This window comes from Macrosteles quadrilineatus, unplaced genomic scaffold (genome assembly GCF_028750875.1).
Source record: "Macrosteles quadrilineatus isolate MER2022 unplaced genomic scaffold, UCM_ALF_1.0 Scaffold_2__2_contigs__length_208266976, whole genome shotgun sequence".
NCBI lineage: Eukaryota > Metazoa > Arthropoda > Insecta > Hemiptera > Cicadellidae > Macrosteles > Macrosteles quadrilineatus.
Window position 1 is genome coordinate 123,453,100 of NW_026542595.1, and position 273,972 is coordinate 123,727,071.

At 32.9% G+C, this 273,972-nt stretch overlaps 7 protein-coding genes across 11 annotated transcripts; 6 read left to right on the plus strand and 1 right to left on the minus strand.

The window, feature by feature from the left end:
* Positions 1–6,142: 6,142 nt before the first annotated feature.
* LOC128987311 (uncharacterized) lies at positions 6,143–11,121 on the plus strand. Its single transcript, XM_054408086.1, has 4 exons — positions 6,143–6,165; positions 8,225–8,367; positions 9,214–9,657; positions 10,976–11,121. Exons 1-3 carry the CDS (start codon positions 6,154–6,156, stop codon positions 9,644–9,646), a joined length of 588 nt encoding a protein of 195 aa, XP_054264061.1. The 5' UTR covers positions 6,143–6,153; the 3' UTR covers positions 9,647–9,657; positions 10,976–11,121.
* A 14,371-nt stretch (positions 11,122–25,492) lies between these two features.
* Positions 25,493–28,243, plus strand: LOC128987039 (cuticle protein 12.5). Its single transcript, XM_054407701.1, has 2 exons — positions 25,493–25,563; positions 27,647–28,243. The coding sequence occupies exons 1-2, from the start codon at positions 25,549–25,551 to the stop codon at positions 27,938–27,940; spliced, it is 309 nt and encodes a 102-aa protein (XP_054263676.1). The 5' UTR covers positions 25,493–25,548; the 3' UTR covers positions 27,941–28,243.
* Positions 28,244–28,997: 754 nt separating this feature from the next.
* Positions 28,998–43,857, minus strand: LOC128986043 (ectonucleoside triphosphate diphosphohydrolase 5). Of its 2 annotated transcripts, none has more exons than XM_054406135.1 (12): positions 43,607–43,857; positions 41,288–41,411; positions 40,231–40,389; positions 38,267–38,346; positions 37,260–37,403; positions 35,090–35,201; positions 33,853–34,021; positions 33,410–33,556; positions 32,906–33,117; positions 32,270–32,326; positions 31,747–31,853; positions 28,998–31,408 (listed from the first exon to the last, which is right to left on the minus strand). In XM_054406135.1, the coding sequence occupies exons 1-12, from the start codon at positions 43,625–43,627 to the stop codon at positions 31,331–31,333; spliced, it is 1,410 nt and encodes a 469-aa protein (XP_054262110.1). In that variant the 5' UTR covers positions 43,628–43,857; the 3' UTR covers positions 28,998–31,330. The 2 variants fall into 2 exon arrangements, with proteins under 2 accessions (XP_054262110.1, XP_054262109.1); XM_054406134.1 differs by lacking the exon at positions 43,607–43,857 and adding an exon at positions 43,017–43,460.
* LOC128986044 (mitochondrial 2-oxodicarboxylate carrier) lies at positions 43,505–64,895 on the plus strand. The gene is made up of 8 exons (XM_054406136.1): positions 43,505–43,747; positions 48,766–48,836; positions 55,448–55,650; positions 56,824–56,886; positions 60,258–60,410; positions 61,176–61,295; positions 62,335–62,516; positions 63,387–64,895. Exons 2-8 carry the CDS (start codon positions 48,770–48,772, stop codon positions 63,505–63,507), a joined length of 909 nt encoding a protein of 302 aa, XP_054262111.1. The 5' UTR covers positions 43,505–43,747; positions 48,766–48,769; the 3' UTR covers positions 63,508–64,895.
* Positions 64,896–65,899: 1,004 nt separating this feature from the next.
* Positions 65,900–126,853, plus strand: LOC128986041 (pyruvate carboxylase, mitochondrial). Of its 3 annotated transcripts, none has more exons than XM_054406131.1 (25): positions 65,900–66,010; positions 106,707–106,834; positions 107,734–107,840; positions 108,580–108,764; positions 109,458–109,623; positions 109,950–110,095; positions 110,596–110,820; positions 111,492–111,655; positions 112,355–112,517; positions 112,925–113,023; positions 113,681–113,764; positions 114,793–115,027; positions 115,983–116,024; positions 116,470–116,719; positions 117,653–117,784; positions 118,800–118,902; positions 119,861–119,998; positions 120,778–120,883; positions 121,554–121,697; positions 121,846–122,090; positions 122,905–123,084; positions 123,723–123,866; positions 124,680–124,781; positions 124,922–125,065; positions 126,103–126,853. In XM_054406131.1, exons 2-25 carry the CDS (start codon positions 106,725–106,727, stop codon positions 126,349–126,351), a joined length of 3,663 nt encoding a protein of 1,220 aa, XP_054262106.1. In that variant the 5' UTR covers positions 65,900–66,010; positions 106,707–106,724; the 3' UTR covers positions 126,352–126,853. The 3 variants fall into 3 exon arrangements, with proteins under 3 accessions (XP_054262106.1, XP_054262108.1, XP_054262107.1); XM_054406132.1 differs by lacking the exon at positions 65,900–66,010 and adding an exon at positions 87,081–87,169; XM_054406133.1 differs by lacking the exon at positions 115,983–116,024.
* Positions 126,854–128,864: 2,011 nt separating this feature from the next.
* LOC128987076 (uncharacterized) lies at positions 128,865–145,083 on the plus strand. The gene is made up of 9 exons (XM_054407766.1): positions 128,865–129,013; positions 133,736–134,013; positions 136,575–136,782; positions 138,080–138,454; positions 139,179–139,333; positions 140,234–140,417; positions 141,495–141,667; positions 143,310–143,465; positions 144,443–145,083. Exons 2-9 carry the CDS (start codon positions 133,744–133,746, stop codon positions 144,728–144,730), a joined length of 1,809 nt encoding a protein of 602 aa, XP_054263741.1. The 5' UTR covers positions 128,865–129,013; positions 133,736–133,743; the 3' UTR covers positions 144,731–145,083.
* A 4,091-nt stretch (positions 145,084–149,174) lies between these two features.
* Positions 149,175–218,318, plus strand: LOC128985544 (angiotensin-converting enzyme-like). Of its 2 annotated transcripts, none has more exons than XM_054405136.1 (14): positions 149,175–149,403; positions 151,286–151,496; positions 151,961–152,119; positions 153,479–153,599; positions 154,066–154,209; positions 154,776–154,976; positions 155,438–155,535; positions 156,040–156,209; positions 156,947–157,071; positions 157,629–157,878; positions 158,730–158,828; positions 159,151–159,294; positions 159,653–159,828; positions 218,168–218,318. In XM_054405136.1, the coding sequence occupies exons 2-14, from the start codon at positions 151,296–151,298 to the stop codon at positions 218,236–218,238; spliced, it is 1,959 nt and encodes a 652-aa protein (XP_054261111.1). In that variant the 5' UTR covers positions 149,175–149,403; positions 151,286–151,295; the 3' UTR covers positions 218,239–218,318. The 2 variants fall into 2 exon arrangements, with proteins under 2 accessions (XP_054261111.1, XP_054261110.1); XM_054405135.1 differs by lacking the exon at positions 218,168–218,318 and adding an exon at positions 160,634–160,723.
* Positions 218,319–273,972: the final 55,654 nt, after the last annotated feature.

Sequence of the window (273,972 nt, forward strand, 5' to 3'; positions counted from 1 at the left end):
AACTAGGTTTATCCATCGAGTATGATAGCAAAAACATTATGTAAATCTGTGAAGTAAGATTAGCTTATGAAAGTGTGTGTTAGCTTATAATTTTATTATTTTTAATTCAATTGAGATGATGGGGGATTTGTTTTTTCTTCCATGCACCCCAAGAAACCTAAATCCTCTTGCACCCCTGGGACCGGCTCAGTTATAAAAGCGGCCCTAGAGGTAGATATAGCTGTATTTAAAAAGCTACTAGATTTTCTCAGAGTCGATCCTACAATCTTTTGATTGACAGGCGAGCACTATTACCACTCAGCTTAATACTTTTATATTTTACAATGAAATGGCGATCATACAAAGTAGGTATTTTAAGCCAAGTATGAATGGAGATGAGGGTAGGATGAGTGGCGCGAACTTGTAGTCTTGTTAGTGACTAAGGCCGATATATTTCTTAGACACAGCTGTTAATTAATAGCACAACAGCTAATGACAACTAAGGGCCCAGCCGTACATAGCTTATGATAGCCTATGATCAGTTTATGATTAGCTTTTGATAGGTTATGACAATATTATATTAGGATTCAATGTGATTGTTGGTTTCAATGTGATGAAAGTAAACAATGCTGTTATGTGACACTTTTTAGTCTAAGAACTGAACTGAAAAGGCTACTTTACAAACGTTAGTAGGTAAAAGCAAATAAATGTTTTCTAAAGACCATTGTTAATTATAAGTAAACAGTACACTAGCCACTAACAAATTTCAATAGAACTGTTATAATTTGCATTTGATAACGGGGAATCTTAGGGGGTTAAGTGTTTATCACAAAATCGCTGGTTTCATTTTGAGAAAATTAGCCTTTTGGTAGTTCGAAATTGAAGCTTGATTTGATATTGGGCCTTCAATAAATGATCTTGGATGGTTATTCTGAAAATCAATTTTACTCTAACCACCATACCTATCTCGAATAAACATCAAACTTCTGCTTCCATTATACTAAGGTTAGCCATTTTAATGGGCATCTAATTACAGTTAAAAAGCTCAATAGAATTAGTTCATTGATATGTTGTTATAATAGGCATATTAAATATTGAATTAGTGTCTATGAAGGAAATTAATTTTTCGTCCAGGATGGAGTACCTACAGCCATAGTACAGCATAGAGAAAAAAGTGTTTCTCAAAAGAGTGTAACATAAAAACCTGTTGTGGAACTCCCGGTTAGAATTACTTACTTATGTCGGTCATGCAAGTTGTTGCAAGTGTTTCCGTTTTTGCAGTTCTACCGGAAACTGGAATCGAACCTACTTAGAACTGGTTTGGAAAAAATCACAGTTAGGTAATACAATGAACATTTTAGATAATTAGCCAAGAAGAATGTGCTCAACTTCCTTTGAACCTAATTTTGTCTACGAGGTCTGGCTCGAGGGGTGATTTCTCTTGAAAACTCGAAGTCGGAATTTTTCAGAGTAACATTTTAGCTTTCAGTTCTTTTAATGGGACGCCCGATTATCATTGACAAGCGGCTTGAAGTGTATCTATTAATACACTTACGTAAAATATTTTTGCTATGAATTCCTCCAAATACTTTTGCAACCACTAAGTACTTTAGAAGATTTATGTGTTTTAATATTCTGATCAAACTATTTTCTAAAATAATACACACTGATAGCAGGATTTATTTAAATGTTTTTCAGTAATTGGATTAAAATTTCTTAGTGTCTTGTAGGAGTAATATTTAATGCATCTAGTTTCTTTAAATCACCGAAATAGACAGAATTGTTAAATGCATAGGTAACAACTGTTGTTAGTTTATATAGCCAAGAGGGAAGCAGATTTTGGAGCTAAATTATTATTGGCATTAAAAATAGGCCACATTTTGTATTCTATTGAAAATTAGTTCACTTGAAGAATAGTGCGATGTGACGATAACAGACGATTATCACATGGACCAGAAAAGTACCTGAGCATGCCTCAAATGTTCAAAATTCTAAAACCCTAGGGACATTCTAATACTACTCGAGATGAAGCACTCATCGATCATATAGCATGAGATTTTCTCCTCGTGGTATCCCAAAGTCAATTACTATTTGCAGCTATACTGTATAACATGTCACTAACGCCATCTGTATTGCAACGACGTAGCGGAAGTTTTCTACAAGTTTGTTTCCGTTTCTGTCTGAATCACATCTTCTATGTTAGATAACCCTTGTGTGGCTAAAGCCGCTCGCTCTAGCGTGAAAAACAGGACAAATCCTTCCTTCATTACGCGCGATTACTGATGTTGGAAGAAAGTGGCATTACGACCTCAGTAGCTGCTGCTGGGAACATAAATACTTCCACTCGAGATTGTAGAGTACCTTGATATGTTGTTTGATGGTAAAACCAAATATTTAAGCAAATACCCTTCTGCTGTACATGGTGTTTTCGTACTGTCTACCGATCTTTAGGGAACCATTCTTGGACCAAAGACAAATTAAAACAACGAAAACCGAAACAACAAAAACAATTTACAACAGTCAAAAGTTACCCGTAGTTACAGCCACCATTTTGTCTAAAAAAATAGACAATTTGACTATAGCTATGACGCATCCAAAATATCGGATAGCCAAAATAGTTTTGTTTTGAGGTATCTGGACAGCTTTCCTAATGCGTTTGAGTTTCTTCAATAAAAAATGCTACGGTACACACTAATTCTTAATTAAATCGATTCAAAAATATTTTAGTGGACACCACTTCAGTAACCTAATGGTACACTTACAAATACCATAATTCCAATACCCATTTGATGGTCGTGCTAAAACACAATTTTACGCACACGGTGTGGCACGTGGTACGTTTAACTCTCCAATGGTGCAGAATGTGGAATGTGGTCTGTAAGTGTGAACGAAGCGTGGCATAGACATCTTCCCATCTTCAGCAAGACCTCCCGGTGGTCTTGGACCGTTTCCATTGAAATGCAGCATGACTGGGTAGTCTTTGCAAAGTGCATAAAGGCATAGTTAATCTATAAGTGGCCTTTATCATTTTTACACAATGGTCTAGGAAAAAGATTATAGCACTTTTGTAGTAAATATCAATGAACATTTTAAAAATATTGAGAATCAATTTTATTCCTACAGACTTACCTACTTATTCACCTGGAGTGCGATTTTTATTAATTTAACTGTGTGGGTACTAATCCATTGTAAATCCATGTTTTTTATTTTCATTTTATGAAATTTTGATTTTTAACAGTAAATTTTCCATAAAACCTATAACATATTTGGAAAATCGTGTATTTTTAAATGGCTTGAATGTTTTTGACGAATGATTAGACTATTATTTACTATGTTATTGTATTTTTAACCCTAAACATAATTGTACAATACCCAATTCTGTATATTAAGTTTCAAATTTATCGCACATTTGAAAATATTAGAGTTACTCCCTCCGTTTCCATTTTAAAGGGTTAGGAATCAATAGGAGAGGGTATATGTCAGTTGGCTGATACAGTTTAATGTGATGTGTAAAAATTAATTAATTCCAAATAAGTAACTTAATATAGATCTTGAGTTTTAGCACTCTTTCAAACGTATGAAAACCACAAACACAACTCATTACCTTCCAATCATATGAATCCAGTTACATTGCAACTATATCAACGATTAACCAAGAGAGACTACGGAAGTCGGAAGGATGTGACGCAGAACCGGCCAGCTGTCAGGACCTCAGGACTCAGGATCAAGTGGCATTTGGCTACCGGGTCCTGGACACAGCTATAACTTAAAGGTTAAGACGACCGGGCGCGGCGCTTCCTTTTATTCAACATACAATGCTGAAAGTCTGGTCGGAACAGGTTGACAGAAGTGTTACGATTATGTGAGAGTTTGCGTAATGGTTCCATTTTCTATTCTGTGTGAAAATGGGTGTATTATCGAATACTTGTAAAAGATTTATTCGATGGATTTTGTATGTAGGGTCAAACAAAAAAGATTAGTTTTTAAATTGTGAAGGTTACAATACTATATTTCATCACTAGGGACTAAAGTGAATCTTTTTGCCCGTGTGGTGAACTATATTTTTCGCCAAATTACATAATTAATTAACAAAAACAAAGCTAGAAAACGAAATTATTTGTATGTACAGATAACCTTTTAAAACGACTTTCAGCATGTTTTCAATTCTGCTAATGCAAATAGGGACCTGTTTAGTAAGTTATTCAATTATTTCGTCTATTACGATTGTGTTATTATACTATCGATATGTCGAGCAATTGACAACAATAGGCTAAAACCTTAACTAATAAATCAATCGATAAATAATTTCGATCAATACGATGGCCACAATCGAAATTACAACTGTTTAAAACAGTTGATTTTTACTCCCTAGAGAGTAAAAATGCTACTTTAGACCGGCAACGCATGCATTAAAAACGGGTGTTTTTGCTGCAGTAAGACGAAAAATTAAATTTTGAAATATTAAATAGGGTTTATTTATTTTGACAAAATTACGAACGGTTCTTAAAAAGGGGGAAAGGATGCAAAATAATCGTCATCTTAGCAAGAATAATGGGTACTAGATACATGGCTACTAGATAAATTGGTATTCTAAATACTTAAATGCTACAATGCTTACAATATTAAAATACACACTGGTACACAACTGTGTAGATACTAAGTACACATTTGTATACCTAACATATCTACTACAATGTAGAACAAGATAAATAATATATTTACAAGAGTTCACAATCGTTTCTGATTTGGGGTTTATTATGATAATAGTTCTAATTGTGTTAACAACCATAGTACATATTTAGACTACTTTGGTGATTATAAACTTTTGATAATTTATCAGATTAAGAAAGAAACGTACAATACGTATCACTTACAAGAAACCCGGAAAACCTCACTAAGTTTTAAATACTAGTAATATTATGTAGGCTGCGTACGATAATTATTATAGATAATTAGTTTAGAGTATAGTTTGTTATTGCTATCAAATTTCAGCCAAACCAAATTCCTTTTAACATTTTATGGTTAAAATAAATTAAAATGGATCTTTATTCATACGGTATGATTTCTAAGACACATTGTTGTTAATATTGCCACGCAATTAAAACGTTTTTCGTACATTTTTTCAAACATTTATTTAATATTTTTTGGACATTGGAATAGTATATTATTACATTAAGTTCTACATTTTATAGGAGTGCTTGGACAAGATGGATCGTTTATTAATTCGTTAATTTACTAATTTATCTAACGGTTACAGTATTTTACAATATTACATGGATATACAAGGCATGTGTGAATATACTAATAAATCCCAGAAAGAAAATTAGAATGCTTTTTTTATTATAAGGATAACAAGAGTATAATGGAATTTAAAAGATTATTTTCAATATTAAATAGTTTTTCGAGTACTTTTGTATTGATCGCTCTGACGATTGACCAGACTTTTTAAATATTTTGGTATTTATATAAATAAAACATGTTTATAATATTATAACAATTTATTGAAATTGTTTCATGTATATTGGAGAACTAATCAATTTAAATTACAGCATGAAGTGAATTATGTTCAGGGAGTCGGATATGATAAACCAATTCTTCAGTATCTACATATTTAAAGCCGATGCTTTACTTTTTCAGCCTCAGCTTGAATATTAAATACATATTATCATCGTTTCCCTTTTTGTTGGAAAGGATATCATGTTTTAGCTAATTGTCGTTTTCCTTATTTCAAGTAATTATCCGTTTTTGTATTCTAGGAGAAAGAAACTACAACTATGTTTCCCAAAAAACTTGAGTGTTTTTCTGTCCATATACAAAAAAAGATAAAAATATAATATCCTTATACATATTAGTGAAACAATTAACAAACTCAATTTGCAATTAAACTAATCACGCTCCAATTACACTAATCAGTAATCACGGTTAATTACTCGAGATAACAATCCATCGATGCGTAAAGATGTAAAGAGACCACCCACTCCACAGAGGCCCCTAGAGGTCCTTATAGTCCTGTAACCTCCCTGACCCCTCCCTGGACGTCTCCATGTCATCCCTAGGGACTACCAGGACAGGGGCTTCGCCACCAGGGGTAAGGAGAAAGTGGGGGGGGGGGGCTGTGCTTATAAGAGCGGAGCCAGGAAAGCCCCTCCAAACCGTTCCACTCTCCCAACCACGATGCACGTTTTGGTGAGTCCGTGCTCAGTTTTCTTAGTTATCACTTCTCTCGTGGTCTTCCTGGGTTAAATGGGATTTATTAGCTTTTATGTAGTTCTGTTCTTCTTCTTCTGCTCCGCTTTTGTGTTCAGTTTGTGTTTTTCGGTTTGTTTTGTAGTTGTAATTGATTAGTTTAGTAATAAGTAATTTTTTAAATAGTAATTTTAGGGAAGTAAGATGATAGGATGGGTTTTTTAAAGATATGTGATCTGATGTTTATAATATTAACTTGTCTAAACTCAATTATATTGTTTAATAACTTTGAATGCTTTAAGTTTAGTATTAATTGTTGTTAATTATAATTTCGCTACAGTACTTAACTTGTCGGTATAAAATTCAGTAGCCATTAAGTATTCCTTTTTATATTACGATCAAAATAATTATGAATTTTTGTTTATAATTTAATTTTATTGTATAGTTCTCTCAGCCTTTTAAAAGAAATGTGTCGAAATAAAAATGATTAATTAATAATATACAATATTAAGTTTTTAATATTCTCAAACTTATTTAAAATATGTTCTTATTCTCTTTGACATATCTTGTGTTTATATAAAGTTATCTAAAACAACGGTATTGGTAAAGTTGACTCGAAAAAACAAGAAAACAAAAACATAAATTTTAAAAAATTTTCAAGTTTTTTTTAATATGGGGTAAAAATTTAAACCCATGTTTTGGAAAGAAATCTTTTATAGAGTGGATCACTGTTTATATTTTCTCGATTCAAAATTTGTTAGCAAATTCCTAGAAAAATTTTGTTTGTAGTTGGACTAAATACTTTTTTGAAGACTTACTCGTCCTTATATAATGTCATAACATAGTCGCTGAGGAAATCACAATAGTTGACATTTGCGTCACGATTGTTTTTTTTCATGGCATTCAGAGACTAAGTTAAACATTTTTGACTTATACGACTTTGCATTTGTTTCAATATTTATTTAGTTTTTGAGGGAATTGAGAGATTCATACTGTTTCTATTGCAAGTAACCACAAACCTGTAAGATCTCGAAAATGGGAAATATAGGTATATTTTTGAGTTGAAAGTATTTGAAAGTAGTTGAAAGTGTTTGTGATGTGGGTCCCCTCTGCGTACGGTTTATTTCTTTGCAATTGCTTGGATCGTCATTCATTCTATAAATCGTAATATAAATATTTTTTTTGAAAATTTTGAGTTTTGGTAGAAGGATATAATCCATGGTTAATTAAAATGCAATTGAGATTACTCCGTTTTATATAGCATAAGATTGCCCATGGAAAGAACCAGATATTTAATTCCTAGGTCAATATTGTAGAATGATTTTGAATAACAATTAACTTAGAAGGATCTAGCCACTGACAAAGTGCTGGAGTAGATTGTTGACTTCCATCTAACTATTGACTCAACTGTTTAAACAAGCAAAACCTTAATCGACTACATATTTTTATTCCTTTTGTATCCTTCAGAAACGCTGACTTATAAAGTACTGTAATCAAAGTTACATACCTTCAGTCCAAGTAATTCCTGTTTTAGTACAATGGCAATTTTATACATTTTGGGCGTATAATACCATCATTAGGTCTTCAAAAATCCGTACCATAATCTTCGTAGATTTCTCAGGTCCACCCCGGAAATGTGTACCCCACACAGCCTAAAAAAAAAAAACATTTAGAAAAAAATTATTTGGATTATTTGGACGGTAGCATATTTTAAGTTAAATAACTGTAACTCTGACTAAAATAGAGAGAAAACATAATTTCTGACAGTAAGGCACTGTGTGAGTTGCACATTCAAACTAAGTTTTTTTTTTTTTAAGAATTAATGTTTATAGCCGGCCTATAGAGTAAAAGCCAATTACGTGAGTTATAATAGCTCTATAGTCTGTATGTTGGAACATGTCTCCTGGCCCTTCGTCTAACTGAGTCTGTCCTCAAACCATTGGCTACTCTCTATGTAGACCTCCGGTCAGGAGACAGGATTCACCACACAGAGTATAGGTTATTTCTATACCTAGTATATTTTACTCCAGGACGACTCCTAACAGTGCATGTTCCACAGGTTCTAGCGTGTCTGTTGGCGTTGGTCCCGGCGAGGGCTGAGGAAGATACAGAGGTCCTGGAGGATAAGACTCAGGAGAAGAGGAGTCTGGAGTCATCCTTGTACTCCGCACAGAACGCAGGATACGACCTTGGGGACACCGGGTAAGCACCACCCAGTAAATGTCCTTCCACTGACAAATCTTGGTGTTCAGCTTCTTTGAATTGGTGAAGATATACTCTGTATGATAGAACATGTCTAATGACACTCCGTCTACCTGAGGACTGTCTAATGGTTTTAGGACCGGTGCAGTCCCAGCTATAGACGAAGGTTCAGGAGATAGACTATAGCCTCAAGTTGTTACAGTCCTCTTTTTTCATAAGGAGCATATTTTTTAAATTATTGACTTATCATATTTTAAACCTGCAACATAGTAAAAACACATTAAGAGTGTGAAATGTGGGTAAATGTGTATTTTGACTGAATAGGTTGTTCAAATCAATGTTAATTTTGAGCCACCTTGAAAGAGTGTTTGTAAGTTGCATTTTATTGCTGAATACCAAAATATTAGAAGTTCACAATATGAAAAGATATAGGTGTCACGTAATGTTGATTCTTTTGTAGCTAAACTATTTAAAAAATCTTTGATATTGTGACAGGTTTTGTTTTTAAGGAAAAACTCCGAACAAAGCTATTTTGATACAGTTTTTTCGAGAAGAAAACTTGACTGCCTTAGTTTATTTTGTCTCTCAGTTGCAAATCATAGTGCATGACAAACCCAATGAAAATCTAGAGTACATATAGATGAGAAGAGATGTATATTAAGTAGCCCATTTTGTCCCTTCTTATCTTTTGACAACCATAACTGTCTATCCTTTTACCAACTAACCCTTTAAGTAACGCTTTATTCTACTCTATCCCAGTGATATTCAACAAACTGGTTTTCTTACAGTTAACAAAACCCCGAACTATTCACATTTCTAAATATTCTAACCCACCTGATTTTCCAGGTACGGCAGCCTCTCTAGCGGTCTTGGAGGATACCCAAGTAGCTATGCCGGAGGCTACAACAACTACGGGGGTGGTATCATCTCCCAACACGTAGAAGTCACAAAGCCCGTGGCGGTCCCGGTCTACAAGGCTGTAGCATACCCGGTCCCCCAGCCGGTCCCGGTGGCGGTCCCGCATCCCGTCCCGATCCACGTCCCTCAGCCCATCCCTGTGCACGTCCCGGTCCCGGTCCCGGTGGTGAGGACGGTCCCGGTCACGGTCGAGAAGCCTGTCCCCTACCCTGTGGAAAAGCCGTACCCCGTGACCGTGGAGAGGAAGGTGCCCTACCCTGTACCCAAGCCTTACCCTGTACATGTCCCTGTGTACAAGGTCAAGCATATCTACCACACACCCAAGGTGTACACGACGTACGGACACTACCATCACCACTAGACGCTAGTCAGGTAAATATCGATTTATAGATGGATCATGCAGAGAAGTAAGGTACAGGAAACATGGTGGTTTACTTAAGTGGAGTCTAGCAATAGTTGCTGGTGTCTTATGCTAAGTCCGACGCCGCCATGACTTCATGTTCTACAACGCTCACGGTGGAAGAAGACTCAGTGCCATGCGTAGGAATTTCTGCACAGTGCTCGGACTATTCCTTGCCCGTCACAAGTATATTTCCGACACAACTTACTAGAGCTTAAAGTATACGGTCATCCCATAAGCAAGTTTCCTGCGTACTTTACTTCTCCGATAAAGCCAGATCCGAATCAGTCTTTCAGGTCCTGGGTACAAATCTTACCAATGGCATTAAGTGATAAGGTCACGTCCCTATAGGCCCTGTTAGTAGGTCCCTTCAGGGTACAACTGATAAGGATGATATGATGAACTGGAGAATAAGTAACACTTCTTGAACAAGTTCACTATAGGGACGTGACTTTATCACTTAATGCCATTAGTAAGATTTGTACCCAGGACCTGAAAGACTGAAGCCCAGTGGCTTCAGTATACTAGCTCGCTGTGAACCATAGGTACCTTATTAGATAAACAATTGAATTGAATAGAAAATGTAAAAAATAATTTTACTAAATTCAATACATTTATCGGAAGTAGTAAACATGTAAACTCAAAATGACTCTCACTGATTTGCCTTACTTCTCTGTGAAAACTGATATATTTTATCTAATTAAACCTAGCTATCTTTATCAACTGTATCGTTACTAACTTACATAGAAATCGTTTGAGAAAATGTATTGTTAATAATCCATTAGATGTTACATAAAGACTAGCTGTATCAATATCTCTAAAGAGGACACCGTGTATTTGGCCTTTTAAAATTCAACCCCCTTTTTGATTTCCATACTATGATAGATAAAGTGATTTAAATGATGATAAAAAGCCACGCTTCTAGTTTGAATGAAATGTTTGTATCTGAGAATGAGGTATTTTTACATCACCCTAAAATCGTCGGTTAGATTGAATTGAGTTCCCTTTTATTCAATACTTGCTTTACTGATGAAAATTCATTTTAACCTAAACTAAAAAGTGAAAACATAATTTCACTAAAAGCACCATTAAAAACATAAAAATCCCGAGACTACATCCATCTATAAGTTCGTATATAGGATTTTTCAGTACATAAGACCCATAGTACAGTATGTAGTAGCATTAATAGGCACTTATTGAACCATTTATCTGACAATCCCTCTTTTATTTGTATTTTTTTAACCCAAAACTGCAGAAATCAACCAATCTAACATGTTTATTTTGTTTCAGTTTCCACTAGTCTGGGACTTCATTCTATTCACCTTCATTTGCCATCTACTCATACATTCATCATTTCGTTACCCCACTTTGTTTGTTAACCTTGATGCCAAATAATTGTGTTTTATATTGTAAATAGTGTTTTATATTTTTGTATAAAAAAATTAAAACAAAATGTCGTTTTGTATCACCATGTATTTCCAATTTTTAAGCATTACTGTCAATCAATGGGTTTTGAATGGTATTATTATGTGTATACAGTATAATAGTGACTGAGTTATTGTTATGTTTACAAATGAAATCGTTGATTAAGTCTTGAGAAGTCTGAAGCTTCTTATTATTAATTAGTAGCTAAAGAAGGCAAAAGAAACAGTTAAAACAACTGATAAGGATGATATGATGAACTGGAGAATAAGTAACACTTCTTGAACAAGTGGGTAGTCAGGGAAATCTTGCTCAGTGACCGAATCTGCCAATTATAGTGGTAAACGTGTACGTGTGTTACGGCAATTGGCCGAAGGTAAACTAGGCAGGATGGATAATAAACGTTTTCTTTATAATTTATTCGATGGTCATCTCACTAAATGAAAGAATATTTCATAGAAATCACAGAAAATTACAAAGAATAACACTTTATTTTGAACAGGGGTTTCAAGAATAGTATTTGGGGTTTAGTTATAAAATAAAAAGAAAACAAGGAAAATACAAAAACATTTTTTTTACATTTCTGACATAAAAAAGTTTTATACATAGCTAAAACATAGCAACATTTTGTATGTAGGCTGAAATAGATCAATTTGACGTCTGTAAAGCAAAAATAGTGGCCATGTTGAAGTTTATTTGTAGCTACAATGTTTTGATGACAGGAATTCAACAAAATAAATAGTGTTTTTGTATCTTTCCAGTTTTGTTTTTATTTCATAACTAAACAAGAGAAATGTTTCTTGTTACAGTGGAGACTGCATTTCCAATTATTTCTTAATTAGATGGACCAAATTTCGAAATTCTTGAAAATATACCATATTTTCAAAGAAAAAAAAATCACAAGGAATCAGGTCTGGGCTTCGGGGAGTGGTCTACCAGGCTTACTTTGCTTTTTAACTGATCCAGTGTTTATGAACTGCTTACTCCAACGACGAATGTTATTTTCATGATGTGGAGCTTTGGTAAATGTTCTTCCAAATGCCAGTTTTACTAGAGTCACTGGCTTAAGTTCACTTAATAACATTACACACTTAGCCTTTTTTAAATCGGAAAACATGTTTGTAAAGAAAACACAACGTGACGTTTATTTAAAAGAATAAGTAGGTCGTCGATTCAACAATTAACACATCCTAATTAATGTAAACAAAACTGTTTGAACTACCGGATAAAGGGGTACTTATATGAAATATCTAATATGTCTTTATAATAGTTTTACAGACAGTTAAAACTCCACCATTTAATTTTGTATAATAAAACCACGTCTACTCATTTAATCAATGATTAAACAAAAAAATTAACTTAGGCAGTTTACTAGTATAAAATTCTAATTCAAATAAAGGATCCAAAGTTTTTTTTTATTAAATCATTTTACATGTATTACTGATAGTTTTTCGGTGATACACTTTCAAATTCCTACTATTCGTATTTATATACAGTTCCTAAGGGTAAAATATATAAAAAAATACTGTTCTATAACAAACGGAATACTACTTTTAAACACCAGTCATGTAACTAAAGTCTACTAATGGCCTATTTAGTTTTGGGTTTGTATTATTAGCATAGTAATTTTCAATTTACAAGTACGAATAAATGATGTTTATTTTTTTATGCAATCCAAACTGCAATAATTACTGTGAGACATTTAATGACAAAACCAGGTCATATGTTGGTATCCCTGTTTTACTTCATTGCCGATCAGCTGATATGCATTGTTGCGAAGTTATCTGTTTAGTGTGGTGAATAGCTAACTGTTACAGAACAAATATTAAACTCAAGTGTGTATGTTTATACTATTACAAATTATTGTATGTATATTACTATCGTGCTTATGAACATGTGTTATAACGAAGCATGACAAATTTGAAAAGTAGTCTTATTGGAATAGGTTTTTGTTTGATAATGAACGTATATTTTGAAAACATTTCACATGGATTAGATATGTAAAATATACAAAACATATGAAATAACAATACGTAGGTTAAGAAGAGGATAAAATTATACAAATTACTTTTTCCTACATTCACCCGACAAAGTGGGCTTCCTTGCACAGATTATAGTACATAAAGCCTCATGTGAAACTTTCCTGCACGAACCTCGATTAAAAGGCTAAAGAATATTGAAGATGTCTTAGCTGTTAGATTGGTTTTTATTTATACGTGGTTTGTTTACTTTTTCCCTGAATTAATCTTATGATTCTCATTATAATTACGATAAAGAATAGTTTTTCTTCCACACATTTTTATAAAACAAAAGATATTTTCATAAAATAAGCAATAAGTATGATTGAGATTTGCCTGTATTTAATAAGTGTGTATAACTGTTTTTACAGTAGAGACCCACATTATACTGGTTTTTATGTAGATTTACTAAACATAACCTAAATAAAACTCTGAGTTGTTTGCAACCATTGTTAATCGTCAAAGCTGCAGCTTAAATAATCCTTGGAAGTCATAAATTTCGTAATTCATTAATGCATGTTATAAACTTATTAAGTACACTCGGAAACAAATGTTAAGCTAACCGAATCTCAAATAACTCATCTCAGACGAATCTTTTATATTTCACTTTTACTTCTTAGATATTCTTAAGTTTCATTACGTTTCATTAAATATTAACATTATGAAATTGTCAAACTTTATTAACATATTAGAGCTCGTTCGCTGCGCTCACTTGCCTTCAGGATAGCTCATTCGCTACGCTAACTCGCATCCAGATTGAAGTTCGTTCGCTACGCTCACTCACCTTTTGGTTGCAAATTAGCTGTTGTCATAAATTTAAAAAAATTAAAGTGCTGCACCATGTTGGTAATCCTTGTAACTTTAATGCTATTGAACATCATAGAACAGAATCAACTTGTTTAATTGAAACAGCTGTTAAGATTCATTAATTCCTTTTAAATACGACAAATCATAAGGTTGACATGGGAAACTCCAGGGCCACTGGGGCGGAGCCCGAAAGCCCGATCAAAATAAAAACTACTTAGTTTTCCTATTTAATGCCCAAAGAATCAGTGTACCAAATTTCAGCCTCCTGGGTAAATGGGAAGTGGGAGAATTAGTGATGAGTGAGTGAGTCAGTCAGTGAGGGCTTTGCCTTTTATATATTTAGATTTACGCGTTTTTATGCTTTAAAAAGTCAGTCTTTATTTGACTTTGCCTTCAGTTTAGAGAACGTTTCTAACAGCAGTAGTGATTAACTACGTGCGTCTAGGGCTTTGTAGGCGTAAAATAATGTCAACACAACGTCATTAAACACTGGATAAATACTTTCAATGTATTATTTTAATGTAGAATCATGGAGAATTTACTTCTCTGCGGTAAAAATAAATAATAAAGCTTTTAAAATTATTACATATTGCTACTCTACAATCTGAAAATGTTTATAGTGGATTAGAAATGTTGTAAATTTTATTTACATTTAATGTAAATTGAAAAATAGAGTTACAACAAGCGCGTCTTTTTAAGAGTCTTGTATAGATGAACAACTTTCCAATTTACTATTTGGTATTTGAGTAATAAACCAACAACTAAATTTTACCATACAGAATGCATGTTCTCTAAAAATCCTAAAAAATAAAAATTATAATGTGGTATTGTTTGGTACGGTAATGCATTTTATATGGGATAATTTAGTTTTCGAGTGAATTTCAATTTACCCATCTATATACCTTATATACTAAAAGAAAATTGCAAATCTTATGACAGCTAGCCTAAACATACTACTAGACCAAATTACACGCGGTTGGTACCAAATGAAACATTCAGATAGATGTGCAGAATCCCTTTACAGTATAAATTAAAATAGGCTAAAAAATAAGCACAACAAAATGAATTTATAATTTTTAAAAATTGACATGGTCCTTTATGGGTTGCCATGATGGTGACGAAATAACAACAAAATATAAACAGAAAATCTAAACAAAAGAATAAATTCCAATCATATGTTTTATTTATAGCATGGAGTGAAAATAGAGAAGTTTGCACAATACGTACTTTTGGTCACAGAAAACATACTACTATAACCGTATGTTTTCTGTGTTTTGGTCGAGTTTTCGACCACGGGGCGAGCTCTCGTTTATACTATTATAAAATTGAGGTGGTGTCTGTCTGTCTGTCTGTCTGGGCATCTGTCACGACTAAAATACTAAATCGATAAAGCCAAAATTAAGCACAAAGATTGTCCACATATCTAGGAATATCATAGGCCTATTCACTTTCATGAGTTCCTCTCGGGCTACGCCCCTTGGATGTCCAAAGTTTTGAGGTGAGGTTTTAAAAAATTCCATGGAAGTATGAGAAAATTCACAATGTTTACCTTTGCGTTGACATTTCAATGCAAACAAGCAGAACTGTAGAATACATAACAAATTTCAACTAAATTGGCCCACAGGTGTGGTATGTAGCTCTGTACACATCCACACACAAAGACATCACTTCAAAACCCACTTTTTTGGGTTCAGTGGGACCCAAAACGGATATATCCACTCAAAACTCAAACTCGGGGAGAAATAGGGGGAGAAATTAAAAATGACATCTCAAATCGTAAAAATTGGTTAAGTAGGACGGCTGGAAAAGGGATCGTAGAGTGAGCTGGTTAGTGGTTCCCGAGGTCCCGGGTTCAAATCCCGCAAATCACAAAGGAACTTTTTCTAAGTAATAATGCCGTGACTCCCTCTAGACTGGATTGAAATAATGTGAAGACCCATAGAACCTTGAGGAATTAAAATATCTTATATCCAGAGTTACCACGAGGTAGTGAGTTAGATTTACTCATTCATTGTTGCAATTGCACCGTCTACCAGCTGTTCCAGATGGAGACTTATAAAGGCAGTGAGGACCTCGCTCATCCGATCCCCCCGCACGTCCGACCAGGTGGCTCATCGCTTATTTGTACCGCGACAAATCAGGACAAGTCTAAACAGGTCTGGTCGGGTTGCTCTTATTATTCAACCTAATCTTGCCTTTGTCTCGGATGGTACCGGTAGAATTTAGGTCAGATTATAATTAGCAGATGCTGTAAATATTTATTGGTAGGGAAATTCTTTGGGGAAAATTGGTTTGTTCAGTTAGCTGTTATATTTTACGGAACTTAATTATTAAGATTATATTTTCGGGTTTTTTTACGTCATTGGCAGTTAAAAGATTTTCGGTAAGGGAACAACACAAGCCTTGGTTTTGTTACAACCTAAAATTGTGTTAAATAAAATGTGGGATAATCTATTCATAGCAAAATTAACAAATGTCGTTGCGACTAAATCCATCACGGTAGGAATCGAACTAGTGATCTTCAAATTTGAAGACTCGTTATGAATCCACTCGGTTTCCTAGAATTTTTTTTAAATATCATCTACCATGAAACTTTGATATAGAATATTTATTGATTTATATTGTAAACCATTTTGGATTCCCTTTTCATAATAAAATACATTCAAATCCAACCGATCTGAAATTGTCTGGAATTGCTACAATTTATTGAAATTCCAAATATTAAAACTGCAACTTGTGAATCAGGCAGTAACACTTACAATTGATTTTAAAATGTTAGTTTTGTTTATGTCATGGATTGGTGTTACATAAGAAACCATGGCATAAACATCGAAAATTGTCAATAATTTGTTATAAAGCAAGACTCAGTTTAACATTTTATTGCGTTCTAGACTCTAACCCGTTTTCACATTACTTCAGGACAGACCCAGGAGTTGCGGTATTATCACTTCGATGAAATCCATTGGTGGCCGTTTGAACATTGGCCCACAGGAGCAAAGTTCTACTTCTTACTAGACGAGCTCACTCCTCCCTAAAGTTGTGGACTAAGATTTCGTTATGGAAATGAAGACAAAATATCAAAATGAAGACATTTCTGAGAAGATCATCTACATTTTTGGCCAAGGTAGATTTCCTTCAAATCTTGACATATGAGATATTAGCATTAGGAGAGAGTTTGACAGCTGGTTTGAACTTTACCGCAATGACTTTGACTATTGCAACTTTTTAATCTTCTAGTAAGCCTGTTGATAAAAAAGATTTGTATTAACACACTGATTGACGTGGTGCTATAGCCTGTTTGATGTGTTCTTTATCCTGAACCTTTATCTACCGGGACTAGCCCAGGACTTAAAGCATGGACAAGTTCCCAGTAGACAGAGAGTCAGGAGACAGGTCCCATCATACAGACTATATTAGTAGGAACTATACCGAATCTGATGAAGATGTGTGTAATAATTCGATCAGATAGTGAACTTCATGAGGTCCAAAATTGATCTTTTTGCACTTCAAAATTACTACGAATTACCTTTACCTTGTTTTGACTACTATACGACTCTTACTGGGTTTTCTACTCTATATAGGCGTTTTTACCCCTTTTCATGAAAAAATACAAAAATATGGGTTTTCTACTGTGATTTTTTTCAACTTTGGCTGGAATAGTCTTGTGTGATGATTTTGACAAATTTTCACCTGAGGTCAGGAAAAAACCCACCAGATACCAGATCCCGGAACGTCACGAAAACTTTTTTAAAATCTTGATGAAAAATTTTCACGATAACCATTTAAATAAATATGTAGTGTTGACGTAAAACTAGTCTACAAGAATACTTTTACTTCATCCAAACAAATATAAGTAAATTAAAATCAAAGATAAAGTTTTCAAACGAATCCCCAACAAAGTTTACCACCGTCTACCACGTCACTTTTACAACTCTGTTACCAACCACTTAGTACACCTTACTCTTGTTTATGGCTCAGTCAAAGTTCCTTTAACTCCTTCGGTTGACTTTTACCGACTCCATTATTCCTCTCACACCCGTAACCGGTCCGAGGGCGGAGTCCCTCAGGTCGCCGTCCAGGAAGTGATCTGGAGTACCCAGTAAATCCTACACGTCCTACTTTGACGGTGACCACAGGCCATACTCAGGACGTTGTATATCATGTGACAAGACTAGTGACTCAGGCATTCCTTTGCGTTCTAACGACAAGTAGGGAATTGTATAACTTATGTGTTCAGTTAGGTTGTTGATTTTTCTTTCGTCGATTGGATGGGCGTGCAGTTGAGTTTTTGCTAGAGTGAGCTTCTTGGGACAGTTGAAGTGTTTTTACGTATGTTTAGTCCAGAGTACTATCTATTACAGCGGACCCCCTGTAAAAATAGATAAAACCATATTGATTACCCCTACGTCCATTATTTTCTACATCCAATCTACTTACCACAAATTACCATAATTTGAAATACCAATGAATTAGCTTGAGCAAGAGCAAAGTCACTCTTTAAACTACCGAACTGTTCAACCCGCCGGAGGAAGTTGGGAAACACGTGAAGAAATCGATTAAACGGCAACTGACCAGTCCAGTCTGACCAGGGACCAGTCGTCAATGATTATAAGAAATCAGCAGCGATTACGATTCATATCTGAGTCTTCAGTGTGAAGACTGATACTAATCTAAGCCTACATCTGCATGTATTGCACAATATATAGTTAAGACAGGTCCAATTTGAGGTCCTGTTGATGAGATGGGGTCTTCGAGGTTGGGACAGTCCCGACAGTCACATAAGATCTTCTGGAAATTCCAAAGTGGTAAGGTTAAAGCTGATGGTTTGATCTAGAGGAACGTTTGTTCTTTAACGTATGATCTTGAGGAAGGTTGGAACTTAAAAAAGTTTAATCTGTGGGATGGTTTATTGAGGGAAATCTTATCTTGAGAGAATCATGATCTTGAGGGATGTTTGGTTTTGAGGAACGTTTTATCTTGAGGACCGTTTTTTCTTGAGTAACGTTTTTTTTAAGTAACGTTTGTTTTTTTAGAGATGTTTGATCATGGGGAAGGTTAGGTCTTTAGGAACGTTAGCCTTGAGTAACGTTTGACATTGATGCTAAACCTATAGAGTAAAAAAAACACTTTAAGAGATCGGTTTCACGTCATATTAAGTGGCTATACACTGCCTACATTTTTATATGTACTATAAGCACAAGTACGTGGTAGCTGTAACAGCTGATTTGTAAGACCCTTTACTGTTTCAAACGAGCCACTCGTCCGCAGCGAGTGACTTGCACGTTATTTACCGTACCAACACCGCGTACATCTAAAGGTCGGCCCGATTCCGAAGATCCCAGAAACCACTTGCTCCGACCGGAATCCCGGAATGGCAACAGTGAAATCTACGAGCCTCATAAACATATCTAAAACCACTTTACTGGTGATTTCAACGGTAGAAATGAATTGAAACATTTCACATGGTTTCTGTGGTATTCGATGGATAATAGGGCACGAGGTTGTGAAGTTACAGTCTTGTCGTTTTCATTTACTTCGCTCGTCCACTTACGCCATCTATCTGCGAGTTCAATATTACTAAAAAAGAAAAGACTTTATTATGTTAGGATCTGACATTAATTTACTGTATAGCTTGATTTATAGTTTGTTGAAAAGTAAGAATGGGGCATTTCTAATTTAAATTTCTAGCCTTTAATATTAAATAAAGGAGATATCAACCTTCTTAACCTTGATTTTGTCATTCACATAGGTCTCAAGTTTGTGTGCTATAAATAAATTATCAATCAAGCAAAACGATGAGGTAGTTGGTACAACTTTTGTTAACTTTATGCAGCAACATCAGGAGGCAAACATTCGAAATCTCTGCCTTTCAGAGTCGTCTTTCGCACTTCCGAATGACCAACAGGCTCATTAAGCTGAACAGGTCATTGGTTATCATTTCTTATGATAAAAGAAAAATTTTCCTCAATTTCTTTACATGTTCTACCGTCACACTAAGGGTTAAAAGGTTACCGTCACTAAGGGATCGAAAAGTGGCAGTAGAAAATTATTCATATTTAACACAAAGTATTATTTTCCAAGTTAGCACTCCTATCGTCTATTTCTTAGCCTATACTGCATGCAATATACAAACCTACGACAATAAAATTACTTCGAATGAGAACATTATTTTGCTTATTTATAACAAGCTGAGCAAGGTGATATAAGATTGATTTAGTGCTATAACTTTCTAACTACTTGAGCCTACTAGAGCTCTAGGCCTATGACTACCAGAGAGGGAAAGTGCCATAAAACTGGACCATTGACCATTGTTTACATGTAAAGGGCACTGGCATTAATTATATGGTCATTTTTATGACTTATGATGGACGTTGCTACAGATATTTGGATAGGTAAACAAATTTGAATTGCATTACAATCGACATAGATCGCAATTATTAGAAATAAATAACATTTACAACACAAATACTTATTTAGTACCTACAAAATGTGTTTACCGAATTATATTTGTGTGATTGATGAACAGTTGTTTATGGTTGTGTATAATTGTTGACACTTTTACCATTTAATTAAGTGATATATTATTGTTACGGGGTTTTCACAATAGTTAACTTTTCAAGCAAATATGTTTTAATAATTTTTATATTCAGTACACTAAGGGTTTCTTGGTTACATCCCTCCACCCGTCCCACTTGACAGATTTTACGATTGATGTGCCATTTTATAGCTTACGATCTAGTGTAAGGACGAATGGTAACTAGAAGCTATTTGATTTATTTCCAGTGTTCGCTTGAAAAAAAAATTAAATTTAGCCTAAAATATTAAAAAAATATTAAAATTTTTAAAATTTAATTGAAAATTTAATTAAATGAATAAATAAGTTTTTTTAATGTAATAATATTTTAATTTTATTTTGTTTGTACATTTTGTAAATAAATTTTAAAAAATACTAAAAAAATAACAGTGATGCAAACCAACTTTTTTCCAGGTTCCATCTAAATATATAAAAGGCAAAGCCCTCACTGACACTCTAGAGTTTCCCATGTTAACCTTATGATTTTTCATATTTAAAAGGAATTAATGAATCTTATCAGCTGTTTCAATTAAACAAGTTGGTTCTGTTCTATGGTGTTCAATAGCTTTAAAGTTACAAGGATTGCCAACAGGGTGCAGCACTATTATTATTTTTTTAATTTATGACAACAGCTAATTTGCAACCAAAAGGTGAGTGAGCGTAGCGAACGAACTTCAACCTGGAGGCGAGTTAGCGTAGCGAACGAGCTAACCTGAAGGCAAGTGAGCGCAGCGAACGAGCTCCAACCTAAAGGTGAGTGAGCATAGCGAACGCACTTCAACCAGGACGTGATTGAGCCATGCGAACGAGCTCATCTTGAAAATTAAGAAGTTAAACGGGGCAAAGCCCGCGGGTACAGCTAGTGAAAATATAAGTGTGAATAGCTGATCTTTCTTTTTGGATGTTCAACCACAGTCAGATTGTAAAAGAAGAGACGAAACAGTTTATGAGAATTTATACAGGCTACTTTTATTTTAATAGTAACCTGATTGAGGTAGGCAAATAACAGATTTTTTTAGATCTACAATCGACAAATTTATAATATGATGAATTTGATGTATTATTCACTTAAACTCACCTAATAACAACAGTTCACCTATAATAACAGTCATAAACAATCACAATATTTGAAAGGTTAAATGGTACCTTATTTTCCGTTTTGCCATGCAAACAAGTTCTTTAACCCATATCAAAATGCACAACTTGCTCACCACGGGTCTCATAGTATGTTCTCATTACTCTAATATTCTATAGTATCGCATAGTCATTAACGTTGTGTATTAAAAATCGTCCTTTAGTAATCGTTATAGTTATTTATGCTTGTTTAAACATATACAGTTGTATTAAAAAATTTACATTATTTTATTGTTACCCAGACAGCACGTGAGCTTGGACCAAACTTGGTTTTTACATATTTCTGAATTGGTATGACAAACTTGGAGTTTGGAACCCACTACAAATTTAAAACAGCTTTGGTTAAGTGAACTTGTGTGAATGAGCCAAAACTAAACTTGTTTTATTTACATATATAACCTGGTTGGCCAAGTCCACAATTTAAACACCTAACCAGACCCACGACAAGCTTGTTCATGTGAGTCTAAAGTGAGCAGTGCCATATGACAAAAGAATTTTCCCTCCACCCCTACCCAGAACGCTCCTAAAACCTGTTTCTTTGTGCTGAACCACCATTTTTGTTGGATTTAGACTTCCTCACTCTCAGTTGTCAGTTCTCACTTATCTAGTTCTGGTGTTGTGAGTTACTCGTTTCGTTACTAGTTGTGAGTTTTGTTTATGGTTTTGATACCAAGACGAAGCAAAGAAGAAGGGATTCCTGTAAAGGTAAGATTTAAACTCCATTGTAAAAAATATACTTGTGTTGGTTAGTCTATGATGATATAAGTAAGCTAAGTTAAGCAAACAATTAATTTCATTGCATCAAGAACCCGTAGAATTTTGTTTATAGCCTGAACCTTTTGTGCTTTAACCTTTGACATACTCAGCGCTTCACTGAATCGACAACGTCACTCACTATACTATACTCTAATAGTCTACACTGCTGAACTCAACAGAACAGTGCCAAAATTTGTGTTTAACCTTAACCATTATAGTCAATGCCTTAACCTAGTCTACAGATAAAAACAGGCCAAACCATTAGTTTACGTATAAAAGTAAAATAGTAAGAAATAAAAGTTTGATAACAATTTTAAAAACAAAGGTAAGTTAACACCCTGTGTTTGCAACACCAACAAATTCCAAATAATCAAATAATTATAATAACAAATAAAAATAATGAAAAATGATTTAAATGATAAATTTTAATAAACCAAATAATTCTAATGCAATTGTATTTTTTATAGATCTTCTGAAGCAGGCGGTGGAGTTGATGGGTTCAGAAAAGAAGTTGAAGGTCAAGTGGAAGATAGTGGGCATTGTATTTATTATATTAATAAATTGTCTTGAAATGTGAATGTCTTGCTTTCTAAACCTCATATATAACGAATATTTTTTCAAGATCACTCATAAAATAGGCTTCATTTTATCATAAATCTTTCTTGGTAAAAAATTAATTATAAGAAAAAATGTGGGCTAGCAAATGAATGGTGTGAAACAGCTTATATGTTAAATAGGTATAAATTATATTACTATTACTATAGCATATAATAATAATAATAATAATTATTATTATTATCTCTGATCATGACAGTAATTGAAGTATATAAAACTTCGTACCAAATTCTGAGTGAGTCTATAGGTGTGAGCTTGTTTGCCCAAGTCTAAAATGTGCTAAAACCAATTCCAATATGAGTCTAGGCCAAGTCCAATATGAGTCTACTAAAAGCGGGCTTGGGTCTCCAAGTCCATAATGAGCCTGTTTAATTTATCAGTGTGAGCTTGTTTGCCCAAGTCTAAAATGTGCTAAAACCAATTCCAATGTGAGTCTAAGCCAAGTCCAATATGAGCCTACTAAAATTGGGCTTGGGTCTCCAAGTCCCGAACAAGTCCATAATGAGCCTGCTTAATCCACCAGACCCGTTTTGTATCCATCATTCCAAGCTTAGAGTGGGTTTGTGCACATGAGTTCACTGTAGGTTTGGGGTTGGGACTTGGGTTGGACTTGGGGAGCCAAACCCATAACAAGTTGAACAACTGCCAACTTCGGTCTCTAAAACAAGTCAAAACCAAGCCTACAGACTTTGGTCCCTAAGTCTAAACCAGGCTTGGGAACTTGGGCCAATGGACTTGGAACAAGTTCCCAGCAAGCCCATTGTGCTGTTGGGGTAGTGTCCTAACTTTTTCAACTAAACTATACACTAAACATCGCACGCGAAATAATCACAACCTAGTTTCGAATGCTTTGACATTTCATTTTATAGTTGTAAATCTCGTTCAACCAGTTTTCTGTACTGATTTACATCTACAAGTTAATTACATATCGTAGTGATTGTTGTCCCCTCGCAATGTAATATTTTTCACTTTGTAAGGATATCACTATGAAAATGTATCTTTATATGGTAAGTATTCGTTAGTATGGTCCCTTGTAATAATCCTTAAGAGTTTATTACAGCCACTTTGAGAATGACATGGCTACATAAATTTAACTAATGGAAACTGAGATAGAAAATATAGGTTACGTTAAATTAATAGTTTGTAGGAATTATATTCTGTTATTCCCTACAGTACCTATATATTTTGGTAAAAACATGGTTGAAAAATAATCAAGGAAAATTTATTGGAATTTGAATGAAGTTTAATTGAGAACAATAGCCTAATAATTAATGGTTTCACAAGAAACCATAATGGCGTAATGGGTATAACCTTTTCTACATACACATCTACTACATTAAAGGTACCCTACGGATTCTTTTATAAAATTTTGTTTTGAATAGGAAAAAAACTTCAAAACAGTTAATTGCTTCATGATAAATATTATTTTTAGTTAGTAAATTTAAACATTTATTATATTGTGGTTACAAGATCGAAAATGTCTTTTTTAAATTCTACCTTAATCGTCTACCTAATACTTTGGTCTGTAATTTCCAAATAAACCTAAATTTAGTTTGAGAAAATTTTGAACTGGCGTTTGGTGTGGACGGATAATTGTAATTTTTTTCCAAAATTCCATAACTTTTTTCAAAATACCTCGTTAAATCATGGCAGGCAAGACACACACTTCGTCTCTACTCATATCATCCCTATAGTTTTCTAAATAAACTAAAACCACCTGAAGTGCTTTAACACAAGCCCTTTGAGGATTTCACAGAATGAAAATAAAATATAGAATCGTGGTATGTACATATAATATGCAAATTTTAACAATGTGTTTTTTGTCCCTGGAGACATCAAAAGGAAAAAATTAATCGGTCCCGGGTCCAGCCAGGTCTTACCATGAGATCTAGAGTGTTTTTAATAATAATAAATCTTTATTGTTTCTACAAGTAAATACAATAAATTACAACGATGTAAGAAACAAACTATTTATAAACTTACAATGTACACTTAAACCACTAATTCAAATTACCGAAAAACAGTTTGCTTTAGCTTGTGAAGAAATATACACACCCAAGAGAAGACCAAAACTTCTGAAAAGGATAACAAAATGAATTAAATTAAACCAAACCTTTAGTCCAATAATTTTTGTGGAAAAGACAAAAAAAAAAAAAAAAATCACCAATGTAGTCCAACGACTTTTTCTATATAGAAAGTTAAAAATGAGTCTGAGATTCAAAATGCTTTACCCTTAACCCATTCACTTATGATTTATGATCCTAGAATTATTACGTATTTCAAAATTTACCTCTCTACATCTCTAGGATTAGGATTACAAAACAAAAATCATCAGCTAAATTGTAAATTCTAATCTGTGTCATCTCGTATATCGAAGCTACAGAGGCTGGGGAGTATATGGAAGTGTAACGTCCAAGTGGACTTGCCTTACCCAGTCATTGTGCAACTGAAGGTATATAACAGGCACCTGACATACGGCAACTCACATCACACTAGCACCATCATCTCACAGTAGCACAGTAGCACCATCTCACACCATGTACAAGATCTGCGTGAGTACCCTGGTTTACTAAAAAAATTGTTACTTTTACAATGTTTTTTAAATTGCTCTGATTAGGGTTGTTTTGTTACTATTTTAGTTGTACCTATTTAACAAATAAAATTTGTGATTTTCCGCTGTTAAGTATTCAATCTTTTTCAATTTGATGAAAAAAAGTTAGGTATATAAAAGTGTATTAAACATTTTTCTCATGAAACCGCAAATTTTTTGTAGTTTAAGATATAAAAATTAATATGGTTGCCAATATAAAAAAAAAATTGGTTATGATTATTTTTTCATACGTCAATCGCCTCTTGGGTCTGATGATGATTGGAGTGTCCAATCGAAATTGATCACCACTAACCATCTTTTGTATATTTACCGTCTTGTGAATAACAGTATAAGCGTAAATATATGTTTGAAGTGTTATAAGACGTATCTTTATTTACTTTCCGTTATTTTTTCAAATAAAGCTTATTGCTACTCTAAATGGTATACCATACTGTATTAGTAAACGGATATTTTTAATTATTTTAGAGATATACGTTTAAAATAGGTACGGTACGAAAAAACCAAAATAGAATATATCTTGCGATATTCTCTTTATTTTGACCAATTAAAACATTTCCCGGAGTTTTCACTGTTTACTTACGGCATACCCTCTATATAAAATACTTTTAAAGGAAAATAAGTTATTACAATTAGCCCACCACTCTAAACATAAAACACGCTTAGAAGTAGGTTTAAGTTTTTTTTCAATATGAGAAGTGTTCTTACACTATCAAACCATCAATGCATTTAAAATAGGAAGCGTGTCCATTTTTGTCAGCGTTTCTAGAAAAAAATACTTGTCTCTTAGGACTGAAAGTAAGCATTTTTATTAACTTCCTTTGATGTGACTTTGACCATATTTTGATTGTGATTCAAAGAAAAAATTGTTTTTTTTTTACATTTTTGTTTTTAGCAACAATATAATAATGGGAGCATAATCAGTACTGTAAGGTCGTTTTTAAAAGAAATATTATTGTATATAATGTTCAAAATAAGGTAATGGATGTATTAGTGTATAGTTAAAGGGTTAAAGTAAAGTAAACAATTTGATCATAACTTTTGTTGACAAAATTATTGTTATTTGTTATTGGTATTTATCATTATATTTCTTTCAATTCTAAAATCATGAGAGAAATCCTGAAAATAGCTTTTAAAATAGATCGGAACATTTATTGCTGAGACATATATAAGTTTAATTGATTGTTACTTTATGAAACAGAAACATTTTGTCAAAGAGACCGTTCACAAGTTTTTTTGAGTTGCTTTGAATTTGTATTCATTAGTGTAAATTATTTTATACAGTAGAATTAGTAAAAAGGCTCATCAAAAGCAATTCAAAATTTTCACTGACATTGGTATTGCATTTTTTTATGTCTTGCTTTGTGTTTTCCTACATCCACATGTATCAACGTCTCAATATGTACAAACCTAAACCATTCAGGTAACTTACATTCTAATTTTTTTGTTTGTTTAGGGTAAAGCAAAAAAAAAAAAAATGGTTATAAGGCTTACGACAAATTTATAATTCAATATTGTACTTACAATTTGAAAATTTAAGACAATTTAACAAACCTAGAGACAGGGAATGGCAACAAATTCTATTCAATAAGCTTAATTTTATCAATTTTTTCTCATAATTAATTCTAAACCACACCATTTGGACTTGGGGCCATCTTTAGGAATCAATTTAGCGTCACTGTGCTCTCCCAGAGACATTTACATTTAATTATAGTCTGTATGATAGACCCTGTCTCCTGACCATCCACCTGGGGACTGTCCAATGGTTAACAGCTCAGGCGAGTCACAGGTAGATGGCGGATCAGGAGACAGGTTCCACCATACAGACTATAATGCAATAATTATTGTTCAGTCAATCCTTCCACATCTTCTGTAGTTGATTTCCTCTATATCAGCTATTGGTTCCACCATTTTATTTGTGTATTTGTTTTAGTTCTAATCTTTGCAGTACCTTAGCCATCAGGTAAAAAGCCTGTTTTCCTTTAATTTTTAAACTACCTGCAGCACTTATGCATGTTTTTTTACAGATTTTCCTCGCCCTGATGGCCACCGCTCTCGCTGCCCCTGTCCAAGAGAAGACGCAGACCAAACGTGGACTCGCCCTCGGATACGGCTACAGCGGTTATCCGCTTCCCCTTGGTCTTGATGCCTACCATGCCCCCCTGGAGGCCTACCATGCCCCTCTTGTCTCCCACGCGCCCCTTGTCAGCCATGCCCCCCTCATCTCGCACGCCCCAGCACTACCTTACCACGCCCCTATCTCTTCTCTCGCCTACTCTTCCCCCTACTTCGGCTACGGACACTACCCCTACTTCCATTAAGCACTTGTTTAGGCTAAACTCAGGTTTATAAATAGGTTGTTTAACATGTCTGTTGTATATTTTTTTCTCAAAAACTCTATTGCAAAGCACCATATTACGTTTTGTATTATTGTTACTTCAAAATTTTATAATGCATTTCTGATAGTTTCTGAGTACTTAAGTTTCAAACTGTGTGATGAAATTGTCTAAACACTGTGTTTCTGTACAAGCCAGAATTAATTATTACTAGTCAAGGCTACAACTATTTTGTAATGTTAACTTTACAAAGTGAATAAAACTGTTTTTATTTCTGGTTAAACCCAATTGAACTTTTTTCTTCCACCCTCTTCATTGGTAATCTATATTATATAAAATCCAATGTATGTTTGTTTGTTTGTCTTTTATGGACTCCGAAACCGCTCGACAGATTGTAATGAAACTTTCAGACATTATTAAGCATTATTCAAGGGTGGTTTGTTTGAAGTTTGGTGCAGATCCCTCAAAAGGGCTCCGCCCCAGGGGTTCTGGAGTTTCCCATGTTAACCTAATGAGTACTCATATTTAAATGGAATTAAAAAATCTTAACAGCTGGTCCAACTAAACAAATTGATTCTGTGATGTTCAATAGCATTAAAAAGTTAATAGGTTTACCAACAGGGTGCAGCACTATTATTATCTTTTTAATTTATGACAACAGCAACAGCTAATTTGCAACCAAAAGGTGAGTGAGCGTAGCGAACGAACTTCAACCTGGATGCGAGTTAGCGTAGCGAACAAGCTAACCTGAAGGCAAGTGAGTGCAGCGAACGAGCTCCAACGTACAGGTGAGTGAGCGTAGCGAACAAACTTTAAACAGGACGTAATTGACCCATGCGAACGAGCTCATCTTGAAAATAAACGTGCATTTGACATAGAACCACATTAGGACAGGACGGCGTCTGTCAGGACAGCTAGTAAGACATAATTTGTATCTTGTACAGTACTTCATGCTTCTAAATGGTGTTGTAAGTCTCTTTCTTCGGGGCTGTGTTCTTAAACCTAAAGGGTGAGTTCTTAAATCTTTAGAAGAGAGAAACAATTTCAAATTAATAACAACAAACATTTATTCAAAACATCTTCGATGAAAACATTCAACAATACTACACTGATTGTCTCTCTATTATAATTATTTTTCTTTTAGAAAACAACATTTAACATTTAAATTCCATTTATACCCTGTATCAGCGTAAATTTTACAGCATTTGACACACAAAATAAAACTTTTAATTTAAACACATATATTTACGAAAAAATACATTTCAAAAGGAAACCTCAATATAAATAGTGAATCCCTCACATAAAAGTGTAACATTTTAGAAAACGTACAAAAAAAGATTGTTCTTGAATATTAGTAAAACCTTAACAGCAATTATACTTATATTGGCTAACACAAGTGAGTTAAGTAATTTTAAACTTATTAATAGATAAATTATCTAAATTTCAACGTAGTACAGATTTTTATGATAACAATTTATAACTAGTAACAAATTGAATTGAATATCAGGCAATTCAAAAATAGACATTCTAAACTTTGGAGTACAAATTTCACTAACATCTCATACTTAAAATTGACATAGTGTATTACAATTTAATGTTAACGAGACCATACAAATTTACTGGTAGTAAGTATAACGATACAATATATTTAGTTAGTTATAAGTTAAGTTATATATTTAACCATCCATGTCCAATCATGTTGGCTCACAAACTCATTTGAATAAATACAGGTTTACACGTTTGTATCAATTTAAGAATTTCATCAAAATTGGACGATTTTTACTCGAGTTATGGTGCAAACGGACACACACAAACACACACTTATATCATATATATTTAAATTTGACCGGATGGTTTTTTGGCCTCTGGGGATATCAAAACGAAAAAGTGAACTGGCCTATGTTTAGGTCTTACCATAAGACATATGGTAATAGCTTATTCGGAGTTATTCCCTATATAGAAAATTCGCTAAAAGAAAAACATTCAAATTACAATATAAATTTAACCAAATGCTTTGTTCAAAACATCAATAATGTAAATTTAATTTAATTATGTCTACCTTAAGACATAATTGGCGTTTAAAGAAAATTTTCATGGGCTTTATTAATTAGTAATCTTAAAGAAAAGATAACTTCAAAAATTTTGAACTGGTTAATCTAAGATAATTCAACCGATGCAGTTAAGACATAATTTCAATCAACAATAGGCTACAGTTAGCACCAAATCATGGAATGGTTTTGAGCATGACAAGTGTTCATGATAAGACTAACATTATTTATTTAGCTACACATTATCAATACATAACCTTCTTGTCTTGATTTTGAAAACATGATATAAAGCGTTGTTTTCAATGGAGTTAGCAATTATCCCTCGGGCCGATGGCAAATCAATGCAAACCGCGGCCTAAGGTAAATAAACACTAGCAAAAAAAAAAAAAAAAGACTAAAGCTATAAATTTTGAGAGAAACAACCAAAGTTTTTAAAGAATTGAAATAACATTGATTCTTAAAATATTATTTTAAGTGTTTAAAGCGACCTTTCAAATAATTATTGGAACAACTTATAGATTCTAAGTGTTAACTTAACGTAAGTACATTTTTCAGATGTATAAGAAGGTCTAGTTAATTTTTGTGTTTTTTTTTTACAATCTTACACTAAAAAGCTGATGTAAAAACAACACAGAGCATTGGTCACTTTTGTAACAGCATTCGATGGTACTTGGTAACATGGAGGAGGAGGAAGAAACGGGCTTAAACAAATCTGACTTTTGAATTGTAATTAAATGCATTTGAAGACTATTTATTTATCGACTGAAAATCATCATTTAGCTAACTGAAAAAAGTGTTTATAGTAAAGGAAATTGACAGGAAAGCAGGTCTACCTTAAAATAAGTCCATAGAGACACATAAAATAAACATCACAAAAGTAGAAATTTTCATAGTCACTGGCTCACCTGGGTCTGACCACTTTGGTTGAAGACCACGAAAATTTCTACTTTTGTGATGTATTGTTTGTGAGCACAACCAGTATCAAGGACCATTCTATAAGAGTTTCCCAAGCGTTAATTACACAAATATTTTATACAAAAAACTAGGACAGTAGGTTTCATAAACAGTAAAAAAACAACATCCTCCCTCCTTACTAGGAAACTTTCGCTTTTTCAACTATACAAATCGCCACAAGCATTGGCAGTCTTAACTATTCTTTGCAGAACTTCAATGAGTTTTCAATATATTTAAATTGTAATAGTTTCTCATAAAAATAAAACACTCTAAAAAATATCACCTATTAAGCCTACAAGTTAGTAAAACAGCCATGTGTGTTGTAAAGGCACAATGGTCTCAAGTGGTAAAATTCACCTAAATCTAGTCGTTGTTATACTCCGTTCTGGAGGATGTGGAATGCCGCACCCAATGACCAGCTGACCTCATGGCCGTCGATGCGTTTTACGATCTGAGAGAACAATTAGGTAAGAAATTAGATGGTGATGAAACAAATCTAGGGTTTGGTCCTTATTAAAAGCTAATTTACTGGTGTTAATTCTGTGTGTAAACCAATTCATCCAAACCTGCATGTGATTGCTTGAGTGAGGCTTGGTTTTACCTACCCCAGTCAAGTACGTGGATAAGTCCTTCTATATCATCCCTATGTCACTCGGACATCTTGATGCCAATGTTTGGTCTCATTGACTGCCCCGATCTCCTGGGTACTGTAGACTTTTCCGTATGAAAAATAACATCTTATTTTTACTTTACTATTAATCGGGCAAATAATTAATTTGTAGGCATTACCTTAATTTTTGTGTCGGGAGTCATACCGTATCCGTCTTCTAATAGAATAGTTATAAATAGAAGATCAACACACATGAAGGGTCTGTCCACATTTGGGTCTAGGCAAGCTGAAAGAATAATGATTGTTTTAACCAGGTGACTAAAGATCCAACACATGTAGAAGTGATGAGTGAAGACACTGTAATGCAAATCTATGCATGACAGTTCATTTCGGTTAACAATAATTCACACATAACAACATAAAACTTGTTAAAAATTTGTTTGATTCATTCACAGAATCATACTAGCATATTGCAGTAGTATTTTGTGTGCTGGTTAGTGTAAATAGTTGTTCTGAAAAACTTACATGTATCAGAGAATTGCTGTTTATAATTGGAAATTGAACAACCTTTTGCTACACAATAACAAAGCTTTCCAAAAATAATTGTACACTTAGGCCTAAATGTTTTCCATGGAAGAAATTTTAGTTTAATATATCAAGAAATTTGATTTAAATCTCCAAAGTTGATATAGCGGTACTTACAATTAGTGGCTTCCCTCTTCAAATCTTTTAAAGTAACTGTTCCTCCAGTAAAGGGATCTGCAACAAAAAAATAAAAAACATAACTAAGATAAGAATGACATAATAAATTTGTAGGAGCAGTCACAAAAAACTTCATTAATTACCGCGATCGCGTCAAAATCTTGCACATCGATCTTGTATAAACCATCGTGGTATCCCGCAGTCCCACTGTTGTGCAGACACTATTATTGTCTCCCACGGTCACAGAAACATCATCATCTTTTTCTGTGGATGCGGCAAAATCTTAAATATCTTCCTCAGTCTTGTAAACGTAATTTTTGTCTCCTAGGGTTACAGAAATCATAATCGTCCTTTGTAATCATGGCAAAAGCGTGAAATTTTCGCAAAATGTTCTCAGACGTGTTCTGGGATCCCTGCAGTAAAAGCTTGGCTTGACTCGGCCTATTATTTGTAAAATACTCATAATTTGGGTAACAATTAAATTATTATAATTTTTGATTAGGCTACCTGAATGGTTCCCATCAATTCGGATAGTTGGAATTCTTAGGTATAAATTTGCACAACACATACTCTTTCAAATTACACATGCACTTAAAGTACAAGTACATCGAGGCAGAACAGAATAAAACCACTTACCTATAAGCCCTACTTCAGTCGCTCTGTCAAAGAAGTAGGAAAATGCGATAATTTCAAAATTTTGAAGTTCAGTAGGCTTCAACATATTCTGTCTGCTGATATAGTTTTTTATAATGTCAGAGCATTCCTTAACTCTCACTATAGGGGTTTCTTCAACGCCCCCTTCAATATTTTTTCTCTTCTTTTTCAGAACTTCTGGATTTAATGGGCCACTGAAATAAAGAATGTTGAGTGTCAACATAATGATTTATACACCTAATGTTAAAACAAAGTTTTTCTCTGCAACATCCATTTTTCACCCTTTTTAATTAAGCAATTTTTACGACTGAGGAGTCATTTTTAAGCTTATGATCTAGCAAAGAGACGGATAGTAATTAGAATGGTAATTTATCTAAGTGATTATGTTGTAAAACTTCACCTAACTTGTAATGTAAATAGTTCAGGATATGAAGGTGGAGCATAAAAAATCCACATAGTTGTGAGACCAGTTAATTCCGAACATACCTCACTTTGTACTCAACCCCTGCGTAGGTTAAGCTCTTGTTCTTGATGATAGGGTTCACACACTCGCTGGCCAGGTGCGTAGCTCCTGTCGGGTTTCCATGAAGAAGTATCTCCTTACGAGCAGCGTTCAGCCCTAGTCCAAGATAGCTGAAAATGTCAAAACATTTTGTAAAATACTTTCTTTAATATTTTATGTTACAGTAGACTCCCGATTATCCAACCACACTGCGGATTAAACACGATCACAAAAAAGAGCATACACGTCAGCTACCAGTCTGTTCATCAATGATGCCAGTAAACAGTGAGTCTCATTGCAGCGTACACACAAACTACGGAATTATACGAAAAAATAGACCTTATTAAAAAAATCGACCCTCATATACCAACGTGGTCGATCAAAAAGGCTTTTTCACACCAAAGAAAATGTCTCAAATTCAATCTACCTGTGACTATACACAAACAGCTTGTGACCAAACATCTGCATTGGGTGAACATCCTCACTCGAGTATTGTGAGTGTTCTTTTTCCGAGATTAGAGGAAACGTGATCTGCGTAGATCCTCCACCGAGGTCCAGGGCTACCAACATCTGCCTCGGCTCTCCGAACAACCTGTCTGGAATACAACCAACAATAGGATTAAATTTATAAATGCAAAAATGTAATATAGATGTTACAAAAATGGATATTTTTTAAATTGATACCTGACTTCAATAAAAAAATTGCAGACGATATCCTACGGGAAACCCCTACAATTGTGATACCTAACACATTTGATAATTCGGCACCGGTTTAGGTAAGTTGTGAATTTTCTACACAAAATAAACATACGATTAGATTTTTCAAAAATTGGATTGAGGTCGGACATGAACATTTTATTTGATAAAAAGGTCTTAGCTTTAGGCTATGCATATATATATATATATATATATATATATATATATACAACATAATATATAGGTATATATATAGTCTGTATGATAAAACCTGTCTCCTGACCCTCCATCTACCTGGAACTGGTCCTGGTCATAAACCATTGGCCAGTCCCCAGGTAGACAGGCTCCTTCGTACAGAGTAGAGCTGTTTTAAATTTCAATTTAATTTTCCCCAAAGGTAATAATTATTTCAATATTTCAATAAAAATAAGTAAAATAACAAAAAAAAATATTAGTCTCACTGCATGCATGCTTAATCTATCACCATATTTTAAAATGGAGAGTAACAGTTAAAAGCAACAAATTACTAAACAAACAATAATTAATAACGCAAACTGATCAAGAATAAAACAAAAGTACAGTTGATTGCCGAACAAAAATAGATCAGTATCTAGAACAAGTAAAACACTTGAATAAACATTAAACGTCGATGAATATTGACATTAAGTGTGTTTTCAGATTTGCCAAGCTCGAGTTATAAAGGTGATTCATGTTTCCCATTGCCTGATCATAGATTGTGTTGATTTCCAGTGTTATATCTTATATCAAAAGTAATATTTATGCTGTAATCTATTCTTCAATATCACAATATTTGATCAATGGCACTGACAATAATTTTTTTCCTAAGTCTCCGTTCTACTAAAATGCACATACCTCTGTAAAATGCACTCAGAATAAATTCTTGCCAAAGTAAAATAACTTATTAAAGTTACTAAACAAAATACTACAATTAAATACATTTAACAGACCTAGAAGGAAGTTTACGTTGACCCATGCAAACAATCCTTCGTCGGAACCATCCATGATCGCTACAGAATTATCCGTTGTGTGGAACGGCGACTCTTCAAACAAAATACGGACCTGTGAAAAGTATACCTAGACATTATTTAACAATACGATAAAGAAGGGGAAGGGGAAGTTTTTCTTTAACCAAATATTAAATAATAAATACAGTAGACTCGCTCTTATCCGGACACCTTTTAACCGGACTACACTCGGCGGAAATGACATCTCTTTAACCGGAAATTTTTTATCAGCACATTGGTTTAACCGGACTAGATCGGCAGGAAGTGGACGGTACTGAAACGACCGTTCTCGTGGGAAAGATTTGAGACCAGTGATCACAAGTCAAAATAAAATGCTCTCCTAAAGTTAAGTCAAATACGCATTTAATCAGTTGGTTTTTATGAGTTTTTGCGTACATCAGTTTAACTGGAAAAACTGTTATTCGGACTGGCCTCGGTCCAGAGGAGTCCGGATAAGGGGGAGTCTACTGTATTATATTGGATGAAATAAATAAGTTTGCCAAATGTTATGAACATTTTCAATATATATCCATAAACAAGCAATTCACAACAGTTTTATTTTTCTCAGTAAGAATAACATAGGAATTTTAAGTGTAAGGCATTTGGAATTTTTTAATTGTAGTAAAAAAATTGCCAAAATGTTTTTTTTTTGTAGCTCTATAGTCTATACGATTGAACTTTTACAAAATAAAATAATCTTTTGAAATGATACTAATCGATAAATATCGCTAACTTAAAAGTTACGACACATTATTGTATGATTAGTTAATTTAATTACATAAACCATTGTAGAGTTAAAATAAAACTCGGTGTTAAAGTTAAACCATAAAAATCTTTTTGTTAAATGCACACCATTGACAGAAGCTCATATCAGGCTCAGGCAGCCGAGCAAACACAGAACACTAACTGCCTTTGATAACTTTGTTTGCTTCTGCTTCCTGCATTCACTGAATGTACTTTCAAATTTACTGTTTTTGCCATGCTAACAGTTTTGACAGTAAAATAAGTTTAAGGCACTGGTACATCCTATGTATTACTGACTCTGTACAATTTGTAATCAGTTGAACTAATTAAAGACACAAATCAAATAAATAAAATATTTGGGTGATAGGCAAGAATCAAATTATATATTTTAATGGTAAAAATTGGTCAATATTGCTCTAGAGAAAGCCCTACAAACAGTAAAAATTTACCCTTAGGACTAAAACTAGGACAAATATTAATATATGGGCTTTTGCGGATGACATAGTACTGATGACAGAAAAGGAAGAGGGTTTTGACAGAGATATTAAAGAGATATAATGAAACTGAATAAACGATGTGAAAACAAAATTTATGAGAGTAGCAAGGGAAGAAGATGGAAATAATGCCAATTTTCTCAAAATTAACAACCACATATTCCAAAGAGTTAATAATTTTAGATATCTAGGTGTTGTAGGCCTACTATCTGAAATACAGAAGACATAGAAATTCAGAATAGGATAAAAGCAGCAAATAAAAGTTGGCATGCATATGGAAAACAAATTAAATCAAAGCTGTTATCAAGTAAAACAAAAATTAGAATCTACAAAATAATAATTAGACCAGCACTTTTTTATGGAGGGGAAAATCGGATCCTGAGCAAAAACACGGAAAATCAACAAACTACAACCTTTGAGAATTAAGTTCTAAGATCTATATATGGTCCCGTGTGTGAAGATGGGAGTATGGAGAATCCGCCACAACCAAGAAGTTAAGAGAATAATTCCGAGGGCCATATCTCGAGGAGAAATGAGGAGAAATTGTTGAAGAAGGTACTAAGGGGAGATCCGAGGGGTAGGAGGAGGCTCCGAGGAAGACCTAGGCTAGGTGGTGGGATCAAGTCTGGAAGGATATGGAAAATATGAGACTAGTAGAGGAAGATTCGGAAGACGAGAGAACTGGCGACAACAAGTTGGTGTGACCAAGTACCAGCTTGGGTACAAGTGGCCATGGCAGTAAGTAAGTAATGGTAAACAGGAACACAACACATAAGGTAAATTAATTCGTCAACTAAATAGTTTATTATCCCAAACTTAAAGTGTAGTATACGTTTCTTATATGAAAAAGAAGATATCAACCGTAACAAACCAACCTGATGCAATAGCTCATTGGCTTGTTCCTCCGGCAGCAGTCTAAGTCCAGCTGTCGCCCGCAACACTAGAGGTGTGCTTGACCAATACTTCTCCGGAATGAATGTCTCCGCCTTCTCTAGCAGTATTTCAATCTGCTCTTTTGCCTATGAAACAGACTATCAATTAATAAAACAGTTCTACCATTCGATATTAATGCATAGGCTTAGGATAACATCACTAAATTTAAGACTTTTGAAATCTATTACTTTTTAACATATTGAACATACAACCTAACAATTCAGCACTAGCAATCATATCTATAGAATAGACAATTCTATAGAATAGATGATTGCTTAATTGTGTAGTTCTTCATCTACTTTATGTATATAATACTCTTCAGAACTCATATTTGCATAAAAAAATATATTTTATTCAGTCAATTTGTTCTCCAAACTGTTCTATTTATTTATTTTTTTTAAGAGGTTGGCGGCCTCTTTTAACCTTGAATTTGCCCTTCCACATAGACTAACCGCCCATGCGTGGAACGTGTCCAGCAAAGCACGGGGAGAGCCGGTACAGTACAAAGGTGAACTGTACCTACTGATAAAATGTTTTAGGCAGTGACCAGGATCCGAACCCACGACATCGCTGCCTTGGGCCCGAAGTCCGTGATGCTACCGACTGAGCCACCGACTCACCCGGTCATTTTGATAAAACTGTTCTTTAGTCCATAGGACAATATCTTTATAAAGATAGCATTGGGCCAGGACTTTTAAGGATATCGTGGTGGATAGGTTTTGACCCATTCACGGTTCTACAATACGTTCTTTAAAAAATATAAAATCACCATTTAGCAGTTTTGCAAAAGGTGAATGTGTTCTAAAGAACAGATGATACCTCAGTCTTTAAAGTAATAATAGGTTTATCAGTATTTCATGACAATTACCGTTATTACCAAATATTTATTTACTCATAGGTACTTTTTCAAATAAATGGCTTATGCAGTAAATTAGTAGTAAATACCTACTTTATGTGGTTCTGCAGCATATGCCGAGAGTCCTGGCATCACTTCAACGAATAACTCATCATCTAATTTCAAACTGCTATCTGAAAAGAACAATACCATTGCAATAATTGTGATAAAATGTCTGTATCCATGCTATCACGGAAGTATTTACAGAATTTTCAACGTTAACAATTTTATTGACGTACTTTTGCCACACAAATTCGTTATTATAAAAAACTTAGCAAGCAAAGTGGCATTTAATAAATTTTAGATTACTTACTAGTTACTATACAATGTAGTTATGCCATTGCGTAGTAGATTGTAAGTTGTAAATGGTTGTAGATTGTTTACGGCTCCAATGTCGGCAGAAACTTTAGTTGCCATTGCAACTTATATTTTTACTATTCATACAGGTATAGCCAGGTATACAGGTAATAGCCACACTGAAAGTGGTGTGTATGGCTGGACGCCTGCCACGCTAGCAACGCGCCAATGCACACAGCCGTGGATGCTATACGGGCCAAATTTACCGTTATTACCATAGTAATCAGAAAGATGTCAATATATAGTTGAATTTTTTTTAGCTAGAAGCGGTTAAGGTGTGATGGAATATCTTTGAAGGTGAACCTATTTGGCTGCGATCATGTGATCATATGTGTCAAATTTTGAGGTTAAATCAAAACAAAGCAACTGGCATGTTGTCAATAATTGGGCAACTAGGGGCCGTGTTGTATTACTAAAATAAGAATGCTCATTTAAGATCAAATGAATCAATTTAATATATTTCATTGACGGTAATTTATAAGAAAACATCCAGTATTTAGGCTACTGCATTTTATGAACCAAACTCGAATCTTGCTTCTTTGGCCTATCGTATAACGTTATCCTGTTTGTACGTGGTGAACCAACAGTTATTTTATGTGCATCCTAGTCACAGCAACCACATTATTCTATTAATAAAATGATCGACATTAATTTTCCAAGAAGATTCAATAATTTAATATTTGCTCATATAATTAATTATTTTCAAAGCAACCATCACTTATAATTCGAAGACAATAATTAAATAACAACTTATTAATTAGTTGATTAGGAATTAGGAATCACGTCTCTATTTCACAAGATATTACGCCAAACCTTAACCGCTTCTAGCTAAAAAAATCCAACTGTACATGTAACATGCTCAAGTATTGTCATACGGTCCAAAAATATGGACATGACAGGGCCGAATCTCTTATAGACTGATAATTTTGCAGCAAGAAGGAATTTATTAAGGAAGTCTTACGATGACTTAACAGAATTGGGTTATTGTTATTGTTGGGTTATTAATGTTGCAGCATCGAAATAGCCTTCGGCTTTATATTTTTTACCATAAATGATCTATTATATTTAGTAATTCTTATTGTACTTGTAAGCAACATAACAAGCTTAAAACATGTAAGCTGCTAAGCAATATTAATCATTGGACTATTTACGGAGGTATGTAAAAAACCTATTATTGTCGTAAAAATATAGTCCAGGGGCCAGAAACATGAATTTTAATACATTTTTTCCTTAAGGCTAGTCATATTAAATGTCAATAATTGCACTAACCGGTACTGTAAGTTAAATTTACATTCACAAAAGCAACAGACAGACGTGAACAGCTTTTAACGTCTAGTTCAACACTGAATCACTCATCATTTCTGAAGAGCACTTGCTTACGTTCTCCTATTGCTAATCCTCCATGGTGTTTATACACTTAATCACTTTATCTTATACACTTAACCTATAAGTTACTAAACTCGCTAGTACAAGCATGAACAAGCTAGAGCTGGTGTCACTCACAGTAACAACTAAGCTCGCCAAAGGCAAGGTTTACAGTGAACCAATGTAAGATCTTTTACAGCGCTTATTGTCGGTACGTGCCACACGGAAGTGCCGACTAAAGTCAACGTGTTAACAAGGTGGTTGTGTAAACATTTACGGTGGTGTAAAATACTTACCTAGCAAAGATTGATGGAAGGATAAAGCTAGGACTCTAGAACCAGTGCTTCCAGCATCTATAACGATAGCGTAAACACTCTTGTGTAGCCCCAATGTCAGTAGGATGGAGTCTATCGCTCCAGTCTTATGTGAAGTAGATAAGAGGATAAGTAAGTAACCTACAACCAGAAAACAACACTAAAACAATAGTACAATAGAAACCCTTGTATCTGACAGGCCCAGAAGATGGTCGGAACGGCCAAAAAGTCAGATATCGAGAGAGTATATTTATCAACAAATCTTTTTCTTATATTTTTTTTAGGCGTAGGCCCATAAAATCACTTTTAAACCACTGTTAGCTGCTTTCAGAAAACCTATTAACTTAAATGTGAAATTTCAACATAGGTAGGGCCTACAAAAATTAATGATGTAACTTACAGGGTGACAAATTTTATGTATTATTTCTGGGTCGTGATTTCCAGTCGCCAAGTGTTCCTTTTACTATTTTTACAGGTCAGTTTAGCCCAACAGTTTGCCTCAAGGATCAGGTTGGACAAAAAACAACAATCAGGCCATGATTGAGTCGAGTTAAACCGAGCCTATGTTTCCCCGATGGCGGGAAGCGTTTACAGAAATGTACGATTGAAAATTAACGATTTTGTCAGGATCACAAGTGATGCTTAGGCCTATGGTTTTCCACGATCAAAGAAGAGGAAGATGACGACGTAAACTCCAAAGATGTTCATGATTTCGTCGTGACCACAGAAGGCTAAGTTAGTGCTGGCTGGTGAAAACGTGATCAGTGTTATCACGCTAGACAGCAAACAGGGTAATTAACGGTTTGCCAGTAGGTCAGATGGGGTACTCTACTGTACACTGAGACAACAGCACATCAGTCAAGAACGTTTAATAATAATAGGCTAACTCAGCCTTACTTTGAGCTTTGAGTTAATTTTACAACAATTTCTATAATGTTTTCCAGTTAGGGATCAGCAGTCCTTGGGTTTCAAAGTAAAACTTGCAGAGTGTAAAGACTCATCCATATAGTTTGGTAAGAAAATAGTTTAAAACACTTACCGAAAACTAATGTGATGAGTAGAAAAATGGTTGAGTATACGAGGCAACGCTTTTGTGAACGGCTCGGACCATAAACCTTAACTCGTCTTGGAGCTGTTGGGGACCCTTCATCTTGCAGTTCCAACTGTAAGGGCGAGAACTAATTAAGTAAAAGCTTGAACATGTAACTTATATTTTAAGTTCAGAACCTCTACGATATGTAGGTAGTAGGCCTAACTTAGATTGTTTCTTGAGATAGTTAACTTATACAATACTGAGCAAATTATTGTCTATGACACGAGATGGTCGTGAATTTTGAAACTTTCAAAATACAAAAAAATACCTAGAACCTATTTAAAACCATATTTAAATATTTGAAACATGTTACCCCATCCCAAAAAATATTTAAACACATAATAATATAGGACTACAAATACATTATCCACAAAATAAAAGGCCAGGGATATTAAAACGTACGTTTCAAAATTTTCACTCATTATTACCTTACCTATCATGAGATTTGTTGTTATGATTACCGGTACTTTAAGGTATTATAACACATTGTAAGCGCACAACTTGTTTGCGCGTGGCCCCTCCACCGCTTCCTTAGCCACGCTTCCCCCACCACAGCGCGGCGCTTGGTAATATGCTACTAGTCGCCCTAAAAATGTTGTCTAGATACTACTTCTACTCCCAGCTGATGCGTAACACCATCACGCAGCGCCTGTTGGTCTTATTTTTCTCGCTTCACTGTGGATGGTTTGCCCTTTTTTACGGGCAGTTGCCATGATATTAATCTAAGTTCTAACACTTTTTTCACCCACGGCTTAACAATCACTCAATAATTACTCAACCGCACTACTGAACTCCACAACACAGTCCAATAAACTGACAGTCAATAGAACACAATAGAATACAATACTCTTCCGGTCATAAAATACTTCACGACATTAAGAGAACCACTTTCGTTTGATCAACTAACTTAGGGATATAGGCTAACAAATAACTGCAAGCCATTAATCGTTTTACAGGGTCTTCAGAAAAACCGTCCGATATTTTAAAGTGTTATTTATTGTATGCCCTACATGATATGAAAATATAAGCAAAAGATTTCCATAATTAAGTATAACCTTGGTTTTCTTTTTACAGGTAGGGTAAGTATGACTTATCTGTAGGCCTATGTGTTTTTACGTAAAATACTATATCTTAAGATATCACCTATTAACTCGGTTAATGGTTTACACCTAATAAGTAAATTTTTACAAATAAATTGGAATAATGTATAAGTTTAGGCCTACTACGATTTTACTGTTTGGTGTAAATTTAATAATTAAAAACATAGTTAAGCTTAAATCAAAATTAATTATACTAGCCTACTCTACTACAGTACCAAAACAATAATATAGAACCCTTAGTAATTAAGTTACATTGTATGGTAATTAAATAATATTCTTAAAAAAATGTACGCAAAAAAGGAAAACAACGTGAACAGCGCTGGTTGAATGTTTTTAGAAAGCCTAGTCCGACCAATGCCACGGCAACTATGGCTGCGGTGGGAGATTGGTACCGCTCCCCCCCCCCCCCCACACACCGCTGGCAAACAAGTTGTACGCTTACAGTAGGCATAGGCCTAACTTAACTTATGTTTAAGTTAGGTGTAGATAACTTAACAGGCCTAGTCCTAGAATTATATTATATAATAAGTTTCAAAAACCAGAATTAGATAGCCTACATGATCGAAATTTATTACCTTTTCATAGGTGGGATACCTGGGATTCCTTGCTAGATGGATGAGAGATGACATTTCACTGATATCCTAGGCTTAGCCTAACTTGACTTTTCAACTTTTTGGTAATTATTAATAAAAAAAAAAAATAACACAAAGCAATCTTTTGTTGGCGTAAAAAAAATAACAAGGTTACAAAAATGCTAAGTGCCTTGTAGGCTAGGCCTATGTTCTTGGATTCCCCAGCATAACCTCAACATTTTGCAAACACTAAATAACCACAAAGTGGTGCCATTACCAGTGCATACTAAAGATTTTAAATGGAAGAAAGGTATAGTATTGTAAAAGAAAATTAAGAATAAACTAAAAGAATACTATCATTTTGAAACAATACTAATTATATTATCACAAACTTGGAAGGTAGGCCTAGGGTTGTTACGTTGGAGCACACATGACGACGGACTATTCTTGACAAACTGTTTTTTATGTACAAGTTCAACAGCTGATAAATAGTTTGAACGTTTGAACAAATTTAATGGAATGTAATTTGGTTGACACGTAAAAATTCGAATCAATCAAGGGAATTAACAATTTTGTTTGAATAATAATCTTACCTTTCGTCTGCGAACGCTCATGATTGATTTACTGCTTTGAATTTCAAACTCCTCCAGTAAACAAGCAAATCAGCTGCAATTTTTGGATTTTTAGGAGAATAGCAAAGATAACCTAAGTGTCACGCAATATCACAACACAAGGTAGGCTAAGTAATATTTTAGATCGATTAGAAATAGTAATTTAATTGGTTTGCTACCCAAGACGACAAATACTTCAGTTTCTTATATCCCTACTTGAAGTGTATTAGATAATAGTGGTTTAAGGTCATCCCTGATAATAGGGAATAATGACTGGCATATTTGTTGTGTTTGTTTATCTTATGTACATCTGAGGTTAACCTAACCTTAGGTTGCCAAATAAGTTAAGAAAATTTTTAAACATGGAATAAGTTAATAACTCGCTTATTGAACCAATTATGGACCATGACAACTTTACAATATTGGTAGGCTATGCCTAGGACCATTGACTATACCTAGGACCCAGAAATATAATTAAACTAATGTAATACCCCCGCTGCAGCAAACCTGCTGACTAAGCGAATTTTTTTTTTATCTGTATAACCTATTTTTACCCCATAAAACCCCGTTCCCATCATGCTACCGATCATGCTGGTTCGCGAACTCATTTAAGTTTATCCCGCCTTACACCTTTAAACCAAATGTTATCAAAATTGTACAAAAATTACTCGAGTTATCGCGTTCATATACACATATAAAACTCTAGCCTAGGCCTATACCTATAAAGAAATATGCATAGCCTATAAAAAAATTTGGACAAATGGTGCTATTGGCCTCTGGGGACATCAAAATGAAAAAGTAAATTGGTCCCACGGTCGATAGGGATCGTGCTATAGCTATTTACGTTACAAGTGTAGTAAGAGCATTTTTACATCACACAGGTGAATGTTGTGTAACGAGCGGAAGAGAGTTGCATAATTTACCTAAGTGATGTAAACAAGGAAACACGCTCTTGCGTAACGTGTAACGTACAAGATTTTACCTGACCCGAAAATATATCTAGGGGGTTACGTACCGGTACAATATTTTTCATTTTCCATTTCACTCATCTTTTAACAGTAACACTCTTTTACAAACAAAAGCTAGGTTAGGTACATAACGGGGCCACATAATTTAGCAAGACCAGGTTATAGCAATGTTTTTTTGCAACCTGATCGCAAGAGGTGCAATTCTTGAGCGACTTTTAGTTCTAAGGATGGCTTTTAATGAGAAGAGGTCATTGCTAATATATATTGGGTACCGTATCTGCGAAGGGAAAACATAGATTTGGAGTTAAACCTCTGATTGCCGTTCGTCTGAAACACCGTCACCTCAACATTGCTCATGCATGGATGAATGTGTTTAAATGAACTTAGCTCGTTTGACAACCTCCCAACATAATGTACTTTGAATACAAATTTATGAAAAAGACAAGAGGCTTTGTATTCCTACTCCTGAAGATAATTAATTCTTCAAGGGTACATTCCATAGAAGTAGTTCTACACACACTTAATGACAAATCTGTAAAGAGCATTTTATTTCCTTACTTCATAGGTCCAATGTTAGACCAAAACTTTAAAAAAAATATTCTGTCCCCGCCACTCAGGTGTGAAAATTATTTTTTAAATTATCCACATGGAGACATACAGTAGACTCCCTCTTATCCAGACTCCTCGGAACCGAGGCCAGTCCGGATAACGGGTTTTCCGGTTAAACCGACGTCCCCGAAAACTCGTTATAACAGACTTTTTACTGTGATATTCAACGTTAATTTAGGAGAAGAACATTGTATTTAGACACGTGATCACTTGTCTTAAATCTTTCCCATTAGAATAGTCATTTCAGTACCGCCCACTTCCTGCCGATCTGGTCCGGTTAAACCAATGTGCTGATAAAAATTGTCCGGATAAGAGAGAGCCTATTGTAGTTGTGGATATTTATAGGCATGCACTGTGGATGGGATACTCCCCAGTGTGGATTAACGTCCGCACGGGTGAGTACTACGACTATCCCAAGTACTATCCTGATAATTAGACCAATTCGTTATTACCAAGGCAAAAATGTGGTTCGGATTCCACTATAAACTGTAGGTCCCTTAGTTGCCATTAGCTGTATGGACTATTAATTAACAGCTGTGTCTAAGGAATGTCTGCCTTAGTCACTAACAGGACTACAAGATCGCGCCACTCATCCTACACACATCTTCATTCATACTTGGCTTAAAATACCTACTTTGTATGGTCAACATTTCATAGAACAGTATTAACAGTATTAGTTTTGTATTTTGTGTATGAATTAAGGCATTTATGATGACACCACAGAAAATCGAGTTAACTGTCTATTCTGTGATGTCATTTAGGTATCTCATAAAGATTAAAGGCCCCAAGAACAGAACTTTTGGGACAGCCCACTTTTAATTTGTTTTGAGGTTGAATTTGATTTTATTATCTTATTATTAAAGTTTGTTAAAATTCTGATATTGCTATAAGAACGTTGCGGAAGATCTTGTTTCTTTAATAAAAGGTGCACCAGTTATACTCTCTCTAATACTCTCATTCCCACAGAATTTAAAGTTTAAATCTACCTTAATAGTTTACAGTCAAACTCCCCAAAGCTTTTAACACGTGCACGATTATACTCTACTTAAATTATATAAATTGTCTTACATTTTCATATAATTCTAGTTTTATCATAGGCTGGCCCTCATATATGGTAGGCTACTTTAATCTTTCACTGATAACTTTTGATACAATTTAATTTTGTACAGGCCAAAGGGTAAAACAAAAAAAAGCTAAGGAAATAAAAAAGTAGATACTCACCTTTACAGCTTTATCGCTCATTGTAACTAAAACTGTTTTCAAGAAAAAGACCAACTAATCTAGTGAACAAAAATGATGATTTTTGAAATGTGATAACTCTAAAGTGATAACCGTTGGTCAAATTATAAAAGAAACCTTACAGAGAGTAGAAACTGGAAATCAATTCACGTTAATTATAAAAGTTGGTTTTTCATTACAACTTCAGTATGAAGACATTTAGTTTTTAGTGTGATAAAACAATTAGAATTTATTAAACTTGATTATTGTACTAAATGTTTCAAAAATCTAATATAAAAATTACTCTCCGCAACTTAAAAACAAAAATGTAAAAAAATGTAAATTGTGACAAGTTAAGTTTTGTACAGTTAAGTTGTCAAAATGTATGAACTCAGTGTATGCATAATGCTATCCTTATTACTGCTATTACCAAGCAGTTGTTTAAACACTAGAGAAATTAAAGTGCCAACAATTGACACTGGAAATCTGGTAAATTTTTCGGCATAGGTTGATTTTTAAAATTTAACTCTAGTAATAGGCCTAGATTAAATGTTGAGGGGGAGCCCTAAATTAAATTGCCAATTTATTGCATTCCTCCCTCCTGCTAAATCATACGCTTTATAATTATACCTAAATGATTAAAATCGGTCGAGTAGGACTGGTGAATTAAAAGGGATGTTTTAGAGAAACCCCCTAATGTATTAAGTATATGTCGGACAAAGGGAACCAAATTGCACATTTCAATACGGGTGCAAACTGGTTTGCAAGGCATAACAAAAAAATACCATGTAGACCCTTTTGCCTTTCATAGATAGTTTTCTGTGGTCCAATCATGACAATATTTGTTATGTGATGCTAAACCAATGTAGCTCAAGGAGTTTTTTCTTTGCTTTTGAAATTTTGATTTTTAAATGTGATTTTCCTATAAGATAAGCCTTTAACAGAAAAATAGGATTTTAACAAAAACTCCTTAAACAATTTTGATTGAACTTTAGTGTGTTATGGTCTTTTCAATTCTTAACAAAATTATGCTACTCCAAATGTTGAAAATATTAGGGTTTAAAAAATGTATTGAATTTTTTAGATTTTCCCCATCAAATATTTCTCCCTGCTTATCCATCTGTGGGATTTTGACATGCTAATATATTTGAAACATTATTGCCACCAGGACTGATGTAGAATGATATGATAGGTTACGTAACTTTTTTTATTCCGTCGTCAGTCCTAAAATAGTCAAAGGGTGACTAGTTTCGGTTCCGTCGTGTCCGCCGTGCTACCTGCGTCAGTGTGTCTCTTATAAAATGTAGCCGGCTACTTTCTTTAAATGTGCTTTGTGTCGTAAATGTGTGAACTTTATGTGTCGACATGTGTTTGTACCTCATAACAAAGACTTCTGTCGGATTTTGGACCAGTCAATTTGATGAAAAATTGGTTTGAAAATGGGTCATTTCTGACCCGAAACTAGTCACCTTTTGACTATTTTAGGACTGACGACGGAATAAAAAAAGGTACGTAACCTAGAAATGTGTCAGATTGCTAATAACCTTTATTTAATATCGGTTTCACAATGTTTTTATTTTTTCATATATTTTTTTAGAAATGGAGTACCTATCTAGATAAACAAAATGTAATATGATATTGTTAATTCATTATTATTAATAGGATTCTTTTAGTTTGTCTATGGTAGGTACTAAGTACTAATCCTAGTTTCTTTTAATTTATTTCACTGCTAGTAAATCGAAATCCTCACGTTAACACTCTCAAAGGTGCCTATTTAACATTGAAAACTTAAGAACACATAAGAAAGAAATGCGTGAATTACCTTAGTAAACTGATTGATTTGAATTTGGGTATTGTTATAACTTTCACAAGTACTCAGGGTCCAAACCAGACTAAAATGTCTGATGATTGATGATTTTAAACTTTTCTAAAATGTTTGCAATCCAGTAAATGTACAGGCCTACTGTAAACATGTTACTGTGAGGGAAGTTTTTTTTACTTTAGTGAAGAATTTATATTTTATAGTGTTGTGTTCATTCAAGCATGTAGGAAATTGATTTGTATAAAGACATTCACATTACTGGTAAATTGTAAGTAACAACACCTCTAATATTAATATTTATTTTTATTTTTAAGTCACACCTTGATTTTCATGAATGGTATTGACAAAACCATCTTGAACAAATGCTATTAGAGTGACCATTAAGTCAAGTCTATCTGTAACAAGCCCTATTTAGCTCACATTAACAGACGTCACCAGCTTTTTATAGTCTGGCTTTCAATGTATTCCAACAACTTGAGTGTAACGTCTCTGTAAGATTGTCTAACAGTTGTGTGTTTGTTTAGAACAATGTCGTCTGACGTGAAGAAATTCTTTAAACAAGCGGCAATGCAAGTAGGTGCCGGGGGATCAGCTGGTGAGTTTTTTTTTTAAATAATTTCCTTATATGAAATTAGCACTTAACTATAAGTTAGTAGGCTACAGTAATTTAAATGAAATATCAGTCTTGAGAAAAACCCGAATGCTCTTTGTACTTTTCAACAAAATCCTCTTAAGAGGCGGCAGGAGTCACGAAAAATATCGGTGATTTGACAGAATTCAATTCAGAGAATGCGATAGCGCCACCCGCGGTGTTCAATGTTAGAACTACCAGCCCTCCTGCCAAGGGCAGAACAGAACAAACCATAGAAAACCCACCCAACAACAAAAGAAAGAGAACGTAGTTTGGCCGGCCTTCACTGTAATCTCGAAACAGTTGATTTTGAAGTCAAAGCTAAATACAATTCCCTTCGGCCAAACTATCGCGCGTGCGTAACCAACGTAACTTGCATTCTCCCTAATTGTTATTCATTGAACTGCATCCAGATTACTACTATCAACTCTTCATAAAGTAGGCATTTCAAATAAAAATTAATCTTACATTCTTAGTTGCCTTTTTATAGATTACACCAATTGACTTCAATTTATAATTAAAAATTCAACTATAATTATGAAAGATAGATAATGTGGTTTAAAGCTATAAATTAACCTCTTCGAACACATTTTATGGTAATAAGACTCAAATAAATTAATAAAATGAATTTATTAAAAACGTAAAATTCATAGACGAGTATAAGTCACGGTTGTATAATATGTTTAGTAAAGTGGCACATTAGTAAAATAAGTATTTCAAAAATTACTATATTCTTTATATAAATTTAGTTTACTTAACCATGAAAAAAATTTACGATTTTTAAATAAAAGAATCTCAGTTGGAAATGTAAAAAAAATATTCACATAAAGAAAATATTTTATTTAAAAATTAAATGAACATTTAATTTAATTGACATATGAAAAGAAACCAATGAACTAACTAATATTATTTACGTTAAAAAGAAACTGTAGGCATTACAAACAAGGGCCACAGTTTAAATCACATACAACCAAAATATATAATAAAACTTGCAATTAAATATAATTATTTACATACAAATTGGTACTACAGTATATACATAAAACAGAAAGTCTAGGCATTACAAAAGAAGGAAAAGGGTCACAGTTACATTAGTAGAAATCAGTACAACTATTTGAACGGGGAAACATATTTGAATAAAAATTAACTTTAACCTATACTGTACAAAAGATTACGTTTTGAAATGTGACAAAAGAGCAATACAAATTTTAATATTGTTGAAACGTGGAAATATAACAAAAAAAAATAAAATTTACACATTAAATACATTTGTCATAAATTAATTGACATATGAAAAGAAACCAATGAACTAACTAATATAATATTATTTACGTTAAAAAGAAAATGTAGGCATTACAAACAAGGGCCAAATTTTTAAATACATAGAACAAAAATATGTAAAACTCTCGATTAAATTAAATTATTTACATAAAAATTGGTACTACAGTATTTACAAAAAACAGAAAGTCGACTAGACACATTGAACAAAAATATTTTGCTACAAGCAAGTTATAATGCTCAACTGTGTTGTTAGTGACGTCCGTAATCAGACTACGGCTGTGGCGGCTAATATCCCTCACAACATCTGTTACCTGCTGGTAAAGCCCCGCTGCCACTAATTCTGGCACAATGATTTTTTTCGTTATATTGAAACCTTATTTAACAAACCGAATCAGAAAACGAAAATACTTTTCTTGTACAGATAACCTATCAAAACGACATAGTACGTGTTTTAAATTCGGCTAATGCAAATAAGCACTTGTTTAGTAAGTTAACAGTAATTAGAGGTTTACAACAGCTGATATTTCCTCCCTAGGGACTAAAAATGCTTTACTTTAGACCCGCAACGCATGCATTAAAAATGGATGAGTTTGCTGCAATATATCGAAAAATAATAGCCTATATTTTATGATTTTTATAGAAATATGGTTTCATATGAATTAATACGTGTTATTGATTGCAATTACAGTAATAGTAAATGTCTACTTACTTTCTTCTTGCATTGAAGGCTGCCAAACACGCAGTAATTCTTCTTTTCTTCTTCCTGGATGGAAATGTTTTTAAATGTCCCATGTCACTTAAAAATAAAAAATTAACTCGGTAAAGAAAAACGTCTCCTCACATGTCACACAACACAACGCTGTTACGCTAGTAGTTTGACAACTCCAAGGGCTATGCGACGGTGGTGAACTCTAGCAGTTGAACGCCGAACTACCGAGGCCCGTGATCCGTTGTCTGCTCGACTGACAGTTGTAACACAATTTTAAAATTAGGAAATAAATTATTTTAACATAATTTACAAAAATTATAATTCGCTAACATTATTGTCACAATTTCAAGCTTTAAGGAGATGTAATTAAAAAGTATGGCTTAAACTTGTGTACAGCATTGGAATTGAATTAGTTTGTTGAAATATTACAAAATTCTTATGGAGAAATGGATTTTGTATTTACAAAAAATAAATTATTAGAAGTACGATTTTGTCAACTTAACTTTTATGGATTTGTTCGTACGATTGACTTTAATCATTTGTTGGAAACAGTTTTACGTTAAGTTAATCAAGTTCTCATTATTTTTTGCATATACTGTCTCGTCCCCATGTTAAAGCGCGGAGTAGACCAGCGAGCGTCCCGCTTGACTCCTGCCGCCTCTTAAACGTTTTTACACTGGTTTTAATAGGTTTTAAAAATAAGTATGAAATAAAAATAATAACACTAGATGATTCACGGTCTGTAAAATGGGAGGGAGGACCAAGTAAACAGAATTTTAATTCCAACTTATCAGACACAAAAAGGCAGGTAAAATATAAACAAATCAGACAGAAAATATGAAAATAAGTTACAAACATACACAACTAGATGATGCACCTGTGAATTGGGAGGGGTGACCACGATGACAGGTAATGTAGTAGTCGTTGTGGTTGCCAGCTGACTCTCCTTCATTCTCTGTCGTCTGCTACTGACCAGCAGCCAGACCGTGATGTCACCAATAAATTACTTAGCGGTCGACATCTCAACACGCTAAACGCGTCTCACATTGTTTTGCATCAATCAGCGTCGAGTTTGTTTTAGGTTTTGCTTGAAAACGTTAGATAAGGTGTGTGAAAATCCATTGTTTTTCAGTGTAAATATTTTTTTACCCAATTTTTTAAATGAAGAGTTTATTTCAGGTTTATCAGAAATTATCTGTGTTTTTAAAACTTTAGAGAGGGAAATGGTTTCAAAATCGCAATTTTCTTGTAAGCGGGAGAAAAAATTTAATTGTGTCAATATTTTTACAATCAGATATATAATTTTTCTATGTGTTAGGAGAACTATTTTAAAATATTAAGCAATTCTGCTATCCTACTCAATTAATTATTGCACATTATTTCTTCATATAAACTTATACTCTACCAAATCAATAGATACAGAATTATTCAATGTGCCTAGCTGAAAAAGTGCACAAGGTGACACAAACATCTTGCACACAAGAACTCCTCAGGCAAAAACAACAACGAAGGTAAATATAATATATGACTGATACTAAATGTATTTTCCAAGCTAAGTATCCAATTTTATCAAACCAAGATGAACTAGGAAAACGTGCTATGCTAAAACTACTTTTGTGTAATTTTCAGCTGTCTTCCATCCTTCCACTTTTGTCATAACTTGAAACACACACGCTCAGAGACTAAATAAACGTTTACCTTTCTGATTGTGTTTACTCTTCAATTAGAAAGCTTGTGACAATTAGTTTAACATTTCTGAATAAATGAAAGACTGTGGAATAGAGGTGTTAAAAGTCTGTGGTTTCTGTTCTAATTTACAGTAATCAGCTCCGTACTGACGTTTTTGTTTGTTCTCTTACAAAATAGATAAGTTAATGCATTGTCTTGATCACATTCTTAGATCATGAAAAAGTCATAAATAGAACAGACAGAGTGGTTTAAAAAATTAAACAATGTGGAAGCTGATTTTTAAACAGGTTCAATGGTCTCTGGTCTGTGCCTTTGGTTGATTTATTTTGTCATTTTTATACTTACAACCTAAAAAGCTAATGAAAAATAATGAATTTTATGATGGTGAACCTAGACATTTTTAAGGGACCAATTGATTATTAAAATCGAACATAGGTGAGTAGGCCTAACCAGTTCAAAGATCCTTTTGAAGTAAAAATGTCATTTCCCCTTTCGGTTTTTAGTACAGTTATGAAATTTACTATAACAAAATATTTGTAAGTTTCTAAAGATATACTTTTAAATTTGTCATCGGTTAAAAGTATTTTTTATTTAACAAAAATCAATAATTGAGATTACGATGAGATTCCAATGCCCATTATAAAAAGTTCTAAAAACGCATTACTAAAACCCTTGGTACATATTATTAACTCTTTCATTTCTGGAATTTTTCCAAATAAACTAAAAATTTCTAGAATCAAAACATTACACAAAAATGGAAAAAAACAGTACCATCAAATTACAGGCCTTTATCAATATTGCCCACCATATATCTAAGCTCTACGAGCGTGCAATGTACTCCCGATTGGTAAGTTTTTTGGAAAATAATGAATTATTTGACGAAGAACAACATGGTTTTAGGTCTGGTAAATCTGTAACAACTGCTGGTATTGATCTAGTTGAGACTATTATTGATGCTATTGATAGAGGTGACAACTCTGTTGGAATATTCATGGACCTTAGTAAAGCTTTTGATAGTGTTTCGCATCAGACACTTATTTCAATATTACAACATTTTGGTATTACTGGTAATTCACTAAATTGGTTTAAATCATATTTAGAAAACAGGCAGCAATATGTTGAACTGAATACGATTACAGAATTCAATCAATTACTTAAAGTAAAATCATCTCTAAAACAAGTCAAATATGGAGTCCCTCAGGGGTTATTCTTGGTCCAATTTTATTCCTCTGTTATATAAAAGGCCTGCCTTCAGCTCTAACAAACTTAAACAGTAAATTATGCCTCTATGCTGATGATGCAAATTTAATAGTTTCTGGTAAATCAAAAAATGACATTGAATATATAGGCAATAGTAGCCTTGAATCTATATCTGAATATTTATCTTGCAAAAACTTATTGCTTAACTCAGAGAAAACCAATTACCCTACATAAATTTTTCAACTGCCCAAAAAAAGCTTTAAAACCTCATTTAAAAATTGATAACAATTACTTAACTCAAGTGACTCAAACTAAATTCTTAGGACTAATAATTGATCAAAATTTATCTTGGTTGTACCACATTGATAAACTAAAAAGTAAAATTTGTTCAGGTCTATTTATGCTGCACAACTTGTCTAAACTCTGCTCGTTGAATGTTTTACTGAAGGTTTACTATGCTTACATAAACTCACATATTGCATTCGGCATTGAATTATATGGTTCAACAACCATTCAAAATTTAGACAGTATATTAATTTTACAAAAGAGAGCCATACGTATCATGTTAAACTTAGGAGAAAACCAATCGGCAAAACATTATTTTGCTAAATTAAATATCTTTACAGTGTATGGATTATATATTTATAAAACTATAATTAACCTTCAAAGTGAAATGAATACACATACACTTCCGAAATTGGGAATGACACATAATTATAATATTCGGCATCGGAACTACCCAGCCATCCAGAGGCATAATTTAGAGTTTTATAATAAAAAACCCACTGCTGCAGGTACTAGGTTTTTTTATTCTCTGCCTAAAGATATAATGGAAATTAATAATATTAAGACATTTAAAAAGAAATCAAAAATATTTATAATATGCAAATGTTACTACTCATTTAGTGAGCATTTTGATAATATTTTTTAGAATTAATTGTATTTATTGACACCATTCTGCATTTATATTTGTAAAATGTAAATCTTGAATAAAGTGTTTCTGAATCTGAAACACTCTCTGTCAGCGGTCTATTCCGACTGTGTTAATTTAGGGAATTTCTCATTACTGTATTACGAGTTGAGCTATACATTACTATATGTCTCATGGTAAGATCTGGACCCAGGACAGATTACATTTTTTATTTTGATGTCCCTGTAGGCCCAAAACAACCTCTGTTCATATATTTATGTTTATACGAGGTCTGTTAGCAAAAAAATAGTCTGATTTTAATTATATTCAGTACAAACATATAAACCTACATTTATTTGAATGAGTTTGCCAGCTTGTGATAGGAACATGGTTTTATGGGGTATAAAAATTGGGTTTTTCCCATTTTCGACACCCAAAACATAAAATTGTGCAATTTCTTTTCAAAACATTTTTGTAGAGCTAAAAAAATAATTTTGTGTATTAAAACGTTAAGTTACTGTATGTATTGATTTTTCAAGGAGAATTCCAAAGTAAACTGTCAATTTAAAATTCCCATGTTATTCTATTGAGTATATAAGAACGTTTGCATTAAAATCGATCCTATGAGCTTCGCTTCCCTCTGTTCAATATAATATTTTACTCCTTCTTTGCTCTTAATCCTGCTGGTTTTCTACAACATTTTTGGGTTTCACAAGCGTTACATTGTAGTCGCTTGGTTTGTTTCTACAGTCTTCCACCCTCTGAGTTGTTCTGTTTTGTCCGCAGGTTTTGTTGAGGTATGCATCATGCACCCGCTGGACCTTGTCAAGACTCGACTACAGATGCAAGCCACCAAGCCCGGAGATCCAAACCACTACCGAGGAGTCTTCGATTGCATCCGCAAGATGCAGAGAACGGAAGGCTTCTTCTCACTTTGGAAAGGCATACTTCCACCCATTCTTGCCGAGACACCTAAAAGAGCTGTTAAGGTTAGTGTAGATATTACCCAGCCAGAATTGATTAGTTTCATTAATTTTGTAATGTATTGCGTGCTAACTCATGACAAAATTATATGGTTTAAATTTTCACCCAATTCCCAAAATATCAGAATATAGAAGTGAAGATTGAAAGTGAATAGATTTTTAGTCCACTATACAACCGTGAGCATTCTACCCTATTGTTAAGAAAACCTTCTCAGTATTTAAAATTAGTTTTCAATACTTTAACTCTTCATAAATTAAATTTCCAAGTAAATGAGTGATAAGTTCAGATATCCCTTAGAAATCTTATTTCAGTTCACACATGTTGGATTGAAAAAAGGGAAATCATTTTTCATTAAATCTATGTATCCAAATTTTAATCTAATAAGTTCTAAGTAGACCAAGCAGGATCGTATTTCCTTAACAGCGGTTGCCAGGGGTCTCACTTGTAGCCTTTAAATCTTTGTTTTTTTCTTAATATTCTGTTTCACCCATAATTTGTTACGGGGGTTGACTTTTGAGGTGAGTTTTTACTGCCACAATCGCCAAAAGTGTCTGCTAAGATTTTGGTGTCGAGAATCACAATATATCACAGGACGCGATAGTGATATTTTTGCAATCGCGGAAGATCTCCACAATTCCCGCGTCCCCGAGACATGTAGAGAATGTCTTTGTGTCGAAAGATGTCCACAATTTCATAGTGACCAAGAACAAATTTCGTTCATTTTAAATTTTGCTGCAGTTGCAGTTGAAGTAGACGATAATAAATAGTATCAGAAATAATATTTTTTAAATCAATACTTCCCAAAGTAGGCTAAGCTGATTTTGACCCAACCTGATAATGGCCCGAGACACAATCAACATTTTTGACCCGTTTTTAAGTATCAATCTGGCTCGCCTAATAGTATTATAAAAAATTAAGCGGACCTTTTCACTGATCAGATTGTTTAAAATGAAGGGTCGAGTTGATCGAGTTGAAACAATATCACATGCAAATCCCCTAAGCTCCAGCCACTGAAGTATAAGAAAATAGGGGCATTTTTTATATGAGCTGAAGGGGCCTCATAGCCTCTAAATACCCTGACAGAAGTTCCCTGTGATCTGGCCACGCCTAGTAGTGGTTTGGTGATTCCTTTACTTGTAAAGTAAACATCATGTAACTGCTATTGTGTACTGTTGCAGTTCCTGACGTTTGAGCAGTACAAAAGGTTCTTCCTGTTCGGGGCTCCCAGTCCGACACCTCTGGTATGCTCTACTGCCTTTGCAAGTAAAGTAGCCGACTCATCTCGTCCTTGTCTCTTGTCTTAAGTCCGAGCAGGTTTGCAAGCGTGCTTTCTTTGTGTGACGTATTTTCCCCATCTACTGTTCATTGTTTCTCCTTTACTAACACAAAATGGTTCTAGTGTGATGTATTTCCCCTGTCTACTTACTGTCCATTGTTTCCCCTTACTAATGGTTCTAGCATGATTTCAAACATTGATTTACACTCATTTAGGTTCATGTGTAACAAGAAGCCTTAGATGTGATATACTTAATTGAATTACAATAAGGGATTTCTCTGGTACATCCCGCTTCATCCCTTTTTTAGCCGTCCTACTTAACCAATCTCCACGATTGAGGTAATTTTAAAGCTTATAATCCAATGAAATGACCTTAACGGTGTGCGCCCTCCTAGAGTTTGATTAATTTCTAGACTTGGTTTTAAAAAAATCAGTAATTCTGACCAACTTTCTTTACAACAGTTTGAATGTGAACTTAATTTTAAATAGCTGATCCTTCAGCAGGGCCGGATTTAGCATTTTTGCGCCCCTAGGCCCAAATAATTTTCCGCCCCCTAGGCTGGTCACAGTTACTTTCCTTCAAACTTTTATTAAAAACCATAACATCATGCCCATAGGCCTAAGTTAATTGCTTGAATACCACTCCTCGTTGGAATCATTGCAAGTTTTTATTTTTAAGAATTGACTTGTTTAAGCTTAACAAAATGCCGTCTTAAACACTTTTAGCAATTTTATGTTTTTAACAAATGCTTACGTTTGTGGCCGTGCGACTGAAACAAAACAACTCAACGCACCGAGCATTCCTGCAAAAAAAAAACAAACATGGCCATTGATTCCAATTCCAGGCCCAAAAACATGAACTCCATACAGTGCGTGATACTATAGATTAAACATACTCCTTTAGTAGATCTGTCATCATTTTGGATTAGCTTAAAACAATTCTTGTTATTTAATGAGTATGATTTATCTATGTTTAAACCTAGTTTATCCAAAATAAAGCGATCTAATCATCAACAATAGGTCGTCTCCTTTTTATATTACATGAAATTAAAACACATATCATAGAACTAACCCTAAAATAATAGAAACAAAATTACGTCAAAACTAACGTCCAGTGTCACCAACATGAACAAAATGTTGAATTAACAATGTCATAAGAAGTCGACTTGAGTTATATTTAATCTATGGTCGTACTTGCATCTAGGTTATATTTCTTCTATGGTAACAAAGTCTAGCACGCGTGCGCCCCTAATCACTCTGATCCCTAGCCAACATAGTGGCCTAGTGCAGTGGCAATACGATGCATACCCCTTGGGCGCTCGTAAACGTCAACATCCCTTCAGCCTACTCCCGTACAACCAATGTTCGTTAATTTAAACTTGTTTAAATTTCCTAACAGTTATTTCTTCTTATGAACTTCAGAATCACAATGCTTTGGAGTTTTTTTTTAACAACTACCGGTATGACTATTTTTATTTTTAGATAGCCTAGGTACCCATAAAAAATTTTCTCCTGGCCGTGCGCCCTCTGGGACCTTGCGCCCATAGGCCCGGGCCTATTGGGAAATCCGGCCCTGTCCTTCAGTCGAATGGTTAACCACAGTCAGATTGTAAATGAGAGACAAACTAGTAATGAAAATGGATTTAAAATAGGCAACTTTTTTGATTGAGATAGATAAATAATAATAGGTGTGGATCTAAAAGTAACAAGTTAAGTACATTGTTAATTCAATTGTAAATTTATTTTTTAATAGCTGTCTAAAAACAACATAATCTTTGAAAAGTAAAGGGTACTCCTTGTTATGAGTTTTCGAGTTTTTCCTTGGAATTGAGTTTCAATCCCTATTGAAATGCGCAAACTGTGCACAGGTCTCCTCGTATGAATGAATCAATCAATCAGTCAATCTGTTAGTAGACCTCACATAGTTTGCAGCACACCTGCCATGTTTGCCTTTCATTGGAAGAATATAACTGTACACAGTTAAAAAAACGCCTTCAGAAAGTCTTTGCAATACCCGCAATACAGGAGTGTGTTGTTGTTGTGTTTCCTTTGCCAAGGCGTTCTTATTTATTAAATTTTGTACAGATGTAAATTTAGCTTCAATAATATTTTTTATTAAGCTTAAAGCAGAACCTTTGTGGATAAATGAATACCGGATAAACCAGATTTTAGTGTTACAATAAATTTATAATGTTACAATTGTTATTTTTTATAATCTCATCTCAATAAAGTCTTGGAGCAAAGTCAATCTCGCTCGAACAAACAATAGTTTTTTAATCTTGCTAATTTCTCAAAAATTTGAGTCCCCTAAATCCCTAATAAATATGCATTACATTACCTTTTTTCCCTTTTTGTCTTAGGTCTAGGCTTCAATTAGGTCTCTCCATCTTCTCCTAATTGTTTGCAGTATCTTTTCGCCTTTTCATATTTCCCTTCCCTACATACATTTTCACCTTCCCTCATCTGTCCTTCTTTCTATTACCACTAACTTCATGTTCTAGGCATGAGCTCTTTAATCATTATTGTTTTTTCTTGCTCCTTACTGTCTTCAACTACCTCTCTTCTGATTTATTTATTCTTAACTCTATCCCACCTTGTTTTATAAGTAAACAGTTGTCAGAAAGTTGACGATTGAATATGCAAACAAACAATTACATTAATGGAACACTAAATAAATATTATGCATGCTTTTATCGGTGTTGCTTTTTAGATAAGACACATCATTATGCGCTTAACACGTGCTTGCTTGATACTTACGTAACTTGATCATTAGTAAATTAACTGTGTTTTATTTGTTTATTTTTATTTTATTTGAACTGTACTAAATGATAATAATATCAAGGGTCATTCACTGTTTTGTTGTTGATTATTATTTTGCAAAGTTTGAACTCTATTTAATGTTGGTTGTTTGATTGTCAATATTTACAATTTTACTAAGTGTCGTAATTTAATTGGTTGCCTTTCAATCAATCCACTTAAAACTTCTTCAATAAAAAAAAAAACTTCTCATTTTTAAACCTCAAGGAAATTAAACCATTCCTAATCTTCAATCTAAAAGTTATTGTTTATTAAAGGGGTTTTATTCTTTGTGTGAATAATATATGATACAATTGACCAATGACTTAACAGCTTACACTTGAGTCCGAGAGCCCTTCTGAAAATAATCTAGGCTACTCTGGTTGTCCTATCAAAGGGCTCAGAATTTCATCAACAATCTATACCGAAATTATTTTATTTATTCAGTTTAGCTCTGACATGACAAATGAAGTTAAAACGAACAAAACCAAAGCAGGAAGTATAGTATTTTGATGCTTGATGCATCGTTTATGATTTCAGACGTTCTCATTGGCTGGACTCGGTGCAGGAGTGACTGAGGCAATACTAGTCAACCCTTTTGAAGTGGTAAAAGTTACTCTTCAAGCCAACAGAGATAAAGTCCAGTTCACGCCTAGCACATGGGCTGTTACCAAGCAAATTGTTAAAGAACATGTGAGTGTTTACGACGAAAAAGATTTTTTGTCTGGTAACAAATAATTATTTTGTTTTCATCTTATGCTACAGAAGAATGTCCATTATTCAACCCATACTGGTTACGGCTAGGTAGGACAACAGGGAAAAAATTTCAAAAATCACTGTAAAATAAATTTTTAAAAGACGTGAGAGGTACGTAGGTATGAGAAGATTAAACATTTTTTGGTATGAAGCGTGTTAAAAAATAAAGTTGATGCATCTTTCAAGAACTGACAGGGGCTACAAAATGGGTTGTCTAAAGGCATATGGTACCGTGAACAACAGTTGTACTACACGGAAATAGCGATTTAACGATCCTCGATAGCAAGCTACTTCAAATATTTGAGAAATTATTTCCTGCGTAAGGTTTTCCCAATGAGTAGGAGTAGACACTTATTTTAGAGCTGAGCATGTTAAATAATACGTAAAAGTATGTTACAGGTAGGCAAGAACATTTTATTAATTTAGAAACCAGAATTGATAATGGTTTTGTTAAAAGATTTAATCCCACACAAGAGTATATTATTGAATATAAATAATATCAAAATCTCAAGAATTTTAGAATTTTTCATACCGTTAAACTGTTAAAACTGTAAAAAGGCCCTGTGGGCTACGACTGCTGTACAAATATGCTATGTGCCGATTTTTAAACTTTAAACTGTTTGGTAGGATGTAGATAAGCCAGGCAACGTATTTGTACAAAATATTTTCTAAATAAAGTTTAAATTCTCATATTTATTTCAGGGATTTGGTTCTCGAGGTCTAAACAAAGGAGTGACTGCCACGATCGGCCGCAATGGACTGTTCAATTGTGTTTACTTTGGATTCTTTCACTCGGTGAAAGTGTATCTGCCCAAAACACAGGTAACCTCTCTAATTGTACAGTATAATGTGCATTGTTTGAGAATTATTAATTTCATTACATGTTTGCACAGAAAAGTAAGATACAAAGAAAACATAGGGTTAAGTCCAACACCACCCCCTTCTCCCTCATGTACTACATTACAATTCTCACACCCGGAGGAAGACCCTATGCCCTGTGCATTTGAATTTTGCTTGCCGCTTAGGCTCTTTCCTAACTTGTCGCAAGTATATTACCTGCACAACATACTAGAGTTAAAGCTGAAAGTGCATGGTCGTCCCATAAGCAAGTTGCCTTTGTACCTCACTTTTTTTCTCTGTCATATTTTTTAATACTGTATTTGACCAATTTTGCGTGATCAAAAATCTTTTTCTCTGTGTTTTCAAGCAACCCCTCATCAACGATGGATAATTAAAGGGCTTCGAAAAAAAGGTAGGCAGTTGAAATACAACAGTTGATTTATCTTTGTTGTTGATGCCTGAGTCCTTGTGGGTTAGATGTTTGTGTCACCCTATACAACTCCAGCTTGTGTGTAATTCAGGGAGCTTGTGTGTAATTCAGGGATCTTCTTGTAAAGTCATCTTCATATCACTAACACTATAGTCTATATTTACACACACGCGGTCACTTTGGATGGACACACGGCAGAGTGACCTCCCACCGTGACTGCTGGTGCCCATCTTCATGTTGACCTATAAAAAAAATGTCAAAAATAGATCTCTTAAAGAAATATGTTTTGGCCCTTTACTCAAGTTGATAAGGGTTTTAAATCTATTTCTTCTCATGAATTTGAATAGTCGAGGTCTGAAAGTAAGTAAGTGTTAAATATATATAAGCAATTTGTGAAACAAAAAAGTAGTGACGTACAAATAAACCTAACCAAATGAAACAGAAAATGAGCTTAAAACTAAGGAAAATGAAATCTTTCAAATATATTGGTGTATAGCTGTTTTGTACGAGCTACAAACAGATTTTTGCTAAAAAAACTTCTTCAAAGATTATAAATCCCTGGATTATCAGTGAGTATTTCATTTGTTCCAGGACCCTCTGCACACATTCCTGTGGAAGGCAGGTGTTGGGTTCGTATCTGGTGTGATGGGCTCGGTTTTCAACATTCCGTTTGACGTGGCCAAGTCCCGGATACAAGGTCCACAGCCTGTCCCTGGGCAAGTCAAGTATAGAGGCACTCTCGCTACCATAGCCATCGTCTATAGAGAGGAGGGGTAAATATATTGTTTTGTATAACTCCCACGAAGAGGTTATGTTTTATTTTGTATTATATTACTTGACCATGTTTGCATCGAATGTTTTGAAACTTTGACAATTTATTTGTTTAATGTTTTTAATTTGAAAGTTTATACTCTTGTTAAGTAGTTTTAAGGAGATTCCTAGAATAAGTCAAATGTTTTTTATTTCAACATTTTTGTTATGTTTATCATCATGTTAAACAGTTATAAGTAAAATTTGGCCACTGTTTAAGAAATAGAAAATCTTATTTTGTACAGTAAAAAGGTGTACCTCACTGACTCATGATAAGGATGGAAAAGACATAAGTTGTTTGTTATAAGAAATCCTCAAAGAAGCCTTTTGTATGTGGTTTTGATGCTAATTTTTGGGAATCTTTACCGATTTTTATTTGCTCCCTATAAAAATTACTTTCATGAGCTACCCAATTTATTTACATTATTACAGTTCTAAAGAAATTTTTACTGATAAGGCAATATACCATGCTAATTCTTCACTTCTTTCTTTATCCAGTGTTGAAGATTCTACTCCAAAAATTTATGATTTCCTTGTGATCGCTATATAAATTAAATTCTTATGTTTCTCCACCATTTCCCTCATTACCATATAATAGTCCGGCACTACTAACCCGGCACAACCAAGTTACAATGTGGGGCTGAATCAGTGAGAGTCTACTGAATTTAAAATTTGTATCTTGTTTTATTTGCAAGTTTTGCATTGTAGGGTCTTCGAGCGAATACCGTGCCACAGCCCAAATACACTTTGTATTTAACTTTAGAAACTGGTCTGAGTAGAGTTTTGTAAAGCAAAAAATTTGGAGCTAAAGGTTTTATCGCTTGTGTCCACAGGTTCTTCGCCCTCTACAAGGGCCTGGTGCCTAAAGTGATGAGGCTGGGTCCAGGAGGAGCAATCATGCTGGTCGTCTACGACTACGTTTACGACTACCTCAAGGAACGATTTCCGGATTAACACATTGTACGAAGAAGCAGAACAAAATCAAGTCACTGTGCCAATCAACTAGTATTGTGTATAAGCTAATCAATAGGGGATATGTCAACAGAGATTTTAATTGTTGTTCAATGTTTGGGTTTTAAAATATTGTTTTTAGTTTATTATTTTCACTGTTTACCTGCATTTTTTGTTGTATTTAAAAATACAAGTATTATTATTTTTAGATGAATGTTTAGGCGAATAGGAAGAAATTAAAAAAAATCTAAACCTAATACATCTATTACATTTCTTGTGCTATGAGAAAGTGTACTTAAAATGCCCTGTATCATATATCATATTATTTTAGCGTACTTAAACTTTTTTCCATGGCCAATTATACCCTTGGTAGTTTTTTACTTCAAACATTTACCCTTAACTTTGTCTGATCCACGTATCTCTTATCCAATTCTTTTCCCTGTTAATTTATTGTACTCTATTATTCTTCCACATTTTCTTAAGTCTTCACAAACTGATACTTCAATCAATTGTTTTTGTTTTTCTTCCTTACTTGTTAAACGGGTGCTTCATCTCCTTTCTTAATCACATGACCAGCTCATCTCAAATGTCAACTCAATGTTCAACAACTTTTTTTGGTGCTTCAAACGAAGCCATTTTTCTGTGTATTGAAAATATTTAAAAACTAACTATGGAAGTTTTCCTCAATGTCTCTTCCTATGTTTATGTTTTAAGTACTTAAAGCAACATTTGTCGTGTTAATTTTTTTAAATAACAATTTTGGTTTGACCAAATAGGTCATGGTGATTAATTTTTTAGTGAAACATGCTTCTACTCAGTGCTTGGTTTGTAAAAAAAAGAGATTCCGGAACTAACCTATTTAATGTGATTAGTACCTATTTATGATAATATTTTTATATGTCTGAAAGAGAGGTACCGGAACTCCATCCCACCGCGTTTCCCCGCAAATCGAGCACTGCTTCTACTTTAAAAATTTACATAGAACACAGATCTAGAACAGAATTCAAATCATTATTCATTAAAACAATTCTTGAATAATAACATTTTCTTTTCAAAATTTCCTTGTTCAGCAGAGAAACTTTTTAATTTGAAACACAAATTTCAATACTAAAACTAAATATTTTTCTTTTATCCAAACTTCACAGTGATCCAAAGTTAGTTAAAATTGTGTCTTCCCTACTTAGCAGTTACACCCACCAAATTAAATATAACACTTTTATACAAGAAATATTTTATGCATTTATTTTCCAAGCTTTTAATGTGCATTTTGTTTTAATCCGTCCCTCAGATTGTATTTAATCTAGTTTACCTCAAATGAGAGTGTACAGAGAAGTGCAAAATTAATAAAGTCTGAAATTGTTACCAGTTATTAAATAAAACTTGATTCAAAACTTGTATTTTCTGTACCTCACACCTCTTATGATAACGGTAATCCTGCAGTTCATTATTAAAGCCTTCTTGATTGATTTATGTGAACTTAAAATATTATTTCTCTAGTAGTAAAATAAAATGTTATGACTTTTGCTGTATGAAAATGTTGATTTAGGCATATGTATGAAATTTATGTTGTATGAAATAGATTATATAAGAGAGAGTTCTCCTATACAAAGAAAGTCCTTGTCTGGGAGGAAAACTTTTCCTTTTTCTCCTTTTCACCATAAGAATATAATTTAGGTCTAAATTTTTGAGGGATTTTCTCTGTTACCTTTAATTGTACAGCAACACTTTGTTTTACAGAATTATTAGTTTTTTTTTTACACGATGATTGTAATGAAAATTAGGCATTTCCATGTTTAAAGAAGAAAAATTGAAACAACCCCATAATACCCTGTTTTCATGACTTGATCTTTCTGGTTTGCAAACTTATTCAAGTTTATCCGGCCCTACACCTTCAAGTCAAATTTAATCGAAATCGGACAAAAATTATTTAAACTATCACATTCACGGACACATACATACATATATATATATATATATATATATATATATATATATAAATTAAATAGTGTTTTGGCCTCTGGGGACATGAAATTGAAAAAGTATAGTGGTACTGGATATAGGATTTACCATTCCACCTTACAAAGAAATATGGAGGAAACCTAATTTTTTTACTAAAATATCTATTGATAGTTTGATTTTAGTTGTTTGAAATTAACTTTTCAACTTTTATTTCAGTTTTTACTTTCCTACATTTTTATATCAACAATTAATTGGCCCCATTATTATAAAGTGACATTTAATCAACCCAAATTTGCAGTTCACAATTTTGAAACCATTTTCTCCAACAAACCATTTGCTCAACTAATATTTTAACCTTGCAAAAGGAAAACTATTGTTGATCAGCTGATGAGAATGTGGAGTGGATGCTCATGGTTTGGACATTGTTTAAGCAAAGGCAACTGAAGGTCACCTGATATTCTGTGAACTTTGTCCATCATGATCCGAGTCCACTTTGTAGAACGCAGTGTGTGAGTGTGTGTGCATTGTAACATAACTTGGGCATTTTGTAAGTAACACATTTTGAACAACTTTAGCTATAATATCATATAAGGGGGTTATGGAATACTTAAGTTTAAAGGAGTTAAATTTGCACCTGTAGCCTAGAGGTTATATGCATAAGATTTTCTCAATTTAACAAATTTGTGTTTTGTTAGAATATAATTTTTTTCTGTGAAAAGGTATTTGACATGAAATTATTTTTATTTTGTGAATATAAGTTGAGGGTGTGAAGAATTAGTAGTTTTATGAACATTGAAACTGTCAAATCAAATAATATTGGAACCAAACCTGATAAGACATGATTCTTGACAGGAAAATGAACAGGAAAGTTTGTTACCTATCCCACAAGAGCACTATTTTACAAAATTATTCTTGTAGTCTAGTTCATAAATTACAGTATACAAAACTTGACAAATTGATTTAAAAATCTTTTTTATAACTTCGTAAATTATCACTGATAATTTTCTCACTTAGTTTAACACTGTTTTATCACCCATTAAATTCATTAAATTATTCTTAATTGAATTTAAGTTGAGATGACACTAGTTAGAATGAGATACCAATTAATAAGCAATTACTTTGATTAATTTGGACAAATTGTTACAATTAAATGATTACTATCGGTAATCATTTGGGCACTTAATTGTGTGGTTTTGGCTTAATCGCAATTAAGCGCAACTAATTTGTATATGTATCGCTGACATTTTAATTAACTGTGTAATAATTACTATGTTTACAACCACAAGTCCGATAGTAAAATAACATCGAAATGAAGTTGCATATACCTTTGTAAAATCAAATTTAAAGATAAACTTTACCACTTTACATAGCAACCCCAATTAAATGGATTTTTACTTTTTGGATCAGCCTTGACCAACCTTGAAAAAAAAATTAATATATCTAAACTGAGCAAAATAGCAGAATAAAATTAACAATTTTGTAATGAAAACTGATGCTCACATTTCTTTATAAAAATTATACATTAATAATTTTACTCTTTTACGCTAGGTCAATTTTTGTTTATTAAAGACAAAACATTTGAATTTTAACGCCTTAATTAATTAACTCTGTACATGGAATGCAGTTTAATAAAAACAGCTTAAGTAATAACCAGGGCCAAGGTCAAAGACCTTATAACCTTCAATTGCGTCAATGTATTTACTCATATCTGATGTGCAAGAAAATTAACTAACAAACAAATTCTAATGGAATGAACCAAATGATCAATTTTGTTCAACATAGTTACGCTATTTATTATGGTAAAAATTAATTTGGTTTTTACCTTGATGGTCAATCTTGATATTTTAAAGGTAAACTTCCCTCCCATTGGTTGACTACGTTGAATTTTAAGCAGATTAGTTTGTACCGAAAGATTAATTTAAAATGTTTAATTGACTAATTTTAAGAGTTTAGATCTCTCTACATCCCGCTGACTTACTTAAAATCAGGGCAGGGGTAGACCCTCCCTGAACACTGACCGAATACCTAGCTAAATATAACTTATTACTTTCAATTAATTATAAAGGAAAACTCTATCACACTAATCCTTAAGAAAATAATTATGAGAGGAAGGGAACATTAGGCCTATGTGGAAACCTAAAATATATGGGATTGAGCTTTGCTACAGTACAGTACATCAAATCGTCCAAAGCTCCAAAAGTTTTCATTTCTAAGAAAGATTAAATGATTCTATACAGTTTTGTGGGTTATTCGGTTTTAACACCTACTATTCCGACCAAAGAAATCTTATTTGTCAGGGAAATGCAGCTAGGAACACATTTTAAAAGCTAACAAGAAAGATGCATTTTGTAGCTTTGTTGCTGATAAACACCACTTGATTTTTAGCTTTATGACTATTAGGGGACATGGGTAGGTACAATTTCTAACCATCAAAAAGCTATATTTAGAAATTTTGACTTCCAGCCACTATAACTATCAAGATAATGACAGCCAGTAAAAGAATTGTAATCCAAATCCATTCAAATTTATTCCTCTCCTCAGTTTTCGTTGTTTAAACATTTTCTAAAAAGAAAAATGTGTCTTTAAACAGTTAAATTGTTGGATTGTGTGATTAAAAGAGAGTCAAATTAAATCAAAATATCAGAACCTAGACCGCTTTCACAGATTTGATAGTTACTGTTTAAATTTGTAAACTCTGCAATACTCTTTTGTTTACAACCTCAACGAAAGTAATCAAGGTGAATAAAGGACAGCTTATAAAGCGACAGTTGCATTGTACTGTGATAATTTAGTTGCCAATGCAACTGTGACAGATTGATGGCTAATCCAAGGTCTCACTTCCCAACCTTCATTTGGAAACTGGGACAAGACTTTCCTATCATCTTATGACTTCTTGGAAAGTACCAAGCTCAATACGGATATAAGAAAATGTTTACATAAAATATTTAAAATGTGCGTAATTATTGCAATACCTGAAAGCACAAGAATCATCAAATAACACTTATAATAATATATTTACACTTATACTGTTTACTCACAAGACAGTTATATAAAAGATGGTAAGTGGAGATCGATTTTGATTGGACACTCCAATCATCATCAGACCCAATAGGCGAATGATTCACCTATTGGGTCTGATGATGATTGGAGTGTCCAATCAAAATCGATCTCCACTTACCATCTTTTATATAACTGTCTTGTGAGTAAACAGTATAAGTGTAAATAATCATTATAAGTGTTATTTGACATATTTTTGTGCTTTCAGGTAATTTAATAACACAATAACATGTAAGATGCTGATAAAGAATTTATTTAATATTACAATACTAACTATGTCATAATCCATTCACAAAATTGATGTGGTTTTAGGGGAAGAAATCTATCCCCTCCATTTGATTCAAAAAACAATATTTAACACAATAAACAAATAAAACAAACAATATTTAACTCCTTTAAAACAATATTTAACAGCTGAGCATATCTAAAACCTCAAATTAGCTGCAACAAGCAAAAAAGAAGTAGGGGAACTTCCCCTTAAAGCTTAAATTTTGTGAACAGAGTATGGTGCTCAGCTATTGATCAAAAATTTTGGCTTGATTTTGAAGAAAGTCATCAACTTTGAATTAGTTTAGGCTAGAGAAAGAGCTGCATTTCTTTTACTCTAAATTCTTCACTATTATTCACCTTGAATACAAATTATACTGTGTTGTCATATATGTGTCAATGAAACAGTAATGGACTATGCCAAATATCAAAAGCTAAGATAACCCCATAATATGCACATACGACTATTGGTCAAATGTTAATGGTCGTTAAAGAATTGCAAATTTTTCAAGAGCCAGGCTCCTATTGATAAACAACTATATTGACTGCATCTTTAGCAATTAATTAGTTTACGTCAATCCCTGTCAACAGTGAGGTCGGCGACCTATGACTGTGACAGTCAAAGGTTTTGAGGTTAAATGTTATCGGTATCAGCTGAGATCTGATTGGTGATCTTAGATCCAGATGTGATATGACATAAGACACGTGGTTCCAATGCCTGCACGAGTGACGAGAAAACAGCTGTTTTTGTGTCAGTCGCAATGCGTGATACGATAGTTCTCGTATCATATAATTATAATTATCGTATCATTATTTGTAAACCCGGCGCAGTGGTACGACAATTATATGTTGTATCGTGTCGTATCTAGATAAACGATAATTATCGTATCATTGCGAAATGTACGATAATTAAATCGCACATACTTTCTCGACAAAGATCAAATGCAGTGTAAAGTGTAGAAGACTTTAAGTAGCTTTTCAAATAGTTCAGGTAAAAATCTAGTGAAATTTTGTCAACCAATTTTAGATCGAAAAGAGCATAATATTTTAAATTGGTTCGGCAGAAAAAAACAGGAACGTAAAGGATTGATCTTTCGAGTGCCTCCAAGGTTTTACAAATTAACTATCTGATGCGATACGGTAATTGTCAAAATATCCAAATTAATTATTGTAAAAACTATGACGTAAGGCGTTCTGCTAAGCACATTAGGAACTTACAGTAGGACGAACCTTGCGAGTGCCTCTTGTATTTTACAATGAACAGTCTAATATGCGGATTGTTGTCTAACCTTCGGTTTGCGTGAACGGAATTGAGCATCTCAATGTGATAATTAGCGAAAATAATCCTACGTGCAGAATTTACAAACTCGAGACTTTGTGTTGCACGAGTGAAGAAATGCATTTTAAGATATCTTTCGTTAGTCGTTTGCCGACCTGAAGTATTATAAACATGCCGTAACTTAGTAGGCCTACCATTACTATAATAAAAAGCCTCGACACAGTTTTTGTAAGAAAACAATTTTCTTGTAATCAGTTGAGGCCTGGATTGGGTCAAGGGGATTTCTCTGGCATTCAACTTTAGTCGGAAAAAGTCAAAATGTATTTTTTATCAAACTTTATCCCGTATCCGTAGGAAATGAAGCTAATTTAACTAATTGGTGCAAGTCCTAGGTAGCACGCGATAAGAAGATATTGGAACAGCTAAACTAACCAAACTACGGCAACAAAACAAGCAACAACATGTCATTTTCAGCAATAAATCGGGGGTTTGATTTGTATTTAGTTATGATTTAGGCCTATAATCATCAATTGATTTACTAACCAAATTATTACTGTTTCTCGTAACGATACTAATTTTGACAGAAATACTGTAAATTGTATGTATCCGCAAAATAAATTGGTTAGAATCTTAGATTAGGCGAAACTGGACATTTCACAAGTCCATCATCGTTTCATAGTATTGATAGATTCTTTTAAAGTTGATAGATAAGGAGTTGAAGAGTTTGCAGTCAGTAAAGTACTTGGTAGGTCAATTGTCTCTGTATTGACCAAGTCTATTGACATTGACCGTCAAAGTGACAATATGGACATCCTGTTATCATTGCTTCGTTGTTAAACAGTGTTTGTTCAGATCTTTGAACACTTGGTGGATAAGTTTGTGTAACATTATTGAAAATTCGAAAATAAGTAGTAGTAATAATTGTGATATTGTATCATTTTAGTTGCTTCATTTCAGACTAGCCGTCCTACGCACGGGAATCAGGTATTCGGTTAAAACTGTGTTCCCAAAAGTAGGTTGAGAATATTTGATTTGTCTATGCACTTTTAACCTTGCATTTGCGCGTCCAAATAGGTCTCGTGCCTGTGCGTGGAACCATTGACTATATGGTGGAACGTATCCAGCAAAGCAAAGCAAGATATGAGCCGTTAAGGGTGGAATGTACAGATAAAGTAGTAACGGCAAATACCAAAATCCGAACCTACGACATCTTTGTTTTGTATCTAGTTATTTATCCTTCTTTTAGTAATCTAAATAACCTAAAACTATCAGACGATAAAGTTACATAGCTAGTAAATAAGTGGTTGTAATGCTCGCCTTACAATCAAAAGGTTGCCGGTTCGATCCTGATAAAATACGAAACTGGACCAGTTGTACCCCAACAAGGATTTTTGTAGTCGATCATTTAGCATGTTATAAATGGTTCTGACTAAAGAAAAAAGTGGGTTTAATGGGTAACGAAGCTGCACAAGGCATTTCACTCCATTCTACACTCATCCGGCAATCATATTTGGGTAAAATACCCCTAGTTGCGTCCCCAACTGAATTTGTGGATCTTATAATATATAAAAATTGCATAGTCATAATTTTGGTTTAAACTATAGTGCATACACAAATAACTAAAACACTACGGCAACAAAGGTAGGCCCTACTAAGTTAAATCATGTTATCTTAAGTCAATAATGTTATTTTGAAAATCGACTATACAGTTTTCCCGATCTAGTTAGTCTCATTTCTGTTTATCCTGTGTTGCCAGTTGTTTACATGTAATCTGTCAGCTGTTACTGGACGACCTAGACCTACTTCATCAAGGACCTCCTAGCCATTGCCTCCGCGGCTATCCCACTCTTGAGTCACGGGAAGGAAGTAGTTCTTGCGTGAATTTTTAACAGTAAATATTTCTTTGGGTGTTTTAGTTAAATGAATATTTTATTTAGCTAAATGAGCCTCTGAATGAGTTTGGTATTTTTGTGTGTATCTAAACTCTTTGGTATTTTGCTTTTTTGAGGGGGAACAGTTCAAATCCTGATTCTATTTATTTTTTTGAGTATGTGCAATGGAACATGTCTCTTGGCCCACCGTCTACCTAAACATTTCCCGTAGTTTAGACCACTAGCCAGTCTCCAGATAGACATACTGTAGGTTCAGGAGACATGTTCATTCATACAGACTATATTGTGAACCTACAATCATTAATAAGAAACGCAGTAACATATGCAATTTGACTATACTCAACTAGTCACTACTAAACTACTACCATTGACTTTATATCCACACATAAAATCAATGCTACTACTAAACAGTTTTTTGATGTTTTAAAAACGTAGTCATTTTATTTGAAACATTTGAGAAACTTTAGTCCTAAATTATTATCTAGCATTATTAAACTATAATAGCTTCTTAAATACAATTTCAGGTATTCTTATTCTGAGTAGTGATATACCTTAAATACATTTTGATTGAATTACTTTTCTTACTTGTTAAAATAAATACAACAAAAGTTGTAAGGACTGTTATCAAATCTAGATTGTCTCAAGTTTCCTTTTTGGGTTATGAGGTTATATTGTATATGCCCCATTTACAACATTGACAAATACGGAAAACTATATGATTTTGATATTAAAAATTTAGTAGGCCTAAACATCTACATCTATCTCCTTGTTTTGAAACAAATCTATATTTTAAGGCCTTATTCGCTCAAAGTAAATGAGCTGTTGAAAATAGTAAACAAAAATCTGTAGAAATAATTAAAAAAAATTAACACGGTCGTTTTACCACTGTTTCCAGGAAAATTAACAATTAAGAGAAGTAGGTTAGGCTATACACAGAATAGACTTCCCATATGATATACAAATTTGAAGCCGAGAAAATAGACGTTCAGGACGATCTCACCAGAGTTTACTAGTGTATTGGGCTGAATATTAATTAAAATCAATGCAGTATCATAGCAAACAGCTGATTGATTTATCACTTGACACAGCATATGTCATTAGCTGGTCAAGTACTGTAATTCCCATACACATTTCAATCGTGCGTTCGGTGACCTTTTTATTTGCAACTTGTTTAATATGAAGTCAAATTAGGTTTTTACTCACAACATTTTGAGGAAATGAAACCTAACATATTGTTATAACAATACAAATATTGTCGATAGCGTGGGCGTCAGCTGTTTATCAGCCTCGTGGTGTATATCACGGAGGCACTGCTGAAGATAGTCGGTCCAAAATCCGAAAAACACACTCAGCTTCCGCAGTTTTGGTTGTTTTGTAACAATTACTAAACGTTGCGAAACGATGTTTTCAAACAACATGTGAATATTGGTTATCTTTGGGATTTTCCTTCCGCGTGATTAATTAGCAATAGTGATGTGTTTATTTAAATTATTTAGACTGAATATATTTGTTAATTATTTCATTGTATTAAATATACAGGTTGCATAAAAACTAATTAGGGAAATTTTCTTTTGTTTCATGAAAAAATGTTTGTCTTAAAGGCCTGGTTTCTGACTCTCCTGTGTTTTGTATGTAGGCCAAATTTTTTTACAGGTGTATAAACTACATAAACTAAAATCTAGTTGATCGATTGTCTTCCAACAGACGGACATCAAATTTCTTATCTAGGTTTCAATTGAAAATGGCGGCCATTTAAAATTTTCTATTTGAAATATCTATGTTTTTAACGTACCTATACAAAATATTTTATAACACTCAATCTCTGATCTAACAATGCTTGAAATCTGTTCATAAACAAATACGTTTTTCCACATTTTTTAGCACGATAAATATTGATTTTATGACGTTTTCATTTGTTCCCATTGTTGTGAAGGTGATTATTTAGATCTGGGCGATGCACGGTCACACAAATATAAAATATTTTCATTTTTTCTCGATTTTAACTAATGTCTTGATATTAAGCCAAGATATGGTTTTAGTTAATGCAATATGATATTATATGGTAATAAACCGGACGCGTTGCAGAAAGTCAACAGTCCCGGAAGGTCAAATAATTTATACCTGTGCCGCTAGGTCAAAAACTACAATGTTTGCAGTGTCTGTAGATCAAAAATCCCAGAAAGTCAAATAGTACAGTCTGGGCTAAAAGTTTAGTCTATGTTAAAGCAATTGACTTATTGGGAATTTGACTTAATGCAACAGCAGTTTTAATATAACGAAATAAGATCAAATATAAGTTCAGTTTCGCTGAGTCAACAGTGCCGGAAGGTCAAAAGTATAATCTGTTAAAAACAACGATAGTCCTCTCGACGCATGTCTTCAATAATTTCGTGTTTTGGTGTTCTTAAAGTTGTGCTAAAATTTTGAAATTTGGCACAGAGCTTCTTGGTTAGTCCTACTCGATGACTATTTTGTTGGAACTTTAAACTATTTACCGATCTAATTAATAAAAAATTATTTGTATGGTGAAATAGTTTTAAATCGTGATTTCTAACATGAAAAAGTTAGCATGCGAGATTTTTTTTTGTTTTTGGGTTAGAGAGGTTTTGTCTGTGGCAAAATTGTAGCCAAAAGTGTGATGCGTAAAATATATTTTTTTGAATTTTTTACAATCAGTGGTTCAGTAGATAACTTGGGTTGAAGAGGACGGCAAATTTAGCATTTCGCAACGCATGGAAAGAACTACATCGTACGATGCGACTGCTGAGTGGACTTTTAATTTATCTAATTTAATTTATCTAAGGACAAGAAAAAGGTGAATATACAGATCACCAGTACATTCATATTATTTATAAAACATCTTTCTTTATTACCAGCTAACATTTTTCACTTATAAGAATACATCATAAACAGGGTGTTAAAATAAGCGGGGAGATACTTTACCTAGTAATTCCTTGGGTCAAAATAAACAGAAAATCAAGGATAACATTTTTTCCAAAATCATTTCGTTAACCAGATATCCGCCATTTTGTATTTTTTACATACAAATATTTATCTTTGCACTTTTCCAACCGATGTTTATCAAACTTGGTATGTATGTTAAGGTAGGAGAGACCCATGTTATAAACAAAGATTCATCTCGATTCACCCTAAAATTTCAAAATTTAACACTTAACTACAATAGAATATACTCTACTACACCACAATATTTACGTATCACCATAAATCTTTAACAAAATAAAACGTTAACATTTTTAAAATCCAAAGTAAATCAATATAATATTTCTTTTTTGAAAAATATATTTAAAAAACAGGCGATGGTAAAATAACGACAGGCGAGTTTCGATCTGGGTGTTTCAGGTTTGATTTAACATTAATTAACATTAATGTTTAATCCTCCTAGGTTTGAACTGATTGAGAGGAATACATGAAACCGAAGGGGGGAGGTAGCAACAAGTGCACTAGTATTTACTAGTGTCCAATTACAATTTGATGGATTTAACCAAAACCTTTTCTATTTCACTTATTTTCAGCTGTTAAATTTCAAACGATACGTTTTAGCGACATCATTAACGTTATTATCATCATCCTCGTTTGAGTTTGGGTTTGCAGCAATGTTTTTTTATGAATAAAACCTTTAATTTGATACCAAACTTGACCTCTGCTGCTATTAATTGACTGTATGCACTATTAATTAACAGCTGTGTCTAAGGATTATGTCGGCCTTAGTCACAAACAGGACAACAAGATCGCTCCACTCATCCCACACTCATCTCCATCCATACTTGGCTTAAAATGCATACATTTTGTATGGTCGCCATTTCAAAGCAACATGGCTACATTATCAATGACAAACGTGGAAAACCTTATACGAGTGTGAGTAAGTCCGAAAACAGAGTAAGTCCGAAAACAACTCTAAAAAACAATAAGCAATAAATTGCAAGAACCGTTGCTTATATCATTGGGTATACACGTATGTACTGACGTGTATACTCAATGCTTATATCGAACGAATGTGCATCGTGAGAATTTCCATTAGTTGTTCCATTTAGTTGTGTGTCCATTAGTATAATAGTTTAGTTGACTCTTTTAAAGTCAGCGGAAATTGTGACTGTTATTACCCTTGAAATAATGTTTGTGTAGTACTTTGCAATCCTACCAATGCTTATAGAATCATACGATTACAATTTTCTGGCTAGAATATGTCGCATAGAGTGGTGACCACTGTATCTTTTTGGTTTGCTTGTAAAACAGGATCAACAGAGATTTTCCATCGACTTAAACAATACGATACTCTCAAATTGTTCATTGCTATAACAAACTATCACACAGTTTGATGAATATTTGTGTGTAAACCACATACAGTACACCTGTAGTCTATCTATTTTTCCTTTTATTTTTCCAAGACTTTATAGAAAATCACGCATTACGTGATCAGTGAAGAAAGGTGTCAACATTGTTTTATAGGTAAAGAAGAACACTGCTTCATGTCAGAGCATTCAGTTATCATCAGCAATTAATTGTAATTCCCGAATCAGTAACTGAATCAATAGTCAATTATGATAGGGTTTGTTGATTATTTATAATGCACTTTACATGCTCCATTTGATAGTTTATAATAATTTACTCGGAATCTATAAGACACCTTTGGCTTGTAATAAATACAATTATTTTCAACTAGCTTGTAACCGCGCTTCGCAACGGAGAGGACACTAAAGCGAAACATTTGATCTTGAACTCTGTTGTATGAAATAGTTACACGTTCCTCGTTGTTTTCTGGAACATAACTCAATTGAAACTCTTAGTTTGAAAAAATATCTTTCTTTAAGGCTAGGCTAGTTAGAAAGATGTTTTTTCTATAAGTTTATAAGGCTAGGAATGATATGAGGCGCTGATGGAAATAATATACCCTTATGATTCAATTTTCAAATGATAAGCTTACTTATTTATTTCGTTGATAAACGTACATTTAAAATAACTAAGGGGAAAAATCGTATATAACTTAAAGCACTGTAGTAAAGAAAACCCCGTTTTTAATGATTTCATATACAATTGATATGTTTTACCGTAGCAACTGAGCTTTTTTCCAAGTTAAATCTTTACCTGCAGATCAGTGTGTATATATCACGATAACAAGAAAAGACAAACTAATGGAAAACTTGTATTACCTTTTGTTAGAAAGCCAACCACTATTACTCTTAATCAGGCACAAATTTCATCAATTTATGTATAACTCAACAACATAATACAAATTAGTTATTATTTTAACTCGTTCCATAGTTCGAAACGTGTATGTATTTGTAATTAAATCATCGTTTAAAACATTGACAATGAAAAATAGTTATGTTATAGATATTGAATTGATTTTAGAAACAAAAGTGAATTGAGTGCAGCTTAGTTTTGTGATATGTATTCTCCTTAGTCAAATTAAAGCAGGGTTGTAAGAACACATCTATAGTTCGGCCGCTTAGAAAACGACCTGCGCGCTAATGCTAAACTAATGCTGGAGGAGGTCGCTTTCAGCGGCCGAACTATACTAAGGAGGTTTCAGTAAATGTAAAAAAGTGAATGTGAATTAGATGATAGAAGAAAGTATAAGTAATAGCTAGCTACCTCTGGACTGAATGAAAGTAGGTGTAGTTGAAATTTAGTTTGTAAATTTAATTAATACAACAATTGTAAACGTTGAGTCAGTTAATTTTTATAAACTGTACAGTACATATACGGCATCTCTTGGTTTTTAAAACCTATTAAAATCATGATTCAAACATTTGTTTATCAGTTCAAATTCGTAAACAAAAAGGTACCATATAAAAATTATTCCAAAAATGTATACATTGTAATGTATAAAATCCTTCTGTTTCCATGAAAATAAGTATAATTTCATAAATATTTTAATCAGACTATTCTCATAATCATAAAGCTTTAGAATCTTGGCAGCAGAACCTGTACCTCTTAACCTCTGCTATTTGAACTGTCAAATTATAATATTTACAGCTGACTTCAATTCATATTTTTGACTATTTACATTCTTCCAAAATGTAAACATTGAAACTTTGGAAGCCCATGGGGCGTTGCCTAAAGGGAATATGATAAAAGGAATAGGCCTATATTTTAACCTGGTGTATAAGCTACCTTAATATAAAATTTTGTTTCAATCGGTTCAGTGGTTTTTGCGTTATAAAGTAGCAGACAGACAGACAAACACACACCATCTCATTTTTATATATTAGTATAGATATAGATGTAGATATACGACGAAATTCTAATGTAGCAACATTTATAATTGGCTAAATTTGATTAATTGGTCTGAAGCAAGCATTTAAAACAATGGAGTTAGTTCTATCGATATCGATTTGGGGTCCTTTAACAATTGTAAATGTATACATTGTGTGTGAAAATAATTATACGTTTGCAGTCATACTAATAGTTTAAAAAAACATCCAATTATAGTTGACTAGTGTTGGTAATTAGATTTGATTAAATTAGATCAGCAAAGTGCCGAAAATTACCGATTTTGGGTAAACCCAGCTTAGGTTAGGGCTGAGGAGCTCAGCTAAAGGTTATTTTAGGGAGTCCTTGGAGGCTAGTGGCCATTTTGGATAATTTCAAACAGCTGCTGAAGAGCGATTTATCGTCCAAAAATATTTTTTCAAACACCAAAGTGATTATAATTTAACATCGAGTATAGTGTGAGATTAGAAATGTTCTTTGTAGTTTTTTATTGTTCTCCAGTGGAGTCAATGAAAGCTAACAGCCATCTTGGATTTGTCCCCCATAAGAGCGATGTTAATTACGTTAATTTCAGACAGCAGCTGGAGATTTATTTACAGTCCAAAAATATTTTTTCAAACATCAGAGTGATTGTAATTTAAATATCTAGTATATTGTTAAATTATAAATTGTCTTTGTAGTTCTTACATTGTTTTATGAGTTACAACGTCTAGGCTCCAAGGACTCTTTTACACTCTTTTATTGACACTTACCAGTCAAATGTGGCGATATTAATGATTTATAACGCTTTTAACGATTTTCAAACGTGTTTTTCGTGGTTAAATATGTGTTTGCTGAAAAAGTGCAAGAGGAAAAGAAGTTTGAAATGACTCGAATAATAAAAAATAGGCTTCCATTAAAAGAAAAAAAGATTTTTCGAGCGCTTATAATCGCCGATTTCTAAAGCTTTTCTCGATTTCCAAACGTGATTTTCAGGGTGAAATAGTCGTTTCCCCCTAAAGTGCCAAAGGAAAATAGCATAATTTTGGTAGATAAGGTAAAAAATGCGATAAAACATAAGTAGTGCAAGTTCAGTATTGCCTCCTGGATTTCACCAATGACGTATTCAGACCCTAATTCCAAAATTTAGTTAACCTTGCGCTGGATTTTGAGATAAATATTGCAAACCCACAACGGACCTTTCCAGTTCTTCCTTATCTTTACCGCATATCTCTCTTATCTCCAAGACTACAGACTGCGCAATGAAGGAGGGTCTCGTGCCTATGCCTAATCTGATGAAGAATGAGCAAGAGCAATCGTACATTTGTTTTTTTAATTGTGGTGTAAAACTTTTTAATTTATGTTTAGATGTTATTTAATTTCTTGTTATGTGAGTTTGAATTTAGTATGGTAGCCATTTCAGAAGAAAGTATTAAAGTAATTTGAGATGTTAAGATTATGAAGAAATGTCATTTCTTTAACAGAAATACTAAGATAACTTCTCAAAATGACTTCTAAATTGTTATTTATTTTGCTAATGCAAACAAGCATCTGTTTAGTAAATATAATTAAATTATTTCGTTTATTACGATTGTGTTAGTGTATATTACTATCGATATATCGAACTATTGACAAGAATGCCACATTTAGCTACCCCATTCAGTTTTTCATATTTAAAAATCATATCTTACAAACAGAACTTTCCAAATTAAACATAAAAATTATTTAACTGACCTTTACCCAATAGAATCAGGAATCCCCAAAGAAAGCGTACTTGAACCATACTTCAATATACATTCCATATTACGAACCATTCCCTATACATCGGACCTACCAGAAATTGTAAACACTATGGTTGCCACATTTGCGGATGATATGACCATTTTATCTGTCCACGACAAACCGGTTCAAACTACAGCAAATTTACAGTTAAATTTGGATGAAATTTCACATTGGTTTAAAACATGGAGGTTCAAAATTAGTGAAAATAAATCAGAAAACATTACTTTTACCCTAAATCTGGCTACATGTCCTCCAGTATCCATGAACAATATTCACCACCCTAAAGTAACAGAAATAAAATACTTGGGCATGCACTTAGATGCAAAGCTTAATTGGAAGGCACATATCTGGACTAAAAGACAATATCTAAATTTTAAAATAACTAAGCTTAATTGTCTTCTTGGATCTAAATCAAAACTTAGTACACAAAATAATGTTACTTTGCAGAAAAGTTATAAAACCAATTTTGACTTATGGGATCCAACTTTGGGGATCATCAAGTACCTCAAACATTGAAATTTTTCAACGATACCAATCAAAATTGCTACGTAAAATGGTCAACGCACCTTGGTTTGTTACTAACAGAACACTTCATAATACTCTTAGAATTTGAAAAGTCAAAGAAGAAATTACAAAATCTAGTGGAAAAAGATTATCAAATTGGAAAATCATTCAAAATCGTCTTATACAAAACAACTTTTGCAAAACTTATGACAGCTAGCCTGACCATACTACTGGAACGAATTACACGCGGTTGGTACCAAATGAAAGATATTTTCCTGTAGATGTGATGAATCCCTTTATAAATTAAAATAGGCTCAAAAATAAACACAAGAAACGAATTTAAAATTTAAAAAAATAACTTGGGCCGTATGGGTTGCCATGTAGGTAACGAAATAACAACTAAATGTAAACAGAAAATAAAACCAAATAGAAGAAATTCCATTTACATGTCTTATTTATAGCATAGGGTAAATATAGATAAGTTGGAAAAATACATAATTTTGGTCAAGTTTCCGACCACAAGGCGAGCTCTCATCTTGCACTAAATTTATTGGACAATCACAACACCATTTACGACATTAAACCTCCCATTCAGATTCGGCTGTGTTGCTGTGTTATCAAAATTGTCTTTGTTAGCTAGTGTTGAGAGTGGTAAATCACTATACTTTTAACGTTGTATTATTGTTAATGTATTTGCTTATTTCTCTACTTTTGAAACAGACTGTAAATTAAATAAAGTTGAAACCCGATTAAGCTACAACCCATTTAATAGTATACTAGTGTACATGTTGCTCGAATTCGAGCAATTTCAAAGTATTACAGGAGTTCAAAAAGAATAACGCTATAAAACGGATAGGCTATTTACAATGAGTTCAAAACAGACAACTCAAAGATTACCTGTGTGTAACTCATGGAGATACTCACGATGTATATAACAGTAATTAACATTTCCTGTAAATATTGTATCATATTTCATAACCTGGTATTGCTTTTTAATGTTTTCTACAAACATTTCCTGACTTATAGCCATATAAGGTTGTCCATGTTTATCTTCGTTATTGATAAAAAAAGAATTCCTGCCGGTTTTCTCCTTATCAAAATGCCTTGCTGTACAGGCAACACAGGTCATTGATAGAGGGCCAATTGATAACGAAAAGTCGTTTTGGGGTAGTGTTAGGGCGCATTTGTAACCTAATAGTTGAGATTGTCCATAGTCAGTTGCCGACTGTGATGAGTTAAGCCTATTATGCGCCACTGTTCTGTAGCTGCGGTCGTTATCACGATTACGCCTCCGTCTATGTTTCGTTGTCGTCACGTCTGAGACATTTAAAAGAAAAAAACAACAAATAAACAAATTATAGCTACACAAAACAACGATAAATGCACAAATTTAAGTTACAGTCATGCTAACACGATCCGTCATAGCGACAAAAAACAACGATACACACACAAATTTCAGATACAACCATACTAACACGATCCGTCTTGGGGGTTATGTTTACACAAACTCAAATAGTAAATAAATGTACTGCTCAATGCGTTTCAATCGATGGTTTCATTGAATTGAAAAATAAATAACAGCAATTAAATTATACAGCTGATCAAAATGTAAACAATTATGTTCTCCATAAGGATAACATGGGAACTTTCAAAGCCACTGGGGCAGAGCCCTAGGGACGTATTCAAAAATGTGAGGCCAGTTTGCAAATCTACGCGACACACTCTTTCCAATGAGACGTCAATTGATAAAATCGGTTAAGAAATGGCGGAGGAGTTCAACCGACAAAGTTTCATGTAGCGTATTAATTATATAGATTTCGTACCTAGGGCCAAAAATAAGGTTTTCAGGCTCGAGATAGTTTTTAAGTTCCCGACTTCGTCTCGATCGAGAGCTGCAAAACCATTTCGGTCCGTGGTACGAACGCTATTTTGCACCACACTATACCCTATTGCCACTATTCACCTCTATAATAATGCACACTGATGGTCAACACAACTACAACTTTAAGGTTATGTGAAGAAATAATTCGAGGAATCAGCAAAAATAAAAATTAATATTTGCTAGGCAACGGTGACAATAAAATAATTCTATGGATACTGATTGTGTATTTAATATGCATTCATGTTTTAAGTAAGTAAGCGGGCAGCTAATTTTGCGGCCCTAGGGACCAGCGACCACAGAATTAAAATTAAAATTTTAATTCTGTGGTCGCTGCTAGGGACCTGCTCGGTCCCCGAATAACGATGACAGCTGGCATGGCCAGCAAAACGTAACTTTCAGCCACCAATTAACGTATGTAAAACCACTAAAACATCATAGTGTGGTGAAAAAAATTATACATACTTTCGATACATGCGATTGCATACAATCGAAGCTCACAACTGAGTTTAAATCAGCTGACTTTCACTTCCTAGGGAGAAAATAGTGAAAAGACCTACTTAAGCTCACTAAATACGGCTGTTTTTGCTGCAGTATGACTCAGCGTTTGCAGTATGCTTCAGTGTTTTAATAAATATTTGATAGTTAATTTGTCGATAGTGTAATGCAGGTTAATCTTATATAATTCATTACAATGATCAACCACCAAACCACATACTTCAGATTCAGTTAAGCCTAAAATTATTCAAAGATCCCGTGGGTGATAACATAGGTACCAAAAAGATATTTTTTTAGATTTTAAGATGAAAAATTAACTGATGAAGAAGCGGATGAAGCAACAGTCTGATCTAGAGTTAAGTTCACAAGAACAGTGGGAATGAAGCTAGTAATTAAGTCTAGTAATTAACGGTAGTATACAAAATACGAAACGTGACATTGGATTGGGCCGTTGAGTATTTTGAATATAATAGGGGTACTCGTCAAACAGTTAAATATTATTATTTCTATGAATTTAATGGGTAACTTAAAAAGATTAGGTGGAATTTCTAACAATACTTCACCGTAATCAGCAGCAAACATACATAACGCATTCCAGTTATTAAAACAGACGCTCTGACAGCCCATCAACAGACCTGCAGACGGGTCAACGAATATGCTGAAAAAATAACGAGATAAGTGAGTGTTAAAGTGACTATTTATATCCGGTCGTCATACGCCACGAGACATTCCGTCAGTGAATGGGAGGCCCACACAAGGGTGAAGATCGATAACGCGCTGCATTTGGAATGGAATAAATTGCACAGGTCCTCGAAAAGTACTAAATTCTCGAGTCCCGAAAAAGTCAAGTCCCCAAAATGTCTTATACACTTACATATATATGAATTTGAACGGATGGTGTTTTTGGCCTCTAGGGACTCGAAACGAAAAATTACATCGGTCCCGGGTCCAGGTGTTCCCATGAGTTATACGGTAATAGCTTATTCCCTATATGCGAAATTCGCTAAAAACCTAATAATTCTATAGAATAACAAGCTGTACCCGCTGGCTTTGCCCCGTTAAACTAATTAATTTTCAAGATTAGCTCGTTCGCATGGCTCAATCACGTCCTGGTTGAAGTTCGTTCGCTACGCTCTCTCACCTTTAGGTTGGAGCTCGTTCGCTGAGCTCACTTGCCTTGGGGTTAACTCACCTCCAGGTTGAAGTTCGTTCGAAACGCTCACTCAGCTTTTGGTTGCAAATTAGCTGTTGTCATAAATTGTTAAATTGACACAGCTGTTATGATTCATTAATTCCTTTTAAATATGAAAAATCATAAGGTAAAATGGGAAACTCCAGAGCCACTGGGGCGGAGCCCGAATGCCCGATCATAATAAAAACTACTTAGTTTTCCTATTTAATGCCCAAAGAATCGGTGTATCGAATTTCAGCCTCATAGGTAAATGGGAAGTGGGAGAATTAGTGATGATGAGTGAGTGAGAGTGAGTGTGTCAGTGAGGGCTTTGCCTTTTATAAGTATACATAGCACATTCAACCAGCTGTTAGTTTAAACAAATTATATTGGACTAAAACAAATCGATGATTACAAAGAATACTTTAAAAAATAATTTGAACATCCTACTACTGTATTTTACTATGCACATTTAATTAATCTGCCATCCTCGTACCGAAGAATTAAATGTATCAATGGTCAGCATTACACATACATAGTATAAATAAGTCAACCATAAGTATGTATTTGAATTTTCTTCCAAATGCTGAATTTGTGTCACAAATGCTGAATGTTACAGCTGTTATGTTAAGCAAATTATATTGTACTAAAAGCTAGCTAGAAGCATTGACTTATTGGAGAAGGTTAGCATTGGCTGCTAGACTTTTTAAAAACTAAAACTTAATTTATAAAAAACTGGGACACTAATTTTAAATTATGGCTTTGAAATTATCTAGTTCTCAAAATTGTCTTTCTTTCAACACAAAACTAATGAAAATCCATCGACTGGTTGATTCAGAATCGTGAAAAAACCCCATTTACGTTATAATAATATATATGATAGTTTGGACAGGTTTCAACCCTTCCGTGGCGTAATACATTTACACAGTTTATATGTAGACTACATTATAACTCATAAAATAGTTCTACAATTAAATGGATTTCCTTTTACAAACGTATATAATAACCAGAAATGTTCAGATCGTCCTTGCGTGTATTTTATGCCACAAATTTTGACGAAAGGCTTTTCATTACATAAACTATACCTATTTACAGTGTTGACCAAACAGTTGGCAAGAAGCATTAATAAATAAGCTATGTACCAAATATGATAATTTTAGCTCTATTCTAATTATGACAAAACACGAAGTAACTAAAAGCGAGTTTTGTTGGTGTAGTAAGCGTTGCAGGAGGTCTACTTTACACTGAATCGACGTTCACTTTTATTGCTTTTGATCTTCCGGCACTTTTGACTCAGCGAAACTGAACTTGTATTTTACCGTATTTCGTTATATTAAACCTGCTGTTGCATTAGGTCAAATTCCCAATAAGTCAATTGCTTTAACATAGACTAAACTTTTAGCCCGGACTGTACTATTTGACTTTCTGGGATTTTTGATCTACAGACACTGCAAACATTGTAGTTTTTGATCTAGCGGCACAGGTATAAATTATTTGATCTTCCGGGACTGTTGACTTTCAGCAACATTCCCTAATAAACCCCATCTCATCCATTCAAAACTCATTTTGGTCACGATTTTTACTTGTAAATCCTTGTAAATCATTCCTCATTGAACAAATTTAGTTAACTTACTCATTCCATACATCGTGAGAATTATGCATCAACAGAAATAACAACGTGTCCATCCAATAGCTGTAGTTAGATAAATATTGTATATGATTCGTCAAGCCTACTATCACTAGGTCACTATTTATTTTAGGATTTTAATAACAATTTTACGTAAAGATGATCGTGAGTCTTGTTATGAATCACGTTAAGATGCCTTGTGTACATAAATACTTGAAAATGTGTTGTTTGTGACTAATAAATACATTTAAAATACTCAATGCAAAATATTTCTTTTGAGTCAATAGTCCGCAAGGAAAAACATTGTGACTTTTTATAGGTAAAAAAGGAAAATCAGGCAAAAACATCTAAAATGAACAAAAATGTCTGTACACTTGTTTGATGCACGCCTTAAAACTCGACTTTCACCGTACCCATTGAAATTACACTACATACTTTACATAGTTTATTAATGGTAAAGTAAAATAACAAAGTTTATTAGTGAAATTATTTAAATGTATGGTACATAAAAGACAATGCGTTTCAACGATAAAGAGTTGGCTTCACTTAGGGCAGCAAATGCTGATCTAGAAGGGTGCTTGAACTATAGAAAATTGGTAATTGTGTGTACAATTCACAGATTTCTAATCTTACAAATCGACTACAGTACATGGGTTGTTGTTGTTCTCGAGTGAAGTTCAAATTAGTTCGTTTGCCTCAACAACCGGTTCGGACACGAATAGTTTCCTCGAGTCACTTCCAAGTGCGTCACTGGTTTCCTAACATCAACTAATGACTTTGGTCAAACTTGTGACATTCTAAACGTAAACAACCCCATATGTGGCAATGTACGATAAACAATTTTGCAGCGCCATTAATAAATTCAAATTACAACTATAATGTTATTCTCGATAACTAAACTCTCATTTCACAATGCAATTCGCCAGAGACGCTAAAGTTTGTCGACCCTCCGCTCACACTACATCATACAGACACCGAATATGGATCATTCTACAGACTTTGACCACATGTATCAAAATATATTTTCCTACCACTGCACGAACGCAAAATATTGTAGCTCATTGCCGCTCTAGAGCGGGAAAGCATTATTCCCGCTCTCTAATCAGCTGATTGCACAGAGTTGTCGTTTCTACACCAATCACAGCCGCGGTACCAGTGCGTTAGTTACAACCGGTAGGCAAATATCATAACCTTTAAAAGCAAATATAACCTAAATGACATTTTATATGTACACCTAAAAAGTTAATCTAAGTTAATTATGGTGGTAGGAAAAATCTTGTCTGTATGCACGCACAGTCATTGCGCTCTTTCGGAATAACGTCGATTTGTAACAATACATTTCGTAGTATTGTTGGAACAGCTGTCAATTGTCGACAGTGGCGCTGCGACGGCCAGACCCAGAACTGCGCCTATCAGGTCAAGGTAGCCTAGACTACTCCATGTGTTCAGTCTTGTAGTATTATTAGAACTCTCTGGTGCGACGGACATTTAAATCGAGTGATATTTCAGTGGGTGAAAAGTGGTTTTGTTTTCGTTGGTAAGTTGATTGAGAAACGTGTTTTTGACGTGTTCCTTGTAATATAGTTTTTTTATTTGTTTTATATAAAATTTGTCTGCTAATGTTTATTTCTTAGATTATTGTTTTGTGTAAAATAGTGGTGTTAAATTACAATCTGTGGTGTATTGTGGTATTTTATTTTGTGTTTAGCTTTACGTAAATCAATACGTTAAACACAAACACATGCATTAAATATTTATTGATCTATATATAATTTATATATGAAATATTTTTATTTTTTGACTCAGGTTTAACATAAATAAGACCCTTTAAGTATGATTTTTTTAATCAAAAGACACCAAGGTTGTCCTATACACGGATTCAGTATAATATCGTGTTAAATTTATTTTGTATAAAGTTTTAGTTCGTCGACACCCTAAGACATTGACGTTTTATTTCTAGGTCTTTACTATAAAAATATTTTAAAATCTCGATGCTCTCCATTTGTATGATATGTACTTCTTAAATTTTAAGATTCATCTAATTCGTTCATATGTTTTTAGTTATAACTATTTATGATGCCAACAATGAATAAAGCTTGAATAATTATAGGTTTGTAACATTCACATTATTTCAAAACACTATGCTGGCCATTAAATTGTAGATGCATTCATTAATTCTATGTTACACATATTTATAAAAGCGTATCATTATTAATACATAACAGTGATTATATCGAGCCTTATTTAGGGAATCGCAAACTCAAGTGGTAAAAATAGTCCAAACTATCACGAGTTTCATTTTTCACGTTGCGATTTCCTCATTCAACCGATATTAGGTACCGTGCACGCATTTCCTCAAACATAGCTGTTAGAAGTATGTCAGGAAATGATTAACTATTCGTCGCTTATCATTATGAAAAAATAGAAACCCAAAAGGGTTCAAGGTTCAAGTATTTAAAAATACATGTTTATAAACATTTTCTTGTCTAAACCCCAAAACTTCATCTTTTTACAGTGCACACATATCAGTGCAAACTAGTAGTATGATACGTTTTCAAGCTAATTTTGTTGATTGTTATACTAGTAAAAAACTTTAATACAAAAATACTATGATATCAGTCGAAATATTAGTCTACGATTACGAATTGCGTAGTGTATATCATATAGATATATTAAAGTGAACAATGTTTTAAAATTCTAAACGTAAATATTTTAAGAGAATTACACTTTCAAGATACAAGCTGTAATAGTTTGTTTACGTGTCGATGTTTCTAAACGTCAGAGACGCCGGCGGCGGAGAAGTCGGTCCAGATGAAAGGTATACTTATCTCCCATTGCTTGTCAGTCTCTCAGAACTTGATTGGCACACTTGTTTTCTAACAACTCGATTGCGCAAGTTTTTGATCCACAACTTAAGTTGCACTGATTATAATTGTTTTTATTGATAAAATGGAGGAATTACCTTATCCAACCACAGTTGCTAGTATGACAACTAGTTCCGTTCCTTAGAACATCGTCAGGTCATTGTATGCAACCACATCATCAATGTATTAATACATTGTGGTATGTCAAAAGATTCTTTAAAACACTGTCAGAATCACAATAGTAAAAACTAGTCATGTTGATTAAATTATTAAAATTGAATAAAAAGTGATAAAAATGGTTAAAACTGTAAAGGCTGGCCAGACTATCTTATCACTGTCGCTGACTAAATAAAACTGACTGAATCATGAGGTGTCTTCATCTTCATCTCTCCAGTGCCTCCTGTATTTCAGTTTGTTTTGTTCTTCTTATTTGATACTTCTTTGATTTGTAGCTTGTCAGTATATGTATCAAATATAATATTTGACTGGAAGGAAGTCCGATCATTTAAAATGTTACATGTGTCGAGTTTTTTAGCTTTGTAGATGGTGAATTCTTCTTTGACATCAAGCCTACAAATTTGTAATTGTTTTTAGCAAAATATTATAGGGTGGGAGCTTTGACTATTGATGCAACTTCTGTACCGTATCCTATAGTCAATGGTAAAATATTTCGATATAGAGCCATTTTGTTTTTATATAGTTATTCACGGCAAAATCAATTCCATGCACGACAATTTGTGGATTATTTATGCTACATGCAGTGAGTTTTGCATCGTGTTATATGGTCATTCTTTATGAATACATGCTAACATTAATTTGCAACTGAGTAATAAATTATGAAAAAAATATTAGGGCGTATACTATGAACACAGCATTGGAAAACAGAAAAAAGCATTGGTCTTGAAATTAAACTAACATTATCAGCCTAGCTTCGCTAAAATGACGCTCCACCCATAACTCAACTCAAAGTGTTAGTCATTGAAAGTTGTTGTTGATCTGGATCTAATGAACTCTGGATCTTATTGACTTTCTGGATTTGTTTTGCTGATTATCTTCTATTAATACTCGTCATGAGGAAGTCTTTTGTTTATTTGAGTTAGGAAATAGTCATAGTTACTTACCCGGTGCGTTTAAAGTGATAGGATTTATGATTATTCTAGCCATTAAAATGCATTTGAGCTGGTTGAATTTAGATATCCATTAATCAAAAGATCCATCTAAGAAGGTTGGATTCAAAAGATGGAAGGTCCTGATTCAAAAGATTGGATCAGGTTAATTATTTGTATGTTATTCTTTCAATGTATTACCTTATTAAAATCAGGTGTGATTATTTGCTTGCATAGCTGTATTCTATTTTTTATTTTTTATTTCAGTTTAACTTAACCAAATTAATAGTTTTATTAATACCTATAAAGTCAAAAGGAGTGAAGCCTGTGGGTTACAGCTAGTGTATATTAAGTAGGAATTTTAAAACCTTTCAAATACATATTCTACTTTCGTTCCTTTACAGTCCTACAGTAATCATTGTTGCATGTCTTATTCAGTACTATTGTTGTTTTGAAATCCCTTGCTCTTAACTTCACTGGATCAGCTGACAAACATATTTCCTTACATTGTTGTCTATTCACATTAACAGCTGTCTTGATAAGAATCAACGAAAACAAAATTGTAATTTGAAGTGAATCTCCCTACCATTAAGGAAAGTCATGTTTGAGGAAATTACGAAGCAATTTGTGTACAGACTAGGATGTTTATTTTTCCTAGGCATTTCAGTAGTTAATCATATGAGATGTAAGATGGTTTATTTGATTTAATTAAAACTGGTCTAAAATAAAATAACATGTTTGAATCATTTTCCGATAATAGTTCAATTAAACTTTTGTCACATTTTAATCATAAAATATGTATAAAATCACGTAAGCGTGGGTTTGATATTTACTTTCTAACCTTTACTTTAACAAATGGAGAAAGTATTGTTTACGTCAAAATAGTCTTGTTGGATTCTACGTGGAAATATGCATTTTTGACCCCCTGAACCACAAAACGCGACTTTCGATGGGATATTTATAAGTATATTATAAGTAACAAAATATATTTTTTTGAAAATTATCCATGGTGTCTCCAGGTGGATTTTTCTCTTTCGCCATAAAACCCACAAACATAAATGGAAAAATACATTTTTTACACAAATGAAACATTTTTTATTAAAATGTAGTGTGTTGTTGTCGTTTTAACTCCAAACAGAAGGTTATAATCCACAGTGATGTAAAAATGGATAAAAATCTATCGCAATTTGTTTCATCTCCACATAAAATATCAACTATATGGCTTACCCCAATGTTGTTGACAAGCTTTTAGAGAGTGTATATCAGTTTGTCGATACAAATTATTTAACTATTTTCAACAATTTCGTTAAAAAAAAACCCCCTCTGTAGAATTGTAAAAACTACATTTGACTAACATATTTCTTTTTTCACACTACTGTAAATGAAAATCCAACACGTTTTATACAGTTTTTCGGAATTTATCGTAAATTATTCAACAAACGTTTTTTCTGGTATGAGGAATTCTGGGTATTTTTTAATCATAAAGCTGATTAATTCACAGTAAAATTTAGTTTAGTATTTTACATCACTCGTTTCATAAGAAGATCGAAAGTTTCCCCACTTCCGAGTTCAAATCACCGATCACCATGCATTAGCATTGTGCACCGTAATCGTCCATTAATATGGATGGCCTTGTAGACTAGAAGCAACGCCTTCTGAATCCGGAAAACAAAACTTTGTTTCCTTTAGACTTTCAGTCTAGTTCATCTAGTTTCTTTTTAAATTCATGACCTGAAATGATTCTATTTGCTGATAATCATGTTTGTACGTTTCTGAATTTGTAAATCTAAATTTCTCACAAAATCGTCGGTTTAATGTAGAATAAGTTGGCTTTTTGATCTTTGAAACTGGACAAAATTGTCTTAGACTATTTCACTTTCACCATAAATAAAATATTAAAATATCTTCATTTATCCTATTCTTGATCCTAAAGAATATTTTTTTCTTAAAATAATCGTCAAAAATCGTAAATTAAAAACTTAAGCTACTCATGAAGATTTATTGAAATGTAGTTGTGTATTTTTACTGTAAGTTAACTGAAATTATCTAGATGGTAAACAACTAAATTAGTGTGTAATCTTAGATTCAATATATTTTGTTAAGATCTTGTTGGTTTGCAAATTTAACCAAGTGTATTTAGCCATACACGTTTATGCAAAATGTCGTCGAAATTTGGCCAAAATTACTCGAGTATGTGTTCATGGACACATAAATACAAATTTTACCGAATAGTGTTTTTTACCTTAGGAGACATCAAAATGGAAAAGTAGATCGATCCTGGGTATATGTCTTGCCGTGCCAAGATAATAGCTTCATCCCTATAGGGAAATTCGCTACAACTATTACCCTTCTAGCAAATTTTTGACATATAAATAACTAGCAAAAGTAACCGTGTTCACTGTTATAAGATAATTTAAATCAGACATTCTTTCTAGCTCAAAAGTATACTTTTTATGATGTCATATACAGGCTCAAACATCATTACTCTATGTAAAATCCAGTTTATCTGATGAAAGATATTTGATACTCGATGTTGTGGCGTAGTAGTTATATCGCGTCAGTTTTGGGTTATCAGTTAAGTATTGATTACACTAATCACTAAATAGTAAGGCACGTTTAAGCACCGGCTCCAATATTGAGATATGAATGGTAGACGTTGTGAATCGTCTGCTGTTATGCTTGTTTGATAAGGATTTAAGAACGGTTTTGAGTGTTTTCAGTTATCTATGGCATTGCTGTTAGATTAAAAGTGGGTTGGGATGGTACTTTCAAATACCGGAGGCTACTATAATCTTTTTCCTACAAAAAAAATAAAATAAACAGGATGAAAATGCGAAGATAGATATTGTGATTTGGAAATTTCTAACATTTTCTGCTTAAAAATAGTTCATATTCTCAGATCTATTTTAATTTGTGTGATAATACAAAACAAGATACGGTATGGAAACATTTAAATTAAACAATATTGTTAAAATAGTCTATTAACTTTTATTTACAGTTCTGAAATAATTTGATTGTATAAAAATTAGTTTAATTACATAGAATATTTACTCTGCTATACAAAATAAAAAAATGCCTTGAATTAGGTGGCAACAGTAACAGAACATTCGCCTTTTCAAAATTCATTCGTTTTAATTTACATTCAAATTAAATCGTCATTTTTTTCGCAAACTAGCCTCCACTCCCCAAAAATATGCTAATGGGTAAAACAACCAAGAGAAAAATAGTCACCCACCATAAATAAATAGATCGACAAATTAAATTAGTCGTATGCAAATGCAATAATTAATAGATTCCACCCTCAACAGTGGAAAAAAACTTCACACTAAATTAAAAAATGTGCATGTACCATTTCCAATTTAATTTTGAAGACGAATTGAAACAAAACAAATTTAGGTTTGATCTTTATGAAACGAAAATGAAGGATGTATATGCTGGAACAACTGAGGCACTTTTAATACATCTGTAAAATGTTATAGAACGTTTTTTCTAAGCTTTTAAAATGCAATGAAACCAGAAAATACTTTACCCTTTTAAGAGAACGATCCAAACCACGTCATTTTTTCTGGCACCAAACCTTTATTTTCAGAATTAGTATTTCAACCTAAATATGTATCATGTAAAAACTATTTTACATCTGTAATTTTCTTATGACTCTATAAACTGGAAAGTAAGAAATTCCAACAACAATTCACCGAGACAAAACAAGGTATATCCTAGAATCGCTTGCACAACTGCAATTGTAGAATTGTACCATAATTATGTTGTTTTGCAACATGTCTTTCCAGCTAAGGGATTAACTGCACGAACCGCGATCTGTCACAATGTCAATCGGTGATTACCGACTGATTACCTTGTGTGCACTGATTGACGGGAGTGTTAATCAACGACTTTCTTGATTTAGATTAGCTGCAATGTTAAATTCGTCGATTTAAGTTCACCAACAGCTTTTGACATAGAAAAATGTACTTAAATGGATTGATGTGTTTGCGATTAACATCACCACATTCTAGCCTTCGAATTTGATTTAGTAAATTTAATAAAGGTGCTACTAGAGATTTAGCTACTAATATTTAGCTCACAGAGGGTACAACTTCAGTTCATCTTCTTCAGGCCACAAAGAGCCAATTAAAAAAAAAATGTAGACGTTTTCCAAAGAGTAACACACGGATGAAACTATGAGAAACTTTCTTGGTATGTCTTAATACCAAATTAATTAATCGTGCGTGTTTATTTAACTAAATAAATGAATATTTCTTCATCTATCAATATTGATTCCAGTTATTATTTGCATATGTTATCTATATATTGTATATGTTATAATGTGCATATGTTGTCATACTCTTAGTAAAATAAATACTATAATTGAACATCTTACGAATGAAACCAAAAGCAAATGATTCATCACTAATTAGTTGTCACTGGATATTTGTTTTTAATAGAATTAAAATAATTGATATTCCGTAATCAATTAGAATGTAATTAAATACCAATTAATTAAACTAACAAATTGAGCGAATAATTGTTGATCTATTATCTAAGTGACAAATAATTGGGGTTTGAGTCAATTAGATGAGATTAAATGTCTCAGTAGCAATACCGTATTCTAATTAATTGTGTATACTTAATAATTAATTAACACTTGTTATTAATTCTCCGTTTACATGGTAGTGTTGATATTCCTACATTGGATCAGACAATAAAAACTAACCAAAAATTTTTCGCTTGTAATATTTTTCAGATTTTATCTGACCCAATTAATTATTTGCATACATATTAAACCCTTCGCACAAAGTTATTCCGATGAATGGGCAGCGGATGTTGTTAAGATAAATAAATGATTCAACTAAGCAATTTTGTGATGTAAACTTTAGATTTTGCACATTTTTATGTTATTCGTTGTCTGGTGTATTACGAAATGTCCATTCACATGTATTAGGTGATACCAATTTACATAAGAGTACATTTTTTACTATCTCCCCATATACATAGTGTCATATAGTACTCATCATAAAGAGACATTGATTTAATAACTCTATGCTGATGTATGTTTACTCCTTGTTGAGACGATGTCTCTATGATTTGTAAATTAGCTTAGCTCACTCTCTTGTATTAAATATGTAGAACGAGATGGACGTCTTTTTATTAGACTTGACCTACAACACTTCTTTTGACATGGCGCAGTCGAAACTAAAATTTTAAAGTTATGTAGTATAAAGTGAATCAGTATGTTATAAAGTTGAATGATGTTGCAATTTAATGTAAAATGCAAATTAACTGAAATACAAGAAGCAGAAATATAATGGCTGGAGATGAAGACGAGGAGAAGAAAGGTAAAATTGAAACTCCGATGGCCAAGCCTGCAGGATCAGGTAGTACACCTACAACTATGTCTTGTTCAATTTCAAATTCGAACATTAAAATTCCATCAGAACTAAACTGGACTGGAAATATGGCAGAAAATTGGATTTTCTTCAAACAGAAATTCAATATTTATTTGTTAGCAAGTAAAAGCAAATCAGAGCCTTCAGAATATCAAGTTGCACTTTTGTTAAGCACCATTGGTGATCGAGCACTTAAAATATATAATAACTTCACATTTACTGAGGATCAAAAGGGTGATGACATTGAAACAGTTTTATTAAAGTTTCAAGAGTATTTTGTTCCTGATAAAAACGTAACCTACGAGAGACACATTTTTTTTCTCAGGGAGCAAAGGCCTGATGAATCTGTGGACACCTATGTCACTGATTTGAGAGATTTGTCTTCCACATGCGACTTTGGCACATTAAATGATTCTCTTATTAAAGATAGGCTAGTCCTAGGTATCAAGGACAGATCAGTCAAAGATAGGCTACTTAGGATTAAAGATTTATCTTTAAGCCAAGCAATTGAAGTCTGCCGTTCTGCGGAGAGAACCAAATCTCAATTAGAAGATATTTGTTCGAACTCTGAAGGTAAGGAAGTCAACAAAATAGGTGTAGGCCTAGGTAAAAATCAACAACACAAGAAGCGAGCAGCTCTAAGTGGACCCAGTGCCAGTGGCAGTTCTAATAGAAATAATAATAGGCCTAGTGGTTTTTCTAGTCATCCAGTTAAAGGTCGTACTTTTAAATATAACAATCCAAGTAAAAGCTATGCAGTGACTGGCAGGAAATCTCCTTGTTCAAAGTGTAATACATTCCACGAGTACTACAAATGTCCAGCTTTTGGCAAGCGGTGTTTAAATTGTAATAGACTCAATCATTTTGCTAAGGCATGTAAAGCAAGTAAAACTGTAAATATTGTCGAGCAGGAAGAAGAAGATGAAACTAGCGCGCCTAATAGTTCTTTATTTATCGGTAGCGTTCATGTAGTATCGACTAAATACAAAGGTTCGGGTAAACACAAACAATGGCACACTGATCTTCAAGTTGAAAATGCCACGGTCAACTTCAAACTAGACTCAGGTGCGGAAGTGAACATTATTTCAAGAAATGTATTTGATTCCTTAGATGTAGGCCTAGATGATTTGTTAGTGACAGACACAAAACTAACTTCCTACACAGGACAAAACTTGAAAGTAACAGGTAAATGTTTACTTAATGTTACTTACAAAGGTTCTAAGCATGTTTTAGAATTTTTTGTTGTAAATTCAAAAGCTCCTTGTATACTAGGGCTTAATTCATGTGTTGAGCTAAATCTAATCAAAAAAGTTGATTCTTTAAAAATGATTAGGCCTACAACTCCTAAGCCTAATCTAGGTACAAATGGTAAAGATCTTATTTTAAGTAAATACAAAGATCTGGTAACTGGTATTGGTTGTTTGGAAGGAGAGTATGACATTAAATTAAGAGAAAATGTTGTACCTAAGGTGCATGCACCAAGAAAAATTCCTATTACAGTTAGAAGTAAACTTAAAGATGAACTAGACAAACTTGAAAAGCTTAAAATAGTAGAAAAGGTCACAAAACCTACAGAGTGGGTAAACTCGTTAGTTGTTGTTAACAAACCAAATGGAGAGTTAAGACTGTGCATTGATCCTAAAGATCTGAACGAGGCAATTTTGCGTCCTCATTATCAAATCCCTTCATTCGAAGAAATATCGTCTAAGATGACAGGAGCAAAAGTGTTCAGTACTTTAGATACAAAAAGTGGTTTTTGGCACATTAAATTAACAGAAAGATCCTCGGACCTTTGCACATTCAACACTCCATTTGGCAGGTACAAATTTTTGCGTTTGCCATATGGGGTTTGTTCAGCCTCTGAAGTTTTTCAGCAACGTATGAAACAAATCTTTGAATCCATAGAAGGTGTTGAAGTGTACATAGATGATCTCATAATATGGGGTCGTGACAAAGATGAACATGACAGTAGACTCAGGTTAGTTTTGGAAAAAATGTATTCAGAAAACATTAAACTTAACCTAAGTAAATGTAAAATAGGGGTAGATGAAATCAGGTATTTAGGCCATTGTTTTTCACACAAAGGTATTTCTGTAGACGATGAAAAAGTCAAAGCGATCACTGAGATGCAGTGTCCTAGGGACAAAAAGTCATTAGAGAGATTTCTTGGTATGGTGACCTACATAAGTAAATTCATACCTAATGTGTCAGAGCTAACATCTCCTTTGAGAGCAATTTTGAAAAAAAATGCGGAATTTCAGTGGTCTTTCGAACAGGAACAAGCGTTTGTAAAAATAAAGTCGTTTCTTGCGTCAAAGCCTGTTCTACAGTATTTTGATAATGAAAAACCAGTTTTGCTGACGGTTGATAGTAGTCAAAGCGGAATGGGTGCAGCCCTAATTCAGAATAACCTACCTGTTGCGTATGCATCTAAAGCCTTAAGTGACACCCAAAAAGCTTACGCACAGATAGAAAAGGAGATGTTGGCAATTGTTTTTGCGTGTGAACGATTTCACCAATTTGTCTATGGCAGACATTTCACTGTTGAAACGGATTGTAAACCCCTGGTATCTATAGTAAAAAAGAATATTGAACAATGTCCTCCCAGATTGCAGCGTATGTTATTGAAACTGCAACAGTATAACTTTGATTTGTTTTACAAGCAAGGTAAGGAACTTTTCATCGCAGACACGTTGTCTCGAGCATTCAATGTTTCAGACGATTCAGACCTTGATTTAGACACTAAGGATATTGAAGCATATGTATCTTCTATTGAAGCTAACATAAATGTGAGTAATGGTCAACTAGCTAAGATAAAAAACCTTGTAAATATTGATAATGAAATGTGTGTGCTAAAAAGGTATCTTATTGGTAATGTGTGGCCTACTCACAAAAAACAGGTCCCTGATTGTATTAAACCTTATTGGCCTGTAAGACATGAACTCACTCACTGCAATGGTTTGATTTACTATGGTACTGCAATCGTAATTCCTAATTCCCTAAGAAGTGAAATGTTAACGAGACTGCATTACCCTCACTTGGGTATCACGAAAACACAACTTAGAGCTAAGAATGTTATATATTGGCCTAATATGTACAATCAAATTGCAGAAATGGTAGGTAAATGTGAATCATGTTTGTTGTATGCAAAAAATTATCCTAAGGAACCGTTGTTGCCTCACCCTGTTCCAGATCTTCCATGGCAGAAAATAGGTATTGATTTGTACCAGTATAAAAGTAAGTTTTATTTGTTAGCTGTAGACTATTTTTCAAAGTTTCCTGAAGTGTTATGTGTAAATAGTATATCAAGTGTCACAATCGTAACATGTTTGAAATCAATCTTTAGTAGGCATGGTATACCAGAAACTATCGTAACTGCTCATGATTCTTGTTTTGTAGGAGAACTATTTAAAAAGTTTTCACATGATTGGGGATTCAATCATATTTTAACGAGTCCTCATTTCTCGCAAGCTAATGGAATGGTTGAAAGAACGATACAGAGTATCAAAAATCTAGTTAAGAAATGTGAACATGACCAAAATGATCTGTTTTTAGCGCTTTTAGAATACAGGAACACTCCTGTATCTTCCACTTTGCCTTCTCCTTGTGAGATATTGTATAGCAGAAAGGTAAGAGGATTACTTCCTCATGACAACAAAGAATTAAAACCTAAAGTTAATAGATTTGTTAAGACTCATCTGTTACAAAGGCAACTATCGCAGAAGAAGTACTATGATGTAGGCTCAAAAGAATTGTCCAATTTACATGCTAATGAAAATGTGTTGATGAAGTTAGATGATAAGAAATGGGTCAGAGGTAAAATTGTTAATCAAAGAAATGTACCTAGATCCTATGTTGTAAAATGTTTTGCAAATGACAGGTGTTACGTCAGAAACAGAAGGCATGTTCGCCCTTACCTAACAGGTTCGCCAAAGGCAAATGAAAATGAATGTAATGTTAGCCTAAGTCCAAAGGTTACACAAACAAAACCTACCACCCCAAAAAAACCTATCCTATCCCCTCCTTCTAGAGGTTCATCGTCTCCCATTGGTCCTTCTCCGACCAATCCTGGTTCTTCGCCTAACATCACTCGAAGTCCTCGATTATCTTTACCTCATACCATACCTAATGAAGACCTACCTCCTGTAACTAGTCCTGAAACTATCACCAGAAGCCGCTACGGTAGGATAGTCAATCCTCCCAAGAAACTGAATTTGTAGTAGGCTAGGAAATGAATAGGCTAATAGGCTATGAGTGAATTTATTTGTAGTCGTCAATCACAATTTTTTATTTAAAATGTTGAATATCATTTTTCAGTGTGTATTTTGTCTTTTATAATTGATGGTACTTAAGTTTCAAGAAAATGAATTTGAATTATATTTTAGGTTATATTATGTCTTTTCACATCCAAATGGTTCTTATGTTTTGTAAAGTTAAACTTGAAAGTTGAAAATTATTTTAGGTTAGGCCTATATTGTGTCTTTTCATATCTGATGGTACTTAAATTTGTTTTGACTGGAAAATTGTTTTAGGCTATATTTTGTATTTTTAAATCTAATTTTTCTTGTAGGCTAGGTGAAACTTGATTATTGTACAACTTTGAGTAATAGTGATTTATTTTATATTCTTAATAAGATCAAATGTGAATTTTAGTTTAATTTTAATAATCTTGGAGAAAGGGTTGAATCAAAGAAGAAATGTACTTGATTTGTTTAATGACTTGTTCTAATTTTTAATTGTATAAGATGTTTTTAATTTTGAGCTAGGCTATATAAAAAAAAAAAATGTATTTCTCATGTAGTTCTCAAAAATGATTTCAGTTTTGTAAATTCTATTTTATTTTAAGAAGGGAAGTGTCATATAGTACTCATCATAAAGAGACATTGATTTAATAACTCTATGCTGATGTATGTTTACTCCTTGTTGAGACGATGTCTCTATGATTTGTAAATTAGCTTAGCTCACTCTCTTGTATTAAATATGTAGAACGAGATGGACGTCTTTTTATTAGACTTGACCTACAACACTTCTTTTGACACATAGATAGTATATGGAGAAAGTATTGTTTTCGTCTAAATTTTCGAGTTTGAGTTTTGGGTCGACATTTGCGTTTTTGGTTCCCTTTGAACCCAAAAAGTGGATTTTTGAATTAATGCCTGTTTGTGTAGATATGTGTATAGCTACAGACTACACATGTGGCCCAATTTAAATGAAATTTGGTACGTGGGTAGTAATAAAAAATATCTCTAAGACTTGTTAATTTTTTAAATTTGGATTTTAATGGTGATGTTTGTCATAAAAACCCCATAAAAACGAAAAGATCTGTTTTTCAAAATTAATTTTTAAGCTACGTTGATTAGAATTTATTGTATTATAGTTCTTTCCATTCTGAGCAAAATTAAATAACCCCCAATGCGGTAAAAATTAAGGTTCAAAAGTTATTGCAATTGTTGTGATTTTACCCATAAAATATCATAGTTACTCCCACTCTAACCCATAATTAGGGTTGTTTACAAATGTTTAGGGTTGTAAGCAAATGGGAGAAGTTATGTTTCAGTTTGCTAATACCGAGTATTTAAAGCGCAACTTTATACAACTATTAGGTTAGGTTAGGTAAGGTTAGGTTAGGTTAGGTTAGGTTAGGTTAGGTTAGGTATGTTAGGTTAGGTTAGGTTAGGTAAGGTAAGGTAAGGTTAGGTTAGATTAGGTTAGGTTAGGTTAAGTTACGTTAGGTTAGGTTAGGTTAGGTATGTTAGGTTAGGTTAGGTTAGGTTAGGTATGTTAGGTTAGGTTAGGTTAGGTAAGGTAAGGTAAGGTTAGGTTAGATTAGGTTAGGTTAAGTTACGTTAGGTTAGGTTAGGTTAGGTATGTTAGGTTATACATCTATAAAGGTTTATCCCTAGATTGTCTGGCCAAAACATGTGTTAACATCGCATATATCTATTTTACACGAACTACCTGCATGTTTTGGAGATTATACAAAGTCAGCAACTCATCTCTCATGTAGCTTTTATCACTATAGCTCTCTTATCAACACGGCTTAACTCGTCCATTATCTTTCACTAGAGATTATTTTTAACCGAAAGATCAGCTAATACTTGTTGTTTAGGTGTTCTCTTAGATCTATAAAATGTAGACACTCTTTTTACATTTGTTTTCTATTTGGTATACTGACCATAACAGGTCAGGTTAGGTTAGGTTGAGTAACCAAACATTTTAAATGATTTTTTAAATGTACAAATATTCTAACCTAACCTGATGGTGTGGTCAAAAACAAAAGAGTACCATAAAGGTATTCAGGTATATAAGTAGAGTTCCGAAATAACTAATTTTGCTAGTATTTATATTCAGTTCAATGCATAATGTTAAGTTCTTAATGGTACTCTTAACAGTATATTAATTGCCGGGCATAGCTAATCTTTATGTTAGAATTTACTGGTAATTTGAACATTTAGCCATACGACACATCTACTGAAGTCCTATTTGAAAATGTCCAACATACAACATAATAACAGTTTTAGTTCAAGTTATAGTAGTTGAATAGCTTATTTCATATATGAAAAATTACCTAAAAGAGAGTAATTTCATATTATTTACTTATGGGTTGCTTCGTACATATTTCACTGGTGGTCTTTAAATTGTAGAACGGAAATACTGAAAAATATCAAGAAGACTTTTTTCGGAAAGCTTGGTTTACACAGCTATTAGGCCTACTTTAGAAATAATGCATAAGATTTTTCTTAAAGAGTTCAAGACTTGGAATTGAAATTACCCTTATATCACAGAAGAATGAATAATCAATAAGTAAGTGAGAATTTAAAAAGGCAGCATTTTTATTTGCATGAGCACCACGTTGTCCCCTTATATCACAGAAGAATGAATAACTTAATCAATAAATAAGTGAGAATTTAAAAAGGCAGCATTTTTATTTGCATGAGCACCACGTTGTCCCCTTATATCACAGAAGAATGAATAACTTAATCAATAAATAAGTGAGAATTTAAAAAGGCAGCATTTTTATTTGCATGAGCACCACGTTGTCCCCTTATATCACAGAAGAATGAATAACTTAATCAATAAATAAGTGAGAATTTAAAAAGGCAGCATTTTTATTTGCATGAGCACCACGTTGTCCCCTTATATCACAGAAGAATGAATAACTTAATCAATAAATAAGAAATTCAGAACAGAATCTGAAACTGGTCTATGTATAAAATACCCCCGCCGCAGCAAACCTGCAGACTAAGCGAATTTCCATTTGCCTGATTGGATTTACACTAAAATGTCTCCTTAAAAATATCACATTTATTCCCTATTTAAATAGAATCAGTTTAACACATACTTAGGTTTGCTGCAACAGGGAGTGTTTTTTTATGTAAAATGTTAATAGTTAGTAAGAAATTAAAACATTTTCCAAATTTGGGCAAAATATGTTAATAAACAAGCAAACTACAACAGTTTACTTATTCTCCATAAGAATAACATGGGAATTTTAAATTAACAATTTCTCCGTAACCATTAGGCGCATTAACGCTTCAATATACTAAATTATTTGTTTTTTAAGCTCTACAAAATAGTTTGGAAAAAAATTACAAAATTTTATGTTTTTTGGGTCAAAAATTAGAAAACCCCATTTTTACCCCATAAAAGCCCCCATAAACCCCCGTTCCCATGGTCCGATCATGCTGGTTCGCGAACTCGTTCAAATAAACGTAGGTTTACACGTTTGTACCAAATTTCATCAAAATCAGATCATTTTTGCTTGAGTTATCGCGCTAACGGACACATATATATATATATATAAATATATATATATATAAATATATATATATATAAATATATATATATATGAATTAGAACGGATGGTGTTTTTGGCCTCTAGGGACCTCAAAACGAAAAAAAAAATCGGTCCTGGGTCCAGGTCTTACCATGAGTACTACGGTAATAGCTTATTCCCTATATGGGAAATTCGCTAAAAGAAGTCAAACATGGCCAAAGCAGAAGGCATTGAACGGAAACTAGTTCAGAATTCTTTGATAAACGTTTGTGGCTTTACAGTGTAGTTTAAGTTTAAGTCCACAGTAGGAAAGAATGTGCACAATCATGTCAGTTGCGCAAGAGACAAGGGTCTGAGTTTATAATTGCCAATTAAAACTGAAAATTACACTATTTTGATGCAACGTTAAAATGAATCATTGTAAACACTGCCAAATATCAATAGAAGCCTCCATTCATTATTTGGACCAGTTTCTAATGTGTTTTAAATTTATTTACTAACAGGCTGGAGTAGTTAACGACACTCAAAGTAAAAAGTTCATTCAATACACTACATTCAGTAAACTATACCACAATTTCGTTTCCGTGACAACTGCTACAAATGTTTTATCTAACTACAGTTACGTCATAAAATAATTAATTTCATAGATTACATATTTGATAATTTTATAAAAGTAACTAAAGTAGTGGTTGGTAATTTATTTGATTGATTATTTTGTAAATATGTCGCACTTATTTCAAGGAGAGATGCTATCACAAATAAGTTATTAATCAAGTGTTTTGTTTTTCTTTAGTATCGGGATGAAACAATGGTCATATAGCTACTAATAAACAAATATGTTTTCGTTTTTGTAATTTTTCAAATTTCAAAAATATTTTCAAAACATTTTGTAACTTTTTAGTTACCTTGTCGTTCTAAGAAAGCTTTAATCTCAAATGAAAAGTTTTGAAAATCGCCCTCACCTTTCATATATATTCAGTGATTGATAATTTTAAAATAAACTAATTTTAATGATTTAATAATTGTTATTACAAAAATATTTAAGTAGTATGCAAACTAAAGATTGAGAAATACTTGAGTAAGTCCTAGAGTTTCAAAGACAGTTTGAATTTGATAGTTTAGACATTCATTTTAAGCCTTAGTGATAACATTGATAAGTGAGGTCAAGGTCAACATTTCTCCTTGTGTGTGTTTTTTAGAAGAAGATAAAGCGGTTATATTAATTAGAAATATTATCAGTGTTTAGCTAGCATTGGTAAAAAACCTTATCGGATTTCGCAAGACCATGCTTGAGAGTGTAAATTTTAAGCTTGAGTTAGTGTTTCAATCGATTTTGCTCAAATTTAGTACGTCATGGTCCTTAACTCTAATCAAAATGGTAAACCCACAATGCTATGAAAAAATTACGTTTCAAAGGCTACTGCAATTTTTGTGATTTTATCCATACAATATCAATCCCACCTCTTCCCCGTAAGTGTTGTTGACAAACTAACTGCAAAATATGCTGATAAAGTTTATTGAAAATTGATCTTTTAATTGAAACCTGTACTACAAATATTGTTCTAGGTACAAATTATCACCGAAAGTGAAAGTCTTTCAATATTACAGTATACGCAGATGTCTATTAAGCCAGTTTGTTTACATTTTACTGATAGGTGGTTTGTTTGGTTTCGCAAGTGAAAACAGCACGTCATTTTTGGCAGCTGCTCCGACTTTATTTCCGTTCTAGCCTTCACCTTAGGAATGTATTGCCAATTATATTTGCACAATCCAACTTCTAATTGATTCTATATCGGTCTTTGGTGCTATATATAACGTTTGATAGGAATTTGTCGACAAATGTATTCCATGTCAAAGCTCTTGATTTTTTAACAAGGAATGTTTGCTAATGCAAAATGTTTTGTTATAATTAAAATACGAAAATTATTGGATCAATTCATCGTCACTTTATAAGCTAAACTTTAAAGTTATCCCTTAATTGAGTTTAATCAATATCTTTACAAATAATTACCCATTCATTTATGAAACATTCTAAATGCACGGACAATTTTTGACGGGTTTTACTGAAATTACTTTGTAGATACATGGTATGAAATTAAGACTATGTTGTGGATTTAGCTTTTATGGTTTACAAATATCCACTCTCTTTACCCCATGGATTACCAGAGTTCCAAAAGTCATTAATGAAAAAATGCGGACATTTTCTATTCACTAGTAAAAACAGGTTGGTTTAGTATGATTCAGTGTTTTGATTTTTGTACGTAGTCAACTGCAAAATGTGAACGTATGCCAAGTGTCCACCCAACAGTGAAAAATTAAAGCAATTGTTTACCAAGCTCTAATTTAATGCAAGGGGAACCCGATCAGCTGATTTCCCTAGATATAAATTTACTTTCCCTTGATCATAAGTTCTCAATTTTGCCACGCTATTGGTTGTTAACAATTTATTTCTATTATTAAAATCAGCTGTTTCTGTTCAACAATACAAATGAGAACATGAATATGCATAAGCTAATTTTGCTGTGTTTAGCTTGTAGTATTTACTGCACAATAAAAATATAATTGAACTTGAACTTCTAATTTTAGGTTGTTATGTAGGTTTGCTATAACCAATTCGCTTTTTTATCATAAAATAATTGTAGCCTATATAGGGAATAATATAATAGTTTTATTTTTTACGTTTGTTATTCAATATAACGATGAGTATCGTGCACAACTTGTACCAAAAGTGATTTCTGATACTTGTTCCAAAAACTCTCATTCTCAGCTTCGCCTCGTACGTGAAAATACCTCTCACGTGCTTTGGCTTCGCATCGTACGAGAAATTTTGTGTTACTATGTCGAATTTGCCTCAGACATAAAACTTGTTCGCACACCGGAAAATTCCACTTTCGGTACAACCAATGAAATACGGTACTATTTACGTTACATGTAACGTCTTCAGCGTTCACAACTGATTGTAAACAAAATAGTGGCCTTAGGTAAGGAAAGGAAAATTACTCATCTTGTCTGTGGCCAATAGCCATACCCTACACCAACATTGGTCTTGTAGCCGAGTTATAGGTCCTTAACCTTGAATTGATTGTTATTCCACCAGAGGCACCTGGCAATGTCAACTCACGCCTGGTAATGTTGTTTGGGCCATTAAGACTGCTGCCCCTATAGCACAATCATCACTCGGATCTCAGATCCGGAAAGAATTCTGAAAATAAAAATAACCACAAAAAATGTTAGATATTTAATGTTCTTGGTAATTATGTGTGTTTGAAAGTGTACAAGCATTATAGATCATATAGTGAGATTATGACTATGATAATATATTTAGGTGTTTCACAGTAAAAATTGCTAGTTTGCAAGCCATTAAAGAAACATGTGAACTTTATAAAATGTATTAGTTACAACCAGTCTACTGATACTTTTGCTATAGATTCTAGAGCGTATAAAATCTTGTTCATTTTACTCATAGTGTGTAAACATTACAGTAACAAATAAACATTTCTAATACAATACTTAGTTGAAATAGGTCACTTATGAGTTAAACAATTACTACTTTTGAGTTTATAAGGGATATGGATTTCCAAAGGCAGCATGGTATAATTGTGAGGGGAGTTTGGAAATCTTTGTGACTTTGGTTGTGACAATTTTCAGATTTGATTAAAACAGAACTGCCTCGGAGAAAAATATCTTCATGCAATAATTAAATGAGTTATGTGTTAACAAGTAAAAAAAACACGATTTTATATAGAAAAAACACTCATAAAAGACAAGATCTATATAAAAAACAAAAAGAGTCTCTTCAGGCAGATGATCTGCGATTTCCCTTCACAAAAAAACAGTACTGATAAAAAGCAATACTTTGGAGATTTAATTATTTGTCAGTTGTTGGATGGTTGGATGAGTACTGTACTGTTGTTGTTGTTGAACACCTGTATATGACTTGCAGATGCGGTAAGCAGCAGACATGGCGGGAGTGACAGGAATGACTCGGTCGCTACGTCAGCAGATGAAGTCTCGCTTCATCAACTGGTCTCTGACACACGTGCGAGCCCAGTCTACAGTGCAGCCTCCAGGGTAAATCCTTAACTTGTTACTTGTTACTTGTGGGTGTTCGCCTCCGCTGTCCTTAAGAAAGGGGGCTCATCCAGATTTATTTCTGTTCTTCATATCATCTGACTTATACCGTTGATTATACACATTACACAGGGTGTCCTGGGGCAAACGGCAAAACACCTGAAAAAGGATTCTGTGGGTTAAAATTAAAAAGAAAAAAAGAAAACACTTCTTTAACCAGATATTCACCATTTTTTTTCATAAATATTATCTTTTAGAAATCTTCCAAGTGATGTTCATGAAACTTAGTAAATAATTTAAAGTAGGAGAGTACTATACAATAATTGAAGTTGGTCCAATTCGGAATTAAGAAATTATGGCCATTTAAATTTTTTTAATTACAAAAAAAATTGGATTTTATGAAAAAAGTGTCAAGAACACCTTTATGAAATAGAAATCGCTGAAATGACGATTTTCAATTATAAAATAAGGCATGGTATACATTAATGGTGAATATTCAGGGATGATTACTTGCTCAAAACCTCTAAAGTACAAAAAACTCAAAATTCCATGCTACTGTAATGTTACCCCTAGAAATTACAAATGTGAACTCTGTGGGAATTTGGATAACACACCAAGAAATGTATTTAAAAACTCTTTTTAATTGCGCACAGGAATTCTTTTTAGAATGCTACAAAAGTTTGTGTTTTGCAACTATAGATTTCCATGTAGGGAAATGATCTGACACACATTGCTGCACATGAATGAATGTAGCATCACTCACACTTACATTTGCCAGATTTAGCTAAAAGAATGTTTAATACTTTAATTATTTTCATTGAAATGGCGACCTTACAACGCATTTCAAACATACACAACTGCCACGATTATAACTTATTGTTTGTGTTGTATATTTACAGGTACAAACAGTCTCAGAGAGGACAAGCAACACAAGTTGCAATAAAAGAACCTCCTCGAACAGAGGTCGAGTACAAGCCAATCAGAAGTCTGCTCGTCGCAAACAGAGGTTGGTATATCGGTATAATTTTTTACTTGCTCAGACGTGCAGTTAGACTAGAGTATCTTCATCCTTATTTTGTAAACATAATGCTACAGAATTGAATAATCAAATCTCAAAAAAGTCAACTAATCCACAAGGATTTTCAAAGTAAAACGTTTACAGTGGTGTGACAGATGGTAAAACCAAAGGCCAATTTGATGGAACTGAAACCAACTTGTTGCATACTACTCCTGTTCATCTTACACTATCAGTCTAACTACCTGTTCCTCAGATAATTATATTTAGAACAACAAATCCGTAAAACAATCATCTGAATATGATAATCATTTTTCATTATTAATTGGGATATTTTGTAAACTGTCTACCGTATTCCAAGGGTCCTCTCTTAAATGAGCTCTATACCTATCCTCCATTAAAAATTATGTTCACCAGATGTTACCTTAGAAAATAGCAGTACATTCTTTAATCACAGTGGCAAAATTTGTCATAGTTACAGAAATATCTAATGGGGGTATATGGAGAAATGAGCTGATGTTACATTAGAAATAATCTAGCGCCGTATATGTTCCTCTAAAAAACCTGTTGTAGATCCCAACGTATCAACAACATCTCGAGACACACGAAATTGCTTTATCCTCTAAAGTCTTTTAGTTTTAAACCACACTTTGAAACGTGTTCTGTCTGTATCTTCGGATCCAAGGTAAACAACCATTACATCCTTCCTAACAGTGAAATATGTTCACAGGAGAGATCGCTATCCGAGTGTTCCGAGCATGTACAGAGCTGGGTATCCGATCCGTGGCAATCTATTCGGAGCAAGACAAGATGCACATGCACAGACAGAAGGCGGACGAAGCCTACCTCATTGGCAAAGGAGGGCCTCCTGTGGCAGCTTACCTGAACATTCCTGAGATTATCAGGGTCGCCAAAGTGAGTTTCATCATTTTCACTAGCTTTCGAGGTTCTTAGATACAATTTAATTATTTTTTGACTAATTTAGTGTAAAAGGGAAAAGTTGTAAAAGGTGTGGTTTATTGGTTGTTGTCACTGGTATTGACGAAATAGTGGTATTCTCTGAGTGAATATTTCAGTTGTAACGTTAGTATTTTAAGATTTTTGAAATTTCACAATCGATTCTTTAACTAAAGAATCAAGCCATAACCAAATATTTCAAGTGAATGTTGAGATGAGATTGAAAAAGAAGTTGTTGAACACTGTGTTTGCTGTTTGTGTTACTATAAGTCCTCCCTTATTGCCTGATGGTGAAATGGGTTAAAAATTTAAGTTAAGTAGAATCATGTATGGATTTTGTACTCAACTGAACTTACCGTAATCAACTTAATCTCAAAATTACACATGCCAACTAGAGAAAAAACAAACTTGGCGTATCAAAGATTGATATTTAATTAGATCAGTATATGGGTCATGTAGACCACTCTAACTTTCAACCAATAGATAAGTGTATTTTTCCTTCAGTGGTAGTGAACCAAAATCACCATCAATTACCGACTAGCCCATTTAACACCATATGCACACATCATTAAAACCCCCTTCTTGGATAAACCCATTCTCATTTACCTTCAGTTTTACATTTTTATGCTAAACTTTGTATTTTATTTCCAGGAAAACGACGTGGATGCCATCCATCCAGGTTATGGTTTCCTCTCAGAACGGTCAGACTTCGCCCAAGCCGTGATTGACGCAGGAATCCGATTCATCGGTCCGTCACCCTTCGTCGTTCAACAGATGGGTGACAAAGTCGCTGCTAGACAAGCCGCTATAGCTGCAGGCAAGTTCTGTGGAAAGACATTGTTTTAGTGTTTGTAAAAGTTTAAATGCACACAAGAATACTATTTTAACTCTTGAGTATACACTCATACAACTTCCTATGCAGATTCAAAGCTGCAGCTAAATTTCTTAAAAAAATGTGATATTTCAATCCAGAGAGCCGAAACCCAAGACTGGGGCTGCTATAGGACCAGGTCCTCTTCAGCCTTGGACAATCTTTAGTATTAGGCTAGCAACACACACCCGAGCATATTTACCAATCACCAGTTCAAGCTTAATATTCCTCCCAAGATACACATTTATCACCCTCAATCTTCTGTTGTACAGGAGTGCCGATTGTCCCTGGTACAGACGGTCCAGTCACTACATCTGATGAGGCTATGGAGTTCTGTCTGAAGCATGGTCTCCCTGTCATATTCAAGGCAGCCTACGGAGGTGGTGGCCGTGGTATGAGAGTCGTTCGGAAGATGGAGGTTAGTGTTACTTGCTGTATAAATATGTGTCTATTGAAATCCTTAATGATGATGGTTCTGATCAGGCGAATTCTTAGTATCCGTTGTGCTTACGTTTACTATGTGTTTGTTCGTTTAGTTCCATCTAGATGGAACAAGACGGAGAGTGGTGTTTTTCAATTTAAAATTCACAGATTAATAAAATTCACATAAACATTCATATGGTGTATGTTTCAAATGAATTGATTCTCTAACTGCTAGTCTCATCCTCTCTGGAAAGAGTTCTTCAAACGTCAAAATGTCACCTGGAGGGATTCTGTGTGAGTCGCTATCGAATCCTCACTCATTTTCTAGGTGTAACATCTTTGTTGAAATTACTAATAACCCCTTAATTATGTAATTTAAAACTCAAATATAAACCAATCTAGTTATTTACATAGTATTTACTGATAATATTGTACAACCACTATTTAAAGGTTAAAATACATTTTGTCCTTTTAAAAATTCCTTTGATTCAACAGGAAGTCAAAGAGAACTTTGAGAGAGCCAGTTCTGAGGCCGCGACTGCCTTTGGTAACGGAGCCATGTTCATTGAGAGGTTCATCGAGCGTCCTCGTCATATTGAGGTCCAGCTGATGGGAGACAAGGCTGGTAATGTGATCCATCTGCACGAGAGAGACTGCTCCGTCCAGAGAAGACATCAGAAGGTTGTAGAAATTGCACCGGCTCCGCTGCTTGATGACAAGGTTCGTGTCTAGATTTGAAACCGTATAAGTTTCAACGGAAGATAAATATTCTTGCACTGCAGCCTATTACATTCTGACAACAGTTTGAACCAATGTAGAAAGTAGTCCTTTATTATTCTGTATAATATGAGTGAAGTATTCAAAAGTAAAAATGTTATTCTTTAAAATCAACACTTACGTAAAAGTCTGATATTTGAGTGGCACAGAGACACCATTAAGTTATAAAAGCTCTGTGTATTCCTGATCTACTGGCCAAATTACTTATCTTATTGTAACTAGACCGAAACGTATGCTTTGGACGATTATTTTACTCGGATAGGAAGCATTTGGGATTCCCGTAATCCCAATATGTAAGCATTTAGCCTTTTTGGCAATGGAAATATAAAGGAGAGGGTGTGCAATAAAGGCTTTTGGGAGGAGATCAACACCCCTTCAGAAATACAGATAATTGGTTTTAGAGAAAAGATCACTTGGTTTAGGAATGCCACAACTTAGATAGATTGATGCCATTGACAGCACACAAAAGGTTAACAATACAATTAATTTTATAACTAATCCTCATGAGGGATCATTTTCAGAATGAGGTCAGGCTAGCTTCTTTCATTCCTTCTTTCTTAACTTCAGAAATGAAATGTAAACAAACTTTAAATATTCTTAATTTTGCTTTTCAGGTGAAAAATGCCATGTTTGATAATGCTACCAATCTGGCCAGACATGTTGGATATTCAAATGCAGGGACTGTGGAGTTCTTGGCTGATAACCATGGAGGCTTTTACTTTATTGAAGTCAACGCTCGTCTCCAAGTAGAGCACACTGTTACTGAAGAAATCACTGGGTCAGTACTGACTAAAATTGTTATAACTCACATCCTAACAACTGAAATAGGCAACAACAGTATAACTAACAGCAATAATTTGTTTTAAATTCATTGTTGGTGATGGTGAGTTAATATTGTTCAAAGGACATTTTCCATCACGATGGTAAAAAAAAAGAACAATACTCATCGTTTTGGGATCTAGAATCTGACCCCGTCCTCAGGTGAATTTTTTTTTACCATCGTGATTGAAAATATCTGCAATAAACCTTTGAACACCATTAACAGCAATACTAAAACATTTTGGACATTCAGTAACCATATTTCATTTTACATTCACATTTGGGTAACATTGATCTATTATGATTTAAAGTAGACATACCGTATATATTCTATATCAAACATGCTTTATCTCTTGGTTAAAGTCATAGTTTATTTCCTTGGAGTAAAAATACTTTATATTTTACATTTATTACAGACATTAAATATGATGGAAATAGAGTTGGCGTTGGGAAGTCCATTCTGCTTGTTAAATAAAACCACTGGAATCACTGTCAAAATATGATAAAAAAAGAGTTAATGCCTTTTTATCTGGAACCTTAAAAAAGATAGAGCAATTATAATTGATTTGTACTTGTTCTTTTTTTTCAATCTACTGTACCATTCTAACTGTTTTAATAATCGTAACAATTAGACACTCACTTCCTTGGTTTTGCATAGTGTGGACCTGGTACAGACTCAGATCCGAGTGGCCGAGGGCATGACTCTACCTGAGTTAGGACTCACCCAGGACAAGATAAAACCACAAGGATATGCTATCCAATGTCGTGTGACCACCGAGGATCCTGCCAAGGGATTCCAGCCTGATACCGGTCGAATTGAGGTGAGTTCGTTGAATAATAATGACAAACTGTTTTTAATTTACAACTATCTTTTTACATGTAAAGTATAAAGGGTTTGTGATCTCCTGGATTTGTTGTGACTGGATTTAGTTTTAAGCTATTAAAAATAGATGGGGCCCTGTGATATATTGCATACTGTTTACGTCTCACACTGCAGGACTTAACTTTCTACAAAACCTTTAGTCTTGATTTATGGGTTTCTTTCATCAAATAATTATCATAAAGTATTCACAACCAAGGGTCGATTATTTCCTTAAGGGTTCTCCTCACCCTATTGCCACAAAACTACAATTTTATTGTCAAACTTTATCACATACTATGATATTTTGGTTAGTCGTTAATGACAAGTTTACACTGTCTGTGATTCTAACATTACCCTACGTTCCAGGTGTTCCGTAGTGGTGAAGGTATGGGCATTCGATTGGACGGAGCTTCTGCCTTTGCTGGTGCCATCATCTCGCCATACTACGACTCTCTGCTGGTCAAGGTATAAAAATAACATTTTCACAAAACATCTTCTTATTAAGACATTACGAGAGGTCGTCCAGTGGTCGAAACTCGACCAAAAATATGTAATGTACTCACTTCTCTATTTTCACCCCACACTGTAAATAAAACATGTGATTGGAGTTTCTTCCATTTGTTTTGATTTTCTGTTTATATTTCGTTGTTATTTCGTCACCAGCATGGCAACGCATAAGATCCATGTTAATTTTTTCAAATTTTTAAACTCATTTTTTGTGCTTATCTTTGAGCCTATTTAAATTTATAAAGGGATTCTGCACACCTACAGGAAAATTGCTTTTTAACGGTATGCGCAGATTTACCCCACGATGCACACAAGCTGAGAAAAAAGGTTTTAAAGAAACATGCTTGCCTATTAATATATAGATAGATAACTTTTATCGATTGCACACAAAATTAATATGCATACTGAACTTAGTTTTTTAAATCTTCAAATAATTTCTCTAAATAGTTAATAGTTTCACATACTATACTTACTATCTAGTCCTTTTATTGTGTTAGTTTACGATCCCTGTTCAATGGCATTTCTAGATAGGGTTCACTAGTTATATTTCTTCAGGTAAAATTTAATCTTTCCGACAAGCATGACACTGAGGGTAAAAGGTTTCTGTTCTTGCAGGTAATCGCTCACGCAGCCGATCTACAAGCCTCGTGCGCCAAGATGAGTCGGGCTCTGCGAGAGTTCAGAGTGAGAGGAGTCAAGGTGAGTTGAAAATAAGCAAAATATTACAAACTATTCCAGTGTGTCTTCAATGCAAATTATTTATATGTCAATCCTGCATAACGTGCAGGTAATACAGATTGGCTGGTCATCAACATCCATTTAAATTCTGAGTAATTCCCTCTTGAAGCCCCATTAAATGTTTCTTTTCTCCTTTTATAAAAACATTTGAAGTGTTTTTGTGTCATCATGAAATCTCTGAAAACGTTTAAACTTTGAATGAGTAATCTGGTGTTTACTCCTGTTAGTAAAGGTTGATACAAATCTAGTTTGCTTGACGTTAAAATCTGATAAAGTAAAGTGGATTTTTGGTTGAATTACTTTGTTTTTTAACCTAAATTTGGGTTTGTATGTTTGTGAGTTGGTGTATTATGGTACAAGTTATATAAAATTTAAAACCCCTCCAAGTGTTGTGAATCTAATAAAACCGTACAGTCTCCTTTGTTTGCTAAAAAAACCATATATGCAAAAACAGCAAAGAATTCATACCACCCAAATAAATTACAACTACCTTTACCTTTACGAGCTTTACTTATTTTATCTTTTAGCATTGAGTTTAAGTCAGAATCACCCATTTGAATAAAGAAAAAGAAATTTTATCCTTTGTGAATATATTACATTAGACTCCCTCTTATCCGGATTCCTTGGGACCGAAGCCAGTCTGGATAACGGTTTTTTTCCGGTTAAACCGACGATCCTAAAAACTTGTTAAAACGGACCATTTGAATGCATACTGTATAAGCCAATAATGATTATTACGTATTTTGACACCTGATCACTGGTCTTAAAACATTCCCACGAGAACAGTCGTTTCAGTACCGCCCACTTCCTGCCAAACTGGTCCGGTTAAACCGATGTGCTAATAAAAATTGTCCAGTTAAAGAGTTGTCATTTCCGCCGAGTGTAGTCCAGTTTAATAATGTATGGTTAAAAGGTGTCCAGATAAGAGGGAGTCTGTTGTACACTGATATTTATAGAAATTAACTAAATCAATTCAATCCTGATTTCAGACAAACATTCCATTTCTGCTGAATGTGTTGGAGAACCAAAAGTTTGTCAATGGAACTGTTGACACTTACTTCATCGACGAGAACCCCCAGCTTTTTGCTATGAAGCCTTCACAAAACCGTGCGCAGAAGTTGTTGAACTACTTGGCAACTGTTTTGGTCAACGGGCCTTCAACGCCTCTCGCTACCAGCTTGAAGCCTGCGGAAGTAAACCCACCAATTCCGGAACTGGGGATAGGTAATCTTCTGATTCATTATACTTAGCCTACCTAGCAACTGGTGGAGGCTTTTGCTTTTTCACCTTTTTCTTCGTTCAATCATATTGGTGTGCTTGATTTTGCACTAATAGACATAGGCGTTAAGTAACTGATCAAATTTCAAAACCTCCAAAGTTTATACAATTTTTTTTCAAAGCAGAGAATGAGTTTATTAAGAAGGTGGAACAAGTTTGAAAACGTAAAAATACATTTTATACATTTATATTTGGTAATTCTTGATGCATAATTCATTCACTGTTTATGAATTTGCGCTATATGTCTGTTACAACTGCATTCTCATTTGTACACATGTCATATTTTATTTGAATAGAATTTAGATGGTTAGTATTCTATGTAGTTTTCATTCAAAATTAATTGGTAACCATTTAAAAAGCTATTTGTGTTTGTAGATTATAGAGATTTAGAAAGACATTCCAAATAATGTTTGCATAGATTAATGCTTTTTTTTAATATAATGTTTCATAACCGTTAAGATATTTTTGCCAAAAAATCATTAGTATTTGTATATTTTTTGTTAGTCTGTGTACATTTTACATATAGCGTTAACTTTAAAGTTAGATACAAGGTATTCCATCTCATTTGTACATAGCACAATTTCTTTGTTTTATACGTTTTATTTTTACTGTGTAAATATGTGTTATTTTCCCAAACAAGAAGTTTGAAACATTTTCGATTAATTTGAGTTGATTAAATGTTCAAAATAATCTTACTGGTCTGGATTCACGATTTTGTTTATGCAGTACTACATTTCAAATACCTATCAATATTTTAATAACCTACTTATGTCACTTACATATTTCAAGAAACTGTTTTAAACTTCTGTCTATATGTTGCATGGGTGACTATGCATGCACTTTGTGCTATGCTTGTTTTGGGTGCAGTGTTTCCTTTTATTTTCTCTGCTCGATATTCCAGATTACCAGAACTTACCCGTCAATGAGGAGGGGGAGGTTTTAGGTAAGACCTTCAAAGTTTATACTACATTTTCTCTATTCATTTATTCAAGCTACATATTTTCAAAGGAAACTATTTTCACTTCCATACTATTTTGGAATTTGAAATCTCAAGTGTTCAGTGGATCCGAATACTGTTTTGACGTTTCTTTGGCCATGATGAAACACTTCATTTTAAAGCATGAAAAACATTTTATTTGGATTAATAAAGGTATTAATAGTTTTTTATGCAATTATAATAAATTTTGAGGATTAATGTTTCACTACCGCAATTTGTTGCAAGACGTCTCAGGCTATTATAGAGCTTAAAACTTTTTACTCAACATTTTAAACAAATTTTATTTAGTTTTGTATTACAAAAGGCTAACTAGACTAACTTTCGAAAATTTGATCCCTATACTTAATTAAACATAAAAAAATTCTTAAACAAATTTACAAATTTGCCGCAGGTCTGGAGCCACCCAAAGGCTTCCGTCAGATCCTGAAGGCGGAGGGACCGGAGGCGTTTGCGAAGGCGGTGCGAGCTAAGAAGGGTCTGTTGTTGATGGACACAACGTTCCGAGATGCCCATCAGTCTCTGCTTGCCACTCGTGTCCGAACACGGGACATTGTCAATATCTCGCCCTTCGTAGCGCACGCCTTCCACAACCTGTACTCACTGGAGAACTGGGGAGGAGCTACGTTTGACGTCAGCTTGCGGTGAGCAACTTGTTGGTAACTTCTAACTGAATGAAGTCATATTTCTACAAAGTTTGTATATAAAAACTCTTGCTGGTGGGTCAACAGATTTCTTTTCCTTGTTGACTGTTTACTTTTCACTATTCACTGTTCATTATGTAGTGAGGAGGGAGACTGTGCACTTGTGCAGAGCCGATAAGCTTCGCATTTCAAACAGCAGTTTTGGCAATCCTAGCTGTCCTAAAAACATCAGAACACCCAAAACCCTCCTTTACAGATTTTTTCTTACACTTATGAACTATACCAATAGTTAACATCTAAATATTTTTTTCAAACCAAAACCAATCTACCAAAAGGCATTGAATTGTAGAAATAAGTAAAATCTACTTCATTCCCTTAAAAGAGGGGTTTTTTTTTTTTTTTTTTTGTCCTGAGGACGCTAGGCACGAGCCTGGGATTGTTTTTCACATTACTTCAGGCTAGACCTAGGGGTTGCGGCATTATCACTTAGATAAAATCCATTGGTGACTTGGCGGGGATCGAACCCGGGACCTCAGGGACTGAAGTCCCGCGCTCTAACCACTACGCCAGCTTGCTCCCCTTAAAAGAGGGGTGCAACTAACAAAGATAGTTGCCTCAGCTTACTTGACAGTATGATGTTTCTAGTAATATTGCCAGCTTGTTTATATATGATATGCACGCTGCACAGTTAATATGGAATTATAAATAAGGTGTATTTTTCCATGTATAAAAGTTATATGTCTCTTGTAGCTTTGTTACCATCCAAGTTTTTCCGTTTCTTCTCATCTAAAGAATTCAATTCCCTTTTTTTATGCTCTAAGCTGGATGGTAAATAATTTAATGATATTTTGGAGACGAGAATACCATTAGTTTTTTTATCATCCTACCAAGCACAAACAACTCAAAAACAACAACAAAAACTGTTCCTCATAGATTCCTTCACGAGTGCCCTTGGGAGCGACTTGAGGAGATGCGCAACAGGGTTCCCAACATTCCCTTCCAGATGTTGTTGAGAGGTGCAAACGCTGTTGGATACACAAACTACCCCGACAACGTTGTGTACAAGTAAGTGTTTTGTAAAACTTGATCTATGTTTGTCTCTTTCTATGTTTTTAATAGCTAAAATTTACTTGAAGAACAGTTGTTTTTTTTTTGTTGAACATAAAATTCATCTGCTCAGGAAGGTATGAAATGGTTTGCTGTCCACTAACTCACTGGCACATCAATTATTGATTTTGAAAACTATACAAAATACAAACCTTTTTACTTTACAGTAAACCGTTTATATCTTCGCAACTACCATGCATTCTATATTTGTGTGTTAAGGTCCATTAAAGACAGTTTGAAAGAAAACAATTTTCCCTTCAGTTTAAAAAATAAAAGTTGTATGTCTGGTGGTTTATGATCATAGCAGTACTCCTACCTCTCTTGAAAATCAACAAATTGAAGTGTGGCTTTTGATAACGTACAACTTTAAATCTGATAATTTGGCCTGATCTTTTTTTGGAATTTAGGTTGTATAACACCTCTAGTGTAAAATAATTGAATTTTATATTCCAAGCAAGGTAGGCATCCCATCTTCATCTAAATTGCTCACCTTTCAGATGTACAGTAGAGTCCCGCAAACTCGGCTCTCGATAACCCGGCAGTCTGGATAACTCGGCCATCACTTGGCTCAGAAAATTAGTGATTTTTTTGAGTCCGAGTTAAAAATGGACTCAAGCCAAATCATTTGCAACTCATACCAAGGATTTGTTGTACTATATCTGATGACTTAATACTGACTTGTACTATAAACATAAATAAGAAAGGTGGTTAAAAAGCTTAAAAATTGTATTTTTCTTATTTTTAACCCTAGTTCCTGTTAACACGGCATTTCACAAACTCGGCACCCCTCCAGTCCACATTACGGCGAGTTTGCGGGACTCTACTGTATTACTTTTACAAAGGAATTAAATGCATAATTATATCTATATCCAAAGGAAAAATTAAACGTACAATGGCTAAATGGTGGAAACACATTTTTGAATGTACTTTTTTATACCTCATGTCGACTGTTAAATAACTTGTTGTTTCCCAGGTTTTGTGAACTAGCAGTTCAGACGGGAATGGACATTTTCCGAGTGTTTGACTCCCTGAACTACCTGCCTAACCTCATCCTGGGCATGGAGGCTGCTGGAAAGGTGATTTTATCCTACAAAAATTTCACACTACAGACTAAATTTAGAACAAATTTTAACCCAGTAGGAATCTAAAAGAATTTAAATTTGTAAAGATTTTACTCTATCAAGAATGGATGGTTAGCAATCCGCTTTTGTTGTACAGTATAAAATATTGTAAATGTTTGTTAGTATTGTAAACCTTAAGCTTTTGTACGTTTTCTGGCAATAATTGTATTGTGCATTGTATAAAGAACATTCTATATTGTCTATTGTTGAAATGTACAATTTTTGAACCATGAAGGAAGAAGGTGCTTTTTGAGTTTTAATTTGGGCTTAAAAAAATTTACAGCCTCAGAATCAAGCTATACAAAACTGTAACTTTGAAAAACCAAAACGATTTTGTCATTCAATGTTGTCAAATATTTTAATGTTATACCTTCTACACTTGTGCAGATTATTTATGACAACAATATCTATTTTAACTGTACACAAGTAAACCAATTTGTTAATACCGAGGCAAAAATGTGGTTCGAATTCCACTATAAGCTGTAGGTCCCTTTAGTTGACATTAGCTGTATGGGCTATTAATTAACAGCTGTGTCTAAGGAATAGTCGGCCTTAGTCACTAACAAGACTACAAGATCGCGCCACTCATCCTTCACTCATATTTGGGTTAAAATATGAACATAGCGGCGTCCCCATCTTAAATAATTGATATAATTGACTTAAATTTATAAGTTCTGACATACTTAAGCTGGATTTTCCTTGTGCAGAAGCAGAACTTGTAGAGCGGAGTACGGAGAAGTAATTTTCCGCTCGTCCTCTTCTAGGAAACAATCAAATTATTACCTAAAGACAAGAGGACTCCGCGGCGCCGCTCTCCGCTCTCTGTGCTCCACTTCGGCTCTTAGGAAAACCCAGCTTTATCCCTATGTGCTATAAACTTTGTGAAGCTGAATTAATCTCTCACATTTCTCAGGCTGGTGGAGTGGTCGAAGCTGTGATTGCCTACACAGGAGACGTCTCTGACCCGAAGCGAACAAAATACAACCTCAAGTACTACACAGACCTGGCTGGTGAACTGGTCAAAGCAGGCACACACGTTCTCTGCATTAAGGTAAAGATCATGCAGTGTAGACACACATTTATGATTTTATTGACTTTTAGTGGTATTATTAACTGTGATTCCCAAAATTTCACAGGACAAATATGTTGTATAGTCACAATACGTGTATCACAATGAAGACTTTCAGTGAGCTTACCAAACACAGCCCAGTATGGTAGCATCAGTTGATGTAGGAGACATCAGACTGCAGATTCATGAGCTACCAATTTTTAGGAAATTTCTCCTATAGGGAGAACGCTATTATTTTAAGAAGTTACCTGACCTCCTTGTAACTTGGTATGTACATGTGACTTATATTATTGACTTTTGGACACTGTTAAAAAGTCAAACATCCATGGACAAGCTATATACATATCCAAGGATATACTCGGACAAGCTGTCACCAATTCTTTTTCATAAAAAATGGACATACTTGGGTGAACCAGTCAAGGATTGTGCTAGTGTATAAAATTCTGTTTTATACCTTAATTTCTGTTACTGAGATAGGCTTGACTTTAAATGTGCTACAGCTTACAATAAGTCGTCCTATCAGTTTGACCTGGTTAAAAAGTCTATATTCGAGTAATATAAGCGAGTTACAAGAGCTCAATCTGTTGGCTGGTTGCTCAATTTAACAACGCGTCCTGTCTCTAAATGGGAAATTTGCTATAAACGAGTGTGGGAAGGCTTCTTGTGCGCATTCGCAACCTGCTTGCCACTCTGATTGACACTAAATTTCAAAATTGTGAATTACATAATTCAGATATCAAGTGTTTGATCTATGTTTGCAGGACATGGCTGGTCTGCTGAAGCCTCAGGCTGCCAAGTTGTTGGTCACAGCCCTGAGAGACAAATATCCCGACCTTCCGATCCACATCCACACCCACGACACTTCAGGTACGCAAACTATTTTAAGAAAAAAGTCTTCCTTCGTAAAGATAAAGTTCTGAAGATAGACTTATTAAAATACAGCCTCACTTTGTGTTATGTACAACAGTATTCAATTTTTTTTACAGTATCTAACACTTGTTGACTAAGTTCTCCATAATTTGAGAGTTTTCTCCACATTTTTCAATAGTAGTTTCTTGGCCGCCTGTTGAAAACTTTTAATCAGTGGCACTTATGGATTTTTCAGTATAGAAATATAAATTCTCACAAAGGTTTTGGAAAACCTGGTGAGAACCAAAAGGTTCTCCTAATTGGTACCTACACGAATTGGTATCTGGTAGGTACCGTACAATTGTAGGTTCTTTGGAAAAAGCAGAATGGGAACGTCATTCCTACAGCACTACACCACTGCTTTCCAAATACACCTATCTATTCCAAGTCCAGTTTGAGTAATGTTAATATAATTGTTTTCTGCTCACTACTCTCTGAGTGTCTAATTTGACTATGCGCCACTCATCCTATACTCATCTCCATTCATACTTGGCTTAAAATACCTACTTTGTATGGTCGCCATTTCATAGAACAGTATTAACAGTATATGATTTATTCAACAACAACTACAGAAAGTCAATATTAGTTGTCTCTTTTGAGTTGCTGTTACTGACGTCTGCTGTTTCAGGTGCTGGAGTCGCATCGATGTTGGCTTGTGCTCATGCTGGAGCTGATGTCGTGGATGTTGCCGTTGACTCCATGAGTGGAATGACTTCCCAGCCTAGTATGGGAGCCATTGTAGCTTCTCTGCAGGGCACAGATCTGGACACAGGTCAGTAAATATGTCTTCTTTCCTTATGAGAAAATGCTTGATAGCCATTGGCTTACATTTAAAAGCTAAAAATATCTACATAAACAGTAATTCAGATATGACGAACAACTTTCTTACAAACTAACCCTAATTTCTACACTTGCCACAGGTATGGACCTTGCTGACGTATCTCAGTACTCCGCCTACTGGGAGCAGACACGTCAGCTGTACGCTCCGTTTGAATGCACTACCACCATGAAGTCAGGCAACGCTGATGTCTACCTCAATGAGATACCCGGAGGTCAATACACCAACCTGCAGTTCCAGTCTTACTCCCTCGGTCTTGGAGATATGTTCGAAGACGTCAAGAAGTCTTACAGAGAGGCCAACCTGCTTCTTGGTGACATTATCAAGGTGATTCCAAATATATTTCATTTTCAGGGTGTTATTTGGATTTTTGAGAATCTATACTGATTTAACATCGGAAAGCCAGTGAGGCTTTATCAAGGTGACTGCGGATGCAAAAATTATGCCTTAAACAAATTATTTAATTTAAGGACTTGCTTATTGCCTTTTATTCCCTGTATGATTAAAATCAGTAAACTTCAGGCAGGTTGAGAAATAGTTGACAGCTTTATGAAACAAGAAAAATACAATAACATATGTTTTTTGTCAACACCATATGATTATGTTGCTAAGGCAGGGCGTTTAGTAAATGGGCCTGGGGTAAATGAGCCTGGTGGGCCCTGGCTCAGGGGCGCAAGAGGTTTTAGAATTGTTGGTGGCACAAAGAAGGGAAAAATTCACCCACACAAAAGAGGGAGGGAGTTCAAATATCTCTTGGGCCCAATAGATCACATATAAACTAAGGTAAAAGTCTTTGACCATCTAGAGTAATTCAAATGAATAAATTTTTATGATTTTTCACAGCTTCACCTTGTATATTTGTTGTATAACCTAGGCATCTACAATTTTAACCGCAAAATTTACTACTAAGTTGTATAAACAAAACAAAACTATCTATTATAAATCTATATCCCCTCCTAGACTCCTCCTAACATACTGCAAATTTTCAACCAAAAGCATCTATTTTCAAGTAGTACCCTTATTTATTCCTTCACAATTGTTCCACAAAATAAAATTTTCAGTTCCCATCATGATTTTCCATTCCCTACTGCACCGACTACTTTATCTCTGCAGAAGAAATGTTACCGAAATTTGATTGCAGGTGACTCCATCATCCAAGGTGGTCGGGGACTTGGCTCAGTTCATGGTCCAGAACCACCTGAAGAGTGAGGATGTGATGGCCAAAGCCGAGGAACTCAGCTTCCCCAAGTCTGTGGTGGAGTTCCTGCAAGGAGCCATAGGAGAACCTTATGGAGGATTCCCTGAACCCCTCAGGAGTAAGGTAGGTCTACAGTGAGATTAGAAGTTTTAAAAGCTTAAGATCTCAATCTTAATGGTTTTAGTTACCTTGATTGGTCGAGTGATTCATTGTAGTAGTAACTACTATTAGTTTCAGACTTCACACCCGATAGACTCCAGAAATTTGAAACTATACTTCAAAGGATCACTTCAAGCAAAGTAACTTAAACCATTTACACTCTTTTGATGCGAAACACACAGTAGCACAATATAGCGATCTGTTTCAATAGCTACTACGGCGGCTGATGTAAATTTCATGTCACTCTTGAATACTTTTAGTCCTTTAACTCTGCTACATGAAATTATTAATCTTTGACTAATAAAACTAAACATTCAATTCTGATGGTTAAGTTGTAGCCAGTTTTTAAATAAAAAAATTTTGAGAGGTTGGTGTGGCAACATTGCACCAGTCATATTGCCATGGATAACAACAGTAACAACAATCTTGTAAACATATAAACATTGCCCATATGCTTATAAAATTAGTGCAACAGCTGTTTTGGTAAGCTTAGACTGTGGCATTACCACTTTTGTCTTGCGGGACCTTGTATTTGAGGAGGCTATGGTATTGCTTTACGAATTGAATTGTTGACACGCTTACCCAGATTTTTTGTTTCCCAGGTACTGAAGGACATGCCCAGAGTGACTGGTCGACCTGGAGCCAGTCTGCCACCTCTAGACTTCAACAAACTCAAAACCGACCTGCAGGAGCGCCACCCCAACATTAGCGACAAGGACGTGATGAGTGCTGCACTCTACCCTCAGGTTAGATAAGATTTTACTTTGAATTGTCGTTGACAATTAAACATATATTTCAACAGCTCCCAAAATATTTTTCTGTTGCATCGAAACTCCAAGTTAGCAGTAACAAATATGAATACAATATCCCAGATAACAATTGGTGCAAGCAAAACCAATCCACCTTGTTTAAAGGCGGGAAGGATAGGCGTGTTGCTACGTTGATGTTATTTAAGTGAGATGGTTGCCAAATTGGCAACTAGCAGGGGTGATACTCATTATCTACCTCGGCTCATTGTGTTGTGCTCAAGATAAAGTATTGTCTTTCGAACATTGTATGCAAAGCGGATTTCTCATGTTTTCCATCATTCTACCCTAGCATACTAGCTTATCAACACTTACTGGACAAAGGGGTGTGAGCACATTATGTATATATTTATATTTACGGCCCTTTGTCTTACAAATGATAATGTTTACTAGTATCTTAGTCCTTAGTTCTGTCGTTCGTCGAGAGATTTTTTTAGAATGATTTTTGGTTCTTTTATTTTGAAGTACTATTTTAAGCTACATTTTAGACGTATTTTGTCTCAATAGGCGAAGTTCCTAAACGGAACTAAAAGTTGTTTATAAGAATATGATGTGTGGTAACGTTCCAATATCGGATTCAAAATAAAACGTCCAATTCTCCCAACAAAACAGTCTACTCATTACTTTTGACTTGACAAAATGTATTCACTCTCTCTCTGAGTTTTCTCTAAAGAATATTTTATACATGTGAATACAAATTGAGCTTGGAGAATTCAGTTTTAATTCAATAACCATACATTTAATTTTCTTCAGGTCACTGAAGACTACCTGAATTTCCGAGAGATCTACGGACCTGTCGACAAAATCGAAACCAGGATATTCCTCGTGGGACCGAAAGTTGGTGAAGAGTTTGAGGTGAGTTATATCTTAAATAAAAAAAATACCTAGTAATGAAATTTTTGAGTAATATAGTATGGGTTGGAAAGAGTTACTCTTTTAGCAACTGCTTTTAGTAACCATGCAATTGTATTTTTTTAATTACTTGCTTTGTGTAGGTTACCATTGAGAAGGGTAAGACCCTTGGTATCAAGACTCTAGCCATTGCCGAAGACTTGACCCCGAGTGGTGAGCGAGAAGTGTTCTTTGAGATGAACGGTCAACTGCGATCTGTCTTCATCAGGGACAAGGAGGCAACCAAGGTAACATTTTACGATTATTCTAAGCTGTTTCTTGATTATAAAATGTGTTTGAGTCAAATTCTGGGTTACTTAAAGTATTTTTTTATACATAGGTAGTTTTATACGTCACTGGTTTCAGGTTGAGAACAATGCGAGGACAGACATGAGGCGGAATCATGCCGGGAGGTCTTTAGTCCAAGAAATGAAATGGAGGTAGAAAGACCTCCTGGTGTGACTCCTCCGTCGTTGTGTTGTTCGCTCGACCCAACCGTGATACCAGTGACATGCGTAAATATTTTTGTAGATATAGAGACTCCAATAGTGCTAGTGTTTTTGTTAGTGATAATTTGGTGTGATAATAGCTCACATTCCCGATTAACATATAGACCCATCCTTATCCCGAAAATCCTTTCGGGCTCTGCCTCAGTGACTCTTGAGTTTTCCATGTTACCCTTATGAGTATATTCATATTTGAAATTAATAAAAGAATTTTGTCAGCTGTTTCAACTACACAAGTTGGTTCTTTGATATTAAATAGCATTACAAAGTTATAAGGTTTACCAACATGGTGCAGCACAATACATTTTTTTTAATTCATGACAACATCTAATTTGAACCAACTAGCAAGAAAAAGCTGTGAAAATGATAATTTCACTTTTTTTTTTGTTTAGGGGCAGTGGTAGAAAGTTTTGGCGATGGTAGATGTGCTATCCTATAGCGTACTGTAAATTAAAAGAACAAAAATTTCTTAAACCATGTCATCTCCCATTGCAAACGCAAAGCACGAGTATAACTACTGCAATATGCATTTTATATACTTATACGCCAACCCCGTACGAAGGATGGGCCCTCTGTTAGTCCAATATAATTCAAGTTCTTGATCCTGGAATACCAGTAACCAAAAAATGTATAGTATTAGTATTTATTGTAAATAATACATCATCATAATTGAAGTATAACTTGATGGCTCCAGTCTATACATCTTCATTTCACTAAAGCTCCAAGTTCCTCTTCTTCCTCAAATAGTTTCCTCTTCTAATCAATAATAAAATCCCCAGGAGATGCACTTCCACCCCAAGGCAGAAAAGGGCAACAAGGACCAAGTCGGGGCTCCGATGCCAGGAACCGTGATGGAAGTGAGAGTCAAGGTTGGCGACACTGTGGACAAAGGTCAACCGTTGGTCGTGATGTCAGCGATGAAGATGGAGATGGTTGTCCAAGCACCCCGCGCCGGCAAAATCAAGAGTGTCGACATCACCGTAGGAACGAAACTAGATGGAGACGATTTGTTGTTGTCCTTTGAGTAAACAGATAACTGATGTAAGGAGAGTAAACCCGAAAAGACTGATGAGTCGTTGTGTCAGAGTGTGTAGCACACTATAAAAGACTTAAATACTCGTACCGTGTACAGTTTCCTAATCACTTTTTGGTGATTTAGATTTATATTGCAAGACCCAACAGCCGAAAGCGAGATTTTAATCATCTAGCCGAGCGTGATGGTATATTTGCTGCTCTAGCTGAAACATAATCGAGGTTTAATGTTAATCTGTGATAGATTTTTTCATTTGTCTGGGTGTCTGCGCTGTTATTTGTTTTGGGGAGGATATTTTCGGTTATCTGTTTACCTCGCTTGTTGTTGCCTTGGCTTACCATGTAAGTCGTGTATACTTGCCTCTATATATATTATATAAGATTTTATATGTTATGTATATTTTGATTGTTTTAGATTGTATTTATAATGTTGGCGCTGTTGTTGTAATTTATTTATATGTAGTTTTAAATTAAAGTTAATAAACATTTTACATTAAATTAGTATTTGATTATACCCCTTTGTTTTATCTATGTTAGAACTATCGTAGGGTCCCATGGCTCCTAATTCAACCCCGAATCAACAAAATGATGATTGATGATACTTTCTTATTTCAACCAATCCAGCTAGGGTAGATTATATATTCCAATCATAGACTTCAAAGCTACTTTTAAGATGTGATAGCAAAACAAAAAGCTTAATTTGATCCTTACCCAAATTGGTTTTACTGGGGTACTCATCCTAAATGCATGATATATTAACTCTTGATTATTTACATTTTCATTTCTCAAAGTTCTAGTCTGGAATTGTTTTCCATTATTACTTCAGTTTAGGCCTAGAGGGGTTTGTGGCATTATCACTTAGATAAAATCCATTGGTGATTGCTGGGATTGGAGCCGAGGACCTCAGAGACCAAAGTCCCACACTCTAGGCTCTACTACTAGACTAGCTCACTCCCTCAATATGATTCTAATAAACAGATATGCTTGCATATCTTTCTTTATTTGTCTTTTCCTCTTCTCCCTTTCACCACTGTACTTGCCTTGATGTCTATCTCTGTTTATAGATATTTCTGCTCTTTATCAATCTCAAAGTTCTTAGCTACAGACCTTATCACAGACAGCGAAACCACCTTGATTTGGTTTTCTGTCTCTTATTATTCTCTTCCTCTGACCTTTCACATATTTTGCTAAAATGGTTGATTTGTCTATGTAATTTTCTCTATAATGCAACCCAGTTGATCCTAATTGATGAAGCCTAGCACCTATAATATAAAACCCATGCCTCCAGTAACTTTCAGGACCGCTTTAGTAAATGGACCTTGTGTGCCCTGGCCCAGGAGGGCAAGAGGTTTTTGGAAGTTTGAGGGTGCAAGGAAAAGATAAATTCACCTGCATGGATGGGGGGAGGGGGTGTCATTATTTCTCGTGCTCATAGCCCATCTCATGCTGAGCTGAGACAAGAAACCCAATCAGGCTGGGCAGCAGAGGGTTTTAAAGTGCTCCCCTAACAATTAAAAGGTCGCGGGTTTGCTACCAAGAAAAGTCAGTAGCTTTTTGATGGTTTGAATTGAAACTAGACCTATAGCTGTCCCTGCTCTTTGGGCTTTAAATTAAATAAATGACCCTGGCTATGAAACAGCTGATCAGTCAAGAGCAAAGCTACACGGATCATCTCGCACAATTCTACATTCACCCATCACTCTTATTCAGATATTAAAATCGCAACCCTTGTGTTTTTGAACCCAGTGACAAGACCTGTATTATACAGTAATTATTTACCTATTTTGCCTGAAGGTCTTGTAGTTTAAACTTTGAAGATGCCGCACTAAGCGGCAAAATGCGCATCAAGTATTAGTTATTTAAATTACAAGACCTTTAGGCAAAACAGGTAAATAATTACCGCAACCCTTGGTTGGAACTAATTGACTGATTTATATTATCGGAATTAATTGACTTTAGTCAATTAAATTTATTGGTTACATAGTTTCCATAAGGTCCGGTCTCAAAGAGCTTCGCTTGCTTCGGTCAAGTATGGGTTGTCATGATTATTTTATCAGTCAACTCTTGTAGATTTTGGATTATGGTGTACTAAGGTGCATCCATGAAAGCAAAAAAGTGTTGGATGATTGAAATACTTTACTGTTTTTTTTTTGTCTAGAGAACAGGTGTGTTTCTTAAGAATGGCCATTAAAAAAACCCATTGTTAAATCTCAATTGTAGTCAAAGTGAACTAGACAAACAACTTACAATTGGTATAGAAAGAGGTGAAGATAATAAAGTTAATACTGGATTGACAATAAATAATATTCGTTCTTTTAGCAACCAAACTTCAGCTAAACATAATAACATTCCAATAGTTTAATATTTTTGATGAATTAATTTCATATCCAAAGCCACTTAGCAATGACTGGCTGAACACTTGTTTGACAGTTCAAGGCCAAATCCAGTCCACTTGAGGGGGGGGGGCATGTTTGGGAGGGGGCAACCAGACACCCAACCAGCTGATCTGAGCTATCTGACTCCATCTGAGCTAGATACCAGATGTCCAATTCAGTTCAGTGCATGCATTAGCAAATGTTTGAGTGTGAAATCATATGTTTGTTTGTGTTTCTTGTTTCTTACATTGAGATTAGTTGTCAGGGAGTGACTTAGCAACAGGTATGTTTATTATTCTTGCTTACAAAGATTGCTCTGTGAGATACACTATCACTAGATCACTATTAATTTATCATCAAGATTATTTGTTTTACCACTCTATTATTAATTTTTGGGTATTTATTAATACTGCAATTTTGACTATCGAGAACTGAAATTCACATTTTGACACATGCTTTCATTTTTCCCAACAATAATTTTAATAATAGACTATCCAACACAAGAGAGTTTTTTATCTATGGTTTGATACAGTTATGTTATGTTTTGCTTGTTATGGGGACAATGATCTGTTTGTGTTTTGGACAAGGAACAGACATAATTCTTATCACTCTGAGATAACTGCTTAGTGCTTATACAGCAAAACAGGAAGCCTGGTTTAGAGCTGACCTTGTGAAGATTTATTGTCACATAAGTGAAAGCTGGCAGGTCTTTTACCTTCAGAGATTACTTTAGTTATAAAGACAAATCAAGTGCATTTGATATATTCTAAAATCCTAAAAACTGTGAATACTGGGAATATTAAAATTAACCTAAAAATATTTTCTTACCAAACTAAATCATTTAAGTTTAAGAATTTGATTAAGTAACTATTCACAATAACCATAATATAGATAATACTAGCTGACCCGGCGAACTTCGTATCGCCTAAGTTATAGGTTTCCCCTAAGACAGACCGATGGAAAGAAAGTACCGTTACGTTTAATTTTCAAGATGATCTCGTTCGCATCGCTCAATCACGTCCTGGTTGAAGTTCGTTCGCTACGCTCACTCACCTTTGGGTTGGAGCTCGTTCGCTACGCTCACTCACCTTTAGGTTGGAGCTCGTTCGCTGCACTCACTTGCCTTCAGGTTAGCTCGTTCGCTACGCTAACTCGCCTCCAGGTTGAAGTTCGTTCGCTACGCTCACTCACCTTTGGGTTGGAGTTCGTTCGCTACGCTCACTGACCTTTAGGTTGGAGCTCGTTCGCTGCGCTCACTTGCCTTCAGGTTAGCTCGTTCGCTACGCTAACTCGCCTCCAGGTTGAAGTTCGTTCGCTACGCTCACTCACCTTTTGGTTGCAAATTAGCTGTTGTCATAAATGTAAAAGAAATAATAGTGCTGCACCCTGTTGGTAATCATTGTAACTTTAATGCTATTGAACATCATAGAACAGAGCCAACTTGTTTAATTGAAACAGCTGTTAAGATTCATTAATTCCATTTCTCATAAGGTTAACATGGGAAACTCCAGAGCCACTGGGGCGGAGCCCTTTTAAGAATTTCGAAACGGGAAATAGTTTACGTCCGATTCGCATACCTACAGAATTTACACACCAAATTTCATAACGATCGGTGAAGTCGTTCCGGAGGAGTTTGCAGACAAACACTGTGACACGAGAATTTTTTAGATAATATAATTATATGCTTTTGCATGAAAATGAAATCATATACAGTATAGCGACTTAAGTTTTACTTAATTTTATTAATTTTAATTTTATTAATTTTAATTTTATTAATTTTAATAAAAGTCAAGTTTTACAATGATGGACTAAAACATGCATGGTATGAACCTCCCCCACCCTTAAAAATATAAATACACTTTCTTATAATTTTTTGTTTGTTCAAAGTTAATGAAATGTTTTACTGAAAATCAATGTCTGCCTTTTGGATTGTAGATTTTAATTTTGAATCCGATTAAGACACAGCTTAGCTTACATCCAATTGATCCAACCATTGATCATAATATGTACTGAGCATAATATATAGTCAATGATTTCCTGGGGCGAAGCTGGTCTAGTGGTAGAGTGTGGGACTTTTTGGCCCATGAGGTCCGGGGTTAAAATCCCGCCAACCACCAATGGATTTTATCCAAGGGATAATGCCATGTCCCCCCACTACACATATAGCCTGAAGTAAGGTGGAAAACAATTCCAGGCTAGTATCTTGAGGAAAAAATATAACTGGGCAATTAATGTAACTTGTTGACCTTGGAAGTGCAGGTAATAATTTACATGTATAATGTCTGTCACAAAAAAATACCAACATTAACTGAATTATTTAGCTGACTGGTAACTATTATGCTACAATTTGATGATATACATTTGACTAGATCGGAGTCAAGACAACATTTTTACATAAATGCTAATTTTTCTGTAAGCTAAATTACATACAGTGTTTCAGAGTGGATTAATTATTTAGTTGTCAACTGGTACTAAATAAATTTTTGAGGAATTGGTTTTTCTTTACCCCAAAGATTATACCTTAGTAAAGTTTCAAAAAGTTTTGTATTATTTGTTATGTTTTGTTGTAACGTGGTATCCAGTGATATTCCATTAAGAATCCTTTTTAGTTATAAATACATATTGTACCATAAAAAATTCCTGTAGTCTAATATTACCAGTAAGCAAGTCTAAAGTTAATATGAGAGTAGGATGACAAGACAAGATTAGACAAGATTCTTTATTTGGTCGATTGAACAGAAATCGTTCGATGGTATGTAATAGAGGCCAAAAATATTCTATCTAAGGCTTTTATTGAATTTATCAGGCATAAAAAGCATAAAAGGCATTTTCTAAACAAACTATGTTTAAAAAGTCATTAGGTGTAATCGTAAAGTAATTGTCTTGCGTCCGGCCTTTGGTTACAAATGAAGTTTTAATCATATATTATACAACCTATGACTCATACAGTCACCAAGTAAACCGTTCTGTGGAGAGGTTTGATTTCTCAGTAAAAAAAATTAAAATATATAAATTCACAATTTCTACTGAAAACAAAAGACAAATGACAATTATTGAATAACCCAACTATGGCAAAAGTAACTGGCACTTAAACAAAACGTATGTGTTGTCATTTGAATTTTATTCTCCTTCAATATTATCTTTTTCTAACATTTCAGAATGTTTATCATTATAGATTAAGCATACTCCCTTAGCAATGATAGTCTCTGATATTACCATAGACAAAAAGAATTAAATATAGACGTCAGCTGTGCTGCGGTTACCATAGGTTCTGGGGCACACCGCTGGGAGCGCCATGTAGTTACAGCGTACGCGCTAACTGACAGTATGAGGCGCTATGTAACTACACGGTGCTCCCAGCGGTGTGTGCCAGAACCTATGGTAACCATAGTAACCGCAACATGGCTGAGCGTCTATATTTAATTCTTTTTGTCTATGATATTACAATGAAACAATTCCAGCAAAGTACTTTTTGGAGATGTTAACTCCAGTCTCCTAGGAAAATATTTCTCACACAATCATCAGCTGCTGGTTAAAAAACCATCAGTACTGAAAACTGAATACCAATGAAAAACAACCTAAATTAACATACTGCACTGTCATGACTTCAAACAGTGCTTAGAGTTCTCATCCTATTGGGAAATTGGTAGAGAGTACATGTTTCATGTTGGTAATGTTTAGAGGGTGCTGGTGTTGACTAAATGTACCGGTATTTTTTTGTTTAAAACCAATTTAAGCTTTAACACTGGCTTATATCAGCTGTGCTTTGAAATTGAATTCTTAATATATTCAAAAGTAGGAGTATGTAAACAAGATTGTTTAGTTGCGAGGTTATATAAACATGAAATTAATTTCTATTCTAAAAATATTATGTTTGCTCTGAACCAAAATAGTGAACACACAAATCTGATGGAAGGGTTCTATATAAAATTATGATGTCTTCGAAGTTTAAGGTTTTGTTATCAATCCAAGCCAAGTTTATTGAGCTGTTTTAATCTTCGTTGGAAGAAAGAAAAAGAAAATATGTTATCAAAGGTCAATACTGATAGTGTAGAAGCTCAACCAGTGGAAGTGATGACTAAGAGTTTAATCAGGTTCTTTTTTCATGTTAATTAACAAAAACTAGGTTATTTTTTATTTACATTTTATTGCCAAAAGATATAACACATTTATAAATGGACAGCACCATAATATATATCACTATGGAATACTTATTGAAACTTATGCAGTTTTCAGGATACTAAGTAATAAGGATTGTGTCAATGTGTCAGTTAGGATTGGGTTGGAAAGGATGAAGCAGATGCTCCTAACAACACTGAAAGTCGCACCTTATCTTTTGTTTTTAGGGAGAGATGGGAAATGTGTAGACAAGTTGTAAGCATGTAGTGTGTTTTAGTGTGGTTTAAGATCCAGATAGGCTAACTACAAAAGACCTTTTCTAATCTTTGGACACTAGCCTGGTAAAATACTTGTATCAATTTCAATTATCAATTCAATTATCAATTATTTTAAGATGGGGACGCCACTATGTGCGCCTATCACTTCATCAGAACTAGCTCAAATTTGCTACTGCTCAAAGGGCTCATTCTCCGAGTTTAGCCGCTCATTTCTTACATGACTTAGACTGCAATCCTATCTAGGTCGTTCTTTTTGGGTTGGAAGATGTTACGAACAAAAGTGATTGACCAGCAGTCCCAGTTGTCATCATGCTCTCGCAAGCTGATTTAACCGAGAGCATCCCAAGATGTTGGTGGCCTCCAGGCGGAACATATCCCAACACAGGGCAGTAGAAGAATCTGTCAATAATGCGCGGAAAGTAAAAATAGTTGTATAGTTTGAACTTGGCTATCAAATGCAGGTACAACTGACAATGACCGTGACCAGACAAGAATTGCGTGAGGTAGTAAGTCACCCTCCCCGTTCCACCAAAGGTTAAGTTTTTGTAAGTGTCGGATTATCAACTCTGATAAATATAAAATTTGTAATCCCCATTTATATTTTTCAGACACAGCAATGTCTCCTAGAAGTCTCACAGGGTGGGACCTCTGGATGAAAACTTTTCAAAATTCTTTTCCTCGGAGAAAGAATATTTGTGCCTCCCATTTCTCAACGGTTCAGCTTCAGCTCCAAGCAAAGAGGTTGGACAAACATAAAGGTCACTTCCAGTACCGCAACTCATCCAGCATTGTCGAGTCTCCTTTTCCTAAGGTTGACATCCCTAAAGTTTTGATCCCAGATTTGATTTGGGAAACTGTGGATCGATTTCCGGACGCTAATGCTGTTGTGAGTGTTTTATGATTGTATTTGATGACATGCATAAAAATTATTGTTAATTTATTTCTTTGTTGTTCATCAAGGGAACAGATATGGATACAAAATTAAATTCCCTAAGAAAAGAGTTACAGGCAGTTGAAAGTACAAAAAAAGTTCACAACACTATCAACTTAGTATTTCACCCCTACAAGGGGCTTTTTCAGGAGAAAGAGTTTATATCACTGTGGTGATTTGGGGGTTCAGTCGGTAGCTCGACGGACTACACAATCATTGCAAGAGTGAAAATTTAAAAACGTACGTTTTCAGGAAAAGCACTTTGCAAATTTTTTTCCCATTTTTTCAAAACTTTTATTATTATTTTTATTTAATTAACATTTGAAGTTTCATAAAATGTCCATGGTAACGCAATATCTTTGGTATTTTTTTAAAAAAAGAGCATCTTTAGTGGAAAAACACAAAATCTTGTCACGACCATAACAGACGTTTAAATGAATATTAAAAATAGTTAATATTATTTTTATAAATGTTTTGCTATAAACTATGTTACTTTTATGACCATTATACAATAAAAAGGTCACTGAGCTTTTAGTATATTTGGTCTTTCTAGAAAAAATAAAAAAACTCAAAAAATTGAAAAAAAGCCAATAAAATCTTTTTAAGTTTGTATAACTCCGAAAAAACTTACCTGAGACCCGAAAAATCGTTATGCTTGTATAGAGGTGTGCTTCTTTTGTGTATAAAACATTGAAATATGACGATATTTTAATTTTTGAAATTTTTATGATAGAAATCATAAACGGTGATGGTCAGGGACAAGCGGTACGGTCGTGAATTTTCTGAAATAATCTAAATCTTTCTAAACAATCCTTCAATTATACTGTTAGTTATAATAAAAATAAGTGTTTCAATTGAACTAAACTGTTCAAATTACAACTATATTAAAGTTATTGTCACGACCAAACACACTATAACCCACAAGGCTGGATTGGTCGTGAAAAAACCCGCGATGGTCGTGAAACTTTGGTCGTGAAATTACGTGTTATTTGGCTCTGTTCTGGCGGTAGTCCTGCACCTCATGTTCGAGGATACAAAGTGAACTTCTAGGTTAATCTAGCAATTGAAATATCTTATAAACAAAAATTAACACCATGTCTACTTCATCAAATGACTACGTGGTCATGGACACACCAAAATTACAAAAAACACAATCTTTCCTTTATTAATCTTGTAATTCCTCCTTTCAACTCGAAATGACCGGCACTACAATCCTGACGTACACCCCGAACTAGTCTCTAAAACCAACTGACTCCATCGACGCCAGGCTTGCCACTGTCGTGCTCCAAAGTTGAAAATTTTTCCCAAATGGTCGTGATGCCAAATCGAGGGACAGACTTATTTTGTCATGGTAGTCAGTTTGCAATGACAATAAAATTATAATATGCTCCTTTTTTGTAAGTTTAATAACCATTGATGACATAAAAATATGGCTTTATATATTTCGGGATGAATAATTAGTCTAAAAACAGCGTGAAAGTTGGAAAATGTACCCTAGGGACACGTCATGGTCGTGAATTTCAAGACTTTGAAAATACGAAAAAAATACCTAGAACCTATTTAAAACCAAATAAATGTGTGTAACATGTTGCCCCCGTCCCAAAAAATATTAAAACACATAATAATAAACTACAAATCCAGTATCTACGAAGTAAAAGGCCAGGGACATGAAAACGTACGTTTTTAAATTTTCACTCGCAACTGTTTCGTGGGTTCGACTCCTCGTGTACACGCCACTACATTTGAGTAGTACAGTTCAACTCTTGTACATTACCACCTCGCCCTTTTGTAGCTCGATGTATTACACACTCAGGCTCAAGGTGTATGAGAGAAGCCAAATACAAGGTTAAAGAGGCCGACAACTTGCTCTTAAACAAAATTTGATTCCATATAACTGTTTTCAACTGAGTGAGTAAGGAAACGTTTTGTCGCTGTTAGAAGGGGTTCTATATTGACTTGACATATAACCTTAAAAAAATTTAATACTTCATAATAATTTAAGACCTGATTTCAAAATTTGAAAAAACCTTTAACTCATCCACAAACAGTCTCATAGTGATGAGGTTAATGTCATAATTGATTAATTAATAACCAAGTTCAATGAAAAGTGATGGACCCATATTCGTTCTTTATGAGACCCGATTTAACAAAAAATTTTATGATTTCGCTTGCACAATTTAGAAAATCACTTATTGGATAATCAACAAGAAAGACTATTACTATTTTAATTATTTATGAATGTACTATGGGTGAGAAGACTTTGCAGGTATTTTTGTTCTGTTTAAATTTTTCATCTCTATGATACTGCGTCAGACCAGAATCAAAGTATCAGACTGGGGTTTTTCAGAAGCAGAGTGCTGGCCTTTTGATCTTTAGCCAAGCAATTGATAAAATTAATTTTCACTGCCTAAAATGTTTGAATAATGTAATAAGAATAGTAATAATAAGAATATTGCTTCACTTATAACTCAAGAGTGTTATAGAATTCATTGCTATTTAAGTTTTATCTGTTCCAGAAATGTGGAATAACTGGAAGAATCTATACTTATGGAAATGTGCAAAAGTTAAGTCGAAGATTTATGAACTCTTTGAAAAAAGCTGGGTTTTCCCATGGTGAAGTGATTGCTGTCATTTTGCCAAATAGCCCGGAGTTTGCCATCGTTGCACTGGGAGCCCTGGAGGCAGATCTATCAGTGTCTTTCATAAACCATGTCTACACTGCAGGTCAGTGTATACAGATCATATTTAACTTTAAGATTCTGAACTTATTCGGAAAGAGTTGACAGAAAGTGATGTGGGAGGAATTTTGACAAATTGATTTGCCTTAGGCAATGAATACAAAACCCTTTGAGAAGTAAAATGCTTATGGAGAATAGTTAGACTGGAATTTTGCCACCGAAATGAGCTTTCCACAGCCTCTGCTACGATGGCTAGCGTGACGACCGTGATACTCTATCTGTCTCTCTCTCTAAGCCGATTCCTTGTCTCACTCTCTCTCACTCAGTCAGCTAACTTGGCTGCGGCTTGCGATAGTTTACCTAGTGGCTGTCAAATATTTCCAGACAGAACTTTTTTAAAAGGCATTGCGCTTCTTGTATATTTTATATTCATTGCTTTTTGGTCATAATTCTTGAAAAAAATAAATATCACAGAGCAATACTACTTTGTGGATGGAAAAATAACATTTGCAATATATATTTGGATAGGTTTTAGGGGTACAGTAAAATGTATACTATCAATGAATGTATCAAAATAACTTAGACTAAAATATTTTAGACAAACATAAGACTCATGTTTGAAGTTTGAACTGTGCTTCCGTCTTGGATCCCACATGAAGTCAATTTTATTTTACTTTCAACAACAAATCCATCTGCTAGCCCTGTTGATGCCGAATAATGATTAAATAACAATAGTTATTCTAACATTGGTCTCAAAATTCATGTTAAGATAAATCCCTTAGTTTAAAATGTAAACAAGCCATGTAGAAACTTCTTAAATTTCCTTACCAAAGTATTTGTGATTCAATATCACATGATGTCATTTGAATATGCGTCATGATGAGTCATTGCAGCTACAGCTGTTCATTGCTGTTTGTCGTTGCTTGTCACACTTCATAATTATTACAATATAACCTCTTGATTCCAGGATATTTGTTATGGAAAGGATTTTGAAGTGTAAATTGAACTGAACCAAAAATTGAGACAAAAATAAGTTAACCTTTGACAACTAATAACTAGATATTCCATTCCCAAGTTGAAATTATAGCCATCTAAGAAAGCCAGTTTTAGAAAGGAAATAAATGTAGTTGATTTGACCCAGACAAAGTGCTTGTTGTTGTTTTTTATTTGATGTAAATTATTGATTTCTTCTAAAAATGCAAACTTTTCCACTAGTATTTTGCAACCGTCATCACTTATCTCGTTGTCCAAGAAGTTAAGTTTCCAGTGTTGCCAAAAGCAGGCTAACAAATACGATAAATATAATAAACGATCTTACTTACCAAACAAAAATTATGTTTCAGATGAAATCTGCCATCAGCTGCAGAACTCTGGAAGTGTGTGTGTGGTGAGCGGAGTAGACCAACTGCCCGTAGTCCAAGCAGCAATTGCTAAACTGGAGGAGTCGACTCGATCAAAAACCGTTCGGAAAGTAATCGCTGTTGATTTCCCATCCCCACCTTCTTTGCCACAAGGGATTGTCAGGTTAAGTGAGATGATCGCAGACCATGTTGATCATTCCAGACAAGGATCATTGCAGAAAGGCGTTCATGATGTAGCGTTCCTCCCATACTCCAGTGGGACCACCGGGCTGCCCAAAGGTGTTTGTCTGTCTCACAGCAATATTGTCAGCAATATTTTTCAATTCGGTGCAAACGGAGTAGAAATCAACTCTCCTGGTAAGTGGTGAGTTAAATTGGATTTAATTTAGATTTCAATAATATCATAATGATGTAAGAATATAAAGTGTTAATTAGGATTTTGGAGTCATGTATGTGATACAAACATAGTTTGTGATACAATTTTCATTATTTTTTTATAACTTGAAGATTGTTGAATGAAATTTAATACAAATACCGGTACACTAAGAAGATAAAGATTCCAAATGACAAACAACTAAAAATTACAGTTTATAACTTCTAAAACATATATTCTTAACATCTATGTAAAGTCGGTGTATCAACTGAATATTTCAAGAATAGGTTGAAAGTTCATGCTGTGAAAAGAGAATTTTGAAATGTGATGAGTCGGTGGCTTAGTCTGTAGCGTCACGGATGTCGGGTCCAAGGCAGCGATTTCCTGGGTTCGGACACTGGTACCTGTCACTACTTTTTATCAGTACAGTTCACCCTTGTTATTTACTGGGCCACCCCTTGCTTGACTAGATACGTTCCACGCACAGGCCCATAACCTATATGGACAGGTAAATGCAAGGTTAAAGAGACCTCCAACCTCTTTAAAAAAATAGAAATTGTGCACCCTGATTCAAAATAGTACCATTACCTTTCAATTATTTATCTTTAAAAAATATCATTAATAATCCTGACTAAAACAGCTTGACACTGTAAAAAATATTGAAAGTTGAACTAACCTCAGTTTAATATTCAATTTACTCTGTTACAGACAAAGGACAGGACACTTTGCTCGGGATATTACCATTTTACCACATTTATGGCCTTGTAATTATTCTGCTCTGTGGTCTGCATAGAGGGAGCCAAATAGTCACATTGCCAAAATTTGAGCAGAAAACTTTGCTGAGGGCATTTGAGAATGAAAAAGTAAGTATATGTTGTTATTATGGTTAGGTAATTGAATTAGCTAATATTCTTTATTGGCTTAAATCAGATCAATCCTTATCCTTTGTAGCTACTATAGGTAAGTTAATTTAGTGTTTTATAGGTAAATGCAAAAATATGTAATGTGGCTTTGAATGAAATCAATAAATCATACAAATTTGATCAAAAGACAACCAACAAGTCAAAAACCAAATTATAGCAGTTGAATTATTCTCTATAAGAATAACATGGGGATTTTAAATACAAACAATGAATTTCTGTAGACATTTAGCTCAATCACCAGCGGGAAATTGAAATTCACCTTGCAGTAGCTTGTGCAACTCCTGGGGAGGGCATATCGGTAGTGGGGTAATTGTATAGCTGCCGAGCTGTAGTGCAGCATTGGTAAGCGCTTTTTCTTGTACCTGCAAGTCTACTTTGTCGGTTACTGTTGTCATGTACCAGAAACTGAGTGGCACAAACTTGGTAGAGGGTCGTAGTGATAAAACCATGTTTCGTCACCAGTCACAATTTTATTAAAAAAAATTGGAACTGCATCGGCCATACCAATGAACTCACCAGCCATTATCATTCAAGTTTCTTTGTGTCAGGAGACAGCAGTTTTGGAACCATTTACGAACAAATTCGATGCATGTTTAAATGATCATGAAGGATGGTGTGAACACTTCAGTGAGATAAATGTACCTCAAATGCAATTTCATCGATTGTTAATTTCTGATTTTTACGCTAAACTTTTCGTACTCGCTCAGTTAACACTTGTATAATTGAGTGAAGGTGCTGACTTCCAACCACTTAAATTGCAATTCCATTGCAGTAAAATACATGGTGTAAGTACATAAATTTATGGCCATTCTTCACTTGCTAATTGTAGTTTTTTTCCAGTTTTCAGTGTTATTCTTAGTGCCTCCTCTGATATTGTACATTGGAAACAGTGCAGACGTGAAGGGAGAGAAACACCTGACTCGTGTGAAGTACCTTTTATCAGGAGCTGCGCCTCTGGGGGACACTGACATGGAGAAGGCCAAGAGGAAAATACCAGCAGAAAACAATTGTGTTTTGGCCCAAGGTAATTTGATGTTTTACCACTAGTTTGATGGTTTGTCTGTACTTCAAAAGTACAAGGGTTGTCCGTAAATTACCTCGAACGAGCTACCCTTAGGACAATGTAGCCTACGCTAGTTCAAATCTCACACTTGCTCTGTGTTCATTACTTTCTCTACTATTCTAGGTGATTCCCATCTCTATGCATTGGATATGTTAACAATGGAAGAGAAAAATTGACATTTTGCCAGTTGCCTGGTATGAATTGTGATATTTTATTCAGTTTTTGTGAAATATGAAATCAATCCTTCATTTGGCCTTTTGAAATTTGTCAACAGTTGATGAATGTCACCTGAAAAAGTATATGGATGGAATGAAATTTAAGAAGTGGTTTAGGGAGATGACAGAAAGCCATCACATGTGCAAGAGGTTGGCCAGGAGTGTTTCTGTTGAGACAGTCTTTAAAGATGAATGACATTTTTTTACCGATTTGGGTATTTAAGAATCCTAGGGTTTGTCCTTGTTTTTGGTAGTCATAGAGACGTCCTATTGGTTCAGCGATCTCTTCGATCCACACAGATCCATGAGCAAGATTTCTAGACCTTCCACTGTCAGTCAAGTGATACCACGGTGATACTGACCCTCTCATAAATGTGGGGAAAAAGTGAAAGAGTATAGAAATAGCCTATTCTCCAGCGAGCAACCTCAAAGACACTTCTGCTACAACCTTCAGCAGCTGGACACACACCGTGTATGGCTTATCCTATTCTATCAAACGCTGCTTTTATTTTTGAAGAGTTTTCATTCAAAAAATGCTTGTGTGGTCATAGCCTAAGAATAAGGGGGGACGTGGAAATGAAACGATGACAAAACAAAATGAGGATAACAGGAAGGAAGAAGACCAAAAGAGGTGAAAAATTAAAGTGCACAATCACATGAGAAATTGAGAGTCGCTGAAGAACTCACACAGGATTGGTGTAGGTGAAGGCAGTTAGTTGGTGGATCAAATGTCTTCTTTTGCATAAATGCATAGGGGTAGCCATTTGAGTTTGCTTTAACCAGTTCCTTCTCATCTGTCATTGATGGTTATATTTTATCCCAGGTTACGGCATGTCAGAGTTGTCTCCAGTCGCCACAGTTCCAACAATCCCCGTTAAGAACCTAGCTACTTGTGGCGCCCCTGTAGCCAATTCCCAGGGTAAGATTGTGTGCCCAGAGACTGGAAAGGACTTGGGCCCAAAGGAGACAGGGGAGCTGTGCTTTAGAGGGCCTCATGTGAGTGTGATCCATTTTTGGACAATTTTTACCAACTTCTTATCCGATGTAAGCCATAGCTCTAAAGTCAACTGTGTTTAAAGGTATGAAGTGTAGTATAAAAAATAAGTTTCAGTTCAATGTAGTTCAATGTTTGGAAGAACTTTGATGACTGATTAAAGTATAGAAGAGGATTATACGCATTATAACCAAACAGTATGAGTTTACTCTCTTAACTGTGGTTAGTAACATTAAAATTTAAATATGAGTTTGTAAACACAGTAAAACATTTACTCATTGTCGAGGCTTGCTCCTGAACTGGTGAGACAAATATTAAGTTCTACAAACAATGTAGACGCTGGTTTCTTCATGATCGAGAATATCAATCTTTAATAAAAGTCTGGGCGTTGCCAAGGGGGTACCGACAAACAACATTTTAAGCTCAACACGAGCAAGTGTATGTTTATGTTTTTGTGTACATAACCCACTTGTCTACGTCCAATCATAGACAATAGAGTAGACATAGACTGTCAAAGAAAGGTTTTGCAATCTGCCGCTAGAGCGTTATCGCCGTTCGATATCGGTTATCGGTATTCTATTCGGTTTCATCGTCGACTACTCGCCAGCTGTTACCAGCACTACCACTCTTGCAAACGAAATGCTTACTATATCGCTATTATCGTCTTCTGCAATCGCGTCAAAATCATGAACATCCTCCGCGGCTGTTTAGACATCATCATTGAATGCTGTGGTCCCGAAACGTCATTGTCGTATATAATTGCGGCAAAATCGAGAAAATCTTCAGCTGCCGTGTAGACATTATCGTCTTGCGCGATCGTAGAAAATACGTGATCATTTTTCCCGCGGTCACGAAAACGTTGTCTAGCACGGTCGCGGTTTAAGAACATCTCCCGCGGTTGTGTAGACATCATCGTCGTCTTGCGCCGTCACGGAAACGTGATCGTTGTCTAGCGTGATCGAGGTAAAATCATGAAATTTCCCTACTTTGATAACAAACTAAAGACTAAATCCAAACTTTTCAAGACCATTTTGAAATTCAATACTAATACCTGACTTTCCCGTTTTCCCCGACTACTAGACACCCTGGTTAATTAGATTTTAACCTTGCAAGTATAAAACAAAACCTTCCAATAAACCACTTCCTAGAATTATGGATTAATAAAGAAAAACTTTGAATCACTGTAAATAATAAAACTACAAAAGTATAACAAATATAGCCTATGTTAAAAACATACAATAAATTATGGCATTTAAATTAATTTATTGCTTAATATTAAATAAGTCAGTAAACTCCAATTCTGGGGAATTCCTCCAAAGTTGGCAACACTACTCCCAACTACCAAGTTGTTATGGAAACGGTCGCTAGCGCTTGATGCTGCAGCGGTGGGCGCCGTAGCTACACATTACCCCTAGCGGTCGGCGCCGGACTATACGCTAACCGCAGCACAGCTGACAGTCTATATTTATTTATTTTTGTCTATGGTCCAATCAACCGACCTTTATGGAAGATTGCCTCCTCAACCACTCAGAGCAAGGCCTGGACTGTAGGGTGGTTAAAGGAAAATAATTAAATTAAATAATCGAAGGAGATTTTGTACAATTTGCCATCAAGAGTTGGATATTTACATTTCCATAATTTCAGGTGATGCTGGGGTACCACAACAACCCCAAAGCTACTGCTGACATGATAGACTCCGATGGATGGCTTCATACAGGAGATATTGGGTATTATGATGAAGACAGCCATTTCTACATTCAAGACAGACTTAAAGAACTCATCAAGGTCAAAGGGTTCCAAGTGAGTGCTTCTATTTTGTCTCTATAGCTTAAAGTTTTATTTGGTCTTATTGTATTTACAATTTTCAGAGAGCTAATGAACACCAAATTGTGTAACTGGTTATTAAATGTTAATAATTTAGGAAATCCTGTAAAAAAGATAAAAAATGTTTTGAACATATTAAAAATATTACAGTTTGTCACAGCTCAGGTTTACAGCAATAAGAGTAACACAGCAACAACAGAAACAGTGGTTTAGTCTGAAAATAACAATGATTATAAAAATATTTAGTGCCATAACTTTTTTGCCAGATCACCATTCCATTTTATTCATTCCGTAAATAAACTGAAACTGTAAGAGAAAAAGTCCTAAGCATAGAACATCTTTGAAGTTTTTACCCTTTCTTCTATGTTTTTCGGATATTACGGTAAAGATGGGATAAAATTTGGCCGACATGGTGGGCACTAGTTAATGTGGAATATTTGTAGGAGTAGAAACTACCAACTAAGTCAATAAATGGAACAGCTAAGTCGGTTGTTCTGTGAGAGCAATATTTCAGATGTTAAGGTTTTGTCACTAAACAAAAGCACTTATAGTTTGGGGAACAAACTTCAAGCTTGAAACTCAAACAAAAACATCTTCAATCCAGATCATAAGTTGATTTAAAATAATTTGTGTTAATCTACATGATTGGCGTTTTCGAAATAGTTTTTTGTAAATGATTGGCTAACTCATGTCGTTACTATCTAACCTATTGTTAGATAATTAATTTACAGCCCAGTGACAAATGTTATCTGAATGTTTCGACACAATATATACTATTGGTTTTTAATTAAATTTTATTTTAGATCATTAGATCATTATAGTACAAATAAAATTTACACATTGCCTACCAGCCACTCCTCTGTATGAATGGCCTTGTATTACTTGATTCTAAGAATATAACAGTCCAAATAAATTTTCATGTAAAGGAAATTTATTCTGCTTTCCGTCTTCAGGTGCCTCCTGCGGAGTTAGAGGCCGTCCTAAGAACACATACAGGGGTGGAAGACGTAGGAGTTATCGGAGTGCCAGACCCAAGAGCGGGCGAAGCCCCAGTGGCGTACATAGTGAGGACCAAGGGGGAAAACCTGTCAGAGGATCAAGTCAAGGAATTCCTCTCAGTCAAGGTTGCCAAGCACAAACAAGTCGCAAAAGTCATCTTTGTTGACTCAATCCCTAAATCAGCGGCAGGAAAAATACTTCGGAAAGAACTGAGACAGATGTACAAGGAAAGTGAAAAATAAAAACCATTTTTGTTGAGTGTCTATGTGGTGGATATTGTATAAAGATATTATAAAGTTTTTTATATCTGTTATTTAGATTTTTGTTGGAATGAATCCACGTGGATGAAATGTTGAGTATTATAACCTTAGTTTCAATAGCAGCAATATTAGACTTTATGTGAGATAATTATAAATGTTTTAACTGCACAAACTGTATGGAATAAAAGACTGTAAATACCTCAATACACACTTATTGTAAGGTTAATGTTATGCTTATTACTAAGGGTTTACATTTTATAATTTTGGTATCACTTTTATATTATTAAATGCATTTTATTCAATTATAACAATAAATGGTATTTCCTGGACAGTAAGTGTGCATTTATTATTAGTTCAATATGACAAACCTCAATATTAAAAACAATACTTCTGCCGCAGAAAACTAGCAGTCTAATTTTATTTTGTTTTACCGATTTTTTCGAAAATATTGCCTTGAACTTGTCCGATTTATTCCCTAGTTAAATAACATTCGTTTTAAGGAGCACTTATGTGTGCTGCTGCAGAAAAGACAAAAACCTTTTTGTAAAATGATTATAATATTACTATTTAAAATTTACAGTTGTTTTGGAATTTTCTGTAACCGTTAGACGTAAAAAATGAAAAGTAAAACAGTTCCGGGTGCAAGTCTTTACCAAGAGACCTACTGCTTAATATTTTGTGTCCGTGTTAGGGAAATTCACCAAAAAGGTGATAAAGTGAACACGGACGCAACAGAATTTACGTACGGCTGTTGCTTTTGTCAGCATTTTGATGGATAGCAACCTATAACTCCTTTCATCTTCTATTCGGCCGAACCTTTGTGATTAAAATTTATCTTCTCAAAACTGAAACAATGAATGACGGTCGCATTGTTTCATTTCCCATCATGTCACTGCTTATATTTGTGAACTGAAGTTAGTAACTCCAATGTCAATGAGTAGTTTGGGTTATACATATTGGTTACGTATTTCACAAGTTTAGAAATGTATTATAAACATAGCCTTAGACCATTGATAGAACTAGATAACCAATCCCCACGTTACCAGTTTAAAAATAAAAAATGAACCTTATTGAGTTAACCACTGACAGAAACCAACAACAAATCACTGATTTCTGTGGAATTTGCCAGCTGCTTTTAACTGAATACAGAATTATTTAAGCTCACATCACTTATCACAAAACAAAAACCAAAAATATAAATTGAATTTTAGAAAAAAAAAAATGCTGCGCATCACCTCTACACAGATGACATGTCTAGACTACTTAAGAATCCAAGAGTCAATGGTAGTATCCAGTAAAAAAAAAAAAAAAAACAGTATTGGATAATTATTTGTGTAACTAGTTGGCAAAGTGGTACTTTGCTGCACACTTAGAAAGTTTCTCGAGTGCAGCAAAGGCAGTTTGCATTTGCGTTACACATTATATTATTCCTACAGTTACTATAAAGCACAAAATAAAGCTATAAAGCTATTAATTAGCCTTTCAAACACTGTATAGCAGGTTTTAAGGTTAGGTTAAATCCAAACATTGGACGAAATGGGAACAGGAATGGGGGGGGGGGAGAATTGGGAAATGGGATCGTAGTGGTAATATCTTTAAGTGCTGCCAACTTATTTTCAAGTGTACGTATTAAGTGCCTAATAAAAGCACGCTGTTTTGTGTTGTTTGATTGGAATACTGGTGTGCGGCAAAAAAATGTAATTAGATGGAGCAATTAGAAACTTGCTGTGCTATAAACGGTGCAAGGAAGGCCACTTTGTCAGGTGACTGTAGGACGAAAATTATTGTTTTGTTTTATATGAAATTGCTGATATTGACAAAGAATCACAAAATATCATTGCTATTGATGAGAAGCACAGACGAACCATTATCTGAATAGTTAACTGACCAGATTGAAATAACACATATTTTATTAGTTTGATGCATTTTCAGTGACATTTACATGTAGAAACATGTCACCGGATTAACAGCAATATTTGAATTGATATTCACCATGAAAGATGAATACTGCAGGAAGAATGAAGTTAGACATTTTAAAAAATTAGGTGATATTTTATCAATTTAAAATATATTTAAAAATTCAAAACTTAAAATCCAGTAAGCACGAAATCAATAAACCAAGACAGGAGTTGAAAATGGAAGTAAATTAATGATCAATATCTGATTAAGTTAAAGATCAAAATACTGTAAATTTGAAATACCAAACATTTAAAATATGTACATGAACAAAAATTATTAATAACTAAACTAAAATAATCATTTTAATTAAGAGTTATCCACAATTAAATTTATGTAGAAGCAGGTAATCAATTTCATAAGTTGATTTCAATGACAAAGGATAAATGTGCTATCCTAATTGAAGTAAGCGATGTTGCAACCAAAGAAAGAGACTTATAATTGTATTTATTAAATAGAAGCAATTATCCTTTGATAACCCTTCTGTTGTTCCAAGACTTCAAAAACAAGACCCAGATAGGTTTAATTTTAACAAAGTAATTAGTGTTTGTATCAGATAAAGTATAAAAACCTCTATGAACACTAGACTCAAAGGATCTCATTTAATAATAGTAGTTTGTTCCTTTGAAAAAGCTCTTTCACATCATGTATTTCATAACCCATTATTAAATAAATCTGTTGTAGCTAAATTACTAAATATAAGATACAGTTTTCTAGAATATTTTTACATTTTAAATTTGTGTCTAAAATAATTGATTTGAAATGTTAAATTTCTTTAATTTATAACTAGTTGTGTTTAGTTATAAATTCAGTCTTTAAATAGATTACACTTCCTTTATTAGTAAATTCGAACTAATCTTATATCTCATAACATGTTTATACTTATAAAACTTTCAAAAAACATAGTTATTTGACCAAAAATGTTTCCATTGAAACAATTGAATTTGCAATGCGATAAACAGAAGTGCATTATATCATTGGACATCGTAAGTCGGATTTGTGGCTCCATTAAAATCGGAAACCCATTAACATAAATCCTGAACCAAACGATGCAGCAGATCATAGCATTGTCTGCTGAAATGTCAATATGTCAATGTATCAACCATTTGGTTCTGGTTTGTAAATAATAAACATGCTTCGTTTTGTAGGTAAAATTAGATAAACAATTTTGTAATAGATTGGTCTAACGTGATCTCATCTATTTATTTTCCTTGATAGCTCTTAGAGAAAATAGTACAGGTATTATATAAATAATTGATTAAACATTAGAAATGCACCGATTTCTAAGAATGCTAGCCTTCATAATGAGACTTAATATTGATTATTGATTGATTTATAAAGAAAACTATTAAAAAGCCCTTTCAATTAATAATATTTTTTACTTTATATTTACCACGTTCGGGGAACCGTCGGAAGGTCATTAACCTTACTATTTCACACAAACAGAACGTCCTAAATACTTCTTTACCTCGTTTACAGTTACAATTGTAATTTTATTGAGTGATATTACTAACTTTTGGTCACTGAAGTAGTCATTACATCTATATGGGACCGCTGAAGACTATATTTTGTTTAATTGAATGTTCTTTGGGTACACTTCCGTATCTGTTGTCAAAACAGCCGAATGAAAATATCGATCAATATATCGATTGTTCGATATATCGATTATTTTATTCGTTTGGTTGGTTTGGTTAAGTTAACCTACCTAACCAAACGATATATCGAATGAAACAATCAAACAATCAATATATCGATCGATATTTTCATTCGGTTGTTTTTGACAACAGATGAGGAAGTTTTAGGTTACAAAAAGTCGCATTAGCTCAGTTTGGCCTAGTAGCAAATTAAAATAGTGTATGGACGGAAATAAGTAATGTACAGCACACTCAAGTCAAAAATTTTCATTTTTATTAAACCTCTTGACATGGGCAATGCGTAAATGAACAATATGCAATATTTATAAATGAACGACAAAATGCGTAACAGGCATGTAAGAAATGTCCCTCTGTGTGATTTGAACTACTCATTCACATTTGAGTTTCTACCTTCAGTTCACAAATAAAAGCAGACAGATGAGTGTTATACGCGCACTGAAACCGTCAAGCATTGTTTCCCTTTTTTGACTATAAATTCCAATAACAAAGGCTTGGTCGGATAGAAAATGAAAAGATTTATAGCTTGATATCCATCAGAATGCTTACAAATCAAAGGCGGTACGTGAATTCGTAGGCCTAGTTCATTTAATCACTGTAGGATTAATTTTATTTGAGTTGTATATTTTTGTTGTTTAAAAAAAGACATCTCTAAGGCTCTTTTCTGTCAAAATTGTTTCAAGATCGAGTACGGAATATGGTTGGGTCTGTTTTGTAAGATAGTTGTTTCGACTTTCATAAACTTTCTGTGGCCTTTGCATGCGTTGGTTTTTCTACATATTTACTCAGCTGTCTATAAGAAGTGACTATGCGTAAGAAAAAACCTTTAACAACGCTAAGACAATGGCACTATGTCACATCATACAATTGTTTATGTTGTCACACATTTTGTTATTTTGTCAAAACAAGATTTTTTGTAAGTTTCGGAATATTCTTCCTCTTCAGGGAACGCCATCTAGAAGGCCATTCCACCATTTGTCATCTTCACCGCATATTGAAGGGAAACCAACCGCACCGGCGAAGTCTGCGAGGTTTTACCTGGCTAAGGTAAGTATTGGATAGTTTTTTGTAATCATTTTCTTTCTTTTCATTTCAATTAATTTCACGAGTGAACTTGTTCAGCTCTTTGTTTATAAAATATAACGCACATAAATTGAAAGGTAAAACTGTTGGAGAAATAAGAAAGAACTTAACTTCTGAAAAGCTAAAATGTAACAAAACTGAATTTATTTAGTGACTAGTCTCGTTTTTTGGTTTTCTAAATAAATATTGAAATTTGCATAGCAACATAACAGCTGGTAATCATTTAACAAACTTTAGACAGTTATTTAGAAAATGATTAAACAAGTTGATATCGTACGGAACGGAGAGGCCAAATGATTACATTTATTATTTTGATTATATATCGTCACCAGCATAGCAACCCATAAGGCCCATGTACATTTCATTTTCATTTTTGTAACTATCTTTGAGCATATTTAATGTATTAAGGGGTTATGCACATTTACAGGTAAATATCTTTCTAACAGATTGCCCCTGCAATGTACACGTGCTGAGAAAAAAAGGTTTCAAGTTTCAAGAAACATGCTTGCCTATTAATACAGAGGACTCAATAAACACAACTATAAATCAAATAAATTTTTATGTAATTGCTGCTTGTAACAAATGTTTAAACAAATTAATTCCACATGAAAAATGCACGTATCGATGTAATTTCAGAGTTTAAGGGTTTTCCGAGTTCATAATCATAATCATGTAGTACAACGCAGTACTGCTAGGAGTAGGCGGGATATAATATCAAGCCTTCCTCCTCAATAAGTTCATCAAATACTTGAGATGCTGAGCTGAAATTTCATACAGCCATTAAGGCCTCCAGTTAACTGTGTTGTGTTTCCACTCATGAAATGCCTTTCTCGTTCACTCTTGTAAAAATATATACATTAAGGGTGAAAGCTACCATCAAGAATATATATTTCACCATCACGCATGGTAAAACGATACGCTCTCTCTTTACTGTAAATTGAGGTGAGCGAGCTGGACTAGTGTTAGAGCGCGGGACTTCAGTCTCTGAGGTCCCATGTTCAAATCCCGCCAAATCACCAATGTAGTTCATCCAAGGTCTAGCTTGAAGTAATGTGAAAAACAATTTAAGGCTCGTGCCTAGCGTCCTATGACAAAACAACTAATAAATTGAGACTTTTGGAGTAAAATTGGTTCACAGTTACCTAGTAAGGTCACGTCACAGGCACCTTATCTCTGATTGTATGCCTAACGATGGAAAGATAACGAGTTTCATAACTGTGGTTCTCAGTTTACCTTGGTGACCTACAATCATCGTGATCGTAGTTTGCGGGAAGTTGGTGTGCTCTGGAAAATGTGTCAGGGAAATTAAAAGATGTCCATAAGCCACATAGTCTTAATACATCAATAACTGCGGTAGGATATCAATCTAAACAAACACTACTACTTAAGTGCAAACAAAGCAGTATTTTTAAATTTGCCTTAAATTGATGATTTTTGGAGTGAGAAATCTTTATTGTACATGGTTAAAGTATTAATTGTAGATTATTTTAAATACACATTATTGGTACTGTGTTACCTAGTGCATGCCAGTTTTTTAGGAGTTTTAAAGTAAATATTGTTGTTTTCTTATATTAAATGTGTTTTTAAAGTTTTTACCATAAAAAGTATGGTTTTTTTTTTACTTTCTCCACCTTACATAGTGGGTATATGGAAGAAGTATTGTTTTCGTTAAACATTTTGAGTTTGAGTTTCGGATGGAAATGTACGTTTTGAAATGAAATAAAGAACAAATTACAATTTAAAATAATAGTTGTTAAGCGCAACAACGCGCGCCGGGTAACTGCTAGTTGTAATATAATGATTAAATAGGTAGTATTAAACCAGGCTTTAATACAACTCCCCACAGATCCAGCACTATGAGGCTCATTTGCCTGTTGGTCTTGGTGGCCGAGCTGAGGAGGGTGACGAGTCAAGACTCTACCAAACAATACACAGAAGAGGAGGGTAGAAAGTACATTAACGAGATCCAAGAATCCGACAGCATCTGGGCAAACAAACTGGCCAATGCAGGGTGGGATTACAATAGCAACCTAACAGACTACAACTTGGATAAACAGGTACCCATGCCATGTAGTTAACAATGTATATTATGGCATCAAAGACGAAATAGTGGTTTGGGTTTGAATTTTTTGGAAGATTCACATTCCAATAATCAAGGAACATAACCTTGACAAAGAATATCAAGGAAACAAATAATAGGTTCCATATGCTCACACTTGTCTATGTCAGCAATAGAAGAATCACTAGGCACTACCATCTATTAGAACCTTTTGCAATATATGTACCGAAAGTACAGGTCTTGGCGTTGAAAACATTTAGTTTTGTGGTCTCATAAATGAAGCACAGTAACTATACATTGTCTTAATCAATTCTCATTACGGGAATGATTGAAAGAAACCATTCTGACTTTACAAGAAAAATGCAATTTATAATTTGTACAGTAAAACTATATTAATTATTCGTTCACTCAAATGTCACTGGACTCATGACAATGTTATGATACATATTGAAAATGTTACAGATGAAGCTATCCGCAGAATACGCAGTGATTGAAAGAAAGCAGTGGGAAGAAGTGATCAAGTACGACTGGAAATCATTCAAAGATCCTAGCCTTAAGAGGATGTTTAAGTTGTACTCGAAATTGGGAACTGCTGCACTGCCGGAAGAAGAAAGGTCCCGGGTATGGTATACTTATGCTTTAGACTTTAGACCATAGACATCGTATTTTTCTTAACATTAAACTGTTACTCTTTTAACAGTAAAGGCTGCTTCTAAACTTTATCCTTGTCTCTCATGTATTTTTTAATAAGTAAAAAAGATAATGAAAAAAATTAAATTGTTGGTCATAGTATTTATAACTTATTACTTTATTTATTATTACTTTTATTTATTACTTTATTTATAACTTTGTCAGGATAATCTGGATGAAGAACCGAAAAGGCTCTAAGAAATTAAAATTAGTCCAATATTAGAAAAGATTTTGTTATTTTCTATATATATTTAAATATATATACAGTGTGTCCCGGAACTCTCTACCAATATTTTAGGGCATTGCTCCTGGGTAAGAAACATACCTAAATATCATATTTAAATTGTCCGGAAGTCCTTAGTTACTCACACAGCCGCCATTTTTTTTTTCAGTTATAAATCTTTTTCTAAAGAATGGTTAAACATACGAAATGGAAACTTTGCACAAACATTTATGACAACTAGACAAAGCTACACAAAAATTATGAAGATTTTTCAAATTCATAAAACAAAATGGCGACCATTTAAAATTTTGTTTCTTAAATAACTCAAAAACCGTTGATTTTATAAAAAAATTTAATGGCCGCCATTTTGTTAAATGAGTTTGAAAAATCGTCATAATTTTTTGGTAGCTTTGTCTAGTTTTCATAAAGGTTTGTGCAAAGTTTCCATTTAGTATATTTAACCATTCTTTAGAAAAAATTAATAACTGAAAAAAACTAAATGGCGGCTGTGTGAGTAACTAAGGACTTCCGGACAATTTAAATATGATATTTAGGTATGTTTCTTACCCAGGAGCAATGCCCTAAAATATTGGTAGAGAGTTCCGGGACACCCTGTATATATATATTATTTGCATTGTTTAGTTTGTTAGTTAGGAATGGAACAAATAAAATCCAATGTACCCATCCCAAATTTAGTAAAATGCCGAAGTCAGTTTAATAGATTTTCCTAAGGATTTCTGCAGATGCTAATGATATTAAAAAGTAAGGTATGAAGACTTTTTGGTCAGCCGCTCTTTTGCACAGAACATATTTAGCAAAATAAGATAAGAACATACTTGAGTTGCGAACAAAATATATTAACCACACATAAAACAATAAAACAGTTAGGTTTTAAAACTACTAGACCTGTCTAATTTATGTTTACAAGACTTAATGTGGTTTCTAATTATTGTTTTCTTGATACTTTGAACAAATCATTATCCAAAGGCCACCTTGTATCAATTTAAAAGTACTTGTGCAGTTTTATACATTTCATTGAGATATCAATTACAGTAAATCAATTTTAGTTGGAAAAAGTCGTCGCTGACATGTCTAACACGTACGCTACAGCCAAGCTGAGGGAATGGCCTGGACCAGGGAGGGGAAACCAAAACAAGCCAGAAAATCTAACGATATCGCTCGAACCAGGTAAATTACTGATTGACTACTAAATAAATGCACACAAGGAAAAAAACAACTTTTGTGTTAATCAATCCCTATTATTGCTAATTTTTAAACTATAAGTCAATTTTTTGTGTTATTTAGATTTTGTAGTAGAATATAGTACAAAAGTTAACACAATGTTATTATAGTAAGTGGGTAATAAATTAAAAAAGCATTTTGTCAGGTTATCCCCCTATCACTTTTACATGACGAAGCCAACGTAGCAATATTAAGGTACAACTTAAGGTTGTATCCATGTAACCCAATTTTGGAGGGGAAAATAGGAAGGTTAGATTTGGTTTCACACTTATAAGAACCAAGAAAATTAATCCAATACCAAACAAGTACGTAATTAAAAGTGCTAAAAGTCACTCACAAAAACTAATAAACCCTTGATGCAGTAATGAAGATGAATTGAATATGCACAATCAAACTTATCGGTGTGTTTCAGATTTAGTGAAAATCTTCAAGGACGTCAACAGCCCCTGCAAGCTGCAGTACTACTGGGAGGGATGGCACACCTCAGTCGGAAGGCAAGTCAAGGATCAGTTTAAGGAATACGTGGATCTGTCTAACAAAGCTGCAAAATTGAATGGCAAGTTTACACATTGAAATGGGATACTGAAATAGGTTTTGACATTGAAATAGGATACTTAAGTAGGAATTTTATCCATCTGCCTGTGGCCGGGGTTTTACTTAAAGATAACATTGTGGAATGCATATCTTATAAATAGTACGATTACTATTAAATCGGTACTTTGGTATTATACTGACCACACAGAAAAATTGACTTCCAAAAACTTACCTTACCTAAAACATAGTCCACCTTTAGGTTAGGTTAGGTTGGGTTATTATTATTTGGTGTGGTCGGTATATTACCAAAGTACCGTTAAATCTATTTACCATTTCAATTTTCATAAATTAACAGTTGACGGTGACAAAGATTTAGTAACAATGAATTGCCTACATAGTTTGACTTGATGATACAAAATTGCGTTAAGTAAATTAATTAAAGTTAATTAAGACGATTAAATCTCGTGTATAAATCAGTATTAGACAACAGAAGACTTTCATTGGCTAAACTATATATCTTGCATAGCAAAAGCTCCTTTCGTCTTACATTCACTTTCCATCATGTAAACATTATTTTACCATTCTCAGATTACCCGGATAATGCAGCATCATGGAACGAAGATTTTGAAATGGACGATTTTGACGGCGAAATAAAAAGGTTGTACAACCAAATCCTTCCGTTGTACAAAGAACTTCATGCTTATGTCAGACGTAAGCTGATGAAACGCTACAACACAGCTCAACATAAGTTGATCGAGAAGCATGGGTGTCTGCCTGCGCATATCTTAGGTAAGTTTAAGTGTTTAATTTGATCTAATTTGTGTGTGTTTTAGGAGGTTGGTGGCCTCTTTTAACTTACCATTTACTTTCTATTAACATAGGCCTCGGGCTTAAGCGTAGAACGTATCCAGCAAAGCAGGAATTTGTGCTCCATCGCGCTATGGACCAAACCAAGGTCTTATACAATCATAAACATAAAATTGTTATTAATCGTAAAACTGATTTAATAAAAAAAATGGATTCATATTAGCAAAAAAAGTAACTATTTAAAGACGTAATTGTACTGAATACTCCTTATTCTTTTGTAAAAACTGTTGTTTCGTACTACAAAATAAATAAATAAAAATTACTATTGGGATGGATACAAATTTACTTCAATTTTCCATATTTTTTATATAACATTTTCCTTTACATAATAGGGCATGGAAGTATATTTTTAATAACTATATAATATTGTATGATGTTAAAAGGAAACCTTTGGGGACAAGAATGGCAAGATACGTCAAAACTTACAATTCCTTACAAAGGAAAATCATCCGTTGATGTGACAGCCAATATGGTAGCTCAGGTAATACAACATTGTTATTGTGTAGTGTTACAAGTATACAATCACATATGTAGGGATATTTTTGTCCAGATAATGATCTTATAAATATTTCTTTAACGTTTTTATACATTTTAAATACACTTATTCCATATTCTAAATTCTAGGATTTTCAAAAAAGACAACACAAAACTACTAGGTTACTAGTTCATCGTTGAATTGACGGATATTAATGGATTTAATCATACGAACATTCTAGAAATTACCATCGTAAATGATTACATTTACTTATTAGTGATTAACATTTTGTATATTTTATTTATGCATTCAGCTGCCTTCATCTGCATGGCCTCACAATTTTTGAAGAAAGTTGGTTAATAATTCATGACTGACAGTGCAGTCAAAAAATTGGATTGAAAATATTTTTTTCCAATAATTAGTTATTTGACGAGTGTAAATTTATTTGGGTAAAATGTTTAATAAATTGATTACAATTTTTTGTTTCCTATTGGAACTTACATTTTTCAGAAATACACTCCGTTAAAAATGTATAAAATGGCGGAAGAGTTTTTTACGTCCATAAACATGAGTGCAATGACAGATACATTTTGGAAAAAGTCCATCATAGAGAAACCGACCGACCGTGATATGGTGTGTCACGCTTCTGCATGGGACTTTTCTAATGGAGATGACTTCAGGTAACATTGGATGTTGAAAAGACCCGTGTTTTTGGCCTAAATATGACTGAAGAACGGATGAAAAATGGAGTAAGACGCCTTGACAGGTTTTTACATGTTTTAAAGAAACCCTTCATGATGTGTTCATGATGATTCGTTTGTGCTAAGCCAAGCTTCAAAATCCTACAAAATAGGGAAATATGCTAAAAGTATAAATTTGCTGGATATACAGTGTAATATGCTTGTATTAATTGTATTCATCATGAATTTATAGTGAATTTAAAACCAAACATAGTTGTACTTTATTACTTGTATGTTGAATACTTTGAAATCAAACCTTGTTTCATTGGTCTATATACTACAAAAGTTCTAAGAGAATTCGGGGATCATTTCCATTGTCTTTCAAAATAATGTATTTCAATGTAATGTTTTGTAAATGGATAGGGAATATTAATTAAAAAAAACAAATACCAGACGTAAAAAATCTGCGGAAAACATTTTACAGAATGTGTGTTGCTACCCTCAAAAAATGATGGATGTGTTGAAAGAAAATGATAATTTATCAACACCCTTCCAATTCATCCTCATCATTCTAAGCATGTCTTTTTCTGTAATTTTAATGTACAGTCGAACAGTAAATGGCAGACATTTTGATACATTACAAAGTCTATATTGTAAAATAATCTAATGACAAATGATAAAAATTACGTACTCAAGAATGAAAATGTGTTTGTAAAATAATAATTAAATATTTTCAGGATTAAAATGTGCACGGAAGTTAATTTCAATGACTTAAAAACCGTTCATCACGAAATGGGTCATATAGAGTATTACCAGCAGTACAAGGATCAGAAGTTTGTGTTCCAACAAGGCGCTAACTCAGGTATGGGGATTTAAGTATACTAGATATAAAACAAATGTTCTTGGGAGTTTAAATTGGGTAAATCATACGAGTTTCAGGGATCAAGAGTAATAAAGCTAACATTTTTGCAAAATGTCTCCCATTTTACAATATAAAATACACAACACGAAGATGTCTAGAGGTTTTTAACCTCCAAACGAAAGTCATTTGAAATGCCTCTCTGTAGTTCTTAATCATGAACCCAAACCTCAATTATGATTGCCACTTAAAAATTACTACCTAGTAATTAGTGTGTAAGTTTAAATTTTATGAGTTCAGTAATTAAATACAAAGAGTTTGAAATAGTTTTAAAACTAAACAACATTTATTACCTTGCCATTTTTCATCAAAGAATTTTCTTAAGTTATATCCATTGTGTTTTAGTCAACTACAACTACAATATATACAAGTCCCAAACTTAGATTTAGTGAATTTTTTTTACCAGACTGGGAGAACCCGTGCAAAGAACTAGTTTGAATTAATTCTTTGTATTGAGTGTTTTCCCAAACTAACTAATTTATGCATATTTCATTTACAAGGTTTTCACGAAGCCGTTGGAGACACAATAACACTCTCAGTGTCAACTCCTGAACACCTGATGAAGGTCGGTCTATTGGATTCAAAGACGTACAAGGAAGACAAAAAGTCCGAGATGAACGCCCTGTTTCTAATGGCATTGGAGAAAGTGGCGTTTTTACCTTTTGCAATGGTTTTGGACTTATGGAGGTGGGAAATATTCAGAGGAAAGGTCACCCCTGACCAGTACAACTGTCGCTACTGGCAACTGAGGTGAGCACTGATATTAAATACTATGATGAAAAGAATACATTATCTTGAAAAAAAAGTCAAAATTAATCTGTAGGCTTTAAAAATCATCGCTATCGACGTATAGAAGCTAAATTAGATTTAATTAAATAAGCCAATTCGTCCCCAAAGTGCGTATTTTAAAGGAATAATTATGAGAGGTTAAGACATTGATACAATCAGCCGGTTCGTAAGCGAAGACCATTTGCCAAATTCCGGGAGATCAAGTACATCTGTGCTCAGTTATTAGTTAGAGATGGATTTCTCCATTAAATTGTGATTGTGGAATTGCAATAAGTACACAAATCTTTCACTGCCAGCACTCCGCTTATTTTAGTTCAATATTTTCCAAACATAAAATCTTTGAGATAAAAAGCTCTCTCCTAGCTTTTGTATGAACTTAATGGCAAATATTTTATTTTTATTACTACACAATAAAAACTTTGAGATGTCTTTGAGATGAGATCTTGGATGTGTTGATGCCGTTAAAGAAAATATTAACAATATTTAAAATAACAGAAACAATATTTAGGAATATAAATTCTAGACAAACTTTCACTTAGTAAGTTCACCTGTATTAACTTAACCCTTCCTATTTCACCTCTTAATTTTACGCTTATCCCACCTTCCATGATTATAACACATTGCCACCCTGAAAAACATTCAATTTAGTTTAGTTACCCCTTTGAATTTAAACAATAACAGCAGCAAATTCTTTAAAAAAACGTTTTTCACTTTTTAAACTGTAAAAACATCCGGGCATATACGAAACAAGACTTACTAGTGAGTGACTTTATAAAACACCATCCGTCTTTAATAATAATTTTATCTTACAGGCAAGAGCTGCAAGGAATCGTCCCTCCTGTTGATCGTAGCAAGGAAGACTTCGACGCTGGGGCTAAATATCATGTTATTGCTGATGTTCCTTACATTCGGTAAATCATTTTTGTATTTATATCAGTGAATAATTTACTGTATTTCTATATAGTGAATTATCCACAAACCTAAATCCATTTAAAAAATAGGGGGATTTGATACAGTAGTAGCTAATAACAAACATTGGCTGTAAAAACTACATTCATGTTTTGAGGGTTGAGAACCAGTTAAATTAACAGTATACTGTATCCACAAAATAAAATAAATACTGGAAAAGTCCTCTTAGGGTTCATTCTATGGTTTAAATTCTAGAGGAAGAATCCCTGAAAGATATTGTGCTTTTTAAATATTAATATTGCAAGTTGTAAATGTATTTTCCAGCTACTTCGTGTCGTTCGTGATACAATTCCAGTTTCATGAAGCTCTATGTATCAAAGCCGGACAGTACGATCCCAACAATCCATCAACAAAGCCTCTACACCATTGTGATATTTATCAAAGCAAGGAAGCTGGAAATATATTTAAGTGAGTATATTAATGTCCCTTACTAGTACCATTGACTATTTCTAGTACTCATTCTAAGGGGAGCGAGCTGGTCTAGAGGTAGAGTGCGGGACTTCGGTCCCTGACGTCGCGGGTTCAAATCTTCCCAAACCACCAATGGATTTTACCTAAGCGATGAGCGCAACCATAGGTCCTGAAGTAATGCAATTTCTGAGACATGCACTTTCGGAGTCATGCCTTTCGAAGCATTGCCTGGATAGATAAACCCGATTCATAAAATAACAATGTTATGTCTACGTTGTATTTAAATTTCAATCTCACCAGGTATCCTCCTTTAAGTCTAACTTGTTTGAAAAGTATTTAATTATTTATTTTCCAGAAAAATGCTTGCAATGGGTGGTTCCAAGCCACCCCAAGATGCGTTCGAAGTTCTCACTGGCCAAAGGGACATGGACGCTGGGGCTTTGCTGAGATACTTCGCACCCCTTCATAAGTGGTTAGAGGAGGAAAACAAACGGGCTGGAGTAAAAGTTGGCTGGAGCACCGACCATAAAAGTATGAAATTAATTTTAAACAATAATGAAAAGTACATAGGCTAACTTTACATTAGATACAATCCAACATTTTTCAAAGGTGGAAAACAGCTGGAGTGAAAGTTGGTATAAACATGGACCAACAAAAGAATAAACCTTACTAAGAACTTGTATAATCTCAGTACGTTAGTTGTATATTTATTATATTATATTATTAGTTTTGATGATTAATCATAATCATCAACGATCTTTTATAAGGGGATAGTATCGAAAGTATATCATTTTTATTTACTTTGAACGTATAGTGTATTCAGCTATAATAAGGTAAAACGAAACATTGCCATATTAACCAATGTTATTGTTAAATTTTTCAAGCAACATTGTTATTTTTTTATATCCAAGTAACTAATCATTTTTAGGCAGTAAATTAGTGTAGAGCCAGAGTTCTTCTCGTAGCTACAATTTTGATGGTTTAGAGGTGACATCGTTACTTCTGCTGTACATTGATTTTATTGAGATAATACATAAAAATCCTGTTAGTTATACAGTCAGCAAAACCATCCAAACAATGACGGAAGTAAGTTGAAGCTACGATAAAAATTACAAGTATATGGAAACAGAAAAACACACCATATTCTTTAGAAAAGTCATTAAAAACAATTTCACCTTAAAATCACTATCATTATGAAAATGAATCACTGTGAAATAGGTGTTTCCACATTACCAATTTGGACTGATAGGGATAATGTCTTTATCACGTCATCTTTAATTTACTAAGGCATTCGCATGTTGCTATATTTTATGTTTCAACATGTTTTATGTTTCAGTAAAATGCAACGGAGATGGTGAAGTAAAAGCAAGACCTGCCAATCCTAACTGCCGCTATGACTTCACATAATCACTCAACTCTGAAGATGGCAGCATAATTTAAATTTGTGAAATTAAAGACAGTTTATTTTTATGAACAACCTGGAAAACTTTTTTGTAGCTATAACAACCTTAATGGTAGTAGTTAACGTTCTGTGTAAAATTAGTTGAGTAATAAAAATGACTTCCGTTTTAAACCGATAGTCCAAACCCAAAACGTTTGATGATTACACAAAGAAAAGTGTTAAACTGCCTAGGTATAAGCTTTGACTAATCCAATAGTCAATGGTATAAGTGAGCGCCCCTCCTCAATGTCTTATAAAAATATTCAATGTGGTATGATAATTCTAAAATATATTTTTACTTTTACGAATCAGTGAATTGGACACAAAGAAATACGATAATCAATTATGCTTCTGGGGGCATATATATTTATATGTATAGCTTTTTTAGTTTCTGTTGTCTGAAAAAAGTGAGTAGTTTTATTTAATTAAGCACAATGTTTTATTTTAAGTCCCATTTCTATTTTTTTTAGTTGCAGCTCTAACAGCAGATAATTAAACTTTTATTAAATACATATATGAGTACATGTATAAATTGGTATTTTCACTATAGGAAGAATTGAAAAAAGTACTTTGATATGTTTAACCCTTATTAGATATGTTCTAATGTATTGTGCAACATGCAGATAATACTATTAAAAACTCAATTAAACCAGAAATTACACCCATTTGCTGTGACCTAGAAACAAACATGCTCAAATGACTGACAGCTGCGATGAAGAATGTAATTGTATGAAAACAACGTTTGTAAATATGAATGGAAGCTACTAAATGTTACACTGATGGTGTTATGTTCGTTCGGTTTATCTCATTGAGCGTTTAAAAGCGTTCCTTTCAAACACAATGTTCAAAATTAATTTGTTAGTAACAGCCATTAAAATTATAATTTAATTTTTTTTCTGTAAAAATAGTTCTCGTAATTGAAGTTGCATGACGTTCTTTTTAGTTTAATAAAGTCAAGTACATATTTGATCAACCTGCAACCATTGCTGATGGAATATTTAAAATACGTTTTCTTTTCAACAAAATATTGATCTCTGAGTAATTTATTAAAAGAAAATTGATAAACTCAAAAAAATATTTGGGTTTAAGTCTTGGTCAGTTTTTGAATATGCGGTTAGAAAAAACATTCAGGATCAAAATATAATAATATAAAATATAATAAGACACCTCGATGACCAATCAAAGGTCTACACCAAACTAACACTCTCAAACACATCAAAGCAAACTATTAATGGCTTGAAATTATCGTACGCACTTAAACATAAATAAAATCTTAGCATACAACCAAATAAAAATTGTTACCTTCAAAATTACAGCATATAGGCCTATTGTTGGACATACGAACGTTTCATCCTACTAGTCGTACGCTTATTCTGCGCGTAACGGGATGAGTGAACGTGGGCGCAACAATGGTCTTCCACCTTCATTTTTTTTTTTTTTTTTTTTTTTTTTTTAGTAGCACCTATCCTACTTACCGGTGTCACTGGTGAACACAATCAACAACAATCTTAAGTTCTCGTCCATTAATAATGGTAATGTACGTAATGGATTTCCAACAGTTATCGATGGGAGGTAAATCCATCGTTCCTGTACAACACGTCTTTTGATTAAATGAAGCCTATTACCTTATTTGTTATGACGCCTATAATAAACAATACCCCCGCCGCAGCAAACCTGCCGACTAAGCGAATTTCCATTTGTCTGAATTGATTTTCAGTTAAATATATTTAAATAACATTAGGTTTAACGAGTACCTAGGTTTGCTGCTACAAGGAAACTAATAAAGTGTGTTTTTGAGTAAAATATTGATAGCTTAGTACAAAATAAATAAATTTGCCAAGTTTGATCAAAATATATCCATAAACAAGCAAACTACAACATTTGACAATATTCTCCATAAGAATAACATGGGAATTTTAAATTTACAATTTTTTTAATTTTCTCCGTTACTAATAATCGAACAAAAATACTTTTATATACTAAATTATTTGTTTTTTTAAGCTCTTTAAAAAGGTTTAAAGAGAAATCGGGAAATTTTGTGTTTTGAGGGTCAAAAGTGAGAAAAACCCATTTTTACCCCATAAAACCCCCCGTAAAGCCCCGTTCTCATGGTTCGATCGTGCTGGTTCGCGAACTCATTCAAGTTTATCCCGCTTTACACCTATAAACCAAATTTCATCAAAATCGGACAAAAATTACTCAAGTTATCGCGTTCACGGAAGTATATATATATACATATATAAAAATTTGAACGAATGGTGTTTTTGGCCTCTGGGGACATAAAAATGAAAAAGTAAATCGGTCCCGGGTCTAGGTCTTACCGTGCCACCTACGGTAATAGCTACTTCCCTATAGGGAAATTCGCTAAAACTAAGCCAAACTTAACTAATCTAACTTAACCTAATTGCCACAGCTCGGTGTAAAGTCTTCTTAAAAATATCGTATGGCTTATAATGATATATAACACATACTAACGATAGCGCTATAATATAACCTAAAAATGATAAAAATCCAATATATGTTTATCTAACTAATGAATCTAAATGCCATAAACGGTTCCCACACTCTGCACTGCTTGCCTTTACCACTTCCATTGCCACTACCTACGTGGACCTGTTTCCCTCCCTTCCCTCAGCATTTTAGTATTGCGTGTACATTAATCTAACTGCCACAAACTTCCTACTAGCGACTGGACCTCAAATCGTTATGATTGACCATTTTGCTATGGACTGACCCTCATGTATTCTTATGCTACAAGCAGTAACAGTTTGGAAGACTGCTTGTATTGCAGATATAACAATACTAACCAGCAACTGCTTTGTGTTCCTTAAATAGAGTTTGTATTATTGCAATTAGCTACAAATATTAATCATTTACACTTTATATAGTGGACTCGCCTTTTGCCTCGTTAGGCTTTAGGTCCCCCTTTTTATTTGAGCCAGGATGGGAAAGTGCCAAGAGATTTTCTTTTTGCGGTAAATTTTCTGGGTTGAATATCAATGATATGCAGTTGCAAAATATTTGATATAGGTGTTGTTTATTTTATTATTTATGAAGGAAATTAATTAAGTCTTGACATGTTAAAGGAACCGATGCGGACTTGCTGCTCTTATAATTGAAGTTAACTAGGGCATTAACTGTAGAACTATCTAAATCCTATATAGTAAATACCAATATTGCAAGCATCAATGATCATGTACCAGTGAGCCAGGTATGCAATCAACATGCTATACATCAGATTGAACTGATTGTTCATAGAACAATATGTATGGTATGTGACTGGAATGCCTTTATTAAAACTGTATGGCAACTAGTACTAGGTTTAGTTTTACATTGCAAGTATAATACGTTTAAAAACGTTTACTAAAATATTAAAATTCAAAATAGTTTGTTTATACCACGGATATTAGAAAATTAACGGTTTGAGTTGTAAACATAAACAATTACGTCACTGGCCAGAAAGTAAATATTTTTGCATTACTATTTTAAATAGAACCGTCCTAACACGTTATATATCCATTTGTTACGATTATTTCAAAAGTATATTATTCGGGCCGGTGACGTTATTTGTTATATTTATGATCCGTACAGTTTCTGGTCAAATATTTGCCGTTTACCCTCTATGGGTCAGATATGTAGCGAAATATTTTTTTTTACTTTCTGGATAAAACCATCAAATTTGGCCTCATGTTAAATGCCATGTTAAACGAGAAAAAAAGTGTACGTTTTTGAAGGAATAAACTCCTAAAACTAGCTTTGAATACAAGCAGTGTTAAAAATTTTTAGACATTCTCCCAAATAAACAGTTATTTAAGGTTTATGAACTTTACGTATTCCTTACTCTATCTGTGAAAAAAATAAACACAGACAACCCACACTTGTGTAAGGATTTCCATAGAGATAGCTTTCGAGTTGAAACATGCAGAGTGGAAACAGCTTGTGACATTTGTCGCTTTACATTTAAGGACCTACGTAGAGTATAGTGGTGAATATAATAAAAGTGTATATTAAGAATGTAAACCTGAAGTAAATTTAACTCAGCTTTTTGTTTGTTGTATTGAGTAATTTTAACTTAAGTAATTTGTTGTGTTTGTTGGTTCTATAGACTTAAAAAATGAATCTACTGCCCAAAGTAACATTTTTTAAGACACCAGATGATTTGGCAGATGACTTTTGGAAATCATCACGAAACCTTATAACTTGCGGTCAAAGGGGCAAGATGAATTGATATGAAACGTATAGATTAAAAAAATGGCAAAGATAGAACGAGGTCATCCAAATTATGATGGAGGCTGAGGACAATTGGACCTGTGTGTCACTTTTCTTTCAGGGTATTCTCCGTGCCAAGAAGATTGACATTGATCGAGACGCGGCCTTGGTAGTAAAATAACAGAAAGCTGAAAACAGTGAGAGCCCTATTAGGTCAAATCTTGGCCCGACTTAATAAAATGCCACAAAAACCCAGGTCTGTGTCCAACAGAGTAGAGGGGTTTATGGCGAGCAGTCCGATCCTCTCAGAAATCTCATAGAGGCTGGCGTGCGTAAATACATTTACTCTCTCCCTAGAAAAAAATATTGGTTATATAAAGATTCTAGGAAATATTACTATAACATGCAATTAATTAATACTGTTTTACACACTTTTAGTATATGCAAAATACACGAAGCCTAATCAAACTGACTCATTAAATTAATTTGACTATTTTCATGCACGTTTTTGGCATCTTTTACGAATATTATTATGTAGAATGTGAGATAAAGTTATTAGTACTTGAAAAAAAAAATGTTCTAACATTAATTATGTTACATTTTTACCTTTTTAAAACCTTAAGTTCAAATGTTTTATTTAAAGTAGTCTATGTTTGCTTCCCTGAGTATATGTAACAATTAATTTCAAACGGTGCTTGGTTGATTAACGTTTCATCAATAATATTGTTTCTGCTGTTTTTGTTAACGTGGTTTTAAGACGCCACGCCAGCATTATAAGTTCAGATGAGTACAATAATCAATCAAATAAAGTTAAATTACTCAATTAATAATGCTCTAAAAAAGTTCACGTTAGATAGTAATAAAACCAGAGTTTGTACCTTTACTTTGCAAAGGGTAAACAAAATTCCAGTATTGTAGATAGACAGAAGAGTGCAAAACTAATAATAAACGTGTAAGCTGAGATACTGACCAACACAACATGTTTACAAAAACTTACCTCAGACTTAAAACTTTCAAGAACGTTAATATTATACCAGGTGTGTATCTAACAATTTATCTACACGAAAATATTAAAAATTGACTATAAAATAAATTTGATGATACTTAACGTAATAGAAATGGGTGACCACAAAAGCTCTTACAGAAAGTATCAAATATCTCTTCCCTAAAACCTTTTCATGATCGAATTTCAAGGTAGCCACAGTCTAAAATTACTTTCTGCCACTCTTGAGTATTTAATAATCAAATATGGTAAGTAAAGCCCGTGTTAAACTAAACTTTAGGTCAAAACTTTCATTAATATTTATAAAAACGAACATCAATAAATTATATACAACATCATGAAAAGTTACAAATACTATGGAAAGTGTGTGAAATAATCAAGAACAAACTAAGTTGAAAATGACGAAGAAATGTTGGCGATGATACGGAAGTAATCAATTGATGGAATTGGACCTCTTGTGGCGTAATATAAAACTTTTTCATCTTGTTAAAGCAGAATTGGATCAGTCGAGAAATCATTGGATTATTGTGTAGTGTTTGTTGTTTTGTTTATTCCAATTGCTTGGTAATGTTGTCCAAGAAAATCTTGATCATTATTAACTACAACGTAAAAATATATTAATTAGTTAACCAAAACTAGTCATTTATACTATTCAACAAAAGAATAATGACGCTGGAAAATACTGAAAGAATTTAAAAATATTTTAGCGTTTGGCAAAATTGTGAACGTTTCTTTAGTTACATTATTTATTTAAGATAATTTTACACAAGTAGTATTTTGAAGCGAGAATCCAAACACTCAAAAGCTTTGTCTTATTTTATGATGTTAACATGCTAGAAATCTAGTTTCTTATTAGCACAATGACATAAGGAATCCAATCTCATTTTATGTGAGAAACTGTAATTTTGTCAGCAATACAGTATAAATCAGTTGGTTACGTTTTTTTATTATGTGTCAAGTGTTTGTTGTTGTGTTGAACCACAGAAAACCCGTTTATCCTTTAACCGATTTATTTTTTTAACGCCCAATGAACAGCAGTAGATTTGAAAACGGTAACGGTAATTAATATGCGGAAAATGCATATTTAATTACTTTAATTACACACTGAAGACTTAAAGCTACTTGAGCTGTTAGATTTGCTAAAGGATTACATATAAATTCTACATTACTGTGCCCTAATGATATTATGATTATGTATATTTTCACGAATACTATTATCTGAGAAAGACGATAGTGGTAGGCCTAGATATTTTGTCAAAAAGTATAATTGAGATCATTGACATTATATAATCCCCGTGTTTTATTAATACATAGTCTATTCGTTATCCATTTAAAACAACAAATTATCTTTATTTGATTTAAGAGTGTAAATGTAAATTTTTGTCTTAAGAACTTTTCATGTACGTCCCTACGTTAACAGCCAAACTTCAGGGAAAGGGGTTTGTTGATCAAAATAAAACAAAATAAATAATGCAAATTCGCCGTGTATTTATGAGACATCATGTATATGTTCTCCAGACTAAAAAATCTTCAAAGTATAATTGAACCCCTAACACCTATGTATTGAAGTAAAGGTTTAGAATAGGTTGAAAGCAATGCAATTAAATTATTATTTTTTCAGGGACAAAAATGATTGTGTTACCGTTTAATCATAAAGAGCAATAGAAAGGAAATTTTTTTCTGAAACATTTCATAAAAATGCGTGTAAGTAAAAATAAATATTCATAAATGAAATAGTTTTTTATAAGGATACATTTTTATGTTTTAGTACCTAGGATTATTATATTATTTTTAACTAGCGAGTATATCTAACATGTTAACTGATCTTTAGAATGTTAATGATTCACACATTACAAGTTAGATGAATTTCCAATAATAATGGAAACATATCTAAAACACAGCTTTGGAACGAGTATTTTTGCCTACAATTTGTATAGTATAGTTTAACTATTATGCTATTACCATAGAAGAAATAACACGATGAGGTAAAAAGGAAAACCTGAAAACTATGAATTTAATTTACAATAATTTCAAATAAGGTTTTGGCGACGGTATAAGCCACGGCGGAAATTAAAAATGTTTTCGTCGACCCGTCTGCCTCCACTATGCAAATGATGGCTTATTTTGAATGAATTTATCTTAATGATTTAATCCTACTTTGCTTGGGCTTCAAATGTATTCTTTCTTGAAATGTAAATGATGGGTTGGATTTAACTTAACAGATTAGAAATTCACATTATTATTTATACAATATTTATTTAGCTTTGAAATTATTGAAAATTATATGTAGGCTATGATGTAAAATTAAATCCTAACAAAAGACAATTACATAATGGGGTTCTCAAGGGTTGAAGACTTAAATTTTGCTTAGTTAAATTAATACACGATTGATTTAAAAACATAAAAGAATTTTGATTATTTCTAAATTTATTTTACAGAAGGCAAGCATGTTGTATTTTTATTGTTTATTTATTGTTCCTTATTGTTAAGGTTAAGTAAACACAGTTTGTTATAATAATTAACACAACTTTATTTCCTAAAAACCTAGCTTTCTCAATGAAGGTAAATCCCAGTCATTCCCATACACAAACATCAAATAGACTAAATAATTTGAAAAAAAATTATAGTTATCTTAAATATACATAGGAACATTTACTAGTGCTTATTTTTTCAATTTCTCTTACATTTCACTAAAAGCTATGTCTAGACTTTGGTATTTCATGCCCTTTAACTCAATTAAGGGTGTATGCAACCTAATGAACTTTGATTAAAGTTTTTCAAAAGCCCTTTTGAGTGCAAACAAGTTCCAAAAATATATATTCCATCTGTTTGAAGTTACAAGTGTAACTTCATTAGTTCGGTACGTCAGAGCTCAAAGAAAATTTAATTTTGTTTGGATTGATCTTCACAGAATGAATATTCGATTTGAGTTCCTCTTTATACTTTAATAAAACCTTACGTTTGTTTCACATTTTACAAAGGCAATGTATATTTAAATACGGGTTATGTAGTCTATTAGGCCTACTAGGGACAAAAGTAGATGCTCAAAGTAGATTGTTCTAGAGTTTGTATGGTCTAACCTGTCCCCTGTCTACCTTAGACAGGCCCGGTCCTTAAACCATTGTCCAGGTTGTGCAATAATTGCGCCAAGCCATCAAAGGTTCCCAAAAATGCTCCTTGGTTGCACCAATTCCAAGTCAGGTAGGGGTGATTTGCCAGAAGGAATGACCTTGTTTACGTGTTATCCTAAAATATCCTTACCTAACCTAACCTAACCAAACTTAACCCAACGTAACCTACTCAATAATACAGTCCATGAGGGCCGCCACTTGGCTTAGTTAGAGAACGTATCGGGTGGCTCCTTGCAATAGTTGGCGCAATCCAGGAATACCCGACTACCTGACTCCGGTCAGTTGGCGCAATTCTTGCTCTCCCATTGTCCAATCCCCAGGTATATCTATACAGACTATAGTACTTGTTATTTTCTCGTCTGAAACCTTTGATACAGGTTACATTGTTTTTTTTTCAATTTGTGCTTTGTTAGCTATAGTTTTATAAGATTAAAAAAATATAATTTATTTTTTTACTATAAAAACACTTTTTTGCAGTTTTAAATGTACAGAAATAGTAATAAAAACGTATCTGTACTAATTTAGTAATTAGTTAATTGCTTTCCACCATAACACCCTTTATATTGTCTTTAACAGTATCTCAGGTTTATCATACCTTTCGTATTCTTAATTCAGCCTAAAGTTTAAAGTATATAATTGACTTTGCTAATAGGATCTGATGACAATGCGATACAGGGTCAAAATTAAACCTATAAGAGGATAGGAACCCAAATTTGATCTTGTTATAAGGCGATTATGACGACCGTACTTATGACTGTATTTATGCAAGCCATATATTGTTTAATAATAACCGAGCCAAAACACAAAGTTTACGATCTAAAAACATATGTAATACACTACTTTAAGTTCCTATAAGTTTTGAGAAAATAATTCCGAAAAAGCTATGGATTATGAAGAAATTAGATGAAGCTTTATTTTAAATTTTATAGAATAGAAAGTGTAAAGTTAACCATTTTTTGTGACACTGTCATTGAAACGTTGTTTAATCCTTACTTTATAAAACAAGCAGTTATAAATTATAAGATTCAAACCTTTTTAGATACAGTTTTATCATGAATATTATTTGTAAATATTCCCAAATAAACAACAGAATACTATAAATTGTTTGCAACAAGAATACAGAATTAATTTGATAAGCATATACGTATATGAATGTAGTCACATAGTTATCTAATAAATATATGAAAATAGTGAAATATATTTATAAAAAGAAAATATAAGTCAATAAAAAAATACTGGTTAATTTATTAGTAGGGGCATATTTGGTTCAAATATGCCAGGATTGCAAAAAAGACAATATGAGAAATTCCAATAATCCGATGAAGTTGTTGAGCGTAGGTAGAGATCTTAAACCCACAATTATGTTGAGGGGTTTTTCATACCACAATGTGTTGATATTGATGGCCATTTTCAAGGTGATATAATTTTAAAATAAATAATAAATATATTTTGATAATATTTTATCAAAGTAAAATATTAAGTATAAATAATAGGTATACTAATATTTTATAGTATACCTCATTTGATAATCTTTACCTAATTGTTTCAATAATTATCGTCAGTCATGTATAGGATATTTTGTATGTACATGATTACAAATTAATTAATCTTGTAATTTATTTGAATTTGTTTACAAAGCAGGGTTTTGAAGTGATTAGTTAGAAGTGAAATCCACTGTAGCATCTAACAGGAAATTACGGATCTCTGACATCCCAATTCCCAAGAGATCAGATGACAGTTATTTATTTTATTTATCCTATTAAATTGACTGACTCTAACTTCATAGGGGTTGATTTGATTCAGAATCAGATATATTTGTTCCTCCTTTATGTATCTTGTTGAAAATTACTCGGTGAAAGCAATTGGGGAATCAGATTATTTTAAACTGATCAAAATATATAGTTATAGATACAGCTTCAAGTAACGTAAACTTTGCTGTAACAGGTAAAATGTACTATACAAACTTTTGGTATTGCAGGTAATGTAGACAGCATTGAAATGGGCTGTGAGAATCTTGATAATTTTTACTTAATGATTGTTCTCGTAATTGGGATTTTGCTTAACTGAAAATGCCACAAAAATATCAACACGTGAATAAAAAACTTCCGATATTTGGTGGAGGATATGCTCAGCTTTGGATGTGTAGCATTGGGCTTAGTTATAAGTATTTCCCTTACTTATTCCCTTATACTCCGAAAGGCTCTTTTTGCGAACGAAAAAGCCTAAAATATCTTCAAATTATAGTAATTTACACAAACATTTCTTAATGAGTTATTAAATAACTCTAAGCGACACTCACGCTGCACAATTCTAAATCCATATCCTCTTAACACCCCTAATGATCAATATTCCATGTAATGACATAGTTAATAACAGGTCCATCAGGCGATGTAGGTCAGGTATGTCATTATCTCCGTCACATGGTACAGGATGGTGAAATATTTGGTATGCAAATTGCTAACTATGTTTTATGGAGAATATTAAGTTTTAGCAAGAGTCTAGGTAACCTGAAATGTTTATGCATTTGTAATAATTTATAATTTAAATCAAAGTAGTTCACAATATAAAAATAATATAAATCCTTGTGGATTTTGCTAGGTCTCCATGATAAAAAATTGTTTACGATTTTGTTTAACCTAAAGACATAAGAAATTTAATTTACTTAGCCTAATCCATTGAGGAAAAACTAGGAAATAAGAGGGTAACCTGAGGATTGGCTTACTGTTAAAATAAATAACTTCAGTTATATGATAGGTATTCTAGTATAAAATATCTCTATCAAATGTTCATAGTAAGTTATATAGCTTTACAAAGTATAAATGAGTTTCGTAAGATATATTGCAACACACGAACTTTATGGCAGGTGTGTAAGCCATGGCCAAAACCAATCCAATAACACAAAGCACAACCTCTGTCAACAGTAAAACCTGCTCTCTACCGGTGTGTTTGACAATTTACAGAATTGCACCTTCATTTGTCCTAAGGCCACTTTCATATACACAGTTTCAACGAAACCTTTGACTGGAGATATAAAAAGCACTATGGCCAGGGATTTTTTTTTTTAAATAAATTTGAACCTTATGACCCCGAAGAAACGTTTATTGTCCAGTTTTGAACACAAATAAATACAAAAAAGGTTAAAAAATAAGTCTGCATATAAAAAATAATGACAAGTTTTAGAAAATGTTTTTTAAAGTAAAAATATGTAATGTACTAGTAGGTAATTTGAAATGGAAAAGGGAATTAATATAATTTACATTTTCTTACTCTAGAATATAGCCTATAGGATAACCAACTGACAATAAAAAGTCTTATTACTGAAGAGTGTTATATGTATTTACAGTATAAACACTAATGCTTTATTACCTATGGAATATGTTATTTTGTTTTTTAAACTCGCATATAATTATTCTATATTTATTGTTGTGGATAGCTTTTTTGTACTGTCTAGATAGCGTAATCCAAAATCATAAAGACAGATCAATTTAAACTTTCATTTAGAAAACTAGGTGTGACTGATGTTTTTGAAATAAAATATGAAGCTACATTTAAAAGCTACTGTAAGTGCAATCATGGAAAAGTTCAGATGTTAATATGCAGTGTATGTTACTTAATCCTCTGCTTAATTGATGCAGAGTAACATATTCACATAGAGAATATCACAAAGTATCAAGCAAGTTATGCAGATTTCAGAAACACAAAAAGCTTTTGCCGAGATTTGTGTATCCCTTTTGCATATTTTATGGCTTACCTTTCTTGTATAATGTTTTGAATGCTAAAATTTGCAATGCATGGATGCATAAAGTTAAAGTAATACACAGTAAGTATATGTATATCGCATTAAGCTATGTCACGTACATTCTGCTTCACGAAATACATGTTGAACAAATCAATACTTCTTAAACTTAAGTTTTGGAAGATGCAATAAAATGCAGATGGCACAAAAAACTATATTTTAGTAGAGGATGACTTGAGATTAATCTTACTTTGGGAAAAATACGAACTTTACTTCGAATTCTCGCAATTTTGTAATTGGGAATGATTTTTTCCGTAATGGTTTTTACAACCGAATAGTCAAAACAAAGTAAAATTACCTTTTTTTGGTAGTTAGGTCCATATTAAACGATGCTACATCATTATAAAAAAAACTGACATGTCATAGAACAGATGTGAAATATAAAGTTACTCGAAAATAAATCAAATAAACAGCTATATATTTTACAGTGACAAGAGAATATTGCTTTTAAAACCTATCACCACAACTATTTCAATAAGTGTTCAAATCAAACAGACAAAATTAAACTGGGTAACCTAACCAATAGCAGTGAAGTAATATTGCATTTTTTTAAACCATGATAACAGATGAAACTTGATACGTTTCCCTTATTTAATTTAGCTTTCATCAGAATTCTTCTTTTCTAGTCATAGTATTGAGTGCAAAATTCCACGGGGAAAAATCTCTTTGGTTTGGTGTTATTGTGGACCATGCACAGGATCTGACCTATCCGTGCAATGGGATTCTTATACAACATTTCATAAATGTCCAAATAAAAAAAATATTTTTTATTATTAATCCATTATAAATTTAATATTGATTTAGATGGTGTTATTAATAAGTATTAAATAAATAAACCGTTTACCATGTATTTAATTTTTTTATGTTTGCTAAACGAAACCATTTCCATATCATTATACCAAGAATGTTTTGAATTGTTAATTAATCACTAATCCTTTCCATCATAACAGATTAATTTATGAGCTTATAATATTCAAAATATAATATTGTTATATTTAATCAACACTATAGGGACATTTTTCATCATATTAAAATGTTCTTCACCCACAACACAGGAACACCGCACATATTATATTCCATCCAAGCTTACTGCAGTAGTTTTTATCTCAATAACTTTTATTTTTATAATTTTCTCTTGTCAATTATTTTATACTTTCATACATAATAACATTTTAACGAATACATGTGAAAAAATACATAGTTTATCCAGTAAAATCTGTATAAAAAAGTATTATAAACATTTAGGAAAATGTCTGTAATTTAAATTACATGCTGACACCACGTGACCTTAAATTCAGCGAAATTGTTAATTATTAAGTAGACCAAGTAAATTTTATCATTTGATAAAATACCCCTGCAAACCTCCAGTCTAAGCAAATGTCCATTTGCCTTATTGGATTTACACTAAAATGTCTACTTAAAAATATAAAATTTATTTCCTATTTAAATAAAATTAGTTTAACAAGTACTTAGGTTTGCTGCATCAGGGAGGGCAAAACTTTTTTTGTTTAACGTTAATAGTTAGTAAGAAATAAAAAAATTTCCAATTTTGATCAAAATATGTTCATAAACAAGCAAACTACAATAGTTTACTTGTTCTCCATAAAAATAACATGGGAATTTTAAATTTAAATTTTTTTTTGAATTTTCTCTGTAACCATTAGGCCCATAATAACACTTCAATATACTAAATCATTTGTTTTTTTAAGCTCTGCAAAATGGTTTGGTAGAAAAAATGGTAGCTAAATCTTATGTTTTTTGGGTCAAAAATGGGAAATCCTATTTTTACCCCATAAAACCCTTCGTAAACATCCGTTCCCATAGTCCGATCATGCTGGTTCGCGAACTCGTTCAAGTTTATCCCACTTTACACCTTCAAACCAAATTTTATCAAAATCGGACAAAAATTACTCTAGTTATATATATATATATATATATATATATATATATATATATATATATCTATATATAGATATATAAAAATTTGAACGAATGGTGTGGGGACATCAAATTAAAAAAGTAAATCGGTCCCGAGCCTAGGTCTTACCATGAGACCTACGGTAATAGCTACTTCCCTATAGGGAAATTCGCTAAAAGGTATTATGTCTATGATTAAAAAAGAAAATATGTGGAACAGTTAACCAAAAAGCATTAGATGAGGATTCTTATCCAATATTAAGTTATTAGACGTCAAACACTTTTTATTTAACATTTTAGAAAGACATAATTCCACGAGAGTCTTCTCCGTGCAAACACGTTCACCAGGTGCGTATTGCGTAGGGAGTAACGATGTAAAAGCTTATTTTAAATACAGAAAGTGAGTTGGAGTGAGATAATTGTACAGGGAGGTTCTAAGCATATGGGACTCTCCCTTTTAACAAATTAAAACTGAATCTTTTAAGAACCAAAATTAACGAAAATCCCGGGATGCAGTTACGATTTCAGTTCATATGCAAATATATGTTATTTCCTTCTTCAAAAGCCTAACCAATTAGTGTTTAATTATAAGAAAGAGTAAGCTATTTGTAACTTACGTTTTTATATATTTTGGTATATTTGGATTTATTTAAATGATGGGTGGAAATTGGTAATTTAACATTCCCTTCATATCTTTCGTAATTATATTTGAGTTATGTTTATGTCTAAGATTAATTATTTTTGTTACACACATTGAGTATTTTATATAAAAGTATAAACTAGAAAAATTTAGGGCAGATTTCCATTATGTGTCCTAACCTTTACACACTTTGGGGCTAATTTCATTTTACAAAAACAATATTTAGCTTCTTTTTTGACCCCTAGTTGATTAAAATTATTTCTCTGAATGGAATTCCTTTGGTGTTTTCCAGCTTTAACTGAGTTTGTACACTTTTAATATTTTCGGTACTTTATTACCTGAAGACTTGATCAGACTACATATAGGCCTAGTAATAAATTGAGAAAACTTTTTTTTAGTTTGGGATAGAAAAATATCCGTATTTTTAATGGATTTACCTCACCATCCCTAAAAAGAAACTTCACACCCGGAAATATTTGAAATAAAATTACATTTCAAAGACTTTTTGCCTTTAAAGTTTGATATGTCCTTATTAAATAATATCTGCCTACTCCAACAGTAAAACTAATCCCTGAATCCTTAATAAATAAGATAAACGTTCCACAGTTGTATGTGTTGTTTAACCTTGTTGTGGCATAGTGACAAACTGTGTCAAGTTGTAACACTGCTGTACAATGTCACAACACAAGTAATTTGTATGGTAATGACGAAACAACTGTTCTGTCCCTGTCTAGGTTTATTTATTTGACAAGGGGTGTTCACATGAATTAATACCACCCCGAATAATCAAACGTTATATTAGAGGAACAGATCTAGTCGATAGTGCATGATGTTGAAATACGACAATCGAACAATTATGGAGTTAAATTACAATGTAATGGAAATTTTATACAAAAATTAAGTAACATTGGTAACACGTGACTAAGCTTTTTCCCTTAACAGTTTGTAAATAATAGTACATTTAGCGAAATAAAGACATTTTACATGTTAAGGGGATTATAGCAAAATTTCACACCATCCCTTTGAATAAAAAAAATCGACAAATGAATACAATAACTGTAACAATAATTGGCTATACATTAAGAATTGAGATGAAAATGACAATTAGCAAAGTATTTTGATATCACCATGACAACGAGACTTGAATGTTGTAACTTTTATTGCGTTTGAAACTGCCTGCCAAGAATGGGTCGCCCTTAAGGATTGACATTTCTTATAATACATGCAGCTTTGCAGTGTTTAAAACTTATTTACAATATTTCATAGTAAAATATTATTCGTCTTAATGAGCACAGACATACACATTACATATAAAAAACATAGCCTATTCACTTTTATAACTCTTTCTGAAGTAAACCTAACTATTTGGAAAGTAGATTACATATTCATAATTTTAGATTTAATAGTTAGTTTCCCATGTTTGTCCCTTAATTAGTGATCCGTTTACAGGGTCTTTTTACTATAATTTGTGCAAATAATTCCCTATAAATAAGAGAGTCTCAATTTGTATGCATAAAGCAACATGCACACTTTCACTTAGCCCAAATCACTTATAATAAATTTGTAGAATTTATTATAAGTTTACAACACTTTAATTGTTGCATGTGTTAAACGTAGTGCTATAAGTTGAATATTATATCGAAGTATAAATTATTCACGATTAAAAAAAAACAAGGTAAAGGGATTTTATAATTATTATTTCTGATCAAAAATAATTCCTAAAATAATATAAACAATCATATTTTATCATACTATTATTTACTAGTTTTTTCCCGTCTTAAATAGCTTAAGTGGTTACCATTTGTGTGTATGATTTGATTTTAATCGCGTGTTTGTAAAATAAATAAAAATAATAAAGTAAAATAAAACATGCTTATATTTGGATAAAACACACTTAGTTCAAAACTTACAAAGACATTTTTTAATATCCCTCATAGACTCATTTCAAGGTTTATAATTAAGTATAAACAGTATCAACAGTATCAATGACGACTGTAAACCTGTTTAAAAATATCACTAAAAATGGCCTATTAGAAGTACAGATAGCCTATATAGTCCAGGCGCTAAACGGGTTGAGTATGCACTGAAAGTCTGACAAAATTTGACTTTTGATTATTGTTGGGGACATCTAGTAGATGAAAAAAATCGATGATGTCGCATTTCTAGGGTGGTCACAACTCGGGGGGGAGGGGGGGAAGTTGCGCGGGTCATCGGTTTACGTTTCCGCGTCTAACTCACAAACGGTTAATGATAGAAAGGTGAATTAAGCGTCTATCTACGCCTAAATATATTGTCTTTTAAAAAGGTTATTACAACCTTTCTTCTATCTCTTATACTTTAGGCGCTAATCAACATTTATTGCAAAAAAAAAATTTAAAAATACTTAAAAATGAAATATCGGAAATATTGAGCTTGTTTAGGGCATGTTACAAACTATTTATGGTTAGAAAAACTAACAAGTAGTACAACAACACCAAGTTTAAAGAAATCCGTGCAAAAACAACAGAGCTACGTTGATTTCAGTAAGAGTAAACGTGGAAAATTCGTAGTAGTACCGAGGCGCGCATGGACGGTACGTAGCCCACAGTCGATATAGGTTTGATGTTGTAAGTAACTATGGGAAAGCTGAATTTTTCTATGCTGTTAGACCATGTTGCGATTATCATTTTCCCGAAAGTCAACACTCCTCCCCCCTTGTGCTTTCCTCTAACCCCCCTTTTTAGATAAATTTACAGCCTCTTAGCAATTAAGCTATAACTTTAAAACGGGTAAGGATAATAATGCAATATTTTATTAATCATTTTGCGTTACGATAATCTACAAAAAGAATTATTAGATGAATAAATGATGAAGAAGATAGATGATGAAGAAGAAGAAGAAAATGTGTTTATTGTAATAAAATATCAATACAGTGTTTTTTATTTAAATGCAAAGAACAATGGTCAAAGACCGTCTGTTTTGTGTTAGACACACTGATTTTAAAATATTTTATAACCGTTTAAAAAAATACGATGAATCACATACAATTATTCATAAAATAAACTGATTTCCACTACAGAACATACACAAATAGCACTACATACTAATAAAGATCAGATAACAATTGAATGAATAATAAAATTTAAATGTAGCCTACTGAAAATCTGAATTTTTCTTACAAACAGTTAATAATTCATAAAACAAACCTGTTACTTTTATAATTTACTTTGATAGATACTTAACAAACAATATTTTATAAATTTTTTAAATTACATAGATTTTTCCAATTTTTGTATCGATATCTCAATTCTTAAATTTAATAATTATACTCCATTATCAATTCCCAACCTTTACTCCACGCCTCTTTAAGAAAATTTCCAAGTGCCCGCCAATCTTTGCCATTTAAAAATTCAAAAAAAAACTCATATTCATTTAAATATAACTTGTTAGACCAAAATTGACGTATCTTTTTTTAAATTGGAGATTCTGCTATAAAAGGGTACACGTTTCATCCCGGTTGAGATTACATAGTGAACATACACAAATTTTATTTTCCATATAGAGTTAACTTTTTACTAGACGACCCCTTTTAATTGTAAAAAAATGTTTTTAGGGATGGTTATGAATAAAAAATATATATCCACAATTTTCCAATATGGCCAACAACTTTGTTATTTCTTATGGAATACGCTGTATTTTAGTATTCTTTTACAATTTAAAAGCTATTTTCTTATTCGTGACATTTTTTCTCTAAACCTACCCCATTTAGGAGTTACAGCGTGTTATATCTAAAAGAAAGGCTTGTGGTGTACATTCGGCATCCTGTAGCTCATAAACGAGTAAGTTGAGAGAGAAAGTGCAAAGAATAAATAAGTCACATATAAGTCCTCGTTCAAAAAAATATATAAAATACGTTAAAAAATACTGATTTTGTTGTTTTAAAAATGGCCACCATTTTCAAAAATGCTAGCTTACTTTGGCATTTTTGGAACAAGGAAATGTCCCTTAAATATTAGAAACAATTTATTTTATGGTTTTTTTTTTTAAATGTAGATGTGATTTGAAAACTTGTTTATTCTTTGTATTTCCGCTCTTAAACTTACGTTTATGAGCTGTGAGGATGCAGGATGTACTCACAAACCATTTCTTTTTCGATGTAACTCCTAAACAAGTAGCTTTAGAGAAAAATGTCAAGAATAAAAAGGTTTAAAAGTTGTGCGTTTACATTCTAAAACAATCATAAAATACAGGGTATTCCATAGGACTAACAAAGTTGTCAGCCATATTGGAAAATGGCGAACATATTTTTAAAATTCGAAACCACTAAAAAAAACATCTTAAAATAAAGGGTAGTGTCCCATAAGAAGTTAGCTCTATATCTCATAATAAAAAGGTTATCTATTGGTTCACTTTAGGTGAGACACCCTGTATAATAAAATGAGGCTCTGGCGTACAGCAGCAAATGCACGATATTCATTCATATGTATCCACTACAGTCTGTATATGTACTGAATGAGCTACATAACGTTAATATAATCTATATAAAGCGGCAAATTCAAATACAAAAACCATAATATACGTAATTTTTTCATTGTTGCGGTGCACAAAAAAGCCTGAATCCTGTAAAATCAATATACTGTACTATCTATAGCTACTATATGCAAACAAACTGTTAATAACTATGTATCATTTTCAAATGTAAACTATGCACCCCAAATTTTGTATCAAACATTTTGTTGTGCGACCTCGTGTAAAAAATCTACAAAGAAAAGTTTCATAAATTAATCCGCAAAAAATATTTTTTTATGTTTATGATATTTTTTAACTATGAATATTTAGGATACCATGGTAAACACTTGTTGTAGAATATCGTAACGCAAAATGATTAATAAAATATTGCGTTATTATCCTTACCCGTTTTAAAGTTATAGCTTAATTTCTAAGAGACTGTAAATTTATCTAAAAGGGGGGGGGGCACAAAGGGGTAGGAGTGGGGACTTTTGGGAAAATGCTCATCTCAACATGGTCTAATAGCATAGAAATATTCAGCTTTCCCATAGTTACTTACAACATCAAACCTATATCGACTGTGGGCTACGTACCGTCCATGCGCGCCTCGGTACTACTACGAATTTTCCACGTTTACTCTTACTGAAATCAACGTAGCTCTGTTGTTTTTGCAGGGATTTCTTTAAACTTGGTGTTGTTGTACTACTTGTTAGTTTTTCTAACCATAAATAGTTTGTAACATGCCCTAAACAAGCGCAATATTTCCGATATTTCATTTTTAAGTATTTTTAAATTTTATTTTTTGCAATAAATGTTGATTAGCGCCTAAAGTATAAGAGATAGAAGAAAGGTTGTAATAACCTTTTTAAAAGACAATTTATTTAGGCGTAGATAGACGCTTAATTCACCTTTCTATCATTAACCATTTGTGAGTTAGACGCGGAAACGTAAACCGATGACCCGCGCAACTTCCCCCCCTCCCCCCCGAGTTGTGACCACCCTAGAAATGCGACATCATCGATTTTTTTCATCTACTAGATGTCCCCAACAATAATCAAAAGTCAAATTTTGTCAGACTTTCAGTGCATACTCAACCCGTTTAGCGCCTGGACTAATATCATCAACTCAACATGCTTACTCATAATTGAACATAGCAACTATCAACTAACTACATGATATTCAATCTATGGATAAGGTAAGTAAAATATATATCAAAGGTTGAACTATGTATCAAGGTTAATAATTTATAATTGTAATCTTAACTATTTCATTAATCTGCTGTTTAATATAAATACTATTTCAATGAGAAATGACAAAACATAGTGTATGTATAGTTTCTGTAACTCTATAAATAATGTAATGCATTGTATAATTAGAAATATTAAAAAAGTTGTTTACTATTTAGTTTTTAATCATTTAATTGTTTTCACAGAATTTTATTCATTTCTCTATTATTACCAGTGATAGAATCAATACCCACTGTGTCAGCAAACCTGCAGTCAAGTAGGTTTCCCCCCATCTAAATACATAATGTGGTTTACCACTACAGGCAAGGAAAAGAGCGTTTTTATTGTTTAATGATGTTAATAGTTCAGATTTAAATACATACATTTGTCGTATTTGGTCAAAATAAATGAATACACAAGCAAACTAAGATACCTTTTTTGTTTTGTAAATAAACAAAAAAGTAGTTTAGTTTAAGTTATTGAAGCTGGGTAACATAAATAATTTACAATCAAACTGCATCATTTTATTTTTTCCTAAGTAATCGTAGTAACTGTAGCCTATGTACAGTTTTTCCGTAACCATTAATTGTACAACGACGCTAATATAAATAAACTATTTGCTCCCTTTAAGCTCTACAAGATGTATTTATTGAATCAAATTTTGAAATTTCATGCTTGAATGGTGGACCTTTGAAAAACATATTTTTGAAAGTATTTAAAACCACTTAACACCCAGATCTTACTGCCCTATCTCGCTGATTTGGGAACTCATGTTTTAAGTTTATTCAGCCTTACACATAAATGCAAAATTCCACCAGTCCAAAGTTGCAAAGTTCCACTATAGATATGTGGCGTGCCACCTACGGTAATATCGTTTGCCACATAGAAAAATGTTCTAAAGCTTGGCTTTAAATCGTTCTTGAAATAATATAATATCATTGAAAAAATATCATAAAATACTTTCCTTAAATAAATATTTGTTATTTCTTACCAGCCCAAAGCTCAAACCATTTAATGTAATAACTTAATTAATTAAACTGTAAGTCACTCTCATTTTTAAATTATGTGACTAAACACTTAATTTATATAAATTAATGCAAATCCCAGAGGTAAACTAAGATAACTCTTCATTAGGAGGCTAGGGGATGAAATAAAAGACGTGATGTAGCTCTTCTTCCTCCTTTTTGTTTGAATCTTTTTCAATAAAGTAAACGAGCTTTTAAAACTCCTATACACCTAAAAATAATTATATTTATTATGATATCCAATTTTCTCTACTGGTATAAATCTAATCAATTAATTTTAATTGTGCATACTAAGTGTTTTTAGTAGAATATCCAGCTACACTCAATTCACTTAAAACCCACTAAATAAATTTTTGGGCCAGTCTATACGTTATACACGATAATATTCTGTAAAAGAAGGTTATTGGTTATTTAATAAAGAGGAAACCGTTTATAATATCAAATGAGAAAATCAGAGTGTATATCAATGGCCAACGGAGAACTTCAATTTTTCTGACATGAATAATTTTGCTTTCCAATTTTTCAAAAACATGGCCATTTCCCAATATGCCGGCTAACCTAGAAACGTTATTTAACACCTTTTATTTTATATGATCGTTTTAGAATATTAAAATGCAATTTTAAATCTTCCTTATACTCGACATTTACAGGTATAAAAACACCTTAAAATTCACATTATGATGATAAAACAATCGTAAAATACCATGACTATGTTAACATAAAGAAATGTTAAAGTTAACCACCATATTCGAAAATGTCAAGTCAAAAATAAAGTGTATTTCATGTCTTTAATGTAATGAAAAATAGTTTGAGATCTTCATTTTATGTTTTCTCTAAATATAATAACTTATGTCATTGCAGTTGGTTAAACAGTTAAGTTGTTCACCCTGTATTATTGTTCATAGTCATGGTTTATAATATGTTTAAATCCATTCTACAAAATTTAGAACAATAATCTACAACCACTTCAATCACCTCCGCAGTAAATTAAATTAAAACAAAATGAATTAAACAAATGATATGCAGTCTAGTAATTCTTTATATAATATATTTTTCAAATACATTCCCGTATAAAAATAAAAGCGATATTTTTCTTTAAAATAGATTTATGTTTCTGGAACATTGGGAATGATTGAAAAGTTGTGTGATTTAAATCGTTTGGATTTTAATTTAGGCCCTCATATCGTAGAAGTTTCCCAGCTTTTTCGCACATATGAACTTTCATTACAACTTTTAATGCATGTTGGACATATCCATTACAGGATCCATTAAATCTTGTTCAAGAAAAAACTTTTGCTACTGTATCAAGTAATTTAATTTAAAATTTAGACGACTCTTTCGTTTAGCGCTTCCATACGAATATTTATGCGTTCCAAACTGATTTTTTTATTTAAAAAAACTGTCAACGCAATTCATTAAAACGTTTTTATTAGCTCGCTTTCTTGTCCGGTACAAATTTTGAAATCAATTTTATACTAACTTCCCGACGAGCTAGAAACTTGAAGCTTAAAACATAGTACACAAATGGAAGACAATGCAATATTATATAATTTAATTTTCATAATTCCCTTGGGCTACGCCCCATGGGCTTGTTTTTATTAAATCGCTTTCTTGCAAATTTTGATACTTCCCGATGAGCTAGAGACTTGAAATTCGAAACATAGCTCATAAATGGATGACAATGCAATATTATATCATTTAATTTTCATATTTCCCTTGGACTACGCCCCATGGGCTTGTTTTTATTAGCTCGCTTTCCTACAAATTTTGATATCAATTTTAAACGAAGTTCCCGATGAGCTAGAAACTTGAAACTTGAAACATAGCTCACAAATGGATGGCAATGCAATATTATATCATTTAATTCTCATACTTCCCTTGGGCTACGCCCCTTTGGCTTCCAAATTTTCCATGTTTACATTTTAAAAGAATGTAAACATATAAATTAATTTAAGTCAGCTGTAAATACTTAAATTTGACAGTTAGAAGAGCAGAGGTTAAGAGGTACAGGTTCTGCTTCCGAGATATTCTAAAAATATAAAACAAAATTTTAAAGTAAAGATAAAACATCTGATTACAAATAATAAGGTTTTGGGTTTTGGTTATGTATTAAGAGGCTATATAAAATAGATTTAACATATGTACACATTAAAGACTAAAAACTAGATAATAATTTATAAATAAAAATAATTTTTCAAAATGCCACGTTTTTAAACGCACTAAAAAGTATGAAATAATTATAAAATGTTGAGAGAATAAATACTTGTAAGATTTAAAACGAAAAACGTAGGGCGCATGCAATAGATCATAATAGTTCAATAGGTGAAGTTAATTGTAAATCAGCATGCGCCCCACGTTTTTTGTTTTAAATCTTACAAGTATTTATTCTCTCAACATTTTATAATTATTTTACACTTTTTAGTGCGTTTAAAAACGTGGCATTTTTAAAAAGTATTTTTATTTATAAATTATTTTACTGTATTCTCCCTGACAATTTCAAGGAAATAAAGGTCAGAGCGTTTCATCAAATTGAAATGCAGGAATGTTCACGTTGTCGGCGACGCCATACTCGTCAAAAGCTGCATTCTTGACCTTATGTACAAGAGTATTACATCCTCTAAATTGTTCAACATCGACTTATGTGCATTGTTGCTTGGAATTTTTACCTTATTTCAGTTTGATGTTTTTAAACACTAATCACGATCAAAGTAAAACTATTTTACACTCAAAGACATTGTGTGATAACTGTAGGGTAGGCATTGGTCGTTTTAATAAAAAAATTATAGAAAGTATAAAGGGTACATGTAAAAGTTGTATCCTTAGTCATATCCTTGTTAATAATTTAAATTTTCTGCCATGTTGTTTACAGTTGTTTTCGCTGCTGTTGCTTTTAAGATGCACTTTATGGGATATAGTACAGTGATAGTTTCTATGAAATATTATAATTTGTTATTTAAATATGATTGAAAATCTAATATGCTTGCCTTGTACGATAATGAAGCCTTTGTTAAAATAATTAACAATAGCTTGAAGTCACAAAAAACGTCTTTTGCAACTTACACAGTTTTTTTCTGGCATGTAAATATATCCAAAATACACTAAAAAAAGATGGATTATATATTCGATTTCCATATTTATTATTATCATAAAAACATTATTTAGCTACCTTCTCGTACCAAGTTTAATAACTGGAGTGTACAGTGAATAAACATTGAAATAAATAATAGAAGAATTCATAAGAAGTTATTCAATTTAGGGCTTGAAGATGACAATTCCAATTTTAATATGATATGTTTATTTTCTTAGTTAGATTAATTTAAAAAAATCACAATGACCAGACACAATGATTTAGATTTCAAGATGCCTTTCATTAAAATTAAATAAATCGGAATACGAACAAAAATTAAGACTGGCGAAGCATTAAAAATAATAGTTTGGATGCTGTGGATTTTACACAAAAACTGCACACTCCTAATCGCTCCCACTAACTTGATGAAGGCTCGATAATCAATGTAGTATGTATTGTTAGCATAATTCAATACAGAACGGGAGAATACGATACATTTTTACATACTTTTAAAAGAGATTGATATAAATCTAAAAATCTTGGAAGGAGCTTCATGCGGGTTTTCGTGATTATATTTGGCCAATACTAAAATACTGAAAAATGTTTCCCAACACTAATAAACGCGTTTTATGTTCTAAATGAAAGACTTTTATAGCAGCTTTATCGTCATTGCTTAAAAGCTTAGGCGTGGATACCCGGAGCTGCTACATCAAATAATGTTCAACATTCCAATTAGGTCTCCACAATTTTAAACGATTTTTCTAGAATTCTGTCATAGTTGCAAACAATAATGTCTGAAGAAAATGTATGTAAGTTTTTTTGGAAAAAAAATATTAATATTTTGAACGTTTAATCTAGTTACCCTTTTATTGACTTAGTAGAGTGTTAAATAGTAAGTTGTGTTAATCGATAGTAAGTTAAAAATGAAAAAAAGACATGTAAATAAAAAGTACTAGTAGATCTGAACAAAACAAAGAAAACACGCGATAGATGCTAAGGGCATTAAAAGCTGTTACCTGAAGTGTTCTGAAACTCGATGGTAATCGCTGGTATTTACATTGTAATTTAATAGCATCATTAACACGTTTATTGTAGGGAGGGGATGTCTCATTTGGGTTTTTGCTGAGTAATCTTGAAAATCCAAGGTTTTTTTGTAATTCCTGCAACAAATCTTAGAGACATTGTAATTTTTTTAGTATCTCGGTTTTATCAAATATTTTTAAGGAGTGTGTTTTAAGTGGTTATCCTTGGACCTCTAGAAACATATCCGTACATGGTATGGCAAAGGTTATATAGATGATCTGGTAAATTCTGAGGATAAACCTGCTTTAAGCTGTCTTGCCTTCTGATAGATAACCACGCCAATAATTTAAACTATAGACAATAGAATTATAGAATAATTCTACTTCATGTCAATAAATAGAAAGATTACCAATTACAAACTATTTTGAATTAGAATTAATGCCTTAAAAGTGACGTGGAAAATATTTTTGTTAAGACGAACCGAAAAAACAGGGTTGCATGGGGACTGTGCAAAATATTTCCCCGACGGCAAAATAATTGATATAATTACTACGATTATTTGATTTAATAATCTAAAATGTTTTCCTTTAGATTCTCGCCCCGTATTGTAAATTCATTACTTTAGACTAGGTCTGGAAGGGGTTCCGGCATTCTGGCTTGGATAAAATCCATTGGTGATCGGCGGGATTTGAACCCGGGAACTCAGGGAACGAAGTCCCACGCTCTACCACTAGACCAGTTCGATTCCAATGTTACACACAATTATTTAGCAATGGTGACAACCTTTAGCATTGGTGACTATTTACATTAACAGCGAAAGTTTTGGGAGACTAAAATTACATGAACGTATTAGTTATAACAACTCAAATTACTTCAATAGCATATTCTTGTTGTTAATGAAACCCATAACATGAAATCACCAATTTTAATATAGCAGTTCACAATTTACTAGTTAGTTAACTAGTTTAGTTAGTTTTGGCTTTGTAAAAAGGCTCTAACTATGGCAAGATGAAATTCATTAAAGTATTGTAAAGCCAGTACTAATAAATAACTGGTACACACTACGATGTGTAAAGGTATACAACATACACACGTATACAGTTTGTTATTGTTGAGGTCAAGACTCAGATTAAAGCATAACATTTGCTGAGACGGCTAACCAAACTGGAGTAGCTCTTTAGTCACGTTTTTAATTTAAACCAATCGCTGTATTTGCGTTGTTGACTAAAAATCTTCCATTATTAAAATATATTTTGTGCTACAAATTTACAGGTAAATTTATTTTATAAAAGCTCCGTTTGAAATTGTATGTATGGCAAACATAATTTACAGTAACAACGTTCAGCAAAATGTAGATAGATTGTCGAAATGATCAACCTTCAAAAAGGTTCTTCCAATATAATTATTAAAGATGCTTTAAAAAAAAATTATAATGCATAACTTTACAGTTTTTAATGATATCGTTTCCTTATAAATGTTTAAATTTCTGCCACGAGTAATAAATCTTTGTGTTGAGAAGTACTTGAAAGAAATTAAAAACTTAATAAGACTTTACCAAACCATATGAATGAAAATACATTTTAGTTAGTTACTTGCATAACCTAGAGCTAAACATTGACGAACCATAGTGTGGCTAAGATTACAAATTAAAAACTTTACAATCTCCTATCAGTGACGAAATAATCTCCTTTCATTTTTGCAATGGATCAGCCAAGATGGAATAGTCCAAGAACAGCCTCAGTCCAATGGGGGTTTCGACTCCTTAGACTGAAAAATCATGAAATGGCAACAGGAGTTCACAGCTATTGGCGTTGTATTTACAAAGATAAAATACTAGATCATATGGGCTATAAACAGTTGTGTCTATGGAATATGTCGGCCTTAGTCACTAACAAGACTACAAGATCACGCCACTCATCCTATACTAATCTCCACTCACACTTATCTTAAAAATACCTACATTCGTACGGTCGCCATTTCAAAGTAAAGTTAAGTATTAATCTAAATTCAAAAGATGATATACTGCTATAAATATACTAAACATTATGCTACGTTAAAAAGGAGGATATGTTAATGGTAGGAACGCACTCTTAAATATTTGTTGATTATATTATATTCAAGCCTCACACTACTTTATTGTTGAACAATTTTGGTTAAAAAAAATCTGTAATTCTTCTCAATAAATCTAAAGGGTGGTTAGAATAAAAGAGAGAATGTAATTCTACAAACGTGAGTCGAATGCAATTATAAAAAAGCAATAACAGCTCTAATAAAATGCACCATTGTATTTGCTTTCTAACAACTTCACAGAAACTGATGGGTTTTATTTGCGATAAACAAACAAACCCAAATGAACATATGAAGTTTCAAAGGACACTGATATTTCAGTTGTTAAATTATTCGAAGAGCAATATCTCTTTTATGCTGGGATTCAAAATTCAAGTCCAATTTTCCAAACAATTCACGTATATCGGGGATTTTCTATTGTAAAAAGAGGGATTAAGAGGGATTAGGGTTTGTCATATTTTAATTAGCTTAAAAGATTTTTGACTTGTATTATGATTAGGTCACATAACAAAATCGTAACTCTATTTGACATTTAACTTCATTAAAAAGTTTCATATCTTACTTATGAAAGATTACCAACTTTTTCCATGTAAAATGTTTACAAAAAGAAATTTTCTTTTATGCTATGAGATGAACTTTGTCAAATAAATGACCACTATTATACGTTTCAACAAATATCGTGAGAATTCGTGTAAAATTTTATACTACAAATGATATTATATTGAAAAAAGTTTAGGTATTTCGTTATAATGTTTCAAGCATGTTATCGCATAAAACTATGTACCATTAGGAAGGAATTTACTGACATGTTTACGTTTGCATTCTCTTATTTTATAACATTACATGTTTTCAATATTCAATGTACTGTATATAATGGGAAGATGTAACTTGATATTATCTTAAAATCGTATACATCAGAAATTAGAAATTCAAAATAATTTATTATGTTGTATTAAAGTGTTTTTGGATATAAATAATCTTATACATTATTATATCTTTTGGATTTAATAAATGCCTATTAACATTTCCAGGAACATTTTTGTGACTTAAATGATAAATGTTGTTAAACATTTTTAAATGTTGTAAAAAAAGGACGTTCATTGTTGCATCATTCATTATTTTATCGTTCATTATTTGTAAAGCAATCCAAAATACAACGGTTATATTAACGAAAGTTTTAGATCCCTGATAGTATGGGTATTGGTTGTTTGGAAACTTTAAATTCTTTTTGCAAATAAAGCAATGCTCATATCAGCAGGAATTCTAACACATCGCCGGTTCTTCTGAGCCACTTCAAATGCAATAAAAGTTTACAACTTTGAAGACCCATTGTCGTGGCGAGATTAAAAATACTTTGCAAATTGTGACTTGAACGTAAAGTAATTGCTTTTGGATCAATTTATTTAGGTTACGAGTTTTATAGGGATATGTTTCGTTAATTAATGCATATTAGGGTAAAGTTTTGCTTAAACAAGTAATTGTTGGCAGTCTTAGAGTAAATTAAATCCAATTGCAATTCATAGCTTGATACTAATTAGGCTGTTATCCCCTAATCCTTTATGACCATTTGGAGCGAGATGGTCTAGTGGTAAAGCGGTGCTTGAGGTTCTGGGTTCAAATCCCGCCAATCACTAATGGATTTTATCCAAGTTATATTGCCGCAACCCCTAGATCTAGCTGAAGTAATGTGAAAAACAATACATGGCTACAGACTACCATCCTAGGAAAAACACTGATTGACCATTACCGTCTAACTAGCAAAAGTATTTGAGAGTGATAAAATCGAATTACATAACATATATTTGCTGAACCTAAACATTTTATTGCGACCACTTATAATCAAATAAATATGTTTTGCGAAATATATTCTGCTGAATTAACGCATCGGAAAAGTACAATTAAAAAAAAAAACTGGGAAGGAAGAATTATTAATATTTAAATGTTTAAATTGAAAAGTAGTTTTGTGTTGAGTCTAAAACAGACACAAGTTTGTAACTTGAATTTAAAAAATCTACTCTATTGCAGTAAATTTGATCATTCCAATCAAATAATTTCACAATACTGTGAATGTAAACAGCCTTAGGTGAGATAAAAGTGCAATTCTGTGAATTGTCAAACACATTGGTACAAAGCAGTGTTTTTTCCTTTGATGAAAATTGTGCTTTCGGTAAATAATTTTGCTTTTACCTGCATACAATTCTATGTAGCAAAAATATAACTTTATTAAATAATTTTGGGCACTAATTATATTAAAGGAATAGTTTGGAAACTAAAATAACTGTAATAATATAAAAGTATTGATATGGAACATAGCTTGTTATTGGCTGATGTCCAAACCCCTTTTTCTATTATTAGTAATATGATTTTAAAAACATCATATTCACAATAACGTAATTTTATATTTCACTTTATTAAAAAAAATATATTCAACCGAAATTAGTTTTCGAAATGTAAATAGGCTCGTCACCTTTTCGAAAAAGTCACACGGGTTTGAAATAAAACGTTGTCGTGTGTGTTAAAATAATCTTTCTCTAAAACACGTTGAGAAACATAATATCTTGTAGAATTTCAAAGTATGATACACGAACTCACGGTGATATTAAGTTACATCTCCACATTATATACGGAACATTTACTATTAAAAACATGCTGTGCCATAAAATGAGGAGAGAACGCGAACATAACCATGGCAGTAAATTACTTTCCAATGCTACTTATTTTTATGTAAAAACTTATTTGAAAAATATTCCAAATATACCAACACAACTATAGGGAATTCGTAAATTATCACTTTATAGTTTTTAACAATTTTACGAACTAAATTGAATGTATAGAATGAAACAATGCTTTATTTTGACACATAAGAATAATACATTACGTTTTCGTTGTGAATTAACAAGATATAATTAATTAAAACTGCTGTAAAAATGGAATTAAAATAAATTTTATAAAATACATAGCTCCAGTATGTTCATAGAAATTCCTTTCAATCTAAAAACACAGAAATTTAATTAGTTATTTTTTTAACTAACGTAATTTATACTTAAAGGCCTATAAATGTTGGTAAAAATCACATATACACTCATATGACACTATAAACTTATCCAAAATAGAGCGACTAAGTGTAACTCTAGCCCTGTAACACGTAGTCGACTGTGATAATTACTGGCTTGACCTACATACGTACCTGATGTACCTAATATTAACTATGTCATTACATGGGATATTGATCAATTTTGTATTGGGTGGTAAGGGGTGCGTAGGGTTTACATTCGTTTTCCACCTTAATTCAGATTATTTATTTTACCTATGTAGCTTCGGAATCGTAAAATAACAAGTCTGTTTCCACTGGCTGCATGGAAACGAGTATGGAAACATTTTACACAGATGTGGGTTATTTTCTGTTTATTTAATGCAAAGTTACAACAAGAACGATTTTCTTCATCTTCAATAAAATTCTTATTTCTACCAAATTAGCTTGGATTTTGCTTGTATTTTACAATATTTTTGGGGAGTACTTTTGTCTTGATCTTTCTATCTTGTTTTACGTTAGTACTTATACACTATATGTACAAAAATAAAAACCAAAAGCTTTTTAATATTTTACCTTACTATAATGTAACTTTTTAGTGAGCAAAATGTCAAAAGTAAAGAATTGATTTTTTTATTGACAAATAAAACTAAACCTTGTTTTAGTTACCATACAGTTTTAATAATGACATTCCAGTCACATACCAGCCATATTGTTCTATGAACAATCAGTTCCATCCGATGTATAGCATGTTGATTGCATACCTGACTCACTGGTACATGCTCATTGATGCTTGCAATATTGGTATTTAATAACCTATTCTAAAATATTTATAATTTTAAGCATTCAAGAAATAATTCAGCGTGTAATTCAAAATTTTCAAAATTTTCAGCAAAGTTTTCAGCGTGTAATAATTGTGCGTGTAATGTTTAGCAAGAATAAAACTTTAAATAATTGTTCTAGAGAATTTCCCAAATTGGAAATAAGCTACTTATTTATAGTAAGAGAGATAAATTGCAAATAGATAATAGGTATTTTCTAAGACTTACCTTGTAAACATTGAATTCTAAATCAACGCTAGGCACTTTTTAAATTAAATAATTGAATATGTTTTATCCACCTTTGGTGAAATTATTTAATTGCAATCATGGTAGTATTTTATTGTTTTTGTTTAAGTAATAATTTGAAAGGATTATAACAAGTGACCACTTTTGTGATAGTGAGCATTTATTTTTGAGATTAATTCATTTGAAAAAATGATAAACGCAATTATAGATTATATATCCTAAAACTTTAATTTTATATGAATGTTTTAAGTCACGAATTAAATTATAATTAGCAATGTACTTTAAACACCCTTATAAAAATAAATTGTGTATACTCCGTTATAGCAGCAAAGCCAATTAGGCTTTCTAATTCATAAGTAATATTCTTTAGGTAAATTTAGGTTTAGATGTACCTTTTAAACTCGTATACCGGCAACTACCTTCAAACTCCCTTTAAACGGCAAATATGTAAATTATATTTACAAATGTTCTGGTGACTTTTACAAAAAACTGTTAACTCCAGAAACGCTCAAAGCTTAAAATGCGTACTTTGAGTGTAGTTTCAAAATCAATTACTTCTATCGCTTAAGCTTTTAAGAAGGTGACATTGCATAAAAACCCTTTGGCTTTTGCTCGTTCTTGTGTAAATATAACATGTTTTATCACAGTTGCGGCATGCAAACCTAAACGTTTGCCCTTTTTGTTAATGCATATATTTTACGCTTTAGTCAAAAAGTATGTTTAAGTATGTTACACGTTATAAAGATACTTGTATAGGAATTTTCAATTAACCGCTATTAACTGTCTCAAATTTAGTTAATGGATTCAGAAAAGTTATTCTGTCGATAACTTCGCTTTAACATTGCTGGGAAAATATACTTCGAAGATAATGCTTTTCATACTACCTTTCTTAATCATATTCATCCTTTTATTATTATTAACGTAAACAAGGATTATGGCTAGAAAATGATTCGGTGTATTGAGAATTGATGTTTTATTGTATAGGGTAACTCATAGTTGAGTCACTGATCTAGATATACAATCTGGTAGCACTAAATAAGAGCATTGCGAGACGATTGTCGCCATTTGTACTAGGGCATAAAAGTACATTGTACTTAGTAGGCTATATTTAAACTAGGGGATCGTGGGATTGCCATAAGGATAAATCCATGAGGGAATGTTCTGATTCTCCTAGTTGGTACCAACCTAACAAAGTTACAGTGTCTCGACTTTCTAGCTGATCTGCTGTGTCAGTGCTACCTCCAGTATTCTTTCTAGCTAAGGATTTTCGTTGTATTTTTGATGTCCAATCTTAACGCCCAAGGACGCTAGTTAGTCCGGGACTGACTTACACATTACTTCAGGCTAGTCCTAGAGGGTTACGGCATTATCACATTGATAAAATCCATTGTTGACTGGCAGGATTTGGACCCGTTAACCTATCAATCGCTTTAAAGTATCCCATGCAAAAAAGAATCTATATTGTTTTGTTTGAGCCAAATAATAATGATGAAATAAATAGTAAAGACAATTGGAAAATATTGTCTTTTTTAATTAACAAACTATAAAATGCAGTGATTGAGGTAACTCAACAATATACTTTTTAAAAATAAAACGATATTTTACCCATACAATTTCTATGCATGATTATATACGTTCTGTGTCAAAAGATACTATTTGTCAATTTTCATATGCTTTGATACTTAAATAGCGTGTACAATAAGATGTTCCAGCTGTGATGCAATCACATGGTCAGTTGTAGGCCTGGCCCTTTGAAAAAAAATATACTTAAATAGCTCCAAAAATTGTTCTATTATGTATACTTATAGCTAAGCGATTATCGCTTGGATTTTTTATAGCTCCATAAGCCAAGCCGCATCTTCCCAAACTGTTACTGCTTGTAACATAAGAATACCCTAGGGTCGGACCTCGTATAGGATAATGGTTACCCATATCCATGTTAAGGCTCGAATCCATGGGTAAGGTTGAGATACAAAATGTGAACAATTCTGGTAATATATGCTTGTAAATTTATACTTAGCAAATTAACATTAATATTGTTCCATCCTTTTATGGTTGTAAACATGTTTACAATAGTTCGTTTCGTAAATACTTTATTAATTGCATATGTAACATACACAACGATTTAGGATAAATACAGTTTTTGGAGAAGAATCTAAATACATTTAGTAAGCAAGAATATTAGTTTTAATTGACCTCTAATCATATCGGATAATTGGTTTTTTTATACATATAAAACTCTTTGGTAAACGAACTAATCTTTCTTCAAAGAAAAATAACAGTCGAGACTAAAAATTGTAAATTCAATTGTTAAATTGTTACAGTAAAACGTGTTTTTTGAGTATTACAATTATTTTTATTAACGTTCTTATTTTTTAGTAAATTACTGCTTTTTCAAACTTTTACTAGAACTTTTTTTAAAGTTAAAATAGATTGAGAGATATAATGGTATAAACCAATTCATCTCGAACATTAGTTTTAATTGTGAGCCGTGACTTGTCCACCAAGCGTCCCACCAATGTCACGCCTCAGTGTTTTTTGTATAGTACGAGTACTGGCTTTGCGCCGGAACTCAGTCGGTTTGGGTCGGGCAGCAAGCCTGCAACCCAGAGTCAATGTCCGCCTTCTGTCACATTTTCACCAGAAGGCCGGCGATTGTCAATTTGTAAAGACTTGGGTATCTTCGATGAATATCAGTGTTAATCTTGAATCATTGAAAGATGTCACTGTTAATTTTGTTCATCCGTTCTTCGTAGACTCTAGTCATGGTTTAAGTGTTTTGCCAGACGTCAGATGAGTAAGTTGATTGATTATTTTTGATTTGTTTAGGTTAGAAAGTTTCTGAATTAGTTTTGGCCTTCAGCCACATGTTGAGCAGGCTTTGAGTGGGTTTTGGCTAGTGAAAAACAAGTATTAAGCACCTTCTGTGCATTGGAATTACTTTTAATTACCAATTACTTGTTTTTCAAGGCGCTAGACCCATTTCTGAGGCTGGAATTGAACAGAGTTTTGTTGGGCCTTTGGCCAAGCTTTGTGTGGTCAAACCACAAGTTTTTCTGGTTAGTTTAGTAGTTTTTGTTGTTGTCAAGTTTTCAAAGCTTTCCCCGAGACTCTAGGCCAGATATTACCCAAGAAAACTCACTTTGAAACTCACTTTTGTGCGGGCTAGGGTCCGTTTGTTCTGTGTCCCTGTTAACTTGTTATTAGGCCTAAGGCCTAGTTTGTGCTCAATTTTGTTTTGTTATTGTGGCCTACAGCTTGTTTAATGTAAATTTTGTCCCTTTGTCCCCTGTAAAAGTGTTTTTTGTTATTTGTAATGTAGGCCATGTCACTCAGCCTAATTCTTTTTAGTTAAGTAATGGCACCTTCTGGGGGCCAAGCTCGGTCATAATTAGTTAGTTTTAGTGTTCTTACATGTCCCCTGCAATTTTCATTAAGTTTGGATAATAAATGACCGAGTTATTTAAGTTTTAGTTTAGCGCATTTCTGTTTGCTGAGTGACCGTAGGTAACTGACCCCCTACCTAGCCTCAGGCTAGTTGGTAGGCATGGGTTTGTCTTTTAAAAGCTGCGGGCACCTGTGCCACAGCTTTTAAAAGCAATTTGAGCAAATTTGGTTGGTAATAACCGGAGTTATTACCGGTTTTACCCGAAAATGCACCTCCAGCCAAAGAATTTTTAATATTTTGTGTAAACTGTTTTTTGAAGTATTAATTGTAGTATTTATGTAACTGTTTTGTGTTTGATTAATGTGTTTTACCCTTCTGGACCAGATAATTTATATTTTTTATTGTCAACTTCAATTTTTATGAAAAATGTCTGTAAGAATGTGTTGTTAAAGTTTGTAAAATCTAAAAAGTCTATTTATTGTTATGTTTTAGAGCTTTATTGAACTGAATTAACTTATTTCTAGTCATTTTACTTTTTCTAATTTTGAAAACTGTTTTACAAAGGAAAGCTTAATTTAAAAGAAGAATATTTATTAATAAAATCACTCTTAATGGTTTGGACGCTGTCCGAGTGGTGCGGAAACTGTTTTTTGGAGTTTTTTGCTTAAAAACTAGGTAGGCCTAAGGTTACACTCCAGTTATATGAACTCCTACTAGTTAGACCTGGAAACTGTTTAAAGGGTCCCGGATGTGAGGCTTCACCAGTCGCTGTCCTCGGAGAGGGTCGCCCGGAGGGACACTCCTTCTTCTGCCTCCTTGGGCTGCCTACGGCCCAGCTTCTCCGGGGACCATTAAGCTACTCACCGTCACCCACCACCACCGCCTGCCACCAGCAAGGATAATAGTTGTGCCACGCAATACGCAAGTTATACTTTGAAATTACGAACATTTTAAAAAAAACTTTATATTTGAAGGGGGCCCCGCAAAATGATCGATTCTTCGTTATTTATTTTTATAGTATTGTTATTTATTTAATTGTTAATTTTTTCAAAGTTTAAAGCATATTACAGTTACCATCTTTTTAAATTATTTTCATTGTTAGGCCTAATTTTGCTACTGGTACCAGTTGTAAGTTTAGAAGGGTAAATTTTTTGAAAGATTTTTAAATGAATTCTTTGGATGGCTGACATTGTTGATGATTGTTATTTGTTGAATTTTGATTAATTATAGGCTTTGTTGACAACTGTTTGTTTTTTTGATATTCACCCACGGCCTTTCATTTTTGTTAGGGATGTGGGGCGGCCACTCGCGCTGCCACTATGGAGGGCATGCTTCCAATAGTTGTTCGTCTGGGGGCGGTGCGAGGGGCCGGCTCAGATGGTAGCAGAGCGTGGTTTTTTGGTTGCGTCCTGGGTGCCTTGTCGTGAAACTTCGGTTTCACGACTTGGATACTTAGAGATCCGATCACTGTCCACGTTCTGATTTGTTTTGAAGGGCCGTGGATGGATTTGATTTTTGGGTGATTCTGGTCTGGCAGTCTTAGGAATTTTTTGAAGAAATGTCGAGGTGGGGTAAGCACACTGTTGTAGTTTTTATTAGGAGCTCGCCCTTGGCCGAGTCACCGGGTGGAATCTGGTTAATGACTTGCATCCTTTGGGAGCAAGAGTGTCAAAAGCATGGCCAAACCCAAAATTGAAACTGTGTGTGTGTGTTTACCTCGTCACACAAATGTTAGGTGTTGTTGTTTAGTGTATGTATGTATGTGTGTATGTGGTGAGTGTAAGTCCGTGTTTTTTTTTGTTTTGGTGGCTTAGGCGGTGTGTATGGGCAGGTTCTTCTGTTTGGGACCTCATCTGACTGTAGGCATTTCAGTCCAGAGCCTTTAGTTAGTTAAGTTTGTGAATTGTTCGTTGTAAAATTTTGTGTGTGTTTTGAAGGTAGGCCGACTGACTGAGAGCAAAATGGGTTTGTTTGCTCCACTGCCCAATCCCATTGCTGGGGTTTTGAGCGACATTCGCCCGGTTGATGGTTTAGAGGTAGAAACTTTGTTGGAGTTTTTGGGAAAGGTGTTGCACCTGAAGGAGTTCCCAGGCATGGAGGACTCAGTAGTGTTGGAACTGCTGGTTCCACTCTGCCTGAGACCTCTTGGTGACAAATTGTTAGACTGTTTGAAACGGGGAGTAAATTTTGACAATTTTCACAGTGAAGTACTTGAGCTCTTTGTCCCCTTCAGGGTCATGGAGAGATTGAAAGTTGAGAGAGTGTTTCGACCTCAAAAGTTTGATGAAACTCTCAGTCAGTATGTGGGTGACATTCGTGGCGTGTGGCGTGTCCTACGGCTGGACATCCCTGAATCCCAACTGGTGGACATTGTCTTGCAGGGGTTGAAGCCTGAGGAGCGGTCCAGACTGATTTTTGCTCCGAAACCTTCTTCCTTTGCAGACCTGGATAGGTTGGTCATCCTGTCACGGAGCGTTCAAGACGCTGATTGTCAAAGGGAGCACGTTGCGGGGCATCTTCCCCGGACTGGTCCCCATCCCGCTGTAGCATCCGTGTGTCGAGGTCCCGAAACACCGCAGAGACAGAGGCATCCTATTGTTTGCTTTGGCTGTGGTCAAACAGATCACATGAGACGAGTGTGTCGTCAGAGGGTTAATCTTGCGACTTTGTCCAAAAACCTGAGTAGCTCACAAAGGGAAAGTTTGCCTAAACCGCCCTGTGAGAAAGCTGTTTTGGAGAAAGTCAGCAGGAATTTGGTTTCTCTGAGTACTGCCCCTTCTGGGAGTGCTGGTTTTGGGGAGCCTCTGTCGCGGGGTATGAGGGAGCTTGCATGCATGGGAGTGAAAGCGGCGCGCTCAACTTGCCCACGACTCAACATCTTCTTAGGTAAAACGGTGCAGAAGGCCCTTGTGGATTCTGGGTCAGCCCGTTGTCTCATTTCCCTGTCCCTGTTTGAAAACCTAAAATCTTCTGGGCTAATCAAGCAAGTTGAGCGAAGTACCCACATCTGCTGGACTGCATCGAAATCCCCACTTCCCATCATCTATGAAGCCCGTTTGAAATTCAAGATTGCACATTTTTCTTGGGTGTGGAGTTTTTGGGTAGCCAAGGACCTTTGCATTCCTGTCATTTTGGGAGCGGATTTCATTAAGCATTGTGGCCTGATTTTGGATTTAGGCAGAGGCCAGTGCTTCTTTCGTTTCGCAAGACGGGTGCTCATTCCTTTCGCGGATGAAATGGTGGATGGTGCAGCTGTGGTCGAGCCTGAGACACCCAGCAAACCAAAGGTTGATCTATTAGGGCATCTGACTCCTGGTGAGGCTGAAGCTATCAGAACGTTGTGTTCTCGTTTTCCTGAGGTGCTGACGCCAAGGCTTGGAGTCACCAATCTTTTGGAGTACGAAATCCGTTTGACTGACACCCGTCCAGTTCGTTCTCATCCTTACAAACTTGCTCCACCCAAAATGGAGACACTCCGTGGAATCATCAATGAGCTTCTTGAAAATGGGGTAATTGAGCCTTCTCGCTCAAGTTACGCAAGTCCAGCTTTTCTAGTTCCAAAGCCAAATGGCAAGTCTCGAATGGTTCTAGATTATCGCAAGTTGAATGCTCAGATTGAAATTGACTCTGTCCCTCTCCCTGATTTGCACTCGGCGTTCGATTGGTTCGGTAAGGCCAAGTATTTTTCCGTCTTTGATTTGAACCAGGCTTACCATCAGATTCCTTTGAAACCTGAATCTCGACCTCTCACTGCTTTCTGCGTTCCGTGGAACTTGTACCAGTTCACACGTGTACCCATGGGCCTAGCTGTGGGGGCCCAGACCCTCACCAGACTTCTGGACTCCATCTTTCATGACGTCAAGTTCAAATTTGTGTTCAACTATCTTGACGATCTTTTGGTGTACAGTGAGAGCTTTGAAGACCATCTGGTTCATCTTGAGGAAGTCATGAATAGGTTGCTTAGGGCTGGCCTTACCGTAAATCCCGAGAAAGTTAGTTTTGCTCAGGCTGAGATTTCTTTCCTAGGTCATCTAGTATCTTCACGAGGTGTCTGTATCGATCCGGCTAGAACCCAGGCTATCAGGGAGTTTCCTCCTCCCAGAGATGTCAAAGGCATTGCCCGTTTCATTGGAATGGTGGGTTTTTACCGGCGTTTCATCCCCAATGTGGCTGAGTTGGCGGCTCCTCTCAATGAGCTTCGGAAGAAGGGCGCCAAGTTTGTTTGGGGTGAAGCACAACAGATGTCTTTTGATCTTCTGAAAGAAGCTATCATGCAACCCCCGGTTTTGGCGATGCCAGATTTCAGTCAAAAGTTTGTTTTGCAAACCGATGCTTCCTCCGTCGCCATTGCGGCTGTGTTGTCTCAAGAGGTAGATGGTGTTAGGCAGCCAATTGCGTATGCCTCACGCACTTTGAACCCATGCGAAAAGAAAAGCTCTTCTGTGTATGAGTTAGAGTGTTTGGCTGTCGTGTTTGGAGTGAATAAGTTCAGACGTTTTTTGGAACACAAAGAGTTTTTGCTGGAAACCGACAACCAAGCACTCTCGTGGCTCCTTGCACATCCTCGCCAGCTTGGGAAAATTGGTCGTTGGGTGGTCCAAATATCTTCCCTCAAATTCCAAGTGCAACATGTTCGAGGCACGCAGAATGTGATTGCTGACACTTTATCAAGGATGTATCACTCACCTGACGACCAACCTTTTGATCAGGAGGAGCACACTGGGTGTGCCGTGCTCCTGGAGTTTCCCCTTGCCTTTTCTGAGTTCATCCCACATCAGTTAAAAGATCCCGAGCTGGCTAAGATCATTGGTGAGCTTCAAAATGGAGGAGCCCACCCCCCATATTTTCTGTCCCAGGGTGCTCTTTGTTGTCGAGACCGACAGCGAGGTAAACCCAAGGTTGTGCTGCCTAGTCTTCTTGTACCCATGGTCTTTGCGTACTTTCACTCTTCCCCTGTGGGTGGGCACTTAGGGATTCACAAGACCATTGCAAAGGTTAGGGACATGTTCATCTGGAAGGGTATGGACAGGGACATTGCGGCACGAGTGCGTTCTTGTCAAACATGCTCGCTAAGCAAGCCTGCTCAGAATACCAAGTATGGGTTGTTGTCATCTGAGGTGGCGGAGAGACCTTTGGAGAAGGTTTTCATAGACTATGTAGGGCCTCTCCCACGTAGCAAGTCAGGAAACAAATTCTTACTTGTTTGTGTGGATGCCTTCTCCAAGTTTTGTTGGCTTTTTCCTTTGAGGAACGCCACTGCACAGCTCACCGTGCAGGCACTTCGTACCCATTTGTTCCAACACTTTGGAATACCCGCCACCATTGTTTCCGACAACGGAACTCAGTTCGTGTCTCACCTTTTCAAAAGAATGTGCTTTGGGCACGGTATCCGCCATGTGACCACTTCTCCTTACTATCCACAGCCTTCCCATGCTGAGAGGTTCAACAGAAATCTTCGATCCGCTCTCATAGCTTTTCATGCTGACAAGCAGACCACCTGGGATCAGGAACTTCCTTGGATTCAATTTGCTTTCAATACTGCACACCATGAGAGTCACAAGGCGGTCCCTTTCGAGCTGTTGTTGGGCTATCCACCCAATAATCCCTTGGCAAATGTGTGGAAAATTGGCGACCTTCTGCCACCCCCTGGTGCTGCCAATGTCAAGGCAACTTGGCAGGCGGCTAGGAGGAACTTGATCAGGGCTAGGGAATTGGTCCGGAGGAAGCACAATCGAGGTCGGTTGGACAATCCTTTCCAGGTGGGGGATTTGGTTTTCTGTAAGGCTCATCCGGTCAGTTCGGCCGTGGACAAGAGAGCCGCAAAGTTGTCTCATCGGTGGTCAGGTCCCCACCGCATCTTGAAGTTCTTGACTCCTGTCTCCGTGCGGCTGGGAGATCCGCAGACTGGAGAAGTTTTCCGGAGGGCTCACATTTCTCATCTGAAGCCTTTCCGGGGAACAATTCCGTAGGTCATCTTTCATTACTCTTGTGTCTGAGTGGGAAGTGCACTGGGCCAGAGAGCTTGATCACCTCTTCTGTCCCTTGTGCGCTGCTGAAGATTTTTCCCTAGTAAATTTTCCAGCACTGGCCAGTGCAAACCCTGGGGGTGAGTAGTCCCTCCAGTTGAAAGACTTTTGGCGTTCCCCACTTCAGACACTTGAGTTGATCTGTGGTGTTGAGATCTTCTAGAATTGGGAGAGGTTGTTTTTCTTTTTTTTGGAGAGGAAGTCCTCCTTTGGGGGGGGAGGTTGAGCCGTGACTTGTCCACCAAGCGTCCCACCAATGTCACGCCTCAGTGTTTTTTGTATAGTACGAGTACTGGCTTTGCGCCGGAACTCAGTCGGTTTGGGTCGGGCAGCAAGCCTGCAACCCAGAGTCAATGTCCGCCTTCTGTCACATTTTCACCAGAAGGCCGGCGATTGTCAATTTGTAAAGACTTGGGTATCTTCGATGAATATCAGTGTTAATCTTTCAATGTCACTGTTAATTTTGTTCATCCGTTCTTCGTAGACTCTAGTCATGGTTTAAGTGTTTTGCCAGACGTCAGATGAGTAAGTTGATTGATTATTTTTGATTTGTTTAGGTTAGAAAGTTTCTGAATTAGTTTTGGCCTTCAGCCACATGTTGAGCAGGCTTTGAGTGGGTTTTGGCTAGTGAAAAACAAGTATTAAGCACCTTCTGTGCATTGGAATTACTTTTAATTACCAATTACTTGTTTTTCAAGGCGCTAGACCCATTTCTGAGGCTGGAATTGAACAGAGTTTTGTTGGGCCTTTGGCCAAGCTTTGTGTGGTCAAACCACAAGTTTTTCTGGTTAGTTTAGTAGTTTTTGTTGTTGTCAAGTTTTCAAAGCTTTCCCCGAGACTCTAGGCCAGATATTACCCAAGAAAACTCACTTTGAAACTCACTTTTGTGCGGGCTAGGGTCCGTTTGTTCTGTGTCCCTGTTAACTTGTTATTAGGCCTAAGGCCTAGTTTGTGCTCAATTTTGTTTTGTTATTGTGGCCTACAGCTTGTTTAATGTAAATTTTGTCCCTTTGTCCCCTGTAAAAGTGTTTTTTGTTATTTGTAATGTAGGCCATGTCACTCAGCCTAATTCTTTTTAGTTAAGTAATGGCACCTTCTGGGGGCCAAGCTCGGTCATAATTAGTTAGTTTTAGTGTTCTTACATGTCCCCTGCAATTTTCATTAAGTTTGGATAATAAATGACCGAGTTATTTAAGTTTTAGTTTAGCGCATTTCTGTTTGCTGAGTGACCGTAGGTAACTGACCCCCTACCTAGCCTCAGGCTAGTTGGTAGGCATGGGTTTGTCTTTTAAAAGCTGCGGGCACCTGTGCCACAGCTTTTAAAAGCAATTTGAGCAAATTTGGTTGGTAATAACCGGAGTTATTACCGGTTTTACCCGAAAATGCACCTCCAGCCAAAGAATTTTTAATATTTTGTGTAAACTGTTTTTTGAAGTATTAATTGTAGTATTTATGTAACTGTTTTGTGTTTGATTAATGTGTTTTACCCTTCTGGACCAGATAATTTATATTTTTTATTGTCAACTTCAATTTTTATGAAAAATGTCTGTAAGAATGTGTTGTTAAAGTTTGTAAAATCTAAAAAGTCTATTTATTGTTATGTTTTAGAGCTTTATTGAACTGAATTAACTTATTTCTAGTCATTTTACTTTTTCTAATTTTGAAAACTGTTTTACAAAGGAAAGCTTAATTTAAAAGAAGAATATTTATTAATAAAATCACTCTTAATGGTTTGGACGCTGTCCGAGTGGTGCGGAAACTGTTTTTTGGAGTTTTTTGCTTAAAAACTAGGTAGGCCTAAGGTTACACTCCAGTTATATGAACTCCTACTAGTTAGACCTGGAAACTGTTTAAAGGGTCCCGGATGTGAGGCTTCACCAGTCGCTGTCCTCGGAGAGGGTCGCCCGGAGGGACACTCCTTCTTCTGCCTCCTTGGGCTGCCTACGGCCCAGCTTCTCCGGGGACCATTAAGCTACTCACCGTCACCCACCACCACCGCCTGCCACCAGCAAGGATAATAGTTGTGCCACGCAATACGCAAGTTATACTTTGAAATTACGAACATTTTAAAAAAAACTTTATATTTGAAGGGGGCCCCGCAAAATGATCGATTCTTCGTTATTTATTTTTATAGTATTGTTATTTATTTAATTGTTAATTTTTTCAAAGTTTAAAGCATATTACAGTTACCATCTTTTTAAATTATTTTCATTGTTAGGCCTAATTTTGCTACTGGTACCAGTTGTAAGTTTAGAAGGGTAAATTTTTTGAAAGATTTTTAAATGAATTCTTTGGATGGCTGACATTGTTGATGATTGTTATTTGTTGAATTTTGATTAATTATAGGCTTTGTTGACAACTGTTTGTTTTTTTGATATTCACCCACGGCCTTTCATTTTTGTTAGGGATGTGGGGCGGCCACTCGCGCTGCCACTATGGGGGGCATGCTTCCAATAGTTGTTCGTCTGGGGGCGGTGCGAGGGGTCGGCTCAATTGGAACGCTGTTGAACGCCTAATGAGATAATCACAGCAGTAATGTATTTCATCGTCATTGTAGCAATGAGTTAATCTCCTACTCATATTGAGTTAGTGCTTTATTGAATTGCAATCTTCAATGCAGCTGTCATTCGTTTGTGCATGTTTTTCACCAAATAAATGAGAATTTGTTCCCTCTTTTGGTAGCCTATTTATTAATTTAATTTATATCCTGCATAACAATCTAATAATCCTAATAGGGGCTGGATATTTAAGAAATTTCCTTTTTATACTGATTTTTGGCCTTGTTTTGCACTTAAATAGCCTAGAATATTTTGGAAGAATTTTGTTTTACATCGACAACCCTCCACTAAAACAGTTCAGACCCATTGGTCTATAGACTGTAGCAATAAAATATATAGAATTTCTGTTATAAAAGCCTATAACCACTGAGGATTGTCAGTGTTGACTGCATTTATATTACATGGAAAGTAGCTAGTATCAAATAAAATGTATAGCTTATTAACCTAAGCTGCCACAACCGGGAATGTAGATTTTAATAATACTTTATTAAAAATATTTTCTTCTGTAAATGTTTTTCTTTATACATACTGAGGCCTTTACCTTTCTTCGCAACAATATAAAGAGAGAATATTTTAAATATTTGAAGCATTGCTCTCAAGCATATTTCGCAAGTATGTGCTGTTACAATTAGGTTGTGTTAGGGTTTAGAAAAATTTCCGCTAAAATTAATACACTATTGTCTTGGAGTACGACCAATAACTATTGTCATAACTACACTTGTTTTACATACAACTAATAATTACAATCTTGTAAGGGTCCCTTTTTGTCCCACCGTGTTTTAATTAAACTTTGAAAATAGTTTTCCCCGTAGAGTCAAAAGCAAATCAAAAACACAAAGCTTGTTTATAACTAGAAATGGTTACTTTTCACTCTGCATTTGACATTGTGAAATTGGAATTCAGTTTGATCTGAATGCAATTTTAATTTACAAGCTGAGATCGTTACAGGTTGAAGCTTAAAAATGATCAATAGTACGGATATTTTAAAATTTTGTTTAAATTTAAATTACGCGCACAGTTAGATTTATATTTAACTGTCTGAGGTTATGAGCTAGAAGATGCAAGTATTCTAAATATTTTATGTTCTACTGTTATGCTTATATAAGTAATTGATATAATGACTATTTTTCATTAGTGAATGCAAATGCAATGAAAACAATTTTAATTTATAAAAGGTCTAAGATGGTATTTTAGAATATAATATAATAATAATATAATATAATATAATATAATAATAAAATATAACATTCTCCAGTTTCAGAAACAGGATCAGTGGACCGAAATACGATGAAAAGAAATTAAAAGTGTCAGAATGAGAGTAAAATTGACACCTAGATGTAAATATATTCCATACTGAAATTTATGTTTACGTTCAATATATACAATGTATACTCTTTATTGGAGTAAAATGGCCGAAAGACCTGAGAACGTAAAATAGCCAGGAGATTCGGATAAAAAACACTTGTATTAATAATAGTAATAAAACGTTATGGTGTGTAATATATAATGTAAAATTAAACTATAACAACGCTAATGCAGTTACCTATATTGCAAAGGCATAAAAGTTACTATGTTGTAGTAGATGGAGATTTAATAGCCGTTTTAACGTGTTATAATTACTTAAAAGCTCTAGCGAGAAAATCAGAATCTGCATACTTACACTCAATACATTGCTTTGAGAGGCAAAGAGTTTCTTGAAGTTCCAAAAGCACGTCGAGCATGTTGTTCATATAGATACTGATAGTTTTTTTTACTTAACAAAGGAATTCTTTTAGCCATATAATATTGAACAAGAGCAATCCTGATACTATCTTTTCAATAAGTAGTATTTAACTTGGATGGTGATGATTGGTAAAACAGAATTTAATAAGTAGTGAACTGTTATAGTTCAAACAGCCAGTTTAAGTCTTTGAGTTTAAATATTCTATTACATCTTTGTTGTTAACACTGTGAAAAGTTTATGGATTTCAACTTTAATTCAATAAAATGTAGAAATACAAAATCTATTGGAAAAAGTTATGATAAAGAAATAGTAATAGGTTATCATGAAATATTAATAAAATAACATTATATTACAATATATAAAATTTGTGCGAATGTTATTTAAAATATATTCCTAGTCCCTGATTTATAACATAAATTATGGATGGACAAATTCTGTTATTGTTGATGATGATAATAATGACGGTGATAAATAACAATAATTCATATCGGTCCATCTACTTATGTCAATGTCAAAACTATACACAATTGAGATGACATTGGATTAGATACAAGTCGTCTGTATTTTTCAGTACATATAATTTTATAATGAATTTGGCTTGATAACATAATAGTTAAAATGGCTAATGGTTGTATTTCTCTCATATGACATTTCACATGATAAAACTACAGTAATAGTTCAATCAAAGCCAATTAGTTAAATTGTTGTTGCAAATTAATTAAATTCATAGATACAGAGTTTTTTTTTTAAATTTACACATCTAATGTAATGAAATATTAAAGTCATACATAATTATAATAGCATAATAATTGTCTTTAAATGTACATATGAAATGAAGTTTATCATTTATACACTTTCTTGTGGTTATACACTACATGAAACAAAGTACACTAGTTTTTAAACGTAAGTCTCTTTGATACAACATGCAGCAAGCGCTTAATTTGAAAGTCTGTACATGTTTATCCAGGCGTTTACCATAACAAAGTACAAGCCTTCGGTAAATGTTGTGGTTTGATAAAAGCACACACGTGTGTCGACCAAAGAACTTTCATTACAATCCAAAAACGTATTGCTGCATAGTATTAACTTCTTGGTGGAATTTAAAATCAGGAATGATTTATTATTATTTTAACGCTTAGCTCACCAAGTAATGGTGTAACTAAGCTGTAACTAAAGCTTTAGTAACTTCAAATAATGGACGTTTTTAGCTGACAACTAATATTCATCATTAATTTATTAATTTATTTAGCAGTATTTAATTCCAATACTACCTTACCTTGTTATTGAAATAAATTAAGTAACCACCAAAGTTTTGAAAATTCTTTTTAAAGTTTACTTCTTGAAATCAAAAATCAACCATGCGATTTCCATGTGAGTTATTTTTTATAGTTTACGTTAGAGATTTTTGTAGATCAAATGTATCTTAAAGATTGTTGAACTCCCTTAAAATAAAAATATATTAAGGCAGATGGGATGTTTGTCAATCCTTAAGGCGTCATATATACATTGTGGCTGTTTTACTCCTAATTTGTATAATTATGTATTTAGTCTGTTAATCCTCTCTGTCTTTTTAACAAAGATTATTTTATACAGTATGTACTTTGTTATTGCTAAGTCAAGAGTCACATGATTAGTGGAATTCAAGTATTTCAACTGGTTGTTCATACTACCAGTAATACAACCCACATTTAGTTGCAGCTTGAAAAATAACCGTTAAAAATGTAAAACTAGAGTTTGTTTTTCTTGGCAGAAAAAAAATGTTAAAATTGATATTTTTTCTGAAGCAAAATTGATCAATATATTTACTATGCATCAGGAATCATGAAACATTTATTTTATGTATTCAGGTTCCTCAAGGAATGAAAAAAATACTCAGAGATGAGCTGAAATGAACAATCATCATTCAGGCTTAAATTAAAAACGTGACCGCTTTCCTACCTCTCACTAAATGACCGTGTCAAAAGTTCCCAATAAACAAAAACGGTGCTTAATGCCTTGCAAACATATTTAAAAGTCCATAGCATTCTTTAAATTTATTTTAAATGTAAAATTATAAGTATTTGATCTAAAGAATATATTATTTTTATGAATGTGTGTATACGGTATATTAACTTAACCAAATATTAATACAAAAAATAGATTACGGAGAAGAGGAAACTTATACAAGTATTTGATTATTTTATCAGATAAAATAACCTGAGTAATTTTACTGAAAAAATTTGACGTTTAAATAGTTTGTCGTTCATTTTTTTACCGTTTTTAAATACATAAATACAATCAATCAAACCATAATGAAAGGGCAAAACTATTAGTTTACTGCATATGTACTATAATTCCATATGCTAAGAATAAATGACGATTTTATAATATTTTTTCTGTTTTATTATTTTTAGCGAATTTCCCTATAGGGAAGTAGCTATTACCGTAGGTGGCACGGTAAGACCTAGACCCGGGACTGATTTACTTTTTCATTTTGATGTCCCCAGAGGCCAAAAACACCATTCGTTCAAATTTTTATATATGTATATATATATATATATATATATATATATAGATTTATATATATATATATATATATATATATATATATATACGTCCGTGAACGCGATAACTTGAGTAATTTTGGTCCGATTTTGATAAAATTTGGTTTAAAGGTGTAAAGCGGGATAAACTTGAATGAGTTCGCGAACCAGCATGATCGGACCATGGGAACGGGGCTTTACGGGGGGTTTTATGGGGTAAAAATTGGTTTTTCTCACTTTTGACCCTCAAAACACAAAATTTCCCAATTTCTCTTTAGACCTTTTTAAAGAGCTTAAAAAACAAATAATTTAGTATATAAAAGTATTCTTGTTCGGTTATTAGTAACGGAGAAAATTTAAAAAATTGTAAATTTAAAATTCCCATGTTATTCTTATGGAGAATATTGTCAAATGTTGTAGTTTGCTTGTTGATGGATATATTTTGATCAAACTTGGCAAATTTATTTATTTTGTACTAAGCTATCAATATTTTACTCAAAAAAACACTTTATTAGTTTCCTTGTAGCAGCAAACCTAGGTACTCGTTAAACCTAATGTTATTAAAATATATTTTACTGAAAATCAATTCAGACAAATGGAAATTCGCTTAGTCGGCAGGTTTGCTGCGGCGGGGGTATATATATATATATATATATAGACTTATATATATATATATATACGTCCGTGAACGCGATAACTTGAGTAATTTTTGTCCGATTTTGATGAAATTTGGTTTAAAGGTGTAAAGCGGGATAAACTTGAATGAGTTCGCGAACCAGCACGATCGGACCATGGGAACGGGGCTTTACGGGGGGTTTTATGGGGTAAAAATTGGTTTTTCTCACTTTTGACACTCAAAACAAAAAATTTCGAAATTTCTCCTTAGACCTTTTTAAAGAGCTTAAAAAACAAATAATTTAGTATATAAAAGTATTTTTGTTCAATTATTAGTAACGGAGAAAATTAAAAAAATTGTAAATTTAAAATTCCCATGTTATTCTTATGGAGAATATTGTCAAATGTTGTAGTTTGCTTGTTTATGAATATATTTTGATCAAACTTGGCAAATTTATTTATTTTGTACTAAGCTATCAATATTTTACTCAAAAACACACTTTATTAGTTTCCTTGTAGCAGCAAACCTAGGTACTCGTTAAACCTAATATTATTAAAATATATTTAACTGAAAATCAATTCAGACAAATGGAAATTCGCTTAGTCGGCAGGTTTGCTGCGGCAGGGGTATTTTATTATTATAACAGTATACCACAAAAGGGTACTATATTTTGATAAATTGTTGGACAACAATACATTTTAATAAATGTCAAGAGCCACTAAATCCCAATAGTGCTCTGTCAAAGTTGATTTAAATCCATACAAAATGGTTTTTCCTGAAAACAATAAATATTCATATTTTGTGATCTAACTGGTCTACTTTATTTTTTGACTCGATATGTATTGCTACTATTTTGCACAGTTTGTATACAGTTGTAAAATATTTTAGTACTACATGAAAATCTCTATTCGTATCAAAATCGTTTTAAACACAATAGTAAAGTCACTTTCTTATTATAAAACTTTAATAAAAACTATGCAGTGTCTTAAAAACGTAACTGTAATTAATAAAAGTGTTTACCTTGTTATACTAAAAAAATTACAACATTAATAACCTATTACTACATCCTACTCTTTTCCAGTGTAGAAATTACATAAATGGGAAAGGAACAAAATGCATTACACCTCAATACATGTTAAAGAGTGTGCAAATTTAAAGTTGCCGTTTAACCTTGTTGTGGTGTAGTCACAAACTTCGTCAAGTTCTAACACTGTGGTACATTGTTACAACACAAGTAATTTGCATGGTAATGACAAAAACACTGTCCGTTTCTGTCCATATGTATAAAAACAATTTCTTTAAATTATTTGGTAATACTTTTAAAAACCTCAGTTTTTTAGGTATAAGGTATATAACTAATATTTAAGTTGTCATCATTTTAAACTAAAACTTTTATAGAATAGTACACGGTTCAAAAAAATTAAAAAAAATGCTCAAATAGTCGTATTCTGGTCGTTTATAAATATTTGTAGATGCAATAAATTGCAATCCCTGAGTATTAAGTGTTATCAAATTGCCAAAGATGAGCATCAAATTGATATTTTATGATTAATGGAGTCTTTGAAATATCTAATAGTACGCCTAATTAGTAAATTAGGGTAATTAGTACAAAATTTATTATTGGTTAGGGGCAATCATAAAATATGGACACCACAGCTTGAAATTTTTATTTTTACTACTCACCGAAAAGGTCCATTTTTACAAAAAGCTATGCATGTACGTGAATATTATACGTGCTATATAATATTCCTGAATAGCATTATTGATATAAATAACATTACAATCCTATTATAATTTTACGTAACCGCGCTGTCTATCTGTGTGCGTAATCGCATTTTCCCGCCGAACCTTAAAAACGAAAAGTTTTCTTGAAGTCTCTTGTTTTAGCATCATAAGATATGTATTAAAATGTATCGTTAGATAATAGTTGATTTGTTTAACACGGTACCTTAACCAATAATTTGTCATAAAATAATAGTTTTCAAGGACCACTATTATTTTTACATTTTAAATACTACTGTTTAGATGAAAATATATGTACTAAAGAGTTTTCTAGCGTTAGAAGTTTATACGTTGGTTTACCTGCCTTTAGCTATGCAAATGACGGGCTTATTTAGAAAGATTTATTTTAATGACTTAGTCCCTCACCGTTTGAGCTGCAAGATAATTCATTTTGGCCTCTAAAGTTGCAGTTATAATCTGCAGATTTAAATAATTTATCCAACTTTTAAATTAAAAAATCTAAGTTTTTCTGTATAAAATTTTGTTTTTGTTTCATAAATTATTTATACACTGTATTTCAAAAGATTCTTGAAAAACAAGATTATCATAATGTTTATTAAAGCTTTGAAATCACTTAACAAACTAAGAAATTCATAGAAGTAATAAACATACGTCTTATGTATAATGTAAGTAATATTTCGTGTATGACTTGATATTATAAATAGTATTTATGAATTTTAACGAAAAATTAATTCCGTCTCATAAATAATTTATTAGACCTAACAAGAAATATAAATTTATGACATATTATTCTACCGTTGTCATTGCTTCAAAAATAATCAAAACTAATGAACGAAAAATAAGTTATGTTCTTTCTAAAGTCTATAAACACAAATTAACCTCAATCTACTTTTCCGTTTGTAGCTTATTTTACTACTTTAAAATGTAAAATTCGAATCGTGAAATAATTACATAAAAAAACATTTCTGATTAGCGGGATTGAACTCGGGACGTATGGCTAGAAGGTCTCAAACTACCTGTGCCAACACACACTCATCAGTCAGCTTCTTAGCTTTTGTACATATCTGACATAAACATTGAAATATTCGACTCCAAAGATCAGTATTTGTGTTGTGTAAAGATTCTAACACATAATATATGCCCAATCTTTATTATAGATTGGACATTTTGCACTCACATACAAATGGACCCTCTCCTTACGGTTGTTACGGTAGAGAAACAAACAATAGATAAAAAACGCTTTCCAAACTTCTGTAGGACTGCTTTGATACATATTTTACAATAAACTAGTATTTCCTTTTATTATACTCGTCCTACGTGCAAAATATCAACTAGTGATAATGCATTACTGTGATATTTTATAAAATATACAATTCTAGAGCTTACTGTCATTTATTTGATTTCTTTAAATATCGATGGACCTCTATTTAAACGGCAAATTACAATTTACACCCACCCTGTAAAGTGTGTCTGTTATAATGGCATACTTGACCTACATGTACAGCTGATGGGGTTGTTGTCAACTATGTCATTAAGTAGTATATTGTTCACCATTGTTATTTTAGTAGTAGGGCGAGGTTGTCCATGAATTGCACCATAATTAATACGACTTTAAAAATACAATTCCATATCGTAAATTTAGAAACAATGACAATACCATTGATGTTCTTACATTTTTAAATGAAATAATATCTCATAGCCATAATTTTAAAATCTAACTAACTTTTAAACACCTAAATTTTGTTTCTTGTGCCTTACATCAATTGACTAAGTATTTAAGTAATGCCAAGTAACTTTGGAAATGTCAGAATTAGGATCAAACTATTCAAGTATTCAATTGCATGGGCGGACCTCGTTTGCGCTCTAATCCTCTGCCAGGTAGGAAGTTGATCTCGTTTGCGCTTCAAGCCCAGACGGGTCCACAGGTACCCCATCAGGCAAATCTTGTTTGCGCTTTTTGGCGGCATCTTTTGTAAAATATAACCTTTAGTACTAAATGCGGATTGTAATTCCTGCTCTATCGTATTAGTAGTTTGAGACACCTAACATACAGAGTCGAATGGGTCAGAGTTATGACTTGCTTTTTAATTGAATATCATACTCGATTGTGAACTATATTAAAAGCCTATATTAAAATTAAGTACTAGCCTAGTATTTTCTTTAGCTGTACTCTTTGTATTCTATTATGGGCTTATTAAAACATTACACATTTTTACTTTTTTTCCCTTTAGTGGTTGTCACTCTCTCCATCACTTCTAGCTGATAACTGTAAAACTTGGCCAAATACGCACTATATAAGTAGTTTTGAAGAATGTGTCATTATGGAATGCTAGTCTCAGCCAATCGTGAGCATGCTCTGAAGGGTAGAAAAGAATGCAGGCACAGGCGAGTGGCATATTTCAAAATATTTCAGCTGATCTGAATATGCACGGAGGGGTAGGAAAGAATGTATGCGATGGCGAGTGGCATATTTCAAAATATTTCAGCCGATCTGAGTATGCACGGAAGGATATAAAAGAATGTAGGTGAAGGCGAGTGGTGACTTATTTACAAATATTTATCCAGTGTGTAAGGGTTTATTTACAAATAGTTGTCTAGCAGGGAATACTGTCACGTTGGCTACCTGGCCCGAAGAAAGCGCAAACGAGATCGGGGATTAAGTGACCCTTGCTAATTCTTTTGGGGGTCCGGATTAGAGCGCAAAAGCAGTACGACCAATTGCATTTACTGTCAAGTTAATCTGTTGATACCCAAATCTGTTTATGACAGCCAATTTTTCATTATTATAATTCATAGATAAAGTTTTAAAATTTGTTTATCTTGTGTCAGTTATACTTTTTGCAACTCTAAGAACAACATAGTTGCCATTACAAGTAGGCCTAGTTTGTTTTACATAATATTCGAAAAAGTGTACGTAAATATTTTATTTATACATTGAATGCTTTATTATACCAGCAGCAAACGTCAATATTATTGTAGTAATTAATGTATCCATCAAGAAGACTAGTTTCGATAGCTGAGTAACATTGCGCCAAAGGCCGGAGGAACTAACTGTGTGACCAGCAGGATTAGAAAGGCTAAACGCTCAAATCAGCTGACATTAAAGTGGGTTAGGCAAATTTTAAGAAATACAAAACTAAACGTTTTTGAAATGAACGTAACATCTTCAAGGTTGCCACGTCTGGAAAGACACAAACGCTGTAACACACATACTACATGTGCTCATCAACAAATCTCAGACGAATACGCAAAGTGTTTTGTCTAGAAAGGATAACAAATGGTGATCGGAGGAGAGCAAAAGAAAGACTTGTTGATACATAATAAAGAAAAGGAAGTTTAGGCCTAACCATCTAAAACCTAAGAAAACCAAACAACAAAACATTTTCAGGCAATCCTTTGAACGTAACCTTTTCCAGGACGTAACCTTTTCCGGAACGGAAATGAAAAGAGAGGAAAGCCAAATTCGGAGGAGTAAGAAGAGAGAGATAAATCTAGGAAAATGAAAGAGCTGGGGAAAGAAAAAAAATACAAATTCGAGTGCTTCCATCCGAGTGGTTTCCTTAAAATTTAAATATGTTTTTTTTACTTCAAAATAATGTTTAATCAATAATCAGGAAGATGACGATACCACATACCTGTTTGGAAGCTAGATATCTATTGTATAGTTTGTTTTGTTTCAAAGTAGTATGTTTATGCATCAACAAACTGGCTCCAATGCGGCCTCCGTAATAGCCTTTAGACAAGATTAAATTTGGGCTCATATCCTCTTATCGGTAATTTGACCCAATATCTAGTTGTTTTCGAATCCTATTAGTTAAGTTAATCATACACCTCTAAAGTTGTAAGCTGAATGAGGAAATATATTAAAATTCAGTTAGACAAATAATTTCATAGCATAAATAATTTATGCTATGAGTAAACACTTGAGTGGCTTAGTAATTTTGTAGCTAATTTCGTATTTTATTAATGTTTATTTGAAACATGAATAAATAAAATTCTAATCTAAATAACAAAACGTGATGATAATACAAATAATCTGAAAAATATGACTAAAAACGTTGTTGATTGTTAAAATAATTTATTTTGCAATTAAAAAAAAAATAATGTTGTTAGGGAAAAAGTTTTAAAAAAGGCATTTTTGTAGGAAAGATTGTCTTTTGAGAACATCCTTTGAATACTATAAAGTACTCTTTCACTGTTAAGGTTGGTATTTTATGTCGCCGACGTTTCTTTTCCCTAAGCTTTTAAGCGATGGAAGCACATTAAAGCAGCTATTAAACTATATTTTAGAGCATAAAAACCTTCATCCTTTTAGAGTCCTAGACATCTTCTCTAAGCTTTTACGTTTTGGGTGAAACATTCAGAATTGACGCACATGAAACTGTTCAAAGCACAATGTGAACTTAAATAATACTATTAAATTTAAACAATACCATTAATTACAGGTCAGTGTTCAGGACGAGGCATTGGTGAGTAGGAAATCTGAGGTGTAATGAATATAATACATTTATTGAAAGGAAATTAGCAAATTAATAATGTGATTGTATTTGTTTATAGAAATAATTTTAACAAAATATTTTATACTTTTGTAAAAAGCCTCTTGCCCCTAAATGAAAGTGCGTCAAAAGAAATACCTCCTTTTCTGATGAATGAAAATATGATTCCCTATAAAAGGATGATAATCATATAATTTTATTAAATTAGCAAATAAGGTTCAATGAATAAACAAATTGTGAACTGCCAACCCATCTATGTAACCTATTGTCTTAAGAATGGGAATCGGTAAATCGAATACGAATCCTTGGCTGTTGTAAAATGTTGTCTATTGAATTATTCGTGGATGTAGATGACGTATTCTCAAAATAAAATAGCCTTCATTTTATAAAAAAATGTGAATTCACAACATAAACACAATAAAGCTATTATGTATCAAAGACCATAATTTGCTTAAAGACAATCCTTAGTTTGGCCATTATAATCGCCTTAGGTCAAAATTATATTTGGGTCTACAAACTATTTTAGATTAAATTTTACCTAAAACTGCTTTCGTATTAGGAAATTCAAATTTATTTATCACTAAAATAAGCTGATTGAACAAAACATTAAGATACAGTTAAAATTTTGAAGTTACGGAAATGTACAGGAAACCTAAAATATCCTATGAACAGATGTGTTATGTTGTTTTTTGCATACACTTGTAACATTGTAAAGCCATCAATTTAGTTGGTTAATATGAAACTATAATAATATTTTACGCAATTATTACCTTACGTACTACAGCTATGGATTTTCTAAATTTTCAAAGAGAATACATAAGGTACACAATTTTCACTTGTCGTTGGACCCTGACTTAAACGAATTCCTCTGACCAAATCTTTTTTATCAACTTATATCTCTTGGATATCATAGTATGGACAAGGACACTCAAGCAATGCTGCGAGTTAGTCAGAGATATCCGATTAAGCCCCCTTTGGATTGTGTCTACAACCCTAAGATGAAATCGGGAGTAGCTTGTATAAAACTCAATATCTTTTGTGAGAAAACATTTAGTTTGTTTTAAACGTAAAGTAAAAAAGACAAAATTTAATTATACATCATTACTGTTTTTAATGTAGCTTCTATATTTTACTTCATGACTTTGTCTGTACCTTAGTAATGTTGGAGTTGAAGTAGATGCATTTAAAGAAAAAAACATTATTTCAAAATCTGTGAAATGAGCTACAAATAGGAAACGATTTAAAATGTTCTGAAACAAGAAATCCTACAAACGCATACTTCCTTGAGAATAACAGAAAATTCCGATTTGTTTATAGCTTAGGTACAATGGAACTTATTCTAAATGTCGGACAAATTAGAAGAAGTGTTCTATTTTTACAACATGGAATTGAAATTCAAAAGATTACAAACTTCCAAAGCGTTAAAATTGATTATAGAGTGCAATTTTTAATAGTAAATGAATAAATGCTATGCATTATTGCATCGTTGTTGTATGCATTGTTCTTTTTATCAGGTACAAATCTTGTCTAAACCATAAACCGTACACAAAATAGAAAGCAATGTTAACTCACTGAGAATCGAATACCTCAGCAAACGAGTAACTTCTAGTTCTGATTAATTGTAACTTAGATTACCTGCTTCTGTTCCTTGCCTCTTTGTACTGAATGATCTAAGTTTGTTGTTAAGTGGTTGGATGGCTTTTTCATATTTCACTTAATGAAATAACAAATTACGTTTTTATTGAAAATACTCATTTCTGTCATGGAACCCTTTATTAACCTACATTATGATCGCACAATTCGCGCGGGCAACCTTAACCACCTTCGCACCACGGTCCGACCTCCGAAAAATACCGAGAAATATCTTTTGTCAGACTAGTAGCCGAACGGGATGGCAACGTCAACTTCCCCTCCCGCGCTCGGCTCCCCACTTGCCACTACAGCCCCTCACGCCCATGCTTCACGAAGAAACGCACGAACTCTACTTCCCTATAGGATTTCGCTAAAAATACAATTTCTCGTATCCAAGGAAACAAAATATCACATTTTCAACACACATACATTTTTTACACGGGACACAAAATGGAAAACACACAAGGAAACGTTAATATGAACCAAGAACAGAATCAAGGAGGACGCGAGGAAAGCAATAGGCCTAGAGAAAACAGACCTTGTGTTGTCGTGGTAGCTCACTTGAGAACCACATTGATTAGCGTCTTCTTTAGAACAATAATCAACCTAATTGAGGGACATCTTCAATGAGAAAGGTAAAGGTAATTACTCACTTCGATCTTTTATAAGGGGATGTTATCGAAAGTATATCATTTTTATTTACTTTGAAGGTATAATATATTCCGCTATAATACGGTAAAACGAAAATATTGCCATATTAACCATGTTATTGTTAAAATTTTCAAGCAACATTGTTATTTTTTATATCCAAGTAACTAATGATTTTTAGGTAGTAAATTAGTGTGGAGACAGAGTTCTTCTCGTAGCTACAATTTTAAAGGTTTTAGAGGTGACAAAGTTACCTTTGTTGTACATTCTTATACATTGATTATATTCCTTTTGTTAAATAATCGTAGGTAGATGGCTTGAGATAAGCTGACATGCTATAACAAGCATTTTGTTATGTTTTATGTTTCAACATGTTTCATGTTTCAGTAAAATGTAACGGAGATGGTGAAGTAAAAGCAAGACCTGCCAATCCTAACTGTCGCTATGACTTCACATAATCACTCAACTCTGAAGATGAAAAACATGGCAGCATAATTTAAAATTTGTGAAATTAAAGACAGTTTATTTTTATGAGCAACCTGGATAACTTCTTTGTAGCTATAACAACCTTTATGGTGGTAGTTAACGTTGTAAAATTAGTTGAGTGTAATAATAAGTTGCATTTAGGTCATGACTTCCGTTTTAAACAGATGGCCCTAACCAAAAACGTTTGATGATTGCAAAACAAAAGTGTAAAACTGCCTAGGCTTTGACTAATCCAATAGTCAATGGTAAGTTATAAGTGTGTGGTGCTCCTCAAGGCCTAAACAAATATTCAACACTGTAAAATAATTCCGAAATATATTTTTACCTTTACAAAACAGTGAGTTGGACACATAAGGAATTAAAATAATGAATTATGCTTCAGGGTGCATATGTATAGGTTGTTTAGTTTCTGTTGTCTGAAAAAAGTGAGTGGTTTTATTTAATTAAGCACAATGTCCGATTTTAAGATGCATCTCACAAAATATTTTTTTGAAACTCTAGCAGCAGATAATACAAATTTTATTAAATAGATATATGAGTATATGCACACCATAACTTAGGGTTTTCACTATTGGAAGAATTGAAAAGTTGTTTTTAAATGTTTAACCCTAATTAGATATGTTCTAATGTATTGTGCAACATGCAGATAATACTGTTAAAAACTCAATTAAACCAGAAATTACACCCATTTGCTGTGAACTAGAAACAAACATGCACAAATGACTGACAGCTGCGATGAAGAATGCAATTGTATGAAAACAACGTTTGTAAATATGAATGGAAGCTACTAAATGTTACACTGATGGTGTTATGTTTGTTCGGTTTATCTCATTAAACGTTTAAAAGCGTTCCTTTCAAACACAATGTTCAAAATTAATTTGTTAGTAACAGCCGTTAAAATTATATTATATTTTTTTTCTGTAAAAATAGTTCTCGTAATTGAAGTTGCATGACGTTCTTTTTAGTTCTTCGAAAGTTTAATAAAGTCAAGTACATATTTGATCAACCTGCAACCATTGCTGATGGAATATTTAAAATACGTTTTCTTATCAACAAAATATTGATCTCTGAGTAATTAATTAAAAGAAAATTGATAAACACAAAAAAATATTTGGGTTTAAGTCTTGGTCAGTTTTTGAATATGCGGTTAGAAAAAAACATTCAGGATCAAAATATAATAATATAAAATATAATAAGACACCTCGATGACCAATCAAAGGTCTACACCACTTACTAGTGCTTATTTTTAAAAATTCTCCTAAATTTTACTAAAAGCTATGTCTAGACTTTGGTATTTCATGCCCTTTAACTCAATTAAGGGTGTATGCAACCTAATGAACTTTGATTAAAGTTTTTCAAATACCCTTTTGAGTGCAAACAAGTTCCAAAAATATATATTCCATCTGTTTGAAGTTACAAGTGTAACTTCATTAGTTCGGTACGTCAGAGCTCAAAGAAAATTTAATTTTGTTTAGATTGATCTTCACAGAAGGAATATTCGATTTCAGCTTCTCTTTATACTTTAATAAAACCTTACGTTTGTTTCAAATTTTACAAAGTCAATGCATTTAAAAATACGAGTTATGCATTATATTCCTAGAGACAAGAAGTTAAGTATATGCACACATAGTTCTAGCACTAAAATATTATATTTTATACAGTTTAAATTATGGAACCCAGTCTCCTGATCTACTGTCTATCTGAGACAGGCCCGGTCCTTAACCATTGTCTAGGTTGTGCATTAATTGCGCCAAAGAGTTCCTTAGTTGCGCCAAGGCCTCAAAATGTCCCAAAAAATGTTCCTTATTTGCGCCAAGCCCAAGATAGGCAGGGGTGATTTGCCGGCAGAGGGAATTACCTTGTTTACGCGTTATCCTACAATATCCTTACGTAACCTAACCTAACCAAACTTAACTCAACCTAACCTACTCAATTATACAGCCAAAGAGGGCCGCCCCTTTTGGCTTAGTTAGGGAACGTATCATGTGGCTCTCTGCAATAGTTGGCGCAATCCAGGAATACCCGACTACCTAACTCAGGTCAGTTGGCGCAATTAATGCTCTCCTATCGTCCAATTCCCAGGTAAATCTAGGGTCAGGAGACAGATTCCATCATACAGACTATAGTACTTGTGATTTTTTCGTCTGAAACCTTGGATACGGGTTACATTGTTTTTTTTAATTTGTGCTTTGTTAGCTATAGTTTCATAAGACTAAAAAATATAATTTATTTTTTATTAAAAAAATTACAGTCTTAAATGTACAGAAATAGTAATAAAAACGTACCTGTACTAATTCAGTAATGAGTTAATTGTTTTAGCCGTTTCCCCCGTAACACCCTTAATATTATCTTTAACAGTATCTCAGATTTATCATACGTCTATTTTTTTTTATTCAGCCAAAGTTGAAAGTATATAATTAACTTTTGGTAATAGGATCTAAATTCAATGCAATACAGGGTCAAAATTAAACCTATAAGAATAGGAACCCAAATGTGATCTTGTTATAAGGCGATTATGACGACCGTACTTATGACGGTTTTTACGTAAGCCATATATAGTAATAATAACTAAGCTAAAACACAGAGTTTACGAACTAAAAATAGACGGAATACACTACTTTAAGTTCCTATAAGTTTTGAAAAAATAATTCCGAAAAAGCTATGGATTATGAAGAAATCAGTTGAAGCTATTTTATAGGAATGTTATAGTTTAGAACGTGTAAAATGAACCGTTTTAGGTGACACTGTCATTGAAACGTTTTTTACTCCTAACTTTATAAAACAAGCAGTTTTAAATTATAAGATTTAAACCTTTTTAGATACAGTTTTATCTCAAATATTATTTTTAAATATTCTCAAATAAACAGCAGAACACTACAAATTGTCTGCAACAAGAATAACAGAATTAATTTGGTAAGCATATACGCATATGAATGTAACTGTCACATAGTTATCAGGTAAATATATAAAAAGTAAAAATCTATTTTATAAAAAAAAAACAAATAAAAACATACTGGTTAATTTATTAGTACTAGCATATTTGGATCCAATATGCCAGGATTGCAAAAAAGACAATATGGGAAATTCCAATAATCCGATGAAGTTGTTGAGCGTGTGTAGAGATCTTAAAACCACAATTATGCTGAGGAATTTTCATAGCACAACTTGTTGATATTGATGACCATTTTCAAGGTGATATTATTTTATAATTCAAGTATATTGTTTTGTCATAAATAATAAACATATTATTTTGATGATATTTTATAATATACCTTATTTAATAATTTTTACCTAATTGTTACAATAATTATCATCAGGCCTACAGGATTTTTTATTTACATGGTTACAAAAAATAATTAACCTTAAATTTTGTTGCGTTCTTTTACAAACAGGGACCTGAATGGCCTAAGAGTTTTCAAATCAAATGTAGGTTTAGAACTGAAAATTATTAGTTATAAGTGAAATCCACTGTAGCGTCTAACAGGAAATTACGGATCTCCTACATCTTAATTCCCAAGAGATCAGATGACAGTTATTTATTTTATTTATCAAATTGACTGACTCTAACTTCTCAGAATCGGATATATGTGTCCCTCCTTTATGTATCTTGTTGAAAATGACTCGATGAAAGCAATCCGGGAATCAGATTATTTTAAACAGATAAAAAATCTATATCAGCTTCCAGTTACGTACAGTTTGCTGTAAAAGGTAAATTGTACAATATAAACCTAGGGTATTGCAGGGTAGACAACATTTAAATAAGCTGTGAGAATCTTAATAATTTTAGTACTTAAAATGATCGTTCTTGAACTTGGAATCGTGCATAACTGAAAATGTCACAAAAATATCAACACGTGAATAAAAAACTGCCGATTTTGGTGGAGGTAATGCTCAGCTTTGGATATGTAGCATTGGGCTTAGTTATAAGTACTCCAATTGCTGTTAGAAAAGATTTTCATTCTCATTACACTAGATCTAACTCTCTACTTGAAATTCCGCCCCATAGACTAAGTAAATGTGCCAGTAACCATTCAATCATGAGCTTAAAGTTATTCAATGTATTGCACTCTGAGTCAAGAGCATTGCCTGAGTTGGTTTTTAAGGATAGGCTATAAACAACTGGCTTGTTAAACATCCTTTTTATGTGATTAAAGAGTTTTTTGATGTAAAAGTTTTTAAGTTTGAATGTTTAGTTTATCTAGTAGCCTATATTCTCCACCCAGCCTACAGCCTTCTTTTTACTTTTACATTTTTACCTGTTATTGTCTGTGATATTAGCTTATTAATCTAGTCTGACTGGGTTACTGTGTAACCCTATTTTACCATAATACGTGACTATGTCTATTGCAAGATTGTTTTGCTTAAGGACAATAAAGGATTTCTTATTTATGATTTCTGATTCTGATTACTTCCCTTTATCATTCCTTTATACTCATGAAAGCCCTTTTTGCGAAAGAAAATGCCTAAAATTTATTCAAACTATACTAATTTACGCAAAGATTTAGTACTGAGTTATCAAATAACTCAATGCGACACTCACACGTTCTAAATCCATATCCTTTATATAACGCCCATAATGATCAATATTCCATGTAATGACATAGTTATTAACAGGTCCATCAGGTGATGTAGGTCAGGTATATCATTATCTCCGTCACATGGTACAGGATGGGGAATTATTTGGTATGCAAATTGCTAACTATGTTTTTATGGAGAATATTATGTTTTAGCAAAAGTCTAGATAACCTGAAATGTTTATATAGTTGTACTAATTCATAAGTTAAATTAAAGTACGAGTAGTTCAAAGTATAAAATAATCCTTATGAATTTCGCTAGGTCTTCGTGATAAGAAGTTGTGTATGATGTTTCTTTAACCAAAAGACATAACAAAACTACTTTACTTAGCCTAATCCATTGAGGGAAAACCAGGATATAAGGAGGTCAATTGATGAATGGCTTACTGTTAAAATAAATAATTCTAGTAAAATGATATGTATTCTATTATTAAATATCTCTATCGAATGTTTATAGTAAGTTAAATAGGTTTACAAAGTATAAATGGGTTTCGTAAGATGTATTGTACACACGAACTTTATGGCAGGTGTGTAAGCCATGGCCAAAACCAATCCAATAGCACAAATCACAATCTCTGTCAACAGTAAAACCTGGTCTCTACGTCTGTGTTTGACAATCTACAGAATTGCACTTCGGTTTGTCTTAAGGCCACTTCCATGTACACAGTTTCAATGAAACCTTCGACTGGAGATATAAAAAGCACTATGGCCAGAGAATTTTTTAAAAATAAATTTGAACCTTATGACCCCAAAGAAACGTTTGTTGTCCAGTTTTGAACACAAATAAATACAAAAAAGGTTAAAAAATAAGTCTGCATATAAAAAATAATGACAAGTTTTAGAAAATGTTTTTTAAAGTAAAAATATGTAATGTACTAGTAAGTAATTTGTAATGGAAAAGGGAATTAATATAATTTACATTTTCTTACTCTAGAATATAGCCTATTAGATAACCAACTGACAATAAAAAGTCTTATTACTGAAGAGTGTTATATGTATTTACAGTATAAACACTAATGCTTTATTACCTATGGAATATGTTATTTTGCTTTTAAACTCGCATATAATTATTCTATATTTATTGTTGTGGATAGCTTTTTTGTACTGGCTAGATAGCGTAATCCAAAATCATAAAGACATTAATTTAAACTTTCATTCAGAAAACTAGGTGTGACTGATGTTTTTGAAATAAAATATGAAGCTACATTTAAAAGCTACTGTAAGTGCAATCATGGAAAAGTTCAAATGTTAATATGCAGTGTATGTTACTTGATCCTCTGCTTAATTGCTGCAGAGTAACATATTAACATAGAGAATATCACAAAGTATCATGCTAGTTATGCAGACAGAAACACAAAAAGCTTTTGCTGAGATTTGTGTATCCCTTTTGCATTTTTTATGGCTTACCATTATTGTATAATGTTTTGAACGCTAAAATTTGCATTGCATGGTCCCTCCCTTATTGCATTGCATAAGGTTAAAGTAATACACAGTAACTAGCAATGAACTAATAAATGAATAATTCGCATAAGGCTATGTCACGTACAGTAATACATTCTGCTTCACGAAATATATGTTGAACAAATCAATACTTCTTAAACTTAACTTAAGTCAGGTTTGCTGCGGCGGGGGTATTTCTACATACTGTAGTAGTACGAATACATCGTGTGATCTGAGTTCGTTAACTGTAAAGTTCACTAACTTTGACAAGTCGTTGCCCTTGATTGCGTAAGCATAGAAATTTTTTAAAAAGCAAACTTAGTAGAACCACTCTTTATATACAAAATGGTGTTTGGTTCACAATTTAAATGTTAAAACTAGAATCACTATATGATACCGCGCGAAGCGGTTTTCTGACGTTTTTCGGCGGGGGTAGGGAACCCTCTTAAGTCACGTCATCATCACGTTCAATTTATCATCACGTCCAAAGTTGCTCGCTCACCGTCGCAACAGTTCGTCTAATCTCCGCTAGGTGTCACTGACATCAAGGTCTGCAACAGTTCGTCAAGTCTCCGCTAGACGTCACTAGCCTCGACATCTACTAAATCCATCGTAGTTTCTTTATTTATTTGTATTATAAAAGAAGTAAGCCCCAATAAACAAATTTGTCTTAAACTAAAAAAATAACCAGTTAAAACCTTAACCAAAGGACAGCTCTACGATTTAAATCCGCCCTAGTTTTCAAAGAAAGTTGTGTATCCGCTCATACATTCTCGCAGTGACTTTTGAGAAGCTGGAACATGACTACCCCGTTTGGCTCACTACTCAACACGATATTCATTATGGAATTTATGTTATTATTTAAAAAGCCGAAACCGGACTTAATTACAGGTTACAGTTTTTATTAAAATATGTGTTGAATATAAAAAATATATTTTTTAAATGTGATGATGGTTTCTGAGGGGTGATTAAAGGATAATATAATTTAAATTTACTATTAATTTTCTGACAATTTATTTAAATAGGCTATATGGCGAATTTTGGTACAATAAAAGAAGTATAATTATATAACTAAAGAATGAATGTAGTGAATGGTCTAAAAATGATTATTCAATAATTCTTCTATTTTTGTGCCGATACTTGCTCCTGTTAGGACGCAGACCACGCGTGAAATAGGGCGTCCCCTTCTTCCTGCCAAACAGGACCCTATTAACCCCCCCAATATTTGACATGGTTGGGTCATTGAGGGGGGGTGGTTCTGGCAGTGGCACTGATGGCAGTGGCAGTGGCACTTGCTATGACATTCCACACATTTGGTTACGGGTCCTTTATTTATTCCATCTTCCATAATTTAGAATAATTCTGGAACAGAAGTGAAAAGTGTAATTTAAAATTCCATGTTATTGTTATGAAGAAAATTAAATATGTTGTAGTTTACTTGTTTATATGTTGATAAAATTTGCAAAATTTATCTACCAATCTACCATTTATCTACTAAATGTAAGAAATTAATATTCTACAACTTACGTTTCAAAATCGTAGATTAAAAACGCGAAAAAATTATTCAATTATTAACACTAAAATTTTGATATCCGCAAATAATGAGTTTGTTGATTTTTCTTAACAACAACTGTTACACAATTATTTCAAGCAGGTGCTTATTTGTGAATCCATGATATTAAAAACAATTTACACATTTACCATTGATTTTAGAAACAAAACGTAATTGAAACTCTTGAATTGATGAGTTTTATTTCAGTGTATGATGAAAAATGCACAGATATTAAATATTTTCCCTAATGGATTTATCACCCTTATTGGACGAAACGAAGTGAAGTCCTCACTGTCAGCCTCTATAAAATTCCATGCTAAAACTATGTTAATAAAAAAGGCTCTTTTATTACAGCATTACAAAATCTGATTCTTATACCACGGATTTATTTTTTGTATAGTTCTTAATAAACTATATTCCAATAAATTTCGTGAATGCTTTCGATTTAACTTAACTTTATAAAGTTAATTATTTGATACGTTTTTTTTTTACTCGGTTAGTTGTTCATTTGACTAGCGAAATCAGCCGTCCGTCAACTTACCGTGACACTTGAAAAACATTGTTTGTTGTGTTGTTTTAGTACATTTATTTATTTAATTGCCTTGATTTAAACTTTTATTTTATTAAAAACTTTTTTTTTATCATGCGTTACATTAAGTTTACATCTCTAAATTCTTCAACTCACTCTATGATTGAAACCGAGCTTAAGTTGGCTACTTCTAAGTCATAAGTCATAAGTCTTTATTACCATTAAATACAATAAGTACAATAGGCTCGTCATTTAAATAAATAAAACATGCAACATCAAATCTATCAACAAACAATTCAAATAAATAAGCTCAAGTCAAAAAAACAAAACAAGAAAACATGCACAAACTATGCAGGTGTACCTGAAAATTACTCAAACGGTTACCACCAGATTGCTCTTGTCGCAGTTGAAAAATTCAGATACATGGTAAAAAGGATTTAGTGTGAGCCAATTTTTTACAAAAGTGGAGACTTTTTTTGTGTTTAAATTTAATGTACATTGGGGCATTTTGTTGAAAAGTTTAATGCCTGAAACAGGAAAAGAACACATTGATTTTTGAAGCCTATTTCTAGGTACAAAGATATCAAACTTATTCCTAGTATCATAACTATGTACATCGATGTTTACATGATGAGTGTCTTGTCTGGCTTTTATTGCCACAAGACACTGAAAAATGTACTCATTTACAATTGTCAAAATTTCATTTTCAACAAACAAAGGTCTGCAATGGTCAAGGTACCCAGCATTTGAAATTACTCTAACAGCTCTCTTTTGGATTAATAGAATTCTCTGAGTACCAGTGGCATGGCCCCACAGCCTGGTTCCATAGGCTAAAATAGACTGAAAGAAAGCATGGTAGGCCTGCCTAACTGTAGGCCTTGGAAGCTCAGACATTAGCGTTCTAAGCAGGAACAACACTCTGCTCAGTCTCTTACACAGGACATTAATGTGACCTCGATATATAAATCGAATATATTTGTTCCTTCTTTATGTATCTTGTTGAAAATGACTCGGTGAAAGCAATCCAAGAATCAGATTATTTTAAACTGGTAAAAAATATATAACAGCTTCCAGTTACGTACAGTTTGCTGTAACAGGTAAATTGTACATTATAAACCTAGGGTATTGCAGGGTAGACAACATTTAAATAAGCTGTGAGAATCTAAATAGTTTTTACTTAGAATGATTGTTCTTGAACTTGGGGTTTTGCTTCACTGAAAATTTCAGAAAATATCAACACGTGAATAATAAACTGCAGATATTTGGTAGAGGATATGCTCAGCTTTCGATGTATAGCATTAGGCTTAGTAATAAGTATTTCCCTTACTCATTCCCTTATACTCATGAAAGCCCTTTTTACGAATGAAAATGCCTAAAATGTATTCAAACTATACTAATTTACGCAAAGATTAAGTACTGAGTTATCAAATAACTCAAAGCGACACTCACACTCACACGTTCTAAATCCATATCCTTTTTATAACGCCCATAATGATCAATATTCCATGTAATGCCATAGTTAATAACAGGTCTATCAGGTGATGTAGGTCAGGTATATCATTATCTCCGTCACATGGTACAGGATGGGGAATTATTTGGTATGCAAATTGCTAACTATGTTTTTATGGAGAATACTAGGTTTTAGCAAAAGTCTAGGTAACCTGAAATGTTTATATAGTTGTACTAATTCATAAGTTAAATTAAAGTACAAGTAGTTCAAAGTATAAAATAATCCTTATGAATTTCGCTAGGTCTTCGTGATAAGAAGTTGTGTATGATGTTTCTTTAACCAAAAGACATAACAAAACTACTTTACTTAGCCTAATCCATTGAGGGAAAACCAGGATATAAGGAGGTCAATTGATGAATGGCTTACTGTTAAAATAAATAATTCTAGTAAAATGATATGTATTCTAGTATTAAATATCTCTATCGAATGTTTATAGTAAGTTAAATAGGTTTACAAAGTATAAATGGGTTTCGTAAGATGTATTGTAACACACGAACTTTATGGCAGGTGTGTAAGCCATGGCCAAAACCAATCCAATAGCACAAAGCACAATCTCTGTCAACAGTAAAACCTGGTCTCTACGTCTGTGTTTGACAATTTACAGAATTTCACTTCGGTTTGTCCTAAGGCCACTTCCATGTACACAGTTTCGATGAAACCTTCGACTGGATATATAAAAATCACTATGGCCAGGGCATTATTTTAAAAATCAATTTGAGCCTTATGACCCCGAAGAAACGTTTATTGTCCAGTTTTGAACACAAATAAATACAAAAAAGGTTAAAAAATAAGTCTGCATATAAAAAATAATGACAAGTTTTAGAAAATGTCTTTTAAAGTAAAAATATGTAATTTACTAGTAGGTAATTTGTAATGGAAAAGGGAATTAATATAATTTACATTTTCTTACTCTAGAATATAGCCTATGGGATAACCAACTGACAATAAAAAGTCTTATTACTGAGGAGTGTTATATGTACTTACAGTACAAACACTAATGCTTTATTACCTATGTTATATGTTATTTTGTTTTTAAATTTGCATATAATTATTCTATATTTATTGTTGTGGATTGCTTTTTTGTACTGGCTAGATAGCGTAATCCAGAACCATAAAGACAGATCAATTTAAACTTTCGTTCAGAAAACTACGTGTGACTGATGTTTTTGAAATAAAATATGAAGGTACATTTAAAAGCTACTGTGAAAGCAATCATGGAAAAGTTCAAATGTTAATATGCAGTGTATGTTACTTAATCCTCTGCTTAATTGATGCAGAGTAACATATTAACATAGAGAATATCACAAAGTATCAAACAAGTTATGCAGATTTCAGAAACACAAAAAGCTTTTGCCGAGATTTGTGTAACCCTTTTGTATATTTTATGGCTTACCTTTCTTGTATAATGTTTTGAATGCTAAAATTTGCAATGCATGGATGCATAAAGTTAAAGTAATACACAGTAAGTATATGTATATCGCATTAAGCTATGTCACGTACATTCTGCTTCACGAAATACATGTTGAACAAATCAATACTTCTTAAACTTTAGTTTTGGAAGATACAATAAAATGCAGATGGCACAAAAAACTAAATATTAGTAGAGGATGACTTGAGATTAATCTTACTTTGGGAAAAATACGAACTTTACTTCGAATTCTCGCAATCTTGTAATTGGGAATGATTTTTCCGTAATGGTTTTTATAACCGAATGGTTAAAAGAAAGTATAATTACATTTTTTTTGTAGTTAGAACCATATTAAACGATGCTACATGTAATAAACAATCTGACATGTCATAGAACAGATGTGAAATATAAAGTTATGCGAAAATAAATCAAATAAACAGCTAATGTAGTTTACAGTGACAAGAGAATATTGCTTTTAAAACCTACCACCACAACTATTTCAATAGGGGTTCCAATCAAATGGACTAAATTAAACTAGGTTACCTAACCAATAGCAGTGAAGTAATAGTGCAGTTTTTTTCAAACCATGATAACAGATGAAACTTGATACGTTTCCCTTATTTAATTTGGCTTTCATCAGAATTCTTCTTTTCTAGTCATAGTATTGAGTGCAAAATTCCACGGGGGAAAATCTTTTTGGTTTGGTGTTCTGTGTATCATGCACGCCATCTGACCTATAATAAATGTCTACTTTTCATAAATGTCTAAACTATTTACGATTAATTCATAATAAATTCAATATTGATTTAGATGGTAATATTAATAAGTATTAAATAAATAACTGACCATGTATTTTATTTTTTTGCTAAGCGAATGTCGTCCATATCATTATACCAAGAATGTTTTGACTTGTTAACTAATCACCGATCCTTTCCATCATAACGAATTAATTAATGAGCTGATAATATTCCAAATCATTATTTAATCAACAATGTAGTGACATTTTCATCATAATTAATGCTCTTTATCCACAACACAGGAACACAGCACACATGATATTCCATCCAAGCTTACTGCACTAGTATTTATCTCAATAACTTTTATTTTATAATTTTCTCTCGTCAATTATTTTATACTTTCATACGTAATAAAATTCTTAACGAATACATGTGAGAAAATATATAGTTTATCTCGTAAAATCTGCATAAAATTTATTATAAACATATAGGAATATTTCTGTAATTTGAGTTACATGCTGACCTTTAATTCAGCAATTAATTATTAAGTTAATTATTAAGTAGACCAAGTAAATAAATTTTACAACCCTGTAAAAACAGGTGCTATCCCTATGATTAAAAAAGAAAATATGTTGAACAGTTAACCAAAAAGAATTAAGAAAGTGGGGATTCTAATTTCAATATCACGTTATTAGACGTGAAACCCTTTTTATAAACATTTTAAAACGAAATTATTCTACGAGAGTCTTGCAAAACATGTTCACCAGGTGCGTATCGCGTAGGGAGTAACGATGTAAAAGCTTATTTTAATTACAGAAAGTGACTTGGAGTGGGATAATTGTACAGGGAGGTTCTAAGCATATGGGACTCTCCCTTTTAATAAATTAAAACTGAATCTTTTAAGAAAAAAAATTAACGAAAATCCCGGGATGCAGTTACGATTTCAGTTCATATGCAAATATATGTTATTTCCTTCTTCAAAAGCCTAACCAATTAGTGTTTAATTATAAGAAAGAGTAGGCTATTTGTAACTTACGTTTTTATATATTTTGGTATATTTGGATTTATTTAAATGATGGGTGGAAATTGGTAATTTAACATTCCCTTCATATCTTTAGTAATTATATTTGAGTTATGTTTATGTCTAAGATTAATTATTTTTGTTACACACATTGAGTATTTTATATAAAAGTATAAACTAGAAAAATTTAGGGCAGATTTCCATTATGTGTCCTAACCTTTACACACTTTGGGGCTAATTTCATTTTACAAAAACAATATTTAGCTTCTTTTTTGACCCCTAGTTGATTAAAATTATTTCTCTGAATGGAATTCCTTTGGTGTTTTCCAGCTTAAGCTGAGTTTGTACACTTTTAATATTTTTGGAACTTTATTAACTGAAGACTCGATCAGACTACATATAGGCCTAGTAATAAATTGAGAAAACTTTTTTTTTGTTTGGAATAGAAAAATGGTCGTAATTATTTTTTAAATGGCTTTAACTCACCATCCCTGAAAAGAAACTTCACACCTGGGAAATGTTTTGAAATAAAATTACATTTCAAAGAATTTTTGCCTTTAAAGTTTGATATTTCCTTATTAAATAATATATGCCTACTCCAACAGAAAAACTAATCCCTGAATCCTTAATAAATGAGATAAACGTTTCACTGTTTTATGTTTTGTCTAACCTTGTTGTGGCATAGTGACAAACTGTGTCAAGTTGTAACACTGTTGTAAAATGTCACAACACAAGTAATTTGTATGGTAATGACGAAACAACTGTTCTGTCCCTGTCTAGGTTTATTTATTTGACAAGGGGTGTTCACATGAATTAATACCACCCCGAATAATCAAACCTTATATTAGAGGAACAGATCAAATCGATAGTGCATGATGTTGAAATACGACAATCGAACAATTATGGAGTTAAATTACAATGTTAATGGAAATTTTATACAAAAATTAAGTAACATTGGTAACACGTGACTAAGCTTTTTCCCTTAACAGTTTGTGAATAATAGTAAATTTGGCGAAATCAGAGACATTTTAAATGTTAAGGGGATTATAGCCAAATTATACACCATCCCCTTGAATAAAAAAATTCGACAAATGAATACAATAACTGTAACAATAATTGGCTATACATAAAGAATTGAGATGAAAATGACAATTAGCAAAGTATTTTTGATATCGTTATGACAACAAGACTTGAATGTTGTAAACTTTTATTGCGTTTAAAGCAGCCTGCCAAGTACGGCTCGCCCTTAGGGATTGACATTGCTTATAATACATGCAGCTTTGCATTGTTTAAAACTTATTGACAATATTTCATAGTAAAATATTATTAGTCTTAATGAACACAGGCATACACATTACATATAATAAACGTAGCCTATTCACTTTTATAACACTTTCTGAAGAAAACCTAACTATTGGGAACATAGATGACATATTCATAATTTTAGATTTAATGGTTAGTTTTCTATGTTTGTACCTTAGTTAGTGACCTTTTACAGGGTCTTTTTACTATAATTTGTGCAAATACTTCCCTATAAATAAATAACAACACAGTTAAGCTGTTATGAGCGTCTCAATTTGTATGTATAAAGTATGTATCATCATGCACACTTTCATTTAAACCAAATCACAATAAATTTGTAGAACCTATTATAAGTTTAGACCACTTTAATTGTTTAGCGTGTTAGTAGTCCTATAAATTAAATATCTCGAAGTATAAGTTGTTCATGATAAAAAAGTAAATATATATTAGCATTATTATTTTCATTCAAAAATAATTCTTAAAATACATAAATAGTACAAACAATCATATTTATCATAATATTATTTACTAGTATATCATTCAGTATATTATATATTATTCAGTCTTAAATAGTTTAAATGGTTACTATTTGAATGTTTGATTTGATTTTAATTGTATGTTTGAAGTAAAAAAAACCATTCTTATCTTTGGATGAAACGCACTTGGTTCAAAACTTATGGGCACTTTTTTTAAAGGTTTATAATTAATTATAAACATCAGTAAAATGTTGATAGTAAACATGTCCCTAGATTTTGAAAAAAGACACGTTTTTATATTATTATATTCTAAGGATTCTTTTACGTTAATTTAGTAGTGGTCTATATAAATTTTTAAGGTTTGTGAACTATGAAAAGGTATTGGTATATAATGTTAAAAAAACCAGTAGGTACCGGTATATGAAACAAGGCTCGGAGTAAGATGAGAATGTATTTGATGTTTTTGCTTAATCAATCTCAATTCTAATAAGCATCGGCATACCCTGTATTGAAATAAAATTAAACATGTTTTGAAATGACATACATACCCTGTACCTTATCAATTGAGACTGTAAACTGGTTTAAAATATCACTACAAATTACCTATTAGAAGCGCAGGTAGCCTGTATCATCAACTCAACATAGTTACACATAATTGAACATCGCACCTATTAACTACATGATATTCAATCTATGGATAAGGTAAGGGAAATATTGATCAAGCTTTGTTTCAAGGTTAATGAGTTTACTGGAAGTTCTAACACTTAATCTGCCATTCAATCTTAATAAGTGTATTTCTATCAGAATTTACAATAATTAGTGTATAGTTTCTTTAGCTCTATTATTAATGTAATGTGTCGTGTCATTAAACTTATTTAAACGTCGTTTCCTATTTATTTATACATTAATGCCAGCGATAACATTAATACACTCGCGGCAGCAATCCTGCACACTAAGGAAGTTCAATCTGGGCAATTAAGCTTTGACTCAAATATTTCCAGATTTCTCCCCTATCTTAATTAGGTGTGTGTTATGATCAGGTTTGCTACTACATAAAAAGAAAAGAGAGTTGTTATTGTTGTATAGTGTTGAAAGAAAAGTTTGAAATAAATAAAAATGCAAAATTTAGTCAAAATAAACAAATACACAACAAAACTACCTTTAATTTTTATTTTCCTAAGGAATGACAAAGGAAATTTATAGTTTAACTGTTAAACTGGAAAATTTTCAGTTTTCTGCGTAAACCTTATTATAAAACAAAACTAATATTAATATATTGTTTGCTTAAGCTCTACACCACGATTTATTTGTTTAATACAATTTGGACTTTTTCATTTTTTAAGGGTTGATATGAAAAAAATATTTTAAAAATATTTTAAACTCTTTAACACCCAGATCCCACTGCCCAATCTCACTAGTTCTGGAATTTACACCTTAATGCTACATTCCACCAGTCGGGCCAAAATTACTCGAGTTATTGTGTTTATAGACACCACATTATATATACACTTTATAAGCATGTCGTATAAGAATTTACCTACGACCGTTTTTTAAAGTAGCCATTTCAGTCCAGTTCTTAGAATGAAAAGTTTCACTTTACAGCTGTTTACTTTCATATCCGCATAGTTTCATTTCATATCCGCATAGTTTTCTCATATCCACACAGGTAACGGACCAATGAGGTTCAAGTATTGAGAGAAAAGAATTAAAATTGTAATGCTTTGAACGTCAACTAATCAGCTGATCAGTTGACCAATTTAATTGTTGATCCGACTTGTTCATGTTGATACTCGCGTATTCTTAACGAAGTTGGTGGAAGTCCAAAAATAAATTAAATATTTGCCGAATTGTACCTGATACAATATTATTTATGGTAAGAATGCTGCTATAGGTCGGCCGCTTAGAAAACGACCTCCTCCAGCATTGGTTTAGCATTAGCGCGCAGGTCGTTTTCTAAGCGGCCGAACTATAGTAATGTAATATTTAACGAAGTTTAACAAACACGTAATTACAGGAAATCAGCTGATTATAAACAAGTCACTTTCAGTGGCAATGACAATACACGAAAACATAACCTCTCCAAAAAGTTATCAGTAGTGATTGTTAGTAATTAAATCCAGATTGATAGTAATTAAAAAACGGTCGTAGGTAAAGTAGTGTACGCAACTCGCGTTAATAGTCTTTACGACACTCGTAGAAGTGCCTTAAATTTTCTACTCGTGTCGGAAAGACTCACTTAACGCAATCGTTGCGTAAACTACTATATCATGACTAGTGTTTTTGGTCTCTAACGGCATTAGAATGAAAATATTAATTCGCCCCGGGTCTAAGTAACAGATAGGTAACCGTTCCACCTACGTTTTTGTGTATAGAAAAGTTATCTAAAACGTAGCTTTAAATCATTTTAAAATAGTATCATATCATTGGAATAACTAATATAAAATACTGCCCTTAAAAATAATTGTTATTTCTTACTAGTACAAGGCATTCGATGTAATTATGCAACTAATTAAACTGTGACTCTCATTTTCAAAATATGTGACTAAACACTTAATTTATATAAATTAATACAAACCCCACAGGTAAACCAAGATAACTCTTCATTAGGAGGCTAGGGCTTGAAATGAAAAACGTGACGTAGCTACTCTACCTCCCATTTGTTTGCATTACTTTCAATAAACTAAACGAGTGTTTATAAGTTCATATACAGGGTGATTTGTACTCAGTGTGACAAAAGTTTTTTGCTGTAAATACAAAGTAAATGAAATGTGATGATGCATATAAAATGTTCCAAGTCTCAAAATTAGCATCCCAAAAAATAATTTTATGTTTTTCAAAAATAACCATGCTTTTAAACTTAATACAGCGATTTCTCAATTACCTGTATATGGTTTTGAGTAGATAATGTCATTTTCGTGTTCTACGTTAAATTTTAGACAAGAATAATGGAAAATGACGGAGGATCAGTTGTAAAAACTCCATGGTAAATAGATTCAAAGATAAAAATTAAGATTTTGGATAAAAGTTTAAAAAACAATGGTCCGTTGCATTTTTCACACCCTGTATACAAGAAAGTGTTGGAATATGTTAAAAACTGCGCAATTTTATAAGCTTTCCAACGATATGCTACACTATTGAGTTTTAGATATTATTGCTTGTTTTAGTGGTTTGAATACCAGAAAACAAGGAATTTTTTTATTGTTTTACTGTTCAAGCTGAATCAAAAATACAACTTTTGCTTAATACATGCTGACTTTCTATGTTTTAAATGTTAAAGACACCATGCTTTGTAGTCTTCAAACCATTAATGCGTTCGTAAGCAGACATAAACCTCAATAGTGTAGCATATCGTTGGAAAGCTTATAAAATGGTGCAGTTGTTAACATATTCCGACACTTTCTTGTATACAGGGTGTAAAAAATGCAATAGACCATTGTTTTTTTTTTTAATTTTTATCAAACATCTTAATTTTTTATCTTTGAATCTATTTCCAATGGAGTTTTTACAATTGATCCTCCGTAATTTTCTATTAGTCTTGTTCAAAATTTAACGTAGAACACGAAAATGACATTATCTACTCAACACCATATACAGGTAATTGAGAAATCGCTGTAATAAGTTTAAAAGCATGGTTATTTTTGAAAAACATAAAATAATTTTTTTGGGACGCTAATTTTTAGACTTGGAACATTTGTTATGCATCATCACACTTCATTTAATTTGTACTTACACCGAAAAAATTTTGTCACACTGAGTACAAATCACCCTGTATACCTAAAAAATATAAATCCAGGGCGAACAACTACTGTAAACTGTGCCACCATTGGTATCTCAGAAATTATTATATTTTGAAGAAAAAAGTAAAGGGATAACTTCAACTAATTTTTATGGGATAAATAATTACTTGTTCCATACTTTTATGACCACCATTTCCCAATATGGTGGTTGACTTTGAACTTTTTGTGTTTTCGATTGTTTTATAATTGTAATGCGATGTTAAAACTTCTTTATGCTTGAATCAAAACCTTTTAACACCCACATTTAAATATGAAAACAATTGTATGATACGAGGTGTTACAAACAATATTTCAAATTCAACCAACATATTTGAAAATGTCAAGCCAATAATAAAGTGTATTTCATATATTTTATGTAATTAAATATAGTTTGAGTTCTTAATTTATTGTATTTTCTTAACATAATAACTTCTGACATGTCAATGATTAAACAGTTAAGTTGTTCACCATGTATGTTCACCCTGTTGTTCATAGTCATGGTTTATAATATGTTTAAATCCATTCTACAAAATTTAGAACAATAATCTACAACCACTTCAATCACCTCCGCAGTAAAGTAAGTTAAAACAAAATGAATTAAATAAATGATATGCAGTCTAATAATTCTTTATATAATATATTTTTCAAATACATTCCCGTATAAAAATAAAAGCGATATGTTTCTTTAAAATAGATTTATGTTTCTGGAACATTGGGAATGATTGAAAAGTTGTGTGATTTAAATCGTTTGGATTTTAATTTAGGCCCTCATATCGTAGAAGTTTCCCAGCTTTTTCGCACATATGAACTTTCATTACAACTTTTAATGCACGTTGAACATATCCATTACAGGATCCATTAAATCTTGTTCAAGAAAAACTTTTGCTTCTGTATCAAGTGATTTAATTTAAAATTTAGACGACTCTTTCGTTTAGCGCTTCCATACAAATATTTATGAGTTCCAAACTGATTTTTTTATTAAAAAAAAACTGTCAACGCAATTCATTAAAACGTTTTTATTAGCTCGCTTTCTTGTCCGGTACAAATTTTGAAATCAATGTATACTAACTTCCCGACGAGCTAGAGACTTGAAACTTGAAACTTGAAACATAGTACACAAATGGAAGACAATGCAATATTATATAATTTAATTTTCATAATTTCCTTGGGCTACGCCCCATGGGCTTGTTTTTATTAAATCGCTTTTATGCAAATTTTGATACTTCCCGATGAGCTAGAGACTTGAAATTCGAAACATAGCTCATAAATGGATGACAATGCAATATTATATCATTTAATTCTCATACTTCCCTTGGGCTACGCCCCTTTGGCTTCAAAATTTTCCATGTTTACATTTTAAAAGAATGTAAACATATAAATTAATTTAAGTCAGCTGTAAATACTTAAATTTGACAGTTAGAAGATCAGAGGTTAAGAGGTACAGGTTCTGCTCCTGATATATTCTAAAAATATAAAACAATAATTTTAAAGTAAAGATAAAACATCTGATTACAGATAATAAGGTTTTGGGTTTTGGTTATGTATTAAGAGGCTATATAAAATAGATTTAACATATGTACACATTAAAGACTAAAAACTAGATAATAATTTATAAATAAATATAATTTTTAAAAATGCCACGTTTTTAAACGCACTAAAAATTATGAAATAGTTATAAAATGTTGAGAGAATAAATACTTGTAAGATTTAAAACGAAAAACGTGGGGCGCATGCAATAGATCATAATAGTTCAATAGGTGAAGTTAATTGTAAATCAGCATGCGCCCCACGTTTTTTGTTTTAAATCTTACAAGTATTTATTCTCTCAACATTTTATAATTATTTTATACTTTTTAGTGCGTTTAAAAACGTGGCATTTTTAAAAAGTATTTTTATTTATAAATTATTTTACTGTATTCTCCCTGACAATTTCAAGGAAATAAAGGTCAGAGCGTTTCATCAAATTGAAATGCAGGAATGTTCACGTTGTCGGCGACGCCATACTCGTCAAAAGCTGCATTCTTGACCTTATGTACAAGAGTATTACATCCTCTAAATTGTTCAACATCGACTTATGTGCATTGTTGCTTGGAATTTTTACCTTATTTCAGTTTGATGTTTTTAAATACTAATCACGATCAAAGTAATGTTATTTTTCTCTTACATTTATTGTATAGTTGCTGTAGGTGTATACTAAAGTGTTCTTAATGTATAAAGGATACATGTAAAGGTTTACTTCTTAGGTACATCTTTGATAATATTTTTAGATCTATAATGTTGTTTAATGTTCTTAATATGCACTTATGGGATGTAGTATTAGTGGGATGTAGGGATGTAGGATATTGACATGACCAATGCATGTAATTGTTATTTTGGTTAATAAATGACTTATTGACTTATTGACTTATTGATAGTACATTGATAGTTTCTATGAAATATTATAATAATTCAAAATTATTTATGCTTGTCTAGATTGATAACTAAGCATTTTTTTTGCAGCGGCTTAAAGTAAAAAAAAAACGTTTTTTACAGCTTACACAATTTATTTTATTTGCAGATGTAAATACAAAAAAAAAAACGCAAAAATTGGATTGATTGTGTATTGAATTTCATAATAAAGTAATATACAGATAACCCATTTAATTAAGAATATAAACCACGATATTATTACTCGACCTTTTACAAATAATTTTTAGTAATATTTAATGTAGTGGGAAAGCAGATAATCATTTAGTAAAAATTAAAACTTAATAACATGATTAAATTTTGATAATCAATTTATTTATTGTAAGCATATTTTAGTAAGCATATCGTTACTGTAACCATATCTTTGTTGCATGAGATTAAAAGAAATTAGGGGATTTCGGATTGAAGTTTATGCAGGTTTCGTTTATATTTGGCCAATACTAAAATACCAAATAATGTTTCCCAACACTAATAAACGCGTTTTATGTTCTAAATGAAAGACTTTTATAGCAGCTTTATCGTCATTGCTTAAAAGCTTAAGCGTGGATGCCCGGGGCTGCTACATCAAATAATGTTCAATATTCCAAAGAGGTCTCCAAAATTTTAAACGATTTTTCTAGAATTCTGTCATAGTTGCAAACAATAATGTCTGAAGAAAATTTATGTAAGTTTTTTTGGAAAAAAATATTAATATTTTGAACGTTTAATCTAGTTACCCTTTTATTGACTTAGTAGAGTGTTAAATAGTAAGTTGTGTTAATCGATAGTAAGTTAAAAATGAAAAAAAAGACATGTAAATAAAAAGTACTAGTAGATCTAAACAAAACAAATAAAACACACGATAGGTGCTAAGGGCATTAAAAGCTGTTACCTGAAGTGTTCTGAAACTCGATGGTAATCGCTGGTATTTACATTGTAATTTAATAGCATCATTAACACGTTTATTGTAGGGAGGGGATGTCTCATTTGGGTTTTTGCTGAGTAATCTTGACAAATCTAAGGTTTATTGTCATTCCTGCAACAAATCTTAGAGACATTGTTATTTTTTTAGTATCTCGGTTTTATCAAATATTTTTAAGGAGTGTGTTTTAAGTGGTTATCCTTGGACCTCTAGAAGCATATCCGTACATAGTATGGCAAAGGTTATATAGATGATCTGGTAAATTCTGAGAATAAAGCTGCCTTTGCTGTATTGCCTGAGAGAAATATAACCATGCCAATAATTCAAACTATAGACTACCCATGTCAATGAAGTAGAAAGATTACCAATCACAAACGGTTTTGAATTAGAATGAATGCCTAAAAAGTGACGTGGAAAATATTTCCGTACACGACGAACCGAAAACACAGGGTTGCATGGGGACAGTGCAAAATATTGCCCCGACGGCTTATTTGACATAATTACTACTATTATTTGATATAATGTGATAAAATGTTTTTCACTAAATTCCAGCCCAGTATTGTATATTCGTTACTTTAGGGTCTAGAAGGGGTTTCGGCATTGACGCTTGGATAAAATCCGCTAGTGATTGGATGATGGATTTGAACCCTGGACCTCAGGGACTGAAGTTCCATGCACTACCACTAGACTTGTTCGATTCCAATGTTGCAGACAATTAATTAGCAATAGTCGTAACAACCTTTGTCATTGGTGACTATTTACATTAACAGCGAAAGTTTTGGGAGACTAAAATTACATGAACGTATTAGTTATAACAACTCAAATTACTTCAATAGCATATTCTTGTTGTTAATGAAACCCATAACATGAAATCACCAATTTTAATATGGTAGTTCGCAAATTTACAACCAGTTTTGCCTTTGTAAAAAGACTCAAACTATTGCAAGATGAAATTGATTAAGGTATTGTAAAAACAGTGCTAATAAATAACTGGTACACACTACGATGTGTAAAAGTATACAATATACAAGGCAGTATACACGTATACAGTTTGTTATTGTTGAGGTCAAGACTCAGATTAAAGCATAACATTTGCTGAGACGGCTAACCAAACTGGAGTAGCTCGTCAGTCACGTTTTTAATTAAAACCAATCGCTGTATTTGCGTTGTTGACTAAAAATCTTCTATTATTAAAATATATTTTGTGCTACAAATTTACAGGTAAGTTTATTGTAGTAGAACATTTTTTGAAATTTAAAATTATATGGCACTCATAATATTATTTAATAACAAAAACACTAAAAGAAGGATATATTGTCAAAATTATCAACATTAAAAAATGTTCTTCCAAAATATAATTAACAAAGATTTTTCCCCAATGAAAACTATAATACAGCATTTTAAAGTTTCTAAAAAAATATCGTGCCCTTAACTGTTGTTAAAATAACCGTAAATTTGTCGCATCGAGTTTGAAAAGTTATGTTTTGTTGAGTGCTTAAAAGAAATTGAAAAGCTAATGAGTCTTTAATGAACCTTATTATATTTTGATAATATAATATGGTTTTAATAATAATATTTTAATACAATTTAATAATATTTTAATATTATAATAATAATACAGTTTTAATAACAATATTTTAATGAGCAATATATTTTAAAAAGTTAATTATTGTATAATTTGGAAGTAAAAAATTGTGACAACTCATAATTGTGTGCCTAGATTTAAAATGTAAAAGTTGACCTTACTCTATATTCTCTCACAAAATAATCTCAGTAGTATTTAGAAATTTTACAGTTCATTTACAGCCATGTTATCTTGTTTTTAAAGGTAAGAAATTCAAGAGTTAGTTGTGATTCTACTTTATAGATACTAAAACGTAATGATCAATAATTGTACAACCAATAAGGTTATAGGAAAGCAATCTTGAAAATATTTGTCGATTATGTTATATTCCAGACACATACTTTTTATTGTTAATAATTTAGTTTTACAATAAGTATTTATTTTTCATGACTAACCTTATGGATGGCTCAAATAAAGCTAGAGAATTTAATGCAACAAACGCAGAACCGAATGCAATTATAAAAATGCAATAACAGTTCTAATAAAATGCACCATTGTATTTGCTTACTAACAACTACACAGAAACTGATTGGTTTTATTTCCGATAAACAAACAAACCCAAATGAACATATGAAGTTTCAAAGGTTACAGATATTGCAGTTGATTACTCGAAGAGCAATATCTCTTTTATGCTGGGATTCAAATTCAAGTCCAATTTTCCAAACAATTCACGTATATCGGGGATTTTCTATTGTAAAAAGAGGGATTAAGAGGGATTAGGGTTTGTCATATTTTAATTAGCTTAACAGATTTTAGTTTAACAGACTTGTGTTATGATTAGGTCACATAACAAATTGTAACTCTATTTGACATTTATCTTCATTAAAAAGTTTCATATCTTACTTATGAAAGATTATCAACTTTTTCCATGTAAAATGTTTATAAAAAGAAATTTTCTTTAATGCTATGAGATGAACTTTGTCAAATAAATGACCACTATTATACGTTTCAACAAATGTTGTGAGAATTCGTGTAAAATTTTATACAAATGATATTATATTGAAAAAAGTTTAGGTATTTCGTTATAAGGTTTCAAGCATGTTATCGCATAAAACTATGTACCATTAGGAAGGAATTTACTGCCATGTTTACGTTTTCATTCTCTTATTTTATGACATTACATGTTTTCAATATTCAATGTACTGTATATAATGCGAAGATGTATTTTAATATTGTCTTAAGCTAGTTTATACATCAGAAATTATAAATTCCACAGTAATACGTTTGCATTCTCTTATTTTATGACGTTACACGTTTTCAATATTCAATGTACTGTATATAATGTGAAAATGTATTTTAATATTATCTTAAGCTAGTTTATACTTTAGAAATTATAAATTCCACAGTAATATATCATATTCCTGAGGAATATACATATTCCAATTATGTTGTATCAAAGTGTTTTTGGATGAAAATAATCTTATACACTATTATATCTTTTGGATATAATAAATGCCTATTAATATTTCCTGGAACATTTTTGGGTACTTTCCTGTTAAAGGGAACATTCGTTATTATCGATGATTTTTTTCTCGATATATCGATATTAACAAATTGAAACATATAAACTGACAACGACGAAAAATATTGTTCAGTATCAACAAACATTAATGAAATGAAACTGTTCTAAAATAAATAACCTAACATAACTAACCAAACTTGCTGTAACATTTAAAAATTCCGCGTTTAAAACTTGCTTTTTATATTCAAACCCAAAGGTAATTTTTAAATGGTACAGCAAGTATGGTTAGTTATGTTAGGTTAGCTTAGAACAGTTTCATTTCTTGTTGTCAATTTGTAATGGATCGGAAAACAAAAACATCGATATATTGAGAAAAAAATCATCGATAATAATGAATATTCCCTTTAACAGGAAAGTACCCATTTTTGTGACTAAAGTGATAAATTCTTGATGTATATTTTATTGTTAACGCAATCATTATACATAAATAGTTGACAAAAATTTTTTATGAAAATTGCATCAATAATGGATCATCAAAAATGTATATTACCTGTCTGAATAGCAAAATTTTTACCTAAATAGTTAAATTACCGGAATAGCTGAATTAGCCGGTAAGATCGGATACATCTACGAAAAAAACTAAGAAATTAGCTATTTGTAGACATTTTTTAAATGTCCAAGGTGGCTTTCATACACAGCTACTGGGAAGCTAGGAACCAAAGCTTTCATCAAACAATAAGGATGATAATTTTTGCATCATTACTTAACAAAAACGTTACATTTAAATTTGCATGCAATGTTAGGCCAGAAAATACCAATCTGAACAGAGTGATATTTTTAAGTATAAACATGACGTTCTCAATGCCAAAAAATAGTTGTGTGTAAAAAATATAAAATACAACGGTTATATTAACGACAAGTTTTTAATCCTTGATAGTAATTGTATTGGGTGTTTAATTTTTTTTTTTTTTTTAATAAAGCAATGCAATAATGCTCATATCAGCAGGAATTCTAACACATCGCCGGTTCTTCTGAGCCACTTCAAATGCAATAAAAGTTTACAACTTTGAAGACCCATTGTCGTGGTGAGATTGAAAATACTTTGCAAATTGTGACTTGAAAGTAAAGTAATTGCTTTTGAATCTATTTATTTCGGTTATTAGTTTTATAGGGGTATGTTTCGTTAATTAATAAATATTAGGGTAAAGTTTTGCTTAAACAAGTAATTGTTGGCAGTCTTAGAGTAAATTAAATCCAATTGCAATTCATAGCTTGATACTAATTAGGCTGTTATCCCCTAATCCTTATTGACCATTTGGAGCGAGCTGGTCTAGTGGTAAAGCGGTGCCTGAGGTCCTGGGTTCAAATCCCGCCAATCACTAATGGATTTAATCTAAGTTATAATACCACAACCCCTAGATCTAGCTGAAGTAATGTGAAAAACAATACAGGGCTACAGACTACCATCCTAGGGGGAAAAAACTGATTAACCATTACCGTCTAACTAGCAAAAGTATTTGAGAGTGATAAAATCGAATTACATAACATATATTTGCTGAACCTAAACATTTTATTGCGACCACTTATAATCAAATAAATATGTTTTGCGAAATATATTCTGCTGAATTAACGCATCGGAAAAGTACAATAAAAAAAAAAAAAAAAAAAAACTGGGAAGGAAGAATTATTAATATTTAAATGTTTAAATTGAAAAGTAGTTTTGTGTTGAGTCTAAAACAGACACAAGTTTATAACTAGATTTACAAAAATCTAATCTATTGCAGTAAATTTGATCATTTTAATCAAATGACTTTGCAATACTGTGAATGAACATAGTCTTTGGTGAGATAAAAGTGCAATTCAGTGAATTGTCAAACAAATTGGTAGAAAGTAGTATTTTTCTTTGATGAAAATTGTGCTTTCGGTAAATAATTTTGATATTACCTGCACACAATTCCATGTAGCAAAATTATAACTTTATGAAATAGTTTTAGGCAGGGAAGCACTAATTATATTAAAGGAATAGTTTGGAAACTAAAATAACTGTACTCTTATAAATGTATGGTTATTTTACATACGTTGTTGGTTGATGTTCAGACTCGTTTCATTAAAATTGATAACACGTTTTTACTCATCATTGATAATGTATTCGACTAATAAAAAATATATATTCAATCGAAATTAACTTTTCGAAATGTAAATAGGCTCGTGCCTTTTACGACAAAGTCACACGGGTTTAAAATAAACCGTTGTCGTGTGTGTTAAAATAATCTTTCTCTAAAACACGTTGAGAAACATAATATCTTGTAGAATTTCAATGTTTGATTCAAACACAAACTCACGGTGATATAAAGTTACATCTTCACATTATGTACAGAACATTGACTATTGAAAACATGCAATGTCATAAAATGAGGAGAGAACGTAAACGTAAACATGGCAGTAAATTCCTTCCCAATGCTACTTATTTTTATGTAATAACTTACTTGGAAAATATTCGAAATATACCAACACAACTATAGTGAATCCATAAATTATTACTATATAGTTTTTAACAATTTTACGAACTAAATTGTACTTTTAAAATTAAAACAAGGTTTTATTTTGACATATAAGAATAAAACATGACGTTTTCATAGTGAATTAACAAGATATAATTAATGAAAACTTCTGTAAAAATGGAATTAAAATACATTTTATAAAATATATAGCTCCAGTATGTTCTTAGAAATCCCATCCAATCTATAAACACGGAAATGTAATTATTTCTTTTTTAACTAATGCAATTTATACTTTAGGCCTATAAATGTTGGTAAAAATCACTTATACACTCATAAGACGATGTAAACTTATCCAAAATAGAGCGACTAAGTGTAATTTAACTCTAGCCCTGTAACACGTAGTCGACTGTGATAATTACTAGCTTGACCTACATACGTACCTGATGTACCTAATATTAACTATGTCATTACATGGGATATTGATCAATTTTGTATTGGGTGGTAAGGGGTGCATAGGGTTTACATTCGTTTTCCAACTTAATTCAGATTATTTATTTTACCCATGTAGCGTCGGAATCGTAAAATAACAGGTCTGTTTCCACTGGCTGCATGGAAACGAATATGGGAACATTTTACACAGTTGTTTGCTGTTTTCTGTTTATTTAATGCAAAGTTACAACAAGAACGATTTTCTTCATCTTCAATAAAATTCTTATTTCTACCAAATTAGCTTGGATTTTGCTTGTATTTTACAATATTTTTGGGGAGTACTTTTGTCTTGATCTTTCTATCTTGTTTTACGTTAGTACTTATACACTATATGTACAAAAATAAAATTCAAAAGCTTTTTAATATTTTACCTTACTATAATGTAACTTTTTAGTGAGCAAAATGTCAAAAGTAAAGAATTGATTTTTTTATTGACAAAACTAAACCTTTTTTTAGTTGCCATACAGTTTTCAATAAAGACATTCCAGTACATACCATCCATATTGTTCTATATGAACAATCAGTTCAATCCGATGTATAGCATGCTGATTTCATACCTGACTCGCTGGTACATGATCATTGATGCTTGCAATATTGGTATTTAATAACCGAGTCTAAAATATTTATATTTTAAGCATTCAAGAAATAATGCAGAGTCATCATTGTGCGTGTAATGTTTAGCACGATTATAAACTGTAAATAATTATTTTGGAGAATTTTCCAAATTGAAAATAAGCTACTTATTTATTGTGAGAGCAAAGCATTGCAGTAGGATAAGAGGTATAAAAGTAACCTTATAAACTAAAAATTCTAACTCAACACCAAGAACTTTTGAAATAAAATAATTGAATGTCTTGTCCACCTTTTTAGATTGTGAAATCATGATTGCAATCATGCTGGGATTTTATTGTATTTGTTTAAGTAATCATTTAAAAGGATTATAACAAGTGACCACTTTTGTGATAGTGAGCATTTATTATTGTGATTAATTTATTTGGAAAAATGTTAAACCCAATTATAGATTATATATCCTAAAACTTTAATTTTATATTAATGTTTTATAGTCACGAATTAAATTATAATTAGCAATATACTTTAAACACCCTTATCAAAATAAATTGTGTATAGTCCGTTATAGCAGCAAAGCCAATTAGGCTTTCTAATTTATAAGTGATATTCTTTACATAATTTGGGTTTGGATATACCTTTCAAACTCGTATAGCGGCAACTACCTTCAAACTCCCTTTAAACGGCAAATATGTAAATTATATTTACAAATGTTCGGCAGGCTTTTACAAAAAACTGTTAGCTCCAGAAACGCTCAAAGCTTAAAAAGCGTACTTCGAGGGTTATTTCAACATCAATTACTTCTATAGCTTAAGCTTTTAAAAAGGTGACATTGCATAAAAAACCTTTTGCTTTTGCTCGTTCTTGTGTAAATATAACATGTTTTATCACAGTTGCGGCATGCAAACCTAAACGTTTGCCCTTTATGTTAATGAATATCTTTTACGCTTTAGTCAAAAAGTATGTTTAAGTATGTTACACGTCAAAAACATACTTGTTGTTGTTGTATAGGAATTTTGGATTAACCGCTATTAACTGTCTCACATTCAAGTTAATGGATTCAGAAAAGTTCTTCTTTGGTCGATAACTTTGCTTTAAATTTGCTGGCAATATATTTTTCTTCGAAGATAGTGCTTTTGTACTTCTTTCATATTTATTTTTTATTGTTATTCACCTTAAAAGATTATGACTAGAATATGATTCAGTGTATTGATAGTTTATGTTTTATTGTAGAGGGTTACCCATAGTTGTGTCACTGAGCTAATACAACTGCTGGTAGCACTAAATAAGAGCATTGCGAGACGATTGCCGCCATTTGTACTAAGGGATGAAGTGCATTGTACTTGGTAGCCTACATTTAAACTATAGGATCGTCGGAGTGACCTAAAGTTAAAGCCATGAGGGAATAGTCTGATTCCTCTAGTTGGTACCAACCTAACGAAGTTACAGTGTCTCGACTTTCTAGCTGATCTGCTGTGTCAGTGCTACCTCCAGCTCTATTTCTAGATCTGTATTTTATAAGTCTTTTTTATGTCCTATATTTACATCCTAGGACGCTAGTTCTAGCCCAGGACTGCCTTACACATTACTTCAGGCTAGTTCTAGAGGGTTACGGCATTATCACATGGATAAAATCCATTCTTGATTGGCAGGATTTGTACCCGCTAACCTATCAATCGCTCTAAAGTATACCGTGCAAAAAATCAATATTGCTAAGTTTGAGCGAAATAAAAATAATGAAATAAATAGTAAAAATAATTGAAAAAGAGTCTTTTTTTAATTTACACACTATAAAATGCAGTGATTAAGGTAACACAACAATAAACTTTTTAAAAATAAAACGATATTTTACCCATACAATTTTTATGCACGATTATATACGTTCTGTATCAAAAGATGCTTTAGTATTTGTCAATTTTCATATGTACTTAAGGTACAAATAGCGTGCACAATAAGCTATTCCAGCTGCGATGCAATCACATCATTTTTAAGCCTGGCCCTCTGTAAAAAAAACTTTAATACTGTAGCTCAAGAAATTGTTCTATTATGTATACTTATAGCCAAGCGATTGTTGCTTGGTTTTTTTAGCTCCATAAGCCAAGCCGCATCTTCACAAAGTGTTAGTGCTTGTAACATAAGAATACCCTAGGGTCAGAACTCGTAGAAAATAATGGTTTACCATATCCATGTTAAGGCTCGATGGGTGCAAAAAATGTGAACGATTCTGGTAATAATATGCTTGCAAATATTATACTTTCCAAATTTATATTTATATAATTCCATCCTTTTATGGTTGTAAACATGTTTACAATAGTTCGTTTCGTTAATACTTTATTAATTGAATATGTAACATACACATTGATTTTGAATAAACAGTTTTTTGAGGAGAATGTATATAACATTTAGTAAGCAAGAATATTAGTTTTAATTTACCTCTAATCATATCGGATAATCGTTTTTTTATACATAATAAAACTCATTGGTAAACTATGTAATTTTTTCACAGAAAAATAACAGTTGAGACTAAAAATTTTAAATTGTTACTGTAAATGTTTATTTGAATATTTTAATTAACGCTCTTATATATTTGAGTAAAATACTGTTTTTTCAAACTTTTACGAGAACTATTTTTTATGACTAAACAGATTGAGAGATATAATGGTATAAACCAATTCATCTCGAACATTAGTTTTAATTGGAACGCCGTTGAACGCCTAATGAGATAATCAGAGCAGTAATGTATTTCGTCGTCATTGTAGCAATGAGTTAATCACCTACTCATATTGAGTTAGTGATACATCATTACAAATAATGTGTTTTGCTGAATTGCAATCTTCAATGCAGCTGTCATTCGTTTGTGCATGTTTTTTTTTGTGAGAAATTATTTTGTTCCTCTTTTGGTAGCCATTCTATTCATTTAGATGATGCGTAACAATCCAATAATCCCAATAGGGGCTAAATATTCAAACATTTAAGCTTTCATTTTTATAATGATTTAATAACCTTTTTTGCACTTAAATAGCCTAAATTATTTTGGAAGAATTTTGTTTTACATCGACAACCCTCCACTGAGACAGTTCAGACCCATTGGTCTGTAGACTGTAACAATAAAATATATAGAATTTCTGTTATAGTAGCATATAACCACTAAGGTTTGTCAGTGTTGACTGCATTTATATTACAAGAAAAGTAGCTAGTATCAATTTAAATGTATAGCTTATTAACCTAAGCTGCTACAACCGGGAATGTAGATTTCAATAATACTTTATTAAAAATATTTTCTTCAATAAATGTTTATCTTTACACATACTGATGACTTTACTTTTCCTCGCAAAGATGTAAGGAGAGGATATTTATCATAATTTAAACATTGCTCTCAAGCATATTTCGCAAGTATGTGCTGTTACAATTAGGTTGTGTTAGGGTTTAGAAAAATTTCCGCTAAAATTAATACACTATTGTCTTGGAGTACAACCAATAACTATTGTCGCAACTAATTGTTTTACACACACAAAATAATTACAATCTTGTAAGAGTACCTTTCTGTCCCACCGTGTTTAATTAAACTTTGAAAATAGTTTTCCCCACGGCGTCAAAAGCAAATCAAAAACACAAAGCTCGGTTATAACTAGAAGTGGTTACTTTTTACTCTGTATTTGACATTGTGAAATTGCAATTCAGTTTTAATCTGAATGCAGTTTTCATTTACAAGCTGAAATAGTTACAGGTTGAAACTTTAAAATGATCAATAGTACGGATATTTTAAAATTTTGTTTAAATTTAAATTACGCGCACAGTTAGATTTATATTTAACTGTCTGAGGTTATGAGCTAGAAGATGAGAGTATCCTAAATATTTTATGTTCTACTGTTATGCCGATGTAAGTAATTTAAAAAATTCAATGACTATTTTGTATCAGTGAATGCAAATGCAATGAAAACAATTGTAATTTATAAACGGTCTAAGAAGGTATTTTTCGGCCCGTTTCAGAAACAGGATCAGTGGACCGAAATAGAATGAGAAATTCAAACCATTAAAAGTGTCAGGATAAGGGTAAAATTTACTTACACCTAGATGTGAATATATTACATACAGAAATTTATGTTTAAGTCCAATAAATACAATTTGTACTCTTATTTGAGTATAATGTCCTAAAGACATGGAAACGTACAAATAGCCAAGAGATTAGGATATAAAACACTTGTATTGTTTAGTAATATAATGATATAATACGTAGTATGATGTAGAAATAAAGTATAACAACGTTAATGTATTTAACTACATTGCGAAGGCATAAAAGTTGCCATGTTGTAGTAGATGGAGATTTAATAGCCGTTTTAACGTGTTATAATTACTTAAAAGCTCTAGCGAGAAAATCAGAATCTGCATACTTACACTCAATACATTGCTTTGAGAGGCAAAGAGTTTCTTGAAGTTCCAAAAGCACGTTGAGTATGCGTTTATATAGATACTGATAGTTTTTTTATTTAACAAAGGAAATCTTTTAGCCATATAAAAGTGAGCAAGTGCAATCCTGTTACTATCTTTTAAATAAGTAGTATTTAACTTGGATGGCGATATGTAGTAAAACAAACTTTAATAAGTAGCGAACAGTTTTAGTTCAAACAGCCAGTTTGAGTCTTTAAGTTTAAATATTCTATTACAGTATATCGTTGTTGTTGTAACACTGTGGAAAGCTGTAAAGTTTATGGAATTTGACTTAAATTCAATAAGTGAAGAAATACAAAATCTATTGAAAAAAGTGATGATAAAAAAATATCAATAGGTTATCATGAAATATTAATAAAATATCTTTATATTACAATATAACATTTTTCCAAAACTATTTACTTGATCAAATTTGCCCGAATATTATTTAAAAGATTATTATTATTCCTAGTCCCTGATTTATAACATAAATTATGGATGGACAAATTCTGTTATTGTTAATGATGATGATGATGATAATGACGGTGATAATTAACAATAATTCATATAGGTCCATCTACTTATGTCAATGTCAATACCATACAAAATTGAGATTACTTATCGTCGTATTTCTTTCATAAGACATTTTACATTATGAAACTAGTCACGCTATTAAAATCAATTAATTAAATTGTTGTAGCAAATTACCTAAATTCATAGATACAGAGGTTTTGCATTTACACATATTATCTAATGAAATAATTAAGTCATACATAATAATAATAAGAAAATAATTGTGATTAAATGTACATATGAAATGAAGTATATCATTTATACAAATTGTTGAGGTCATAGCATTACATGAAATTTCAAAGGAATTTAAAGGCTTAACAAACTAAGTACACTAGTTTTCTAATTTAAGTTTCTTTGATACAACATGCAGCAAGCGCTTAATTTGAAAGTCTGTACATGTTTATCCAGGCGTTTACCATAACAAAGTACAAGCCTTCGGTAAATGTTGTGGTTTGATAAAAGCACACACGTGTGTCGACCAAAGAACTTTCATTACAATACCAAAACATATTGATGTATAGTATTAAATTCTTAGTGGAATTTAAAATTAGGAATAATTTATTTTTATTTTAACGCTTAGCTCAGAAGATCTTTAGTAACTTCAAATAATGGACGTTTTTAGCTGACAACTAATATTCATCATTAATTTATTAATTTATTTAGCCGTATTTAATTCCAATACTACCTTACCTTGTTATTGAAATAAATTAAGTAACCACCAAAGTTTTGAAAATTCTTTTTAAAGTTTACTTCTTGAAATCAAAAATCAACCATGCGATTTCCATGTGAGTTATTTTTTATAGTTTACGTTAGAGATTTTTGTAGATAAAATGTATCTTAAAGATTTTTGAACTCCCTTAAAATAAAAATATATTAAGGCAGATGGGATATTTGTCAATCCTTAAGGCATCATATAAACATTGTGGCTGTTTTACTCCTAATTTGTATAATTATGTATTTAGTCTGTTAATCCTCTCTGTCTTTTTAACAAAGATTATTTTATACAGTATATTATATGATTTGTTATTGCTTAGTCATTAAAAGAATCACATGGTTAGTATAATTTAAGTATTTCAACTGCTTATTCATACTACCAGTTGAATATTAACCGTTACTAAAACATGCAAGACTAGAGTTTGTTCTTCTTGGCAGTAAAAATGAAATTTATATTTCTTCTGAGGCAAAAATGACCAATATATTAACTATGCAATATGCATCACAAATAAAGAAATATTGATTATATGTATTCAGGTTCCTCCAGGAATGAAAAAACACTCAGAGATGAACTGAAATGAACAATCATCATTCAGGCTTAAATTAAAAACGTGACCACTTTCCTACCTCTCACTAAATGACTGTTGCAAAAGTTCACTTAAAAAAAACATTGCTTAATTCTTTGAAAATATATTGAAAAGTCCATACAAATCTTAAAGTTATTTTAAATTAAATACCATATGTATTTGTGCCTAAAGAATGTATTATGTTTATTAATGTGTCCATACAGTTTATTAGTTTTGCCAACTACTGATACAAAAAATGAATTACGGAGCATAGGAAACATGTACAAGTATTTTATTATTTTATCAGATAAAATAAACTGGGCAGATTTACTGACAAAACTTGACGTTTAAATAGTATGTCGTTCATTTTTACAGTTTTTAAATACATAAATCAAGTCAATCAAACAATAATGAAAGGGACTCAGCAAAACTATTAGTTTACTGCATATGTACTATAATTCTATATGCTAAGAATAAATGACGATTTTATAAAATTTTTCTGTTTTATAATAATTTTAAAGTTATAACAGTATACCACAAAAAGGGTTTGTACTATATTTTGATAAATTGTTGGACAACAATACATTTTAATAAATGTCAAGAACCACTAAATCCCAATAGTGCTCTGTCAAAGTTGATTTAAATCCATACAAAATGGCTTTTCCTGAAAGCAATAAATATTCATATTTTGTGATATATCTGGTATACTTAATTTTTTGACTGATGCGTATTGGTACTATTTTATACAGTTCATATACAGTTGTAAAATTATTTCTAGTATTACATTGCAATGTCAATTTACATCAACATAATTTTAAACGCATTTCTAAAGTAACTTTCTTGTCATAAAAACTTTAATGAAAACTATGCAGTTTCCAGCTCAACTGTAATAAAAAATTGTTTACCTTATTATACTACAACACTTACAACATTAGTAACCTATTAATACATCCTACTATTTTCCATTGCAGAAATTACATAAATGGAAAAGGAACAAAATGCATTACACCTCAATACATGTTAAAGAGTGTCCAAATTTAAAGTTGCTGTTTTACCTAGTTGTGGTGTAGTGACAAACTGTGTCGAGTTCTAACACTGTGGTCCAATGTTACAACACAAGTAATTTGCATGGTAATGGCGAAATCACTATCCGTCTCTTAACATAAATGTATAAAAAACGATTTCTTTAAATTTGATAATACTTTAAAAAACCTCATTTTTTAAGGTATAAGGTATATAACTAATTATTTATGTTGTCATTATCATTTTCAACTACGACTTTTATAGAATAGTACACGGTTCAACAAAATTACAAAAAATGCTCAAAAAGTCGTATTCTGGTCGTTTATAAAATTTAATATTTTTAGATGCAACTAATTGCAATTCCTGAGTATTACGTGTTCTCCCATTGCTCCCATCTCACATTGCCAAAGATGAGCATCAAATTGATTTTTTATGATGAATGGAGTCTTTAAATATCTATTAGTTCGCCTATTTAGTAAATTGAAGTAATTAGTAATTTATTGTTGGTTAGGGGCAAACAAATATGGATACCACAGCCCGAAATGTGTCTACTACTTACCGAATATGTGCTTTTTTAGTACTATGTCGTAAATAGCATGTATTTGCATATTATACAAGTTATATAATATTCCTAAATAGCATTATTGATATAAATAACATTACAATCCTATTATAATTTTACGTAATCGCGCTGTGTACCTGTGTGCGTAATCGCATTTTCCCGCCTAACCTTGAAAACGAAAAAACTCCTTAAAAAAGGTCTTGTTTTAGCATCTTAAGATATGCTATTTGCAATATAGCGTTAGATAATAGTTGATTTTTATAGCGCGGTACCTTAACCAATAATTTGTCATAAAATAATATTTTTGACGTAATACTATTATTTTCACATTTTGATTACTACTGTTTAAATGAAAATATATTTAATAAAGGCTTTACAAATTTAAAGTTTATACTTTGGTTTACCTCCCATTAACTATGCAAATGTCGGGCTTATTTAGAAAGATTTATTTTAATGACTTAGTCCCTCACCGTTTGAGCTGCCAGATAATTCATTTTGGCCTCTAAAGTTGCAGTTATAATCTGCAGATTTAAATAATTTATCCAACTTTTAAATTAAAAAATCTAAGTTTTTCTGTATAAAATTTTGTTTTTGTTTAATAAATTATTTATACACTGTATTTCAAAAGATTCTTGAAAAACAAGATTATCATAATGTTTATTAAAGCTTTGAAATCACCTAACAAACTAAGAAATTCATAGAAGTAATAAACATACGTCTTATGTATAATGTAAGTAACATTTCGTGTATGACTTGATATTATGAATAGTATTTATGGATATTAACGAAAAAATTATGCTGTCACATAAAAAATGTATTATACCTACTAACAAGAAATATAATTTTCTGACTTATAATTCTGTCGTCGTCATTGCTTTAAAATAATGAAAACCAATGGACGAAAAATAAATTGTGTTCTTGCCAAATTTTATAAACACAAATTAACCTCAATCTACTTTTTTGTTCTACCTGTGCCAACACACACTTACCATCCCGCTTCTTAGCTTTTGTACATATCTGTCATAAACATTGAAATATTCGACTCCAAAGATCAGTATTTGTGTTGTGTAAAGATTCTAACACATAATATATGCCCAATCTTTATTATAGATTGGACATTTTGCACTCACATACAAATGGACCCTCTCCTTACGGTTGTTACGGTAGAGAAACAAACAATAGATAAAAAACGCTTTCCAAACTTCTGTAGGCGTGCTATGATAATTTTTTTTACAATAAACTAGTATTCCGTTTTAATATACTCGTCCTACGTGTAAAAGACCAACTTGTCATATTGCATTACTGTAATATTTTATAAAATATACAATTATAGAGCTTACTGTCATAAATTTGATTTCTTAAAATTATTAATGGACCTCTATTTAAATGGCAAATTATAATTTACACCCACCCTGTAACGTGTGTCTGTTATAATGACATACTTGACCTACATGTACAGCTGATGGGGTTGTTGTCAACTATGTCATTAAGCAGTATATTGTTCACCATTGTTATGTCAGTAGTAGGGAGAGGTTGTCCATGAATTGCACCATAATTAATACGACTTTAAAAAGAACAGTTTCATAACGAGTTTTAGAAACAATGACAATACAAAAGGCAACAGACTTTAAAAATGTTGTGCTAACTAAACTGAACTAATTCCTTAAAATTTCAATTTTTTTAAATTTCCAAATAATTGTTAATCTATAATCAGAAAGATGATGATACTTACCTGTTTGGAAGCTAGATTGTATAGTTTTTTTTTTTCAAAGTACAGTAGTATGTTTACGCACCAACAAGCTGTCTCCAATGCGGCCTCTGTAATAGCCTTTAGACAAGATTAAATTTGGGCTCATATCCTCTTATCGGTAATTTGACCCAATATCGAGTTGTTTTGATATCCTATTAGTTAAGCTAATTATACACTGCTAAAGCTAAAGCTATAAGCTAAACGACAAATTATCTTAAAAATTAAGACATATTTATGCTATGAGCAAACGTTTAAGTGGCTTAAGAATTTCGTAACCTAGTAGTGTATGTTTAGAATAAGTTTCACGAAAATTAAAATTAAAATAGGAAATCACAAAGATAATAAAAATATTCTGAAAAATATGACTAAAAACATTGTTGATTGTTTAACAATTTTATTTGTAAATTGAAATAAAAATACAAAGAATTTAACAAGGAAAAAAGTTATAAAAACGGTATTATTTTTGTAGAAAAGATTAAAGATTGTATTTTGAGAACATCCTTTGAATACTATAAAGTACTCTTTCACTGCATACTTAAGGTTGGTATTTTATGTTGAAGCCGTTTCTTTTTCCTAAGCTGTTAAGCGGTGAAAGCACATTAAAGCAGCTATTAAACGATCTTTTAGAGCATAAAATCCCTTTATGGTAGTGCCCTAGACATCTTATCTAAGCAGTGAAGCCTTATGTAAATATATGTTTGAACACCACAAGTAGTGGTAAACCCAGAATATGACCCCACTTTCGGCGTTTTTGGACCTAGGACTTTTAAATTTTTTGGCGAAAAAACACTCCAAATAGCTATAATATGATGGTTTTACCCCATTTTTGGCGTTTTAGAGGCTATATCGGGGCACTTTTTTGGTAAAAAAATGTTATTAATACTGAAAAACATGTCTGGAAATGAAGAGCTTTTTTTGACCACTTTTTTTAAAGACCCGGCTCTCGGCACGTGAACTCGGGCGTGCTCCCGACCCATAGGCACACTTCTGATCCCCAGCGATGACAAACTAAAAGTCTTATGAAAAAATGTTTGAAACAAAAATTGAGGAACATCTAATCATCTATACTTTTCCCACTGACAGTTTTTCTCTGACCGAAAAATAAAAAAAATCCTCGCTTACATACTTTTTCATGTTTACTCAAAGTAACCTTTTTTATATTTTCCTTAATTAATAATTACACACTAACACAAATTAAATTATATTTATATTGTATTAAACAGTAGTTCATGTAGAATTTTAATATATAAATTTCATGCTATAAATATTTTTATTAGAAGCTAGACCAATGTGTAAGTGATAGGAGGTGCATCACTTTGAACATCATCACGCCCCCGACATTGCCGTGCTGGCAACACCTGGAGTTTGAAACCATTGTCATTGCTGAAATTATATTATAACATATTTACATACAAAAGAAACTGGTAAATGGTTTAAAATTTTTTAACTTTTTATGCTGTATTATTATGTTGAAACCCATGTAGTAGGCTGGAATTTTAGCCGTTTTGTTGTATATCAAGCCTTTTTGAGATATAAGCACTTTTAAACAATAAAGGAGACCTATATTTACTAATGCTGATATTATATTACAATGCATTGGCATACAAATGAAAACGGTTTGATTTATTTGTACTCATATAAAATAATATAATTCTTTTGAGTTATTGGAACCTCTGGTGATTAAATCACAAATTTAGAACATTTATAATGGACTTTTAAAATAATGGAATCAAGTATAGACTTATAACATTTTCATGATAACTGTTTGATTTATTTGTACTCATTTAAAATAATGTTAAAATAGCATTTGATTTTTATGTTGTATTATTGTTTTTTATATTAAAAGTTGAAACCAATGTAGTGTGCCTAAATGTTTATTTACTGTTTTGCCGTATCTCAATCCAATAGATAGAATAGGGCAAAGAGGTGTTTTTTGATGTTTTACCTATGAGAATAACATGGGGAGATTTTAAGCCACTTTTTAAAAATCATGCTCATTCTCTATATATTTCTATACAAATAATGTCCAACTCCAAAAATATTTCCAATCCCCATTAATCTCTGTATCATGTGTGATTTGTACCAGTTGGTTTGAAATATTTATAAATATAATGTATTGCTGGAATCCCTTTAAATGGCAAGAAACACGTAGTCTTGAGACCTCTGGTAAAATATTGGATTTTTTCTAGTCTAGACTAAATATTATTTGTAAAAAATTGACAAAAATATGTTTTTTACTCAACTATTTTAGGATCTTGAAACATGTATTACCGAGGAATCAGGCAAATATTTCGTGCCGAAATTATATTTTACCTTATGTGAGGACTAGGAATCGCTATTTAAAATTAGTCCTGCTCCACAGTATTGTTGCAGGCTTGCTTCTCGTCCCAAGTGGTGAATTGTGTACAGTTTATGTGTGGTGCAAAGACTGGGTTCTCTTTTTAGTTGTGACCAGCTCATTCCTAAGATGCTAGATGGTATTCAGTTTGTCTCTCTGAATGTAAGCAAAATATAATATTCAGTTTAGGACTTAAAGTTAATGTCGGATGCGATGCCTCTTTGATTGAAAGTTTGGGTTGTGATGAGCTCAACCCCTATCACTAGTATCAGCAGAGATCCACTGAACAGTATTATTATGTGTTATTGTACTTTGTGTGGATTAATATGTGTTTGGTACAACACACAATCCCACATCTTGCTAATTGTAGTTGGTAGTTTAGGTGGTCAAAGTAGAAGTAGGGAGCATTGACTTTCTACAATTAAAGTTGGATATCTAGCCAGAGCTTCAGACTGTAATAAAAAAATAGATGAAAATGCAAACTCTAAAGGCCCTGACCATGTTTCATACTTCCGGACTGGAATAACCTTTACTTGGAATATCGTACATAAATTGTTTGTATACATAAGACTCTTGTAGTGAATGTACTCTTCGACGAAAAGACAAAATAAAGATGAAAACTACTTTATGCAAAGAAGAGAAAGTGATTGTGAAGGGTAGCTACAAACAATCGCATTTTAGTGAACAATGAAAGTTGCTATAATTATTGGGATTGTTTTGGGTATATTCTTAGATATTCATTGTGTTTACAGTAATTAATCATAATGGGGATGCTATTTATGTTGAGATATACTGATTTAGTTAAAGTGATAAAACGAAGACCATAGATAGTGGTGGATAAAGATTTTATTTGTTGAGCAATCGATGTGAGAAGGAGTTTCTTGTTAAACAATAACCTGGAAAACCAATACAACATAATGCATTGTCATCCCTCATTGGTATTGTACCTTACAAGCTCTGTTGTTCTTTACTCATTTTCAAAAAACATATAAATTACAAAATAAGCTATTATTTGTTTATTTTCAATTATTAACTGGAAACTATAGGTCTATATTACTGTATGAACATAATTTCTGTATTTCATATACGTAAAAACAATGAGACCATGCTAAATTACAGAATTCAGTAACAAAAGAAGTTGATATTGTGCTATATACCTGAAGGTGTAAATATAGAGGTGGGTATTTTCATAGAGACCTAATGATGAATCAGAATGTGAAAGTTCTATGGTAGAAATATCAAGAAAGCAAGAGTGATAATCAGAGGTAACATGGTCATCAGGGAATTCATAGAGAGGGGTCAGTCAGGTTGAACTAGTAAATTGCAATGATGCATCCAATATAGAAACAATAGTTACAAATAACCAGAACCAATCACTGAATATTGTAGTTAGTCTTCCTATCCTACTGTTAAAATATGAAACTCATTTTAATATGAGTTGTAGAGTTCATGCCCAACAACATGAGTGTAATAATGGTTCTAAATGTATTTATCTTATTTTATGGTAGATTTCACTGTGTGTGCTTACTCTATGGTAAAACTCTTTGAGATCATTTAATATTTAACACACTTAGATTAGTGAATAAATCATCAAAGTGTGATATAAATGTGCTGGGTGAAACGTATTAAAACTTTCTATTATGTGTTATTGTACTTTGTGTTGATTAATATGTGTTTGGTAAATTAGCATGGCACAACACACAATCCCATATCTTGCTAATCGTAGTTGGTAGTTTAGGTGGTCAAAGTAGAAGTAGGGAGCATTGACTTTCTACAATCATTATCAATTAATTTTACCAATTAAAGGATTGTCAAATGTCTCGGTTTTGCTAACTATGACCTGGTGTCCCGAAATGGTAAGATGACAATACATAACGTTTGGACTATTGACTGTGATGTGAATTTATGCATTCTTTGTCATACAAATTTTACACTATAGTATTTTTTACAAGTTCTGACTGTGACTGTGATGTGAATTTGTGTGTATTTTATCACATAAATTTCACACTATTCTCACACATTTCACACCACTATTATGATGTGTTGTGCCTGCATGGGTGTGTTGAGCCATGGATATCATAGACCATCAAGCTATAAGGACGTATGCTAGAACTGATCTAACCTCTGCCAAACCCTGAATACGAACCTGGAGGTACAGACTTTGGACCAAGGATCAATTGTAAATAGACAAACCTGCATGATAGGATATAGAACACTGAAAAATGCAAATGTTAGAAACTTTAGTCTTTTACTTATTTAGTCTTACCATCCTCTGTTTTGGAGGAAACTGCCTTACAACCAACATGATGAAGATTGCATTAATACTCATGATCTTGGTCATTATACAATTGATCAAACATAAATCTGTATTTTGCCATTATTCATTGACCTTTCTTTGTCTATTATGAAAAAGCCATCCAACACTGGTGGTAAAGACTTCTATATTGATTAATTGAAAAGTCATTATTAATATGATTGTTAAATATAAGGTTTTAAATTTATATTGCCTTGTTTGGATAATATTAGAAAATGTATGTTATCGCATAAATGTTTGTGTACTTTCTAAGTAAAAGCAGTTAATATTTTTATGTTGACCCATTGAGAGAAATTGTATACTATTTGTACTATAAAAGGTCTATTCATGCATATCAGTCCAGTAAAAGTTCTGTTATAATCCAGTCATAGGTCAGTCTCAATTGCAGTTTCTCAGTCAACCTGTCAGTCATTTGGTTACAGTCTGTTTTCTAACTCTTCATTAACCGATGTTACATAACATTTTTTATTTGAAACACAATATTCTATAAAATTTTCATTGGCCAGTTTTGTTGATTGTTATAAACTGTACTTGATATACAAACACATACGTTGTCATCAGTCAGGCGTCCAAACAATTAAATAATATCGTTGAGAAGAAATCGGTTGTTGTATTTAATAACATAATGGTCGATTCACACACGGTATGTAATACTTTAATCAGATCACAGTGTATACAGCAACTGACTGTGATTGTGATGTGAATTTGTGTACTTCGTCACACAAATTTCACACATATTTCACACATTTCACACAAATATTATGTCATAATATTATGACATAATATTTGTGTGAAATGTGTGAAATATGTGTGAAATTTGTGTGACGAAGTACACAAATTCACATCACAATCACAGTCAGTTGCTGTATACACTGTGATCTGATTAAAGTATTACATACCGTGTGTGAATCGAGCATTATGTTATTAAATACAACAACCGATTTCTTCTCAACGATATTATTTAATTGTTTGGACGCCTGACTGATGACAACGTATGTGTTTGTATATCAAGTACAGTTTATAACAATCAACAAAACTGGCCAATGAAAATTTTATAGAATATTGTGTTTCAAATAAAAAATGTTATGTAACATCGGTTAATGAAGAGTTAGAAAACAGACTGTAACCAAATGACTGACAGGTTGACTGAGAAACTGCAATTGAGACTGACCTATGACTGGATTATAACAGAACTTTTACTGGACTGATATGCATGAATAGACCTTTTATAGTACAAATAGTATACAATTTCTCTCAATGGGTCAACATAAAAATATTAACTGCTTTTACTTAGAAAGTACACAAACATTTATGCGATAACATACATTTTCTAATATTATCCAAACAAGGCAATATAAATTTAAAACCTTATATTTAACAATCATATTAATAATGACTTTTCAATTAATCAATATAGAAGTCTTTACCACCAGTGTTGGATGGCTTTTTCATAATAGACAAAGAAAGGTCAATGAATAATGGCAAAATACAGATTTATGTTTGATCAATTGTATAATGACCAAGATCATGAGTATTAATGCAATCTTCATCATGTTGGTTGTAAGGCAGTTTCCTCCAAAACAGAGGATGGTAAGACTAAATAAGTAAAAGACTAAAGTTTCTAACATTTGCATTTTTCAGTGTTCTATATCCTATCATGCAGGTTTGTCTATTTACAATTGATCCTTGGTCCAAAGTCTGTACCTCCAGGTTCGTATTCAGGGTTTGGCAGAGGTTAGATCAGTTCTAGCATACGTCCTTATAGCTTGATGGTCTATGATATCCATGGCTCAACACACCCATGCAGGCACAACACATCATAATAGTGGTGTGAAATGTGTGAGAATAGTGTGAAATTTATGTGATAAAATACACACAAATTCACATCACAGTCACAGTCAGAACTTGTAAAAAATACTATAGTGTAAAATTTGTATGACAAAGAATGCATAAATTCACATCACAGTCAATAGTCCAAACGTTATGTATTGTCATCTTACCATTTCGGGACACCAGGTCATAGTTAGCAAAACCGAGACATTTGACAATCCTTTAATTGGTAAAATTAATTGATAATGATTGTAGAAAGTCAATGCTCCCTACTTCTACTTTGACCACCTAAACTACCAACTACGATTAGCAAGATATGGGATTGTGTGTTGTGCCATGCTAATTTACCAAACACATATTAATCAACACAAAGTACAATAACACATAATAGAAAGTTTTAATACGTTTCACCCAGCACATTTATATCACACTTTGATGATTTATTCACTAATCTAAGTGTGTTAAATATTAAATGATCTCAAAGAGTTTTACCATAGAGTAAGCACACACAGTGAAATCTACCATAAAATAAGATAAATACATTTAGAACCATTATTACACTCATGTTGTTGGGCATGAACTCTACAACTCATATTAAAATGAGTTTCATATTTTAACAGTAGGATAGGAAGACTAACTACAATATTCAGTGATTGGTTCTGGTTATTTGTAACTATTGTTTCTATATTGGATGCATCATTGCAATTTACTAGTTCAACCTGACTGACCCCTCTCTATGAATTCCCTGATGACCATGTTACCTCTGATTATCACTCTTGCTTTCTTGATATTTCTACCATAGAACTTTCACATTCTGATTCATCATTAGGTCTCTATGAAAATACCCACCTCTATATTTACACCTTCAGGTATATAGCACAATATCAACTTCTTTTGTTACTGAATTCTGTAATTTAGCATGGTCTCATTGTTTTTACGTATATGAAATACAGAAATTATGTTCATACAGTAATATAGACCTATAGTTTCCAGTTAATAATTGAAAATAAACAAATAATAGCTTATTTTGTAATTTATATGTTTTTTGAAAATGAGTAAAGAACAACAGAGCTTGTAAGGTACAATACCAATGAGGGATGACAATGCATTATGTTGTATTGGTTTTCCAGGTTATTGTTTAACAAGAAACTCCTTCTCACATCGATTGCTCAACAAATAAAATCTTTATCCACCACTATCTATGGTCTTCATTTTATCACTTTAACTAAATCAGTATATCTCAACATAAATAGCATCCCCATTATGATTAATTACTGTAAACACAATGAATATCTAAGAATATACCCAAAACAATCCCAATAATTATAGCAACTTTCATTGTTCACTAAAATGCGATTGTTTGTAGCTACCCTTCACAATCACTTTCTCTTCTTTGCATAAAGTAGTTTTCATCTTTATTTTGTCTTTTCGTCGAAGAGTACATTCACTACAAGAGTCTTATGTATACAAACAATTTATGTACGATATTCCAAGTAAAGGTTATTCCAGTCCGGAAGTATGAAACATGGTCAGGGCCTTTAGAGTTTGCATTTTCATCTATTTTTTTATTACAGTCTGAAGCTCTGGCTAGATATCCAACTTTAATTGTAGAAAGTCAATGCTCCCTACTTCTACTTTGACCACCTAAACTACCAACTACAATTAGCAAGATGTGGGATTGTGTGTTGTACCAAACACATATTAATCCACACAAAGTACAATAACACATAATAATACTGTTCAGTGGATCTCTGCTGATACTAGTGATAGGGGTTGAGCTCATCACAACCCAAACTTTCAATCAAAGAGGCATCGCATCCGACATTAACTTTAAGTCCTAAACTGAATATTATATTTTGCTTACATTCAGAGAGACAAACTGAATACCATCTAGCATCTTAGGAATGAGCTGGTCACAACTAAAAAGAGAACCCAGTCTTTGCACCACACATAAACTGTACACAATTCACCACTTGGGACGAGAAGCAAGCCTGCAACAATACTGTGGAGCAGGACTAATTTTAAATAGCGATTCCTAGTCCTCACATAAGGTAAAATATAATTTCGGCACGAAATATTTGCCTGATTCCTCGGTAATACATGTTTCAAGATCCTAAAATAGTTGAGTAAAAAACATATTTTTGTCAATTTTTTACAAATAATATTTAGTCTAGACTAGAAAAAATCCAATATTTTACCAGAGGTCTCAAGACTATGTGTTTCTTGCCATTTAAAGGGATTCCAGCAATACATTATATTTATAAATATTTCAAACCAACTGGTACAAATCACACATGATACAGAGATTAATGGGGATTGGAAATATTTTTGGAGTTGGACATTATTTGTATAGAAATATATAGAGAATGAGCATGATTTTTAAAAAGTGGCTTAAAATCTCCCCATGTTATTCTCATAGGTAAAACATCAAAAAACACCTCTTTGCCCTATTCTATCTATTGGATTGAGATACGGCAAAACAGTAAATAAACATTTAGGCACACTACATTGGTTTCAACTTTTAATATAAAAAACAATAATACAACATAAAAATCAAATGCTATTTTAACATTATTTTAAATGAGTACAAATAAATCAAACAGTTATCATGAAAATGTTATAAGTCTATACTTGATTCCATTATTTTAAAAGTCCATTATAAATGTTCTAAATTTGTGATTTAATCACCAGAGGTTCCAATAACTCAAAAGAATTATATTATTTTATATGAGTACAAATAAATCAAACCGTTTTCATTTGTATGCCAATGCATTGTAATATAATATCAGCATTAGTAAATATAGGTCTCCTTTATTGTTTAAAAGTGCTTATATCTCAAAAAGGCTTGATATACAACAAAACGGCTAAAATTCCAGCCTACTACATGGGTTTCAACATAATAATACAGCATAAAAAGTTAAAAAATTTTAAACCATTTACCAGTTTCTTTTGTATGTAAATATGTTATAATATAATTTCAGCAATGACAATGGTTTCAAACTCCAGGTGTTGCCAGCACGGCAATGTCGGGGGCGTGATGATGTTCAAAGTGATGCACCTCCTATCACTTACACATTGGTCTAGCTTCTAATAAAAATATTTATAGCATGAAATTTATATATTAAAATTCTACATGAACTACTGTTTAATACAATATAAATATAATTTAATTTGTGTTAGTGTGTAATTATTAATTAAGGAAAATATAAAAAAGGTTACTTTGAGTAAACATGAAAAAGTATGTAAGCAAGGATTTTTTTTATTTTTCGGTCAGAGAAAAACTGTCAGTGGGAAAAGTATAGATGATTAGATGTTCCTCAATTTTTGTTTCAAACATTTTTTCATAAGACTTTTAGTTTGTCATCGCTGGGGATCAGAAGTGTGCCTATGGGTCGGGAGTGCGCCCGAGTTCACGTGCCGAGAGCCGGGTCTTTAAAAAAAGTGGTCAAAAAAAGCTCTTCATTTCCAGACATGTTTTTCAGTATTAATAACATTTTTTTACCAAAAAAGTGCCCCCATATAGCCTCTAAAACGCCAAAAATGGGGTAAAACCATCATATTATACCTATTTGGGGTGTTTTTTCGCCAAAAAATTTAAAAGTCCTGAGTCCGAAAACGCCGAAAGTGGGGTCATATTCTGGTTTTATATCTACTTTTAAACTTGATCAACGAATGGGGCAAATTAATTGTAAACTGTATCATGTCATAGAGTTTAAGTTAAGCTTGAGTTGTTCCATTTACAGTTGTTTAGCCATATGATACATTGGTCAGCCAGTTATGTAGTACAAAGCCGGAACTTGACCTTAGTTCAGTAACTAATGTAATAACTATACATCTAATATACATGTTGGTTAACATAGTTAAAACCTTAACTGGTGTTATAGTTTTTACCAACTGATAAACTCCCAGCCACTTGAACACCGTGAACTTGAAAATTGCTTTAAGTTCACGAGTTTGCCATCCGACCACTTAACAACGAACTTAGATCATTCAGTACAAAGAGACAAGGAACAGAAGCAGGAAATCTAAGTAACAATTAATCAGAACTAGAAGTTAATTGGTTGCTGAGGTATTCAACTCTAAGTCGGTTTAAGGTTAACACAAAATATTTGTACCCGATACAAATAACAATGCATACAACGACGATGCAATAATGCCATAGCATTTTTTTCATTTACTATTTAAAATTGCACTCTACAATCAATTTTAACTATTTGGTTGTTTATAATCTTTTGAATAGGTGTCTATTCTATGTTGTAAAAAATAAAACATGTCTTCTAATTTATCCGACATTTAGAATAAGTTCCATTTTACCTAAGCTATAAACAAATCGGACTTTTCTGTAATTCTCAAGGAAGTAGGCGTTTGTAGGATTTCTTGTTTCAGAACATTTTAAATCTTTTCCTGTTTGTAGCTCAGTTCCCAGATTTTAGCATAATGTTTTTTTTTCTTTACATACATCTACTTCAACTCCAACATTACTAAAGTACAAAAAAAGTCATAAAGTACAATATAGAAGCTACACTAAAAACTGTAAAGATGTAATTTGAAATGTACACTCTCTTACTTTACGTTTAGAAAAAGCTAAATGTTTTCTCATAAAAGATACTGAGTTTTATACAAGCTACTCCCGATTTCATCTTGGGGTTGTAGACACAATCCCAAGGGGGCTTAATCGGATTTCTCTGACTAACTCTCAGCATTGCTTGAGAGTCCTTGCTATTTAATAAAAGACCCAAGAGATATGCTGTAGCTGGTTGAGAAAGAGTTGGTCAGTGTAATTCGTTTAAGTCAAGAGTCCAACCTAATTTTAAGTTGGGAGACTATTATTGTTTACCAAGTACAAAATTATTCAAAATATATAGCGTGAATTTAGATAATATCATTTATTATAGTTGTACAAGTGTTGTAAAGGGACAAGGCAGTTTTTGTATGTTTTATGGTAATTGAGTAACAAAATCTGTGGTTTAATGAAAAGTTATTGAAAGGAAATTGGCAAAATTAATAATGTTATTGTATTTGTTTTTAGAATTAATTTTAACAAAACATTTGTTACTTTTGTAAAAAGCCTCTTGCCCCTAAATAAAAGTGCTTAATTTTAAATTTTCACAATTTTAAATATACAGTACAAGCGACCCAACTTAAAATTAGGTTGGACTCTTGACTTAAACGAATTACACTGACCAACTCTTTCTCAACCAGCTACAGCATATCTCTTGGGTCTTTTATTAAATAGCAAGGACTCTCAAGCAATGCTGAGAGTTAGTCAGAGAAATCCGATTAAGCCCCCTTGGGATTGTGTCTACAACCCCAAGATGAAATCGGGAGTAGCTTGTATAAAACTCAGTATCTTTTATGAGAAAACATTTAGCTTTTTCTAAACGTAAAGTAAGAGAGTGTACATTTCAAATTACATCTTTACAGTTTTTAGTGTAGCTTCTATATTGTACTTTATGACTTTTTTTGTACTTTAGTAATGTTGGAGTTGAAGTAGATGTATGTAAAGAAAAAAAAACATTATGCTAAAATCTGGGAACTGAGCTACAAACAGGAAAAGATTTAAAATGTTCTGAAACAAGAAATCCTACAAACGCCTACTTCCTTGAGAATTACAGAAAAGTCCGATTTGTTTATAGCTTAGGTAAAATGGAACTTATTCTAAATGTCGGATAAATTAGAAGACATGTTTTATTTTTTACAACATAGAATAGACACCTATTCAAAAGATTATAAACAACCAAATAGTTAAAATTGATTGTAGAGTGCAATTTTAAATAGTAAATGAAAAAAATGCTATGGCATTATTGCATCGTCGTTGTATGCATTGTTATTTGTATCGGGTACAAATATTTTGTGTTAACCTTAAACCGACTTAGAGTTGAATACCTCAGCAACCAATTAACTTCTAGTTCTGATTAATTGTTACTTAGATTTCCTGCTTCTGTTCCTTGTCTCTTTGTACTGAATGATCTAAGTTCGTTGTTAAGTGGTCGGATGGCAAACTCGTGAACTTAAAGCAATTTTCAAGTTCACGGTGTTCAAGTGGCTGGGAGTTTATCAGTTGGTAAAAACTATAACACCAGTTAAGGTTTTAACTATGTTAACCAACATGTATATTAGATGTATAGTTATTACATTAGTTACTGAACTAAGGTCAAGTTCCGGCTTTGTACTACATAACTGGCTGACCAATGTATCATATGGCTAAACAACTGTAAATGGAACAACTCAAGCTTAACTTAAACTCTATGACATGATACAGTTTACAATTAATTTGCCCCATTCGTTGATCAAGTTTAAAATAATACCTATAACTAAAATCCTCTACAAGTGAAGATTCGTTTGTAACAGGTAATTAAATACATTTTTAACATCTATTTTCACTACCACAAGTAAAGAAATGTGTCTCGTCTTTTTGTATATGACTTAGTATAAATAAATGAATGCAAACTAGTATCTAGAAGGATGTATGGCTTTTAAATGAGTTTGTAAATTGTATTTATTGAAAAAAAGTATAAAAGTAGATGTATTTTGTCTTATTAATAACACTTTTAATTAAATACAGATCCTAGTAACATTGTAATTTAAACAATAATAGTCTTAACTTAGGTATTTTCCCAAATAATAATACTGGTGGATGTGGTAAAACACAAATAAAATTTAATATTGGACATAGACACACTATTACTTTTCAGCATTGTATATTTGCTTTCTAAACAGAAATTTGTACGATATTAGTCTAACCATATGTGTACTTTCCTCCTTTGTTCCCAGAAAAATTATTACAATGTTTCCGTAGAAAACCATATATTATAAGATTCTGTGTTGCCAGCCTTCACCACGTTTTCCTTATTATTGGAGTTTTCCAATAATAAGGATATTTTTCCAACAGATTTCTACATTTTATAAAACGTTGTTATATACTATCAACATTTTGATTCTAATACTTAATTAAATTATCATACTTGTAACAAAAACTATACCGATAACATTTTAACCAATATTTTATGTTAGAGTGCATAGATTTTGTTAGAATGAAACACAGTCCATCATGGAATTGACTGTTAAACACTTACATATATAGTTTGATACAACTGCGACCGGTAATTCGACCAGCTGTTCGTCCTGTTAAAGCAATGAAAACAATTGGTGTGACCTGGTTAATAAAGAATACATTATGACCAATAGTAACGCTACCAGAACGCACCCAAAACAGTCAGTTTATTGTTTTTAGGATATTGTTTGCTTCGATGGGTTTCTTGTTAGTGTTAAAACCCCTATGAGCCGTAGAAAGAGATCGCTATTAAACTTCTTTGTATGGGAAAATAAAGAAATATTACAAAGATTGTACATGAAATGTTTTTTCCTTTTCAATATAACCTTATTTAAATTACAAGTGAATTCGTTGGTGTCAGGCTGGGGAGCGAGCTGGTCTGGAGGTATGGATATAACACGGGACTTCATTCCCAAAAGTTCCGGGTTAAAATCCCACCATGAATGTTTTTTTATCTAAGTGATAATCCCACTACGGTACCCTCTGTAGATATAGACTGAAGAAACGAAGAAAACAATTCCGGGCTAGAACCTAGAGGAATAAATAAAGAAACAAAATTAAATATATCCTAGATGATTTGAAGGGCACCTAAATCATAGTACGGAACCTAATTTGAGCGTAGACTCTTGGTAGGGGGTCTAAAGAAAGGTTCTTTTCTGTAGATGATCCTTCAAAAGAGAAACGAGGTAAATTCTGAATACATGTATTATTTTACAATCATAATTTAATTAGGTACAGTCTAAAATATGTCTTACACATTTAACTGAAATTGAACAGCCGTTAAGCAAAATACTCTTAACTTAAGTTTAATTAGGTAGCAGCTAGTTTCCTTCTATTAAATGGCACAATCAAGTCACGATCTTGCTAGGCTTAGAGTGGTACTTTGCAACGAACTTGTGAAGCTTTTAAACGACTTGACTTATATAAGGTAATTTATGTAAGAATACCTCGAATAACTTCATATCAAGGGATATTTTAGTCAGGAAAAATATGTCGATACCTCTACCAAATTAAGAGATAAACAAAGGAACGAACTCCGTTAAAAGTAAATTAATTTGAAATGACTTTACTATGAAAAATATTCCACGGTAACAGTACTCATTTATGAACTTGGTAAAATTTTTAGATGCATTGTAAATTTGAAGCCTTTGAATTGTTATTTGAGCAGTTAGTTTCTTATAAACTAAAACGGTATTTTAGCACTGAAATAAAAATATGAATTTTTGCAAGTAATAAGGAACTTTTTCATTTGAGGTTTAAATGTTAAGGCTTTGGTGTAGCGATTTGAAAATTGTACACTCAATAGTTAAAAATTTTCTTCTGAAATTCACAAGTAGCTCGTCACACATTTTGTAATCCATTTAAGGCTATATGGCAGTTTTTCATTAGAAAATGTGTACCTAATCGTACAAAGAATATACGAAGTAGCCTACAATTGAAAAAAAAACGTCGGAAAACAACTAAATACGTACAAACATATACATCGAACACAATAGATTATTTTTTTATTTCAATACAAGTAAAAAGTCGTACCCCTCTGACACTATAAATGTATTGTTGTTTAAAGGTTTTCTGGAGCTTAAAAAAAATTATCCCTTTTCGTATTGATATTGCAATAGATGTAAACAAAATATACAGTTCATGATAAATATAGAACGTGTAAGTAGTTTGGATACAACAGGTAACTCGCTTTATCTACTTATCACATAGAGAATCTGTAAGTCATTAAATATGTGAACACGAGACAAAGAAAGTTTAAATAAGATACAGACCGACGATTTGACATAGTGTCAAAGTAACTGTGAAATACACACTTTGTCTCTTGTAACATCGTTGTCTGAGTAACCAAAAGCTTTTATGCAATCGAGCCACAACATTTAACAAAGGCACTTTGTTATGTTAAACACCTGGGATTAACATGTAAAGACTACAATGGAACGCTAGCTGCATGTATACCACACTAACACATGGCTTAACACCCTTTGTAGTGGGTTCAGTGTATAGATCTGAAGAACATAAGGATTGCATCCTTGGGTTATAGCATACTTTGAAAAAAAGTTAATTAAAAATAGAAATATTGCTATAAAGTGTCTTAATAGACTTAAAGAGCGTTTTTGCAATATCATTTCCAATATTTTCCTGAAGGATCTTCGTTATTTGAATTAAAACCATATTTAGAGCTTATTACTTGTTGCTTATTATCCTTTTAATAATTCTTACAATAAAGCATAATTTTTCCAGTTTCTCACTTATATTGTTGACATTACAGTTGTTTTCCTAATGTTTTACATTATATTGACCTTAAAGTACTAAAAATAGTAAAATAACACTAGTAATAAATATTTTTAAACTTTACTCACAAGACGGTAAATACATAAAAAAAAGATGGTAATCGGTGATCGATTTCGATTGGACACTCAAATAGGTGACAAGAATATTAATATGGCGGCCCTTATAAACTATTAGCTACCTGAAGTACCGGCCAATAAGTTTCCATAAGTACAACTGAAGTCAACATTCACTTATAGGAATACGAGAATCAAGATTTCCACGAATATTGTAGACATTTACTTCAACAAAGAATGTACCAAGAATAGGATTGAAATTCATAGTAACTGTACCACATGAACTGTTTTATACAATAAAGGTTATAAACAAATAACACATTAAACTTTTACTGAAATAATTTTTACAATCGAAATCTATTTCACTACATTTGTGGATAAAAGAAAATGATACGGGTTACTGTAGAAGTTTCTTTAATCACCGTCACTGGGTAAAAATAATGATAACAAATTCTCACCTATGAATATTATAAACAATATTTCCATTAACAGATATCGTGGACTTCGTAAACTTGTATCAACTAGACAGTTTTTCCATAGTAAAACACATTTTCCTTTATATTTCCTCTCTAGAAAACAATGCAATTTCACATCCAAATAAACAGCAAATTGAAAAGATTGTAACAAGTGGAGATTTTTATATCAAGTGGCTCTGACAAACCGGAAAGGAACGAAAATTAGATTTCCGTTTTTGATAGATTAGATTCTATCGCTCCAACGATTCCTTTCACAACTCTTCCAAAGAATTTTCTAATTTAGAAAATATCCACTTATTTTCCAATTTTAGTACAACAAGGAAAGAATTCAATTAAACTATATTTAGAACCTGTGTTAACATTTCATATTCATAGCTTGGTAATTTTTTTAAATCTTTTTAATAATGCCACTATACAGTAATATAATACCTACTTATTTAGATTTTCTAAGGAAATTTCTGATACCAATCGCAGGAAACAGATAACTATTGTAGCTATAAAACTAGCTTTGGAACCCCACTGTGACCTTATTGCAACAACCATCTTGGAATATGACACATAAAGTCTTAGAGCTGCATGCAAACAATTCGGTGCACTACTATCGCAAGAGAAGTGGCTTGATGCATTCATTCACCTTAATATTTTGTAAAAGTAAAACAAATAAATTTATACTAAACAGGGTAAAATTAGGTCTTATGCTAGTAAAACTCAAGTGATTGAATTCTAAAAGAAAGGAACATTTGCGTTATTTATGTTTCACTGAATATGGAGGTCAACAGTTTTTACTACGTTGATTATATTAATTTATTTAATTTAGAATAGTTATGTAAAGCAATTGAACAATATATGAATATTTAATAATATTACTAATAATGGACGATGATTTGACTTATAAAAAGGAACAAATTATTTTCTTAGGGAATCATCGTAGGAGGACCGGTTGTATAATAAAAGTTAACCACGAAAAATACACTGTGCGTTCAAATGTAAAGTATCCCCAATCCAATAAACCCACAAAAATAAGGAATATTTTCCAGAAGTTTTGGTTGGTCACTATTTAATTAGTAACAAAATAAAATCAAAAATAACGCTTAAGTGCATATTTAATTAATGACCATTGGTTTAATCAGTGGTATGCTGCTATGAGAGAGTTCTTTTGTAATGTTTAAGTATCTCACTATTAAAATAACATTAAAAATAAAATTTACGGTAACAAAACGAATATGTCCTTAAAAGTTAATTAATCATACTGAATAACAGTACCAAACGTCAATTCGTTTTAGATTTAGTTTAGTGTGAAAATAACCCACGTATTCCCGTTTGAATAAATAAAACTACCAGTAATAGGATAACTTTGATAATCAAAACTTAACAAAAAGTAGGTTATGTATGCAACAA

Coding starts and splice junctions, on each gene's coding strand:
- LOC128987311 (XM_054408086.1), top strand. Junction 8,368..9,213: donor TACGACCTTGGGGACACCGG/GTAAGCACCACC, acceptor CTGATTTTCCAG/GTACGGCAGCCTCTCTAGCG.
- LOC128986043 (XM_054406134.1), bottom strand. CDS start 43,070: ATGTCATCTCTCATCCATCTAGCAAGGAATCCCAGGTATCCCACCTAT. Junction 41,412..43,016: donor GGTATCCCACCTATGAAAAG/GTAATAAATTTC, acceptor TCGCCCTTACAG/TTGGAACTGCAAGATGAAGG. Junction 35,202..37,259: donor CCAATGAGCTATTGCATCAG/GTTGGTTTGTTA, acceptor TACTTTTCACAG/GTCCGTATTTTGTTTGAAGA.
- LOC128986044 (XM_054406136.1), top strand. CDS start 48,770: ATGTCGTCTGACGTGAAGAAATTCTTTAAACAAGCGGCAATGCAAGTA. Junction 48,837..55,447: donor AGGTGCCGGGGGATCAGCTG/GTGAGTTTTTTT, acceptor TTTTGTCCGCAG/GTTTTGTTGAGGTATGCATC. Junction 60,411..61,175: donor AGCAAATTGTTAAAGAACAT/GTGAGTGTTTAC, acceptor TATTTATTTCAG/GGATTTGGTTCTCGAGGTCT.
- LOC128986041 (XM_054406131.1), top strand. CDS start 106,725: ATGGCGGGAGTGACAGGAATGACTCGGTCGCTACGTCAGCAGATGAAG. Junction 113,024..113,680: donor ACGACTCTCTGCTGGTCAAG/GTATAAAAATAA, acceptor CTGTTCTTGCAG/GTAATCGCTCACGCAGCCGA. Junction 116,720..117,652: donor ACGTTTGACGTCAGCTTGCG/GTGAGCAACTTG, acceptor TGTTCCTCATAG/ATTCCTTCACGAGTGCCCTT.
- LOC128987076 (XM_054407766.1), top strand. CDS start 133,744: ATGTCTCCTAGAAGTCTCACAGGGTGGGACCTCTGGATGAAAACTTTT. Junction 134,014..136,574: donor TTCCGGACGCTAATGCTGTT/GTGAGTGTTTTA, acceptor TATCTGTTCCAG/AAATGTGGAATAACTGGAAG. Junction 141,668..143,309: donor TGTGCTTTAGAGGGCCTCAT/GTGAGTGTGATC, acceptor CCATAATTTCAG/GTGATGCTGGGGTACCACAA.
- LOC128985544 (XM_054405136.1), top strand. CDS start 151,296: ATGAGGCTCATTTGCCTGTTGGTCTTGGTGGCCGAGCTGAGGAGGGTG. Junction 153,600..154,065: donor AACGATATCGCTCGAACCAG/GTAAATTACTGA, acceptor GGTGTGTTTCAG/ATTTAGTGAAAATCTTCAAG. Junction 158,829..159,150: donor GCTGATGTTCCTTACATTCG/GTAAATCATTTT, acceptor TGTATTTTCCAG/CTACTTCGTGTCGTTCGTGA.